Source organism: Meleagris gallopavo, chromosome 10, assembly GCF_905368555.1.
Source record: "Meleagris gallopavo chromosome 10, MGAL_WU_HG_1.1, whole genome shotgun sequence".
Lineage (NCBI taxonomy): Eukaryota > Metazoa > Chordata > Aves > Galliformes > Phasianidae > Meleagris > Meleagris gallopavo.
This window is the reverse complement of record NC_139413.1, coordinates 4,009,411-4,253,203: the sequence shown is the minus strand read 5'-3', so window position 1 is coordinate 4,253,203 and position 243,793 is coordinate 4,009,411. Positions and strand designations below refer to the sequence as shown.

Genomic DNA, 243,793 nt, shown 5'->3' with positions numbered 1-243,793 from the left:
AGTCAGGCAAAGCAGCAGTTAAAAAAATACCAAATCACTCATCATTTAAGAAACTGCGCGTTTAAGAAGCGGCCTTCAGCCTGATCTGATAATGCATGACTGCATTTTGGCAAGAAAACCTAAATCTGGCTCCAGCACACATAGCTGAGGTGCCCAAAGTGTTTATGGATCGTACAGACTGCTTCGGAAACCTCCAGTTCAAGTTTTCACAGTTGCTGCTATCGTCGCATCGGATTTGGTGTGTAATTACCCTTGCTCCTATTTACTTTGGGAACGTTCAAAATATTCGCTACAAGAGATCCAGATTAGCAAACTCCCGTAAAGAGACAGGAGCAGCAGGAATTAAACGTGGGCCTCAGTGAGCAATTCCTCGTGCACTTACAAGCAATGCAGTTGCTGCTTTTGCTGGCGTTTGGGACAGGCAGAGAACCAAGTGCAGTTCTCTCAGCAGAGGGCAGTGGTTTCCTTACTCAAACATCACTCAGTGCTACTGAGCTGAAATCACCCTTCCGAAAAGAAGTGAAGCCCTGCTGCCTGTCAGCAGGTTGCTGGATTGCTCTGCAAGCTTCGAAATTCAAATGCTGGCCTTCTTGCCATGCCAAATTTGCATTGCTTTCCAAGAGGCAAATAATCGTTCCTTTCCCTATCATTTTGAATGAGCTGTGTCAGTTTAGCAAGTTTGGTTGTTTTTTTGTTGTTGTTGTTCGTTTGTTTTGTTTCAATTGAGGACGTTGTTTCTTCGGTATATTAAAAACAAGCTCCTAAACACCGCATCATGAAAGGTGCTGAATCCGTGTGGGTGTAACTACAGTTTAACCCTGCTAAGCTGAACTGTGTTTCCTGCAAGTGCTTTTCTCCTTCTGTAACATCCAGCTTTATTTTGTAATCTTTTGGATTACTTCAAAAGTAACAACATGAGGCCATGGGAAAGGTATGGGGAAAAAGAAATGAGCTGCTCCGGTGAGAACAAACCAGCCAAGTTTTCTCTTTGAGGAAACACGTGGTCTCTGAGGTCATCAAGAAGAGATCTTGGAGAGAAATGTCACTTAGGTAGTCAGGCTGCTACCTAAACTCCAACTGAACACCACGGAGAAGCCCAGGAGCTCTGAAATGCAACCAGAGTCATAATGCTGAAAGTGGTTTTGCTCCTTCATAGTGAAAGCCCTCCAAAAATAAGAGGAAATGGGAAAAGTAATACCCACCAAAACCACAACCTATTTCTCAGAGAGGAACAAATATCTCCATAAAGCCGTGGGAGATTGAGTCTCCATTGTAAACTAAGAAAGAGATTATGTTTCCAGCTTTCAGCGTGAGGCATTGCCTCATTTCCACTTTGTTTTAATCTCTGCAGAGATAGATGACATCTACTGAAAGTAGTCCCAAGCAGAAGACGTTTCTAAATCTGTCCAACCAGCAATTTGGCTGTTTCCATGGCAGTGATGCAGCCAGGCCTGCTGCTCTCCCTTCTGCAAGAACCCTTCCCAAGCCTGACAGAGAACACCATGCATTTGTAGCTGCCCTGCCAAAACCTTCCCTCTTCTTTGCTCAGGGCTGTACCCATCTGTTCCTTTTTGCTTCCCCTTCACTTTGGAAATACCTGGCCAGAGAGAAAATCTCTGCATTTGTTCTCTCTTCTGCTGAAGCCTGCCTGATTCAGGCAAAGGAGGGAGTGCTGCTGGGTTTGAGGGATTGGAGACGGCAGTGCTTTCCAAGTTTCCGAGCTGCCTTGGAAAGAAGTTTTGGGTGATGGTAAAGGAGAACAGTGTAGGAGCCAGGAGCAGAAACAAAGCAGAAAGAAAGAAAATCCAGATTTCTGTCTGGTCTCTCAAAAGAATTAGGCTGAAACTTGGCTTCTCTGGCCATAGCAACAAGTGGAGCAGTAAAGAATGTACAGACTTGGTACAATGCAGTGCTTTTTGAAGGAGATGACAAGCGTGAAGGAACACTTCCAAAACCCTGAATTCAGATAAATCCGTGTCACAGCTGAGTCTCTGGCAGCTCTCACCACTATTTCACTGCAAGTGAAAAAATAAAATAGAGTTACAAAGCTGAAAGAATAGCCTTTCCTATCAGCTGAGGACCAGCAAAAATGGAAGGTTGTAATGGAGCCGTACTGGGAGGTGAAGCAATATGCAGGGTTTGCTGCATTTGATTGGCATTGGGCTGAGTTGATGTGGTTACAAAAACATCTTTGTGCTCAGCAATATTCCGTTGTTGGCCTAGTGCCTTGAGGCTTACATGCTTTGGAAATATGGATGAGGAGATGAAAACTTGAGCTTGTTTAAAGGTTTTAAATCTGAAGATGGCAGACCTGGGAGAGGGATTCTGAGTTCAGGCATGTAGGTCATGCAAGAAAAGTCTTGTCTTCACTAGCAAGTTACTATGAAACACAGTAAAAGTGTTCCTGCTGCTTCAACCCTTGCTCACACACAAAAAAAATTCTCCTTGCCTAAAGTGTCAGGAGAAACAAGAATTGACAAACAAACCAGAGGACAGGATAAGCTTGAGTGAGGTAACTTCATCCTTTACACTGCCATTTCCCTACGTCATGTAGCCAAGTTAGCACCATTAGGACAACCAGCAGTGCTTACTTCCCATGGTTTGTCCTCTTGTGCTTTCATCACTGTCTGCTGGCTGCTTGCTTTTCACTTATGAGCTCATTTACTCAGTTGCAGAAGACTTCCAGCATTAACACTAGCAATCACCCATCTTCACTGCAAATGTCTTAGTTTTGTTATTTTGAAAATGCGCCTCCGAAAGACTGCATTTCTCTGTTTCCTGATGATCAGGCACCAAGTCATGGGAGAATCACTGGTGTGATGCTACTGTAGTCTATGATTTTAGGAGGAAAGATCCAGGCTGAAAGCTTTCTGGTGGCATTCCAAACAAGCTGTCATGAGAAGAGAATCCAACGCACAAGACCTCAGTGCTGAGAGAAAATCAGAGGGTTTCATGTACTCAGAGGAAAAGTGTGGAACTATAAATGCTAACTCAGTAACTCCCCAGGAATGAGCATGTGCCATGCTGGGACCGAATGCATCATTAGCAAATCCCCGAGGCAGATCTCTATTTCAGACTAGCACAGTGTAACAGCTCCAGGGAACGTACAGAGACACAGAGGATGCTGATAATTTCACAGTTTCTGCTTCCCTGCGAGGCAGAAAATAGAAATGCTATGAAGCTCTTTCCCAGGAACACAAAAGTAATGTTTTCTGGGGCGATTGAGAGCTGAAGAAGATAGGTTTGTTTTCTGTAAACTGAGAGAAAAGGGAACATTACAGCCTGCTGCCGTCGCTGCAAAAGAAAATCACTCAGCTGATCAGGCAAGCTCTGTGGATTGAAGCAATACAGCTGGCCCCTTGCAGAAGAGACATCAAGGGATGCAAAGCTGGCTTAGGTGAACAGAAATCTCAGGGTGACGTACAACCCACAGTGGATTCACAGTGTCTCAGTGTTTCCTGCAGCAGCACAGAGTATCAATGCACGTCACACGTCTGCCCTTTATCGTGAGCAACCCCTGGGAAAAACTTTGAGACAGATCACTCAAGGTAATTTTGTAGTGTGACTACATCCTGAGAAAGAGGAGACAGAAAGGGAAAGGCAGACAGCAGACAGCCAGGCGGTCTCTAGCATGCTGAGGTCAAATTCCCCTTTCTGTCACTCTCGGGTATGAGAAAGTTGAGGATGACACAGATAGGTAACAGACACATACAACACAAACCTGCAGGCAGACTTTGACACATGCCCATGCGAGCACAACAGTATAACCTCTATCAGAAAGAGGATGCCCGGGTTTCAGGCTTAAATGTCTCAACTTCTCTGCATAGTTCCCATTGCACAGTAAATATCTCAGCTATATGAAATGTGCTATTGGCTCTAGGGGGGTATTATTTCAGGTTGGCTGCAGCTGGGAATATACAACACAGCTTCAGGCCTCATTCAGTGCACACTTGACAAGTTTTCCGCTCAAAAGTAAATGGAAGGAAGGTTGTCTTAAGAAGGCAAGGCTTATGCAGCTGTCCTGTGTGTTTGATGAAAGGAGTGCCTGTCTGTCTGCTCCATCTTTTACCTCCAGTAACTTTTGAACCCGATGGCTGATTTTACACAAATCAGATGGAGGAGCTGAGGTTCCAAAAATATTCAGCTCCTGTGAGTTTTGTGAAGAGTTCGGCCAGGCTAAAGGACAGTCTATTAATACTCTGAATGGAGGAAAACTGCAGATGATCTCAACTTTTAACAGAATAAGAATGTAAGCTGGCAGGCCTCATTGGAGCTCAGTGAGTCCAGTCTCCTGACCGAAGCACATCTAGCTTCAAAGTTAGGCAGAGTTGCACAGGGTCTCATTTTGGAAACATCCCAGGTGTCAGAGAATCCACTTCGGATTTCAGTTTCACAAAACAAATGTATGCAGTGCAGCTCCCTTGGCTCTGCTGAGTAGTTCTCAGCAAACAACTTTTCCTCTCTTCTATACAGATCTAAGAAGTGGCAGCCAATGGCAAAGTGCAGCAAATCCCACCACAGGCAACCCATAGGACTCAGCTTATGTTCAATATATTTAACCACCAGCTAGTCACTTAATGCTGGCATTCTGTGTTAGTTAATGATTAAAGGCCAAACTCAGAGACACAAGGCTTTGTATATCTCATTATTTGCTTTACCAGAAGCTACAAAGGAGGGCGTGCGGCTCTGTGTGAGTAGGAACTGCAGGCTACATATCCAGCCTGACAAGCTAATGAGAACGTCATTCATTAACAGAAGACTTGCTGCTAGGCAAACACACAGCTGGTACGGGAGAAGAATTTGGATGCGAAATGAGACAGTGTAGGTTTTTTTCATAAGGTGTTTCCTACTTCTGCAAGTTTACAGTCTAACTGAAGACCACACAAAACACTCTAAGAGCCTGATCAGAGGAAGATTAGGGCTCGTGAGAGGTTTGGTAATGAGCAGAGAGGCGGAATCTGCAAAGAGAATGGAAATATTTGCACGTTTAACAGAATGAACAAGTTTTAAACTGAAGTGAGGTTCGATTACGAACGTCTGTGCTGATCCCTTGATACTGCTCTGTGTGCTCACACGTGGAAACACATTCACAGAAACGTCTGGAGAACCACGAGGCTTTCACGGTTTGATTTGTTTGCTTCATTTGTTTGATTGCATTTTTGTTTTCAGTTTCACGTGGCTGAGCACCTTCCGAAGAAACAACATTAAATCTGAGAACTGCAAAGTGAAGGCGTTTAATTCTGTGTTAGAGTCTAAGGCAGGAACACAATGTCGTTTGAAAGACGCAGCAATCGCTTGCAATTCTTGCATAATTAAATTAGAAAGCCTGCCAAGGGAGAATCTACCAGGTCTTTGTAGCAGTGTTTGAGACTGAACTTGAAGAACTCACTGGCTGGCAAAGCACTCTGAGCATGAGTGACAGCCAGAGGGGGCAAGAGAGAAGAGAGAGATGAAGGAAGCATGAGAGGAAACCGGTATGTGAGGCAAAGAGCATGGGAAGGAAGTACTGTTAAGTCTGAATTCAATTTAATTTTAACTGCACTTATTAGAAAACCAAGAGAAAGATGTGTTTTTTTTCTGAGCTAATGAAGCCTCTATTTTGTTTTGGACTACTATGGTGCTTCGTTTAGTCTAATTCAAACATGGAACAGTAGTTATCATGGGAGTGTAGGGTGGGATGAGTTCGGTCTTGAGGCATGGATAGAGTATTGCACTCTGAAGTGTTTGCTGTCCCTTAGCTAAATGTCAGCTCTTTGGCTACAAACCTCCCAGCCAGTGAGAAGAGAAAACACAGAACAAAAAGCTTCTGTCTGCAAACTAGACATCTCTCACTGTTCAATAAATTAGAAACCAAAAGAATTAGGCTCCTAAATATGAACTGAAGCAGCGTTGGAATGCTGGTGGTAAAACACTCCTATTGATCCTTCTGCAGACAAATGCCTAAAAGCCTGAACCATCAGCAACACCATCAGGGAACCTCATATTACCTCAGCAAATGTACTTTATCAGTAATCACGCTGGGCAAGCTGACTTCTGATTTGCAATTGCCAGCAGATGCAGAGGCTTGTCGTCTTTTTTTTTTTCTTCTTTTTTTTTAATTTTCTAGAGAAAAAGACAAACAAACAACATTCTGAATGTTCTTATCCACATACCCTTGTACCTCTTTTCCTGCCTTAAACAGATACATGGGAAGGGCGGTGCAGCTGTAGCAGTCACAAATATAGCAGACAAGAAAGCAATTGCTGAAGGAGTCCAACAAGCTGCTTATTCCGTGCTCCTGCACCTCTGGCTCTCCCCTGATGGAGGCTACGAGAAGGTTATGGGTTATACCACGATGGGAACAGTTCATGCAAACCCTCAGAGCAGTCAATATGTTCCTATTTACAGTTAATAGATATATGGGCAAGGACAGCCACACGGCTGTAACCCAGTGAGAGCAGTTAGCTGGGTGCTACAGCTAATGCAAAACCACAGTGTGTGTTTGTAGTTTTTAAAATGTTAAATATGGTGGACCAAAAGAGCAGTTAGTAGCAGAAGAAATGTCATCTGTCAAAGGCTGTGTGGGGATGTCTTTATGCTGTTGGCCAAAATCTGCTAAAAAACCTTCCTTCCCAGGAAAGAGTTTGTGTTTGTAGACCCCCATTAAACAGGCATGCAAGTACTTCAAGCAATCTTGCATGCGCTGTAACACAATTTAAATCATAGTAAAGATTAAAAATAGCTTTTAAAAGGCTGAAATGCCAACTATTGTGCTGTGACAGATCTCTGCAGACTGTGTGTTAAGAGCCGTCAGTAGGAGACGGAAGGATGAGCGCTTGTGTGCGTTTCATCTAGAAATGACATTCTGCTTTGAAAAGGCTCAGCACTTACAGGTTTTATTGTTTATTGCAGGGTAACTAACCTCTTATCACAAAAGCTGTATCACATCTTTAAATTTCTCTTACTTTTTTTCGTGCCTTTCTCCAGAGCCCCTTCGTTACGACTCAGAGGAGGTCGCCTGGTGTTTGCACTGACCGAGGCTGGGTGTTGCAGGTACACCCACAGCAATGCCCGGCCACCTAGTGGACATCACACGTTGCCTTTTGCAGCCATCCCAGGTGAGTTACAGCCATCCTTATTTCCACAACCTGTTCTCCTGCACTGCAGCAGGAGCACGAAAATCCTGACATGGGAACCACACATTTCCCTTATTCTTGGGAACTCTCCAAGTGCCTCAGTTGGGATTAAGTTTCTGCTGTCCTAAGCAATTAACAAATGCTTCAACTAATATTGTCCACTTCCTAAATATGGGCCAAATATTTAATAGAAATATGTTTCTCTCTGTAGCTCCAATTCGCAGAAGGTGTATGAGCTGGAAAAAGAACAAAGATTACTCCTAGAACTAATTTTCATGTTACCGTACAGTAATGCTAGTTAATTTTTCCTAAGTTACAAATCCAAATTGCTCAGCTGACTCAACGTAGGCTTAGGAGTCTCCAATTTATCCATGGGCTTCTTCTGGCACAGAATCCACACTTCATGCAAATGACAGCTGTGAGTTCATGGCGTGTAAAGCAGAGCACTGCTCATCCACCAATTACTTGATCTTGTGATATTTGGAGCACGCTGTGGATGTGCTGCAATGCATTCTTAGTACTTAGAAGAAACTTCAAGAAATGGACATCTGGCAAATATTTAAAGTCAGTTCTGAAGTGATGCTAGAAATACCACATTTCTAGTCAGGCCTATTACTGCAACGTCAATGCTGCCTTTGTTCCTTTGTGCTTTTATCCCTTACTCAAACAGCTCATGAGATGGCAGATTGACTGGAGTCCAAAATTGCCAGGAGGGCAGTAAGTTAGGGTACCACATGCTGCCAGCCCTTTTCAAAAGAAATTGCCTTCTGACACATAACCTATTCCTGATACTGCGTGGGCCTGATAATAACATCACAGATGACAATAATGGGTAGCACTGATACAGATTTAAAAATCTCCTCTCAAAAGCAGTTTGTAATCTTGGCGTAGTTAATAACTGTGACACTCCATGAAGGAAGTACTTATTAGTCCCTGTTCTAACAACATGGAGTGGTGTGGCTCTGTGTCATCAGCGACTCAGTCACACAGAGTCAGTTTCAGTTTGGGGAGCTTCTTGTTTGTATCCCCATCGCTCTTTTAGGCAATCCAGAATGGTGGCACCAACCAGGGCTAGGCATCCCCTGTTACATGGGGCCAGAGGAAATGATGCCATTTAAAATACGTTCCTGAGAGTACCGAATGGGATACAGCCTGAGGACATAGCTCGTTCAGGGGATTGACCACAACTGGTTGTATCTTGGGCACTGGTTTTGAAGCTTTTTATGTAGGGTATGGCATGGTCTTAAAACACTGCTGTAGAGTAGCAAACAGTAACCATGCTGCAGACCCCTTCCCTGTCTGACTCCACCCCCAGTTAAGATGTTACTGTGTGGCAGACATTTTCCAAGCAGTCAGACATTAATGTAACCCACAGTGAGCTGTTACCTGTGCACAAGCTGCTGATACAGGGAGTGAGGGATTTCGTAAGGCCTGAGGAATAAGAGCAGTGATTAAACACAATTCTCCTTAGTGCACTTAAGCATAACACTCTCGTGATGTTGGCATCTCCTTTTGAAATGCTAATGGCCTTCTTCTGGTTAGCTCTTTAGGATCAGTGAGTAAAGAGGCATTAGGAAATAAAAGTACCATTCCTGTTGATATGAAAGAGTTCTTCTATCCTACAAGGCAACTGCAAATGGCACAGAGGAGTTTTATGTTTGTTGTCTCTCCGCAGTCTCCAGAGAACATACATTTTGTTTACGAGGCAAGCCATTTACAAATGCCAAACCCTGCAAATTCTAGCTGGAAGGATACCAGGAAATATCTCCACTGCAGAGATTACCCATGTCGATCAGCTTTGCACAGCACTGCCCATCCTGCACACACACCTTCTGCTCATACTCTCGTAGCCATGTCTGCACTAGGTCCTGGGACTTGGCACTGTGTACCCCAGATAGTCCCAATGCTGTTTTAGGAACTGCTTTGTTATTACCAAGCCTGTCTCTATTTCCTGATCTCCCCAGGGTTCCTAGCTTATTAATGCATTTATTAAGGCACTTCTGATTGCTCATACTCCTTGCTCCTATTCATTCCAGTCTGTGTCAGAGCACAGACCAGCCCAGCTGGTGCACTAGAACTGGGTGCAGTTCAGGTGCACGTGACAGTATGGATAGCATTTTGGTCACACCTTTTGACCCAGAGGAGATAGAATATGGCCTCAGAAGTGTCACTAGACATTTCAGACAGGCAAGCTGACTGCCATGGAGGAGTTTCTCCTCAGCATCCCCGTCTAGACAGCCACATGAGGGCTGCTGTAGGCACAGGTTGCTGTGGGTCCTTGGGGCCTGGCTGGCTCAACAACCGAGTTTGTCATTGTTCTCAGGGATGTGCTGAAGGCATCTGAGTCTGACAGCCCTGCATCTTATCCATTAAGAAACAAACACTGCTATGGAACACCACCTTTATTGCTAAAATTGTAGCTAGCTTGGAGAGCAAAACACCTTCAAGAACTCAGGTCTTTTAAACTGCAGCAAGCATCGCTGTCTCTCAGGATGAAACCTCCTCCCTTTTCTTTAGTTGGAAAGCCTTATGCAGGATTAGAGAGGCTGAAAGAAGAAGGTTTGGTTGCACACCAATTAGTTACAGTGCATGCTCAGCCACCTGATGACGAGGTGCTGCTGCCAGCCGTGCCTGTGCAGCAACACGCCCCGTGTTATTCGTGTGGCTGTGCCTCCCTGCTCCTCCATGCCCTGGGTCAGGAGGGGACAAAGAGGGCAGGTTGTGTGTCAGGGCCCTGGGAGTTCACCTGGGCCTTGTGAGCAATGGGAGAGGTGCACACAGCGTGGGAAGCGTACACAGGGCAGAGGGGGGAAACAGTGCACACAGAATGAGAAAATGGGCCTGAAGAGGGCTGGGTTCAGCTTCCAGATCCTGTGCATCTCCACTGTGCTCTGACCTGCACCAGGTGGGAAAGCAGTCCCAGCTTTAGGTAGAATCATAGAACAGTTTGAGCTGGGAGGAACCCGTAAAGGTCATCCTGTGCGGCGCACAGAGACACGGAATAACCGAATACCCCGAGCTGAAAGGACCCGTAGGGCTGGTGCGTTCAGACTGCTGCCTCCACGCAGGACCACCCCAAAATCACACCGCGCGGCTGAGCGCCGAGCCCGTCCCGGCGTCCGACCGGCCTCACGTGAGGAACCTATTAATTCCTGACGCCCGAACCGACCCACCCCTGGGTCACAACCCGCAGCTCTCGCCCCCAGGCGGGAACGGCTTCCTTAACGCGGGCACCGAGGACGCCTCAGCGACTTCAGGAGGACACGACCCGGCCCGACACGGCCGCGACCCCCCGCCCGCCGGCGGCGCCGCCCGCCAGCCTGGGAGGGGGCGGCCTCCCCGGGAGGACCGCGGGAGCCGCTCCGTCCCCTCTCCCGGCGCTCTGTGGTTTAAGATGGCGGCGGGGGCCGAGGGGGAGAGTCCGTGAGCGCCAGGCCGGAGCGCCGCGGGGCCGGCGGGGGCGGGCGGGAGCCGCCGGGCCGCGCACGCGGGGGAGGAGCGGGAGGCCGCCCGCCGGGCCGGGGAGCGGCGGCATGTGAGCGGCGGGCCGCGGCCGGCAGCGCGGCGATGGGGCAGCAGGTGGGCCGCGTCGGGGAGCCGGGCGCCGGGCTCCAGCAGCAGCCGCCGCCCCAGCAGCAGCAGCAGCAGCCGAGGGGACCGCGAGGGAGCGGCGCGGGCAGGCCGGCGGGGCGCCGCAGGGAGGCGGCGGGGCGCGCGGCCGAGGGCGGCTTCAACGTCTTCGCGCAGCACGGTGAGGGGCCGGCGGGGCCGCGCGGGGAAGGGGCGAGAGCGGCCGGCAGCGCTCCGCTTTTGTTGTGGCCGGCTGGGCCGGGGGGCGGGGAGGAGCGGCGCCTCGGCCGGGCGGGGATGGCGCTGGGCCGGGCCGGGCAGCGCTGCCACGTCCCGGGGGGAACCGGGGATGCGGCCCGGGGGGTTGACCCGGCCCGGGGGCACGGCACGGCGCCGGGTTTGTTTACGAGGACAGCCGCTCCATGTGCTTGCGAGCTGAACTGGGGCTTACGCTTTATCGGGGGACTCGCGGCGCGCCCGTCTGGATCGGTAACTCTTGCTTTGTCAAGGTCTGTATAGCAAAGGGTTGTTTTTCTGTTGCCTGGGATGCTGGGGCTGCCATCCGGCCGGTTTGCAGCTGAAGTTTGTGCTTATCCTTTTCTGTCTTATCGCTGCAAGCAGAAGTGCTCCATGCAGCGTGATTCATCTCCGTAATCTCTCCCGCAGCTTCAAATCCCAAGCTCTTATAACTGTGATTTTCTATCTGTTATCTTGGTTTGACGACTTCTTAATACCCAAAAGACACAGTCTTTTAGGAGGTGCCATGAACGGGCTGCCTCAGCACGAGTACTGAGGCTATCGGTGTGTGGATGCGTCTGTAACCTGAGGAACCGAATCTGCTCTGGAGAGCATCATGGTTTGCCTTGTTATAGGGAGACATCAGTGTCTGTGGAACAAGGCTGTTTCTGACAATACAGATTTCATTTTGCTCAGTAGAATGAGCAGAGGCAAAAAGATTAAGGAACGCGCAAGCAGCAGTCTAAATGTAAATATCCTCTGCTGTGACTGCTGACATGGAAGCATCAATCAAAACAAGAGCGCAGCACTAAATCTGCTGCCTAAATTCTCAGTGTTATCACAGCTTTTGAGTTCAGGGAGCAGCATCAACTAGAAAACCATAACAGCTCCACGCTCGCTGAAGTGCTTGACCCACTATTACTACGGTTACAGCTAAGGATTACTATTTCACTGCCTCTTTCAACTACAGTATCATTGATTTGATGTTTTATACTCTTGTATTTTTGCATTTTAGAAGGCACTTTAGGGAAAACATTACTGTAAAATAGAATAACACTGTAAATTCAGATCTCTGCTGTGCATTTACCCTGGTTCTTTCAGCATGCTGACACCTACAACTTCAGAGACAGAGTAGAATTGCTGTATAGATTGCCAAGCATGACATAGCAGGCGAGAGTCCTGCACATGCCAAACTGACTTACAGCACTTTGGAACCACGATGACTGCTTGGTTCTTGTTCTCACAAGGTGTGTGTAGTAGGAGAAGCAGAAGGGGCGTTTGGGAAAGCGCAGTTATTGCTCCAGCAGTAAGGTAATGAATTTCATTTTACTTAGGCTTTTGTTCCTTCAGTTACCTTTTTTTGCAGATGGTACAGGGATATGTGGCTGTTGAAACTAAAGTGCAGTTTTGCAATGTTTTAGGTTAGGTAAAAGTTTCTGGTTTCCCCCCCCCCCCCCATCTTGCTTTGGAGAGATTCAGGGCAACCTTCAGCTCCCACCCTGTACTGGTGAACTCCTCAGCTCCATGTATCCATGTCTATTTCACTCAGCATGAACGAAAAGCTCATTAGCAATAATCTGTAGCAAAAGCTAGTTAAAATTGGGTACCCATTTAAACACCTGTCTTGGTCAATAACCAAAATCCATCACATTCCTGGATCTGGAACCAACTTCCTTTCTCAGCAATTTCTTCTTTTTTTTTTTGTGACCCTGACTTCCCTCGCCTGAGTTTTTTTCCATAAGATCTATTCTTAGCTTTCACTCACTGACCTTCTTCTCCTGTTTTACTTCACCTGGCTTCCTGCAAGCTTTCCTTGAACACCGTGCGGAACACTGTAGTTGCTGGTGGTTGTACTTGAGTGTACAGTCTCTTATGCTAGGCCACCAGAACCCAAGACATATTTCTAAGCAACTAACTTGAAGTTTATGAAAGATGGGGATGGAGTTGAACGGGTTTGTCCCAGAGTTGTTTGCTGTATTACAGGGATCCCAGCTACAGTCACGTACAGATACCCAAAAGTAATGTCTGTACCTATTTTTGGAAAAAACAAAGAGTTTGAAAACATTTTCCACTCTGTGAGAAGAGTACAGAAGGCTGCATTGTAGCAGCCTGCTATTCTGCCATGAGAACAGACCTCTCAGCTCCTTGGGGCTTCAGCTCACCATCATACAGCAGCTGAGCAGAAAAGACCTAAGCAAGCTGATACGCTTGTGTGGTTTGTTGTCAGTGGAGCAGAGCTCTCCAAGGTGTAGAAGATCAACTGTGGATTTTGCAGTTATGCCTTCAAAGTACCTCATGCTAGCATTCCTAGCACGTGATCTGTGACTTACAGAGACAAGCAGTGGACCACCAAGCATGTTGTTTAGTAGTGATGTACTGAAGGAGTGCGAACTGAAACACTTGTATTCCTTCTCATGCAGCTGCAGGGTTAACTGGACCCACAGAGACAGTCCCTCAGTGGGAAGAAGCTGTAGCAGACACCAGCTTAAGATCAATTTTTTTTCAGTTTGGTACAGCCAGGCAAGAAAAGTTCTTCTTGGTGCTGTCACAGGTTGTTTTCCTTCCAGAGAAAGAGCAGGGTGGAGAATAAGAAGGTAGGCTCTCTCTTATCCTTTAGGTAGTCTGAGAGAAAGGGTACAGCCACTGAGAACCGCTGGCTTCCAATTGGTGTTGGCTCCGGTTGGCTCCTTGTATGGCCTTTAAACAGTGACATGCTCGTGTTTTTTTCTCCAAGAGCAGAGATAACCACCTCCTGCACCAGGATACCCTTTGGAATGGTGTTAGCATGCTTTTCATCTCCGAGAAGACTTGCTGAGTGTTGAAGAAAACCTACTGCAGGAAAATCAGATTATTTAAATCCCAGCTGGGAGGCCTTTGCTGTACCTGTTTGCAGTACTGCTGCCGTTGCCTTGGTGATATATTTTGGGGTAGCAAAAGGCACTGCCACGCTTGAGCTTTTGATCCAGCAGGCGCAGGACATTTGTTCCTTGTTTTGTTTTCTAGAGGAGGGGTTTAGCAACCTTTTACTCAGTACATCAAGGTCAAGCAAGATAAGCCTATACTTTTAAAAATAAAATTATCATTAAAGCTCCCCTAAGGCAGTTGGAGTGCTATGCCACATGATAAAAACATTCTAAAATAGGAAGAAGCACAAATAACTGTCCCTTTGAAATCCAGTGAAACCGAAGGGTTGGATACAGGAAAATGGAAAGAGGGAGAGAAAATAGGATCAGTTTAACAACTGTACTTTGTGGGCCTCCTAAAATGTTCTTTATTTTTTCGTCCCAGCGAAAAGCAGTGAGTTTGGGCCAGAGCTCCTTGCCCGCAGACTTTCCTGTCACTAAATGCCCTATGCAGATGGAATATAATCACTGTATTCAGTGCCTGACTCTTTGTACTGTAAATCAGAGATCTTGTGGGACCATAAGGTATAAATAACTCTTAACTAATTATTTGGGGAATAAAGAATAGTTCAGCTGAGTGTCTGGAGGAACGTCTCCTGCAGAATATGAAATTGCAGGCTTCTCATTCTCTGCTGCATCATTCTCCATGACAGCTGAATTACTCCTGCAGCTTCAGTTGCATGCCCATTCTCATCCCTTAAGTTGGAATTCTTGCATCCTGTACTTCTCAAGTGAGAGGACTCTGCCAACTCAGAAGGGACAGTGTAATACAGAGCATGGATCCGTTTGAATTCCTGACATACATCGTATATGTTTCTCAGGTACTTCTCACATACACAGGAACGCAGCTGAAGGTAAGGCTGAAATGAAGTTACTGACGAACACAGCGATCAGAACTATCTTAAAAAGCAGATCTGAAAGCCCAGGCAGATCTGTGGTTTCTCAGCTCTCCACATGCAGCAGATGGCGTGGTACAAGTTGTTCTAGCAATATTTCACAAACTCTCTATTGCTTGCAAGTGCAATGTTTGGCAAAAAAAAATTACAATTTTTTTTCTTGAAATAAGGACACAGCCAAGTGAACAAGTCAGTGGCAAGTGGCTTTGTAAGCTATTGGGCACAGAAGTGAGTTGTCAGAAGCAGCTTCAATCATCTTTTTTAATCTAGCTGAACTGACAGCTCCTGTAATTAAGAGTTGAGAGGGCTGGGCTGTCTCCTGGTGACACTGCAGCAGGGCTGTCTTCAGGAAGATCTTAGTGCTAATTACAGATTCTGGGACAGGAGGCTTGAAGTCATGTTTTCACTGGCGTTCAGAAGAAGTGACCTGTTCTGTGACCCACTTGCTTCAGCATATGTCAGGTCCCTAAAGCAAGCCTGTCCTTGCTCAAATCAAATCATACTTTTCAGGTCTTGTTTTATAAATACAGCTAGATAATTGTTAGCATAGTTTATTCTAGCCCATTTCTGGTAGTTGTCACAACTTCATGTTAACTGTCTTCTAAATACTGCTGACAGCTGACTACTTCACACTCCTAAGATACTACACAGAAATCCAACTAATAGGAACCAAGCAGCAGCATTTTATACTCACTCTGGTAGGGATATGTGTGAAAGCCACTGGAAGTAGCACAGGTGAGGCTGCTTAGTGACTTACCAAATTCATTTTCACCTGCTTCTGTTTCAAGAAAGCCAAGGATGGATAAGTGCAGACCAAGGCCCCACCTGGGTTATAACTGTTTCAGAATCCGAGGCTTGGCATCACTGCTTGCCAAATGGTTGGTTAGTTGTTCTTGCAGCACCAGGCATTAGGAGTGATGCAGGGCTTGTTAGCTGAGGTGTGAATGGGTTCCTGATTGGCTTTGCAGGTGAACCCACAAATAGGCATTCAGGTTCCTTCCTAACAGCATTCAGAAGATAATTACTGATAAGAATTCTCAGGGCTGTTTGGACCACCAGCAGGCTGTCATTCCTCAGCAGAGAAACACAGCTTGTGCCAAGTTGGTAACACAGTTGAGCTCTCAGGCCTGAATTTTTCCATCACTGTTACAGCATCATCACTGGCATCTGTCTGCCTTTGTGGTCATGAAATATGTTCTTTTATTTTAAAGACTGATCTTGGTATTACCCAGAGAGATTGTTCTGAGTGTTACAAAACCATTGAGGCTTCCTGTTGGTAACACTGCAAACCACAACAACAAAGCTTAGTTCTATTACCAATATCTGCTTAGGAAGTCTCATGTGCTTTGTGGTCTGTATAGGAAGACGCAGGCATTTCCCACTATGGCTGCTTATCTGTGCTTGGGTGCACATCACCTCTCACATAGGCAGCATTTTAATGTAATACTTTACCTTTCCATCCTGGGGAAGGGGAGATAACAATGAACAGAAAGGCTTCACTAAGAACTGGATTGACTTTGTCTGTATTTTGTTGTGTTTTTTTTTTTTTTTTTTTTTTAAAGTATCACTTCAGTATTTTCCTTACAAGTGAATTTCCTCATTTCTTTCCTTTCCTCCCACCCCCCTGCCCAAACCCATAGAAGTGTCTTCAGCCACAAACCCTGCCTTCATAATCTTGATTCATGACACTTCAATTAAAAAAGTGTTAATCAACTTGAAGCTTCATTTATGTTGATCTGAAGTTATTGTAATAATAATCACGTGAGAACTTTTCACATAAGGAAAGTTGCTCTTCGATGAAGGAAAACTCATTTTCCCTAAGCCAGTTTTACTCTCCCCCATTGTTAGGTTGTGTTACTGGTTTGACTTTTGGGCTCATCTCTGCTTTTTTGTTGTTGCTGTTGTTATTTAACACTGACATGAAACAGAAGCAGCTTCTTCCTGGTGTAAGTTGTATGGCAAAGGCATAGGAACTGTCACGTGCTGCTGTCTGGGTCAGAGTAGAGGAGACAAGAGTGAGAACATTCTGCATTTGTGACCCTGTGCACATCTGGCCCATTTCTCCTTCCTTGTTATTGTTATAATTCCAACAACAAAGCATTGAGTTTTCATCTCTGCTGCCCTTGTTTGTTTTTGTCTCAAGTAGAACATATAGAAACAAAAGAAAAAAAAAAATCTGCTTACCTTCAGAAGGCCTCAGATATACAGGAATCTGCAGCAAGAGATGCCCTCGCCTCCACTGCCAACCCTTAAATGAGGTCTGGGAAGGGGTGGATCCTGGCTTCAGCCCTTCCATCACTCAGGTTCATTGCACACACCTGAGCCCTGCCTTCCCACCAGGTGCTCAATCACTGCTTCAGGCCATGACTTAGCATTTCTGTTATACCCAAGTTCAGTTAGGCACTGACCCGGCCTCAACCCTACACAGCCTGGCAGCTTCCTTACAGTCTTCCCATGGTACCTGTTCCTGTTTCCACTACCTGCGCATTTTCTTTCTGCTCTCCAGTTTTGCAGCAGGTCCCAGTTCAGCCACGCCAGGTTCTTGCCTTCCTTTCCTGAGTTCCTCCACCTGGGGATGGAGAGCTCTTGTGCCTTAAGGAAAGCTTCCTTAAAGCTTCATTTGTGTACACTGGAGATATTCTCTTAGCTGTTCAACTTTAGGAATAATGCTTTAAAATACTCGTTTTCTCAGTATTATTTCAAAGCCTTTGCTGCCCTGGGTTCATTTTGCTAACCAGCAGTGTCATAGAGTTAACAAGACTGTTCGGTCCTCCTGCTGCTCAGAAACGTGGGGGAGGCTGAGCAACTGATAAGAATATCAATTTTGCAGAAGGTATTTCTGAAATGTATTAAATGATAGGAGGAGTCTGAAGGAACGATTGAGTTAAAAGGCCCTGAAAGGATTTCCGAAGAAATCATTTTAAAGTGCAATTCCTGGTCCGGAGACCTCACGTATCACAGCTTTCCGATCAGCGAAACCATGAGGACTGTTTAGGAATAAATGAAGTCTTTGTTTTTGCAAACTTTTTAAAAATTGGTACAAGTGATGTCATCTGGGAAGAGTGAAATGAACTCTTCATAGACACGTGAATAGCATCCGAGATCCTTTGGAACAGTTTGTGGCACAGCTTTCCTCCCCCACGAAATGGCTGGGTCCAGCAGAGCTCTGGGTTATGCTGCTCTGAGCTGGGCTGTGTGAGATGGGTTCACCGCTTGTTTCGTGCAGCTTCTTATGCACACCTTACACTTTAATTGTAAGGCTTTCTTTGTGTCCAGTACAAGAGGGAGAGAAACTGTGTCCTTCGTCTCAGAGCTGAACTGCAGTTCCTATTCTAAAACTATTTTTTCCATCTTTGAAGTAGCTATGAACCAGCAAATAATAATGGTGTCTAATAGTTGGCAGTTCCAAGGCTCAGATTTAAGGTACCTAAGTTTAAAATAGCAACTTCTTCAGACTTGAGCTTTAAATTTCTAAATGTCCTACATGTGCTTTTTAGAACATCACCGATCCTTGGTACAGATACCCTTTGAACGGCACACTGTTACAGAATGAAGGCTGTGGTACAGGCAGGACCTTGATCAGCTGCTGGGAGCCTTTCTTTGATCACTTGGTGACGGCACTCAGTTCTGCTTTGGTTTCAGACCTGCTTTCTTCACTGTCTGGATTGGCATCAAGCAAGGTGTGATGAGCTGTATGGTATGCAGCTCAAGAGAACCCGTGCTGTGCCTCCTGGCCAAGGAGATGGATGTTTCTCTGGTGTCTTTTTCTCTATTTTTTTTCAGACAGGGAGAGTCGTAGAGCCTGGGAAGGGACCAGCAGTGTTTTTGTAACTGATACCAGCATGAAAGCTGTGCTCTGTCCCAATTACCCAGTGAAGCACAGCAGAATACTTCCCCACTAACCATAAGCTCTGTGCCTGTTATTCGGTACTGTATTTGTTGGTTTTACCCAGTAGTTATTTGTGGCTGGTTTTAAAATCTCAAGAGTAAAGAGAAAGCAGAGGTACCATATCAGATTAAAAAGGCTTTGTCTGGAGGAGATCCTTAGAATAAATAAGGAAATGATGTATCATGTCTCCTCAAGAAGCTTTGTTGGTATTAAGTTTTCCATCGCTGTAAGAAATGAGCTGGTTGTTCTTGTAAGAAGCTGAGGCTTTGGTTTGTCTCATTGCTATAACTGGAGTCTGATAGGAGGTGCAGAGGAGCAGCCAGCCTGCTTTGCCTACTTCTTTCTCCCATGGATGTGTTGGGTGGTTTAAGAGTGCTGTGCAAAACTGGAGACGGCTCAAACGGTGGTTTGCATAAGCCTGCCATAACTGCCCAGTGAAACCCATGGCTGGCAGCTTCAGCTCTTGTTTTGTCATGACAGTATCCAGTGCTGTGCCAGATTGTCTGTTTTCTCTTTGTAGGTCATCATCATTAAATATACTTAAATTCTTAAGGGCAAAGACGTCAGGGTGCTGTGACTTTCTGTGCCTGCCTTGTGGTAGTGTTTCTGCTAAAATACAATGTTCTTCTCATTTCATGGGCTGGGGTTAAGACATAAGTTGGCTTCCATGTCCAGTCCTATCTAGACTAACACCCAGCAGCCAGCGGTGCCCAGCAGCTCACAGTTAGAAAGAAAGGAAGAAGGGAAAGGGGCAAATTGCTTCTTCTTTAGGACAAAATGCTTTTCCAGCCCACCACGAGAGGGTGCTACGATGCTTTGACTTATTTTCTCTCCTGCTGCAAGGTTCTTGTTAGCCTTGAAAAGGGAAGTTTTGTAACATTCCTATGTTACAGTGAAGAGTTGAGATGCTCATCTGAGCCCTGACACTCCTGCTGTGTTTGTCCTTAACAAGTAGCCCACAGCCAAGCAGTCGCGTTGCCTGCCATTGCCTCTAGCACTAGGCAGTGACAGGCCACATGAAAAGGAATGCACTGGTCACAAAACAGACTTTTGGAAAAGAGATATGAAAGCATGTTTTAAAGTATAACTAAGATGGGCTTCCTCTGGTATGCATATTACTGCCTAAATGCAAGGGCATGAGCTCTGGGGTACTGTAGCAGTCTTTTTCTTCTCCCCTGCACTTTCCTAATTTGTTACGAGGCCTTAAGTGCATTTCACATCTTAACATCTGGCTTTATTACATCCCCCCGTCCATTATTTCCTCTTAAAGAAAGGTTGAAACACTCTTCATCACACGGTTGCCTCCCAGTGCTCCCCCTCCTTGGCCTACTGGGAGATGAGCTCGTCAGTTTTTAAACCATAAAAGCTATTACAGCAGCAACATCTCAGTTTGTTAATAGGAAAACAGGCTTCAGTACATCACCCTTGCAGCGGTGCTTCATTTAACCAAGCTGAAGATTACCCTTCCTGGGATTACGCTGGATTTACTCTAGAAGTTAAATAACTGTTGTTAGGGGGTTGGAACTAGATGATCTTTAAGGTCCCTTCCAACCCAAGCTGTTCTATGAGTTAACTTGAGAAGCAAGTGTCATTCAATGCTGAATATATAGTGTGAAATAAGGTTGTCTGAGGCTTAGGTGGAGGGCAGCAAAACTGAATGTCCAAAGGTAGATGCTAGAAAAATGACCATTTCCTTTTCTTTGGGCATTTAGCTTTCCTGCTCAGCTGCCTGAATCTTTATTTTGAGCCACATCCGATCTGAGAACGAGACAGGTGAAATCATAGCAGAACAGTCACCTTCCATTCCATCAGCGTATTTGTCCTGTGAGCTGTCCTTTGTATTTGTCCTGTGGAGCTCTCAGCCCACTGCTAATGGGCACTTCACTCTTCTGGAAGCAGAGCAGCACATAAGGGTGGCAGACAATGTGCATGAGAGGAAGATGCAACTTGGGCAGAGGAAAAGAGGAAGGAAAACTAAACCCACAATGGTTTCTATGGGCAATATTTCTGCTTAGCCACACCGCCACAAGAGGTTAGCGTTACCAGTTTGTCCTGTGAGTATTTTCTATTACTACTGCTCCACAGCTTTTCCTTCCTTTAAGCTTACTTTCTGGCCCTGCTATTCCTTTTTGTTCAACATACATGCCCTTGTTTCTTCTGTGGTATTTATCCTTCCTATCACTTGCATAACTCAATATACTTGTTTTCCCCCCCCTTTGCTTTTTCTTGCTCTGAGCAGGTCCTGCCCCCTTCCTTCTTATCCTTTTGGCATGATATCTTCCTATCTGACCATCTCCTCTCCCAGTGGAGCTGTCTGTTCTCTTGTTCTCTGCCTTGGTGGACAGATGAAGGATGCCAGCTCTAGAACCAGGAATACAGACGTACAGAAATTGAAGGAAATGTTTTTTCCTCCCCATGAAGATAACCAACCAAAAGAATGGATATTGAAATAAGTAAAAATCTCTGCAGTTAAGAAAAACTGTTTTCTTTAGTACTTAGCTACTTAATCTATTTTTCCCATTGATAGGTTAAGTAAGTTTATAAAAGAAGGGCAGTGTTTCATTGTAGAGATAAAGCACGAGGCATGAGCAGACAGGCTGGTTTGTGCTGCAGAGCTCTGGCAGAACTACTAACTTTGAAGTCTATGCTACACACCAACCCTGCGTGCTTTCCACGGTCCAGCTTTCTTTCCAAGCCCAACTATAGAGGCTTTGTGTTCTGCTTCACCCTGTGATGGATTTGCTTCTCTTTTTTGATGCTAGAATTTAACTTGCTGTAATCCTACTTCGTCAGTATGAGGAAGCGTAGGAGAATTTATGGAGAGAACATGAGCAGTGTTGCACACCAGCTGTTTTTAAAGTCTTGTATGCTTTGTATTGAAGGCATCACTCATTAGTTAGATGCTGAAAGGGTTTTGTAATGGAAGCTCTAATTTGGGAGGGATGGATGGCCAACAGCAGTTTGAGTTGAATTCTGCCACAGCTTCTGGCAAGTAGTAGTTAGCAAGGGACTTTGTTTTTTTTGTTTAGATCTTCCCCTCCACAGATGGAGCTCAACACGAGATGAATCCCAACAGCTGCAGCGGGCTCAGTTTAGCAAAGTTTTTCCTAAGTCCCTACTGGTGGCCTTAAGGGCTACAGAGCCCCGTTCAAGTGGTCAGGATAATGCTAATCTCTTGTGGCGGTGTGGCTAAGCAGAAATATTGCCCATAGAAACCATTGTGGGTTTAGTTCTCCTTCCTCTTTTCCTCTGCCCAAGTTGCATCTTCCTCTCATGCACATTGCCTGCCACCCTTATGTGCTGCTCTGCTTCCAGAAGAGTGAAGTGCCCATTAGCAGTGGGCTGAGAGCTCCACACCCAGGGCTGAGCGTTGTGCCTCCCCAGTCTGAAGGGTTGACCTGCACTTTGTGGTTTCACGTAGATGATAGCAGCCACCTTCACGTATTAAGAACAAAGCCAGCACTGTTGGTTTCTCCATGATTATGTTGTACCTGTCATTATGCAGGAAGCCCTGCCCTGTCTTCAGAAGTAACATCATTAAACCTGTGTATTTTAGTTGGGTGAGTCAGTCTCATTCCTGCTCTTGAAGTGTATGTCTATTGTGAGTGTAATTTCACCTTACTGGGCCAGCAGTAGCAATGCCAGTGGTATGAAGTCCGTTATAGACAACCTCTCGGCGATACTCACTGGACAGAATTTTTGGAAGTTGTGTTGAGAATTTTTGAAGAAAGAAGAGTTGGATTTTTTCCTTCAAGAGGTGTGAATGTGAAGGTGGATAAACAAATGGGTTGATTATTTGACCAGTTTGTCTCTCAGAAAAATCTCAGTTGCGTGAACACATCTGTTAGTTTCTCTAGTAATTAGGACCTTACTTCTTACACTGGTAATATTCAGCTGCATTTTAATTAGACCAAATTCTCAGTAGAGAAGTTTGACTGAACAGTCACTCTGGACATGACCAATGAAAGGATGTACCAGCCTGGATTACTCAGCCCATTTGATGTTAGCAATTTGATGTTTGCCATTAATCAGTTTTTCCAGCTTCAGAACCCGAGGTGTGACCCTACGTGTTTCAATTAATGGTTCTGCTAGCAGGAAAAAGTGTCAGACTCCATGCAGGTCTCTGGTGGGTATTCGTAGGGCTCCAGTCTCTGTATTTCATTGCTGGATTTGTGTGCCGTGGGTGCTTTATTTGGTCTTAATGGGTGTTTCCTTGTTTTGGGTCTGTGCTTAATGAAAGCATAACCTTAAGGGGCCATTGCCCCAGAATCTCTGCTGATCCTTCCTGCAGGAGATTCAGCATCCTTGGATGGAGGAGCTCCCATCTGTTGACTGCTGCTGGGATTCAGAATTCCAGCCCCTGCTTCAGTCTCTGCAGAGGCTGACTATGCAGGCTTCATTCAGATGTAACTTTTTATGCTTGTGCAGCTTTATTTTAGATAGTAAGAAGTTAAGATCTCAAAGCAATAATATGTTCACATAAATATCATTCCTTCCGTATCTTCTCTAACTGTTTCTGAGGGTTTGGGCTCAATTCTGTGATCTATCAGGAAGGTGTTACTTCTAAGCACCTCGTGCAGCACAGTCACGTAGCTTTAAGTGCTTACAGCAGCATGAAAGCAATGGGAAGGCTGTTTCTGGCAGTGATGTTGATGGACAGGAAACATACCATTAATTCTAAAGACCCTTCACATAACTTTCAAATGTTTATTAGCTTCTGATTCCATGAAGTCTTCCTGAGCTGAAGCCTGTTTGAAGCGTGCATTCTCAGCAGGTGAGAGGCAGGTACAGGCAGAAAGAAGAGACTGTTCTATTTCTCCATTTTCACAGGCAACATCAGGCAGCTGACTTTAGAAGTTTACTATGCTTTTAGTTACTCAGATGTCAGATCTGGAATAGGTTTGCTTTGAAGAGGCTCAAGAGGGAGAGTGATTTTGAGAGGAGCAGTTGCAGCACTGCCTGTTGCTTTGGAATTTCAGATTTCAAGACGGCACCTGGTGTGCTGCTGTCAGCCCGGTCTTGAGCCCTGATCCCAGAGGAAGCTCTTAGGGTGCCTGGTTCTTGAAGGGATACAATGCAGCCCTGTGTAACCCAAGCAGTCAGCTGTCCTGACAACCTACATAGGCCAGCAACAACTGGGAATGCTTTTCTGTGGAGTGGGAGGAAGAAGGAATGAGGTGGAACTCTGTCAAATTTGTAAATAATTCAATTTAAGATGCTAAAGGAATCTTGAGCTCTGGCAGCAGGAGGTGTGGGGGCACTGGGTGAGGTTCCCTTCTGGATGGCACGGCTGCTCCTCGGTCTCAATCTCAATTCAAAATGTCCGTCTCTTAGAACAACTCCTAATTTAAGCAGCAGTTACACGTATCCTCCTCAAAGCTGGGAGGCACAGCTGGCAGAGACCTTGCCGTGAAACAGAACGCAGCTGAAGTTCTGTAGGCAGAAGTCTCGTTTTCTGCCTCAGGTTAAGTCGTGGGTGGGTGCTGGGTAGGGGTAACCTCTGCTCTGCACAGCCAGAGCAAACGGGATGCTGAGCCAGCAGCAGTGCTGACCTCCCACTGGGAAATCGCAGCCCTTTCCTTCTTCCTTCCTGCCTCAGAAGATATATGGTACACAGAGGAAATGAAGCACTTGGAGAAGCGTCACCCAAAGGCCAGAGCAGTAATAGTGGGCAGAATGGCTTCCAGTTAGGAACGCTGACAGCGGTGCTGTGTGTGCTGCTGTGCCACCAGGAGTGCAGGCCGTAGGAGAGAAGCCTCAGACAGCAGTGCCACTGTTAAGTGGGAGGAAGGTTCCTTCAAGAACTACCTCTGGTTCTCCTCTAAATGTGTCAGCACGGAGTTGTTGCTTTTCTTTACTGCTCTAAAGCCAAACTGGTGAAAAAGTACTGCAAGCTGACCCTCTTTTGCCTGCACCCAGGCATGTTCAGGGCTCCCATTATCTGCTGCATTCTTCCCAGATGCAACTCTGCACTTTTTAACTGCTCTTTCAGCTCAGCGTTTTCCCTTGTAACATCTTACGCCTCTCACCACAAGATAGCAGTATTTGGTAACCAAACCCAATCATACAGCATACTAAGCACTGGCTATATGTCTTGTTGGAATGCATTCATGTTTTTGTTGTATGAGCAAGAGTGAGGAATGCAGCTACTGGAGAGCTGAGTAAATTGACTTTTTTCTTCCTAACTTTTCTTTACCCGAGCTGTTCTTTTCATCTAAAAGCTACTATCAGACTGACAAATGATGTGAGGAGGAAGAAATCAAAAGAAAGCAAGATAGCAAAGTTGCCAATAATACTAAATTGTTAAAGGCAACAGAGAGAAAAGCCAGTTGAAAGACTGCAGGTTGAAGAAATTATAGAACATTCAGCGTAAGGGTGGTTGTTGCTGCACAGGAGAATGACTTCAACTTTGCAGGTGGGGCATTGAGCTCTGAGCTGTGTACAGCAGCAGGAGAGATGGATCTGTGAGCTGTAATAAGGATGTATCATGGCAACAATTATCCATCACAAACCTGTGTAGTCATACTTAATCATGATATTTACTCATTTGCAGTTATTCTTCATAAGGAAGCTGTCTGTTTTATCAGTATACCTGCAGATCAAACTGTGACTTCTTGTAGCTTTGACTGCTTTTAGATTATGAGCGTACGACTTGTTTGTCCTTCCTGTCTTCGAACGACTCCTTTCCTTCAAAGCTGTATTAATTCTGCTGAATTCTAGGACGACTCTTCAGAAAGTGTAATTTCAGTGAGCGCATTCTTGTTTTTAACACTAGGTCTGGATGCACGAGGGCTCAGCACCACTGTTAGGAGATCTTAAAAAACAAACGCATGGCGCAGCCTGAAACTGACAAGCTGTCTGCCCCAAGTAGGAACTGCGGGCTTTGTGTTACCCCAGTTATTTGGCAGCTGTTGGGAGCGGCGCTGCTGAATGGAGCCCCTTGTCTGCTCAGCAGAGCCAATTACCCAAGTGTCTGGGTTTAGCCAAGGGGAAGTGGAATAGCAGCCAGTAACTAAGTTTAGTTTGATGGACACGTTTCTCTGACTTCACCCGTGCTTATTCACATTGCCCCACACAGCAGCAGGTTGGGGCTGAGGAGGAGCAGGACAGCTCAGACTCCCTCAGCCAGGGCTGAGCTCCACCAAAGGGCTCTCCCTGGTGCTGCCGTTTTGAGCACTTATTCCTGCTCAGGACAGGCTTCTCTTGGATAAGAGGAAGCACTGGCTTATTTTCTGAGGCGTATGTATTTCGTGGAAGCAAGATCATAAGTATTGAGTTAAATACGTGGTAAATATTTTAAAAAGGGAAACTCTTCTTTGTTCAAGGGAAGAAAACGGCTGTGGACAATTGCTTGAGCAGCATCTCAGTCAGTGGCTGACAATTGAGGCTGACAGTTCTGAGATTTATTTTTAGCTCGAGAACTTTGTCTAAACCAGAAGCACTGTGTAGCTTTGGCAGTTGCTGCATATTCACTGTGGGTGGATGGAACTGAGCAGTCGCATCTGTGCTAACAAGCATTCCGGGATTGTATTAAAGAATTAAACTCATGTATTGGAAACTGAAGCTCTATCAGCTCACCTGGGGAGCTCCACCCTCCGAACATCTTCCAGAAGGTAAGCAGTGCCAGGGTGCTTGCCAAAATAGCCACTTGGGCTCAGGTCCTGACATGGCTCAGATCGATGTCATGAGATTGATGTTTCTTTGACTCCCGAGATTGCAGGTCAGTAAGTTAGACCTACTCCTTCCAAGTTTTCCCTGTAACTGGAAAGGCTAAAAATAAACCTCAAAAAGCTGGCTGAGAAGTAGGTGAATGCAGTTGTTGTTTCAGGTGCCGAGTCTAAGGAGAGCTCCTAACACTGTGGTGCTTCTTATTGGAAGTCACTTGGAAAGCAGCTTGGACATTTACGTCGTGTGAACTCCAAGGGCTGATCAGTTGCTGCTTTACATCTGCAAAAGGAACCTCTCAGCAGCTAGGCTAGGTCAGTATAGGTATTTCTGGCTTGCTTAGGGTTTTTCAAGTAGTCTTTCTTAGAAGATCTGTAACTTCAAATGCTTGTCTTAACACTGGGTGAGTAAATAGCAATGCATTTGAGTTGCGTGGAAGTAGATAATATCTCAGCTTTGATCTGGCCAGAATTAATGACTCCTCAGAAATTCCATGGAAGTGTAATTCACATTAAGCTATTTCTCCCCCAAAGTACTAAACCTAGATGACTTGCTGTAAGCTGTCATAACGTTTGGCCAGCCCACCTTTCCTGTAGGGCTGGGTGACCTAATCCTTACTCTTTATAGTGGAGTTTTACTGGAACTCACCACGACTGAGGAAGAATGTTAAGCAGTCTTTTGATCTACATGTGTGTGGTTTCCCAGTTATCTTTGCTGGTGTCCCTCCATAGTACTCCTTTCCTAAAACTGCTCTTGTGGGAATGAGTTGTAGTCTACTCTAGGCAGGATTCAGAGGAACAAAAATTCGACCATCATCACCTCTGTACTCAATGGAAGGAGGTATGTAATATAGAGCACCTAAAGCTGGTGGTCTCTCTGCTTCTTTGTGGATGCTAGCATTGCAAAGCTAGGTAGCTTCATAGGGGCTGAACCAGTCCATAGTAATTAAGCTAATAGACATTTTGATAAGATGTTCAGGATTTTGTAAAGAGGTTACAGGTGTAGTTTTTCATTCAAAATCTGTTGTTGTATATCAGTTTTAATTGCATTACAACTTCTTTCTCCCATAGGAGAAAATTTTTCTTGTTCTATCATGTGTTAGATTTTGCTTCCTCACATGGAGGCATGCTCAAAGAAGTCAGATTAGTGACTAGTGTTGTCCCCGACCACTCTCAATGCCCATGACAAGAAACACCTGTTGTGCTTTTTTTTAAATCATTAGGTCCAGCTCACTTGTGTTCATATTAGTTCCTCACCTCAAATGGTTTCAAGTGCATATAAAAATCTGCATCATTTGTGTGTGTCCCAGAGTCATTTCCTTGCCAGAGTTCTGTGAGGACAAGAAATCTCAGAGGTAATGAGCAGCAGTCCATCAAGTGTTTCTGCTGAAGGTGGTTGATACTTAATCTGCTTTGAAACTCTTAAAACATTGCTGCTACCAGATCTTCACAGGAGGTTCAGTCCCTGCACAGCTGATGAATTATGAAGAAATCCGTGCATCTCGCATTCAGCAAGGAATGGTCAAAGATTCTCAGATTAATACTTTGGTGCTTAAGCTTGAGTTCATTCCAAATTCTGTATCAAGAGTGATGTTTCTTTACCAGGAAGAAGCTGCAAGTAGTAAAGTTCTGCAGTGGGTGATACTGGGAGCAGCGGTATGCTGTAAGAGTCACTGACAGCAAGGAAATGTGCTGATGGACACCACTGAAATAGATCTGTCAGTCTCTCCTTCCACCAGTAAAAATACAGCAATACCAGGTATTGCCTTCACTTGGCTTTCCACCTCAAACCAGCTCAAAAACATGTCTTCTGTGCCACTACCCACTGCTTTCACCACAAAATGAATGCAGAACATCTCGTGCAGCTCTTTACCACATTTAAAATAAATCTGTTCTTAAAAGGTGAGCTGTGTGGAGCGCTTTGGGCTCCCCATGTGTTTCACTCTCCGGTACCAGACACTAGTTGTTAACCTTTTCCTGTGTCACATGCATTCTGGTACCCGAGGAAAGAAGGCATACCAACTTGGCTCACAACATGTTTTTATGATGAGGACTCCTCGTGATGCAATGTTGTCACTGACTCTGATGCCTCCTCCCACATTCTGTCTCTCCCAGCCCGAGACCATAAATAGAAACCTATTTCTTGCCCATCCCAAGTGCCTGGCTTGGAGCTGTATTTCTTGGCATTATGCAGTGGGTTGTTTATGGTACTTAAACCTCACAGAGCTGTGGGAGGCCCAGAGACTAATTACGGATCTGTGCTCAGCTCAAACAAACCACATTATTAAGAGCCTGCTTGCTTGCACGAGAGGAACACCTAGGAACAGCAGTTAGTTGGGTCGCCCGTATCTTACCAGGGCCATATGTGAGCTGTCCCAGTCCTTTTAAGCTGATGTTTTTCATGGCTGCACACGTCAGCAGAAAGACTAGGTGGTCCATCGAGGTTAGGCCTCAAGTCTGTTGCTAGGATGGAAAGCTCATAGGCCTGCTTCTGTGCTACTGAGTTATTAGACAGCAGCTACTTGGCTTAGCCAGCATTGGTTTGCTGCTTAGGATGATGGAGTACTTTTGGTTAGTAGGAAGTGCTCAGATTTGGTTTCAGAAACAAAGCTACTGTATGGTTTGATACAGTTCCAAATGTGTCAGCAAAATAGGAAACCCTCTTGCTGCTGTGTTATCAATTTTGTGTCCTCGTCTTCATTAATGCAGAAGACCTCCCACTAACAAGCTGCTTGAAGCTCCTGAAGCCTAGCACGTGAAGTGATGTACGTTTAAGGTCGCAGTGGAAAATGGCAGTTATACCAGGAACCATTCGTTACTTGACAGTCCAGTTCCTGTGGTCCAGCTGACTAATGCCTACTCTTTGTTACTCTGTTAGTCTTGGCAGCAAGGGTATGAAATGAGACTGGGTAAAATAGTAGCGTGGGTTGATACTGGGTTTGAAAATCCCAAGTGGAAATAAAGTGAGAGATGTGGATGCATAGGAGGCCTTGTGTTCATGTGTCCTCTTGTAAAACAAAGAAAGGAAACCCAGAACACCCACACTGTGCTTCTTGGTATTAAATGGTAGTATCAAAGTGACACTGTCCTGTAGCTCTTGGCCTCTCTTCCTTCCTACACCATCACATTGGCCTGCTGCCAGCAGCACCAAACCCCTCAGAGCTGCATTGCTATTTGCACTTTTGTTTGATTGGAGACACTGACAGCCCGTATGTTCCAGATATAGCAAGTTTTAGAAGCTCCTCATACTAATTTCAAAGTAGTGCAGTCAGCAAGATTTCCTTACATTAAAAGCAAGACCTCAGAAGGGAGGATTTGAGTGGTAGAGGAAGGTTAACCATGCTCAGGAAACAGCTTTGAAGGGCACAGCAGGGAATAGCCCGAGGAGCTGGGAAAAGCTGCTCTGCCTGAAAGGTTGCTGCTTCGGTCAAACAAGTTGAGTGTACCAGAATTCATGTCTTACATTGTGCACTTAGCATGAGGGGAATAGGAACAGGATGTTTGCTGTGGATGCAGATGTCAGAGTGATGGTCTACACAGTAGAATAACTATCCAGCAACATCACTTTGAAAGAAATGATGCTTATCCTGAAGTTAAAAAGAAGTCTGGTTTCATTCTGCCTGGGTGCACGTGTCAGGCCTTTACAAACCTACCCACTGTGCAGGGACTCTGGTGCCTGCCCACACCAGTGCTGGTTGCTGGCTGACTGCCCCGAGCTCACCTACAGCTGGCCGTCACAGCTCAGACAGGCTACAGCAGCACACTCAGTGCCTATGCTTCCATGCTGCTTTTGTAACCCAGATTCATTATCTCCTAATCCTTCCTTGTTCCAGAGGTACCACTTACACATCTGTTGTGTTAACAACCAGGCTAATAACTATTTTGCTTGTTAAACTACTGCAGCTGATATTAATTGAGCAACAAATTAATATGTAGCTTTCCATTTCCTAACACCATTTCAGACCCACCTGAAAAGCTTGCTTGCTGCAATTATTTGCTCTGCATTTATCTCACATTATTATTCTTTGTGTATTAATAAATGCACTATTTCAAATACTGGCGTAATTAAGGGCATTCAGAGCACACAAGAGAGAGAAGACAAACTGCAAGAGGAAGAACAAACAGGAGAAAGATAGCCTGGGGGTTCAGAGGTAAAAGCATCTCAACCTCCAGCTGCTGGGTAGCGTGCAGCAGGATTCACAGAGCTCTGTTTTGGAGGAGAAGGAAAAGAGAGCTCTCAGTTGTCAGAAGAACTTTTGGAAGCCAACTGTATGTAGGTGTTTTAATATATTCTGTCTGGCTGCAATTTCCACTTGCATTAGTGATGGTGGAGAGGGGAAAAACTTGTGATACAGTTCACACAAGGGGAAGTAACTCTTTGCACAGCCTACATCCAGCCTACACCTGTTCTGTAGTGATTTTTCACACCCATAGCCTTACAAAACACAAACACTTCTAAGAAGCCCAACTGCTCATTTCTTACCTTCAGCCTGAGCTGCACCCTCATACACGAAGCTGCTGCCTTCTTCACAGAGTTCATGGCTGTAGAAATGCTGCTCTTGGCTGGTGAGCTACAATAGCTTCTGCCCCTCTACCAAAGGCCACAGCACTTGCTGCCCTTCCCCTGCTGCCTTTTATACCCCTCTGCAGGCCCACCAGCCTCCCAACTGTGGGACTGCCACCGTGATTGCTTGTTTTTTAACTCTTCCCCTTCTGCATTAGAAGAAGTCTGTTCTGCTACCACCTCTAGAGACTGCTAGAGAACTTGGGCTCCTGAGGACTCCCCCAAACAGATCTCATGTTTGTGACAGATAATTTGATGGTGCCCTTTCAGAGAGCTGATCTAACTTTAGTAGGTGAGCAGCTCCGCAGCTCAGACTGGGCATGCTGTGCTGCCTCTGCTTTCTGTTTCTCTCTGAAACGCTCAGCAGCATTTTCTATTTCAGTGCTTATTCATCTGTTAGGTTTAATATTTTGACTCGCATCACTTCTGCTTAGTTCATGTGAATGGTACTTGTGCACCGGCATGGAGGTGGAGTGGAAAAATGAATCAATCTGGGCAGTCCCCTTCATGAAGAATCTGTTTGGCAGTTTGCACAAAGGAATTTCTCCAAGGAAATGGTTTGCTTTCTTCCCAACACTTTGCTGCCTGACTCCTAGCGACACAGAGCTCTGCAGCTCATGTCAAAATTGCTTCACCTCGCAGTCCAGCCTCCGCATCCCTGGTTTGTTCAGAGCTCCCTGGAAAGCTCCACCCTTCCTAACCAAATAGCCACAGCTCCCTTTTTCCTCCACCCCGTAGGCTGCGCTTGCTTTTCCATTGGCTGCCAGTACTGTCTGCACGTGGTGGCAGCCCAGCACGTCTCGTGGCAGTTAGTTGGCCTTTTGCTTGCTGTGCAGCACGGCATGATTGTGGGCACGGTCCTGTTCCAGCCCAGCTATGGCAAAGAGAAGAAGCTGCTCTGCTGCCTTGGCAACGATGCCTCTGAGCCTGCGGGGTCGAGCTTCACAGGTAGGATGCTTAGGGAGATTGCAGTGTGCCCTCCTGTTCCTGTACTGCCCTGTTGGCTTAAAGAAGGGTGTGGGGCCTCTCAGCTCTTTGTTTTATGTGGGAGCAGGACTCAGATTGCCTGCTTTTATTCAGGATTATCAAAATGCTTTGTTTGTATAAGCGTTAATATTTAAGAAACACAGACCATGTCAGCGCTTGATGGGTTCTGCTGTTGAAGACGAGGTGTATGCTGGGCTCTCGTTCTGCTCTTGAACTGAAGAGATCTGTGATTGCAGCCTCAGTGGCACAGGGTGGGAGGCAAAATGTCTCTTGGTGGTGGTGGCTGAATAGGAAAGCTTTCATGTCCGGAGGGAAGCAAAGTGTACTGTGGGAATAAAGGAGGGGAAGGAGGTGGCTGAAACATAGCCTTGCTTGTAGAGTAAATGGTGATGTAAGTTCTCAATTGTATAGGAAATGAAAGCGATCACATATGATTTATGGTTAGGCTTTGAGTTGATGTCAAAGAGAACTTCCCAGTTCACTTCCTCGCCCTTGGTGTGACCGGAGCTCACGGCCTGTTCAGCGTGAGGCGTATCCTATGTGGTGTGACTGGCCGTCTCAGTTTCCTTACTGAGCTCTTTGTGATAACCGTATTGAACTCAGCTTTCTTATCCTTGCACATGGGATGGCATGGATCCCACACTGCGCTGAGCACCGTAGGTTATTAGGGATTGGATGCCTGCTATGTGAGTTGGGCTAGCTTGAAAAGGAATCCTAAGCCATACATTGGTTGTGAAATAAAACAAGTGTGTGTGTTTTTGTTCAAAGCTTTTGCTGTTTCAGCAGCTGTACAATTGAAAGGAAGAAGTAATTTAAACTCCATTAAGGTATTTCAGAGCAGAAGAGTCAGGATGGTTTTTGGAAGCTGCCTGCTTTTGTGTTTGCTGCTTGTAGCCAGCAGGGAAGCATCACTCAGGTTCTCTGTGCAGCACACCTGGTGAGCTGCTTTGCTCAAGGCACCAAACCCCCTCCTGCCTTTCTAACATGAGGCATTGTTGGAGTATAAAGAATGTGTTATTTAATTACCATCTATTTGTACTCTATAAAGAGAGTTGGATTTAGGAACCACTGCTCTTTTCTGTTGCCACTTAAGCAGTTCCTGATGCATAATAACTGCACGTGCACGTGCACAAACCTGGCCCTAAAAAGCAGCAGCCAAGCTGGCAGCACACCGTTATTACTCTTTATCTGACAGGCTAGGATGTTGGTAATTGCAGGTGATAGTTATGAACAAGAAAACACAGAAATACTGCATCTGCAGAGAACGAAGCCATGCTTTGGTAGCTGTGGCTCTGTCACTTCTGCTCTTGCTAGGAAAACCTCGATAGGGTGGCACTTTGTCATGGCTGGGAAGCAAGTTATTCGAGCAGTGATTACCAGAAATGCAGGCAAAAGCCACTTAGCTGTGTGTTTGGGAACAAACTAACAAACCTCAGTCATTTCCTTTCCCATGTATGTATTATAAAGCTTAAAAACAATTGAACACGGATTCTGGGAAACCCCCTACACTGAAGTTTTCCAGGCTTGAGCTCCATCACGTGGCGCAGATTCGACACGTGTTTGCCTGTTGCTTGGCATAGGCCTCTTCCTGTTCTGTCTCTCTGACTTCCCAACTCTCCCATCTGTGTTGCTCTCAAGCTCTTTGTTCTCACCATGTGCCATGTAGCCTGGCTCTTGCTCACGTATGTAAGTCTCATGAGAATGTGTGGGAGCCTGGTGGGGTGGATTCTCCTGTAGCAGTCTGCTTCGGTACATCCTGCACCCGACTTCTCAGACCCTCAGGAACAGGCCAGGTCTGCTTATGGGATGGTTTCATGAGCAGATTCAACGAGGGGCATTGGGAACACGTGGTGGGGCAGGAGCAGCCCTCAGTTGTGCCTTCAGAAGCATTACTTACATCCTTACACTTGCATATATTTTTGCCCCACGTGTAAGTAACTGCCTCATCTTTCTTGTGTCTTTATACTGAAATGCAACCAGCTGCTTGTTCCTGGGGAAACCACAGTATGGATTAGAAAACCCTTTTTCTATAAAAACCATTTCAAGAGTGATTCTTCCTCCCACTTCCTTGTACTAGCAAGTATGCATCATCTGAAGCAGTAAAACAGAATTGCCCTGTGTTCAGGAACACTGCTCCTAAATACCTCGTGTTATCCTTATTACTTTCTATCCTTGCCAGTTTACCACTTTATTATTTGCATAGTCTTGAAAAGTGTCACAAATCACTACCATTCCTACTGACTCTGTTACTGTTGCATATCATTTGCCATAATTCAGTCTGTTTTACCTCTATTCCTAACACTGCTTTCAAATCCAAGCTACTTACTTCAGCCGCAGAAACAGACTGAAAATGTAACATTGCAGACTTTAAAAGTTCATTACTTCACATCAAAAGGGCATTTTTTATTTCTTCCACATACTTTGCAGTGGGAGCTCTGCTCTGCTGCGCGCCGGGCTTTGATTTACTTACAGCTGTAATTTCCTCTTCTGCTCTTCCTTCAGAGGCCCTGCACCGCCCCTATGGTTGCGACGTTGAACCCCAGGCACTGAACGAAGCCATTAGGTGGAGCTCCAAGGAGAACCTGCTGGGAGCCACCGAGAGCGATCCCAACCTCTTTGTTGCACTTTACGACTTTGTAGCAAGCGGTGACAACACACTCAGTATCACCAAAGGTGAGGATCTGAGTTGCGGAGCAGCCACAGGCTGTACGCTTAGCAAGAGGAAATAGAACCCTGAATGCTTGTGCTGTTGTTCCATTGGAAAGAGTGAGTGCAGTCAGAAATTATTCTCGAACCAAGGATTGCAAGCCTGTGGTTTCTCTCTCTTGTGTTGGAGAGACACCTGCTGGGCACTTCTAGTACTGGTACACCTTGGAGTAACTGGCCAAGGATCTAACCCAAATACATCCAGGCTCCCCAGCTCCCTGACTGCGAGACATCTCTGTGAGGCAGAGGAGAACCTTTACATTGCTGGTGATAACAGAATTCAGGAGCTTTCAGCTGCAGCCAAATCAAGAATTAAGAATGTCACAGAAGAATTTCTGTTTAGTAAGTATATCACAGTATGTCCTTCTGCACAATTGTTAAAACACCAAATGCCACTTAAGGCTTCAGGATGGAGACAAACCTCGTTCTTCCAAGAAAAAAAGAAAACACTTCTCTAGTCCAAAATGTGGACTGCAAGAAGCTTTGTGAGCTCATTGTTTACATTGCAGTAAGTTAGTCAAGCGTTCTGGCCGAAACTTTACTCATAAATACTTTACATGTACCAGTTTAGTTAGGTCACTGCTGCAAGATTTTTATTGTTTAGCTATGAAACAAGGCTTAGTCAGCTGGCAGTGAATGTCTCTTACTGAGACCCAGTAGATCATATTGTGCTTACTTTGCTTTTTTTCCTCCTGGGTCGTAGGTGAGAAGTTGCGAGTCCTGGGTTACAACCAGAATGGTGAATGGAGTGAGGTACGCTCGAAGAATGGGCAGGGCTGGGTACCGAGCAACTACATCACACCAGTGAACAGCCTGGAGAAGCACTCGTGGTATCACGGGCCAGTGTCACGCAGCGCAGCAGAGTATCTGTTGAGCAGCCTCATCAATGGCAGCTTCCTGGTTCGTGAGAGCGAGAGCAGCCCAGGGCAGCTGTCCATCTCGCTCAGGTACGAGGGACGTGTTTACCACTACAGGATCAACACCACCTCAGATGGAAAGGTAAGGATTTCTGCGCAGCGCTGTGGGGAAAGGAAATCTAGCTGCCTTCTGCAGGTGAAAATTGAACAGAGGAACATTCATTTGCTCAACCCAACTGAGAACAAGTACTCTAACATCTGGTTCTATTACTGTTTTTGTTTTTTCTTCCAAATCTGTAGGAATGTTTTTACTGTATCCATTTTCCAGCATAAGTGAAAGCTCTCAGCAGCCTTTACCTAAGCAGATTCCTGATTCGTTCCTGACAGGTGTACGTGACAGCAGAAAGCCGTTTCAGCACGCTAGCAGAACTAGTGCACCATCACTCCACAGTAGCAGATGGACTGGTGACGACTCTGCATTACCCAGCACCCAAGTGCAATAAGCCCACTGTGTATGGAGTGTCCCCCATCCACGACAAGTGGGAGATGGAGCGGACTGACATCACCATGAAGCACAAACTCGGGGGAGGGCAGTACGGCGAGGTGTATGTTGGTGTCTGGAAGAAATACAACCTCACCGTTGCTGTGAAAACATTAAAGGTGAGTAATCAGAGTGTTGATCAGCGTTGACGATAAGTGGAAGGAAATTGTAACTTCCTCAGTTCTACCACCTAATGATATGACTACCTGAAAATGGAGCGTGCTGATCTGTATAAAATCCATGCTTTACAGTAGCAGAACAAAGATAGCCTGTTGAGCCTGCAGCAGTGCAGGTAGCTTAGAAACAACTTGGAATTTTGGCCCAATGGGCTCCTGCAGGAACTGCATGTCCAAGCCAGGCCTGTAGGCATGGTTACCACTTCTACTTCCCTTCCCTCAGAAAAGCTGTGGAATTTGTAAGAAATCAAAGGTGTTGGAAGTACGTTCTACAGCTTCTCCCGTCTTTCTGGAAAAATTTAGCTTTCCGTTTTTATTTCTCTCAGAGCCTTCTATTTGTTTCAACATGACCGCTGTTGAATGTTAACATTTCAGGTACCCTCCCCCACCTAAATAAGGGATATTTCAAATTTAATTTTTACAGCTAGGCAGAACTAAGTGACTTTTAGAGTCATCCTTTCTCTAGTCACAATAGATACCTAGTTGGTAGAACCTAGTGCTTTCCAGGGGCTGCACATCTGTTATTTGGCTGTGCTGCAGGCCAGCTTTTCAGGGGTGTTATGACATTTTTGCTTTAGTGAAAGCCAAAACATCAGAATGGAGATAAGGATACCGTTCAGCTAGAATGTGTAGCGTTGAGCAGACCTTGGTTGTGGAGATAAATCTTCTCTTTTGTGTTTGTCTAGGAAGATACCATGGAAGTGGAAGAGTTCTTGAAAGAAGCTGCTGTGATGAAGGAAATCAAGCACCCAAATCTAGTGCAGTTATTAGGTTAGTGAAATACCTTGATCTTTCTGTTCTTATTCAGGTTTCTGCCAAAATGTAATCCATCTTGTTGAAAAAGAGTAGCAGATTTATTTTGCGATTTTTTGAATCAGCTCAGGTTATGGGGTGGTATTTTTGACTGCTTTCTCCTTAGTATATTAAAGCTGAACTGAGACACCAGTTCTAAATAGAACATCAAATATTGTCACATTACTGACACGACTTTGCTCTTGGGGCACTGTGTAAAGCTTGCAGTATCAACCTCCTGTTAAACTGTACCATTGGCTCTAGCCATTCTCCTGGATTCAGTTATCAGTGAAGTCACATTCCTCTGTACTCAGTTAAATTAGCCTTACAAAAGTATATACAAAGATTCCTAATGAGACATTTTAAACCTTTACTGGTGTTTAGTTCCATCTGGACTTTTGCTGTCTTTGGGAGCAAAGCTGTCAAGCCAAGCCTAGGATGAAAGGAGAAATGTGAAGAATGTGAAGGATTTTAATAATGTCATCTATTTTGTACCCATTTAAAAAATGGACACAGATGAAGTGGTCACCCAGCCCTGTCTGCTTCCAGACGAAAACAATTTCTCATTAGAGATGCATTTTTGCTCCTGTATGTGGATAATGGTATCAGCACGCATTCAACAGTGCTGCAGTGAGAATTCACAGAGATTTGACACGAGTATCCTGTTGCCTTCTTCCTGCTCTCATACATACTTTGTACATAGCTGCAATGACTGCAGCAAGGAGTAATCTGAGCAACGTGTGAGAATGCTGCTTTAGGAGCAGGTCCCACTGCTCTGATCCCTTACCCAGCTAGCATACATGGGAGTGCTTCACATTACTCTGTCGTGACATTCCAGCCTGGATATCTTGCCTGCTGACAGGTACCCACTTCTAGTTGGCCACTCCTTAGCTTTAAGAGAAGAGGGAAAGGAAAGTAAATAATGGGTGTTCAAAATATGTCCTGTTTCATTCTGTAACCCTCCAAACAACAGCGTATAGTATATATACGTGTAATATACATCCTTTATGCATAACATATAGGAAAAGTGGTGCTTTGGTAGACACGTTTCTCATCATTTGTGGACGGATATGTAAACAGAAGCAATGAACTTCAAGCTGGGCTGCACTGATCCAACTCTTGTAGGTGAAAGGCCTGGATTTTCAGAGAAACTCTCATTGTTAGAGACTGCAACAAATGGGAATTAAATCAGGCATACTGGTAAGCTAGGAAAGAACCAGCAGCTTTATTCACATGCCTTCTCCTCACTGCTAGGTGTGTGTACCCTGGAGCCCCCCTTTTACATCGTGACAGAGTACATGCCATATGGGAACTTGCTTGACTATTTACGGGAGTGCAACCGGGAGGAAGTGAGTGCTGTTGTGCTGCTCTATATGGCCACTCAGATATCCTCTGCTATGGAGTACCTGGAGAAGAAGAACTTCATTCACAGGTGGGTAAGATGGCATTTAGAAGCAGAAAGGGACAAACTCTGCAAACACAGGACTGTGTCTAAATGCCCTATGTGCCTTCTTCTTCATACAGGGACCTGGCAGCACGGAACTGCTTAGTTGGAGAAAACCACGTGGTGAAGGTGGCTGACTTTGGCTTAAGTAGGCTGATGACTGGAGATACCTACACGGCTCATGCTGGAGCCAAGTTCCCAATCAAGTGGACTGCTCCTGAGAGCCTGGCCTATAACACCTTTTCCATCAAATCAGATGTGTGGGGTAAGAAAACTCCACTTCACTGTTATGTTCTGTTTCATTCTGGTTTTTAATTTGCCACCCTGGAGAGTAAAGTGTATTCTGTCCTGGGCAGAAACATGGGAGGAACATGCCAGGTCACAACTTCACAAATTGTTAATGTCTTCACCTAGGCTGGCCTGAAGAATCTGCAGCAAAAAGGTTCTGTCTCTGGCTGCAGTGAAGGCCAAAATGTAAGAGCAGCATACCATGCAGGCAGTCTGGTGACCAGGAATTTTATTTTCTTCCTTCTGCAGCCTTTGGTGTGCTGTTATGGGAAATTGCTACCTATGGGATGTCACCATACCCAGGCATTGATCTCTCTCAGGTGTATGATCTGCTGGAAAAGGGCTACCGGATGGAACAACCGGAGGGATGCCCTCCAAAGGTTTATGAACTGATGAGGGCCTGTGAGTATCTTCTTCCAGTTTGGGGAACAAAGCCTGGCAGGGGTGGGAGAAATCTGTAGTCAGCTCCTAAGTCCTTACTCCTTAGATGCCATTTTGTTAGCTGATGTGGAAAAGTCCCTGTCACCTGAGACATACCTGGTCAGTGATGCAAAGTGAGTTTGGTCTCCAAGGAACAAGAACTCTCAAAAACTGTCATCTCTGATTACAGCTTTTTGTGGCAAATTGTAGTGTCACTTCAGAGCAGGACTCTTTAATATGGAATCACCAAAAAAAAAGGAAATTTAGTTCTTAGCAAACACAGCACCTCTGCAGGAGACAAGCAGCTGACAGGGTCATACAAACTCATCCTCCAAGTGTGCTGCTTAGCATTTGCCACAAAGAGCTCTCTAGCACTGCATAACAAATTTTTAATCTACTAACGAAAGACAGAATAACAAATTATCTCCTACCTGTTACACTTACCCTGCTTTCTCACACTGCAGGTTGGAAGTGGAACCCACCAGACCGACCTTCCTTTGCTGAGACCCACCAGGCTTTTGAAACCATGTTCCACGACTCGAGCATCTCGGAGGGTGAGAGCACCTGTTGTTTTGTTTCTGAGCAGTGGTAGCGTTTATCCCCCAGAGTGCTGTCTCTTAAGCACAGGCTCTTAAAGCTTACCTGCTTGCTGTGGAGACTGTGATGAGGCTTCGTCCTTTACTTCTTATCCTTACGTCTGTAAATATATGCTCTTACTCCTAGCACAAATACTGAATGAACTTTAGATGCGTCAGTGCAGAGACAGCACAACAATTAACTCGAACACCAAGATACCAAGGAGTTTGCTTAAAGAATACTGTCTCCTTTACTAGGGGAAGCCTCCCAGACTAAAGGAGTTAGGAATAGTGAGTGATGCAAGAGGAGAGAGAAGGATGCATACATACCACATTCTGTTTCTGATTGCAGAAATTAGTGTAGTGAAATACTACTCTATCAGCTTTTACTTAAAAAGTCTGCCTCGATATCTGGATTTTCTACTTAGCTATTCTTTTAGGAGAAAATCTGTGCAACTCAACTTTCAAATCTGGTCAGCTAGAAAAGGCGTAATACTAGGCAAAGGAGCACAAATTGTTTCAGCATCTCAAATTCTGAAATCAAGTATGAAAATCCACACACTTCCCTGCTACAGAAAAATCACACCAGATGAAATTCTACCAGGGAGGATCTGTAACAGGCACGTCAAGGGACCTACACAAACAATAACCTGGGACTGTACAGGAGGCTTTTTTTGGTTAGTGTTTTTAAATCATATACCTGGTGTTGATATTGAGGAGGAAACGTGAAATCTTCATTTCTAATAGAGGTGTGCAGTGTTTTGCCTCAGAGCAGTTTATGTCCTGAGTCAGAAAGGACACAACTTTGAGGCAATTAACAAGAGGCACCTTATTTAGAAAGGGAAGAAAATGCGTTCATTGTGAACTTTAACAGTTGAGCAACCTTAACCCAGCAAAGAGCCAAATATATACCAGAGCCTCACTTGTGCAGATCCTACCGCCATTCTTGGATGGATTTACAAAGATGTAAGTTAGTTTGACTTCTGTTTGTAAAACGTGTTTTACCCTAAACACCTCTAAATTTGCAAAAAGCTAAACTTACAAACTACTAGCGTTCTCAGTCACGTCTTCTTGCTGGTCTGGGACTGCAGTAGAGATCCATATTTTATTTTCTTCTTCTTCTGGATTTGTTCTAACTATTCCACTTACTGTTCCTCCTTACAGAGGTAGCAGAGGAGCTTGGAAGAACAGCCTCCTCTTCATCCATTGTTCCTTACCTGCCCCGGCTGCCCATGCTTCCCTCCAAGACAAGAACACTGAAGAAACAGGCAGAGAACAAGGAGAACATTGAAGGAACACAGGATACCCTGGAGCATTCGGCATCCAGCTCTGCACCAGGTATGAGCTCTAGGGCACTCACACTGAGGCTGTGTGGTCTGGTATAGATCTGCTCCCAGTGTAAATTATCAGACAAGCGGAAGAGAACAGAACATCCACCAACTGGAGATCTTTCAGCCAAGTATCCTGCTAGGATGACTTGTAAAAGTTCACATTCTAGTCAACATACCATTAACGGTGTTGGCTTCTTTCAGTTTGTAGCCTGTCTGCAGGACTTACATTGTTACTGTGGTAGGAGAGGCAGGGCTGTGGATACTCTTCCTGGATTAGTGAGGTGGAGAGATCTGAATGATGGCAGATTTGCTCCCTGAGGGAGCTGAGGGATGAGATGACTCACGGGGAGGAACCCTGCATGGTCTTGTTCTTCAGTGACAAAACGATACAGAGCAGGGTGGGAGCCTGGGCCCAGTACAGGTGTCACTTGTCATTCCTGAGAAGGCAGAGGAACTACTCTTGACAACGATGTCTGTGCAGGCACAATTCTTTTGGGTCAAGCAGATTTCTCCATTCTGCTCTCTGTTTGCAGAACAAAGAACCCAAATGTTGGGACATGAAGCAGTTCTGTGGCAAATGTGTATGTGGGGCTCCAGCTTTCTTCAGCCTTACATAAGCTGGAACTCAAGTTAACTATCGTCCAGCCAAAGTATTCTAGGCTGGTGCTTTGAGCAGCAGTGTCATGAGGGCTATTTGCCAGCCTATTTCCTAGTAACTAGTAAACACTGCAGCATTTGCAGTGTCCTTTTAGTAAATTGCGTTGCATTTTTTAAATTTAAATTTAACTAAGTTTTTATGTTTATAATAGCTTTCAAACAGAAATTGACAATGCAGCAGGAGATTTTCTTTTATACTTTGCAGTATCTAGGGAGGGAGAAAAGAACTACAGCAAGGGGGTAAGAAACTGAGAGAAAAGAGCAGCTTTACTTTCTCCTGACCTCCTAAATTACCTCCCGAGACAGCAGACAGGTCACGCATGCACAATATTAAAAAAATCAAAAGCTCAGAAATACAAGTGCCACCTTCCTTTCTCAGTCTTTCTCTGCAGATCCTGTGTAACTAAAATGTTGGGCCCTTATAGCCTTCTGGAGAATAGGGAGGTGGAAATGGATTTTGTAGATTCATTCTTGTTTCTTCCTAGGTTTAATCAGAAGCACACAGCCAACAACTGGGTCTCCTGCACTGCCTCACAAGCAGAGGGACAAGTCACCCAGCAGCCTGCTGGAGGATGCCAAAGAGACCACTTTCACCAGGGACAGAAAAGGTGGCTTCTTCAGCTCCTTCATGAAGAAGAGGAATGCTCCCACACCTCCCAAGCGCAGTAGCTCCTTCCGTGAGATGGAGAATCAGCCCCACAAGAAATACGAGTTAACGGGTAACTTCTCATCTGTTGCTTCCTTGCAGCACGTGGATGGGTTCGCTTTTGCTCCCACACAGCAGGACACAAACCTGGCACCACCCAAGTGCTACGGTGGGGGCTTTGTGCAGAGGACCTTCTACAATGACGATGGCACTGGTACCAGCAGCGGTGGGGGTGTGAGCACTGGTGGTGGGTGGTCTGGCATCACAGGTTTCTTTACACCACGCTTGATTAAAAAGACACTGGGACTACGACCAGGAAAGCCCACTGGCAATGAGGAAGCATCAAAGCCTTTTCCAAGGTCGAACTCTACATCTTCCATGTCCTCAGGGCTTCCAGAGCAGGATAGAATGGCAATGACCCTTCCCAGGAATTCCCAGAGGTCAAAAATCCAGCTGGAACGGACAGTGTCCACCTCCTCTCAGCCTGATGAGAGCACAGGGAGGGCAAATGACCTGCTGCCCAAAAGGTTTGAAGAAGGTTCTGCTTTGACCAGAGAAAGACCAAAAGCTAAACTCTTGCCAAGGGGTGCCGCAGCTCTCCCTTTCCGAACCCCCTCCAGTTCAGAGGAAAAGGAGATTCCAGGGCTAGCAGCAACTCCTAAAAGCAAAGAAAAGAACAGTGGCCCTCGGCAAGGGGCCCTCGAGGATGGCGAGAGACCAGGGTGGTCCTCTCCAGTAAAGGCTGCAGCAATACTTCCAACCACTCATAACCACAAAGTGCCAGTCCTAATCTCACCCACTCTAAAACACACTCCAGCAGATGTGCAGCTCATTGGCACAGACTCTCAGGGTAATAAATTTAAGCTCTTATCTGAGCATCAGGTCACTTCTTCCGGCGACAGGGACCGGCCCAGACGGGTAAAACCAAAGTGTGCTCCACCTCCACCACCAGTGATGAGGCTCCTACAGCAGCCAGCTGCCTGCTCGGATGCAGCAGAAGAACTCAGCAATGCGTCGGGAGCGCAGCACGGGCTGGAGTCAAGCGAAGGGAGTAAGAAGGCGGCAGCAGCACCTGTCAGTGGGAAATCTGGGAGGCCCATGATGCCTCCACCACAAGTGCCTCTGTCATCGTCTTCCACCTCCCCAGTGAAAATGGCCAATGGCACAGCTGGCGCAAAGATAGCGTTAAGAAAGACCAAACAGGCAACTGAGAAAATCCCAGCAGATAAAATCAGCAAGGAGGCATTGCTGGAGTGTGCTGATCTTCTCTCGAGTGCCATCGCTGAGCCAACACCAAACAGCCAGCTGGTGGACACAGGGCATCAGCTGTTGGATTACTGCTCAGGCTACGTGGACTGCATTCCGCATACACGCAACAAATTTGCCTTCCGGGAAGCCGTGAGCAAACTGGAACTCAGCCTGCAGGAACTGCAGGTGTCCTCAACAGCTGCTAGCATCCCTGGGGCAAACCCCGTCCTTAATAACTTATTGTCGTGCGTCCAAGAAATCAGCGATGTGGTGCAAAGGTAGCTACTGTCAATCTGGGTAAGAGAAATACATGTGGGGTGGGGGGGACTTTTTTCTGTACTGATGCTTTCAACAGGAAAGACTGATACTTGAGTATGTGAAGTACCTCAGATCACTGAGTTCTCACGTTTACAAGTTCATCTCAGAAAATGGGGATGGAGAGGGTAGATTCGAGCTGTAAGGGGCAGAACATCAAGTAGTTGTCCCTACCTTGCCAGCCTGGTCTGCTCGGTATGGCAAGGCAAGGAAGATCCTTGCTCCTCCCTTTGACAGGCAGGAGAATCGATGGCAGGTTCTCGCTCTGGGAAGGACGGTCTGGCAGCCGGAATACTGGAGTGGCTGCCGGCCCCTTGGCTGTACGGACGCACCCCATCAGCTCTAACATACGCTTTTGGGCTCCTGACAAGGCGAGGAAGGGCCCTGGGGCTCTGCTGGTACCAGCTGCTGAGCAGTCCTGGCTGGGCAGCTCTGAAGGAGCAGGCTGTGTGCAGCTGGGGGCAGGTCTAATGCACTGACAGTATTCAGAGCTGCTGGAGGTGGATGCACTAGCCTCAGTGGCTTACTTCCACAGTGCTGTTGCTGCTGTAATGAGAACTGCAAAATTAGTTAATATATGAAATTATCCCTTTTCCCTCCTGTCCACCTCATCTCCCACATGTTCTCGTCTTCATTGTAGCTGAGGCATCAGGAATGCTGGGCAGACTTACCACTGGAATTACCCCCATCCCACCACACTGCCTTCACTCAGTCGATTCCTATTTCTAGTGGTCTAGCATGAGTGCTGCTTGATGGTCATTGGTTGTGAGTAGTTTGGGACTCTTGCACAACTTGCCAGTGTTAATAGGATGGGGTGGGGTGTTGTTTTGTTTGTTTGTTTTTTTTAAAGCTCTAGATTGTTTTTAACTCGTTACCAGGTTGACTCCCCAGTTCAGATTCAGCACCTTGAGGCCCGTGGGAGGCAAGGCAGAACCTCTGCCACCAGCAGCCCCTGGCTGCAATCTGCTTACCTTCAGCAGGCAGTGCTGGAGCCAGGAGAACAGCCTGGCCTGCCTGCAGGTCTCCCCGCACCGCTCCCTCCTCCTGACACAGCACAACCACATCACAGCGCTTTCTGGGATTTGTTGCTCTTGCTTACCAATCTTGCAGCTTCCACTGCCCGGGGGCGTGAAGGTGACTAGGTATGTCAACACATGAGTCACAGCCATCTTTTTTTAGTTTATGTATTTTGACAACTGGACCAGAATCTCCTGCTGCGTAAAACTGCGTTCTGCCTGAAACGTGACAGAAGCGTTAGGGCCTTGCTTGGAGAGCTCCCACTGGAATGTGGTCTCTGCTGGTCTACTGACAATCCCAGAAGGCAGGCAGTCATGTGGCTGATCTCCTTCCGTCCTGGTGCTGTTGGTTGACTGTTGTGGCCTCAGAAAGCTGGTGTTCTGTGCATGTGCACAGCTCCCTGAGAGTTAAAGGACTGGCAAGTACAGAGACCTCAACTACTTGTTGGTTAGAGAGAAGAAGCAAACAGGCCTGATACCTGCATCCAAATACCCGTTACCCTGCATGCTGCTGCTCACTTCACACTGTTTGTGATGACAGAGGATCTGGCTTGCTTTGCACCTTAAATCTTTTATTTTTATTTTATTTTTTTTGCTAAAGTGCTTTTTTTAACTTGTTTTTAAAGCGTGACTGTGCTGCTTTTAGGTTGAGCATTTAGAGTTGAGCTGGAGCACAGGTGTGAATTCAGATGGTTGGCACTCAGGCATTCCTTGTCTGCCTACAAGCATTGCTCTGTTGGTGCTCAGAAGCAGGCTGGACCTCTTGGCACAAGCCACTGTTGTTTCCATGGAACACGGTGAGATGTGGCCTGAACCATTCTTAGTAATGTGCCCGTGTCTGAGAATCCTCATATTATTTACTAGTCTGTGGTAGATAAAGTTGTGTGTCACGCTGCATGAATGTGCACCAGTGGAGCAGTATGCGAGGTGAAATGGACCACGTGTGCTTCACTGTCAAAGTGGGTGAAATAATAATAATAAAAAAAAAAAGCAATCCTTCCACCCCAATCAATAGGTATTAAGGTGAATTAATTGTTCCTACAAGTCAGCAAGCTGATCCCTTTGTGGGTTAGTCGTCCTTACCTTGTGGCACCAAGCACACCTGGAAGAGCCTGCTGTCTCATTCTGCAGTAAGATTTCCAGCTTGTCCTGGATCTCCTCTGGGTCTTGCACTTCAGCTGCAGGTCCCTGGGGCAGTTATTCAGCAGGGAGGCAGAGCACCTAACAGTTATCTTGTAGACTTTACCGAGGGCTTTTGTGGTTTACCTTATCTGCTTCAGTCATCTTTATTGAACATGTGCATCACTGCACACCAAATTAGCTGCCTTTGGAAAGCTGACCCGTAAAGGGAAAAAATCTTAAGGCATTGCTTCATGTTGCCTTCTTAACAATCAGGAGGAGTGGAAGGGTATGAGAGCTTTCTTGGTGTCAGAAAGGCTGGTCCTGTTTGCCCTGCAGACAATCGTGTGGTTTCATCATTGTACTGCTTTTCAGCCCAGTAAAAGCCAACTGGAACTGAAGTGGTTATTCTCAGGGGAAAGGTATTTTAACTAGAACGTTTTAAAAGTGTTATTCCAGTTCTGCTGAGTATTTTAAAAGAAGCTTTTTTATTTTTTCCTGAATGTAGGTCTTCCAGAAAAGCTCCTGTGAAGTGATAGAATAGCAAACAATTCCTGGAATTTTTAATTATTAGAACAGACCCCTTTCAACTCTTTCATACCCTGCTTAAGAAACAAACTGTGCCCCAGCAAAGGGCTGGCTACCCTCCCCATGTTTGCTTTCTTTGAGTGCTGCCTGTTTTCTCCTCCCTCACAGAGGTAGTTGGCAGGGACACAGCTGTTAGAAGAAATTAGAAGCAAAATTCATCTGCTCTCACAGGATCACAAACAGTGGGGGCAGCTTCTCTCCCACCGCTATTACAGGTCCTTTCCGTCTGCTAGATTTGCCTTTCTGTTCAGCCTTTAAGGTCTCAACCGTAGCAGCTTCTCTGCTTTCAGCTTTGCACACAGTCTGCGTCAAGTACTGTAAGGATGGCAAAGCCCTGTTACTTCTTCCAGTGAAGAGCATCTCTTGCTCCAGCCTTTGTGGATAAGACAACCTCCTCTTGTGTTTCCTTTCTTCGCTGTTGTGAGAAGGCCTCGTATGGTAAAGATGCAAATGCAGCTGGGCTCTCTAACTTGCACTACTATGGCCTAGAATTAAAGGCAGTCATCTTTGCAGCAGGGCTGGCAGACCATAGAGGCCTGGTAATGGCAAGCTCAGAGCCCAGAGCAAGGCAGTGTGGGGAATTTCTCTCTCTAGCTCCCAGGGGGGCAGCCGACCCGCCAGTGCAGCTTTCTGCACTGTATGCTCTTCTTAACCCTGGGCACAGTGCACTTGGCTGGCTGGGTGGCAGCACACAACTGGCTGTACTTCTCACCAGTGCTGGCAGGACTGAATGAATTAAGAGCTTTGGTCTTAGGACTGCATCAATCTTTGCAGCTGGGAGAGCAGAGCTGAACAGAGCAGCACTCCTGATGCAGAACACGGAGCTGTTGTCTCTGTTCCTTATCCTCACAGAAGAGGCTTCTCTGAGCACCACTGGCCCAGTGTCAGCAGGGAGCAGCTGGTCTAAATGGGCTGTGAGCACTGGAGTACTCTTAGGCCTGGAGCGTAGAACAAACCCTCAGCCTATTCCCTGGTGGTAGGAAGTGACAGCTTCTGGGACATATCTGCAGTACCTGCAGAATGAGATATACCTGTACCAAAGGAGGTCATCTTCCCAGCATGGCTGCTGTGCACGAGGGTGTAGAGCCCGCTCGGCATGGCATGCTGTGGGCATCAGTACTGAACTCACAGAGGGCAGGAATGGATTAAATCAAACACATTAATCACCAATCACTCTACAGTGTTGTCAACTGTTTTGTTTTTAATTGTTATTGTAATATATTTTGGTTGTTTTTCTAATTTAATTCTCTCACTATCGTCTGACTGTGAACTGCGAACAGTGTTAAACTTGATGTAAATAAGGCCTTGGAAGGGCCTCTTTGCCTGTCGTTCCACAAAGTTTTGCCAATTTGCATTTTGTTTTAAATAAAGGTTGCAATATTTTATTGGCAAAAAAAAACCTTGCCTAGACATTGCTTTATTTTTCTAAAGCATATTCTAACCTGCACTGTACTAACCCAAAGCCAGTTACTCAAAAAACCAAAACTTTACTGACCTCACGCTGGCTGACCTCACAAGCAACCAAGCAGATCAGCTGGTTGTAAAGCAGAGCCTGAACTGTGCTGTTCTGCAGGGCTGCATACCCACTGAAGAGCTGCTTTCCCTCAGGCACCTTTCTGCTGTTTCCAGGACTGACATATGTGATGAAATGACCACCCATAAACCAACTCTGAGCAATGCCTGATAAAAGTAGACGTAGCACTTAGGTCCAGCCTCGAGTCAGCAGCCAGGCTTAAGCTAACTTTGTACAGAGAGAAGCAAGATGAGCAGCTGGTTCGCCTCCCTGCCTTGGATCACATAGCCTCATCAGATTAGATCGGCAACCTCAGAGGCTGCAGAGCAGTGCTCAGCCTGTCCCTGGAGTTGTGCTGCTCATCACTGGCACTGCTGAGACGTTCCAAGCTTAAAGTAGATCAAAGGTCCGCACATGAGGTAGCTGAGCTGTCCTTGGCAGCTGCTGATTCACCTCACTGTGCAGCAGCTGTGTTGGAAGGGAGTTTTGACCTCGAGGTCACAAAGTGATTCTTCTATCACTGTTGAAATATTTTGGTCCATTCTTATCACCTGGCAAGTACCCAGACAGCAAACAGCCCCTTGGTGTAGTAATGCTGATACCAGCCAAAACCCCACAGCACGCAACATACTGGGGGGGGAAAAAACTATCTTATTCCAGCTCTGAAAACCAGAATTCAACTGCAACCTGTTATTTCACCCACTGTCCTCCTCAGCTGCTCTTTGCCCATGTCTGTCTCTCCCCTAACCAGCTCCTGCAATGCAGCAAACACACTCTTCACCAAATGGCTCAGGGAAATGATTTCAGCAGGAGCTCACCTCATCCCACAGCTGCTTCCATGGAACAAAGACTAAGAGAGAGGAGGAGGTCACTCCTAAGCAAAAGGCTGTAGGTTTAAAATCTCCAGTGGAGATGAAGCAGTCATTTTCTGTATGTGACTGAGGAAGCTGTGGACAGGGATGAGGCCGTGGCTTGTGCTGGATCAGTCTGGCCTGGGCTTTCACTAACCGGCAACAAACAGGCAATACTCCCACTCACATGAAACTAAGCATCTGTCAGCACAGCCGAATCACTGCTTCAGGATAGAAGGAGGGAGTAAGAAACACCATGTGGACTTAAAAACCCAGCCAAGCTCAGCCTGCTGGCACCCCACCTGTAAGGTTGGGCAGAGTGCATTGCCTTCCCTGTGAGCAGCCCTCGGAGTAATATGGAGTTCAGTCCCTGCCCCTGTGCAGGGGTGATCTGCTTGCCTGACCTTGTGCAAGGAGAGCAGCTCCTGGTGTATGGAATCAGCTTCACCAGGGATGTAGTCCCACCTGGTGTTCAAGGAAGGAAGTAATTGATGCGCTGTGATACAGATTTACAGCCTTGTGCAGAGAAAAGCTTCTCCTCTTTGGGGACAAACACCATCATCCTGGCAACCTCATCAAGAGCTGCCTCTGTGTAAGGAAGTCCACGGGCCAGGAAGGCATCCCGTGCGCAGAGCTTCACGTGGTGGTACTCCAGAGGTAGGAATGGCACAAAGAAATCAACGAGGTTCTCCTCAAGGAGATGGCTGCGGGCATAACCATTCTCTGCAACAAAAAGCAAGACAAAGCAAACTTCAGCCACCTGAGAGCTGGCAGCTCTGGGGCTGAAAGGGAGCAAGATTGGCTCAGCTCCTCTTTCGATGTGCCTTGCTGCCATGCTCACTAGGCTGAGCTATATGGAAGAAGGGAAGGGTATATCAACACTCTTCCAGATTGTTTCTGCAGCACAAAGCTCATAAAGAAGCCCCAGCCTGGTGCTCAGGGGCAGGTTTGTGACTGGGCAGACTGCCTGCTGCAGCAGCCCAGCTCCTACCTGCAAGCTGCAGCATCTCCAGCTGCAGCTGTTGTTCCAGGAGCTCCGCAGGAATCTCCTCTCGTGCCCGTCCAGCTCGCCAGAAGTCCAGGGCAACCTCGTTGATGGCACTGCCACCAATATTGCTGCAGACAGAAGAGAAGTCACTCCACCATGCTGACAAGCTCGAATTGCTCAGAGCTGCCAGCAGCCTCCTCTATAGGCAGAGCTCAGCAGTTCTGTTTACAACAAAGCAAACACTGTGCCCATTCAGCACCTGAAACATTTGCACAGCTGAATGGTGTTCTGAACAAATCTGTACAGCTATCTTCCATCTTCCCAGCCCAGGCCTGGGGCAGCTGCTTGCTCTTCCACATGGGGCCAGGAGCCAACAGAACCCTCTGTTTCTGTCAGTACTCACTGACCCCTCAGGTGACACTTGGCTCCACAGCAAACCCTGAGTAAGCCACTGCCAAGTCCAGGCCAGAGGATAGGGAACATGGCAGGAGTCCCATGAGACGAAAATGGCCAGGACAGGGACCTTGCCTGGTGGGGGATGCAGGGTCCAGGCAGTCACCGAGGCTCCCAGGGCAGCCCCCACACCTCAGAAGGCAGCCCCTGGTCTGAGCACCCTCCCACCAGGGAGCTGGTGATGCTGGGAACCAGCTGGGGTTGCCCAGAGATGTGGAGGAAGCCTTGTCCTTGGAAACAGCCAAGGTCAGTATGGATGAGGCTCTGAGCATCTGATTGACCTGCAGGCATCTCTGTTCACTGCAAGGGAGTTGGGCCAGATGACCTTTAAAGTTCCCTTCCAACTCTAATGATTTTGTAATTCTATGTGAGGGTCTTGGGTCTCATACCTATCTTTCCTCGTGTGTCAGAGGAAGGACCCATTCCGCAGATGGTGGGGAGGTAAAATGAAGAAGCCATCACCACCTCCCTTTGCCACCTTGCCAACACAGTTCATACCCATCCTAATCCCTTTGGCTGAGCGGTGGCCATTTGCTCAAGCCCAGCCACAGCTGCAAATCCAGGCCACATTCAGACAAGGCTGGGCCAGAGCCAGCCCTGCAACAAGTCTGTGTCACACTGCCACCAGACATGATGAAACCCCCCAGTACTGATAGCACACCGCTGCAGTTCAAGATGCCCTGCTCTCTCTGCTTGATGACACAAAGGGGCTGACGTGGGCACTGGGGCTGTGCAGCATGCCAGGTATGTGGACCAAGGCACCTCCGCACAACTGGCAGCATGTCTACTCTGCCCAGAGTGGACAGGACACATTAGGTCAGCCCTGTAGCACCAGGTCTAGAGTCAGGTCTTCCAAGAGCAGGGAAGCTTCCCTAGGGAACCGATGAGCTTGGAGGTCAGCACACTTGCCTGGATGGTGTGAGGTGGAGGTACAACTTCCCTTTCACACAGAGCGGGGAACTGAATATAATTTATACCTGGTCAGGTATAAACAGATGTAAACCACAAGGCAAGTGGGACCTCTCCATATGGCACTGCCACATCCCACAAGGACCTGCAGTCCTGGCCTGCAGTGTTCCCTGCAGTGCAGGATGACACCACACTATCTCTGAACCTCACTGGTGCCTAGGCACCAGCTCAGCTAGGCCTCAGCTCCTCAGCACATCAAGGAAAGCTGGCCATGGAGGCAACCACCCCTTGGAAGAGCTGGGCATCTTTTCCCTCTCCTCTGCATTCCAAGTCCCTTATATCACTCACTTTCAGGAGCTTTATCCCTCCCTATGTCCTTGAAAGCCCAGGAGTTACCTGAGGAAGAGGAAGATGGATCTCCGGTTATCTTGCTGGCCCTTGTCAGAGCGAGCTGTGAAGGGCTTGATGACATCCAGGAGGCCAAAATGAAGCTTCTCTGCCTCATCGAAGATGAACAGTGACTGCTTGCAGAGCTGCACAGTCTCACTTATCTGCTTCTCCAGCTGAACCTGCAGAACAGCGGGCAGGAGTGAGGTGCCAACAACAGGAGACAGCATAGGGACCCCAGACTCCCTCTCCCCAGTTTTCACTGCTGAGCATAATGATATACGGGACATCCCTTTGGTGAGCTGTCCCTTTTGCATCCTTTCCCAGTTTCTTGTGCACCCCCAACCTACTAGCTGAGGGTCAGAGTGGGAAAAACAGAAAACCTTGAAGCAGTGCCCACACTCAGATCAGTAATAGCTAGAACAGCAGTGTTACTAGCTCTGCTTCACTCACAAACCTAAAACACAACACAGTGCAGCTGATATGAAAAAAAAAAATAAAACAAACAACTTCATCCCAGCTAGACCCAGTACACCAAGACACCACCAGCTCTCACCTTGTAGGAGTCCACGTACTTGTAGTGGGGGAAGTGGAAGAGCGCAATGAACACCCTGACACATTCACTCTTCAGCCCGTCCCGGTACAGGTGAGCAGCCACCATGCGGGCCACAAAGTTCTTGCCTGTGCCAGACCAGCCATGGAAGGAGAGGACCAGAGCCTTCTGAGGCTGCGGGCTCTGCAGGAACCCTTGCAGTGCCCGTATGACAATTTCTTTGGCCAAGTGCTGCCCGTGGAGATGCTCATGGAAGTCCAGTTCTAGCCCTGAAGGAAATACAGCAAAAGCTCAGCCTTTTCCTAGAAGCCCAGTTGATGCTGCTGGGAATACGAGAAGACATTGCACAGCAGCAAGCCCACACAGCCCTGCTGATGGGACTCGTCCAAGAGAGCCTTGAGCTGACATTAGTGGTGCAGGGTTAACATGGCAGGATGCTCACAAATCCTGTGCCCTGCTCATATCTGCCACTGACTGCACAGAGTATGCCTTCTTGCAGTCCAAGAGCTGCAAATGAGTGACAAGAAGCAGGACTTGGCTCAGTCCCTCCTCCCCCCAGAAATGCCTTTTACATGCATCACTTGCTAAAATAGGCTTTTTAAAAGAATGACAGCAACAAAGGAAACAGCAGCACCCACCTGTGACATTGTTGATGATCCGGCAGTCTCCTGTATTGCAGCACTTGCCAAAACTGCAGTACCAAGCAGAGAGGATCTCCAGGTAATCCTGGCCCACCAGAGGCAAGCTCCAGCCTGCAAAGGTCAGAGCACAGACAAGCCTCATTCTTGCACTGTGCACAGGCACCCAGGTGTTCCCAAGTTAACTGCCACCCTCCCCAGGTGCAGGGAAGCAGATGGGGAGAGCGATAACGAGCTGCAGTTGGCTCCACGGCAAACGGGTGCATCGGAGGCAGAGTCAGAGTGGGCACGAGCACAGCACGCTTCCCTCCCCAGCACAGCGCAGGCTGAGCAATGAGGAGTCCCTTCCCACAGAACTCGTGGGAGCTCGGGGTGCAGACCCCATCACTGCGCCCCAGGCACAAGAGAGGAAGGAGCTTACCTGGGCCGGGGCTGGTCTTTTCCTCCTTCCCGCAGCCCTCCTGCCACACTCTGCAAGCCAGGTACTGCCAGTACTGCTTGGAGAGAGCTCCCACGGCTCCCAGCTGCTTCTTCACCGCCTCGTACCTCGCTCTGCCCCACGGTGCCGCCTCCGTCACAGCGCTCTGGCGCTCCTCCAGCAGCTCCCGCTGCTTCCCACTGCTCCCCAGTCCCCCGCAGTCCCCCAGCAGCAGCAGCAAGCAGCAGGCCTGCCTCAGCCTGGACAGCAGCGTGCCCCGACCCATGGCCGCGCGGACCTCCTGCCCGGCCGGGCTGGGGGCCCGCGGGCTCCCGTCTTGCCTGCGGAGCGCCGGAGCTGTGAGCTCACTTCCTGCAGCGCTGAAATACCCGGGCCGGGGGCACAGCCAGCTGAGCCCAAGCGGGACGGCCTGCCCCGTTGGGCCGGGCGCGGCTCCTCCTCCAGCACAGCACGCAGCAAAACCCGGCCCCGGGGACGGCCGCCGTGCGCACAGCTGGAGGGACGCCGCGGGGACGGTCGGCCCGAGCCGGGCAGCACCGCGCAGCTGCCGCTGAGCGCTGACACGGGCGGGTTGTGTTTCTGGGGATTGGACTTTCCTTGCGGCGTGCTCGGGTGCGTGTTTAGCAGGAAAACGTGATTGCAGATGAAACACACGCAAATCCAAATGCTCGCATGATGCCAGAGACACGAGGTGGGGCTTCGGGAAGCGCCTTGCCCTCCTCCGGGCTCGCCGTTCCCAGCACGCAGCTGGCCGCGTTGCTCTGCGGGGTCATTTCTAAGGGGCACAGAAATGATGAGAGGACACAAACGGACTCAGGACAGCTGCGAAGTACTCCCGGGGACATCTGCTGGGTTTAGCCTGCAGATCGAGGCTCTGGGAGGAAATATTTTGGTCCTTGGCTCTGGGATGGGTTTGCTGTGCGTGTATCTATACTAAGGTTGCACTTAGTAATTCTTACATTAGTGCGTCTTTGCACACCAGTGCATCCAAACAGCAGCAGCTGGGGTGGGCTCCACCCTGGCAAGCAGCCAGGAACAAAGTTCAGATCAGCCAACAACCACCATGAAATCACATGAGAGAACGGCAGTACAACCCCTTACCACCAACAACCAGTTTTCTGCAGCAAGCTGCAAAAGCAACGAGCTGCACAGGGCAGCTGTGGGCTGCCAGGCCTTAGGGCTGGCTGCTCTCACTAAAGCAGGAGACTTCAGGACCCTGAGCAAAGCCTGGGTTTGGTTTTGGGAGGACATAATAGAGGAAGGGCATATTTCTGCCCTCTAAAAGAGGAGCAGTCAGTGCTCAGCTGTGCGGGGGAGATGAGAAGTGGATAAGCCACCTGTAACTTGCATTCTACCCGAGGCTGGACCCACTGCTGGTTTACTGTAAAGAACTAACAACTACATGAGTTGGTGAGCATCAGGACACTCACAACTTACCCTAACCAAGACAAGGCTGAGACGTGCTGCTTCAGATATGGATGAATGTCAAGTTTATCTTGAGTGCTCAGGAAAATGAAGTGGATCCTGAAATGCAATTCACTCATCCAGGCGATGGGGAGCAGGATTCCAGTGCCAGCACGGCGTGGCATGGAGCAGATCTCCACCTACAGGTGGCCATAAATACTGCAAATCTGCATCAGAAAGACTCTGTGTTGATTAATGTAATTGCTGCAGCTTAAAAAATTATTTGTGAGGTTAAAACCTTAACGCTAGATGCTATAACTAATACAGAACTAACATCAGTGCACATTAAAAACAAATAAGCAAAATTAAAAGCACTGTAGCCACAGTGCCATCAGCTAAGAAGAGCCTATCAGAAGAGACAGGCTTCACACAGAGAGAGAGATGCTCTCATGTTCCCAAGAAAAGGGTTTGAAAAATATAATAGGAAAGCTATGACGACTGTCCCACAGCAACACCAGCCCCACAGTGCTACAGCACAGCTCCAGGCATGTCACCTTCACTTAAGTGTGGCACACTGCAAGAGCTAGAGGGGAAAAGAGAGTAATCAGTAATCTGCCAAATACATGCACCCTGTCTGACCAGGCTCTGAGATTAAAAAGGCACTGAAGCAAAATAAAATGAAGTAACATGAGGAAAAAAAAATTAAAAAATCCACCTTTTCTGAATAATTCAGTTCCCTCTGCAGGGCCTCAGGCAGGAAGTGATGCCCAAGGACTAGATGGGAGAATGCAGAAGGGTGGACGAATGGCTCATACCTGGTCTGGGAAGCACAGCACTCAGTGCCCCAGTGCAGCTTGCTGGGACTTCATTGCTCTTTTCCTCTCTCTGCTGAGTCTCAGGGGTTTGTTGTAGTATTGTTAGACTTCAGCTGCTCTCACAGCAGGAAGACAGCTGCTGGGGTTTGCCCAGTCCCAGCATAACATTGGGATGTGTGACTTCACCTCACTGTGTTATTCCACAGCAGTCCTGGTGAGTGATATCCATCCGATTAAAAATCCATGATCTCAAGTCAAGCTGGGCCTTATACTGCAGAGCATCTAAAGAGAATGGAAGAGCAGTACTGCAAAACAAGTAGTTACATCTGCCTTATTCAGCACTCCTGGCAACTTGGTGCAAGCACTCAGAGCAAAGCTTGCCATCAGGATTTTATCCTACAGCTGTATCTGCTGGATGGGGAAATGCCGAGCATCCATCCTTCTACGGTTTGAATCAGTAGAAAGAAGATCTGGAGTAAAGGAGATCCCCGTCCCCCTTATTTGTTCCTACAAAGTCCTGTCCCCAGCCTCCTAAAAATATTGACACTACAAAGGAGAAACAGCAGAGTACCACACATGGGATACGTGAAGGATGAACCTACTTTTTTTCCCCCCATTTCTACATTTTAGAAATGTGCAGGGAAAGAACTTGAAAGACGTGCAAGAAAAGTGCTAGTTTTCAAAACCATTTTCTGGCTCGAAGTTGTTTCTGTGTATTCTTCTGCAAGATTGTGTTCATTATATAATCAGAAAACACTTTAAACACCACCGCTAAGCCCAACGGCACCACAACAATACAGGAGTAATACAACAATGCTGTCATAAAAACTCTCAAGATGAGCCATTTCAGCCTTTCAAAAAATCTTTAAAAGCATCTGCAATGTTTACCAGTTACTGACCTGCTTATATACAAAGAACTGTGTCCCATTCATGGCACATGTCCCATTCTGACATCTCACAGATAGAAATAGGAGATATGAAAAACTGCCACCGTGCAATGCTGGGAGCTATGAAAAGCCCAGGACTGCTCCCAGCAACAACTAAATCCCAAACCACTTCTTACAGAAATCAGCAATGCTGAATTCCAAGCTTTCAACTGAGAAAATGCAATTTAAGAAAAAGTAGGAGCTTCTAGTGGCTTAGCATGGCAATGTTGCTGATGGTTCAGGGCAGGTCAGAGACCAGTGCTGCATTTCCACAAGCACAGTGCCTTGGCCATGTCGGGGCACTCCTGTGCCCAAAGCCACAGGCCAGCACAGCTCATGCAGATGTCACAAGTACACAGCAGCTCCCAGTGGCTTCCTTTGCTTCCAGATGCCTGACACTGAGAGCTGTGAGCATCACCTCCTACCTTTGAAATGCTCACAACTGTTTTATTATTACAAAAACAAGCTCTGAAGCAGCTAGGTCAGTCCCTGCGCTCTGTGGGATCAATCTTCGATAGCTGTTTATTTGCCCCGTCTCATAACAGGGCTTCAATAAGAGCTCAGGGAAGCCAACCACAAATGCATGCCAATTCTATATGCATCTGTTGCCAAATGAATACACACTCCTTGCTCTGTACAACAAATCCAGCCTAGTGGGACACAACCAAGACATCAGCCTGGATGCTTGGCACAAACAGGGCTCTGAACACATTTTCTAAAGCAAAAACAAAAAACAAAAAACAAAAAGCAAACAAACAAACAAACAAAAAACAAAACAAAAACAAAAAAAAAAAAACAAAAAAAACACACAAACATTTTCTTTCCAAAGACCATTTAAGCCTAGGTATGTTTTGTTTAGCATCACTTTGGAAGGCTCTTCTTAAGCACAATCTTCCCCTTACCAGCTCTTCCAACCAAGCTGCACATATGGCCCCATTCCTAAAAATACACTTCTGGAATTAACGCCACTGGTAAGCATCAGTGAAGGAATAACCATGAAATACCAGCAGCAAAACAATTCAAACATTCAACTCAGTACATGCTGGAATGAGGGGAGAGGGGAGGGCTGGGAGAGAGACTTAAACAATCCATCAGCACTGCTTTATTAAAATCTTTATTCACACAATGTTCCTTTATGCAGAACCCGACCCTGGGGGATACAAGTAGAAAGTTGTGATTGCACTCTGTTTTCTTATTAGCAACCTCCATTTGTGCAGCTGTTCCCAGGGGCAATCCTCTGACAGCTCCAACAGGGGTGTCTGTTTCAAGCATCTTGCTCCAGCTGCCACAGCAAATAAATTACCTTCTTAATAAATTATTATTTTTCAGTTGAAGTTTGTTTGGCAAGACACACTCCAGTTCACTAGCTGCTGGAAGAGGAGCCAGTCTCAGGGGCTCCTCCAGCCCAAGTGCTGACTTAGGAAGGAGGAGACAGAGCATCATCAGCCATCTGCTGTTTCTTTTTAATTAGTTCTTGGTTTCTGTGCTTCAAGCGCTCTGCTACTACTAACATCCACGACATAACCGTTTGGTAACATCTGGAGCCAGCAATTACAGTGTGCAAAGTAAACAAGAATTAGAAGTGCCACAAAACCGTCATCGACTTAAGAACATAGCACCTGCCTCACAAGTGGCACTGCTGCCAGAGATTCAAGCAGATTCTGGTTTGCATGTGGATGCTGCTGCTTATTTCCTTTGCAATGGTTACAATTGAGTTTAACATTTCTCAGGGATCCATATTCAAACAAAACAATGATTGCTGCCAGAACACCAGAGAGTCCCACAGTACCAAAACTGGATCTTCCTGATTTTGGGTGAGAGAGGAATTGATTCTTCCTCCCTGCTGCAGAACACCAAGCTCCAGCAGTGCTTATAGTGACCAGAAGCATCAATATGACACAAATACAAAAAGAGAAAAAGAAAGCACCTATCTCCTGCTTATTTCTAAATTATGATGCTTGATTTCATGCCCTTTGCTTACAACTAAACCAATACAGTGCTTTAAATCTTTGATATATATACTGATGGAAAACTTATCTCCAAGAGCGATCTGATTGCAAAAGCTTTGGTGTAGAAGCCCATGACATACAAAGCATAAAGCACCGGACATTAATTTCATTTCATAAAGACAGAGATGCTTTTTTTGAAATCTGTTGTTCAAGTCAAATGTAAATGACTAAGAGTGGTCAAATCAAAACTTCAAATTTCTGTAGAACCATCCCACAACATTAAGTGCTCAAAAAAAAAAAAAAAAAAAAGAGTAAAAAATAAACAATGTGCTTTACAGTCTCTCCTTTTGCGTAAATAGTCTTGAACTTTTTGGGAAACACCTTTATGTCCAAATGCCTCGATGTATGCCTCTTCTGCTTCAGAATGAGAGCGTTCCCTAGCCACCTGCTGCTCACAGTACCTCCAGCAATGTCAGCTCACTGCTCACATCTGCCCATATGTCACAGGGCACCGCAGTGCAGGCAGTGACGGACAGGTCAGCCCTTGGCAGCTCCTGCCTCTGCTCACAGCCAGCTACCAGCCCCTGGCTCTGAGCAAAGGGGGCACACAAGGTACTGCCCACAATGTCTACATGCACAAAGGACCGTGGCTTGCAGTGCATGTGTTACATTATCCTGTACAGCAAGAAACGGGCACCAGTTTAACACTGGTGTACAAAAACTGGCTGTGTGTTAGCCTTAACTAGCACCACCAAGAAGTAATTCTAGCTCCAAACCTGAGTCTGTGTTGCGGCCAAGTCTGAAAGATGTCTACAAGAACATAAAAGCCAATTCCAGGAAAACAGTCGCATTCTGCTTTTGAGATACTCCGCTCAGGGGGTACAAAGACTTCAAGCTAAATTCCTTTTAAAAATAAACTCTTTCACTAACACCCCTTTGATCAGGTATGGCAGCAGGTGCGAGCAACAGGAAGCAGCTCTTCATCTTATCTGCCTGTCACCCTGCTGCAGAGCTAGAAAGATTCTGGCAGACAAATCAAGAAAAAGATCGAGCTGACATTTTGCTGCTCTAGCTCATAAATCCAATAATATGTAATCACTTCGGGAAGTGATCTGTTTCCTTACTTTTATGTTCCATACTGTCTGAACTGAAAATTGATGTGAAGTTGGTAAGTTTGGAAGTATGATGGAAGCTGTTTCCCTTCTGGAAATAGATTCAGACCTACCACAAGTGTGACAAGTTTCAAGGGGCACAAGCTCACCTGCAGTGCAGACTGACACAGCGGTGAGGAATGACAGGAGTAGCACAGAGGAGTGCTGCTCGTCTGCTCTGCAAAGCCAACTGGCACAGACTGTTCCTCACCTTACTGCAAAACCATCAGGAACAAGGACTCCAGGATGGCCGCCCTCCTGTCAGCACAGCACAGCGAGGGTTGCAGGAAGCAGCTGGGCAAGGCAGAATTCTTACTGCAAGTGCTCACAGCTTCAGAGCTCAGCCACAAGACAGTCCAGGCAGAAGGTGGGTCTGAAAAACTGCTGCTGCTCCACAGAACGGCAGCACTGAGCCATGCTTACAGCAGCAAGAAACTCTCTCCATGTGAGATTAGCTCAGGGCTCTCTCCACCCTTCAGGGCCCTTCCCACGGCTGTAGGCTACTGGGAAGTCCATCAATATACCTCTTTTCCAGCAGCACGGCACGTCCAGATTCTCCAAATTAAACAGGGCATGCAGTAAGCAGCACGACTTCACTAAATGGAATCTGCTTCCAAGGACAGACCCTGTCCTCCTCCTCCTCAGCTACAATATAATAAAGATTTTGTTAATATTGACGTAGGACTGGAGGGGGTGTTTCCCTAACTTAGACCTTGCCAGGTTCCTTACAAATGGGAAACAGTGAAGGACATGTGGGAACTTATTTTAACTCCTTAACTGTCAAGTGCTTATAATCACCCTGTCCTCCTCTAAGTCTTCAACCCTGTGCATAAATCTTTGATAGGACTTCAGTGATAAAACTGAAACGTTATCACAAAAGGCAACCCCCTTCCCCAGTTTTTATTGAGGGCAACTGAGCTGAGAGGTCACCACTCCCACCCCAATGGCATTCCGAAGAACCTCCCACCCCCTGAGGGGTGCAACTATTCAGTCTAATAATTATTTTATTCACCAGTTCCTCATTTTCTAAAGAAGCAGTAATATACCTAACCAGCTCACAGCTGATTATGTACAACCCTGAATCAAACAAAACTCGCAAGAGTGTACGTGGGGAAGAGAAGGGAGGAGGATCAGACTGTTCATCTCCACTTGTCCCCTCTAAAATCAGTCCACGCATTAGTGTCTGTATTCCATACACTTCCACCAACACAGAGAGCCATTTTTATCCAGTGCAACGTCCACTGCCGGCAATGGACACACCACAATGGCCATGATGCCCTTACAGGTACTGAGCCGTGCAAGGCTCAAACTTCCCACCTCTCACTGCTGTCAGCCCAAGGTAAAAGCCAGCATCACCTCTGTTTCTCTGGCTCGGAAGCTTTCCTGTTCATTTCAGTCCATCTTGGCCACAGCCTTTCAGAACTGATTGTGCTGTTTTTCTCTTTTTTTTTTTTGTTTGTTTGTTTCTTATAAAGGGAATTTCCTCTGTGTTCCACTACAATTACAAATGAGACAGTGTCATCCTGTCTTCCACCAGCACAACATCTGTCCCAAACTGGTCTGTGCACTGCTTCACTGTAGCCAGAATGCTGAGAAGCCGCTGGTCTAGGGCATCCAGATGAGGGTCAGAAAGTACTGGTGAGATGGGGTCATGCGACATAGCAGTTTTTAAGGCAGACTTCAGTACTCCATTCTTCAGATAATTGAGTCTGTTCCAGGTAGAAACCCGGATGCTGCAGAAGAAAAACAAAACACATCATCATACCACTGCCTGGGTAAAGTCCCATCAGCGATAACAAAGGCCAGCCTCTTGAGGGAGCCTCTTACATCGTGATTTTATCTGCAAAAATGGTTTGGGAATAGCAGGGCCCAGATGTAACTGCAGCACAGGCAATATATCTAGGTGTAACTCAAAAACTTGCAGTGAAAAAGCGAGAATCTAATTGGGACATAATTCTTATGCTATACAGGAACACTTTCAGCTCTTAGCAGGGAACTTCTCCAACCCTGAGGCCTTCTGGACAAAGTTCCAAACAAAAAAAATCAATAGTCTGGCTGTTAAAGCAAAAACAAAACTCATGCTACCTCTGGAAGAACATACTGATCAGCAACTAATCACAAAGGACACAAACCTGCCAATGAACTTCCGCAGAAAGTAAACACATCAGTGATCTTTCTGCTTTAATTGCCATTAACTTTTTTTATGCTAGCCCATTTAAACAGTTTGCTCCAAGAACCTCCTGAGATTCTCCCAGCACATTTTTGTGTTTTAGAATCACTGGTCTAAACTCTTTTGCTTTTGATGGACTCCAAGGAAACAGGCAATGCAAGGAAGTGTTATAACAAACAGCAGTTAAAACAATTCAGTACATGGCTTCTTATAGTGGCATTTCCCTGGTTTCAGAAGAAAGGATATCTGAAAAGCAGGCAATTGGTCTGTTAAACAAATTTCTCTTCTTGTTGTGTTTTGAAAGATTCCCATAAAACAGGGAACTAAAAATGCATTTAAAATTAGCACAGGAAAGCTAAAGAATCTGAAAAGCATTTAGTTTAATTGTTCTTCCTATGGCTTCTGCAAAAATGTTTCAGAATGTAGGTCAGGTGTGCTGTAGCATGCACAGAGCCCTGCTTGGAGCAAGCAGGGGCGAGAGCTCAGGCTTTCTGCAGAACTCCCAGGTCATGAGGGGATTCAGGAGACAGAACCATCCGCAAACAGCCCCAAAGAACTCTCAGCTAGAGGCTTATTTTGGCAGGTCTAAGGGGGTCAATGTTATCTTGAAGTAACAGCTGCAGGAAACAGATGTAACAGTACTTTTTTTCCTGGTACTTGCATCTATTGCTTGTTAATGAGAAGCAGCAGTGGCCTGGTGACAGAGGGGACAACAGGAATCAACTGCCCACAGGCATTAGAAAAAATGAGCAAAAAACACAGTTTACAAGGCTGAAAACAAAAACCTGCAAAAATTGAAAGCTATTTTGCAAGCCACACCCTGAGCAGTGCTACAGTCTTGCTTAGACAGAACACTTGGAAATGAAGGCAGTTCAGCTGCCAGACAGGCTGAGTTTCCATCAGGGAGAGCTGTAACTGTGGTGTGAGAACTTCCATCCAGCAGGAGCTGGATGCAGACAGCTGCAGATGCAACCTGCCATACTGACTAAGGACAGATTTGAACCAATGACCTGGAGGTGAGACTGCTTCCTATACTGCCTGATTTACTCCCTTAATAAAAATGCATTTCTCAGCCTCCTGAGCGCTGACAACACATCAAACAAACACAGTACTTCAAAACTGGAAAGCATTGTACATGAGTTTTCAGGTTGCCAGAAAGCCTCAAATGTAATTTTATTGCAAATCTAAGGACAGCAATTGCATAAGTAAAGTCAACAGCATCTCTGCACTTCACTTACATGCAGCACTGATAAAGAGGAGCTAGGATGCTTCTTTCATCCAGGGCAGGGTTGCCAAAGCTGAAAAGCAAAATAAAAGTAAACGAGTTGAACACAATGTTGCTCCCAACATCAACAGATTTGTAAAGAATTCAAAAATCAATACTAGGCAACTTCATGCTCCAATAGCTCAAATCATTTAAATGAGAATATAAACAGGTCACGACCAATTACAGAAATAACCCTCAGCAGTGTCAGCTAACATACCAGATACACGGAAGAAACATCAGTGTACCTAGCTCTTCGTCAGATCAAGGCACCTCAGGAAACAAACTTCAGAGGAGTTGAAGAATAGAGTTCATCTTGTAAAGTGGAGGAAAGGAGTAAGTAGTACTGCAGACACAGAGCATGACTTTTGCCTGTCTGACACAGCAGCCACATGTCAGTTTAGACCGCCAAGTTTAGATCAACAGTTCAGTGTAAACGGTGATCAAGCTTAACACTTCCCCATCACACTTCCTAAGGGAGATCTGCCAAAAGAATTCAATAGTATTCTAATCTTCATCTAAGTGCCCCCCCCCTTTTTTTTTTTTTTTTTTTTACTCCTTGTAACACTGCTTTCAACAAAGAACTTTCCCCTCAGTAAAGATAACTTACCCTATGAGTGTGGCATTACTCTGCTCCAACAATTCTGTTGTTAGTGGCTTTAAAAAGCTGTTTCTCTGCACTAATCTCGAAGAAGAGGAAAGAATTTTATCCAAGCTTACAAAAAAACAAATTACTTCTTGGCCTGTTTACAGAAGTGTTTCTGTAACACTATGAGCATGTACCATAAAGAAAGGTCTGTCGTGACCCTCAACTGTTATATTCACTTCCAGGGACTAACAAACTAGCATCCTCCCAGCACACTGCCAGAGCAATACAGAAAGCCATTTTTTGGCCAAATTCACCTCAAGCAATCTGAAAGCAGCAGTAATTTAGCAATCTCAAGGTAGAACATATCCTGCTGACATAATTGAAGGGGTGTTACTGAAAAGGCTAACATATAAAGATAAAATGCTCAACTCAGCCTCTTCAGACACATGAGAAGCAAAGGAAGGGGGAAAGAAAGGAATCCATAATCTGGAAATGAAATGGGGAAAGAGCAATCACACACTTAATAATAAAGGTTGGCCTCAGGAAGGACTTCCCATCAGTTACTCCCAGTTACTAATACACACTTCATTTTTGTCTTGATACCAGTTAATGTTTTTATATTAAAAATGATTTATGAAGTCCCTTAAATATTTTCAAATGTGTTGTTCTGCAAAAATGATATTCCTAATAATGCTATCACACCTGAAAGTGCGTTTTTCTTCCTCTACCATATTTTGCTCTCTGTATCAGCTCTATCTCCCATTTTAAACTTCTATTGATAGAGCAGACAGATCCAGAAGGCATTGAATGCCACATCACCCAGAGTGATGTTATAAAGGGACCTGTTTATACCATGGCACTCACACAGCAAAACCTATAACCTTACGTTACTTAAAAGAGTACAACTGAGAGGGGTTCTGTGGTAGGAAAAGCAAACAAACCTTTAAAAGCTGCTTTTAATAAAGAAGTTCTACTTAATTTGGGAGTTTCTGTAGTTTGACTAAGGCTTTACCCAGAACAATCATACCTACGTAAGCAAAGTACAAAGTACCATAGCCTTTGAAAGTTCCTAATATTTGGTGAGTACTAAGATAGCAAGCTTTGGATTTCTAGGGAAAACAAAGCCAAAAGCAATTACTCATGGAAAAATAAGCGAGCGAAAGATAGAAAACGGAGAGAGCAGATAAATGTGTGCCCCCACACCTGCTCAGGCCTGGCCACCAGGATTTCCCTTACTCTCACCTTTTGGCATTGTCCAGAAGGATGAGCATACTGGCTCCTTCATCATCCTGAAAGCTCTCATAGTGATGCCGGTCAGCGTTCCCAATTAAGTAGTCAAATATTGCTGTGTCAATGATATCCAGCAGGCGGGGGCCCGAGTCGTAGGGCGAAGTCTTCTTCACAGCATCACAATAGCTCTCATCGTACTCCCATCTGTAGGCCATCAAGAGAAATCAAACCAAATCTTTGAGAAAGATCCATCCTCGCACACCACAAGTATTTACTGCTCTCCCAGTATCCAACCGTCAGTGTTTAGAGAAAAATGGAGTGCAGGAAATAAAGACTCTAAAAGAAGAAAGAGCTAGACAAAAATGTTATCAGAAGAGTAAAATCTATGTTAATGCTCCACTGTACAGAGCAAGCCATAGTTTTAATGAAAGGTTTCATACCATCTTCCAACAGAAAAGGTCAGTTTGCTTAGTCACTGCTTGCAAGCCAGCAGTGGTTGGGCTGCCTCATGGCACGGATGGATGTCCATCAGGACTGGTCTGCTCTCATTTCATCCAGATTTCAAGTATCACGTCTATTTCTACTGCTATGGTCTGCTTCCATCAGCCTTGCTTTCCAGCTACCTCCTGACTGTTCTTCCTGTCTAATGCATATAACTTCTTCATGGTTACTGATGATCTCCACTGGCTCCTCCACAAGAGGAGGGCCCCATGTATGCTCGTTCTCTTTCACTCACAGTTGCCTCTTTCCTCTTGGAATCTCTCACCTTCTCCACTGGCAAGATTCAAAGTTTCTCTTTTCTCTCCTTTTCTCATACACATCGCCTATGTGCACACCTGTAGACTCAGAACATAAATATCACATCCCCATTCCCCAAATCTAGGTTTCTAAATTTTCCCCTTTCCTTCTTTACAGTTTTCAGAGCTATTCACCACCATCACCACCAAAACAGCCAGATCTTTGGCATATTTCCTTTCCATCTGTCAATCTAAATAACAAGTACATCTATAACATCTTCCACGTAAAGAATGAAACCATCCTTTGCAAAATAGCAGCTGGCAATGCCTTCAACCATCTGTGAACTGGAAACAAATGGAGGAAACAAAAGCTGGAGAAACTGACGTGCTCAAAAATGGGCAGATTAATTAAAGCTGAGAGAAGATCAGAATTTAGCAACTAGAACTGTCACACACCCCAACCTCACCTTCTAAAGGTCTGGACTCTAAGCTCCCATATTCCATCTTACCCCCAGTTATCCAAAGCAAAGCAACAACAAATTATTTTCTCAGTGCTTTTGTTAGCACTTCTCTAGTTCCCTCTTTCTTTTGCATCCAGGTCAAACTCATATTCAGTTTACAGCACAAACCCACAAGGCAAAAGCCTCAGAATGTGTTCTTCCTTGTACTTTGCACGCTTCCTTTTTGCTACCTACTCTCTGTCCCTCAAGTGTTTCTCTTTCTCTTATTTTACTTTAGATTGGTACTTAAATCTCTTGGAAACAAAGTTGAGATATACTCTGTTCTCCTCATTTTTCATTGAATTCTCAAGACAGATCTTTCTCCAACATTTATTACTCATTCTTAGTATCTAATTAGCCTAGGACTTTGAAGGTCAGAGATTCTATCTATTACATGTCCATTAAAAATTATGTAGACTAATGGCACTATATGAATTATGTTCAAGAGGCCAACTCAGGGCAGGGTATAAGCAGCAAGATCAGGAAGAAAACTCCGATGGTTATTCTTTTCATAATTACCAGAAGCAGAAAAAAAAGTGAGTGAGACACCTGGAATGTTTCATTCTCCTGATGCCCTCAAAGTGAAAAGCACAACACAGTAAGAACGACAGAACTGTGCGATCTGAATGAGTCAAGTTTAAACTTCAGCGTATATTAAGTGCCACAGGGAAACCCACACATAAACAGGTAGTGTAAGATAAAAACCAGTTCCTCAATAAAGCACACATTTCCAAGAAATTCAGTCAGTCAGTACTGTAATTGACAGTGTCCTAAATACTGTTGATTTTGATTGGTTGAAAAGGAGACAATGTCTGCTCCCCAGAAATCAAATTGTACATTTAATACCTTAAAATAATTCTCGAATCCATTGGATGAGAGTCCTTCCGAGGGCAATCACATCACTGCAACTCAACCGCAATTTCAGAACACAGACTAAAAGTCTTTCCATTTGCCATGGATACAGACTTGGTTTGGAGCTCAGTAACCTTTTCCATCTGCTCTGGCCATGGCAAATACATGGAACTCCAATTTAAACACTAACATCCTACATTTACTGTACAGGACTACTAGATGCCATGTTTGTTCTCCTCTAAAAGCGTTTTCATATACTGAGCATCGTCCCCAAACACCGCTGGTATCAAAAGCAGATTTAGTGGCCCAGGAGTTTTGGATCTTCATAGCTTAGAGTGACTGTATGGTGGAGTTACGTAAGGGGCAAGAAAAAGGAAAAAGACAGCACTCAGTACCATGGGAAACAATCAAGGTTTCTTTCTTGCTCACTTTTAAATTAAATCCCAGACTTCTTGACTTCTACTGCTGTATAAAGAAAGGCACTGACAAAAATCCAGGTTTAGAGAAGACCTGCTCCTTAATTGGCTGTTATATTGCAAGGGCAATTCTAGAATAAATCATCACGTATAAAGATTAATCTTATCATGATCTCATACCTGGCAAGTTTGCCCTCACGATAAGTCCTACCCCACGGGTGCCGATGCTTCTGAAGAGGCCAGACATCTGGTAGCCAGAGAGTCACTGACCCTTCCATGATGTCCCCATCTGCACAAGCTGGTTCTGTTTCCCGACAATAGTAGCACTTTCCATAGAAACAAGTGTTATTACCTTCAAAAAAAACAAAGATCGTAAAAAAGCAGAACTTAATTTGAGGGAAAATCAGGAGCGTGTTGTTGCAGCAGAGCCTCCCCTGCAATAGCATTTCACTGCACTTGACCTCATGCTTCCTTTCTCTAAGAGGGAGAGGCTCAGAAGGGATTTAACAGACATCTATTCATCCAAAACAACATTAAGGACTTGCACTCAAAGGCAAGAGTAATTGTATTTTCCCAGAGTAATTGTATTTTTAATCACACAGAGATAATACAACACTGTGCTATCACCAAGCTTTTATGACCCCTTGCTAATCCTCGGGAACTTGACTTTGCAACCTTAGCACTGTTTGTTTAATATTTTCTTCCTTGAAAAAGTTGACTGAAAAGAAAGTAGTAAAAAAAAGACTAAGTGGAACTCAAAAGGAGTTGGAGACCTGTGATACATCCTAGCTACGTGAGCCAAGTCAGCAGAGGAAACAAGCTGTTGTTCACAAGACCCAGGAACAGAGTAGTGTCAGAAGTTTCTGAGTGTCTTCTGACAGGAAAAGAACAACGAAACCCTGCAGTCTCCAGTCCCTTAAGAGCTTTGAAGCCTGCAGGGTAAAGTAATCCAGTTGCCTGGATTAACACATTTATCTTAGCCTTTTCTGTTTCATCCTCCTAGCTTGCCTTGGCTTGAATCTTGCCAAGTCAACTCCAGTTCGATTCTCAGAAGCCTTCTTCCAAAACGTTCTTCAACAACGGTATCACAAGGAGGGGACACACTTACTCCCTGTCCTTTCTTTCTCCAGCTCTACAATCATCATCTTCCCCAAATACTGACACGTGTTTTTCACTTTCCATCCTGATGCCACAGGTTCAAATCCCACATCACAATCCTTTAGTCAGACAGACTTCTGTGGTCCCCTGTTCATTCAAATCTGGCTCTTACACTCCTAGCATCTCACCTGGACAACTGAAGAACATCAGACATTTAAGACATTTACAACATTGAACTTGCAGCAGACCAGGTTTCTATTTACATGGAAAGCCCTGCAAGTCTCTCTTCCTATCCATGGCTTACAGCAGGTCTACCAAGAGACAGAATTCTAAGAGATTTTAGCTGTAGCTCTAGAAAATCAGCAGAGTATTCATGAGCTACCTCTGCTTTAAAACCTCAGAAATTTTGGCGAACGTGAGAGATACTCCCCCGATGCAATCTTCTCCCCAGTACCATCCATTTCTCTGCTTTATGTTCTGTAGAACAAGAAGTTCCAAGAACTCTAAGCAAAGGCAATGAAAATTGTTTGGAGACATACTTTTCAAGCCAGTGTTTCTGCTAGAAATTGCTTAGTTATTTTGGCTGAAACGAGAAAAAGTAAATTCTGCCTGTGGCAGACACTCAGTCAGAGTGCAAAAGGTTTGGCAAGGCAAAGTTACCGTCTGAAAGTTCAACGTTATAATTGAAAGTGTTACATTAACTCAGTAGGTGAGACTACCAGCAGTGCTTGTAATAGAAATACATACAGACACATACATCTGCTGTAAAGAACAACCATCACTTAATTCATCCCATCAAGAAAGAACCAGCAGCCATTAGGAATTTCATGAGGAGCCTGAAGGAGTTAAGGCTGCACTCCTTCTTGGTGCTTAATGACCACCTGGCAGGAGTTCACATTAATCATCTCTACTGAGCACCATTACATTATCACAGCATTATTACTGTAAGCAACATAAGGAAGTTCTGACACGGTTATGAATGCTTACCAGAGTCTGATGTGGCACAAACAACACTGAACATCAACCAATGCACCAGCTCTATCAATTATCCCAAATAACCACTGTGTTCACATTAAATACAATTCCATTTTTTTCCTTTCAGGTCTCATCACAGACTTTTCTAACAGCTTCTGGAAAATAAATACATTTCTTACTCAAAAAATCCTCATCTGTAACAGCAGCATTAGGGAACACAAAAATTACAGATGAAAAACTACTTGGAGAAAATGAGGCTCTCCTCCCCCGCCAAATGGGGTTACACAAGCATGACGATCTCTTCTGGCACAGAAAGAGGCTTACCAGCTTCCTGTATCATAGTTAACTGTTCTGTAACTGTGTCAGAATCCCACAGTTCTTTTTTCATTAAGCATTCTTCTTCACTTGGTTGGAGAATCCACGGAATCCACTTACCCACAGTCATGAAGGTACCCAGAAGCTGCTCTGTGGCAACTGGTTTGATCTCTGTTCGTAGATTCACAAACCTGCCAACCACCAGTGGAGCTCGTCGGAAACCCAGAATCCTGATTTGGGGGAAAAAGGGAAGAAAAAAAAAAAAGCAAAACACAAGATGAAGAATGAGAATGAACAACACGGAGAGCAGATTGAATTAAAAATAACCAAACAATACACTGTCTGTCTCTGTGCTGTTGTGTGAAATCAAGATGATTTGAGACCTGGGAATAAAGTTGGAATACAGCAGCAACCTCCTTGTTGCTCCAAGGCAAAGAAAGGAAACTCCTTTTCCTGAAGTGCCTGCATGTCAGCCTCACTTTACAGGATATCAGTGACAGTTCTTTATTAGACCATTTGCAGCACAGCAGCACAGGATGCATCATACTCCAAATCTCAAAAACTGGACTTTGTGCCAGAAATATCTATTTCTGTCTTGTGAAAAGGATCAACAACAACCATATGGTCTTCGGACTGGTCACATGCAAAAATCATCTACTTGTGGGAATCTCTACCTAATAAAATGTCATGCTTAAGACCAATTCAATCATACTTGAAAGTACACAGTCTAGGAGTCTGGCCTTTGAACAAGGGACAATCAATGCAGCAACAATGGAAGAGTCTCTCATTAACAGCTGTGGCTTTGTTTCATTTGTAGCGTGGGGTTTTTTTGTTGGTTTTGTTTGTTATGGATAGGCAACAAATAAGTCCCGTAAGTACAAAATAACTCTAAGAACAGGCACCTGTCTGAAAGCAGAAGACATGCATGAAGACAAAACTCACAGCAAATACAGATAAGCAAGTTTGAGAAAATGTGGGCATTACAAGTAAATAAATGCAGAACTTAGATCTGGAAAACCTGTTGCTGTTGCCTCAAGCTCACAGCTGAAAGCCCAGAACCCTGGGCTGCACAGCCCCTCCATCAGAGATTAACACACAGTGCCACTCAGGTCCTTTCTGACACAATGGCATCTTGGGCCAAAATATGTAGTTGTCAGCAACAACTAATGTACATGCTAGTTCTGAGGGCACAGGGACTTTGCTGAGTATTCTTGAAGAATACAAGAACACAGGGGTACACATCCAACAAGAGATTCTTCCAAATATGATGCATCAGTGGTTTCAGTGCTCAGCCTCCTTTTCAAACACCTCACAAAAATCTTTAATGACAGCAATCTGCATAGATCTTTGAAATGCAGTTTCACAAAAAACCCTTATCATTTTAACCCTAAAGTAACGTGACATATTGGCAGGTGAGAAACAGCTCACACCTGAGGTGTATTTGTCAAGGGACTGAAAAAGCCCTTAACACAGGTAATAAAACCAGGTAGCTCAATAGTTCCATACCTATCCAAGTGAAAGGCTGCCACTTCTGCATTGTGTCTGTCGTAGCCAGCATACGGTTCTCCTTCCACTACGTAATCCCTGGCATACCTGTAATTGAAGTAAGAAAGAATGATTCATGCAGGATTTCCATCAGTTCAGCTGTTCAGAGTAACAAGTGCAAGAACAGTGCTAAGTTAAACGCTCTCTGGGTCACTTTCAAAATGACTGCCTATGGGAGAAGGAAAATTATTAATGATTTTGAATCGAATACAAACCACTGAAGTAGTAAATAAAGAGGAAAGATAAGTAATTTACAGTGGTCTCAAGAGCTTGGAAGCAGGGGCCCATTGAAACTGATGAGTTTTAATTCAACCATATGCCAAGCCACATCTAAAAACAAAGAATATAGATCCAGCTACAGAACAGGGGCCTACTTATACTGGAAAACAGCATCTCTGCAAACGATTTCGGGGTTAGAATGGATTGTAGATGAACATGAAAATAAAACCTGATATTGTGGCAGAAATGTCAAACGCTATCTTTAGCAGTTAAAGGATCAGCAAGCGTGAGTCTAAGAATGCAGGATACAAAAAGGCCATTTATTTTGGTGGAGAAGAGACAATTACCAACAAGAAATAGAAATTCGACATGCATCACAACAGCAGCCTTTTTAAAAAAAAAAAAAAAAAAAAAGATGTCACTTAAGTAGTCAAAGCTGAGAAGTGTCAGAGATTCACGTCATCTGAATCAGGCCTAGACTTGCTAAAGAAGCATTCTTCAGATAAGCATAAAATAACAATTTAATAAAATACTGAGCAAATGGGTGAAACAAAATACACTGTCACGTAAAGTAAGGTAAAATCATCTTACAGATTTTCTCATTTCCAGCTATGAATCTGTGTAAAATGGATGTTTTTTCAAATGACCTGGGGCCCAAGCAGTAGCAGTGGAAGTGAAGCCACAGGGTTCTGATGTTTTAACTCTACGCAGAGAAGATCTCTGGAGCCAGACAACATTTCATCAGCCTGAGTAAATGCTTTGGCTTCTCTGCACAGCAGCTCAAGAATTAACCAGTGCTAGATGGCATGCAGGCTTTAGAAGGAGGATTTGAGAGATTCCTTCCAAATTTGACAGTTGCTCCAAACAAGCAACTTCACATAAACCACTGGCATGTAATGGTAGCAACCATTAATCACTGTTCACTTAAGCTAGATTTTGAGTAATTGTTAAATGAGATAGCCACCTTCAGAACGCTGGCTCAAAGCCAGGTCTTTTGTATACACTTACAGCAGACTTGTGAAAGCATGATCACATTTTGGAAGCTGCACAGCTAAAATGTATTGGCAAAACACAATCAACACAATCTCCACGCACAGTAGGCATCAAGTATTTCCCTGGGCAGAGGTAGCAAATCAAGAGAATCCATTCTTTTCCAGTCAGTAAGCACACTCAAAAAAGTTGTTTACTACAGTAACTTCCATACACGGTTCAGGCCAAAAGCTAGCTAAGCAATGACAATCTTGCAGTGACAGTACAAGACTACCTACAAGAGCAGCTATTCTGCAGCTGCAAACAGAACACAAGGCCGTCCATCTGTCCTTACCTGTGGCCATATTACCTAGCACTCTATAAACTGCCTGGCATTCCTGTAAACACTCCCAGAAGCACAAGTTCTTCTTGCTGAACAGTCACTGCGCTTGCTTGCACACGTATTCCATTATTGGGATGTAATTCAATGCTTGGTGATATTCTTTATAGCACCCACTTATACAGAAAACACTACAGAAATGCCATGCCTTGTCAGTGCCTTCACTGGTCACACTGCCTGCTGTGCCACCAGCACCCGTGTGAAAGGTTCAGACAGTTAAACCTTTTACAGTTAAACCCGGGTCAGTAAATGACCACGTGGAAACAGGGCTGCAAACTCCAGAAGTGAAGGGCAGATGTTTTTCCTCATTCATTCTCTAATCACTCATTAACATGACAGAAAATCTTTATGCTCCTCAATCCAATATCCTTTGTAGAGATACCTATCACCCTGTGATGACACTTGAAATTTGCAATGCACTCATAAGACACACCTACCTTACATTCTCACATCTTTTTCTTTTCTTCTCGTTCCTTTCCCCGAAGGCAAGCAGTTCAAAAAGCTTTATAGATGGGCTCAAGATTTCATAAGCATTCCATCATGTCAAATTTCCCTTCGGGTCACCATAAATAGAGGCCACACCAAGGAAGTATCACTGCTTGCCCATTCTTAATTTGCTCCTCCAGTACTCAACATTGGCAGCCAAGAAATGCAGGGGTTTTTGCTCTGACCTACAAGTCATTTTTACAGTCTGAACACAGCTGCACCAGACACCCAGATACGCTTTTAAGACCACTGTGAACTTTCATTCCTTCCCTATTCCTGAACCGCATTCCCCCATGGCACCTTAGTGAGACTTTTATCAAGAAAGCCCCTCCACACTCCAGAACCAGCACTTCCAGAATAAGGAAGATGCTCCTCAGCACCATCAGGTTTAATTAACATTCCTAAAGGCTGTTTCAAGCTGTACAGCCAGAGACAACTGGCTCAGTAACCTCAGGTAACTAGGAGACCAGCAAGGCTCTCTACTGTCTCACAAGTAACAGAATGACCTTTCTGTTTGCCTGCAAATTTGTAACGTAGATGAACGCAACAACGTAAATAAGTAGGGCAGCTATTAACTCCGCCACTGGAGAGAATATTTACCTCTTAGGTTTGAAAACAACCTTCTGTCCTCCTTCAAGTATTAGCAAAGCTTTCAGCTGGGTCCCTTTGTATCCCACGTCAGCTTTGATGATTTTCTTTGTTGACATGGCATGCATAACAGCCCCCAGCTCGGGCGTCTCCTCGGGGTACACCTCACGGGGCACGACCCATTGGGCCGCGATCTCCCATGGGGACTGCAAGGTGTGGTCGAGCCGGGGGTCCAGTTCTACACGCAGGCTGGCCATCATGCGGTGAAAGGCGCGCTGGTCCTCCCGGTTGGCAGCTGAGGTGTCCAGGTTGTCAATGAGGAAAACTTTTGTGAAAATGAAGATGACAAGGAGGATGGCCAACAGCACGACTCGCTGCTTTAGCTTCATGGTGACCTCGGGCCCCTCTCCTCTCGCCCCTTCTGACTGTTCGGGAAGTCTATTGGAGATCAGGTGAGGAGCGGGCTGTTAGTTACTAAATTTCATTCGTAACTTGCATTGTAAAAGACAGACTGCCACTGAAGCATCTCCTGGAACTCCTGAAAGTAAACAAAACACAAACTTAAAAGATTGCCTTCCCACAAGCTAAAAATCAATCCATTCCTGGCACATAAGCCTGGATTACCTACACTTGTATCCTAAAGCCCAAGCATTTCTGTTATGTTTTACTGCCTCCCTGTAGCCTGTATACACACAGAAGGGGAACTTGCCTGAAACCGTCTCTATGGAGCCAAAATCACAACAGTGTGCTGCTAGCTGCAACTACAACAGCAGAGACTTTTGCTGTAGTTTCGGCTGATGGCTCCAATTTCACAAACACCCTTCCATCAGTAGAACACATGACTTCCAGTTTCCTAGAGATATGTCTCTCAAGAGAGATGTGCCAGGTTGGCCCTCTGACATCTAACAATCAGTTACAGCAGCTTCACTGCCTCATTTCCTGAAGGTGTTAAGACTTAAGCACACAACAGGCTTAATTTATTACCTTTGATTTGTAACCATTACAATTTACTCATCTCTCCTCTATTCTTAAAGTGACAACTTCACTTTCTTGTGGTTAACTATATATCTTATGCAGTCAACCATAACACCAGTAACCACAAAAAAAAAAAAGAAAGCAGAATATCTGTAATCTCAACAATTGAGATTCAGTTCAACAATTCAATTAACAAGAAGAAAAACAGGAAACACTAGCATTACCTTGTCCCAGAAAACTTACCCAGAGCACAGTTAAATTCACACTGTTCTAATGGTGCTGCAAGAGATGCCTCACCTCTCAACAAACCTGTAACCTGCAGTGGTGCACAGCCATCGTGCCCTGCCTGCACAGCTCACCAGGGCCGCAGTGTCTCTGCAGCCACCAGACAGCCCAAGGATCCAGGCTGATCCACCCTGACGTGAGCTGCCTTTGCCAGTGTTGAGCCAACTCAAAAAGCTGGAGAGAAAAGGGAGAAGGCACAGAAGCTCCAGTAATGGGAGATGACACAGCACAGCCCATCTGTCTCTGTGAGATGGCGCGCCAGCACTGCCACTGGAGAGGGGTCCTATGCTCACATCCTTTCCGCCTTCGTGCAAGACCTGATGAGCGTTAAAGCCGGACCACTTCCCCCCCACGTGGTTCCCGAGAGTTGCACAAACATCTGAGGAGGGGATGCTGCAAGAGCAAACATTTCTCCTGGCAGCAGTGCTGAGGATACCTGAATGTGTAGGTGAAACTACAGCCCACACCAGTACAACAAAGGATAAGTGGCTGAATCTTCTGGAAGCAGCCCACCAGCAGGGACGTGGACATTCCACGGTCAACCAGCAGGCCATCCTATTTTCAGAAACAGCATTTTCCATCAGCACCACTTTGCCACCACAGTCCTGCTCCAGGTGACAGCTCAGTTCAGCTGAGCCTTTCCTAAGCTACCCATTTTGCCTCTTGAACACTTCCTACAAAACCCATCCACAAAATCTCCTAATGACAACGAGTTAAAAGTGAAATGTGGACATGGGGCTTAACAGCCACAGCAACAGAAAAACACCATGGAGAGTAAAGAACAGGGAGAAAGAAGCCTATCAAGCTTCAGGGGTGCTTTAACTAGCACTGTGGTCATGTGCTAACCACGTGATGTTAACTTTAATCTACTGGAAAATAAGTGCTTGTACAAATAGTGAAAGACAACAAGCCAGACGTTTATATGGTAATTAAAACAAATCATTGCTCTTCTCCGTTCTGTGGAGGCAGCCTGTATTTCTGCAAACAGCACGTCCATTTGCATACTGCATGCTGCCAGCATGATAACAAGAAGCACAGGCAAGGAAGACATAGCTGACCCCAGAGCCCTGACTGACAAAAACAAAAAGGAAAGTATTTCAGAGAGCCCTAAATAATAATATTATTCTTAAGCCTGAAGAAAACAAAGCAGATCAGGCTACATCTGAGTCCCCAGTCACAATTTCATAACTTCATTTCTTTAAAATAAGTAATTCTAGATCATTTTGAACACTGCTGTTATCAGTACCTTCTTTCATCCATTTCACAAATCCATTAGTTTTCAAGAAGCTGCACAGGAGAACATCCATTCCTTTCACAATGGTCACTCCTTATTGTGAGATACGTATCCATCCACACATATGTTTTAGGAAAGCCTCACAGCCCAGTGTTGGTCAAGTAAAGCACTGGATAGAAGGCATTAAGCCATTCCTAGCTCTGACACTCAAGTTGGGTACTCCATTTCCTAGAACTGATTTTCAGGCATTTCGCTAGGGGTGGTTTGGGCTGGAGAGAGGGGGGGAGAACACAACTATTGCCACCACTTTAATTAAAGGTCATTTACTTCGCTCATCCGTTGTGACAGCTCAAACTAATTCTGGCTGAAAGCCTCCAACTATGTAGATAGAAGCTAGCAAAAGGAATTAAATATTTGCTATGAGATGTTTCAGTAATTCCCTTAGCTGAAAAAGCAAAGCTTCCTTCCCATGCTATAGGACTCCTCCTCATGCTCTGACGGAGCCCAGACCGCGGCTCTGCTCTCTGCAGCTCCGAGCAGGTGAGCCCACTGACTCCTTATGACATCTGCCAGAAAGAGACATCAGTTGCTTTTCTCCCAGAATCAACCAAGCACCCCTGAGGTTGCTATGAGATCGATTTTGCACACTAGCTGCAGAGCCTGCACATTACTCGTTAGTGCCAATGTGATGCTCATTGCTGTACGAAGCGAGCCAACAAAAATCAATCTTTCCGTGAACGAGTTTACCATGGAGCAAGAGCTTCATCTTTATTGTCTTAAATTCAAGATCGTAAGAGTGACAGCACTGGGGTACTGTAAGAAAATATTTATCTGGTTTGGAAAGAAATTAATTTCTCCCAAAAGGACAACTAATTTATTTCAAATGAAAAGTATAAGCCCTTGTCACAACAGATTAAAAAAGAGGATTATGAGAGCTTGGGACATATGAAGCTGGTCCTGGAACAAGGACGGAGATGGGAAGGGTGGCCACAGAAACAGGGAAAATAATGGCTACAATGTCATTTTTTTCAAAGGGGGAAAATAAGGAGAGAGAACTCATGGAACAAAGGGCAAAAGGGTCAATGAGAAAGTAAGGGACCGAGGTAAGCTTTGAGGAGATCCAACAAGGAAATGGTTTCAGAAGCAAATGGGGAAGACAAAACAAGAATCCCCACACTGGACAAAAAGGAGCAAAGGGACAAAGAAACCACTTAGCTGTACATCAGGAGCATGAGAAGTCTGAAATGATACCATGCATCCTTAATACCAAAAGGCATCAGAGCAGGGAAAGGCAAACAACGTTTAAGCCTACAACTAGAGCTAACACATCACAACAACAGAGTAACCCAGAACAACACACCTTCCTCCCACTGCAGGGCAGCCAACACTCATCTCTCTCTAAGCTCAGGTGACTCTAAAGCTGCTGTATTCTTTGTATTTTTTTTTTCCCCACTCTCTCCAGCTAGCACTATTGGACAGAAGACGTAACTCAAAGAATCTGTTGCTTTATCACCCAAACTCCACCTCCATGACACAGTACAGAAAAAAATCTACTTCCCTCTCTATTGCTTTCCCATACTTGTGATCAAGCAGAAAAACAGAAACAAACAACCACACCAGCTTTTCAATACCACCGTTAACCAGCAGGTCTACACCAAAAATACTTTTAGATTTTCACCATTTCACCAGGTGATTTCCTGATCAATTCTGCCTCTCATTACAGCCAGGTCTGTATTCTCAGCAACTAATGAGCCTTCCAAGTCAATATCTAAAGGACAGCATCTGCTAATTACCACGGTTAGGTTATTACGGTTAGGTTGCAGTTGGACTTGATGATCTTTAAGGTCTTTTCCAACCGAGCAATTCTATGACGGTGGGCTCACCACGCACACAAACACCTAACTGAAGCATGCTACAGGCTACAAATAGCAGCGAGCCCACAGGTACAGCCAGCAGCCTCCAAAGCCAGCAGAGCACAGCCAGCTGGGCAGCCATCTCTGAGGCATCTCTGAGCAATGTGCTCCAAATGATGAAAAGGTCCGAGCGGTGCAGAAGTTTGCTCTGTTGACAGCAGGACAGAAAACACCAAGGTTTGAGCAGACGACAACCTGAAACAAACACGGTTATGCATGCTCTAATTCCTGTTCAAACACACATTTTCTTTCCCTACGCCTTTTGGAACCTCCTACGAAAAGGCCCGCAGACCTTTGCTTAGATTTGTCACCTCATTCTGTCACTTCCACTCTCTGCACGCTGTGCCGTGCACTAGTTGGTAATCCAGCACACAAAGCTCCACCTGCCTCTCTTTTTCTGTAAAAATCCCCACTTATCTGCAGGCAAAACCTCACTGACAGCCTATACGCCAACTTTTCTTTATACAAGGAGAACTAAACCTCCAGCTTCCAACGAGAGAGAGCGCAGTGCGGTCAGAAGGGCTGCGGCGTGAGGTTGCCCTCTGAAGGCGGTGAGCGCCCGCATGGCAGCTCGAGGCCGTGCAGGTGCTGCTCCCTCAGCCGCGGCGCGCGCCTCTGCCCAACGGCCGTAACGGTCCTAACGGCTCCGCCTTCCCGCCACACGCACACTCTCACACACTCTCACACACACGCACCCTGAGGGCTCCCAGGCCGGAGGCGCTCCCCCGAGCCCCGCAGCGCCCGGGGCAGGGGCGTGCCCGCCCTCAGGTGCCGCCAACCCCCTGAGCCACGCAGGCAGATGCGGAGCGGAGCAGAGCGGAGCGGTCCTCCTCCCGCTGCCCGCTGCTCCCCGCCGCCGCCGCCCATCCCCGCTCTCACCGTGCCCCGCTCCATAGCCCGGCCGGCGCCGCCGCCAGCTCCCCAACATGGTGCCGCCCGCCGCCCCGGGCCCGCCCCGATCGCCGTCCAATGAGAAGCCGCCGTCGCCTCGCCGACGGGACGCGGCGCGCCCGCCCATTGGTCGGCGCCGAGCGCCCCGGTGCTCTCTCCGCCAATGGGGGCGGCGGAAGGAGCGCAACCTGCGGCCGGCCAACGGGGCGGGAGGAGGGTAACGCGGGCATTAACCCCGTCCTGCCCGCGGCCGACCTTGCAGTGCGCAGGTGTGTGTGCGCGTAGAGAGCCCGGCATCCTAAATACAGCGCTACGCCCTGTTACTGGGGATACGGGACAGCTGCATGGCATTACAGCCTTAACAATAGCCACCTACAGTGCCAAATTCGCTACGAAAATGATATTATTTTCCCCCTATGTTTACACGTTTCTGACCGTGCAAATCAATGTGGGAGGGTTAAGAGAAATCCACCACAGCAGCTGCACGCGTAGGGCAGAAAGGCTCCCCGATACCCCTCTGGGAGCAGCCGTGGGCTCCAGCACCCACATCTCCTTGGGGCGGCTGGCTCTGAGGCCGCAGCTGGATGGGACAGCCCCTCATCCACCCACCCCACAGCCCGAGGTGAGGGGTGGCACGGCGGCCCAGGACCATCACAAGCAGTGGGCTGTATGCCTATGGCCGAGAAGGAGCAGCTTTAGGCCTTTCCTGTGGTGCTGGGAAGCGGTAACCACCCCCAGCCAGCCAGAAGCCGGTGGGGATTTTGGTTGCCTTGCACCTGGGATGTAACCTTTCCTGTGCACAGCAGCCCTTCAGGGTTGGTGCAACGCTCGGCATCCTCACAGCACTGCTTGTGTTACCGTTGGCTCACTCTGACCTCATACAAAATCACAGAATGGCCCGGGTTGGAAGGGACCTCAAGGATCGTGAATCTCCAACCCCCCCGCTGCATGCAGGGCCACCAACCTCTGCATTTAATACCAGCCCAGGCTGCCCAAGGCAGCCTGTCTTCACAGGGGAGGTGCTCCAGTCCCCTGATCATCTTTGTGGCTTTCCTCTGGACCCTCAAACACATGAAGGCAAAACCCCCCCCTCATTTAAGACTGCAACAAATACTGTCTGAGATGGAAAATATATTCCCTTCCAGGAGTTTTCTCTTCCATTTTTAAGCTGAGGAATAAAAACCATTTCTTTTTTCAACAGAACTTTGAGCAGTCCTACCTAACATCTCTCAGCATCCCATCACTCTAACAGCTCCGGCCACCCACACACAGGACACTTTTCTTGTGCAGTGTTATTGCTAGAGGGAAAGGTACATGCTATATGTATGTATATGAATAGCACCCTCTCATTGTTATGGACCACCTCTCTGCTGACTCCTCAGCTAATTAAAATTTTAAACCCAACCACAATTATGGCTTTCATTATTAATTAGCACATCAATATTGAAGTGCCGAGCACTGTAGCCATAGAAACATTGAGATTTCCATGGGGCCAGGTGGGTTAGGTTATGGGTAAAGTGAGGGGCTGGGATAGAGGAAGGAAAATGGTTGTGGTGAGCCATCATCTTGGAGAGCAGGCAGGAAGAAAAGCTCTGATATCCTTTGCCAAGGAGGCAGCAGACTGCAAGAAGATCGTGAAAAAGAGCTGATAGAACCACGGCTGCCAGCAAAACCTGAACTGGTACTGGGCATGGGAGCTCGGGCTGGGGAACAAGGTCTGACTGGAGGAGAGCAGGCCAAGGACGGCCTCAAAAGCTGGGCCCGGTGTGGAAGGAGGCCAGAGAGACTGTTAAATAATTCTATCTGCTCCAGGAAAAATCTCAGCATGCTCTGAAGAAAAAGCTTTAAATCAATATAGGCACTGTCACCAATGCTGCACAGATCTTCCTGCTCAGAGAGGTGTGTGATCCTGGCAACAGGCTGAAGCCAGGTTTTTAAAGTACAAAAGAAATTCCTGAGTTGAGAACAACACTTAAATTCAGCCAAGCGAGCTGACAGTTGCTTTGCAGAAGGTATCTATGTAAAATAAAACCATGAGCCAATGGAAACAATAAGCTGAAGCCACAGAAATTATTTCAGGCAGGGTGACACTAAGGGCGAGCTCCAAACACAAGCCCTCAGACCAAAATTCTCCAATAAAATAGATGCTACCTCCTTGCCCTTGGTGAAGCCATGCTGCTTCTCACGTATCGCCTCCCTGCCTCCCATGTGCCTTAGCATAGCTTGCAGGAAGATCTGCTCCATCATCTTCTCCAGCACAGAGGTGAGACTGGCAGGTCAGTAGTTCCTGGGATCATCTTTTTTATCCTTTAAAAAATGGGTGTGATGTTGCCTTTTTTCCACTCACCAGGGACTTCACCTGATTGCCATGACTTTTCAGATATCATTGAGAGTGGCACATGAATGGCATACGGGCTATGGGTGAAGTATAACGTGTGTCAGAGTCTCCTTGATAACCAGGTCTCTGTAGTAGACTCAGGGTTTGCAGTTTTCTTGCTGACTGCATGTGGGCCCATTCACCCTGCTCACATTTACTATTCCAGCTTTATAAAGACATAAACCAGCTTAGCACAAACCAGAGCTTTAACCATCAGCTAAGCCACACAAGCACTCATAGAGCAGAAGAAAAGCATGTTTGCTGGCATTGGAAGGACCAGACAGATCAGGAAGGCCCTCCTGGACCCGTCCAGAGGGAAGGATGGAACACTGCTTTGAGCAAGATTTCTGATGCTCCCCAAACCCAAGTGAAACAGAAACTGCTTGCTGTGCATTCCTACTCTACCCGTTGAGCCCAGCAGGCCCTTTTCCTTGCTTCTGTCTGTTTTTCTGCTTGCTTATTGCCAAACCCTGTCCCCTGGTGCCACAGCGGCAGTTCAAGAAGTGAAGAACCCAATTCCCTTTGCCACCAACCTTTCTTTTTCAGAGTCATTTTGAAGAACAAAACAAAGTTTGTTCACTTGGTTTCCTATGGAGCATGATGACATCTGCATCCTTCACATTAGAGGCTGTGCTGGCTAACGAGAAAGAACATGGAGTCATTGAAACCTCACAGCTGCCTGCACACCAAAAACCCACAACAACTAAACAAACAAAACCCAACAAAACCAGGTGGTTTTTCTGTGCTTTCAAGCTTTGCAGCAAAGGAATGAGAGATTAAAAAGTCTTCTTTTATCGTCTCGGAGTATTTTCAAATCAAGGTGCAAGTCTGGCATGCTTGTTTCATGAGGCAACAGTGGGCGTAATCAGTGTTTGTAAGGTAGAATCCGATACAGAAAAAATTCTGTGTATGTTACAGTAAGTCTTGTTTGAAGAGGAGCATTTTGCTGTTATTGCTAGAAACAATAGAAGTGTTAGATGCAAGGGTTGAAACAAGAGTATTCTTGGAAGTTTCTCAAGACAGGCTGAATTCCCTTCACTTGATAGACAGCAAGGAGTCACCATGCCTCAATAGCGTGCCAGTCAGGCTGAGCAGGTTTCTATATCTTTGCTTCCCTTCCTGTCCTGTATGTCAGTATTAACCCAAATGAAGATATTCAAATGATATCTGACTACAGAGCAAAGCCAGTACACTGCACAGAGGCCCCAGAGGTTCCTCCTATCGCTCTCTTAGGCTGTCAGCAGTCATGGCAATTTTTTTTCTTTTATCAGCACAACTCTTATCTGATTCACAGCACGGAAGTGCTTCATTCTTCAAGCCAGCTCCTTGAAAGCATGCTCAGTGCTTTTAACAGAGGTCAGACAGGCTGAGAACTGACTGCGGGGACTTTTACTTTGTGCATGTTTTTTTTTTTTTCCCTGGAGTAATTTAATCTTGACCCTAACTTGGCTGATTGTGAGACTGCTGAGGTTCTAGGGCTGCTTTCATGCTAAAGGCTACCAGCTCCTCTCCTGGTGAGAGGGGAGACCACCCAAACTCACCCAACCTTTGTTTGAAAGGAGTGATTGATGCTGTTTGTACTCCACGGCTGCAGGTTGAAACGCTTCCTTACAGACATGACACGCTTCCTTCAGGGCAGCAGGCAGTCGCTGCAGAACATGGAGCAGATTTATCTACCCACTTTTGATCAGAAGGCGGCACAGCTTCGAGGCAATAAATCCGGGAGACAACTGAAAGGAAATACACCTTTGTCAGTGATGGCTCTTGGGGCCCAAGGCAGCCCGGCGGAGGGGAAGCACACATCATCCTATCTGCAGCTGGCACGGCTGGGAATATTGCATTTGGAACACACCCTGGGGGTGTTTTGGGGGTGAGGGGAGGGAGAAAGCGTGCTCAGCCATTTTGAGGTTGAGCTATTCACTGTTTGAGTCCACAATCCTGTTTCCATGAGTGTTTCCAGTCTTGGAAGCTGAATCTGTCCATAAGAACTTGTTAAGTGTCTATAAATATCTTTCATCTCAAACCTCGTTACAAATAGACGTGTTGGGTCTGCATGGAAACCCCATCACTGAGATAGGGCTCCCTGCTACAAACAAACACACTGCTGGGCCAGGTCACTGCTTCCACACCAAATATTAAATATCCATCTTCACCCAGATGGAAGCACGGAGCTCAAGGGAGGGCTGATGTGACTTAAAGTTAGTAAAGTTTGCAATTTAGTTGCAGTCCTGGAGGTGAAATATCCATTTTTATGAGAAATGAGGTGCTGTCTTTAAAGGGCTTCATTACACATGGCTGCACTCAAAGCACCAGGACACTCCTTGCTATCCAGCTCTGATCCAGATGGGGATCCTGTGCTCAACTCAAGCAAAAAAGGGAAATGCACATATCTGTTTTTTTAATTTTAATTGAGACAGCCTCTGCCCAGAAGCACTGTCAGAAACACACACAATCAACCGACTTGGAATTGGACCCAGTGATCCTCGTGGGTCCCTTCCAACTTGGGGTACTCTTTGATTCTATGATTCTAGGTGTGCAGAAGAACAGCCTTTGTGCAACCCAACCCATTTCAGGTATGTTCTTTGTATCTTTAAGAATATTCCTCCTTGTACCAAGAAATTTTCTTCTTAACAAATGAATGGTTATGGGTTTAGCTACAAGATAAAAAAAAACAAATCCATTCTAATTGAAAAGAGATCATTTCTTTTCTTAATGACTTTGTAAGACGATGAATCTGGAAGAAGTCGGACAAATGGCCCATCTAAAATAGGACATGAAATAACTCAGTAATTAACCCTATGGTACCAACGAGGGCCAGTAAGATCTGCATAATGTCCCTCCGTACGTCTCCACAGGGTGTCAGTGTTTTTTCAGATTTGGGTCATTTCATGCTGGAATCAGACTGATGTCCTCAGCAGCTTAGTTTCAGGAGCCTGCTCCTCAGAGGGCAGCCTGTTTGTCCTGTGCTCCCTTTCTCCTCCCACAGCCAGTGTTAAAATGACGTTTCTTAAAATATGAAGACCAGAAAGACACAGTCATGATCTGGGGATGACTTGAGGGTTTCAGGGGCTTGAGAAGGGGCAAGACTCCAGGTTTGCTAGTGGTTTGGTGGGAGGGAGTCCTGCGGGGCAATAATCTTTCAGCAGGGAATGCAAAGCTCCTTCCTCTGGTGCTAAGTGGTAGGGCAGCAAGCAGTGTGTCTTTGGCAGAATTAACTTGAGCTGCACACGCTTGTCACTGTTTGTCCTCCCATCCCTATACCAGTTGTTGCCAGTACTGTGCAGCTGCCTGGGCCGTTGTAAAGTGCATTGCGGAAATGACCTTGGCTAAAAGTAACCTGGCAAATAAAGGAAGTACGTTTAACACAGATTAATTACCCCATCTAATTCACCAACCAGCTGCATCAGCGTTGTGGCAGCAGGGACGAGATGCTGGCAACTCAGGTCAGCACTGCTGACAACAGTGGTGTTCCAACTAGAATCCAGCTCAAGCTCTGACAGTACAGCAAGGTGGAAACCCAGATGTCCAAAAGTATCTGAGGGTCTGATTTCCCACAGAGCTCAAGTTTTCATGTTTCTCCTGCACGAGGAGCCAGTGTACTTTTACTTTCCATTACAAACCTGTCCTAAGGCCCACGAGCAGCCAAGCCCAGAGGCTGAGAGCAGAGACCTGGACTCCCCAGCTCAGCATCTCTCAGCTCATGAGGTTACAGTGAAGCAGAAGCTGGCCTGTGGACTGGGCTGAGTGGCTGCTCAGTGGCCAGCCTTCCTTGCCATTGCCCATTTCAAGGACTTTTCTATAGGATGACCGCCTCCTCTGCTAAATTGTGTGACTGTTTTTTTAATTTGAAGGAAGCTGGAAGAGTTGGAATGCGATGGTGGCAGATGATGTAATGAGATAAGAATAGTGACCCAACGGAAGGCCAGGCTCTGGAACCTCTGCCAGCTGCTTCCAGAGGCAGAAGAGGACATCTCTTCCACTGACAACTCTCAAGGGGAAAGCGAGGATGTTCATGTGCTCCAAAGAAGAGCATCTTCACCAAGCCTCTGTGCTTTGGGTTCAATCTGGGCGGGCCGAGACAGCAGGTTCTTTCTCCTTCTTTCTCCTTCCCTTCCTGCTGCAGGCAGGCCACCAGCCTCACAGCCAGCCCCGCTCTTGTTTGAAGCTCCCCGGTGGTCTGCAGAACATTAAAATTTCTGGAACGGCTGCACTGAGCGATGGTAGAGAAGGAATATTGACTGGGACCACTGTAGCTATTTCTTAGTCTTTAAAAGAGAAACATCACGGCAGCTATTTAGCACGGCTTTGAAAATTCAAATATTGACAGAAGGAAGTTTTCCCGAGGACGCCAGCAGCATTTGCAGCAACCCCAGCAGCAGAAACACACTGCAGTGTCAGATGTGGGCTGCAGCACAGACCAAACCCACAAGCTCCACGCCGGCAGAACCACAGCTGAGCACCAACACCACTGCACCTTTCTGTTTGACTGCGCTGGAGAAAGGGGTGGTGAGGGCAGGAGAATGGAAGGGAAAGACTAAAATGCCCAGAGGAACTACAATTGCGTTTGCCAAACGCTGCATTTTACTGGGAAAGGGAGAGAGTGACTTCACTTTTTACCTCGCTTTCCCCACTTCCCTTGCCCCATACAGACAGATGTGGCTTTGCAAGAAAATTAATTACAGATGGAGGCTAAAAAAAGGGGAAAAAACACCCTCCACCGCAAGGCTTTTTCCTCTGCAGACTGGAGGATGGATGGGGCGGCCTGGGAAAACTGGCAGATGGAAAACCCATTACAGATGTGAGGTTTGGAGAATAAGGCTGAGGGACAATTTGAGAGCTGTAAATTTTAATTTTGGGGGTATAAATGCATTGCTTAGCAACAAGAAACAAATAGGAAGCAAGAAGCCTCAGGAGAGAAATGCTTAAATATTTTAGAATCCCTATTTGAGGTGAAGACTGCATTACCAGAGACCTGAGGAGCTGCTATTCTCAACAGCTAACCGAGTGGAGTCAAGAAAGAAAGAAAACACGGGCTTCAATCTCATTTCCACACAGAAGTGAATTTAACTTACTTTGGGAAAGGAAAACAGCATTGTTTGTTCCCATCCTTGTTGTGTGCAGCACGTACCTGACCAGATCAGACACAAGGGCATCTTTAAGCACGTTGCTTCCAAGGAAAGACTTCTCACAACGCATCCAGGGCTTTGCAGGGAGGCTGCTTTACAGGGCTGTGCAATCATTGCTACCATATGTCTGACCCTCACTACACGGTCTAATGCCTCTTTATGCTGCTGCATAAATCTTCGCCTAGAATTCCTGACATCTCAAAGGATGGTGGGGGCCTCCATCCCCAGGGAGAGGAGGAGAAGGGTGAAAAAGAACAGATCACCTGGAAGCAAACACCAAATGTTTTACTTTGTTTCTTTACTGTGAAAAGATGAGGACAAAGAGGAAGGGGAAAAGACATCGCCAGCTCTGGAGGTCAAATATTACTGCTTTTGTCTTTTTTTGTTGTTAATCCACTGATACTCCATAAACACGAAGACGAGTAAAGTGCAAATGAGCCCATGACCAAAGCCGTAGCTCTGCAGCAAAAAGGGAACTCTCTAAGGATTAAAAAAGAAATGCGTAAGAAACCAAAACTCCCTTAAAAAGTTATTTTTCTTTTAAGAGCCTAAAAAAAGAAATAGTTGTTCAAGGACATACACGCGTACATTTATATTCAAAGAAGTAACCGAATGATCAGGGCCAACATCAGGCAGTCCTTTGCCTCACTGCAGAGCACTACCCATAACATACCTCGGGGCTGTGCTGACTTGGTAGGAGCACGCTCTGATTCCCTCCTGTGCTGCTGGACGTGACATCACTGTGGCTTTCATGAGGGAGGTCTGTACTGATGGAGCTCTGAAATAAGCCAGATGTTCCCATTCAGTTTTGCTGCTCCAGCTAAATGGGAAAACTCCAGTTCTGGAGAAAAAAAATAGTCCGCAAACCCAACCAAGCAAGAACTCTTGAAATAACCAAATCCCAAAGGCCTGCAAGAGTTAAAAATCAAGAGGAAAATTTATTGGTAGCTTAGTACTTCAGGCCAATGAAAACAGCTGTTTGGATGCACGTATTACCTTCAAAATTAATGAAAAATGAGAAGCACAATGGACACTTCTTGTTCAGTGGTCAGAAATCCAGACAGCAAACAGCACTTGGAGAGAAGGCACTCTGACACAGGACAAAGTAGCTCATTACTCACACAGTTTGCCTCATTTGCAGGGCTGGAAGAGTTCTCTAACTACCTAGAAAGGGAAGACAAAGAACCCAACATCAAATGCATCTAGAAACCGTGCCTAGAAATGCATTCAGTTGCCATCTCTGATACGCTAACGAAGCCAGCTCAGAGTTTAAAAAATAGAATCACAAAACCTGAGACATTTGGATATCAATTACTCTTTGCTTAAAGACAAGGCAGAGCAAGGCCTGGAGGGCTCCTCAGGACACTGTGTCCCACCCCTGTTGCCACTCTGGAATCAAAGTTCTTCATGAGTACACTTTGCTTTGTTTGCCGTTTGGAAAAGGTGACTGACAACATGAAAACAGCAACTGTGAATAGCTACTGCCACAAACACCAACGGATTTTGAAGATGTTAAAAATGTACAGGCTAAAGCTGCCTTTAAAGATGAGGGAAATAAGTACTTCTGTATGGATCCTCAGTGTTTTTCTAAGCAGCACCACATCAGCTGAAACAACTCGATGCAAATAGAACTGACAGGATTCAAAGAACCAGCTCCAGCTGTGGTTAAACTTCCAGCATTAAGGGATGCTCAGACTGCCATTTTGCAGCATGCTGCAGTGATGGGCTACACCAGAAAGCAGCGTCTGCTGCAGAGTATCTGAACACCTGCCCCAAAGCCAGCACTAAGCCATTCCTGGAAGACAGGCTTTTGGGAAACAGATTGATGCTTGTCCAAAAGAGTCATGTAACAAAAGCTTGTCTAGGAAAGACTTCAGAAGGATAATTTTAGCTTGGTTTGGAATGGAAGCAGAGGCTTACAGTAGAAACTTAGTGTGCTGAACGTACACGAGACTTTGGAGAACATAAGGGATTTGTGTCTTTTATGTTCTCCATCCCCACTCTTTTTTGGGTAGGTGGGAAAGGGTATGTGCACATTTTTTGAAGGGCACTGCTAGTGTTCTTTGTTTCCCACTTTAAAAGTGAGGGCTGGATTTGCTATAGCAATAATACTATGGAAAGACTAGCCTGGCAGAGAAAGCAGAAAGGGTAAGGAGACGTGCACATCCATTGACTTCCCCACAGGACATCTAGACAGCTCCCTTCCTTCCTACCTGAACTCCCTCCAGCAGAACTATTGTTGGAGACTTCTACCCTCCACTGTACTGCACAAATCACAGAATCATAGAATGGCCTGGGTTGAAGAAGACCACAGTGCTCATCCAGTTCCAACCCCCTGCTGTGTGCAGGGTCACCAACCACCAGACCAGGCTGCCCAGAGCCACATCCAGCCTGGTCTAGAATGCCTGCAGGGATGGGGCATCCACAACCTCCTTGGGCAAGGAGCTTCTTTTCTTTTTTTTTTTTTTTTTTTTTTTTTTGCTTAGCAAACCAAAGGGACAGCTTTCCAATTCCTTAATTAAAGACCTGGTTAATAAATCATGCGTTTATCTCATTTAAAGGATGAATTGGAGGAGCACGAAACTCCTCCTCTGTTGCAAAAAAACACATGGCCCACCAACACCAGAAGATGAGCTTAATAAAAAGGCCCTTGCAGCTTCCAGTGTTTTTCCTACAGTCAGTTAGAACCAGGTGACAAGATGGTAAACATGAGCCTGAAACCAAGGCCCCATCCAAGCACAGACTCCCTGCTGCTTCTCATGCTAATAGCCTGACCTGGAGGTAATGTCAGCGGGAGCACTGTACAGAGCTCCCTCAGATAGCCTGGATTTCCAGGGTGGAAGAGGCAGGAAAACTTAAAGCTGTGTGGGAGTGTAAGATCCTAACATAAGAAAGCCAAAAAGCTCCAACATTTCAGCATTGCCAGAATTTACGTCTTCGCTGTACAATTCAAGGATGCAAAATGGAACACAAAACACTTCTCATTCCACCTTTGCCAGATGCTTTGCCTTCTGATGAAGCTTCTTTCCCCCCAGTGTTCCCATCACAAAAGCAGAGTGATGTCCCTGCAGCAGCAGTGCCATGGAGCCTGCTTTGTGCTCTTTTTTTTTTTTTTTTTTTTTTTTGCTTTGGAACAGAAGGGCATACAGAGGCATAGTGAGAAATGAGCCTTATTTTGTTGGATTCCTTCCTGTACGAAGGTAGGAACTCCTACCAAACCCCATGCTCTTGCAGCCAAAGTCATTTCTCTGGCCATCGAAGCAACACAGGTCACTTGACCCAGGGTGTTAACAAAGGAAAAAGCCCTCAGAACTTATCCACATTCCTGAGTGAAAACAGGCTGCTAAAAACTGCACTCAAATTAAAGAGCATTATAGTGTGGAAACTGAAATCGCATCAGATATTCCGCTGGAAAACAGAAGGAGAAGCTTCTCCAAAGTGCAAGACGGCACTGCTGCTCTTGGAGAGCAAAGGGGAGCGAGCAGCCAAGGGGCTGGCCAGGCTTCCCTGCCAAACAAGTACGACTTCTGATGCTGCTGAAACTGCCACTGCTGCTGTCACCCTGCATTTGATGCGCACTTCAAGCAGAGGAAAGAGATTTGGGGCAGGAGAGATGACATGGGAAAGGGAGTGAGCAGAGATAGGGAAAGGGGCTGCTCTGTTCCCCAGGCTCTGCCTACCCCTGTTCCTTGTGAAAAGGCTCCTTCAGCCAGACATATCTGTCAGCCGCCAATCTGCCTTGCAAGATCGTGATGCTCTTTGATTTTATTCATTCCTGCTGGAGGTTTTGCTTAAATATAAACAGCGCAGCATTTCAGCGGGAATTAAAAAAATACAAGTAAAAAAAAAAATAATGAAATAAGAAATTCCCCAAACCTCCAGGCACATTTTAAAGCACATTAAAAAAGACACAACAGTTAACAGCTTCATACATACCACAGCTGCAGTGATTTGGAGCAAAAGTAAGGAACGCTGAATGTGTTAGTGTTTTGTTTTAAAATATGGCTATAGGCTTCACATTCAGGCAAGAGCCCTCCACGACACCGAGGTCTCCCTTTCCAGGCCTAGTCCTTTGCTAACTATGCAGACATTCAGCCCAGCTTTTGCCAGCTTCACCCATTCTCCTGGGCTCCCTGCACTCCTCCCTTGCCCTCACAGCCTCAGGGTTCACCTGGTGAGGCAGAAGAGAAATGAGGACATCACTTCCACGTGCTCTGTCCAGGGGCAAGGTGGCTGCTGCCCCTTCTTTGGCTGTGAAAAACAGAGAATATTAGAAGCCAACAGTGTTTCCAGCGAAGCTGCCTTCTCTCCACCTCCCAGAACTCACAGCCACTTCCCTGGTGGAGAGAGAGAAATTCAGTGATTGCCATTCTTCCCATCGTCATTTTGAGTCCTCTATCTGCTTCCCAGCTGCTGGACTCCAGGAGAGCAGAGGCTGTTGTGAGGTCCCCAGGGCTCTGGAACACAGGCATTAAGATTTACAACCAGTAGGCGAAGAACAACTCAAGAGGTGCTTTATTGCTTGTGATGAGGGAATGTGTATGAAGGAAGCCACAGGGTACTTTTTCATTTGGTGGTGTTTCTTAAGTTCTTCTTGGCAGCAGTCTTTGGTTATTGCTCTATTTTTCTTTCCCCTCCCGCTCATCTTTCATCTTACAGCTTCTGATGCTGACTTAATTGCAACGTACTGAATGTTGGAAAGATATCCACACAAATGCTAAACAAGGCCACAGCTAACGCTCCTGACAAAGACAGGCCAAGATACTATCCTAGCACTTTATCCCAAGCGTGCAAACAAAACAAAATCCTAGTCCTGAACTTCAAGGCTCCCAGCAAGCCAGAACCAAGAGCTCTCAACTCAGCAGCACCTCGTTTTGGTTCTGCCCTGCCAGCACAAGGCCTGCATTGAGACTAAACAGGAACCAGAGACGGAGCCCTCCGGTTGACCAACACACAACTGGCAACCCCACCCTTCTGTAAGATGAGGAAGATCATAAAATTTTAAGTCAATGTTATTTTTTTTTTTAAACATAAACTAGAAGTTTTCCTGTTCAGATATTCATATTTCTACTGAATTCTATTTCTGTTCTCTTGAGGCCTTGTCTGGAATGTTGTGTTCGGCTCTAGGGCGTCCAGTGTAAGAAGGGTATGGACCTGTTGGACTGGGTCCAGAGAAGGGCCACGAAGATGTTCAGAGAGCTGGAGCACCTCTCCTAAGGAGAAAGGTTGAGGGAGTTGGGCTTGTTCAAATTTGGCTCTGGGGAGACCTCACTGCAGCTTTGCAGTACCTAAAGGGGCCCACAGGAAAGCTGAGGAGGGGCCTTTTACAAAGGCACGTATGGATAAGACAAAGGTTAATGGCTTTAAGCTGGTAGATTTAGATTAGACGTAAGGAATAAACTCTTTACTATAAGGGCGGTGAGGCCCTGGCATTGCTGCCCAGAGAAGCCACGGGTGCCCCATCCCTGGAGGTGCTCAAGGCCAGGTGGATGGGCTTACTTTGGGCAGTCTGATCTGGGCAAACCTGCTGATGGTGGGGAGACTGGAAATGGGTGTGCTTTAAGGTCTTTCCAACCCAAACCATCGATGTGATCCTACAATTGTGTTTCAAGAAAGCTTAACTGCCTTTGTCTCCACAGCCCTCTCTACCTACTGGTAACAGCAGAAGGCTCTGATGGCTCTTTCACACAGACTTTGACATTTTTGTTTGAAACAAGGCCAAAGGATGAATAACTTTTTCTTTTGTAAGCACACGGCTTTAACAATGCATTCCAACGTGTGATTAGCACGAAGTAACGTCTTGGTTTTTGACCCTTCTGATGTGAAAGATGGGACAAGATAATCAGCACCATGTGGAGGGTATACATATACACTGTACCCTTATGCTTTTAGCATTTCTCAAGTGCTGTCCACAAAGAAAGCACAGGCTTGCACTGAGTGGCACACGTACTCTTTGAAAGACAAAGCAATTTGCCAATGTAAGAAATATGAGCAAATACTTTCTGACATTCATCTACAGCATGTGTGAATAAAGGAACCAAAACCAGGGCAGTTGTATTTTATAGTGCCACTAATGTCGGCCAGGATGGACTAGCAGCACAAGTAACTTAAAGAAAAATGATGAAAGAGATGTGGTGTGTGCTCTTCATCTATGCTGCAAAATTCAGAAGCAAATAAAATTCTATCAGTCTTCTCAAGCTCAGATACACAGATGCGTTTTACTTTCTGTAACACTATTTTAAGTGGGACCCAGGTGTTGTAAATCACTCTGTAATGCTCATTAATGATCTCCTTTAGTATTCCATGCAGTACACAGGAACAGAGCACTCACCCTTTGCACAGATGGTGCAGATGGCACGCATGACCCTGGCAACTCAGCACAGTTCAGGCAGTAGATCTCTTTGTAACAGACTTTGAAGCTCATGTCTATAAAATGAACCTACCTTCTGAACTGATGATGACCACAACCATTGCTCCTGCTTTTGAATTTAAAAATAAAAGTTGTAAATCCCATCTCCAGCAAGAATATCTCATATACGAAAACTCTTATTCAGCTTTTCTGGAGATTGCACTGCTTAGAGTGACTGTCCAACTCTGTACATGAGCCGTAAGTGACCAGTTAAGCCCAAGAAAACATTTGTCTTGTTTGTCTGGTCCCACCATTACTTCTGTATTTTCTCCTATTTCGTTTTGCACTGCCTTTTCTTGGCCTTCCAATCATACTAACCAATCACTACAATCCTTTCTATTACCAAATTGCTTAAAAGAAATGCCTCTACTTTTAGGCAGTAAAACATGGAAAAGTCTAAAGGACAGAAAACTGCAGTCCAGTCTAAATCATGACTGCAGGGCAGTGATAATAAACCAACCTGATTCAGGCCAGATAAAGCAGCAAATCCTCATGTAACACACCAAATAATTTATCCTTAGCCAGAACAACACTTAGTCTGAAATTCAAACAGCCGTCTTTGTACGCACATGGAGGCTGCCAAGTCTCCATACTTGAATGATCTCATAGACTCTGGGAAAAAAAAAAAAAAAAAGAGAAACAAAACATTTTACCACGCTAGCTGAATAGACGGGGCAAAGAAAGATTGACATTAAAGCATTTTAGAGGTTTGGGTCTTCATGCAGATCTTCAGACAAACTTTAGGAAAAAAATATGAACACAAAGTCGGAGAAAAATAGGACCTAAGCAAAACCTCCTTTAAATTTCCTTGCTTACAAAATAATACTGTCAATGAGGAACAATCTTCCCTAAATATCCATTTTTTCTCTACTGAACTCATACCAAGCACAGCTTGTACTCGCTTCACAAACAAGGATAAGATGTGTAATGAAATATAACCACTCTTAGAGAAGTTCAAGTGCAAGGGCAGTAACATTTTCCCCTGAAACATGACAAAAATGGATCCGTTTTCATCTATTGTGACTTGCTCTCTTGCTGTCTGTAAGACATTGCTCAGTTAGAAGGGAAAGGAGAACAGAGGAGAAGGGACAGAGCAATGGGAGACAAGGTGGATCCAGGCGAACAAGACGACATTGATGGACACACTGCTACCTAGCAGAAAATCGTGTGCAGCCCAGTTGGCCGGTGCTTAGCACTGAGCACAGATAGTTACTGAGCTCAGCTTGGTGCCCAGCTGTGTACACTGGACCTGATCCTCTACTTGGGTGAATTCCCACAGTTCAATCAGTCTATGAACGACGACAATTTTACCAGCTGGAGACTGGCTACCTTTTGGGTTTCTGAAAACACTGCGGTACCTTTCAACACGCAGCTGCACACACGAAGCCAACTCCAGAAGAGCACACAAGCTATGTCTTACCACGCTCGGGTGGGACAAAGGCGAGCAGAAGTCACAGGCTGAAATAGCGACTGATAGATTTGGATTTCTCCCTTGCCAGTTGCTGGGTTAGGATGGGCTGCATTTCCAAACACGCTGCATACTCAAACTCCCAGTTGACAAGAGAGACTCAAGCGGTCCATTATACCACTGAAAATTATGTCCCTTGCAGCGTTAAACCAGGCACCAAATATGCATAACCTATCTTAAAAAAAAAACAAAAAAACAGGCATAAGTCACTTGCTTCACCTCAGAACGGGTGCACAAACTGCATTTGTGAATATTAAGATAACTTTTTTTTTTTCTTAAAGCCTTACAGTTATCTACAGTTTAACAGCACAGTGAAGTACAAGGAGTAATGAGGAGAGTAACACCAGCTGCAAGTTTGGAAATTCCATCTCAGCATCCCTCGCCCTCCTGCTTGTCTCTGTGGTGCTCCCAGGTACCAAGGGCATCTCTCAGCACGCACCAGTGGGAAAGAAACAGTCTTGGTGCCACGTGTGGGGATTAGCCAGCATAGCTGGGTCCGCATGGACTGCAGCACCCTGCTGCACACCTGCAGGTAGTTCACACTGGAATCTCTCTCCCTGGTCCTCTCTGCATAAATCAAGCAGCAGGGAGGCTCAGAAACATGACGAATACGTTGGCTAGAATATCTCCTGCTGTAAAGACACAGGGAGGAAGGGGGATACTAAACTAACCTTGCCTTGGATGGAAAAGCAGCTGGAATTTAATGTTCTTGGAAGCCAGCCCTGGCTGTTCAGACGTGGATCTGCCAGGGAAGTCCCCAGCGGAGGCATTGCTCATTCTCCTAAACTAAAATGTCAAGAGAAAACACTGGAAATCATTAAGCACTCTGTTCAGCATTTCTTGAGCCATCTCAGGCAGGGGATGGGGAAAAAAGCCTCAGCCACAAACAACACAGAAACAAATTCTCAGTGTTAATACAAAACAGAGGGGAGAGCATCAGAAATCCAAAGCAGGATTTCACTTAATCTTGTCCATCTGAAATGACATAATACCAAGCCAGCCTTGGAAAAAAAAAAAAAAAAAAAAAAAAAAAAAAAAAAAAGGAGAAGAAAGAAGTGGAAGTATGGAGCAGAAAGCAGAATGCACCTCTCCTCCCAGCACTTCTCCAGTGCAGTGCCTTCTGAATGACTGAGTGAAAGGCATAACTGGGACAACATTGTGGTACCATGCTATCAAAGTGCACACCATGGGACCCCCATCTTTCACAAGAAATATAAATGTCCGAATGGTGTCCATTGATACAACTAAAAGCTCAGTGGCCATTTTTTTTGCAAAAAACAGAGATAAATTCAGTAAGCTGACCTTGGTAGCTAATTGGTAGCAGGTTAAGTGGGCTGGCTGTCTGTTTGTTTGATAGCAAAAGTGTTTGTACATCCTAACAAAATAAGGTTCTGTATTTTGTGAGCTGGTTAAGCTGGATGCTCAGTGCTGACGACTGCAATAAGTGCCAGAAACAATTTCTCTTCCTCTGTACCACTTGTAAAGTATTTGGCAGTGTCTTTTGGATGAAGGCTGCATTGAAGGGGGAAGAGGAAAAAAAAAAAAAAAAAAAAAGACTTGAACTTCAGAGAAGTGTTAAACAATAAGGAATCAACTGAGAAAGTGCTGTGCGGCAGCCAAACTTGATGTTTTAAGCTCAGATTAACAACATTTCTTGTGCTGGAAACCACAGCTAAAAGTATTTTCCCGAGTGGTCTCACCATGGACCACTGCACGTACACAAAGCATTGGGTCCAATGGCAACAGAAATATGGACTTCTTCTCCCTGAATACCTGGAGAGATGTGTGAGGACTTCTTCTAGGACATGTGGAAGGGTACATTTGAAACAGGCAAAAAGAAGAGTGCCTCTCTTCTGGAAAGCTCTTTGAAGACAGAACACATGGCGTGCATGAACTGAGCAGCTCCTACTGAGCATCCAATGGGGCTGAAAGGATGAAGTGCAGCAAAGCAGATCTGGGTATCCCGGCACAGCTGTGCTGCTTCTTTGAGGCCAGCGGAGGGAACAAGAGAAACAGAAGACTGAGATACAAGGGAGATTTCCCAAATTTGTGGCTAACACGTTCCATAGATATCACTCTAAAAAAAAATCAACAAAATTAGAAGCAGCCTTTGAGCACTGGGTTGAGACATCTCTTCCCAGAGGCTTTCAAGCAGAAGGAATCCACACTGATTCCAACACTGCTGTGTGTTGGGTTTAAATGGACAGAATTAAAAAAAAATAAGAAAAGTTTTATCTTCCTACAAGCTGACTGGTATAGCAATTTTCATCTGAAGCAGATCACCAAGACAAACGTATTCTCAGGGATTTCCTGTCAAGAAGTCACTGTAACACAAACATTTTTACTGGGAGAAACGAAAGTTTACCAGTGACATCAGCAGAACACTATTTCCATTTAAAATGGAGAGTGTGGCAACTTCAGGTTTAATGGAAATTAAAGCGTGCTGGCACTGTCAGCTAAACGTTCAGCCACTTGAGAGGTTTGCTTAATTTTTAAAAAGTAATGCTCCTGAATGGGACGTACTGTCAGTGCTGTTACAGATCCGACCCTGCTTTCCATGTGTGCTAATGGAACCCTTATGGTTCTCGATTCACATGACTTCAGTTTGCATTACCACAATAAATGTGTCACGACTTTAAATCCTAAGCCTGATCTTTTAGGAAAAACTAAAATATATATATATATATTTTTCCACAGCTCATAATCAGCTATGCACCAAATGTCTGTTTACCAGCTCTGATCCATCTTCCAGTACAAACAAAGGAACCAGATTTCACCTTTGGAAAGGCTGCGTAAATTCGTGTTGTCTGAGTAGTTCAGATCCCTACAGTTTAAGATGAGGTGAGCAAAGGCCCAGAGTTCTTTGAAAGCTCAAATTATTTAATGTGCAGACATCTCAGCTTGAAAATTCACATCCTAAGAACTCGTATTTCTATAGAAGGCATAACATAAGAAAGATGTGGGCCACTCTGTGAGCTCCCAGAAAGGGGCAGGGCTCAGTAAGAGTTCTAACCAGGCAATGCTCTCCCTTCAGTGCAACTGAACTCAATGCTTTCTACTCCTCACACACTCGAACTATTATGATATTTAAATTATATATAAAAAAAAACACGCTTTTTGAAGTTCACATTTCCTTCAATATTTAACAATCTCTGAGACTGTTCCTAAAAGACTACCGCACAGAAGAGACTTCCTACGTGGCTAAGTGCCATCTCTTGGGACTGCTCACCTATTCACAGCTGCTTTCATGATCTGATTCAGCCCCACAGAAAGCCCGAGGGCCTTGGTCCCCACACTTGCCTTGAGAAGCTCCAAGAGGAGATTTCCCTCTCCCTGCTGACATGGAACATCTTTTATTCACAGCCAGTTTATGCGCAGTTGTTCACGTGACAATCTTCTCTTACTTTGGATGCTGCTTTTCCATTTCTTGTGTTCTGGGATGTGGATAAAGAGCTTCTTCAAGTTTTGCAATGTGGGGATAATACATTTTTAAATACTAAAGAGAATTGGGAAGTAAATTTAACAACTGTAATTTAGCCTTAATATATGAAGTGTTGGGTGCCTCAGTAGCTCTTCAGAATGAACCATGAAAACTCATCCACAGTTACCAACATTCAGAGCAGCACTGACTTAATTCAATTTATTGCCTTGCCAGCAGGATATTTTTATTTTTAATCTAACTGCCTGCTACATTTCCATTCCAAATACTTGACAGCGAAGGAACAAATAATTGGTTGATATCATCAGAGCATTCGATGTCACTGTCTAAGTAGAAATGACAGGGAGAATAATATATTAAAGCCTAACTGAAGGACTCATTGAGCCCAAGGTAAACCAATCTGATACCCCACAAAAGCCTCCTTTGGAAGCTGTTCACACACATGCACAGCAGCAGGGAAAAACACGGCTCTATGTGGTTGCTTATTTCCAGAACTTCAGAAAAGTTCCAGTCCACAGAAAAAGGACTTCAAGGACCAAAAGGAAACAAAGCACTGTTGTAGAAAACAAATGTATAAAGCCTTGCACGACTTCTGTTACCTCCTTTTATTCTTAAAAAAACCCAACCCAACGCCTTAGCATGAGGGTGAGTTAAGAGGCTTGTGTTTCTTTTTTGCAGTTAGACCTAGTCAACCACTTTCTTCCTACCTCGCCTACTTGAAGGAATTATTTTACTCTTATTTTCCCAGCTCACTTTTATGCAAGCAGAACAGCAAGAGGAAAATACAACTTACCCCCTCCCTTCTGAGACTGGCAGGAAACTTGACAGGAGCAGCAGGCTATCTCACAGACCTCCTCCAAATGCATTATTAATCTTAGGTAAAGCACTTCTTGGGAATGTTAACTGACATGCTATTAGAAAACCTTCATCTCGGTAAGATTTGTACAGAGACCATCTTCATACAGGTTTTGATATTGTAAGTTTCCTTGAGCGAAAGAGATCATTTTGTCCACATGGAGCCCGCACTGAAATCCCTGGGGCTCCACTTCCACATACACCCATATCCAGCCTTGGCAGCACCAGAAATTAAACGGATTTAGCTTGCCCAACATTCTTCTTGGTCTGTCTGAAAGACACAGCCAGGCCCTGATGGCTTTACCTTCACACATCATCAGTGCTGGACCATCTGATTTAATTGGGATAACGGATGTACTTTTACCAGAAACACTGGAGCAGATGTGCTCTGACAAAGTCCTTGCCTGATTACTTTATGCATTTATGACCCACTGGAAAGTACTGGATAAAATCTCAGCAGAGCTAGCTTAATCTGCAGCCTGGCACTACTATTACTGTTACGCACCAACCACAATGCTTTTTTCTTCTCCATTATGCCTCAGTCTCTCCCTCTGTAGCAAAATGACAGTGTGATACCAATTCCTTCTGTGAGGCACTCAGATCTGCTGATGAACAGCCCGGTAATGAGAGATACCTAACTCCTTGCTGGGACTAAGAACGGGGCAATAAGGCACCACCACTCCTGAGGAACAGCTTCCCCATCTTACAGCCATCATCAGGTCACTTTGTTTGGCACTTCTCATACAGCCAAATGGAACTGGAAGAATAACGAGGAACAGGATTTAAGCAGGATGTTGTTTAGTAAATATTTGTAAGATACCATAGTAGCAAGCATGATATGTCTCTGTGTAATGGCTAGCAGTTATTCTCAAATAACCAAATAGCTAATACCTTTATCCTCAAATAGTTTCCTTATTGCAGCACCTCACAAATTAAACACAAAGCTGGTTGCAATAACCTTTTGTTTAGGCATTACTTTGACTTCTAAAAAGAAAATTTTCTTCTTGAAACTAAGTAATAATACACAGATGTCTGTGACAAGATGTAAACTATGATTTAAGACCAAGCCTGGGGCAAATTTCACATTGGCTCTAAGCTTGTGTGTTCATGCCATGTTGGTTCTGCTCTTTATCATCTTACATGTGCAGCTTCAAACCCTTTATGAAAACCATTCTTTCTGAACAGAGTCAGAAAGCACCACATCCCCCCCCCCCCCTTTCCACTTCCCTCACTTCCAAACTTTGGGATTTGTAACAAAGTAAGCATCACACAGTGATCTTCACGTATAACCTTGCTTCCAGTCGACAGTGAGAGTTCATCTACTGCTGGGGTGGCACACAGCACTGCAGGCAAGAGGCCCCAGGAACAGATCATCCTTTCTCTGTAACTGCATTGTTCAGACATTACTGGAAGCAAGACTCTAGATTAAATGAAAATAGAACAAGCTCTTATTTTCTGACATCAAAGACATTAAATACAAACAATGCTGAACGTACTGCTGAACGTGGTCTCTCTAAGTACCTGGTACACTTCTGTGAAAAGTTGCTGTATTCTCCAACTCTGACATCTCTAGAGCTACCTGTCCTCTTTCACCACACTAATACCAATTCCTGTAAAAGAAAATTTGCTTCCACAGTCAAACTGGAATGCCACAGGCTTTGTAGGAACACTGAGTTCCCATAGACAGACTTCTGCGTGATGGATCCTCATAAATGAGCATGGCTGGAGCTTGAAGGGATTACATCAAGAAAATTAAGAGACTAGCAGAAAGATTTATTACAGCCCTTATTATTTTGTATGAGATGTAAACAGTCAAGCTATATTGCTTTCAGAGCACAAGCCAATCATTAACTGTCAGAAGCCACTTAGATTGCCAAAAATGTACTCCACAGCAGCACAGGTATCAACGATAAGGCATGAGAAGAACAGCAGCACCAATATGATTACAGATGATAGATTTCATTCCAGTGGGGCACTGATTACTGAGGCGAGATCGCCTTCAGTTTGGTAACTTCCTATAACAGTATTTTGCATATACAGCACAAGTCAAAAGTTCCAAAACGCTTGTCAACACCAAATAACCACAATCAAGCAATGCAACAGATCACGGTTATAAGCACCACTTAGACAATCTTGTTTTGAATTAACCCTCCTTATACGTTTATGCCCAGCGAAGTGCATACTGCTACTTCAGCTCTGGGAAACTCAGGATTTGCTTCTGCTTTTCCCAGTGCTACTGTATAATGCTACTGAGCTATTCACGATACAGTAAATTTTACTCTAAGCCACTGCTTTGAGTGTGCTCCTGTGCAAGGCAATAGCTCCCTCTCCCCACGTTTGCTTAGAACATTTCCACAGAGCTCTTCTCTTGTACTCTAAACCGTTAAACAAGTTCTGCATGGTCATGCCACGAGCTGCATAAGCCAGAGGTTACCCTTGGTTGCAAAGTGCTTTTACAATATCTTACAATATTTCCTTATATATCTATCTGAATGCTTAGCTATGTGATTTGACCTTACAACAGTTCAACTTACCCTTCTTCTATAAAAGCAGTAAGATATTTTCCTGCCTTAAAAGAAAATAGAAGATATTAGCAGTTTGATGCTGGCTGTATTCTTGCATGAGATCTCTCTTCAGCTTTAAAACGGCTTGGGCTCCCTTTGTGTTTTGCTGTACAAGAAATAAAATCTGAAAAAATACTTTCACTTTTCCCTTTGCAGATCACCTTTATGCAAAGCCCTTTTGAACCTTTCAAAACAAAAGCTTCACTCTTATACTCTGGAACATGTTATCTGGTTCCTAAGATACTCTATCATGTTACACATACCAAATAAAGACCTTCAGTAAAGGTGAGCTTTGCACAGCAGCAGCTAACAGCCTCCTGTACCAGGTCAGGGAAACAAGATGGCTTTGGATCTTCAATTTGCTCCAAACCAAACAAAAATTTGGGAACTGAGAGGTAAATACCAGCACAAAGATAAGCATTGTGTTTACAAGGATGCATGTTTTGGTAATAATGCTCAATTTAAGTAAAAATAACATTACAAGGTGGAAGCATGGACTCAGTCTGCTGCATGCGATTTATTTGCTGTTACAAAAACAGGTCTTTCCACTGCTCAATCAAGGCACACAGTTCATGCCAGAACAATATCATCTGCTTACATCTGGATATCATCTGGTACCTAACATTCTCACTCACAAAATCTGAGATTAATACATAAAGATGATCTACTTTCAGCTCAGTTATTCCATGCCTCTGGCATCACCTTGCTGTGGTTTGGTTCCTCCACTTCTCTCAGACTCAAAGCCCTCTCCCTCCCTCCACCTGGATTCCTTCACATGCAAAAAGGAAAAAAAAGTAATAATTTGGAAGTAACAAAAGGGAGAAAGAAGTCTACTTTGTATGTACATTTGAAATAAATTGTTCCACTGAGGAAAAAGAGGAGAGGAGCCCAAGGCTCACAATCTGACAAGCAGTGACCCCACAGCATTTCACACTGAGGGCTGCATGATCCCTTAGTATGGCTTAGGGGGAATAAAAAGGCAGAGAAAGTGGAGAAAACACCAACCAAAAAGCTAATGACGTACAATCCCTTTCCTGCTGTTCATTTGTTCTTCACTTCCCTTCATATTCCATGTCCTTAAGTTAAAACCAATCTGTCCGAGATCTGTGTTCAGCGAGCTTAATTTATCATACCTATAAGTGGGAAAAATCTGATGAACTGCAATGGAAAGAAAAACACACAATTTAACTGAATAACTCCTAAAACAAAAGCAGCACAAATCTCTTCAATGACCTGCATTTTCCTGCTAGCATGTGTGCTCTTTGTACCAACTGACAGTGGGATATTTACTTGCCGTATTCCAGAGGCTCACCAAGAAGAGTTCCACAAACTCCAGCTTATCTCAGCACCATTCCAAAAGACAGTCAAATTCCACACAGCAAAAAATGGTGGTCGCATCTACGCAGTTCTTGGCACGAGAAATCAAAACTTCAGACACAGGCCGTCTTTTAAATCATTTATTTCAGTAGGAAAGCTTTTTGAAACCTGTACTTCAATTCATTTAAACTAGCTTATGCAAACTCACAGTTTTCACACACACACGCACGCACACACAGAGTAAAGTATTAAAAACGTTGAAGAAAAATAGGCTAGAGGGCAGCCAAACTGCACATCACTCCGTGAGATCATAGTGCAATCGCTCCACCATCGCAACGCCTCTCGCCAGCAGGGAATATTACAAACGGCTGTGTTTACTGCATGGCAACCTTGATCCCCTCTTCCAGTGACGGTTGGTCCTTAAAGGTTTATTAGAAATCATCGATGTGATTCCTGGTGCTTTTTACACTTGAGCACAGCAGTGCTTAAATGCATACGTTCCTGTACGCACAGAGCCAGAGGTGCCTGCAAGCAAGGCAACCTACAACCCTTTCTTTCAACGTTTTATTTCATCAATTTATACTGCTTTTCTGTTTTACCTGCCAACGGCTTTGGAATGATAAGAGGTATGTTCAAGAAACACACTTCAAGGTCAGAACTTACCCAAAGAAGGAAAAATAACATGCTAAGCAAACACAAAAGGGAAATGGAATATTTATGATGCTTTAAGCAATTCACGAGGATGATCAGGCTAACAGCCACAACCACATGATCAGCATCCTCAGGAATTTCAGTTAATTACTTTTTCCTTAATAACGTAACTTCAAGACAACTCGTCAGCTCTTTCCTTCAATATGAGTAGCAAACCTAAATGATTTGGCTTTTCTCCCTGAACCTAACCATTCTCCCATCTCCAAAGACATTTAGAAAGCATAAGATAAAGCTTCATACTATCCTTTCTTTTCCAACATCCATTAACACCACAGTAAAACTGCCATTGTTTTTATCAAGGATGCAGGAAAACAGAAAAATAACATTTAATTCCCTAAGAACAACATATTCTTTCATTTCCCCTTCTGATGCCTATATAGCCTTGCTACTAAAACAATCTGCAGCAGTTGTTTCAGTAAAGGATAATTCTCTCTACCTCATGCTGGCACTAGAAGCATAATACACATAACTGAGCCTATGGGCTATTATGAAAGAATCAGATGGATTTATTCAGCCTTCTCTTCCCACGAACATTTTTCTCTGTAGTTTTTATGTTGACAAAAAGCCTGTTAAGAAATAAATCCTCTCATAACTACACGCTTCAATGTTTAAATCAGAAGAAATGGGACAGAGAAGCATGCTCATTTCTAAACACGTGAGCTCTTAAGCTCGTGTGTTCCAGGCCATGACTCAGACAATCCTTTTCAGGTTTCTTTCTCCACTCCTACATCCATTCAGACACATACCAAATAAAAATAAATTAATTTTAAGGAAGTCTGAGCTACGTCTGGTAAAAGCTGCACGAGCCCAAGCTACCGAATACTGCTGCATTTCTCCTAAAGAGAGACCATTCAATGGCAGAAGAAACACTACAGCAACTCAAGCTACAGCTATTTTGCACTGATCAAAGCAGCTAAACTCTTCTGCAGAAACACTGACAGTAGGGAACGTTGCCCCCTGTAACACCAAGGGCACAGCTCACAAGTCTGTGGCACTCTCAGCACTGAAGGAACAGGATCAGTATTCAAGTTAATAATAAGGCACTGACAAAAGTCCTCCTTTAACCCAAACACTCACCCTCCTTTTGATACATAACAAATTAGCACGAGCATTTTAAAAAGAGAATGATCCCTACAAACAAGTTTTAGGTCCGTTCATACAGCTTCTTCAGTTAGAACTTTCCCAACCCCATCAGCTTCTCTGCAAGACATTTTTGGAGTAAAAATGAAAGAAAATGGGCAATATGTAAATAATAATGCTTTTACAACATGATGTTGTAGGCAGAACACGCAGTTAGCCGATGTGATTTAGTACCAGCACTGGTGTCTTGATGTTTTAACATGCAGCACACTACTGCCAGCCATGGAAAAGTCTAGTGACTTAGCATAAAAAAATCAAAAGTAGAAAGCAAAGAAAAATGCCACTGACAGAGCCGTAAGAAATGACATCCCATGATTTACCTTGATTTGGATAAGGTTTGCTAAAGTTAATCCAAAACCACAAGATGGATTTGCTGTCTGTCCAAAGGGACCTAACCTCCTAGAGTGCCTCAGCAGAAAAGGCTGCAATCACTTCTGCTGGTACGGAAAGCATTTCCTTTTAACATCTGTTACATCTCGCAGAAGAGGACTGTACTGTTGAAAAGGTAGAAAAGCAACTAGAAGAGGCTGCACAAAAAAAAAACAAAACAACAGATGAGACACTGAATTCTAGTGAGGAAAAGCTGGCTAATAAAATCCTGCTGCGTTCTTTTATGCTATTGTTTTCTTACCACCAATAAGCATATTGCTATTAATGCTTTTCTGGGTAACAGTGCAAGCGCTTTGCAGTTGAGTTTAGAGGAGGAAAGTCAATCAGCTGATTTCCCAAAAGAGACCCTGATCCCTCAAGCAACAGGCTGGAACAACAGGCTGCAATGGCACAACCGGGGGCTGCTCAGCATGCAAGATGCTGAGATGCAAACTGTCTGCTGTAAGCTTCCTTATCAGATCTTTCTCATGTAGAATATGATTTTAAAGGTAATTTAAAAAAGCTAACAGTAAGATAATTTCAAAGCTGAGTGATAAAGCTCATTAAGTATTTACATGCGTTCATTTAGTGTTTGTAGTTTTAACGTTCACAACTTGTACCTAAATACTTAATGAATCTTAGCAGCTCGAGCAATATGCCTGTGCCACGAAATGCCTGCAAAATGAAATACGTGTCTGGGAAGAGCTCTGTTTACTCAAATCATCGATGTTTTTCAAAACTGAATCTCCTTACTTGCTGTCAAAGAATACTGAAACAGAAGTCAGGTTTGAAAAACCTTGTAAGAATTAGCAAAGGAAGTTAAGAAGGGAAAAGTCAGCAGTAAGTAATAAAAAAAAATCAGTACCAAGGGCATTGTAGATTTCTACAGCACTGCACCAGTTTCACAAACCTGACATTCCCCATTGCTCAGTGTTCCCCAAGACTGTCAGTGTAGCTAAGAAAGCAGTGAGTGCTCAGCAGGTGACTCACAGGTACATGAGAAGCCTGGCCACGAGGATCTACGCTGAGTGCTTTTCATTCATATACTTGCAATCAAGGAACTGTAAGGGATGCCTTTAATTTCCAGATCAAAATGTTGTGAAATTACAATGACAAATATTAGCTGAAGAGCTTCATCAGTCACTAACAAAATAAAGAGATTGAGCATTAGAAAATACACAAACTGTTAACTAACTGAAGTAGTCTGGATAACAGTCTTACCTGAATAACAGGACCTCACTGCTGCCCCTCCTCTCTAAGCACTGATTTAAACGCATGTTTTTAACCTTCTTTTTTTAAAGCACAAAGAAAAAAAGCAAAAACCAAAAAACATTACTGTGTTCTTTACAGTGTATTTGACTCGTCCAAATCTTTCCAACGCTGAGGCAGTTTTCCCTCAGGGAACCAAACCACCACCTCTTCCTGAGCACCACGTATGTCAAAGTCTATAACATTTCAGTAGCTGTGTTGCCCTGTAAGACTACTTGAACAAACATGAGATCAACCGTAGGAAACTACTGAACTACTCACTGCAACAAGCACCAATAATGCTTTCTGTGTTGTCATTAATCACTCCAATTATCCCAGCTACACATTTGAAGAAGCTACTCCCACAATATTCCATCTCTCCCACAGAAAATAGCATTATCTGAGGGAAGGAAACCAGAGACAGCAGGAGGCATAAGGACAATCACAACTGGTAACAACAACTCATTAAACGATGATTTGTGAACTGTTTTCCCCGCTATCCTCCTACCACAAAAGCCTAATTCAAAACAGCTGGAACAAACAAAAACAAACAATAATAAATGACACCTTCAGACCTGGCTCTGTCTTCAGTAAAGCTGTGTGATGTCAGGCTGTGGCTCCCAGATGCACGTTTCCTTTCGCTGACAGAAGAACAGACACAGTTATGCTGCAATGACTCTATAAGAGCTTATTTAAAAATTCAAAATCCACGGGCTGTTATCCACAGTGTTTAAAAAAGGACACACATTGCTAAAAAAAAAAAAAAAAAACAACAAACCAACATCTAGCTGCTGAGAAGAAAACACACATTAAATAAGTTTTAAAATGAAAAAGCAAAACTGATGTTGTGCAAAGCCTGCTACAGTAACACTGCTGGCTACGAAGATGTCCTCTTCACTACACACCCAACGTGGGTTAACTTGGGTGATGTGGGAATTGAAGAGGGATTCAGCACAAGCAACCCCTTTTCAAAATACATGACTTCAGGATCAGAACAGACTGTTCATTCCTCAAAGCAGGAAAAAAAAATTGCAGAGGGACACAAATTCCCACACTGCTTGCAGCGCAACTCTGACAGAAATATCCTTCTCCTCTTTTCTTTCTACCAAGTGCCAATTCACAAGAACAATCTTTGGAAACAGAATCCAGCCTATTGCCATTTAACTCCACATTACCAAGTGTGTGGGTTTTTGGTTTGTTTTTAACTGTGAGACTGGATTCTCCTTCTCTATTTTTTCCCCCCTAGCAATCAGAAATTAATCATTTCCATTAAAGATTAATTTAACTCTCAGGAGAATGAAATGTGACTTCATAGGCTTCTACTCTTATGCAAGAAACAAACTGTACATTTTCAAAATAATCACTACTAGTAGAAAACTTTATTACACAGTCAGAGAACTCTGCCACAAACTGGTAGGTAGTTTGTTTCTTTTTAAAAAGGAGTATTCACGGTGGAATCTGCAAGCTTATTTATGGCCACTAAACCACAACGGCAATGAAACATTTACTATTTTTCCACAGACTTCAAAGTTCTGATATCTCAGAGTCATATTTTGGATAATGTTTACTTGCTTTACAAAGACCATGTTTTGGAAGGCTAAATGAAGACTAATCATCCAGGGAATGCTATCTAGGTGATGTCAAGGAAACCCAAACAACGCAAGAATCAAAGTTTTTATGCATAAAACACATGTATAAAGCATGTTTCCCTTTTTACAATCATATTATTTTTCGAAGTAATTTCAGTGACCAAGAATTATTCCTGTCAAGGATATAACTTTGACAGTCCCATACCTTCTTTCTCTTTGTATCATCCCACTTAATAAATTATTTGCCCAACGATCAAAAGAGCTTCTGTACGTAAGGTCTACTTTAGGCTACATTGTCAATACCACACAATGTCATATTTTGACCAAGACAGATAGTAAAATCAATTATTGCCAAATGAGATCATGAAAGCTTGAGATTGTGCCTCTATCATTTTAAAATATAGACTGTAAGTGATATTATGAAACACCATACACTGACAGTGGTCCCTAGCTGATTAACAGACACCCGGAGAAGTAAAACATCTCCAAGAACTATACCAAAATGTTGGGTTGTTGGTTGGTTGTTTTTTTTGTCATTCAACCTTCATCTGTAGGAGACAGAGGTGTAGGAACAAACGGGAAGAAACTCAGTTCTGAGCCAACAGTGCTTTCAGTTTTGTTTTTCACACACACCCCAAGCACCCGGAACATGTGAACTATGCTCTAACCAGGAATTAGGTAACAACGCACCAAAAGCATTCTTAGTGTGTCAGTGCCCACTCATAGGGAATGTGGCTCCCATACAGTACTACAGTTTGCAAGCTTACTGCTACTTCAAACTTGCATTTGTTATGTTTCATATACTTGTAGGTCAGAGAGAATTAACATTGCTCCAGGCTCAGTGTGCCTGGGACAAGCTTCCATTGAGAACTCCTGGTATAGTCCAAACAACAACATCTCTAGAGTGTGCAGCACCTCTTTTACCCAGTTCATACATAGCTTTTGATACAACTCTTAAATACCAGTTTACTTGCTTTCTTAGGAATACCTAAAAAGGTGAGTTATTTTCAAAATTAGTACAAAGTTAAAAGAAACTCAAACAAGCTACAATCTATTTAACTCAAGCACAGCACCGCCAGAAGTTTCACACACACTATTTGGTGTTTCATTGTTGTTTTTCCTTTCACTCTTTAAGGCAGTGGTTTCCACAGGTCAGTTCAGAGGATATAACAAAGCACGGTCCATGGCAATTCATGTTGCAATTCCATTTTTCATTCGGGGGACCCTAATCCCCAGCCATTACTTGTTTTGTTCAGGGCTCCAGAGTTCAGGAGATCGGCTTGACAGGCTCCCTTCTGGCACAGAATGCAGCTGGCACATTTTCTGTCAGGACCTCATTCTCATTTATGAGATGGTTCAAATTGTTCTTTTTTTTCTGTTGTGTTTTGAATTAGCCTGCTATTCAAAGGTCATCAAGTTGGCAGGAACCTGAAAACAAAAATACAAATAGCTGATGTTACTTAGGTAGCAGCTACTTACACCCTAATGTTTCACAGACCTTCAACCTGTTCAAACATACATCCTAATGCTCATTCTGTCAAAAAAAAAAAAAAAAAAAGGGGAGTGAGGAGGAAGAAAGCTGGGAATGCAACCATCATTAATACAGTCAGTACAAAATACTAGAAGCATACTTAAAGCTGAAGAAAATGTAGGAATCACAAAAATACACTGAACTGTTTATAATTTTCTTACACAGCCTCAGATCTTATTAACCCTGATGAAATTTAAGATTTTGAGTTGTTGACAAAACAACTTTAACATGATAAATCTCAGGACTGAACTACACAAGCAGAACCTTCTCACTTGAGTCCCACGAGCTAGGAAATATTTGGCACAGGTCAGTGACTGATGTAGGCCCTCCAGCATTTTTAGGGCTAATTTACAAACACAAGGCATAAACACTTGGCTGGGCTTTTCCCACAGGAAGCCTGAATGTGCAATGCAGACATCACTCCCTTTCATGAATATTAAAGGTAGCTTGCATTACGCAGCTTACGTCCCCAATTTCTCCTTATCAGGAATTTGCCTGAAAGCAATAAATGCTGTTTACTCAGGGTACTAAATAGCCACTGCATTCCCGATGACTGTCAATAAATGCACAGTCTGGTCAGGTTTGAAGCAGATTATTTCTTGCCTTGCATTTACCTGCAGAAGCAGAAATGATAACTGGGTTAAAATTACACCATTAAAATTATTACGTACAATTAAAAGTCATATACATTAAAATAGTTCCCAATCTGGTAGATGTCCATACTCTTGTCTTACACGGCCATACCCTCAATAAGAAAAAATCTGTTTTAAATAGATCTGTAAGGCACCTCCCTAGGGAAAGCACAGCTCACGGGTAAAATCAAGATCAAGAGAAATAATTTAAAGGATTTTTTTTTCCAAAAGGTTTTTTGAAAACTAAGTTTTTGCTTATTAACCAATCTTTACTGCCTAATGCTTGCAGGAAGATCTGCTTCTTCTGTGGGAGACTCATTAGAAGTAGCTAATGCTGCAAGAATGCTTGCTGTACAACTGCATTCAGACATACCAAAGAACGCAACATACAACAGTAACTGAGACTGCTGGTCTTTTAGAGCTGGGTTTTTTGTTTCATGACTCCTCTCCTTTTTCCTTCCCCCCTTTTAAAACCTCCATCATCTTTTCCCCAGGCCCCAAAGGCCCCAAGGCTTGCCACTTTTGCATAAGCCATGAGCAGAATGCTTTAGACAAGTCTGCACTGAATAGAATTGTTAAGCCTTACTGAATAAAAGCTGTCACCAGAAGGCAGTTTTGGGGCCTGCCTGGCAGTCACCACACTCTTGCAAACTGCTTGCCACTACTGGCTACTATTTCCACCTTCTCCAGCCAGGAACACAATTTTCACTCCTTTGCACTGTCTCCGACATTTCTGCAGCCCTCCTCATTCCTTAGACTTATGTCAGAAACAGAACTGAACAAGAACACACAGAAGGATTTGGAAAGGTCTTTAGTTCCCCCTTATTCTTAAGCGTAGCCATGTAGAAGCGGACAAGTTCAGCAGTGCTTCAGGAACCCAACAGATGTGCAAAGAAAGAAAGGAATTTGAAGAAAAGAGCGTTAACTTAAAGATGCACTTATGCTGATGAAGAAGTCAGTACCAATATATATGTGAACAGAATTTAACAGGGCTTGGAGAATAGTCTTTTCTTCCTTTTTGATTCAAAGAGAATCCTATTTTTGTTTCCAAAGTCTTTTAAATATACTCAGAACTAAATATTTTTTATGTTTTAGAAATACACACAATCAACATAACTACAGAATTGCCATTTTTAAACGGGCAGTGACAAAAATACGTGTTTGAGACTGAGATTTGTCAGTATTTCTTCCATTTCCCAACTTTCCAAATTGCTCTAAGGTAGCCTCAAGATTTTTCTTCATTACCACAGAAGCTCTGAGGATTCATTTTCAAGAAGACACACAGGAAAGCTAAGCCAACTCAATAAGCAGGTGAAATCAATGTCCAGGCCTGTCAGAGAAGACTGTTGTTCACGTGAAGCCATCAATGACAGCTTGGCTCTCTGGAAGCTCAGTCAGATCTGAGCTTTTAACAGCTGCTATTTCTTTCTCAATGTCTTGTTCTCACCTGTTGTCTGTTGCTTTGGCAGGCAGCACTCAGGTGTTTAAACCAGAGCATCGCATTCATTCTATTTCCAGCTTGAAATTTGTATGAATTTCCTAAGTGAGAAAGGTAAGGGGAAAAAAAAAAACTTAGGAAACAAAACAAATACTGCATTTAAATCTGCTCCAGTCAAAGAACTAAATTTGAACGCTATGAAAACATGTAATAGCAAAAGGTTCTTGCCACTTTACACATTGACTGCCATACCTGGGGGAGCTTAAACAATTGTTTGACATAGTGCAAGAAGTTATAGCTTGTCTGTCTTCCTTTTGGACACTGTAGATTTCAGCTAACACCAGTGTCAGCCAGAAAAACAACAAAACATTTCTCAGAATTATGTAACAAAAACACATTTTTGTTCAGTGCCACTATTTCAACTTGGTATATCATCACATTATTTTTATTAAGTGCAGGACAGCGCAGAAATGCGTTCCAGAAAGCTTCATTTGACAATCTTTGAAAATTATTCCCAATACACTGACATGATAGAGTATTATTTTTCAGTATCTCATGTCAGACAACACTTACCTGAATTCAGAAAGGCCAAGTATTACAAAAGCTTTTCACACTGCTGTTGCTGAGTTTAAGCTGATAAACTAGAACAGACACTCAGAAATAAAATGTACTCAGACTGAAGGTAAATAAAATGAGGAATGTCAAACTCCTTTATCACAACTGCTCGTAATAATGCTCTTTGAGCACAGTTATAGAAAAATAACATTTTCTTCAGTTTAAACTGAAACCAGGGCACTCACTATGGTGGAATAAAGGAATTTTTTTTTTCCTTTTTTTTTTTCCCCCCCTCTGGCTTCTCAGTGCAAAATAGTGAATTTTACTGTTTTTCCTGGCAATGGCACTGCATTTGAATAGCTGTTTTGTTTTGTGGTTTGTTTTTCATTTGGAGGGGAGAGGGGCCTGGTCAAGCATCTGGTGTTAGTGGAATAGCAAACTCTTTTCATAGCTACTTACATTTTCATGTATGTGAAAATGTCTCTGAAAAATGAAACTAAATATAGTTTGAAAGAATGAAGATGAATACTTAAAATAAAAACACAAGTTGTTACTTTGGACACTACTTAGAACATAATGAAGACTAAGATACACAGGTTAACCTCAGCAAAATCAGTGTTTATTCTTGGAACCACTGTGCTCTTGGTGTGAGTGCTGCCTACCTTTCTCAGAATCTGTCAATAAGAAGAGATCTGGATGTTCAGGGTCGTCTGCCATCATCACCATCCAGCCCACGACTGACACATTCTTGCTCGGGGTGGATTTGAACTGAAAATACAGGCAGAGATGTAAACTAGCATAAAGCCTTAGCCAGACTGACCAACTACACAGAACAAGCATTTAAAAGAACACTTCCTCTCAGTGTCACTGTTATGGAAAGACTATCGTCAGAGGAAGCATAGCACTTAGTTTTCAATAAATTTAATTTTACATGGAATTCATGAAATCAGAACTTACCACAGCAAACTAAATTCAAAGGATATTTTAAGGAATATCACAATCCATCAAACCAGGCACCCAGTATCTAAACCACACTGTATGAATAACACAGCATTCCTCACCATCTTTCTGCTTGCATGTGAATATACCATCGTTAAAAAACGCACTAAAAATGCAAGATTAATCCCCTCCACTGTTAACAAAGAAAAATTTAACTAATCAGTGCCAAAACTATTCAAAGTGAGCAAGTATATTCCAGTAAATAAGTCATTTTTATTGACAAGATATCCAGAACGATGGGGTTTTCCTGCCTAAGTTATCACTCATACATGGACATAATTTGTATGTCCATATTTAAGCATGACGACTGTCTCTCCTACTCTACTCCCTCTCTTTACAACTTCTTTATTCTGCTCTCCTTTTCATCCAATTGGGCAATATTATTTTCTACTTCTCAGTACTCTTCTCTCAGTTCCAGGCAACTTGTCCATTAAATCCCACCTTGGCCATTTTCAGCTTCTTTCTTCCTGGTCTTCTTGTTATTAGCAGACCCTCACAATTCATTTCCCATGGCTTGCTCAGACACTTATTCTCTCTTCAATATCAAATTCATTCAGTTTCCCTCTAGTCTTCAGTTGACAGATCTCCTCTTCCCACATTCACTGCAGTAAGTCCTTGCACTTCTCCCCTCTGTAATACTTAACCTCTCCACTGTGCCCATAAGGTCCAACTGTACTCTATGCTGTTTGTTATCAGATGCATCTTTGTCCTGGCCTTCTGAAATCCCTGTTCTAGCCTCTTTGTTAGCAGAGTCATTTGGCCCTCTCTTTAATTACAGGTATTTTCAGAAGCCATACAGCTAAAATAATTTCAAGGATATTTTCAGTTATTAAAATGAATTTATAATTCTAGAATACTTTTCATATTAATGTCCTGTAGCAGACTTACAGCATTAAGCATCAAATCTCTTCTGTATCATTTTAGAAAGAATACTGTTTAACTATTACAAATCCAGTAAAAAAGAAACATTAGCAAAAGGAATAATTCCTGCTAATTAGTTTGAGAGTATCACACTCACTATAATGTCTATCTATGCTCACCTACCTGGGACTTGTCCAACACCCTACATTTTAAACCTCAATTTAAAACCACAGTTTAAAACACATCAGAACTTTAAACGAACAAATGTTAGGTCAATACTTGAAACATGAAAAGTATTTCAACCAAGTACAAAATAATTTAAGAGTCCACCCTCTAGTTTCTAAACACAGCATTTATGTACTCTCATCATTATGTTGCCATAGTGACACTTGCAGGAACCATTCCACAACAAGCTCCTATCAGTCATGTTCAGCTCAACTATTTAAACATCAGTGGAAACAACACTTGGAAACTGAACGATGCTTGAACAGATAGCTTAGGTGTTAAAGGGGTAAAGATTGTTCTTCCAAGAGACTTGCCTGCTAAACTTCACATGGATGGCTTCTTTTGGTACCACTGTGGTACCTGAAACTGTGGGAAAAGACCATTCCTTAGAAAATCTGTAGAACCACACATATTAAAGTTTTAAGTCATTCTACTGCTTCTGGGAGATAGATGTGTTTGGTCACAGCTCATGAGATTAAGAACTAAATTACATAGCTGTATCATTCTATGTGCAGCTGGATAACAAGTTATTTCCACGTACATTCAGGACTTATGGACTCAAGACATTGCCCTGAAAAACAAGATGACAACTTACACTAAAAAGGGATTTGCAAAAGCAAACTTCAAGTAGTCTTACAAAGCATTAACAGGTTAGTTTTACCTAAGTGGAAATCTTGCCACTAAGAACGAACTGCATCCATTTCTAGAGTGTCATGTGAAATGACACATTTGCTCCTTCCTTTCTCAGTCATATGTTTCAATAATAGGTCTGCAATATGCAAAAAGATCACATGCCTGAAACTGCCAGAGCTTGCTTCTTTCATTCTTACTGCCATCTCAAGAGTGCTCAGCACTTTCAAAACAGTAAGTTAATCACAATGCCTCTCTGGAAAGTAAAAAGCTCCACACAAGGAAAGCATTTCCTGCTAGCATCAATCCATCATCACGTGAAGCACACGTCAGTTTCCCATTCCTTCGCACTGCTGGCTTTGTACTGCATGTTTACATAGTTCCCCCAAGGCAGTTCATTCTCCACTGATGCATGGAACCACGCTAACAGCAAGTTTGCTTTGTTAATGTGAAGGGAATGAAAGCTTCATTGTGATCGAATGTTCATGGTCCCTCAGCTTTTTTTAGACGTACCACTGGAACGAAACTCGTATGATAAGCATAGAAAGCCATAGCTCTAGTGTAAGGCTTCACAGAACTAGACGTGCTGCTGCAGTTCTGCCCAGAAGATTTTTTGCTTAAACCTTCAAATCAAAAATTCAGTCTCCTGTTGAGCTGATATTCAAATCACTCCCTTAGCCTCCGAGCAGCAAATAACAATTTTTCTGAAGTGCCAATAAACAGGCATAATCCTGAATACAGAATGCAAGGGAAGGCTTGGAATGAACAACAGTTCATTCTTGAGTGAAGGCTCAGAAAGTCTCTGTTGCTTTTCCAAATACCTACAAACATGGAAAAATCTCTCATGCATGCTACGCTGCCACAGAAACTGGCAGGATTTTTCCATCTCAATCATTATTAACAGCTTTTGATGGATGTACTCACATTTCTCCAGGAGAATACTTTCTTTTTCTTTAATACTAATTTTAAGTTGTCTATTTTTACTATTGTCCTTTTCTAAAGCTGTGCAACTACTGGTTTGATCACAGATGTGTCTTTGTTGCTACCATTAAGCTTTCAGCTTCTTACAAACATTCCTCTGAGCTTCTCCTGTACCTCATCCTCTGGGCTCTGAAGCCCATATGTTTGGTATGGACTTCTCCAATTTTCCAGTTTTCCAATACCGTAGTAACAACTGAAACCTCCTCCTTCTTTAAAATACAAAGATCATTATATTTATTAGTCTGTCTTAGTAGATGCAACACAAGAAAATTTGTCTCATCCAGGTTATCTACAGTATCCTTTAGAGCAGATGCATATCTACAGCATGCTGGAATACTCTTTTGCCTTTGACCACAGAAGTGAGAACAACGGGCTTGCCTGTGTTTAGAAGGGAGGTGATTTCTTGCCCATTTTGCAAGATCACATGCCATTTTTATGAGGTAATTTTCCAAAGAGGTTGGCTACTTTAAGCTTGGAACTGCTTTCACTGTCAGTACATTCCAAGTCCTCAGTCTCAGTTGCCTAAGGCAATAGCAGCAGGATAGTCAAAAGCATGCCTGTAATCAAGACATATGTGCCACGAGAGCTCTAGCCAGGAACTTTTATATAGCAGACTAACTATTGTTTAATTCTAGCATTCCCTTCCACATCACCAAACCTTGGGCAAGGAAGTTGCAAGGACGGATGTTTACATGACAATGGTAAACGTCTAGAATAGTTTAGCTATGTAAATCTCAATGTATCAATCTTAGAAAAAGAAACTTGCTTCCAAGTAGACAGCATCATTCTTTTAATCCATTTAATATGGACAGTTAGAAAATTCTACCCAGATCTAGCCTCTTCTAGAATGGATCTCTGGGGGATATAATTGGGAAGAATTTGCATAGTGAGTACAAAATGATACACCAACTATCTACAGCTGGTAGACCATCTACAATTTACTCTACTTCAATTAAATCTGCTTTCTGAAATTGTAGACAAATGAGAACAGGGGCATGACACTTGAGAAATCCTCTTCATAGACTCCAGAACAAAAGCTGAGCCTCTGTACAATAACCCTCAACTGAAATTGATATCCTAGCCACCAAAAGCTGTACCAGAAGTGCAACACAAGTAAATTAGCTGAACAAAGTTCCTGACCACTTATGATTAGGCTGTTTAATAAACTGGAGCCTCTCTCCCTCCTTTGCCAACCTCCTACAGGAGTTATTAGGTAAGCTTTCACCTTCATTTCACCATAAAGAGCTATAAATAAGCTTAAGAGCAGGCGTACATGTGCACCCACTGTGAATGATTTGTTTAAAATAAATGACAGCCCAAACTGTAGCTGATAGGTATTACATTATTTTAATCATCCCTGCACCTGAGCAAGCAAATCAGAGACCTGGACTTCCCAACTTTCTTTACATCTGTGAACAGAACAAGTTGTGTTCACTGCCCTCAACAGCTAAAAGCAAGACACCAGTTGTGCACAAACTCAAGGCAGTACTGGACAGTTCAGTCCAATTCTGCAGAAACAACCAGTGAAATAAATACATAATTAAACATATAATTAGGACCAAGCCAACGTGCTCTAGCAGCTATTTCTCTCTGCTACCACTGCACTCCATCTCCTTTTCCTAGGGACTCGATACTGCTCAAACTCAGCTCAGTGCTCACAGCAGTCAGCATGCCAGCATTATCATTTTGAATATATCCTAGCCTCAGTCTGTAAGCTTGGTCTGCTAGCTCATCCTCTGGCACATAAACAGGGGAAGAAAAGGATGTGAGATGTTTAATTCTTAGACACTACACTTGGTTTGCTAGCAGTTTAGTTTTAAGTATTGCAACAAAAAGTGATTTTGGGAGATAAAAGTCATTTCAACAGGTTCAGAAAATAATTTTTGAAAGAGCATTCTAAATGGGCATTAAGTGGATATGACCACACTCCAAGACAAAAGATTTTTGCAGTAACAGATTAGATATTGACCTTGAATTTTTTTTAATTTTTGTCTTTTTTTTTTTTTCCACATTTGCTATCTTTTTATACTTCATTTACTCGTCCTAAAGAAAGGGCAAAGTGATCTACATTATTAAAATTGTTATTCTGAAAAAATGGATAAACAGATGGACCACATAAACATTCAACACCTTGACTTTCCAAACACCACCACTACTGGCCAAACAATTCTTCCAAGCTCTCTAAACCTACATGCCATTTAGACTGTTTTAAAATATTTATACACAATCTCAAAATAACTTCTGATTGAATAGGTACAAGTATGGTACAACTCTTCCATCATTCAGTATTTTAACAGAGAGTGGACAGGAGAGACTTACAAGATGCAAGCTCTGTTCTTGAAAGAAAACAAAATGTAATTTTGGCATAAGGCCTAAAGGCATCACATCATTAACAAAAGCCCAAAGTCTGACATGAGAAGGATTTCTTTTCCATTTCTTTGTGTTTTCAGAACGACCAGCAATTAATTGTTAGTGACATTATGTCAGCATAAGTTTTCTCTCAGTTCTTTCTTTCGCATTTGCTTTAGTAATTCACGTTTCTGCTCATAATAGTTTACAACTTTGCACTTTCCAACTACCTTTACTTTTAATGAGACAGTCCTTCCATATGTTCTTCACTGATTGCAGAGGTAAATGCATTCATACAGATGCACTTTTCTGAAGACGCTCTGGAGACAGAATGCTTGGCTCACAGGACTTTGGTCATACCAGCACATTGCCATTCTTAACTGACAAATTAGGGAGGATACGTTTAGCTTTCACCTAAGCAAGCAAAACTAGTAGGGGTGGGGCAGTTGATATGGCAAAGAAACCTTTCCACCAATAATTAGCTAACATTAAATTACTCTGAATATTAGAAGACTGCTTCCTAATTATTTGCTTCCAGTAGAAGTGGAAAACACTCAACTGCTTTGTAGATTAAGACAATACATGATACAAACTTTCCAAATGGAACAGAAAACTCAAATATTCAGGAGCCTTCAAGTCAGAAACGTTAAGCTTCAAATCTCTGCCCTCTGAACATAAATACATTAGGATTAAATCCCCATATTTTGCACCAAAAAGAAAAAAGACAGTCCCCCCTTCTAGGATCCTACAGCACATCTTGGTTTCTGAAATTACATAAACTTTATGCAAAGCAAATGTTCTTCAGTGACAGTTGTCATAAATTAAACTGAAACACTGGCCAAGGCAACTATAAGTAATGGTTCCAAGTAGTGAACGAACTTGGAAAAAGACTCAAGTATCTCAAATTTTATCCAGTTTCCTAGCAGAATCTCTGGCACATCCTCTTCCATTATAATTAACCAATGAAAACAGAATTGAACTATGCACACCATGACATCCCTGGAACGGCAACAGAAAATTCATTTTATTACTTTCCCATATAAGCAAAGTATTTCTAGATTCTTTCAAATGAAGTTGCAGCAGACGAAAGGAAAGCCAGCATCATGTGATGTGCTAACTCTGTGCAATGTACGAACTGTTTTGTAGTCACTTGTAGTTCACGAGATGAGATGGAAAAAGAAGGTAGGCTCATTTTACCACACGTATGAAATCGGTAGAAATCGATGCGTGTTTAATGCCGTATCTAATGATTTCTCAGTGACTTTTTGGTTTTCAAGTAGCAAACTCTTGCAAGATTCAGAAATCATCAGGAGATATGACTTCTACCTTAAAAAGGCAGACAGACCCCATGACATACTTTCCATCCTTACAGATGTAAATTCATGGCATATGCAAAGCAGATGTTCCTGTTGTAGCACATGAGCATGCACGATATTTTTACTAGGGCATATCTGTACGAGGTGAGCTGACTGACTGGAAGACAGGATAGTAGTCACTAGAAATCATACTAAAAACTTATCTCTAGGTTTACATCAGGAAATCATATTCTAATTTTGTTAAATGATACTGAAATATGCCCGTTTTACGTACATGTTTTCTCTCTGTGGCCTTCAGAGATTTTGCAGCATAGTAGAAGAGTTGGGTTCCACACAACGCTACCCAGTACTTTGTCCAAGATGCTACCTAGGGAGAAAGGGGAAAAAAACAAGCATAATGTACAAAAGAAATGCTAAAGTATGCTTGAGTACGCTTGCCCCTTTTCTTTTTCATTTTATGCATAGCCAGAAAGCATACTCCTCTGACATGAATACCTATTTTGGTTTGTAATTAATCAGACAATTGCAGTGCAATCACTAAGAGAGTTATTACCTACCGATAAGCTATTCAGGAAGATGAAACATGTTCATCACCTTTAAAGTTATCAGTATTTGTACAGAATTTTAAGCTGCATTACACTTCTCTTCCACTTCCTACATAATGGGCATATCCTCATAAACTGAATAAATCCACCAAACAGAAGAATGCAAAATCTAGCAGTGACCCTAATATTTATCAGCAAGGCAAAGGAGAATTCAGACACTTAAATCAATTGCATGCTTGCCATTTATTGTACTTACAATTGAGCAAAGGAAGAAACTGAGAAAGTGAGGGTTTTTTTTTTTTCATAAAAACAAGTAAATAAATAAATAAATCTTACTGTGGGTTTTTTGCCTTCTTTCAACAAAGTCTTCCTCCTGAGAACGCCTTGAATAGTAACTGCTCCTGGATACAAATGAACAGCCAAATCTTCAGATTCTAGGGAGCTGAAAGGAGTATGTGAAAAAGTGTGTGAAAAGAATATATTTTTCCTAGTGAAGTTCTCCAGTCATTACCTCAAAACTACTGCAAATATCTGTGTTTTAATTTATAATTGCCAGGTTCTTATTTATTAGACTTCATTGTGGAAAAAGACTCTGGCTGTTACGTGGAATTGCTGCAGTGGAATTTACACTCACAAGCAAAATGATCAGAAAAATTAGCCAAGCAGGTAGTCTTTAATTAAAAAAAGAATTAAAGCCTAGAACAACTCAAATTCAAGAGTGATTGATTTTAACTGGCAAATGTTTGGAGTACTGTTGCTCTCTGTTAGAACATCTCCTTCAGTCCTTGCAAGAAAGATTGTCAATTTTCTGTTGATTTTGTTAGAAACACTAGAATCATTAGCACATCAGAAAACAAAGCAAAAGCTCAAACATGCACAATCTTAAAAATATCCAAGAGCAAGAACAGTGAGCAGGAGCAGTAATAAAGAGCAGAAACCCAAACCACAGCTTTAAGGTGTTTGAATGCATCTGGTGTGCTCCCCATCCTGATCTAACTCGCATAGGATACAGGAGCAAAGGGCAAAAAAACAAATGCCAGCTACAGCACTGAAAAATACAACTTAGCTTTATTACAGTTATGAAGGTGACTGGAGCATAAAACATTTTCTGTCAGAAAAATTCACAACAGGAATCATTTCAGTAAATGTCAATCAGAGCATACAACTCAATGCTGAACCCAGCAGCTTTCTGGAAAAGCCAAGAAGTCATGCAGCATCTGAAACTTGTTTTGAAGTAAGACAGCATTTGCTGCTTTATCCATCCTGCACTTGTACTTATTCAAAGAGAACTGGAAATCCAGCAAGCCTTTTCATTGCAGCACCTACTGAGGATGAGGATGTGGAGACAATTTTGGACATCGATGGGAACATGAGTTTAACTCAGTGAGACAATGCTTGCTTCTTAACATGAAAAAAATGCATAGTTATCTGCCATTTATTTCCCAATTACAGTGCCACACAGCTGCAGACAATGCTTAATTACTCAGAAGAATCAGTCATATTACTATATCAGCTTTCAAAGAACACTGTGTATTATATAGAATTGGGACCAAATTTCATGCGTTATTCTGTTTAACCATCTCACTTGTCTTGGGGAAAAGGAATTCAGTCAATAACCACTAACAAAGAAAACATTCTGAGTGCTATAGCCATTAGCACAAGAAGGAACTTTGCTGTCTGCAGAACTACCAACACTACTACACAGTGGCACGCAGTTAAAAAGCTACCAATGGTAAAATACCCTTAAGCATGGATACAGAGACCCAGTGGTTCAGAATTGGGATTTGCAGACCAGAATGAACAAAAGCCCTTATGATGACACAGATTAAGTCACAGAAGGAAAAAGCTTGAAGTTTGAAGAAAAAAGGTCTTTACCTTTATTTATTTGGACATGTAAGTTTAAAAAGAGAACATCAGAAAACACCACTTAATTATTAAACCAAACCAAATCACCAACACCAGAGGGAAAGTTTGACACCTCTGTGTGCAGTGGGGATTGTACCTGCTGGCCTTCATGTGGCCTCGATAGCCATTTCGTGACACTCTTGTCCCCGGACCGAGAGAATGGTACAACCTGTTCCTGTTGGATTCCATTATAAATTGTATGTATTACATATACTTTTATTCACACAAACAGCACGACTGCTAAAACAGCTTAGTAATTTTCTTTTGTGTCCGTATCACAAATCCAATTCTTCCATATAAAAACCAGGATAATTTTATTTACAAAAACACATGCAGAGGTAGATACCATGCCTTTTATTTGAATAGGTTTCACTTTGTCAAAACTCATGATGCTGAGATGTTTTATCAGCACTGAAGGTGATCGTTGAGAGAAAAGCCTGTGTTTACTGCTTAGAAACTACATCTCTATAAAGAAGGCATATTAATAAAACATTGATGTCTTAAAATTTTGACTAAGATGTTACTACAAAAAAGAACACATTTCTAATTCTATGAGTAGACACACACACACACACACACACACACACGCAAGCTGTTGGGTTGAAGAGAATCAAAAGCTCTACCAAAATATCTTGGGATTGACTGACAAGCGCTGTTGTTCTTATGATACACTGAAGGAATCCAAGCAACATCTCAATTCTCCAATTCATATCAACGTTCAGCTTTAGGCGTAGGCTTCACGTTTTAGAACCTCTAATCTGATCTATCCTGTTATCCAGGACTGGTGTTCCAGACCTCCGTTTTGAATACTGCTTTGCTTTTGATTTTCTGAACTGAGAATTTACTGAATTCCATTTAAATCAACAGAAATATGTCCACTTTTCTCCCACCTCCTATTTTCAACCATTTTTTTCAAATTGAACATGTTATGCTGAAATCCAATTCGGCAGAAAGCAGGTGGTTAAGAACACGACTGAGAAGCTTACAAGCAATATCTCCTAGATAGTATAAACTTAACAAATAACCTATCACTTGTCAGAAGTGCCTTGCATTAACTGCAAAGGTGCATTTATATGGGCAGGGTGGTATGGGAATGGGAAGCCTAAAGAAGTAACACTGTTGTGTTCCAATCCAGATTCAGAATAGCAGGCAAAAAAGCTCCCAAAAGTAAAAGCCTTACAAAAGAGATGCACTAAAGGTCCACAGTATTAAATGAGAAAAACAGTGATTTCATTGTTGTTGTGGCTTTCTTTTGAAACCAGATGAAACATTTCTTCTGTTGCAAGAGGAATCACCAACATGTTACTAATGAATTACCAGCTGCAGATAAAAGATGTCTTAGAATGTATGAAATATTTTTTGTTTTTTAAAGTGCATTCAAGTTTTGGACAAATTAAGCAGTAATTAAGATGAAAGAAAACCTTTCTACTTCAACTAATTGAGTTGCATATATATTCATATTTCACATGCAAATTAAATAAGTCTTCTTAACCTTACAATTCTTTTTTGCATAAGAAGAAGGGCATCACTCTTGGACTTGAACTATATAAGGTAAATCTACTCAGAAACACTCAGGTTGACAACTAATGAGAATGAAGTGGCATTTCGTATACTACCCTTCAAATGATACACTGCCACAACTGGAAATTACATTCTTCAGAGTAATTTTGATTAACTTAAAGGGACACTCCAATGCTGAAAGCTCTCTCAAGTTTCAAAATAAGTTTACTCTTAAAAATATAAAAAAACACCACGGAGACTCCAGTTCTCCTCCCTTCTGCATTTTCCAGTTAAAAATATCTGGAGGGCCAGAAAAAAAAAACAGGAGTATTTGATATTCCATACACTTCCTTCTGTCACTGGGGAAATATGCATCTCGTTTCTTCCCTTTAGGCACATTATTTCTACTTTATTTCTATTATGCTGATTTGAGCTCTCGTATCCAAAGATCCTATTTCTAAATGGGGAATATTGAATTCCCACTTGCATGGCATAGGCGCAGTCATTAGGAACACTGATTGCATCCCTATTTGCCAGTATCTATCAATTCCAGTCAACTAATGTTTATGCCTTGATGAATAATTCTTTTAAGAGTGGTAGCCAGGCTGATAAAAATTGCAAAGATGTTCTTTCTAGTGATCATACCATCTTAATATTTGCATTTCAGTTTATTATTTAAATTCACAATATGCTTCAGCATCTTATAAACCAAAGAACAGATGCAAGGCTGTTGCATATCCAGGAATTTCACATCTTCTGAATGTCTGTTAAAAAAATCAATCCTTGCTGGAAGAGAATGAGAGAACTTGTCATCAAAAACATGGAACTTCAAGTGGAGTTACCAAGGTGCCCTTCTCAGGAGGAAGGAAAATACTGAAGGAATTGAGAATTTAGAGGAAAAAAATCTTCTGACATACTCATGTTGGACACAAAGCAACATTTTTAATTAGCAGAAGTCAGGACTAGTCAGTTCTCCTCACAACATGGATGAAAAATACTCTGCTTTACCTCAAAGGTATACACAAACAATGCTGGAGAGTGCTGCTGTTCTCTAGTATCATGAGATAACATTGAGACTTACTAAAACTTAGGGTTTTTTTTTTGTTGTTACTTGAGGAGTACACAGCTGAATTCATCACTTTTGTCTAAAGCTTTCCCATAAAATTTTTGATTGGATAATATCTTGAACTTGATTAATTTCATAATGCAGCTGGGAAGTTAAAACAAAATGAAAATCTCTGAAAATTTCATGTTGCATCAGAGAGCACATAAAAGTTACACATCTCTTTTCTGACCCAACATTTTTTCTATGCTTATATGGAATGTTCTTATTTCTTTCTTACCTAATGAAACTCTGATGGTGTTTCCTCGTGCATATAATCATATTTATAGCATATTAATGTTCACCTTTGGCAGTGAGAGTGATCTTCAAAATTTTCAGCCCGAAAGTAACACAACTTGAATTGCTTAAATTCAAGTAGAAGGAAGCCTGTGATACAGTTTCTGACTAGTCTCCTCAACAAAAAAATATGTAACAAGCCTGTCTTCATAGCATGGTAGAAGTCATCCAAGGCAGTTCTGAAGCTGATGGATAACCTGAAATCAAGTTACTGAAGCAAACTGAGCACTTTATGACACATCTTATCAAGCTGTGGGAAGATGAAACTTCCAACTTCCACATTCTCAAAAGCCATGAGAACGGACTAAATTGGGCGATATAGCCTGAGTACTTGCAGGTATTTGGATAAGGGGCTAGATACTAATTCTGAACCACAAAAGACATAAGTAAGGTTTGTTACTGTGCTTTCCTATGTAACAGAGGCAAGTAACAATGAGTTCAAGAGGACATGGGAGAAAAAACAAGAGAAGATGTCAATGACAAGAACAAATGGAACAAAACTGGGTGAAGCATCTCAGAGAAAGTGAAAATCAACAGGTTACATGAATACCATACACAAGATATGCAAGTATATAAAAGAAGAAAAATCGTTTGGGGTTTAGTGATACTCTGGCTGATCTTTTTAGAAGAATCTGCACAATGAGTAGGCATTCAATTAGACAAAACTCTGTTAACTACTAGTGAGCAGAAGATACTTCTCTGCTGCCTTACCAGATTCAGCAGTCCTCTTTAAAGTTTTATTAACCTTGCTCTCAAATTCTCACAAGTGATCTACTGATCACTAAAACAAAACATCATTTTCAGAACTGAGAGATTGTAAGCAGTAATATTTCAATAAAGACATGCAATTTGAGAAAGTTTTTCTTACCTTTCAAATGCTGGCCAAGAAGTCTCTTCACTGAGTTCAGAACCATCACTGCTACCTTAAAAAAATAAGAATGAAAGATAACTTCATTTCATCATCTACAACTCAACTACTTCTGATATGGCTGTTTCTCCTCAGAATATTTAAGATTAAATACGTAACGTACTTCACCAAAACACTACAGTGAAAATGATTAAGGGTTTACTTCAGGAATCTCACATTAAATTGAAGTAGAGATTAAAATGGACTGCATCTAGGTGCACGTGAAGAAGATAAAAGTAAGGAATCCTACCTAATAAGAGAAAGGACATTTTAAAAATTTAAGGATGATGGTAAATGCTGATTTGTCTGATTAACAGCATATGCACTTTAAAAAGTATTTAAAAACTGACAAGGTAGAGTCATGTCTACTGTTCTTAAAAATGAAAACAAATAAATTAATCAATACATATACAAATCTGATATTTGCTTTCCAGCAACCTGAAGGAAGTATCTGACAAATATCTGCTTTCTTTCATGGCTTTAACAGGTACAATTTTAGCTGTTACAGTACTTATAAACTACTTCTACTTATGCTGTTCAAGTAATTTGTCACTTTTTCAGGCCCTGTTGAGGAATTACTGCTGAAGGATCTGTTGTTTTGGCACTCTAACTTGAAAATTTGCTGGCTCTCCTGCCTGAATATATTAAAAAAGTTATTTAGAATTACTTTCAGACAAACTTAAAACAAACAAACAAACAACAACAACAAAAAAAACACAAAACAATCTGAATCAACATGCCTTTCTTAAGGGTTCCCATAGTAGAAGAAAGGTTGAAAATAACAAGTTCCCTGTGATTTCATGCAGAAAAATCAGGAGGGCAGTTGTGCCCTGAAGAGTTAAGCAGTCTGTGTATTTCTTGAGCAAACGCAAAATAAAGATGGGAGCAATTCTCACACAGCAGGAGCAATGCAGTCAGAGCACTGAAAATCTCAGCACTGGCTGTACCTCTCTGCATGCAAAATTTAAGAGAAATACACACCTTTCCCTGCCAACCAATTCAACTTAGCCTGCTTGCCACACATTAGCTCAGCATCTTACTAAGGTGATCTAGCATAGTTCTCCATGAAATACTATATTATTTGTCTCTCCTTGATTTTGCCCTGAAAGGAACATCCTACTCTGCTTCACACTAACATTAAAGGTAACTTGCATGATGGAAGAAGCTAAGAGACAATGAAGTGATGGTGGAAATACTGGCTCCTAAGCCAGACACAAACTGCTGCAAGAAAGAGGAGTAGAAGACTCAAGGGGTGACTAAACATTTTCTAGAAGTGTCTTTAATATTTAAGTACTTACATGCTCCAGCATTTAACTACTTAGAAGTTACAGCAGCTGCCTGCTTTCTGTTGATTTCTGTGATTGTTTCTTTGCCATATTTATGAAGATTTCATACTTCTTGATTATTTACCCTCTGTATGGAAAAGCAGATTGGTACCTGTATTCTGCACTGTCTCTTGTTTTACATTAGCTGGGTTGTAAAGGGACTGATGGAACAGAAACAGCTTAAACAAGATTCCAGGAAAAACAGTCAGTGTAGATGGCATCATCCAGCAGCTGTGAGGACAGCACATCTAAGAGCCACTGTTACTACAGTAGAGTAAGAGTTCTTACTTCAAGTAACTGCACAACAAATTCTGTATTACGAAGGTTTGGTTTTTTAATAAATATTTGAACAGGATGAGATGTTAAAACTTTATCCGAAATGACATTTCGATGCTGACTCCATTGGCTTTGCTAAGAGAGTTATATATCAAACACTATGCTAAGTATTCTAACAAAAACATTTAAAAGCAAGTGCTGCTTTTAGAAATGCAAAACAAACTACTGCTGAAGAGTTGGAACGTCATCTTTCAGAAAGTGATAATCCCTGTGACACATTCAGAACAGTGAGAAAACTTGTGTGTATTCTGGGGGCTCAATCAAAAGTTTCGTTGATAAAGCAATGCCACTTCTTAAAGCAATGTTAATTTAGAAGAAAGCAGAGTAACCACCCCAGCTATGTAGATGCCTATGTAGTTCTCAAAGGAACTGTAACAGAAACCTGGAAACAACTGAATTCTAGCTCTCAACTCACTCTCTTTAACGGTTACACAGAACATATCTAATGGAACTTCTTTTAGATGCTAAGAAACTTAGGATTTTCTGCATAACAAAATGCATTTTAAAAAAAAAAACTTTCCTCAAAAGAAAAAGATGGATTATATCCCTCAATTCAAAACAAAATAGAGTGAAAGGAACTGTTTAACATACTAAAAATTAGATGCCCAGCCAAATTCTGTTTAAACATTAAAGTGCACTATTTAACTACCACCTCAACTGGAAATATTTCATTCATTCGCTACTTTAAAAATATATCACCTTCTTAAATTTTTCTCAAGTATGTACTCAATATTTGTTTTTTTTTCCAACAACCTCAAGCAGGTCTTCAGGTTAAACTTAACAAGAAATTCTAGGCAGTTCAAATCATTTCTATTAAGTAATCTGCACGAGTTCTGGTTTGATTTAAGAAACCACCTGACACATAGTGCTATCTCCCTAGTCTCCTTTATTACTAATAACACGAATACTACAGAGCAGGAAGGGCTTCTCCTTCCCTAGGAACAGCAGCAAACAAAAATGGGTTTTCGTCCACTGTGCTGACGATGATCATTGGAGAACTTTCAGGATTGCTTACCCACAGCTCCAGAACTGCAGCTGAATACAGCAGTGAATTTGCTGGTTGCATTTCTAGATACACATACACATGTCTCTGCTCCAGCCACCCAAAGAGTGAGGCTAGGCTTCCACTTCCGTGATAGGGAATGCTTAGACCATGGCATACCCATTCCCCCCCACCAATCACAGCATCCATTCGTTGCTGAAAGTCTGAGGATATGGAACATTTAACACAGGCTTCCTTTATCCATAAGTTAGTCCCCAAAGTTAAACAGGTGTTAATATAAACAAACCAACCCCAAAGAGCTTAAAAAGTATTCAGACTAAAAATTCTTTCCCCTTCTCAAATCTGCAACTGACACTCTTTTGGCTCCAGTTACACAGTGTTTCCAGAGCTCTAGTCACTATAGCCAGTGACTGACCTGACAAAGCTTGAAATTCTAATGCAAAAACATAAAATACTGGTCGTTAGGCCTGATTCTCAATTGTTGCAGCATGGTACAGTCTAGCAAATGCCATGGAGATGGACTTTGTGACCTAAAAACTGTTCTGCCTTGTTAAGTCTATTATTATAACAAAATTTCTCAAATATTTTAACTTGTTCAGTATCATGTACTGTATGACAAAGTTTAAGGAGCTTAACACTGATGGTGTTAACACTGACTGATAACTCAATATACTGCCAGAAAATCAACACACAGACATATAATATAACTAATAACTACTTTCATCCAGCTAACAAAAAGAACAGAAGCCATAGGATACAGATGGGGCAAAAACAGAGGTTGTGCACAGCTGCACTGATCACAAAACACAAGGAGTGAATGCTCTCTACCAAACACTATTAAGGATTGGGGAAGGCCAGGTGCTGAACGTCCCTTTTCTCTACTCAAATCCACGTATCCAGATGCACATTTTTAATTTGAAGAATTTCACAACTCTGCTTTTTTTTTTTTTTTTTAAAAACTATATCCCTAAGAAAGCAGTAGTTCACAACAGCAGAAAAGAGGTAGCCAGAATTAGAGCAAGAGATTGGCATCTACGTCCTTGTGTAAAAGGAATATTATAAAAAAATAAAGAAAATACTACTTCTGCCTGAAATCCTATCCAACTTCGACCTTCTCCATCTGACTGCTGATGACTCAGGAGTCCTAAACACCTGAACAGTACACGATGGGGTAAGATTCAAACACACATTGGCTGTGTAGAGTTCTTCTCTACCGTAAAGGCTGCCAAAAAACTGAAAATGTGTATGCTGTATACCTACACATATACTTCATTTATTCAAAGAGAAATATAATCCCTTGTAGAATTCAAGTACTTCATGATGGAGAATTAATAGAGGAATTCATTAAAAAGTTGATAGCCCTGTAAGCATTTTATGCCAGTTTAGACTTGCCAAATATACTGATCCCACAAAACCATTTTCTTACATTAATTTGCATTGATTTCAAACACCTTTCTCAGACTATGGTATTAATTTCACTGATTGCATTAACATAAAGGCTCAAGTTATCCTTGACCAACTAGAACACACAACTAAATACAAATGCTTCATAGCTTTAGTTTTTCAGACCTTCACCCATAGCATTGCAGACTAGGAAAAGTAAGAAAAAAAAAAAGTTTTAAGGAAGAAAAGACCAAAGTTAAAACTTAATTTGCATCCAAAACTCTTACAAATATAACCTAGAAATGTGTTTCCTTTGAGTTTTTAAGCATCTAAAATTTAACTCTCAATTTCAGCTGTTTCTTTCTGTGGTCTTACTTCTATAACAACACTTAACTGGTGTACCCATGAGAATGCATGTTCAGAAACCTCTCAGGCAAATTTACCCTGCATCTGGAATGCTGGCTGGTGTAAGAGGAGAAAAACCACACAGAAGCAATATATGAAGAGGTGATTTTACACGCTCCCTTCACATCTGCAGAATTATTTGAACAATTAAACAGATGCAGAATATGGCTTGGCTGAACTGAGCTGGAAATCCCAAACTCCTATAAACATGAATGAAGGTGAACACTGCTGCAGAGATACTTGAAGACACTTGAGTATGTGAAGAATTAAAAAGAAAAAGTATAAGCAAATCAGGTAGTGCTAGAAAATTGTATTCTTAAAAAAAAAATCCAATAACCTTATGAATAAAATAAAAATTTACGCTATCTATGAATACACCTTAATTTACACCCTACTTTTAGATGAGAAGGAAATGGGCAAATTCAGGTAGCCAGCTGGAAAAAGTTCACAGGTAGTTCCTTCAACCCAGCCTAGGGTGATGCTTAGACATCTCTTTTGAAAGAATGGATGTAGCAACCACATCAAAACAGAGGTATCACAGCTTGTAGCTCTAATGCCAACTATTGCAAGTTGTGCCGAGTTCTCAATAAGCTTCCACTAGAAAGTAAATGCATCTATCCCAGTTGACTAAAAACAAAAAGCAGAAGTCTTGTTCAGTGGTTTCTGTCCACATTTTCATTTGTTAGTTGTCCAAATCCAAAGAACTGAAGCGTTTTAAGGACAGAAGTCATACATGCTCTTTTTAGCTGCCCCCTTGAGAATGAGATGAATCACACCCTTGAAGATACCATCTCTCCATGCATTTATAAAAAGCTCCAGATGAGTAGCTCAAATGCAGCTGTTGAAAACATGAATGTCTAAACCTCAGATGAGACAAATCTCTGTTGTTAATATTTCTGAATTCATGTAAACGTTTCCAATTTCATATTGGGTATGCCTGTTCTAATGTTTCTTCTACAGCACTGCTGTTCTTGTTCAGATAAAATCACAACAGAACCAGATGTACATCTGGCTACCTTACTCTACAATAACGATACTGCTGCTGATCTCCTGATTACTGAGTGAAAGCTTCTATCATAGATAACTGGGCAAATACAAATGGAAGAGTCCTTAAGTATATGAAGAAGCAGTACACTGGAGAATCTTTGTTTAAAAATTCCTTTTCTGAACTGTGAAAGGACTACAGTCATTTATCGACAGAATAGGCAACCAGCATGAGGTCTGACAAAAAAGACACTTGCATGCTCCAGTGATTTACATCAAGCATGTCCAACCTGCAGGCCACACGTGGCCCCACACGATCATGAACTTAAACATTATTGTGTGATTTTTAGTAATATTTTTCATGAAATGATTGTGTGTAGCACAGACTGCATAGGAACACTGTGCAGGGGAGGGCACAGGGCAGTGCCAATTCTTCCCCATGTCTACCACATACACTCAGTCAAAACAAAACCCACACATACTGCATTACATACTACATTACTGTGCCACTTGGCAAGTAAAATGGAGACATTGCTGATAATATTTCAACCTACATACACATGTGCTTGCCTGTGAAGACGTGTGTTTTTTTGTTATTAAGTGGACATGTATGATCTTTTAAATTACCAGGACAAAATGAAAAGTTCAAACAGCCTCAAAACAAGAGTGATTTAAAGTAGTAATGAAGTAGCAGAGTCATTATTAAGGCCACATTCAAGCTGCTGGCGTATCAGACACAACAGCCACATTTTGAAAAGGAATCATTTGTCCAAAAACTTCAAGCCCTGTATGGGCTTTTATCTAAGAAAAGGCAGTCCTGTTTCCAGAGCAACAGGTTTAAATCCACATTTATGTGCAGAGAGAAGAATAACACTCTTTTCAGTGCATACATTCAGAAGTTTTCTTGTCCATCTTTTGAAGTTGTATAGAACCTGGTAAACCACCTCAGCTGCAGTGACTGTACAACTTCCAAGTACCGAGTAAACAGAATACTTCAAACCTGATGGAGGAACTCAAGCAGCTTCAATCGACTTCTTTAAATACTGCTGAGGCAGTAGTATAGAATGCCAGACTTGGAATTTCCAAGAATTCTCCATTAATAAATACTGCAAGCCTCTAGAACTTATTCTATGTATGCATTTCTATTTTCCTTTATGTATTTATCTATCTGTCTTTTGCATCACAAAATTTTTTATAATCAAGAGGTAGCAAAAGCACTGATGATGCTGGACTCTGTCAAAGACTGATAAAAAACTGAAGTATCTGAACAAAGGGAGATCAGAGGTGGAAGAGAATGGAAGAGGTGAAGCTCTAACCACAAATGGTGATCTTCCACAGAACACTTAGGGCTGATGTTTTACAAGTGATTTTTAAAAAGTCTTCTAAAGGGGCAATTTATTCCAGCTTGTAAGAGTGACTTATCAAGTTGCCACGGTTGATCTAAGCAATACAAAAAGTTGTAAGATCCAGAGATTAGGCCAAATAGGAAATCCCTGTATTCCCCAAAACATCTAGATGGTGAGAGGTTCCAAATTATACCATGTGAAGAACTGCTTGTCAACTCTGGCAAACCTTTCCTGCTCAACTTTAATGAAAGCGAAAGAATAATCTAGCCTGAGAAAAGGGTCAGCTGCAGAAGTTTATTATATTATTTAGACTGAAAACATCAAAAGTAAACCACATGAAGGATCCAAATCAACTACACTAAGAAAAGGACAATGTTACGCCTCAAAGTCACATTTCCTCCCTAAACCCTGCATAATGCTGAGAAGTTACTTGGATGACAGTAAACTGCATGAGGAGCTTTGATCTCCTGTATGGTGCAATCCCAGAGAATGTGAGCTGTGTGCTGCTAACAAACACTACCGTTCCTGCTGGATGATTATGGCAACTTTTGCCAGAGCAGGCAATCTACAGACAACTGTCAAGCAGTACACATTTAATAGTGGAAGCTGTCTGCTGGGAAGAAGTCCAAAATACTCTGATTTAAGCTAGTCCCGGGGATTCTCTTATTAACATAATTTTAAAAATCACTGCCCCCATGTATTTGATTTTTTCACAAGAAATATCTGGTGTTTGCTCAAGTTATGGCTTCCTTCTCAGTAAAACACAAGACCAATTCCTGAAAACTATAATTTGAAAATAGATGACCTTGTTTCTCTTGCTGGGGGAGAAAAAGCAGAGGTGTGCTTTCTACAGTTACATCATCCAAGTAAACATATATCACTACAAAAATCCTATGTTACCATAACTGTGTAAAAAAACTGAAACACTCTACCAAACAAATTATTTCAAGAAAAGGTACTGTGGCACAAGTTTAATTTCTCAACTCTGGCTGCAGATAGGTAGATATGGAGAAGCACTTGCCTTCTCCTCCCCTCCCTTTAAGTTCCTGAGGGCAATAGGAAAAAAGAGCAACTTACGACCTACCAGAAACTCAGGAAGCAAAAAGGATACCTTAAATATCTGAAGATAAATAATTTATCAAAATGAAGCCTATTCTGACATTTTGAAGTACCTGAAGATTAAATTGCTATCTGCTCCTGCCAAGAAAATGTAAAGGTAGTTATCAATTATGCTTCTAAAGACTGTCAGCAACTTACAGTTCTCACTGTCAATTTTATAAGGCATTTCAAATACATACCTTGAGACCATTTTAATTTAGAGCAACTTGGGGGGGGAGGGGAGCTGGAAGAGAGAAAAAACTATGAAATGGTGTTCTGTACTTCACTCCATGAGGTAGGAGAGAGGTAATAAGGGGAGTATCATTTAAGAGGCTATAAAAATAACGACCCACTTTTTAATAATTTGTTGCCTTGTGGTTTATGCTGTACAATTTGTACTACCTTTCCACACCTACATTTCTCAAGTCTGCTCTAAAGTAGAATTGGTATTTTAGAATAGAACCACTGCACATAATGTCCAACTAAACATGCTAAAATCCTTACTGGAAGACCATTTACTGCACAAGTATGCTTACAGTTCCCACCTATTGAAATTCCACTAGAGAGGGTGGAGCTTTCTGCCTGCCCTCTCGATGGGACGTGAGGCTCCATGACACTGTCATCCAGTAGGTGCCTTGGTCCTGCGTTAGGGAATGTTGCGCTTTTGAATTCAGCTGTATTCATCTTGTGTATGAAACTAGGAAAAAATAAAAAGAAAACTCACATCATCTCTGATATATTTCAAAAGATGCTGCTTTAACATGCTGAAGGATAACATGCAATGTGTTCCAAAAGCCTAACAAAAAACATGGTTCAAGTGATAAATCGTTGCAAATAGACATTTAGACGAGTGGCACTGGGAGCTGCACCAGTACATAAGTGACAGGGCACAAACATTATTACCTGAAGGAACTGCTGGTGTCAAAACTACACAGTGCTCTTTGAGCCAAGAGAAAATTAGAAGGCCTTGAATTATTTTTAATATCATAAGGCCTTATTGTCTTACGTAACATTCACATGATTAAACTTTAGAATTTCATTCTAGCCTCATATGAGCGTCTAGCAACTAAACTTGTAGAATAAAAGGTTAAAGATGAATTACAGAAAAGTTACCTTCTTGCATTTTGAAAAAATGAGAAGGGAAGCAATGAGATAATTATCAAAATATCAGATGTTCAACATGATAGATACAAGAAACTCATACCACCAATATGCAAAGTCATAAAAATCTACAAAGGAGCTCTCTCACTCCAAGAATAGAAATGAGAATTACTTTTCAAAATTAAAACTGAAATAAGATCAACTCAACGGCATTTCATTAAATGAGAGTTCTGTCAGTTAGAAAAAACTATTTTTACTAATTTACTAGCTATTATTCTAGCAGACACACAGGCTTCCTAGTTTAACTAATTAACAGTTGTGACACTAGCAGTATCGTTTTGAATTTGAGCTCTAGGCATGAACTGGTCTCCAAGTGAAATACGGCGTACAAACCACACCATTTTAAAACAAAGCATTTATATTGAAATATAATATGTCACAAAGCTCAGGATTCTCAGGGTAAATAAAATGCTGACTTGTATCCCAGGCTGTGACACTTCCTATGCCCATGTGGAATCAAGTTCCGAGGTGAAGGGGGTGTTGGTGGCAGCAAGGCTCCTTCAGCTGCAACATTTTTCCGTCCACTTTGTGGCGACGCTCCAACTTCAGAACCTGGGAACAAAGACAACATTACTTCCAAGTAATATTAGAATTATTATCAGGGATACTTCTAAGAAAAAAGTGGACAAGCTGCAAAACCCTTTCTAAACTCAACTGGCAAGAGATGCCTCATAACAAAACTTAATGACGTACTCCTACTGATATTTGACTGACATAGCTTCTTAAAAAAACTCTCTCTTTACAGATCAATTCAGAATTTTCATTACCAACATACAGTGTTTAGACTTCATGCTTCTTTACTAGCCTAAAGTAAACTGGCTACACAGTCGCAACTTGAAAATAATCAATGTGGCAGCAGGAAGTCTTCTCACAGGTACTCAGCACTTACCTACTAAATCTTCTCTGGAAGCAGCAGAGTGGGGGGTGCTGGTACCTGGTTCTATCTTTAACGAAAGTCTGCACCAAAGGAGAACTAAAAATTAGCAGGAAATAGAAGTGTGCAAAAGGAAGAGTTCTGATATATAAGTTTACAATGGAAAGTTTCTTGGTTTTGTCATTGCAAGAAACAATATGATGTCAACATACATCTTGCAGCTATGTTTAGCATATGTTATATCCAAACATTCTTTTCGTTTCATGTGGAAAAATGACTGCAGCAGGGCTCTAGGCTTAGAACACAACATGTCAGGGCATAATGTAGTAAATGAACCTATTGCTTTGACTCTCATAGACCAGAACAAGCAATAACAGGTTGAAGGAGGATTTAAACCAATAGCAAAACTTACACTAGAGCACAGCGATGCAGCTTTTACTGATGACCTTTAAGGTCTTTTCCAACCTGAGCAATTCTATGATTTCAACTGTGCAATGCTCCCTGCCTGGGAGCAAACATTTATATTCATTACACCCTCAAGATTTTGTTTTTGCTATGAAGTGGGCCAACTCACTTGTCTTTACTGTTACGAAAGCCAAAATCCTTCTTTGGCATTTCATGAAATATATTATCAACTTGTTTGCATCGATAATTCAAGCTTTTTCTACAGCAGGCACTTTTAAATGCTATTTTCAATAGCACTGTAAAGGAGGCAGACTCTATAAATATCTAACATCTCGTTTGCACAATTCGCAGAACTATAATCTTTGAAATTAGTAAGCATGGAAAAGCATCTATTTATTTCTAGGGAGAGTTATGTTTGAAGTTTGACAGTTCCTCTCCCTCCCATCACCAGACTGCTTAGCAATGATTGACTACAAGTTCAATTTTCTTAAATCAAATCCTTCAGTAAGAAAAAACGTGGACTCAAGTCACAATGACTGTTCTTCAGTTTTCAGCCCTTTTGCAGACACTTTAGGAGATAAGAAGTAAAACAGTTACTTAGAGTAACAATGGCTCTTCAAAATACACCCCTCTCACACAGAAAACATTTAGACTGGAGACATACAGAGCCCACAGGTGTAAAAAGTCTACTGAGACTTTCTGAACAAGTCATGTTTCTGTACTACTTGCAATTGTCTCAGTCTCCCTGCTATCAAAATTTGGGTTGTACAGGGTGAAGAGGCTGTAGCTCCTTCAGCAATAAAATTCCCATCAGTACATATTCCTGCCTAGGGAAGAAGGAAGGTAGAATCTGAATTCATGAAAAGAATCTGCCGGTAAGAATCAGACACTGCAGTTCAACTTGAGGGTTTATTTTAAATTGCAGTGCTTGACCGCAAAGCTTTATTCAGTGATAAGGAAGAAGCACTTTCTAAATCAGGCTATAGAATATTTTGGTGGAAAAAATAAGGCTGGATACTTGCACAAAAAAGCACACAGTGTGCTCCAAAGAACAACTCACAAATCTTAAAGGATTAAACACATGAAAGGAAGTTAGGTGATTAAACTCCTGCCAACCATCCTTGGACATAAACGTAAGGGTCCCTATTTACTGCCTTTCAGTAAATCCACGTTAGATCTATAAACATTTTACCATTTAACAAATTGTTATTTTAGAAAAGATAATCTGTCCCTTTAGCAAGCATGCCCCCTCCCACCATTAGAATGCAGCTACACAAGTAACTGATTCAGCACAACTAAGGTGACAAACTTCCTGGGCAGGCAGGATGGGAATGGGTGGGGAACCTCCTCAAGCAGATCAGCCAGTAGCAAACAGAAACCTTCTTCATATGTAACAGATCTGCTGCAGGTCGCTTCCTATCCTCGGGGCTTGTTCCTGTTTCTTGCCAGAGATTTCCAACCCCTAGTTTTGCTGGATGCCAAATCACTTAATATAGTAATAATCTTTTCATTAAGAAATTGGACGCCTCTGTCTAAGGTGGCATGCTTTTTGGGAGGGGCAGTCAGATGCACAATGTCTCAATTCTCAAAAATCAAGTGTTTACATTTCGCACTGTGTAACCTAACCCAAGGATAAAAATAAAAAATGGGAATTTACAAAAGTGAAAGCCTTCAGTAAGAACTTAGGACCAGGATGCATAGATTAGTGTGTCATTTTTCATCAGAACAAAGTATATCGGCATTCTACTCAGCCAGTAAGATGACCCCCATGACGGAGAGTTAGGTGTGAGCCACTAGGATGGGCTCTTCATTAACAAACACTCAGAGGACTGCAGATAATTACAGTCAGACAGAAAAGGAAGAAACCATGCCATCCAGCATGCTGTTATCCTATCTTACCAGAGGACCCTGCTGTAACCTCACAACTTGCAACAGATGCTCTGGAAGCAATTGCCTGCTGTAAGCAGAATTTTAGAAGTGACAGGCTTTATGTTCTAAAGTTCTTTTGTCATGAATTACAGTCAATTACAGCATTTCATACTTACTTATAATTGTCATCTTCTACAAACTTTTGTAGTTCTTCTATGTACTGAACCGAGTTTAGATATTTCTGGACGTGAGGCAACAGAGGAATATCTGGAGAACAGATGACATTCATTATCACCGTACCGTTCAATAAGCAAAGTTCTTTTCCAGAAAGTATTTAAACAGAATCAGATCACTTCCCTTTTAATGTGAGACAGAGGTACAAACTACAGTTTCTATTGCTGCTGAATTTTGTAGTTCTTCAAATTCTCATGCACTGAGTTTACATTCTCCATTTACATAAACCAAGTATGTTTCCCTGCAGAGCACTTTGAGCTGCTCTGCTTATCAGATTATGTGGAAGTGAGATGTGGGACAGAACCCCTGGCCAAACTGAAGTTTCAAACCTGTAGGACTCTATCTGAGGGCTCCTTCACAGACCACATTCTCATTATATTGAGCTTTCAGTGGAGCCACAATCCTCTGCTAATATCACATTCCACCATCCCAAATGCAGCTTTACAACTTCACCAGAAATTGTAGAGAGGGACTGTGAGGGAGACCACCTTTGAAGAAACAATATTTTATCTGATGCACGAACAGCACTGTAAATGTCCAAAAGGACAAGCTGTACATATTTTTATTTTCTCCAGTAGAAGAAATACTCCAAAAGCAATCTTAGTATTTTTAGAAATCATCATAAAGTTACGGAACACAGAGATGTAAGTTATAATGTACGTACCAGCAAAACTACTATTAAATGCAATGTATTCTCTAGAATGTATGTATTGCAAACATGTGTGTGATTTAAGGAAAAGGGAACTTTACTCTTTCATCCCATGCTGATGCTCTATCATAACTAACAATATCAAAATAAACTTTTACACTTTTGAACTGAGAGGCAAGGCAGAAAGATCGTGGCATACGAAAGGGTTGCGCCTTGCTTGCATAGTATTACAGAAGAGAAATATCAAAGCTTTTGAGGTTGCTCTTTAACACGGCAATATTCACATGCTAGCTTACCATATTCACAGGACTGTTGTAAGTCTGAGATAATTCGTAGGATGTTGTTCATTAAGTTTGTCCTTTGCTCACTTTCCAGAATGCTCCCCGTCGATGGGTATGCAGAATCAATGTACGTCAAGTCTGACAGATAAATACCTGAGCAAGATTAGAATGGAAGGTTTCTTTAGTGTCTCACATTTACGAGAAAAAGTTGCAAATAATATTTTAAAGAATTTCTTGCTTTCATTGACAAATTACTTCAGTAGGTTATTTTACATATGCCTGAGATCTTCGGCAAGATCTACGAGAGCCTTCAGAGCTCAAAGTAAAACAGTAAGAATGCCTGGACTTCCAAGAAGACACATCACCGTACCTCCTCTGTCTGGGATGGAATCTAAGCTCCGCTCCATGACTTACTCCTTAGTTTTGGTTACCCCCATCTCAGCTGTATTTGTAGATGCCATGGGTACAGGCACGTGGTTTTCTGGCACAGAAAGTCTCAGCAGGACAGAAAGGATCCTTTTTTCTCCTGCATTGTGCCTGGCATGCACTAGCTGACTGCCTTGAACACTGACAGCATCTTTCTAAATTTAGAAGTAATTACAAGAGCTATCTGAGAAGTAATTACACACAGCTACTCATGAACCTATTCTTCTGCCACACTACCAGCAAGGAATTCCCCTTGACAAGTATGAAGTAATCACATAATGCTAAAATACCTGATTAAGTTGACTAAGGTTTTTAGGCAGTCTACTACTTAATTCCTCCAAAATTCCTCTACAAAAAAAAAGAACAGAAGGAAAAAACATCTTATCTACAACTCCTCAACCGGAATGAAAACTCAAACTCAACCTGTAACACGGGAAAAGTTAACTAGGCAAGAAGTGCATGCATTGAAACACAGTATGAATTGTGCAGTTTATATTCACCGTAACTGCTAAGACCCAACCTTATTTTTAGGTCTCCAAGCCTTATGCCTTTTTTCTTCCTCACCAGCACAGTAATTTCACCATTCTTTCATCCTTTGATTATGCACAAGGGGCGAGTCCTCCTCCTTATAAGTTCATGTTACTGATACACTGCTCATTTTGCTTATTTTCATTCTCCATCTCTAGAATTTCACCTAAAGCCTAACCTTTCTCAGCCCAATTAAATGAAACACCCTGACCAACTAATCCTGCCATTAAAAAGCAACCGCGCTTCTACATCTTTCACAATACAGAAATCCTACATGAACATATCTAAACTTGAAAACATTATTGGAGAAACTTGTTTCAGTCATAGGGAATTTTTAAAAGTATATTTTGCTTCACGCTCAGACTTGTATAACCAGAATCATAACAAAAAGCGTGGCTTTACAGGTGGAAGGTTGTTAATGCAATCTCACCAGAACAGCAGTCGTGTTTGTATAGCACCCAACCAGTACAGCCCTCAAATGTGAGCTGGGAAACTCTGGGCATCGCTCCAAAATCAACACATACATGCGCGTGTGCGCACACACACAGAAACAAATTAAAATACCTGTGGTCGAAAGGTGACATATAAAAAAGTGAATTAAAAGGTATTACACATGACCTGATCTAATACTAAAATTCGCTGTTTTCCATTCTGCTAAAATCAGCTTATTAAAAAAGAAAGAAAGAATAATCTGAAAGATCAGATATTCACATTTACATTGCAATGTTACCCTGACTGCATGAACTACTCCTGAGCTCAGCTTTGTTAAGCAACGTCCAACAGCCCTTAAGAAGCCCATACCTACTCAATCTTTTGTAGAAAAAACAAAAATCAATCATGCCTACTAATTATAATTAAAGAAATCCCCTGTGAAGAAGCACCTGCAGTATCCCGCAAGAGCTTAGAAGCCAGTTGCACAATTCTCTTTCTGAACGACTTGAGCAACTCAGCATGGATTTTTCTTTTATCTCCATCAAGAGCTTTCCTGTAGAGAGCTGCTCTCTAAAATTATTTGGCGCATTTTTACAAAGTCTAAAACAGTCCTAAAATTGTACGAAGGTCATTTTTTCCAGTGTAACTGGTTTGTCTTCTGTGAAGAAACCGATGACAGTGAAACCAATGCACTGAACTGCTGCCTTATGCCACAGAGCTGCATCCTGCATTCCTCGCTGGCTGCATTCTATTTTTCTACTTCTAACCCTGATCAGATGTTATCAAACACTGATATCGACCCCAAACCATCACAGCCAGCTCTAACATCTCCCACATGCATCAGAGACTTCACGCATTTACCAACTGGAACTGTTTCTTATTAAGGGAATGTCAAGAATTGAACGCGACATTCTATTAACATTCTTCTCGACTATAAATGGTTCATTTTTCCCTGTTGTATCCAGCCAGGCTGCCCCTTTTATTCCCAGCAACACAAATGGAGTTTTATCAGCCTGAAAGAATCTTTCTTCTAAATGAAGCCCAGCACTGTAACAACTTGAAAGGCATCTTTAGGCAGCGTAGTAAAAATGTTTGATTTGTAATTGCCTGCTGAACTCTTGCACAGTCTGTTGCCATATGGTACCCTCCCCTCAGCTGGCAAACAATCTTTCCTTGTTCCTGACTCCTCGGCCTCCCTGCCCCCGCTTTTCTGGAGGGTATGGATAGGAAATCCGAAGGAGGAGTTTCTGCTGCTCTCCGTGTTGGCGGTGACATCATAGGTGGGCTGAACGGCTGAGGCTGGTGTGTTTGTTTAAAAAAAACTGTCCAAATGTGATGTATATGGAATCTGGGTCAGCTGTAGCTGGTTAGTGCACTTCTGCTTGCGAGAGTACAACACCGCAGCTTCAAAAAAACAAAACAAAGCAAAACAAAAAACAAAAAAAACCACATTGCTTTTTTTCCCCTCCCTCCGGAATAAAACATACTGGAACTTTTTCTTCCATTATATTTAAATGATTTAAGTAGTTTGGTCACCGCATGGAGAAACCCAACTCCCCAGCGCAGCCTGGATCTAACAGAGAAAGACAAAAGCAGTTTTCAACTCCAACTGCAGCTTAACAGTCCACCACATCAGAAAACACAGAAAGAAAAGGCAACTTGGCCTCCGGATCGTCCACCTACGACAGAAGCAAACCAGCTGCAACATTCTTTCCTCTTGGTAAGTTCTCCCGTTATTCTTGCAAGTCTAATTTTGAGCTATATGCAAATTCTGCATGCATCTATCATCCACAGGCAATTATGAACAAATGAATCTCTCTCAGCCTGAGAGCAGTTTGACAAGTAAAATATAGACTTCATTTTCGTGGCGTTTGGTAGAAACTTGGAAGGAATTAAAAAGCACTCTGCCTAAGAGCAGGGACTAACTCATTCCAGTTGCAAGGATGAACAAGTTTCAGTTGCTCCGCTGTAAATCTCCTGTGAGTTTTATGTTATTGAAAGTTACTGAGAAATCAGTACTACCAGATTCTTTGTTATGCATACAATTGGATATTGTGAATGTATTCATGTGAAAATCAGATCCCAGCAGAAAGCAAAAGCCAAAATTGCTATCGACCTCAGGGAGCTGGATTTCGCCCAGTGTTACAGCTCAGACCTAGCATTACTAGAAAATGGATACCTCAATAAAACTACTGTAAGAAATCCCAAGTAAACCAATGCACATCTCTAAGTACAATCATTGTGTGCCTTTCCAACTATAGCTTTATTTCTGCTGCTTCTCAGTAGTGGAAGCAGCACGACTTGCACGACCGGTCAAGAAACCAGAGTCATTCACTGGTTCTGAACAAAATTAAGTTTGCAGCACCGCAATCGTGGAGCTGAAAATCCAAAGGAATCGCTGTAATGGGCAATAGGCTCTTCCTTCTACAGAGTGTGTAAAGAGGGAAAAGAAAATTCATTGTATTGTAATGTAGCAGCAGCTTGTTTTCAAACAGTTTCATAAAAATGAAACGCAACTGACAAGGCAACAGTTTGCCTTGGAAAACAGAGAGGTTTGTTACAGTTCTTGAGGGGATGGGAGGGGGAAAAGATGAAGTTACAAAGCAGTGATTAAAACAAGAACGCTGCTTTACAAACAGAAAACAAAAGTACAGGGAGAAATAAACAAAGAAGTTGTTAAAACAAGTTGCTACTTTTGCCTTCCTTTATGCTGACTTTGAAATGAGAATATGACAAATAATCCAGAACAATAGAAAAGAATTTAAGTTACGCATTCGCATTAACAAGCCCTCAGAAACGTCCGGCACGGCAAGAGGGCGAAGGGTGAACTCTGAAAGAAGAGAGTTACAGCAGTAAACTTAATTAAAATTTAGTAGCTATGGAATGAAGAAGTCTGAGGCAACCTTGACAAACAGAAAGATGGAGCCTTTCCAAGTTCTTGAGCCTTTTTTTTTTTTTTTTTTTTTTAAACTATCCTTTTGTGCTTCCTACATGCTAAAAGGAACAACAGCAACAACAAAAACCCATCCGAAGCCTACATTACATGCTTTGGACATCCATTCATTACTCCCCAAGCTTTTGATTTACACTCCTTAGAACAATTCCTAAATCTTTCCCAAATGAAAACAGCTGAGTCAATAATTTTATAGCAGTAAAACGGTTACATGTTAGGTTTTAGCTCCTGGTCCTTTGCTGTCTTCCAGCTTTGGAGTTCAAGTTTTGAAAAGCTTATTTTAAACAAATAATGGGCTATTAATATTACGGTGTTGCCACAAGAATGATTTGAAATGTGATGGAAAAACATGCCGTGTAAACTTCTGCCAATAACTGCAGGCTATTATCAGGTTTTAATTATTGTTTTACTGGCCTTAATTGGTTGCTCATAACACGTCCTATTAGTCTGGTCCTTGAAATTTACACAGCGATGAATGAAGGAGAACTTCCCAGAGCAAACACTGCTAGATGCCTGACAGCTTTAGACTTCTGGAGGCCTCCAAATAACACAACAGAATGCACCAGTCTACTGGGGCTGCTTGTTAAGATGCTCCATCAAAACACGATGGGTGCAAACAAATGTAAACGAATCCTCATTAAGTTGCAGTAAAACACACATTTGTTGCTGGTTTTCAGAATATCTAGTATGACATGGCCTACAAATCTCTCCTGCAGGGAATTCCTAAGAACCTATCATTTCTCGAAGTGATAGATTTATAGTGAGTACTTCAAAAAAATACCTGAATATTTTTATTGCCTTTCCTAAAAGGAATCAGACTCCTGTTAAGCTCAGAAGTAGAATTCTGCCAGTCAATTCATCATCTGTCTGACAAACAAAACCCAACAACTTACTATTTCTGGACTCCAGTCAAAACAATTGAAAGCAATCCTGTTATTCCACCGAACACTTACTGGAAAAGCACTTGTTTATACAGGGGAAAGTAATTTACAGATGTACACAGATGCATCCCTGTGAACTTTTTCTCCCTGCACTGTTTTCACCACAGCAGTATAACTTCTAATGCTATGGACACAGATTTGAGCTAAAACCACTGTGCTTATTTGCATGGGGGTAGGGGAATATAGTTAATAATTGTAACTGCTTAGAGGATGCTTCAGAGAAAACGCACGTGCATGAGAAACATCAACAATAAAGCTTTCAGATTCACATTAATCATTCTCATAGGAACATTACTCTCACCGTATCATTTACTTGCTCAAAAACAGACAAAAAACTCAGCTGGCTGTTTCTCTTCCTGTTGTACGTGTTTATAAATGGACGCTTATATAAAAGGCCCTGGTTAGTGTTTATCACCCGACCAAATCCTTTTGATAAATATTCTGGGTAAAGATAGATGCTGACACCATGCTTTCCATACAAAGGGAAGCCTATATTCACGTTTACCTGCAGCATTTCCATTACAGTCAGTCATCACAACCTATGCTGCCCAGGGAGAGGTGGTTTTCATCAGCTCTGAAAGAACAGATTTCCTAATTTCTGCTCCAAATTCTACATCCTGCTGAACATTACACTCGTAGCAGCTCAATAAAGAACAAGGTTTGCAGCGCAGATAGTTAAAACAAAGTACTCTCAAAACCATTTCCCATCTCTAATATTAGTCATTTTAAAGTCTTACATATTAGGCTATCGTTCTGGGATATTTTGGATAAGCAGTTTGTACTTCTTTTTTTTTTTTTTAAGCTGCTTGCCCAGAACATCAGGAAATTTTTGAAACAGTGCTTTCATTTCCTTCTAAGATGATTAAAGCTGCAGGTAAATATGTTACACAGAACCAGCTCTTGCATGACAAGTTCAGCATTAAGTTGCTCCAGCACCCCAAACAACATCTCAAAATGTTTAATTTTTTCCACCATCAAGTTTTCTGGGGAAGTACATGTTACCTACCAGATTCTCAGAAGAAACTTATCTATGCAATGAGAATGAGTGAGTTTAATACAAGATGTTTCATACAAGATGTTTCAATTATTTAAAAGTTCTAGGGCTTAATGCTGGGCAGCTGTTTCATTTGGTTATGCTACATAGACCATTTCATTCATTTTATAGTCTGATAGCACACATGTTGACAAAGAACTTCAAAATTTATTAAGCACACAAGCATAAATGTTCAGAATGAACATAATGCTTAAAAGATAGTAGAAAACAAGCTGCTACAGACTACTTGGTCAAATAGGGGTTTGCACTGCGAAATGTTTTATTTTTTCAAATATTCATTTTAGTTTTAATGTGCTTCAGGGGAAAAACTATTGCTTTTCCTCCCCCAGCCACTGATTACTTATGTAACTGTACAGGTCTTAAAACAACTGCCAGGGACTAAGATGTTCTTCACCTTGTTGGGCTATGAAGTAGCTGCTACATGCTGTGAAAAAAAGAAAAAGAAATAGTAAAATACTGAAATTTAATTACAGTTTCATACAGTGCACCATGAAGTCACTTTTTTCCTTCAACTGAAAATACTGAAAAACAATTTAGGAGACACAACAGAGGTTTCCAACTTCAGACTATTAATTTAGCTCATCCTTCTCAAGTTCAACACCACACACAGTTTTGTTTCCCATGTCATCACCCTGATTCATGTGAAAATTTAAACTAATGAACTTCAAACTCCGAGCACCGCTTGAGTGATTACTGAAGCCTGAATTTGACAAAGGAAAATACACAATTAGTCCCAGAGAAAAACTATATTTTCCCCTATATGTTTTTAATAGAATGTATTCCTTCAGCACAGACACACTAACAAAACTTCAAACTGAGTTCTGTTTCTGAAATATATACATATATATTTACCAGTAGTTCATAATCAAAATAAGAGTGAAATATATAGAAAAAATCTAATTATAAACTCTCTAATTATCAAATTCTCAAGATTGTAAGTGTTCTCTCATTTCTTACTCCACAATGTATTACAGGGAAATACTTTCTTCCCCCTCAGAGAAGAACTTGTAATGCAACTGTGGACCATTTGATTGAGGATCCTAGATGAAATTCCCGATTGCACAGAGCACATTCTGAAGTTTGCATTCACTGCTCACAGTTAAATCAAAAAATAAAAACTTCATGCGTTTACTATGAAGTTGAAAAGATGGAGTGTGCAGCAATAATATTAAAGTCAGTAAGAGAACAGGGAGAAGTGACCTGGTATAAAAAGTCATCACTTGTAAAGCTAAAGGTAAAGGAAGCAGTAGTAGCCTGCTTTTCCTTCAGGGAAACTGCTGCAGGATTGCCAAATGCACTTACATTTGAGTTTGGCAGGAACCGCATGAAAATTACTAACTTTCTCTGGGTTTACTTGACTCCTGTCTGTAACCATGCAAAGGCCACTGCACAAGCCCTTGTACAGCTGCTCACAGTAGACTGCAAATGAAAGCCAGGTCAGCAGCTGAGATGAGAGAGAAAAGCAATCTGCTTGACAAGACAAATTGAACATGAGAAATGAGGTTTTCTCCTGACTTTTGTGCTACCTTTGTTGATTATCTCAAATATTTAAAAACAAAGTAAACAAAACACGTATTTCTACAAGTATTCTCGTATTTTCATCACAGCACTGTAGTTATTTACATAGAGTTAAAAAAAAAACAGATTATTTTCTTAATATGTGAATGACACAATTCAGTATGGTATTTAAATTGACAAAATACCTGACACTTTAATATTACTGGGATAAATACATCCTCAAAGATATATGTGACAGTACTGAGTTAACAGTAAAGTCAGTTAAGCAGGGATACACAAGTTCAGATCACATCACATGATAGGCTTTCTTCACAAATTTGAAGTTAATTAAATATGCAATTCTCATCAACATTGCGACAACTCAGGATATGAGTTTGACTCATATCCTACCTAACACTGTTGCCCAAAGTGGATGCATAGATGTATTTTTCAAGTCTACCATGTCTATGTGTACACAAACTTGAAAAATGCATGGGCGTATGAATGGATACGTATGCATATCCTATTTAGCAGGAGGTATCTATAGATACTAATTAGATACTAATATAAACCCAAGAAAGTGACAGAAAGGTTTGTGTAATCCAAATTGAAGTCTTTTAAACTAGTTTTGGAAAAATTAAAGCCACTACCTCCCAACTTCCCTTCCACAAAAATATACTGCAGGCAACTTGGTACGATAAGTTTGTGCTTTACTTAACGTGAGTAGGCAACTATATGCTTTGAAACTAACCTAACAGAATCTAACTGCAACCAAAAGACTCCAAGCACTTGTCTACAGGCGCACAGGCATGACGAAACCCATCAGTTTAATTAGTTTAAGCATAATTAATTATGTTCTATCTGTTCAACAGTCTCTTCTAAGTCATCACACTTCCTTCAAAATGAAGATACTGAAATGGACTTTGGGTATGCTGTTGTTCCTACTGTTGTCTATCGGGCGCTGTACAGAACCGTCGACCCTCAATAAAACATCCCAGCGGAGGTATCCTCGTTCCACAGATGGTGGAGAGGAAGGGAAGAAATGTGGTTACACCTTCTTGGTCCCAGAACAAAAAATCACAGGGCCAATCTGTGTGAATAACGAACCAGGTACTGGTAACAGAAAAGACGAAGTCACAAGAATGGACATAGAGAACTTGAAGGATGTGCTGTCCAAGCAAAAACGTGAGATTGACATCTTGCAGTTGGTGGTAGACGTGGATGGAAACATTGTGAATGAAGTAAAGCTGCTGAGGAAAGAAAGCCGTAACATGAACTCTCGGGTCACTCAACTCTATATGCAACTCTTGCATGAGATAATCCGAAAGCGCGATAACTCACTTGAACTTTCCCAACTGGAAAATAAAGTCCTCAACGTAACAACAGAAATGTTGAAGATGGCAACAAAATACAAGGAGCTTGAAGTAAAATATGCAGCACTGACTGACCTTGTAAATAACCAGTCTGTGATCATCTCCCTGTTGGAAGAGCAGTGCTTGAGAATCTTCTCACGGCAGGACACCCATGGGTCCCCGCCGCTCGTCCAAGTAGTGCCGCAGCACATTCCCAACAGTCAGCCATACACTCCTGTTCTCCTGGGAGGCAATGAGATACAGAGAGACCCAGGGTACCCCAGAGACAGGGATGTAAGGCCTCCACCTGATCCGGCTACTTCTCCTACAAAGAGTCCCTTCAGAGTACCGCCACTGGCTTTAATTAACGAAGGTGAGTAAACTATCACTATCTGTCTAATTCCTCAGAAGGAAACTGTCCTGATTATAAGACTAAAATGAAGAATTAGAGGTATACTATATACTTCTATACTAACCCTTCTTCAGATTGAATTTCTGAACATTGGCTGTTTCAAAAAATGCATCTTCTGCAACTATAGCTTAAAATTGCAATCTGTGAAATAACACCTTTGAGTCACAAAGTGCTGGGGCTTGCAACTCCAGCTGGGTTTTACTTATGGGAACGAAAATTCATTTTCAGCATATGCTTTCTAGTATCTATTGCTCTTTCCCTGAAGATGCTTAATGACTACGTGTTACAGTAACTAGTAACACTGAACACAAGACAAGCTAATTCACCTTAAGTAAAGAAAATAATTTTAAGTAGATGTCCTTTAGAGCTATATGTACATAATTTGCCAGAAGTTACTCCTGCTGAAAGAATTTTATCCCTTAGGTTCTGATCTGCTTTAAGATGAGCACCGCACAATGGACAATGACTAAGGGTGTGGATGAAATACTTGAGAGTGAAACAAGTTTGAGAGGCCAAATGAAGGAAGGCTGAGTCTAATCAGATGCACTCAACTCTGAAAATTTTAAGTGAATAACTAGGTTCACAACAATCTGATGTTAGTAGGATGTCAAGTTAAATCACAAATATTATGAAAATACAGGGGACTTTATCACATCTTCATGTTACATTCCTTAAACCATTACATAAATGCATTTTTCACTACAAACAGAAAATTAACTACTACTGAGACGCCCTGAATTCAATTAAAACTCTATTAAACCTTTTTCAGAATTACAGTAAAAAAAAATTAAGGATTCAGAAAACACAACTCATGTTTTTCATAGACATCCATACTAACTCTTGCTTTCGGCTTCTGTTAGCTTGCATAGCAGGAATAGTTGCTCCTTCTGTTCACCCCTAAATAGCCTTTAGTTACAGTTGGAAATTCAGCTTGGTTCCTAAGTTGAAGGCAAGCATTTATTTGTGATTATCGCACAACAACACAAACAACTAGCTGCTGATGTAAAGAATGACTACTTCTATTCAGATCTGTAGAATGTTCTGGCACAAGCCCAACTCAAATGCCAGATGTCATGAAAATTCAAGTCACACATCATGACACAAAGGGAACAGCTAATATAAAAGCATTAACATCCAGTCATACAGCAGAAGTATAATTCTAAAGAACAGCCATTTCCTGCTTCCCAGAAAACCTTCAAGGTTGCATGTTTTTTGGATGTATCATTTTCTCTCATTACATGTCTGCTGTACATGTGAAATAAGGCAGATTAAACTATCTACTAGTTTTCACTGACCCATTAATTCCTAGCAGTCCACAATTTAAATCCATTTTTGCAAAGGAGCACAAAGCACAAAATCTTAGGAAGATTAGATTATTCAAATAAATACCTGTATGCAACAAGTTTATCAAAATGTCAATGTGCATTTTCAACTGCTAGTGGGGAGCAAAACTCAAAAACTCTGGGGGAACAGCAGACCCATCTTACTTTCAGTACAGTTCTTTAATTTGCATTAACATTGCTCTAGAAATTGAGGAAGAATTTTCCGTGAATTTCAGTTGTCACAGTTATCTCAGTGCTTGTCGTAACAGCCAACATCCCCAAATTGTCCTGCATTTGTGTTAAAGCAAAAAAGCAGCTACAAATTGAACAGGTACTTGAAAATTCCACATGCACAACCCACTTTACTGCTAATACATCCCAGTTAATAATGTAACTTAAATATATACCCTGTTTTATTTTGGGATTTTCCTTTACTACTGATCATAATCCTCTGTGTGAAGCTTGAATAAGCATTATTTCTGTGTCATCAGTTCAAGATAAGACAACAGAATATGGAATGTACTAAATCACGTGTCTAAAACATTTCCAAAGTAAAATACTAATAGATCCATCAAGTTATTTCTAACTTAAAACTACTTAAAACTACTAAAAAGCTGTGTCAGTTTGCCCCAACAGCTTAGTAAACAGAGTCTGTTACAGAACACACAGAGGAGCTGGATTAGATGATCTCCAGAGGTCCTTTCCTATCCATGCATATCACATAATCATAGGAGATTTCTATTCCTTACACAGGTAATACATATTTAACTGAACTTAAAAGCAACAGAATTTCAAAGGCACAGCTTTTTTTGATTAAGCAAAAACCCTGTACCCATACCAACACTGTGGTGAACACTGTGGAGGATCTTTCACTCTTTCAGAATCTCAGCATTTGCACTGAACAAGGAATGGATCTCTTCTTAGCCAAGAATTTAAAATCAAACTGGATGTAACAAGATTTACTCCTCAAAAAAAAAAAAAAAAAAAAAAAAAAAAAATTGAGACTATGCACCTGAAGTCATGGGATTTGATACTTTTCCTAATGCTGAACGCAGAAGTTTGTCAACTCTACTACAAAATTAATTCACAGTATGGACACAGACAAATCTGAGCATCAAAAAGCAGATAAATTACATCCTATGATCTTAATGCCAGTTGAACTTCAATGGCTTTGGCTAGTATAATTTGTCTGCCATGAAAACTAAATCACCTAAAATCGCTCCAAACATCTGCACAGTTTGCCCATGCAAAAATGGACCCCTCATTCCTCCTCAAGAGGAAATTAAAGGAAATAATACATGGCAGGTCTAATTGAGCTATTTTCAATGTTTAATATTATTAAAAACCTGCTTCTGTTTACACTTCTTCTAATGCAATAATTGCTTCACAAGAATACATGTAGAGTGACCTCTGTGTTCAGTTATACAGAGCCCAGTTTTACTCTAGGCAGTTCAAGGTAAGGAAACGACATCAAACTTAGCCTAGGAGATGCATAAAGAAGTTGCAATGTACACTATCTACATGGAAATTTTTACTGTGAACAAGGGAGAAAGCACTCACATAGCAAAGCTATTCTGTTTATTTCCTAAACTATTATTACAAGCACTAAAAGAATGACAAACATCAGATATTGACTGCACAGCATGCACAGCAGTACAGCTCAGTGTGGGCAGGCACTGCTGCAACCAGAAGCTGCAAGTCACCTTCTCCAGATACACAGGCTTTCTGTGTGCTAATTAATATGAAATGTTCTACAGATCTCTTGCTAATTATAGACTTAGGTAACAGGCAACTAATACCTTAACAATATATTTTTTAAAAAAAGAATGCTTTTCAATTTTTGTCTTGGAAACTTCGTCTGCAACGAAGGTCACTTTCACTCAACCTCTGCTTTTAATTAAAGAACCTCAACAGCAATCTTTCATGTCTCTTTGCACATTGGCCTCTTCTGTGACTGATGAGAATTTTCTCTGAACTTCCAAACAGATTTGAGAAAAAAAAAAAAGGAAAGCAGTAAGTCATTTATTTCCAGATTTACTGAGTTTGAGCTTTTAAATGCCTTTAAAGCATCCTCCACTTATAGCCATCAGAGCATAGCCTGCTTTGCTTTACTAAAGAGCTGGTCTCTAATCAACTTGACTGAAGTAACGATACATGAACAGACATAATTAAAATATTATCAAAAAATGAAAGGCAAACAAAGCAAAGGTTAATTTAGAGTGATGTAAGCTGCATGCTTCTTACTGTACGCACTTCTGTAAGTAGTGTTTGTAAAGTCTGTATTCATATGCTCCAAAATAGAGCTTCCAAGCAGCCCTGTCAACAGCACTTTTTAGAATCATGAACCTGAAAACATGTATGTGCGCCCCGTTAGCTGCTCAAAGGCCATCTGCCACCACTTGCCTATTTGTAGCACAAATGGGCAGCACATGAAACTCACACAGACTCCTACTTACATGTATTTAGCAGGCTGCTCCTTGGACGTGGTAAGAACACAAAAACAAAAGTGATGCACTGTAAAGACACTCCATTTCCCTAAATTCCACATCTGTACGTTCTGGCACTAAGTAGCTCTCTAAGACCACGCGTTCAAGTGTGGGAGGCTTTGTTTTGGTTTGAGTGTTTTGTGTCTGGTTTTTATCACTTTTGTTTTCAACTGACCAGTTTCAACTCAGCACGCTACGCCAACAAAATAAGTTGCCATTTAACTTTGGTGTAAGTGGTAAAGGAGAAAACAGTTGGTGCTGAAGAAGTACATTATGGTTTGCATCAAGAGTCAGGGAATAACTCCTTGCCAGAGACAGTTAAAAATCACATGCTGCTAAATGAAGTGTGTTATCTGTTCAGCAAAGTGATCATTTTATTCAAAATAGAATATGCTACATTTATTTTTATGCTTTATATGTATACGTACAAAACAACTTTTTATGCTGTTTTTCATGGCAATTTTACCTTAATTGAATTTCTGACTTTCCATTATCTCCAAGTCTTTCACTGCAAAACCAAACATTTTGGAACAATGTGCACTGCACAGTCAGCCTTGAACGCTTACAGAATTTCTCTCCATAAAGGTCCGTTCAAAGACTGCCAACATGCCAAAGATGCTGGGTATTCCAACAGTGGCATTTATATGATCAAACCCGAAAACAGCAACGAACCAATGCAGTTATGGTGCGAGAACAGCTTAGATCCTGGAGGATGGGCAGTTATTCAGAAGAGAACAGATGGATCTGTCAACTTTTTCAGGAACTGGGACAGTTACAAGGTAACTTCTGGAATGCTGAAAATCAGCCCCTTCATTTTGGTGTGTCACCGCCTATCTTATCTACTGCAGTCAAGGTGTTAACATTCCCAATGCAATTCTTCATCCCAAATGCTTCCAGTGAATGGTAAATACTGAAGAGATGAAAATAGACAGTCACTTAAGCTAGAAAGGAAATTAATTGCACAGAAGCAGGAGGGGCTCTCCTCAGGGATGGATGTATTTCAGTAGGAACGTCTTATTTCATTGAATGCATTGCTTAACTTTGTATTGACTCACAGTTTGAAACTGTTTGTAATGCACAACACAACACTTGTGAAGAGATGTTTCTCTAGACAGTGACTGGGAAGTCATTCATTACAAGGACCTGACTGAACACATGCTTTCCATTAACACATAAACTACAATAAGTACTCAGAAAGTTTAATAGTCTCCTCTGTGAATAAGTAATTTCAGCCAGTGAAATTATTCATTTAAGCATACCAAAAGACTTGTAGAACCAAGGCCTCAACTTTATAATGTTCTTAGTGATGAATTAAAAGAAATCATTCTTACACCTTTAGAATTATGTTAGAAATCTCTGCAAGATATAGGGCTTGTGAAGAGAAACATGTTCTTACTGTGATATCATGCATATTATGATATATTATGATATCAGGCAATACACCTGGGCCAAAAAAAAACCATACTGCTTTGGAATAATTACATCCTCAGCAGAAAATGTGAAAATCTGTTTGTTTCTTTTTTAAATAATCATGTTCTAACTTCATAGATGCAGGACAGCTCTTTCCTGTGTGCTTACATCAAATGGACCTCCGGTTTTGGCTTTCGTTATATTTAAGAGAAAACAGACATTTAACTCAATTGGACCAAAAGTATCATCTATGCAAAGAAACGACAAGATTACTAGGAGGATTTTCACCTTTTTTTTTTTTTTTTTTTTTTTCCTCACTACACTTCTAGAATTTCATCATTACTCTTTAACAGTTGTTTAAAGTCTTTACTTCCGAGAATGGTGGGTGGGCTTTCCCCACAAACCTCAAAATATCACAAGGCAGATATAGCATCTTTCAAAGTAACCATAAACATTTTTAACACCATACATTGGAAGTGCATTAAGAGTCTATAATTAGTGTCTGACAGAAGGCCTATCTTGATCAAGCTTGCTTCCAAGTGATTTTTCATTTAATAGGCTCCAATGTGTTAAGAGAGAAGCTAAAATCAAGCAATACACCATTCAAATTAAATAGAGATGTTCAATTGCAATGGCTGAAGATTGTATTCTTAGTATCCTTATTACCAAACCTCAAGTACTTAAAGACACACAACTGCATGCCGCTGACTCAAGCAGGAAGCAGGCTGCACTGCTAATAGCATGGATGTTCCCCATCCTATTTTTGTGTGCCTGCACAGCTCCATTAGTGCAACTGACAACATTGCCACCTTTAATGAATCTGTACTGTCATTCTGCTAGCAGTTCATAAATAGCTAGCAGTAAATAAATGGCCAAACAAACAAAGCATTTAAATGCATGCGCTGAGTAGCCATGCTGAAGCTTAAAAGGTGTTCAGTACCCCAGTTCCATTGGTTTATAAAACTTCTGCTGACAAAAGCCTGACAAACAAGAAAAACTGGAGTGAACATCTCCTTCTTATCTTTTGTACAGAAAGGATTTGGAAACATTGATGGAGAGTACTGGCTGGGACTAGAAAATATTTACATGCTTACCAATCAGGATAATTACAGACTACTGATTGAATTAGAGGACTGGAGCAACAAGAAAGTCTATGCAGAATACAGCAGCTTCCGTCTGGAGCCCGAAAATGAATTCTATAGGCTACGCTTAGGAACATACCAAGGAAACGCAGGCGATTCCATGATATGGCACAACGGAAAGCAATTCACAACACTGGACAGAGACAGAGACATGTATTCAGGTAAGGCAACTACCACGTACTTGAAAAACAAACACAGATTCCAGCAGTGATATTATCCTTAAAGAAAAAATACAAGAAAAACAATGCAAGTTCTGATAGAAGAACTCTACTAAAAGATGTTTAAAATAGATCAAGAAAAATTGCATTGACTTTGTAACTTAGCTCAGTGACAACCTCACCTCACACACGTGATTCTCTGCAGTCAGGACACCTTCCCAGTGAGCTCCCAGAATAGCAAGGCCACATAAATACAACCGCCATGAACAGAAGCTTCTGAATAGCACCAAAGGAACTGCAGCTGTGTACAGGCTCTTAGTTACGTGACCATACTTGAGAAATGGGCAGATCACTTCATTTAATTCTCCTTAAAGAAGGCTTTGTTGTTTCTTTTTGACTCTCATCCTCCAGCCTTCCCTAAAACCTTAGGGTTAAGAGAAGAAGCAGAGGAGTGTAATGCTAGAACTGCACTTAAGAATTAGTCTCTATTTTTTCCTCAGCTGTCAATAACCAGAAAGCTACACAAACTCTGCAAACACATAGAAGCCTCACAGAGTAAATGCACAATTAGCAAGCAGCGATTTGTGGAACCATGGACCCGAGTGCTGCTTGGGACTGCATCAATTCACAGTACTTCCACAGAAGTATTTCTAAACAGCACATAACCCAAGTTCTTTGAATGTTAGCTCACTGAGAAGCACTGCTAGTATTCCGAGAAGAGTCGACCTCCTTAGTTTTCAGCTGTCACATTAAGCACTGTGTTAATTATCTCCCTCCAGACAATAGGACTTACAGCAGAATACAGAATTTAGGTAGAAGCAGCAACTGATATGACTGCAACAGGATGTTGAAAATCCCCTCTGAGAAACAGCCGTAACGTGAAAGTGTTTGCTGATCTCTTGCATTTCTCCTCTATTAACAGTGACTTTACCTCCTTCTTTCTGTTCCACAGGCAACTGTGCTCATTTCCACAAGGGAGGCTGGTGGTACAACGCATGTGCACACTCCAATCTGAACGGGGTGTGGTACAGAGGAGGCCACTACAGGAGCAAGTACCAGGATGGAATATTTTGGGCTGAGTACCGGGGAGGTTCCTACTCCTTGAAAGCAGTTCAAATGATGATCAGACCTATAGACTGAGGAGGAAAATCCCACAGTGCTCAAGCCATCAAGTATAAACTTATTGGTGCTTGAGTTACAGAAAAATAAAATATTACTTTCAAATCATTATTTTGCACAATCTGTCCCTGCAAAATGCAGGTCTACTATTTTCCTTTCTCCCCAGTTGCCCCTTGCCTTTTTTTTTTTTTTTTTTAATTAAAGAAACCTTTTCTACTGTACCAGACAGTGTTTTTTAAACATACATTCAACACAAGCAGATGTTCACATTTGTGACGCGTATTTATCTATGTTCAAGCCCAACATACTTCATGTAAACAATCTTTAAGGTTGGTAAAAAAGATGTCCAGATAAATGAAAAGATATAAGCTTATCACTTAAAAAGCTTATGCTTCTTCAGACCAGTTCAAGCCTTAAATGTAAATGTGTGAAATGACATTGACTTGCTTTAATGTGAAAATTAACCAGTTATTTAACAATTTATTTAAAAATGTTGGTATAACTTGCAATGAAAATTTGACTTCACATTACTGTTTAAGACTTACTCCCAGAAGCTGCCTAAAAAACTGAAGACATCCTAGCTTTCCAACAGAGGGAGATTTTGCTACAAATAATTATTTCAAAATGAAGTGATGAATTAAACATAAATTTCTTAATGGTGTAGGAATTCCCTAAGATCTGAAGATCATAACTTCTGTTCAACACTTACACAAAGAAAGAAAAAGAACAGTTCTATGAAGTGGATGATAAAAACTCAAGACAACCAAATCATTCACCCTACTTAAAACCATCTTTTGATACTTTGAACTTAGATGGCAAAATGGAAAAGTCCCGATAATAAAATCAGGACTTCACATGTGGAGATTCTCCCCTCCATTAGGAGTGATGAGGTCTGAAAGATACTCACACGTGTTAGTTTAGAGAAGAACCAAGTCTCACAACAGTAACAAAAGTTTTCTACCTGTCAGCCCATATCATACGAATGTAGCTTCCTGCTGACATACATCAGGAATCAGCTCTGAGAACCCAAAACTAGTGGATTGCTCTTATGACACAAATATTTCCCCTCCCCTATGTGTATACTACTCTAATACTATCTATATTAAATGTTTTTGCCTTCTGGATATCTGACTTCCACTGGGATTAATATGTAATTTAACAAGTCGGTTAGAAAATACTTCCCCAACCTTCAACAAATGCCATACAAGATACTGCACCAAAACAATATACTTCCAAAATATGACATCACCAAATGCTCATCTAAGCTATCAGAGTCTGAAATGTAACCAAAACATTTCTTTGGCACTTCATATGTTTTAAAAGAACTTTGTCCCACTTAGCCTAAGAAACAGTAACAGCTAAAAGAAGAACTTAATATTAATGTTGTACCCAAATTAATCAACACCAATAGCTCTACAAAACATCATTTGTAATTCAGAGGAGAGAAAAGAGCAGTTTGGTTTCAAAGCACATTCCCTCTATATTTTAATCGGTCGTGTATGGCTTCAAGGGTTGTAGTTCATCTTTTTGGACAGGGATCGAAGTCAGTGAGTTTCAACAATGTTTAGCTGAGGGTGGGGGGAGGAGAAAAAAAATGAATCAGTTCCAGCATATTTCATTCCTGACTTGCAAGAATATTAACAGATGTTATTTAAGATTACAGTTCTGAAATTGGACTTCATGTAAGGGGTATTTGTTTGTTACAGACGTTGTACAGACCTCATTGATTGAGTGTTCTACAAAATGCTTTTTCAATTGCAGATGCTTAAAATTCAAGCCACCTATAGTCTACTCTTTTTTTCTGTGGTAGCTAGTTAGAAAAGCAGTTCAGTTAAGTTTAAAAACTGAAAATGACCTGGGAAATGGTCTTTAATGAACACTTCTGTCAGCTTTAGTTACTTCAACTTACATATTTCATCTGCTTGGAAGAGATCTTGTTTTACCACAAGAATCTATTGCCTGCTACAAAAACAGCATGTGTTTATTCAGCACGGTCAGTGAAAGGTGTGTTCTGCAGAAATCCCTTGGTGAAATCAGTTTGCAGCCAGCCTTTAAATTAAATCTTATTAGACATCTAAAACAGCCTCCCTTAATTTAAGACTACAGAATGAAGTCAACTAAGCATTACTACAAATATACCTCAAAGCTTCTGACTGCACAAATACCGTAAGAGGAAAGAACTCCTCTAAAGTTGCCAGTTTGTGGTGACAAAGAAGGAGAATGTAACACCTCTTTATCAAGTTGGTTTACATCTCACAATGAACTTCTACTTTCAAATGCTTACAACACTTATCAGAAGTTCTGGGGCTGAATGTTCTAAGCAGTGCAAACGGTTATGTTTTCGTGCTTTGTCTCTCACTTTTCTGCAGCAGTTTCCCAAAGAGGTTGTAGCAGCATCCCTCAAGCTTATTGCACTAGACATTGAGAAGCACTGTCCCAGAAGGACAGAGCTTTCACCATTCCTGTACGGCCAGTTCAAATATAACCAAACAGACCTTGAAAATGTTTAATCTGTTAAAGCCTGAAACAGTTTGCAAAAATGTTTCCAAAGTTTATTTGCAAGCAACATCACTGAAGTAGCTGAATGGTCAGCAGATGAACACTTCAATAATCTGTTTTCCCATTTCTGGATATAGATCCTGAAAGACAGCTATAAGGAAGTATTTCACACGGTAGTACTGCTTAGTTAAATAAAAACCTCACTTCTCATGATGTGGCTCACTTGTTTCATTGCACACCCTCAGATCTGTCAGAATTCTATGAGACTCCTCAGAAAATGCATTTGTTCCAAGGCAAAATATAACATTGTAAATACAGTTGCCATTTGTTTTGATTACTCTAATGGGCCAAGTGATTCAGCAGTGATAACGCATCCCAGACCAGACAATGAAGACTTAATACTGCACCCATTTATTGCCCTTGAACAGCTTTTAGCTCTCACATTCAGGTTAGGAGCCCACAGACCACGTGCTGCTTTTACTTGCCATTCGAGAACTCCCCAATCAAGACATTTCTTGTTGCTGCAAGGAACTGAAAAGCTTTCTCGGTAAGTATGGAAGAACGTTTTTGTCTTGTCCACAGTGAGCTGTGGTACACAGTAAGAAAACAATCTGTACTTCTGTGGCTCAGAAACCACCTCCGTTGCAAAGGCTACGCAATAAAGCAGTTAAGCTTTAAACTATAATACAAAGACAGTACAAAAAACTGAAAAACATCCAACGTCCACATTTGGTTGCATGGACAAACCTAGAACTCTCCAGGGTAAAACATTAGTCCCGGAAATTGCAGCTGAAATACTTATATGTGCTTCCAAGCAATGCCCTTCAACCACCATTGCTCTGGAAGGGATTTCCAAAAGTTACTATAGAAGATTTGATTCTCTGCACTATTATGAAGAGCAGTTTAGGGGATAACTGAAACCTCAGCACCTGTGTGAACACTGAAGGGAGCCCCTCCTTTTCTGCAGAAGGAAAGGACCTTATGATTCATCCCCTCTGCAGCACATACCATGTTCAGAACTGCAATTTAGGTAGACCTCAGCACACATTTTGAACAAGGAGCAGCAATATGCCTGCATCTGATTCTGATACCACAAGTAACAGCAGAAAACCATCCTTCCAGGAATTGTAACTTGCAGCTGGGAAGCTTAAAACAGAAAGCAAGCAAGTTTGGTTCTCCTGTCCCATATCACACTCAGGTCAGTATAAACTCCTCGGGAAAGAAACGTTAGAAATAATACTCCTGCAAATCTACTCCGGTGTTTCTGGAGATGAAAAACTCTGATCAAATGAGAAAAGTAGGACTCCACAGTCGACCTTCCAAGACGGATGCAGACTCATCGCGACTGTAGCTGCAAAGCAATTTGTTTGTTTGGCCACACGTAATAAATCTTACAACATTAATTTTAGAGGAGCGCATCGGTGGGCATTTGCTTTTTCTGATGAGAACTATAGGCTCAGGGGACACTCTGTGTCATTACTGAGAATTCCTACCACAGGAAAGCAGGTCACAAGACACTCTAACTACAGCTGGTCACAGCAAAGCACTAAACCCCCCTTCTGCCTAAAAAATATTTATTTCAATAAATTATTAAATCAAGCCAAAAACTTACTCTGAACCAAAAAGTTACACAGAGTTTCTCATGTATGAAGAGGAAACCATCTGTAACAGAAGAAAACCTAAAAAATCCCCTAAAAATTTGGAAAACAATGTTCTAAATATAGACGTGCAGGTAGTAAGACACTATGTTAAAAATGCCTGACAAACAGACCAGAGAGTAAATAATTCTCTGCACAGAAATAGGTTTTAGAAAGCCATAATGGCACAGGACAGAGTATCACGAGATTTGGAAAAAATCTAAAAGCAGGCTGGCTTCAGGCTCTGTAATTGGCAAGGAAACAATTTGAGCCTGGCTTCATATCTAATAAATCATAGCATATAGGGTAAAAAGCTTCTAGAAAGCTAGAAATTCCATTTCTGAACGATACGCAGATCGTATATAAGCACATGGATGAATGGGCAAAGTACAAAATGCTATTTTTAATTACATTACACTCTGTTTGGTGTTTTTGGCCCCTTTTAATTCAGGCCCAGTTTTAATAGCTCTATTAACAAACAGGATAGTGTGTGACATGCATCATGCTGTCAATTCTCACACACACACTACAGACAAAACAGGCTTATGCTGAGTATTTCAAGGTTCCATTATAGACATGAACAGTTACCAATATTCTGGGAGGGATGTAAAATGGAAATGAAAAATGAGGACAGAATGACAAATTCTATAGGACTGCTCTTTATAATTATTACTACTTCTGCAGAGTAAAGAGTTTCTTCCTATTCGAGTCCAGAGCAGGAATTTAATGCAACTATTATGCACTTTAGAAGTATTCTAGATACAAGCAAAAATGATGGCAACCTGGCTCACATCAAGCAATGAAAGAGATGATGCAATATCGTGATGAATATATTGATCACAGCATAAAGAATGTTATTTTTTAAAAGTTAATATTAAAAAGTAGTATCAACCATCAAAGAGATTACGTTTTAATGAAACATAGCTATCACCTTAAATTCAGGTGCGAGAGCACCTGAAATCAACAGGGGTATAATTTTTTTTTTCTGGAGAAGAAAAAAAATGAGTAAACATTTCCTGAATTTTGTATAACCACTGACAGCTTACGGTACCAAAGAAAAGCTACATTATAAGAACACAATCACCCTGAACAACATAAAACGTTGAGACATTGAGTGACACTAGATCAGGTTGGAAGCCAAAACAATTCATACTGAGCATTTATCTAGCTTTCCCAGGTACAAAGGAATATCAGTTACTGAATTATCCCATAAATGAGTCAGTAGTAAATATCCAGTTACACTTGTCATCTTAATATAACTGAATGCAACAATAGCTGCAGATTTTAGCATGCTCCAAACCTTAGAACCTGCACTTATTTATCAGAGGCTGGTGATTTAAAGCTTCTCATAAATTAAAGCCCAGCATTACTGTAACATTCAAATATTTAGCTCTTGAAGAGTGCTAGCAAGCATAACAGTTTAAGCACTTCTCCAGAAGTCAGCGTACCTATACAACATATGGGAAAATCGTTTACTAGAAAACTGATCCTGTATGTAAAACTTCAAGTGTTTGTGAGGTTTAATAGCAACTTTCTTCCTGAAGCTGGTGAAGCTATTTCTTGCCAAATACAGAATACACAGAACCAACTGGTGTCTCTATATTCTTTACTGAAGTATTAAAGTAGTTTCAAGTACGTTTAAGTGTCACTGTTCTGTTTGTGTAATCACTGCAGAAAGGTTTTTTATTAGTATTTCCCATTTGAAATACTTCAGCTTACCTAAATAGGGAATACATGGAGTCATCTTCAAGCTGCTGATGTAATCTCTAAGCCTTTTGTAATTATCTTCTTTACTCATAACATACTCCAGCTTTTCAAAAGTGGCTTTATCCTTCCGACTCAATAACTACAAAAAAAAAAAAAAAAGGCAGAATCAGTTGAGATGAAGTTTGATTGTTATGACTGCTCAAAGTTTTACCCTTAAATGCATGCATTTAATTCTTTTGTTTCTCCCCCTCCCCCTTTTTTGGTTACTTGTTTTGAAGTATGACTGCTTAAAATTACAGCATTTACTCCTTATGGATAAACACTTTAGGGACAAATATAGAAAAGTGCTATTTCATGGTCAAATCTAAATAAGCCTTTTAAAGAAATAATCAAATATAAACTTTGGTGTCCTGGTAATCCTTCTGAAATAAAACAAGTTTTCCAATGACTGATCTAGCTAAAATACAACATTTCACACGCTTGTCCACTTCTGTAGTATTTCAAAGTAGCAGTTTATTCACTGTATTGATCTTTAAAGTTAAGGTTTGCTTGTCAGAAGTACCAAGTTTTATAGTAATCCAGTTTCAGAAAAACCCAAATTCCAAAATGTTCTTATTCTTGAACTGAAAACTGTTAACAAATTAGTCTTTCAAAGAGCAAAATCACATCATTAAAACCTGATAAATATCCTTAACCAAACTACAAATAATAAAATGAATGCAGCTATAAGCATCCACATACTTCATGTGCTGGAAGAGTGTGAAGATATGATCCATTTTTCTCTATAGAAAGCATACAGAAGACTTGAATACAGGCTGTATTTATTGTTCCATCAGCTAGCAACTTTAGTGGATCTTATCAGTATTACAGTGACCTCCACTTAAAATACAAACAAAGTCATGAGTCTCCTCCAATGTCTGTTCTCCCCCATCCCAACACCTTCTTTTGACAGCAATAACTGAACACTGAGCTCTCTTAGCAAAACTGAGAAACTAAACAATGTATTTTTGAAACATCTAACTGCACTACTGTTGCAAAGCCACATTAAAGGCTTCATTTCAGCTTGGAGCCAAAATTTAAAGGGAGGTGTAAGATGTTTACATTGAACATTTTGGCAGAAGGCTTGGTGTCCTAGCCTCCCAATCACTTTTTCCCCCTCACAAGATCCTCAATAGTACAAGAATTACAAGGTGCAGAACACTTAGTTCTTTTATTCCCTTTTCTTTTTCAAATAAAGGTCAACTCATGTGACAGAACAGAATTGAAATAAACCCTCAAGTTCTAATTTCACTATTGAAATAACTGCTTTTTCTACCTATGTTGCCTACATCTTAATCTTCATTCATCATTACTGAATTCAACATAGTCTTTCGAAAGAAAATCACTTTTAAAGAGGAATAAAAAGTGTAAAAGATTAAGTAGGAAAGAAATCAGAAATCCAAATGGTTTAATCATGGCAGCAGCTAACAAATTTATATTAATACAGAAACAGTATGTATGAATTCTGAGTCATGCACGCAATTCCATTTCTCATCACTGCTAAGTAAAGCGGTTGAAGCACCACAATGACAAAACCAGAAAAGCAGAAGTTTGCCTCAAGAACATTCTGAAGTCTTAGCTTCATTAAGGTTTTCTTGGAGAGATTTGAAGGAATACATCTTACTGTACTGCGCGTTAGCAAAACGTGCACTGAATTCCAGATGAGTATCTTAGCAGGAGTGCTTTAAATTAATTTTTGGTAATCATCAGCTGAGCAACACTATAATTGAGATTTTCCTACCTTGGGTGGAGAAGGAGGCAGAATGACAGAAACACATTTTGTAATGCATAATATGTAAAGTATGTCTACAGAGAAAGTTTAGTTTGTTTCCCTGTTTTAGTGGTCTATCTGTACTTCCCCTGCAGAGAAGCACGTCAGCCATCTGATCACTTTCATCACGCTTGAAAATGCATCTGTTTGTACAACTGGGTAACCACCCAATGGAGAGTTGGATCAAACAAGGTTTACTCAACTCAAAAGTATCAATGAGCAAAAGTTGCTCCTAATGTCCAACTGATGAAGATGCAATCACATGAACATACTATTAATTCTAGTCAAAAAACATGTCAAAAAAACATTTCCGAAGAATGCCTCTTACACGACTGTACAGAAGACCACCTAAGAAATACAATGGCTAGAGCAGCTGCATTAACTATGAAAACCATCCTGAAAACTGATGAAGATTGCTGGATTCAGCTATCAGTAAGAGAAACTACAAATCTTTTTATGGAAACTGAATCATTAATTTCTGGACGTCTGTTCTCCATAGCAAAAAAAATTCCACTAGTATAAACCCCTAAATGATTAAAATATGGCCCACTTTGGCATTCTTAATTTTCCAGCAACTAAATACAAAATAGCTTCGGGCCAAATTAAAAGCCTCTGCATTTAGCAGAATCTGCAGGGAACTATTTTTCAAAGGAATTTCAATGCCAGAATGGAAAAAAAAAAAAAAAAAATCCAACAGGAAACAGACCTCAGATGCAGTAGAAACATTATGTATGCAGTACAAGAAGATTAGAACTATCTGTAATAATTATTGCAAGCTTGAAAATAAGCTAGAGAATGCTGTATTTTTCTAAGAATACATTAAAATCCCTTCAATGTCCCACTGCTCACTTACCGCCCACGTTTTAGTCAGTCTGAAGATAGGAGCACTCTGTAGGCCTGACACAACTGCCATAAGAGCGTGCAGATTGTTCAGCTCATACAGTTTCTGAGAACAAAAATATACAATAAACAACCAATGTTCCAATTAGTGTCCACAGTTAATACAGAATAAGCTGCAATCCAAACTGAAGATACCTCATGTTTTAAAATGAACATTTAATTATAGCGAACTGCTGACCACTCAAATAACTTTCACAGCACTTTCTAATTTTCCAGTACTGCCTCTATACAGCCTTGGATTAGAAGATACTGGCCGTTGCATAGTCCAGATATAGCCCTGCCAAAAATATATGTTCCAAAATGTACATTATACATCAGAAATGCCAGAAATTGTCAAACCCAACACATTCCCATTCATAGCATTCAAGAGAATTTTCAAACTGAAGATGCCAAAAAGGATAGCCCACGTGAATGATGTAATCACGACAGCATTCAATCCTGTAAGTGCGTTTTTCACCACAGATTTATGGAGCCAGCGAGGCTGCAACAGAACACCTACAGAATTTGAAGCAGGATGAAGTCAAGCAGGGTAAACGTACCTGGAGTACCTCTCTGACTGAAAGGCAATTTGGCGAGTATGAAAACTAAAACTAATTCATAATACAAGAATATGAGCAACCTTTATAAACATGGTGAATTAAGTCTTTTTCCTCCTTCAAACTCATCTTACCTAATTTTTCTTGAGTGGGAGGTCACTTACGAGATGAGGCTTTGTTAGAAAACACTGGCTTAACTAGAGTCTGAGTATGAGACCACATTTTTTAGGGAGGCTGAAAGTGATCCTACGGGGTGGTTTTCCAGCTCATGGCTTTGAAACTCAGCAAATGATTCTCTCTCTGCTTAACACTGGGCCAGACAACCAGCGGCCTCAAGGAACCAAGTCCTCATAGGTATTACTCAGGAATCCCACATTTAATACATATCAGGTCACTCTAGTAGCAGTTTGAGTCTGGATGCCCAGAACTCCATGGTTCTAAGCAAGTCTACTGACCAGTAGGGACTTTCTACACCTACTGAATAACCACTTATCTAACCTAATCCATTCTTTGATGGATTCTTCAGCATTCTGTATAAAGGGCAATCAGTGTTTTGTTGGGTGAGGTGGGGAAACAGCAGCTGGTCACCAATGCCATTCCCCAGGGCTCGCATCTGGGGCCTTGCTTTGTTTATCAGTGATCTAGATCAGATGATTCCATATACCATAGTCCCAACTCCTACTAAATGGCATTACTTGTCTTTGTCCAACCACTCAAGCAGTCGCTCATTTTTTCCCCCCACTGGCTCCCAAATAAAGTAATCTGCTGTCCTGAAGAAGGATGCAGAACAACAACGTGGCTGATTAAAAAGAAACAAGAGTCTTCTAGCTGCTGCCAGCATTGAAACAGATGTCATAACCAATCAGGATAGCCTGGGAACTTCAGGAGAATGCAATTATTAAGTCCAATTAGTTTGTGCATGTATAGAATGAGATACCATTAAAGGACAGCCAGCTATACAACAGACAGACAGTAGTCAGCACAAAAAGTTCCGCCTAGTGGATTTATAGTTTCTCTGAAAAGTTAATTAACGGGACCTCTGGCACCATGCTGCTTTGATAACAACATTGGTGTAAACAGAAAATGGCAATAATTGCGGCAACTTTATATTAGAAGCCATATGTAAGCAAAGTCAAGACAAAACAGCAAGTAAATTAACTGACATAAAAGCACCCCCATGTATTTTGCTGTCTTTTTTTAGGTTGTAATTTTACAACTCACAGCTAAGTGATTAATTCAGTTGACTTCAGTTAGTCAAGAATTCTGCCTCAGAAACAGCAGCATTTCTGCAAACACTGCTGCCTGTAGATGCCATCAGACACATTCAGTGTGCTGCGGCCAAAGCAGAACCTAACGACAGGCCTGGCCCTGCTTTGTTGCCAAGAAGAGCTCTGCACTGTGTTCACTACTGGAAAGTTCCCATCTCTACACGTAATGTTTGGGTTTATTCAACATTAGAAAACATTTGGTAAATTATTTAAGTAACAATATTTCAAATAACTTACCATTGTGCTTCCTTAGTAAAGCTTTTTTTGATGGCTTTTTTCCTTTTTTTTTTTTTTTCCTTTTTGGCAGACAAAGGCTTCTATTTCAGGACTTTGGTCTGTGATATTTCTGACAACTTTGTTACACACACAAGCCAAACATCTAATCATGTCAGGAGATAAAACCACAGCTAAACTGGGTATCAGATAAATATTTACCTATGTGTATTTCTGAACTGACCAACCTAATTACAAGATCCTTCACTGTGGTGAATCCCACAGTCCCCACCATCACCCCTCAATTTCTTACCTTTGCAGTTTTAATATAGTGGCTCAAAACCTCAGCTCTTATTTTTAAGGTCTGTGCATGTAGAATCTCTCTGACTACCCAGAAGCTTACCTGAAAAAGAAAACAGGCCTTTTGAAACAGAGCATCAACATTACACATTTAGTTCTGTCATTTCACTAGCAATACATCAAAAGTCTCACAGTGTTCAAGTTCCTTCTACAACATATGAACAAACCTAGAGAATTCAAAAAGTTATACTACCCAATGCCTACCAATAACACAGACTTTAATGAAAGACCTGATTTTTTTTTTTTTTTTTGCTGTGTTATTCTGCTCATTTGCACCCACCATACCATCTACCATTACATGGTCAAGCAGTTGCTTATAAATCAAATTAATAAATCCAGTATATGTTTAGTACTAAATTTGAAGAGCCTTTTATCTTGCTGTTCTCTTTACTTATCGTAACTGGTAGCTGTGCACTCCAGACCTTGGTAATTACATGCTCTGTTTCTGCTTTTCCACAACTACAAAGCTGCACTACTCAACTCACAAATATCTTACAGTTCACTGACAATGGCAAATTCTCAACACTACTGAAGAAACATACTCAGACTGGAGTCACCTGGACACTGGAACTTACAGGAAGAATCCTATGCTGCAACATGGAGTTTATTATTCCTATCTTACTGATGGCTAAATCAATTCCCAGCTAATACAAAGCATATTATTAGTTTCCTTTGTTAAGTTTTACAGTGTTGGCTTACAAAAACTGTCCTTAGGTTCAGTACAGCACAAAGGATGCTTGCTGCTTTTAGTCACTATATGAATGCCTCATAAAAGCTATACTTTGAAAACGTTTTGATAACATTTCCAACTTTTTCTCTCCCCACATCCTCCACCCTCTTATGCTTCAGCACAAAGAGGAATGATAGAAAATACATTTCTTCAGATATGCAGTAAAACAGTTGGAAAGAATTAGCATAAGGTAGTAAACACTGCAGCTTTTATTCAGGCACCCAATACAGGTTAGGAGAAAATTCACAAATTAGCAAGGTACAGCATAACTGCTATTTGCAAAACTACAGAAGAAATGTATGCTCTCTAATGCAAAGAGCTGTCAATCTGTCATGCTGCTGATTTTTAAGATTAATATTAAACTACTATTTGTAAACTAACATTGTGTACATGCCCAAGTTCCTGCCAAAATTTCAATTTAAAAGAATAACAATGAAAATCCTATCTATCCTGTTTAACTCTGTACAGTATGACAAGTCTTCACCCATAAAAGCACTGAAAAATGAAAATAATAGCACAAAAAAAAAAAAAATAAAGCTACATTTCCAGATGAACTTGTCTGATCTGATGAGAACTGAGGTGTCCTAACACGAAGTCTGGAACAGTAAAGCAGAAGAACTACCAAAAAAAATCTAAAACCCTACAAGCATCCTACATCATTGCTTCCCTTTGGTCTGTTTATCCAGAGTCATATCAGCCAGGAAAGGAAAAAGTCTTAGAGCTCAAGTTTTCTTTTTGCCTTAAAAAAAGAGAATAACAACAGCAATAAAAAAAAAAAAGCACCAAAGTGTCTCCTGAGAGACTGTTACCCCGACGAAAGTAAAATGTGGTTCTGTGCAAATAGCATTACTACAAAATATCTAAGTTCTACTGCAGTATTCAACAATACTTCAAAGTATTGTCAAAATAATTTAGACCTCAATGTGATGTGCTGCTGTAGTTACACAGCTTGAGAAAAACTATACCCTTGAATGATTAAGATGTTTCTTCAGAGATGCTTTCCCTTTGAAGAACAAAGAAATCTCAAGTTTTAACATTGGTTTTTGCATCGCAAAGAATCCCATAGAGACAATGCTCTCTAACTTATGAGCCTTTGGACAGAAAAACAGAATTTGGATGAAAAAAGAGATCGTTTGCAGTAGGTCAAATTAAGAAACTCTTGCTCAAAGCATGGAACAATGCTTCAGTATATTCATGAGAATAGAAAAACAAAGCATTTGGCACGTTGGCCTAAACGTCTATGGAAGTTCATCAGTCTCACAGTGACACAGGCCCCGTACCACACAAGTACTCCTGTTTACTCAATGAAATCTGGTTTCTATCCCACTCCCAGCCAGACTGGGGTCTCAGTGCTTCCAAGAACTTACAAAGAAAGCAAACAAAACCAACTCCAAACCTCCTCCTCAGCTCTGGGCTGTCCAGTGCCTTCAGTGAGAGTAAGCAGCAGGAAGAACTAAACTCTTGACCACTTCCAATCTGACCACCTCCTCTCCTCCTTCATGCATTTTCATTGGTACTGCCAGTGGTTCTGTCTGGTCTATTCTACAGTGCCTTTATAAATCACCACCTCGTTTTTCCAAATATTGAAAAATAAACAATTTAAACAAAACCTTTTGTTTCAAATCAGCCACACAGAATCACATTTATATTTTATTCAGGTTCTTTCTTCACATTAGCAATGGACGGTTCCATAAATACTGTGGTTATTTGCTGTAAAATGCTCTCACTGTATTCACATCTTATTCCCACCACACTGTCCACCCACCCAACAGTTAGACTCCTCGCAGCTTTTGGGCATCCATCTCTTTGATATCAGCTCAAGACAGCACTTAAACCCTTACTTATATTTATGTATTGACATTCTTCCCTATCACCATCATCACATAAAAACAGATTCAACTTCTGAATGCATTTTTCCTCAAATCACAACAGTTCAAGCATTTTAAATCGTCCCTTGCTTGCCATATCTGGAATACCAGCCTAGCTATACTGGCTCTTTTAAGCTCAGTAGAGAACAAAGGTTCAGTAAATAGGTAAACTTGACAATTTTGTACACTGACACATTTTTTACCAATTTCAACAGTTGTATATTTTGATACAACTAACTTTCAGAAAGAAAGCTTCAATAGGCAGGGATCACAGTTTTTTTTTTTTTTTTTAAAAGAGTTATGTGGAGAAATTGCTTTTTTTTTTTAAAGGAACTTAATAGCAGATGTGCAGATCTATGCAGTACTGCATCACAACACATGCTTCAAGAATACAAGGATCCTGGCATGGAATGATTCACTGACTTCTCTTCTGTGAACTCGAACTGTTTTTACAGGCACCACATATAATTATCACATAACTAATGCTGGAAATACACTACTTCGTTCTCAGTAGACTGCAATCAACTGCACATAATCGTTCCTGTTTCCAAAACGCTATCAGCAGATCAATTTGCTGTGAAGCAGCTGTTACTGATTTAATGTTCTTTTTACTTACAACGTGAGAGCTGTTCAAGGCTCTCCTTTGGCAAGTTGGGGGAAAAAGGAAAGACAGATGCACGATGCATATTTAAGCTCAGTGGAATTTAAAGGTGAGCAAAAATTTGACGAAATGGATTTGTGGCCAGTAAAGCCAAGAGTTACAATGATTCTACTGAATGTATTTTAGCTGTAAACATTTGTACCCCACAAGAAGTAGGGCAGGTGCCCAACAGGAACTGCCTTCAGCTGAACAAGAACAGAGAAGGTAGACCAGGCAAGGAAGACAAAAACTTGCTCCGTTGTATCTTCTTATTCCAGCTGCTACTGCCTATGCTGTTTGAATTCTTGGCTTTCCACTGCTCTCCAAAAGATGGCAAATCTAAATATGAACAGCACTATCGAAATGAATGACCCCTCCACAATGACGCATTCTGAACCGTAGGCCCACACCACATCAAAAGTTATCCCAAGTACTGTCTCAGTAAGCCAAAAACTGAAGTACTAACATGAAGAATGTCAATCTGCAACTGAAACAACACTTGCAGCCTTTTGATCTCCTCTCCAGTCCCAGCACGTGAAAGTAAGACTGATGACTTTTCCTCGGTGCCAGAATAAAGACTGATGTAAACTTCCTGGAAGAAGTTCCTGCACATGGTATGTCCCCTGGCCACCAAAGCTGCATGCTGCAGCTTCTCGGAACATTGGCTGGAGGCAAACTAATCCACCTCACAAGCAGTCGTTAAGTACTTGGACTTGTTTCTTCTATTATCAACTCTCTGACCCTTCAAAGTAGCTTCTCCAACAGGCTGATAAGAGTCACCTAGCAACAATTTTTCAAAAGACATGTTAAAGAGAAACAAAGAAGAAAAAAAGAAACGAGAAAGAAGGCCTAGAAATGTCTCCAAGTCTTCTGCCTTTAAATGTAGTCAAAGAGACAGACCAAGAACTGGAACAACTGAATGCAGCAGTGCTGACAATGTGAAAAACAGACAGAAAAGCTACTTTCCTTGATCCAACTGATTTGCTGGTGAATTGCAATGGCTCCAAGTACTTACCACCTACCTGTTAAAAGAGAGACCTCGGCTCAGCAGCAGAGCCCCAAACTGGCCTGTCCCGAATCTATTATTATCCACAAAACTCAAAGACATGGCAAAGATGCTCTTGTATATACATATACAGCACTCTTGTAGGGATTTCCCAAAGACAATTTCAGATTACTGACAATGTATTTCTTTCAGATGTTAAAAACATCAGTAACAAGCTAATACAATCTTTGGAAGCAGTCAATGCAGCCGAAACCCAGAAGGAAAGTGAAAGTTAGGACAAATCAACAGAATTATAGAATGGCCTGGGTTGAAAAGGACCACAATGCTCATCTCATTTCAACCCCCCCGTTATGTGCAGGGTCGCCAACCAGCAGCCCAGGCTGCCCAGAGCCACATCCAGCCTGGCCTTGAATGACTGCAGGGATGGGGTATCCACAACCTCCTTAGGCAACCTGTTCCAGTGCCTCACCACCCTCTGTGATTATACAAATACTTTTTGTATAACACACAGATGATTAACTCTGCTGGAGGCCACAGAAAAGAAAACCTTTCAACACTAAGAAGGCTCTCAAAAAATTGTTAGTGAAGACATCTTTATCTGACAGAGTTGCACATCTGACTTCTATGACTGTACAGAAGGTGCTTACATAGGGTCAATCTTACCTATAAACCTAAAGATTCTGACTAGAAAATTTGCAGCTCTATTTGCACGCAGCATAGAAAATGTCTACATGAAGGATATCTGAAGAAACCCACAGGCAGCCTCTCCTTGCATCAACCTGCCTGTATCTTTACTGCTTTTCTGATGACTGCTCCCTTTCCCACAAGAAAGAGTTCATAAGCAAATCTCAGCCCCTTCCTGACTGCATCATTACTGGTGAGGCCTTCAAATGCAAAGCCAAAGGGGCAAAAAGGGATGGCAGAGAAACAGCACAAGAGACTCTGCAAATAGCAGCTCAAAGCTAGTCAGATTGCTGCATTTTATTTAAGGTTCTCCTTCACCATGTGGAAAAAAGTTGAAGAACAGGAACAGACCTTTCAATCTACTGAAGCACTGAACAAACTCAGACACTACACAACTTTGAGTCACTTAGTTTTAATATTTCTTCTTGATCTGTCCTTCAATCAGAAGTTCCCTGAAACAAATGACAGTGCAGTCGAAAAAGACGACAGGTGAAAGTGCCAGTCACAATCAACAATTATCCAACATGCACCATGGAATAACGAAAGTACAAAGTTCCCTTCAGAAGTTAGCAAGGATTTCTAGAGAAACAGGACTGTGAACTGTTATGAAGAAAGGTGTTGCAGAAAAAGGCAATTATTCCTGGTATTGTACTCTCCGTATTGCATGCACGTTGACATTTCTGTATGAATCTCTATAAAAACTAAGATAGAACAAAGTACTGCACATCAAAAGTCGATAAATCGAGCAAAAAAAATTTGGTAAGCATTCTGCAGAAGAAAAAAATACTGCAACAACCTTTGAAAAAAACAGCTAAAATCTAAATTGATCACAAAACCAAAACAGTGTAAGAATGAATGAGAGACAAGATAACACTACAGCAATAAATGAATGGAATTTTGCTAGATGAAATTTCTGTGTGCTAGTCTAAGAATACTGCATTTAGATGTTTTCTAAACATTATTTAGATGCTACTAAGATGTTAATTCTATTGTTCCATCTTTAACAACTACTTTTAAGTCACAGGCACCTGTGGCTCTGGCCAACTCTACAAGGCACACCTTCCCTCCCTCTGTCCTTAACATCTTCGACTGGTTAGATACTTTCAAACTGTGGCTCTGTAATGACAGAGTTAGCAGACAGTTAATTGCTTATTCACGTGACCTGGCTTACCCTCCTCACTTCTTTCTAAGAACTATATTATACCAATTCTTTAACATGTTTCAAGCCTGAGGAACCTGGCTCTGCTCAGCCTGACTGAGAGGGGATGTGATTAAGGTTGATAAATATCTAAAAGGACACAGGAGGCAAATGGATGAGGTCAGACTCTTTTCAGTGGTGTGCAGTGACAACAAGGAGCAATAGCCTAGAAGTTCAACAAACGAAGTTCCATACTGATATGGGGAAGAAATTCTTTATGGTAAGGGTGATGGACCACTGGGACAGAATGCCAGAGAGGTTGTAGAGCCTCCTTCCACGGAGACATTCAGGACCCAGCTGGACACTGACTTGTGTGACCTGTTGCAGCATACCTGCTTTAGCAAGGAGGTTGGACTCAGTGATCTCTGAGGTCCCTTTCAATCCTTGCAATTCTGTAAAGTTGACTGTTTAGCCAACTTCTGCAGTTCCTTGTTATGTTATACCAAGACAAAATTGTAAGTAAGGTAGTTGAAGAACACTATTGTGGCCCTTACTACAAAAGCACTTTGGAACATTGAGCAAAACACTATGTTTCTTCAAAGAGACAACTAATATGAATTGAGAGCACAATGTTGGAATCTGGTTTATCAGTGTAGAACTAGTCTCACACTGGATATACTGTAACTTCTAAAGGACACATAGGAACTTCTAAAGAAACTATAGGAAAATTTCAGCCAAATACTGGATGGGGAGGGAACAGATTTCAGAAGATGATGTTACAGTCACAAGAATTTCAAGGCATAACATCATTTCATCAGTCAAGAGGTGAATCAGGCAACTTCTCCAAACCCAATCCCAGACGTAGTTTCATCATTAGATGGCTAAGTAATATTCTTAGTGTAGATATGTGATAAAGCTTGGTCAAATCTTAAATGTGAGCAATAATGGAAAGCGTGAAAGCATACAACAAAAGACTGAAAAAGTCAGAGGCTCAGTCTGACTGAGAGATGACTAACGAAGATGTCCAAGATTCTGGGCACAGAAAATAAATAGGTCTGGAAAAGAGCTTTTATACTGGAGACATTATTAAACATTTACAAGAAGAGAGAAGAGGGGAGGAGAATTACTTCATCTGAAAGACAAAAATAAGGTATTAAATAAAAAGGCATTACAGTTTTGAGATGCGGCTGGCAAACTACATAGCTGCAGTTCTGCAGCTTTAACAGAGGAGAAGGCTAAAATTGTAATCTTGTTTTATACAAAGAAATTTTTAAGAAAGCCACAAGTCTCAAATGCATAACTGAAAAATTATGCAAAATAGAGAATTAAAAAATAAGCGTTAGACAATTGATGTTTGGAATTCTTAAGTTTGCTCAGAATCACCTTAAAAAGATAATCATACTGACAAAAGGCTCTTATTTCTAGGGATAAACATCTAATGAAGCAAAAGACATTTAATTAACAGAAGGAAATACCTAATCATGACTCCAGAAATCCTACATAGTAAGCTTTTGATGTGAAATGATTATTCCCATCTTTATGAAAAGGACAACCAATACGTCTGGGAAAAATGCTTAATATTTTCCTCATTTTATTCATTAGTAGCTGCTATTAAAAAAAAATCCAAAACCAAAACCAACACAGCTATTTGTTTAGCACTGGAGCCGTGATCTTTCTGTACTAGCTGAAGATAATGAACTCTTTTAAGCAATTATTTGCAATTTTCAAATAACCAGCTGTGATCAACAACAAGGGATGTGCCAGAACACTTAATGCACCAGATGTTTTAAACATATATATGTAATTACAGTGAATTTAAAAAAAAATAGCAACTCACATGATTGAATCTTCTGGTGAAAGCAACTGCATTTGGAGCAGAACTGTATTTCTCTTTTTTATTCCAACCACAGCTTGCCAGCTCCTGCAAGAACAAAGATGAGAATTCACTTTTTGCATCTGTGAGTGTTCAGAGCCATAAGCATAGAGAGACACATCGCAAAACTTTCAAAATAACAGAGCAATAAGAAGTTCACACAATAACCACAAGAGTGGTGCTTTTCCTATTTTCTTCTGTAAACTGAAATTCTGTAAGCATTGTTTCCAAATGGTTTTGAATTATTAGATTTCACCTTCTGTTGAATTAGACTTTTTTTTAAAAAATTCATCTATTATTAAAAGCCAAGGAAATAATTCAAGATCCATTTAGCTAGCACACTAGCTAAATACTGCTGTAAGCATGAATCTGAAGTAGGGAGAGGAGTGTGTCTTTTGTCTTTAATTACTATCTGAAGATATTTAAATTTAGATTATAAAACTCGTTACATCAACCAAGACGTGTCCTGTTATTTCAACTTGGCATGCTGCATTACAGAAATACCAAAATGGTCATCTTCTACAGCAACAATAAAAGAAGCACTACTTCCAGTTTTCCATTCCAAATGAGCCAATTTTATGTGAAGCTGAACAGTCAGCATTTAAGAAAGATTTGTGGAATAAAATGGTGCAAGAGGGTCTGCTTAAAAAGAAAAAAATTAAAGCCACTTCATCGCTGTACTTGAGCTGCAATGCTTCCTGTCTGTGCAACTTACACAGCAGCTAGGCAATAACACCATATTCTCTGTTATTTACTACCTCTTAATTTCAATAAGGCATTTTTAACTAGGAGCTGTGAAAATCTGAATTTACTACTGAGCTCTTCTATTCGTACACAGTAGCACACAGAACAGACCCAAATACATTCAGCATACAACCTACTCAGCAGTGCCAGGTGAAACCATCAGGAACATTATCCAGTACAGAGACAGCTGAATTATTAAAGGAGCATAATAGCAAAGCACAGCCTTTACTTTTCTTTTATTTATGCTTTCTCTTCACCTCTTTCACTTCAAAGTGCTCTCAGTTTTATTACTGTATTGATAACCACTTACTGAAACCAGTATTATACCATACATGTTAATTATCATATCAGTTAAGATAAAAAAACCCAACATATAATTAATAATTGTGCTGTTTAATGCAGTCATTATTAAAATAATCTAGCATCTGAATATTCTAAGCTCTAAAGTCAGAACAGCATGTTATCCCACAGAGTTCTGAATTTTGTTTTTAATTAAAACTTCTTAATGTCTTTTCAACCAACATCCCAAAGCTACTGAAGAGTCTCATACCAGTTAAGAGAGATCTTCAGTTCTTCCACTCATTTAAGTCTGGCATGCTGGTCTGCACTTGCTAGAGAAGGCTGATGCTCCCACCTACCCACAGGCACTAGGAAGAATGCATTCTCCAACTCAGCATTCTAGAGCCATTCCTTCAAATGTCACTATGAAGTTCCAGTACCAGCACCTACCCAAGAAAATGCTATCCTGTTTAACAGGAGAACACATGTGCCCATCTCCTTACGTCAGCTCATCAGTGACTATGCACAAGATAACCACGCAACTGTGAGCTGCTCCTATTGCCAAGAACAGGCTAAGAGGTGAGGAAACCATCCAAGAGATCTTGGCTTGCATTCTCTGTCCCTCAGCACCCCCAGTGATGCAGTTTCCATTAGAACAAAAAAAATCACAGCTTTGCACTTGGGGAGAACACAAGTCAATTCATCCTCACTGGCACCTGATGATTACATTTCCTTAATAACAGAAAAAGAAATCTAGTCGCTTTCTCAGGTTTAGACAAAGCATGGCAATTTGTCTAAAAACCTTTCTATCATTTCAATTCCTTGTTACCAAACAAAAAAGCTATGATAGTTAAAAATATAAGTGACCCATTGCCCTGGCATTGTATGGGGAAGGGTTGCACACAAGAGTTTTGCCTCAGAAGCAGATCTGGTTTAGTTGGCTCTGGGGTTTTAATGACATTGATGTAATTACAATAGTAGTGGTATTTTTTAAGCCAAATCCATTACCAAGAATCTTTAGACAGTACGTAGAAGTATTAAGATTAGGGCTCAATTTATAGTTCAATACTAATACCTGATGGGCACAGGTGCAACATCTCACTCAGAGTAAAATGTCCATAGAATTATTTGAAAAAAAGAGGTCTCCCTGTCTTTTCAATTTTAATTGCATACAGCTTCTGCTGACCTGGGAGCTAACCTTTACGCCCCTTCCTTTCCCACTGAGAACTAACACAACTTAGCAGCATGTGAGATACAAGGCAACTGGCCCCCTTCTACCTGTGAAGGAACACTGATGGACAGATATTATTCACATGCTGTCAGTGTCTTCAGCTTCTTTTGTGCAAATGTGAGAAGTACTCAACTAGCTACAGATATTTTTCACTGAAGGCATTATGTGGCTTTTTCTTAGGTAGCACAGATTTCTTAAAATGAATTTATTTCTAGATATATTCATCTACTCTCACAACATTTTCTTTTAAGAAGTTAGTTTCTTATTTTCTTATGCTTCTCCCTTTTGTGGTATACACTAATGAGGTAGAGCAGCCAACAAAACTAGATGTGTTTTCTTGACATTTTTGGAAAAATCTTCTCATCTCCCAGCGATTTTCTGTAGGTTTGCTCATACAACATAAGCTGTGATACTGGAGAGGCAATGTTAAAAGAGCAGCAAGTTACAAGGTATGGAGTGCTGGCTTGATGCCATTATATCCAAATCATTTGATTCCTTGTACTCGTTATGCAGCTGACTGCTCATTCTGTGCAGTGCTGCAAGCAGATTGAGAAGAGCAAACTACCATCAAGCTCAAGCAGTGGAATTACATTAGCAGAGCATTAGGAAAAGTCCTAACTATTTACATTGGTGGTTTGATTTTTTGATACCCAGTCCTTTAAAGCTCAGTGGCTACAGAACAGGCATTGTGTAAAAGCATACAGAACTGCAACACAGATGTGCAGGAGGATGGGGAGGACAGGATGACACGATACGACCTATATAGCAGTAATGCTTAGCTTTAGAAGTCCATGCATACAGAAAGTACTTCAAATAATCAGATAAAACGGTAATAGACTTTAAAGATTTCAAAAAAGAGCTAGAAAAAAAAATATATATCCTACTAGAAGGATCAGGGTAAACATATCCTGTCAATCAAAAAGACTAAGGATGTCCCAAAAAGAGATCAAATGGGATGCTCTTTGAAGGATTTAGGAGAAAAGGGGAAAAAAAAAGGAGGGGGAAAGCTTGCTGAAATCATGAAAGCTAAATCATTAAAACATTTTCAAGTACAGATCAAAAAGGAGCCTTTGAAAAAAATCTGAGAGTAGATAAACGATGAAATCAGCATTCACAGCTAAGATATTTTCAGCAGATGCATTAAGCGGAAGCCAAACATTCTTCACTGACCCATACAGAGCCAAATGACAAAAGCCTGCTACCAGTAAAATAGACTGTGGTGCTCTAAAGGTGACTGATGAGCTGGAAGAGAATTCCACACTACTGACAATGTGGATAATAAAACGAGAAATAAAAGTTAAGCTTGAAAAGTGTGAAGCAATGCCCATAGGAAAATGCTAATTGTACCAAAAAAAAAAAGGATGAACAAATCTAAAATTTATTATAGTTGAGTTGCTACAAAAATTCTGAAACAGGTAATAGGTAAACGGTTGGAATGGATGATCTTTTAGGTCTTTTCCAACCTTGGTGATTCTATGATTCTATGAAAACATCAGATCAAGCCAGGCTACAGTCAGAAAGGAATATGGAGTCATTTAAAAACAAAACAGAGAACAAATCATCCATATATTATCCCAGTACATCTACAGATCTCACATCACAAGATGTGGTTACTCTCATTTTTCTTTTTACAGAAAAGATATGAGTCAGTCAGAGAAACACAGGACACAATGGATACAGTCTGAATTCATTTGCTCTAAGAGGAGGAAAGAAGAAAGAAACTAAATAGAGTTGCTTTTTCAAATGAGGTCAGAAAAGGTACAACAGAAAGGCAGTGAAAAGGTGCATGGTACAGAAAAAGCAAATGGAACATCTACTATTGAACAAGAGAGCACAAGTTACATAGAGAGTGACATGAGCAGCACAAATAAAGGCAGCATTTTCATATTACATGCCAGAAACAACAGTAAAACATGAAGATCTACATATGATTGAATTCAAAGAGTTTGATTAGCCACAAGTCAAGGAAGAAATGCCCATTGTAGGCTGTTAAGCACTTGCATGGGTGCAACTTGCAGCTCCAAGTTTCCAGTTGATGAAGTTCATGAAGGATTTATCCATGTTTAAATACACTATTTCTCATACTGTCTCTCAGTCTCTACTGCTGGCCACTTGGTGAGGCTAAGAGGACTGCTGACAGTCACTCTGATGTTTGACTTTTTCCTGAGACAAAAGACACATTTCATTTCAACTCCATAATTTTTAGACGTGCAAACAAAAAAACCTGGCTAATTACCAGCTAAATCAAACTACAGTTAGGACTGAAAGCATAAGTGAAGCAAATGTTACATGTAAAAGCATCCCTAGCCCTGATACGCACTATACAAAGATGCTAAAAATGTTACATAAAATATTGAACAAAGCTGATCAACTCCAGATGCACTCGCTGTTCTGTGAGGTTGAGACAGCATTCCTGCATCTTGTTATTGTATAACTGGGCCACGTGTGCATGTGTGCTCTGGGAAGCATAAATAGCAAAAGCACAGAAAAGCTGCCATATTCGTTAAAATAATATAATGGACAAATTGTGGTATTCAAGCTTAGGGGTTGCTATTTGGTTTTGGCTTTGATTCAATAGACACTGAGGCCCTGGAGTGTGTCCAGAGAAGGGTAACGGAGCTGGTGAGGGGTCTGGGGCTAATCTTATGAGGATTAGCTGAGGGAGCTGGGATTGTTCAGCATGAGAAAAGGAGCTCAGGGGAGACCTTGTCACTGTATACAACTGCCTGAAGGGAGGTTGTGGTGAGGTGGGGTCAGCCTCTGCTCTCATGTAACTAGTGACAGGACAAAAGGGAATGGCCTCAAGTTTGCCAGGGGAGATTGAGGTTGGCGTTAGGAAATATTTCTCTGAGAGAGTGGTCAGGCATTGGAACAGGCTGCCCAGAGGAGTGGTGAAGTCACTGTCCTGTAGGTGTTCAAGAACTGTTCAGATGTTGTACAGGGGGACGTGGTTTAGTGGGAAATATTGGTGAGAGGTAGAGGGTTGGACTGGATGATTTTGGACGACTTTTTCTATCTGGGTGATTCTATGATTCTTCCTATCATACCTTTAATATATACTGAGATACACAACCAATTTGAAGGCAACAAGGCAAGCACTGTAGTTTATTAAATACTTTGGAAAAAAAAAAAAATCACAAAAAATGTCAGCTCAGACTATCAAACCACGTTTTTGAACACATCATCTGCAATCCATCCTATTAACTTAGCTTTTCATTTGTATCTCTTAGTAGTTGGAACCTAGAATGTTCTGATCAGAATAGCCAATTTAAGATGTTTATCAAACAGACACTGAAAACCAGCGTCACTTCCAGCATTGGTTGAACACGTTTAAATTTCCATCCAAACAATTAGTTCCAGATATTTGTGTTAAATAACATCTGCTTCAGATCTATGCAAACTGTAAAAGAAGATGAGATTTATTGAACATACTTATGCTTTGCAATTCCAGAACGTATGCACAGGGATAACCCTTTTCATTTAAAGCTGAAAAGCAAACCAATGAACAACTCACCTCTGGCTGAATTGCTTTAAATACGGGGACATCCATTAGTGTTATCTGACCCTGAAATAAGAAATCACAAGTTAAATTTCAAAATTAACTTAGCAATTAATTGAATTGCTACACTGCAGGAAGACAAGTATAGTTGTTCTGTTCCGTTTGCTTTTGTGATTACGTTTTCATCTAGTAGCAAGCCTCAGAGGTTTTGGCTCTCACCAAACAGCCATCCTGCAAAACTAAAGCACTCTGAACTTTACATTTAATAAAATAAACACATCATGATAAATTATTCTATCCTACTGTTAGGTATTCAAGTCAGAATTGAGTTTAAGATGAATTTAAAAAGTTTTCTGTAAGGATCTATCCAAGAATACAAGAGTCTCACTTCAGTTACTCAAGCACAGTTTCTTTTCAGACTATAATTTACACAATTCTATTAAAAAAAAACACAAAGCCTGCAGTTGATACTTGGACCATATCTGAACCATGTGAATAACCAAGCTAAGTAACTCTTCAGTTACTAAGCAACAGTTAAAATCAAATATAGCTATCTCACCTTCACTGTGTCAGAATCACTAAGTACATTTTTATTGTGAGATTTCTGTTTTGCTTTGAAAGGGGAAAAGTAGGACTAGCAAAAACAGCCAAAGACCACGTTTGGTTTTCTCAAATGTATACAGAGCTTCACGTGAAGCTTTCTCTTCAGGACTGTTGCCTGCTTCCAAATCCAAAGGAAGAGATCACCTCTTCTTTCCACACAGCACAGAAATTCCTCTGCCATCCAAGTCAATTGCAAATACCCGTTTAAGAATGAATCCAGAGGCTTTGTTCAGTTGTCCTTGCTGAAGAATTTAACTAGTGTGCTCTGGCTGAAAGAGAGCAGGTGCAAAGAGATGCACCTGCTCTAACTAAATGAGAATGTTTTCTCCAGAAACAATCACATTTACAGATTGCAGATCTCCTTCTCTTTTTAGATCTAAACTCAGACAACCAAACATAACCATGAAAAATTATCAATTTAACTGAGTCCATACACCCAACAACAAACAATATGCTCTCTCAAACATGTCTGAACATCTTTGTAAAAGTGAACACTCTATGAGCTTCCACATAAACAAGACATTCTTGGTCCCGTAACATGAATACACTCACATCTGGTACAGAGCACTGAACATAACTCTCATTTATTCACCATAATATTCACCAACTATTCCAAAAAGTTTAAAAATGACTCCCCAAACTACCATCTTAAAATATGGTTTAACATTCGATTGACCAGCAACAGTACCAGTCTCAACAGCAGCAATTCTACCATGCCTTGGAAGTTTCAATGAAGTCGAGCATATCAGACAAAGGTACCTCCCCTCCACGTTTGTTTAAGTGGCAATGATTAGTAAGTGCACCAATTCAGGACTGTAGTAGTCCAAAACATTCTTTGTCTTCAAAATTAATTCTCTATTCCCTTGCACTCAGAGCAAGTACAGTAAAAATAAACAAACTTCTGCCAAAACCAAAGAATGCCTTTTCAATGTGAAGCAATCTAAATCAAGCTGCTTTTTTATTGCAAGCTGAAAAAGTGACTTATTCTTGAAGGAAACAAACAATGACTTTTTGCACTGAAGTTGGAGACTGATTCAGCGTTAAGTTTCAGCATTGTTTTGTTTTTGAGGTCATTGGGCTCACTAATGCAGAAATGCCAACATGGAGCCTGTTTCCCAGACACGGAATTGTAGCTTACCACAAAAAGCACTGACAGCCCTAAGTCATTTCTGGCAAGATAAGCAGGCAAATCTGTGAAAGCGAGTCAAGACAACACAAACTCCTCCAAATGTGGTTAATAAAACTTTGCTTTCGAAGAATTCAAAAGGCAGGCACAGGAAATACTGTCCAGTTTTCATGGCATTTCCCACCGTCTCCTAACTGGAGCAGATTAAGCTCTAGTTGAGTAGGCAAAGGATGAGAACCCTTGGATAATGACTGAAGCACAGCTCTGCCAAGAAGCCACAGCAAGCTTTATGGCTTGCTGCTATAGGTGCAGGGTATGGCTGGAGCTTTACAGTCCACCAAGTATCAGAAACTTCTAAACACGTAATAGAGCACATTCTGGGCTATGTTACACTGTAGCTGGCTCAGCAAATACAGCCTTAGCTTGTCAGTTTAAAGCATGCCTTCTTAGTGAGAAAATCTACATTCAAAGCTCTTCAGAGCAAACAAGTGGGCAAGGCATGCCTTGGGCTGGGAAAGATGTCTGGCAGGCAGAACAAATACACTTCTCCAGAAGTATGATTATATTTAAAACAGGAATGGGAAAAATCTTGTGAACGGATGTCTAGAGTTAATAAGAGTTGAAACTAATAGCAAAGACGTGTTCATAGAAAACTTATTCTAAGAAAGTTGAAAGATCCAACATTAAGTAAGTCAGATTTCATAGCGAGTTTTCAGAACAAAGGGAAACCTTCATGCTTAGAGGCCCAAGTTTAGACTGGCTAAACAGATAAGGAAAATAAATTAGGCAAATACAGAACACTCCAGTTCTGTAACATCACTTTGCTGAACTCCATCTTTACTGCATGCCTTCTAAACCATGGAAGCCTTTCAGGAAATACACTGTTCGAAGCAAATGTGTGTCAGAGTATGTCACAGTGCTCCTCAATATAAGAAATGAATGTGAGAATGAAAGGAAGAGGTGAAATCAAAAGGATGGGCACTTAAGGTTAAAAGCAGCAGAGGGATGCTGCTGGGAAAACTTTCGGAAACAATTCGTTCATCAAATTTGGGATATTTTCGGAGTTTTTTCTTGTTGTTTTTTTTTTTTTTTTAAAGTAAAATTGAAATAAAACTTGTTATAAATATATATTAATGATATAAAAACATCCTCACAAAAGAAACAAAATAAAAAACCCCTAACACTCAAGTGCAAAACCAGAAAACCAATTTGTTGTTCGTGCAAAAACAGAAAAGAGCATGCAAATGTTCTGCTTCCCAGGGCTCCCAAATTCCTGATCTTGACTGAATTGAACTGCTTCAGTTAGCTTGGAGCATTGTTCCTTTCAGTACTGATGCCTAAACAAATGATTACTTTCAGAAAAAATGCACACATTTTAAATAGGGAACGGTGCGTTCGCATTGAAGAAAGCTACACCCACCACAACTCAGCGTTAGCTTTCACTACTGAAAACACCTGAAATAACCACTATGTGACTCCTAATAACATCACAATATAATATGTACAATGCACAAAAAGCGATTGTGAGAAAATTTCCATTGTGCACATTAGTTTGTTACATGAGGCAAGCCAATAATAACCTCTGTGTTCTCAGCTGCATGTACTATAAAATTACACATGCAATAGAAAACCCTGAGTTTACTCTTATCTATCTTTACTTAAGCTCTTTGATTAGACCAAGACTGGAAAACTTCCTATTTTCTGTCCTTCCAGAAGTGACACGGCCGGTAACTTCATCTATATGTTGTTCTTCATTAATATTGTCACTAGATTTTAGTTTAAAGTTCTAGAATATTACTAGAAGAGATATTATTTTAACATACAGTTAATGTACTTCCAGCCCCTCAACCTCTTGAGGAACCCTACAAGGGAAAACCACCTTCACAAACAGCAAGTTGTCACCTTGCAGTTAGGACACAGGAGCATCAGCTGGAAGGCAGCCCTCTACTGCAAAAACTGTGAGAGTTTTTGTATGTAGTGGAAAGTTATCATCTGGGGATGCTCCTCAGCAACAGAGTTTAAAAAGATTTAGCTCTCCTGGCGTTGAGATGCTGGACTTGTTAAGAACTAAGTACTTCAAAAGAGTAAAACGACAACCACGTCTCTTCACATGAAGGTATTTACCCCTCGTTCAGGCAAGGCTGTCACACTGTACGTTTGTCATCCAGGTGAATAAGTCACACCTCACAGTGCTGCTCCTTTGCACATGCAGGTCAATGAAACGAAATTTTATAATGCTCCCTAATTCCTTCTCTCTCTTCTGTGAGCACAGGACTGCCCTCCTGCCAGAACACATGTAACTGAAGAACATCTAGCTGTAGTTAACACCACTGCATCAAGCTCCTCTCTGTGCCCTATGAATGTGAATGGCAATTCACATTTGATGATGCAGACTGCAATCTCCCTTTTTCCAGCCCTTTGCAAGCATCAGCTCCTCCTGCCAGGCTGCTTGCTTCCTGCAGGCTCTCCAGTCGTGTACCTACTCCTGCAAGGACACTGCACATCCCAGAGCTCCTGGACAGAACCCCTCATTGTGAAAAATAAAAAACAAATTTCTGTCTGAAATGAAAAAAAAAATAGTCTGCATTCTGGTTATTAAAGGACACTGAGATAATCTGATTTTCCTTGAAGCCATGTTGGTTCAAGCAGCACTTCATAAATTGTTTCTTAATCTGAATTTTTAGAAGGAAATATATCTAAGCCTTCCAACTTGGCTTAGCACTGCCTCTGTGGGCTGCCAGAACACTTTTCCTCTCTGAAAAAATAGCTAAGCTTCTGTTAAACACTGCATCAGTAGTAAAATAATTCTGCTGCCCAAAACGAACACAAGGGAATTAAGGTTCCCATGTTGAAACTCTACTTGTTTTCTCACAAAGTCCACTCCAAAACTTTTATCAGTAATAATTCTTCTACACACTAAAATTTCTCCTTCTTGCCCTCATTGCAAACATACTTGTTTAATATTCTCCTCTAAAGTGAAGCTAACAGGAACACATGCAAGCAAAAGCGCTTTTGTTTGGTTGGCTTTTTTGAAATCAAATGCTCTCAGGGCCCAGCACTCTGCTTTATTCAGCCTGCTCTCAGATGCAGACACACTGCCTCAGGCTCCCTAAGGCACTGACATCCAGTTCAGGAAATGGTGAACGTGGTGGAACCCTGCACAACAGACAAAAGATGCCCTACAGGGAACCTGGGGTCAGCCCAAGTTACTTCTGTTCTGTTCTAAACATGGGGATTCAACAGATCCAAGATCTCTTTCTGCACAAACAGCACGGTTTAAAATGAGCTTATTTGTAAATTATTTTCAAAGCAGTATTGCTTCCAAAATTTATTTGACAAAGCTCAATGCAAATCGAAATGAGAAATGCACATACGTGTTAATCCAAACCTACTTTGTAGCAGAGACTATGTCATGGAATAAAGAATCCTTCTCAGATAACTGGGTAGGAAAAGAAGCAATGGATTTATACAGCTGCGCTTCCCTTAATTCTACCTCAAATATTTACACCACCGTGGCGAAGTTGATGAATAAAATGGAAAAGCAAGTCAAAAAGTTAAAAACAGTCAAATAATTAAACAGTAGCTGCCTAAGGAATCAAAATTTACCGTAAAGCAAAAAAATAAATATTTCTCCAACCTGAGGTTTGCCAGCATCTTAATTTGGAGCTCAAGCTCCCAAAGCATTTTTCTTTTCTCCTTTAGTCCCACCATCCCCACCCCCCAAATTGTGCCTGTACATTTGAAACCACAGTTCTCCTTTCAAAAAATGGACAGCATTCACTGTAGCCGTGTCTACCCTGTAAACACATTGAATGGCTGCAACTGCAGGGCCAGGCACCAGTGGGTAATGCTGGCACCAACTTGCCTTGTGGCTTTCAGCTGTTTAAGGAAGAAGTGAGCAGTGATCAGCCTGAACGTAGGTATTTGAACAGGGACAGACTCCATCAGTTGCACCAGAAGGCAGTCTGTAGGATCTTTAGCAGAGGACAAACATGTCCTGCTTCATACCCACTGAATGGCATTCTTTTTCTCAAGGTTTAAGAAACACGCAGCCTTTGAACACGTCTTCCCAGGAACTCTGCTTTTAAGGTATACGTACAGCAAGCTCCACGTTTCCAACAGCAGCAGCCAGGTCTTGAGATCTCACCCATTCCAGCTGCAGCGTGGCCCTTTCCAAAATGGCCTTTAACCTTACTTTAGCCTGGAATACCTGGCTGTTGCCAGTTGTGTAACTGTAATATTACACCTTTGTTACAGTAATCATTACTGCAACCGTTCAAACTAGAACCCTTGAAGGGATGTGGTACTTTTGTTAGAAGGTTACTAAGGTCCAAATAGAAGGCCATCACATAAACCTGCACACCGACTGTACTGAAGTTCAACACCAACGTGGCGATTGCTAAAGGGAAGAACGTGAAAATAAAATCACCAGAAACATCTTCAGCTTGGTGAACAACTTTCTGAAAATACAGGATTAGGATCAATCCATCTTCTCCTCCACCTTATCCCTTATTTACCCACTAATCAAATTAATTAAGCTTTAAAATACCAGTGATGTCCCTAACGCAGTGGGTCCTGAGAAGACATCGTTGTGTCTCGTATTGCTATTGAAACTACAAGCACAAATAATTTCCACTATTTCTGAACTTAACATCGTTCTGATTTTTGCTCTACCCCATCTGTACACACTACCTGCTGTCATCAAAACACAACCCAACGTCAAAGATACAGGATGAGACTTTCCAATGCTGACATTATCACTTAACTCTCATCTTTATGGCAATTCTATCTCTTAAGAGTCAAGACTCCCTGATAATTAGCTATCTAACTAGCTCTTCTGCAATAACTTGTTTTTACTGCTGTTTTACTGCTTTTAGCACATGATCTTTTCTCTGTGCATGAAGTACTTACTTCACAAAAGATTTCCTCAGCTCACCACTTGAGAAAATGTTATTTTAAAAACAGTATTCATTCTACAGCTGCTTACTGTATGCAGCCTTCCCTAAATCACAGATGTCAGTAGTCTGCACTGCATCTGTTTTACAAGAGGTACAAACTAGAAGCTTTCTCATACTTTCCAAAACCCATGAGTAACATATCCATGTCCATACGAGGGGTACATACCCATTATTATGATGGAAGCCTCACTAGCACAGTTTTGCACTATCCATTATTATGATGGAAGCCTCACTAGCACAGTTTTGCACTATCATTGATGCTGGCATCCTCAATGTAGAAAACCCAATGAAGATTTTACATTTCTCCTTTAAGGTAAGATTGAAAACAGTAAGAATAAGGAAACAGCCACTAAAATAGAGACAAGTTTAAGGAGTCTAAGGTACTTTTCTGCCAAGGTATGTAAGTTTTTGGCAAGCCAACCTATTTCCACAACCTACAGCAAGAATGATCAGCATTAAAACAAGCAATAGTGAAAGACCAGATGAACATGCCCAAAGAACCAAACATCAGGTGGGAAGCACACCTGCATACAGAAATATTAATGAAAGAGAGATGAAATTAATTATAACCTTGCTAAAGGATCGTACACTGACCACTGGAAATTCTACTCAACTGTTAAAAATGCTTTGAGACACCTCAGATCCATTTACAGCAAAAAAAAAAAAAAACAAAAACCTGGAATGTACTATGTAGGCTGCTCTGAAATTAATGCCTCCTGTTTATTCATTTCCATGGAAAACTACAATAGAGCACAATAGCACTACTAGATAGAGCAAATTATCAGCTACAAAACACTATTTTTCAATGCAGTCACCACCATTAGCTGTGCATTTCCAGCAGTAATGATCAGGAGCCCGCATACCGTGCACATCAAAACCTGCACCAGCAGAGCTGAGAAAAGAACAAAAATATCACATTCTATAAACAATAACTGAAGCTGCATGTTCACAACGCAACACGTTTAAACAAAAAATAAAACAATCATATCTGTAAGTGGGACCCTACCCAGTTTGAAGCAGCATACATCACTCACTTGAATTAAAGAACCCAATGGCTCAGGCTCTGCAGGGTATCCAACTGATATTTCTGTACCACTGCACTCAAAAGAAAAACACACCACGATGCAAGAATTAACAAAGTTCAAGGAGTACAGAATAGTCCAGAAATTACTTCACTCTCTTTGTATATAGAAGGTAAAATCCAATTATCCATCATTGACTACATAATAAATGCATTACAGACCCAAGTCTGAGAAGTACTGGAAGAGAGGTGATATTCATGTGTTATCTGTAAAAAAAGTTCTTGCAACATAAGAGCTACAAGAATGCAATAAGTGGAACCTATGAAGTTCTGTGTTTACCCCCACTAAGAATACCTACAAGTGACAAACACTCTCTGCTTTACTTCCTTATTTATTGAGCTTAAAAATTTCCTATGCTGCTGAAGAGTTTAATCCAGAGAACCTATAATCCTGAATCACAACCCCCAGGTGTCCAGCAGGACTACCTCAAAAGCTATCTTATTGGAGAAGAGTTGAAATGCAACAAGTTTGACTGCACATCACACAGGCTTCCTGTAATATAACTGCAACACCATCTAGGCAGCTCACAAGCAAGTCAGTCGTAAGTGTTTTTCTTGGGAAAGTGTAAAAAATTACCAGAATCCCTTCAAAGATGGGCAAAGATTATTAGCAGTTTTGATTACATCATTTCTTATTTTAATATAGGACTGTTCTGTAACAATGAGTGAAATTTTTTTGTCTCACTGAACGTCATCACAAGTTGTCAGTAACTTCAGTTAGCATGCGTGTGCACCATTTGTCAGCATCTGCAACTGCCTGAGCAATAAAACTAGGAATCTGTAACTTCATTACCCAATTAGCATATATTAACAAGCCATCAAAAGGTTTAAATAAAATGCCTCCAGAAAAAAAACAAATTCAGATCAAGTATATCCTAGCAACTAAAATATGTGTCAGAATCAAACTGCATCATACAGAATTAGGAGTCTCTGTTCCACGGTGCATACAACAGTGTGAAAAAGTGCCTGGAGAGCACAGCCCCAAGGGGCTACACAGCATTAACCAGAATCAGGATCCTGTACTGCTCTTCGTTGTCTACTTCTGAAAGCAAGGGATGAAAGAAATCACTCACAAAACATACAGATCTCCTATAGGGAAGGGAAAGCTACCAAAAATAGTAATGTTATATATATACATATATATACACACCATCCCACAAACGAACAAAAATTACTTAAATTGCTTACTGCATATTCTTCTGGTGTAACCTTCAGAACATCAAATACCACTGCATCAAAGCTCTTCTTCAGTTCAGCTGAACCTTTGTCACTCAGGGATTCGGAACTGCTGCTCTTCTGCAGGAACAAACAAAAACACTGATGATATTTTGGTTTCCTTCTTTTTACACTGCCATGAGCAAATTTTCTTTTCAAACACTGCTGCTGCGCTTTTTTTCCTGCTGGGCAAATTAACAATTAAAAAAGCCGCAGAACTTGCTTCCTCCTGACAAAAATCACTAGTCGGAGACTTTCAAATTGGCTCCTGTGGACTTCAAAGGTGGTCCTCAACACACAAACCTTCTATTTCAAGGTGTAATTGAATTCCAATGTCTCACTGGGAGAATAGTTAATAAGAATCAAAATCTGAATTTCAAACAAGCAACAAATCACTGAAGGAGAAAAAAAGACAGCCCCAAAAGAATAGTTAACAAGGAACAGTATCAATCTCTTACAAGCTTTAAAATCTACAAAAATTGCACTGTGAGCTATATTACATGTCTGTATTTAAGATGCTTATTATAAGCAATTATGTATTTTTTTTTAACAATTAAAATTTGAAAGAGATATAGATGCAAATCTAGATTTTGTTCAATCCTCACACTTTTTTCCCCGTGGAGGATTAGATGTCACATCCAGATGTACACTTCTTGGACATTTCTTTCAGAAATGTACACACACAGCAAGTCATCATTTGACTGCCCCACACTTTCCTGTCAAGACCTGAAGAGCTAAACATGCTTTTTGCTTTGTTTCTTCTCACTTTTAGAAAGCTGATGTAAAGCAAACTCTTGATTAAAAAAAGCAAGAAATGAGATGTGACATGGACAAAAACATCATGAGGGAGCACAGTTACCACAATCAATAATTGTATTAGCTTTTAATGCTTCTTCAGCAATGCTTGCTGTAAGCACGCTGTAATATGGGGCTGTTCAGTCTGGGGAAAAGGAGGCTGAGGGGAGACCTTATTGCTCTCTTCCAAATCTGAAAGGTGCTTACAGTGAGAGCGGGGTTGGTCTCTTCACACTGGTGACAGATGACAGGATGAGGGAAATGGCCTCAAGTTGCTCCAGGGGAGGTTTAGGTGGGATATCAGGAAACACTTCTTTACAGAAAGGGTTGTTAAGCACTGGAATGGGCTCCCAGGGAGGTGGTTGAGTCACCATCCCTGGATGTGTTTAAAAACCGTTTGGATGTGGTGCTCAGGGACATGATTTAGCAGAGGGCTGTTAGATTTAGGGTAGTATGGTTAGGTCATGGTTGGACTCAATGATCTTTAAGGTCTTTTCCAACCTAAGTGATTCTATGATTCTATATCTACAAGTTTCAAGAACAGCCAAGCCACAAACTAAGTGCCATCAGAGCTCCCATGTCAGTTTTGCTTATGCACTGGAGGCTTTTAAGAGAGAGAAACCTAGCACTGACGCAAAGAGCACTCACAATCTTGCTGGAACTTCCAACTCTGCAGTGGCCGAGTACACTGAACACAAACCAAAACTCACCTAGTTTTAACTTGGAGACCTTGAGCTCTCTTAACTACTCCTGGGAGGTTGAAAAGACACTGACCCATGTACTGAAGGCACTTTCTAACAGACCTTGTCATTTTACTAACGTTGCACATTTCAGATATAGGTCATATACAAATATCAGTGAGTGTTTTTGCCTGTTGTGGAAGCCAAGCTTCACTGCACTTTCAATAACATCCTGTGCCACATACACTGATGTTAGGGCAGGAAGAGAGATAGCATCATTGATGCAGGTTAACAGTTATCCTGCTCCCATCTCTTTTCCTCAGAACCTAACAAAGCAGGTCTTTATGGCTGTGCTACACGTTTTGACTTAAGCTTCTCACTCACAACAAAGAGCATCTGAACTCTTTCACAACTCAGCAAACTGAAATGAACTCTTCCCCCCCTTTAAGCACTTCTGCTGCAAAGATTAATGAATACACACGTAAATTTAACATTCTGGTTAGCTTCTTCTGACAGTGCCATCTCTCTGAAAAAAACCTGACTTAGGAAACACCAGAAACTCAGACATGCATTCTCAGTAACAAAGGTACTGCACTTTCAGAAGCATGTCACTTCCAACATCATCTTCCTCCACTTTGTCCACAAAAAGAAAAAACCAACCTCAAACACCCAATAAACAACTGGTTTAAAGCAAATTTATGTGACATTGGTAATTATTACCTTCTTAAGCACAAAGTATTTGAAATAAATGTTCAATTGTACTCAATTTCATCAGGCATAACAAACATACTGGGTAAAATAAGAGCTTTCCTCTAAGAAAGGCTATCAGTTACTTACCAAGAAATGGTCAAACAATACATAACAGCATTACTGTGCCTGTGAAGTTTATGGGTGTGATTTGATTCTTTTTGATCACACAACACTTGTCCTTTCACTTTGTTTGTGGTGCTTTCCATGTGTGTGTACAAAGAGCACGGAATACCTGTGGCCCTGCTATTAAAATGGATGAGTAAATATATGTATAAAATAAACATGTTTTAAGGTTCAGATATTTATTCAAGGAAGCAACTGTTGTCAGGACTTAGCAGCTCTTATCACTAGTGAGCTCAGTGTTCTTCAGCACTGTCCCTTCTAAATAAAGTGAAAAATGAAATCTACTGTTGTAAAAAAGGGCTTTGTAATTTGACAGAAGCATCAACAATAAAATAAAATATGCATTGGCAATAGAGCAACTGTCCTCTCTAAGCAGAAAGCTCAGGCTGTTACTGTACATCTGTATGTGCCCATGTATGTATCCAGCCACTCGAAAGAGAAACAGCACTTCTGGAAAGATCACTCACAACAGACTGAGGGCAGATCTTAATATCCTTTTGGCCCAAGGCACTTAAGGAGAAAAAAAAAAGCTTACAGAAGGAGTGATCTGCAAGAAAACAGGTCTTGCAAGCCTTCCATCAGCACTAAGAATTTATGAAGCAGTCACAACTCTCAGCAGTTCTGGCAAAACATCCTCCAAGTTCTGGTACTGACTTCACTTTCCAGTCTCAGTGAGTGGATGGTAAATGGAAAGCTACAGTAACTTCAAAGCAGGAGAAATAAGTGTCAGACTGCCCCTACACAAACAGCTACCTATCAAAGGCAAGAACATTTCCCACAGGCCTTGCCAACCTAGCTTCATGCATTAAGAGTATCTATTATTGTTAAAATTCTCAAAGAAAAGCTTCCTTGTCTAGACGAGATGGAAGAGAGCACAGAAGAGGCAGTTACTGGCTATGGCAAGGCTGTCAATGCTAGCTGATGCTTTCTGTTGGCAAACAGAAGTCAGGGGTTTAATTATTCACATCTGAACTGGGGTATATCAAACCAACACATCAAAAGCTTCCCATGCCAGACCTGTCGAAATAAAAAATTACTTTTTGGCGAATATATCAAAAAATTAGCATTTATGATATTAAGTATCCACAGTTTTTTAATCCTTACCTCTGAAGCAGTAGCTGCAATATTAACACTGCTTGACTGTCCGTTCATTAGGTCCATACTGCCCACAACATTAATCTCCAGCCCTACATTTACAGCAGAAGGATCATCTCCAAGGCAACTGAATGATCATTCCTACAAAGAGCAAAAAGTCAATTAGAAACTACTTTGTTCAAGCGTGTTAAACAAGATTCAGAATTGAAACAAAATCCATCACAAAACAAGAAGTACTTCCAAAATGGCTATAGCACATCGAGGTCCAAACCTCAGACTCAAACACATATTCTAAAATGATCCACTTAATGTCTGAGACCAACAACTGAAGGTTCCATTGCAATCAGTTACTCACTGCCAGCACGGACTTTCGGTGTGATGCATACCAGGCAACATTATGTAAATTTACCCTAACAAAGCTCAGTACATGAACTATGTTGCAGGCTATTCTTTTCCTTTGACTACCAAAGTAAAGTACACTTAACCTATATTGTATATCTATTACTATAGCTTATAGAAAAGATGTTTACTACACAATTTCTTAGGAAATTAATGGATAATTTCTTATATACCTATTCACCACCTTCAATTGAAAATTATCCCATTAGAAGCAATTTCAGAGTACGAGTGGAATTTGCCTATTTCACCACAAGTGACTCATATTATCATTTGGGGAAAAAAAAATAACAAAAAACCCTCCAAGAGACAGGAAAGAAAATTCCACACGCTGCTTTTTGAGGTATTCCTGCAAGGATGCGTTTGTGTTCAGCTTTCATTCCTACAGAGAAATGGAAGCTACAAAAAGAATAAGACTTGAGTAAGACTACCCAACATGTGAAATAGTAAAAACTGGCTTGGGCTTCTATTTCATGAGATACTAGTGCCCCCTGGTGTGAAAAAGACTTATAAATCACTTTTCATAGGTGCGTGTTGATAACGAAACGACTGTACCTGAATGCATTATTTATGGAACCCACTTGAGGTTTGTCGTTTGACTCAGAACTGTTAGGCAGGTTGCAAACAAAAGGCAACGACAGGCAGGTGAATAATATCGAATGACAAAATCACTGCATCAAATATTTAAGACCTTTACAATAATGGAACAAAGAAAATAATCTGTAAAGCTCTGTCTCCAAGTAGGCTAAACAGGTATGTCGTGCTGACAAGGCTGGAAGGCAAGAAACTGCAGTATTTAAATAATAAAATAGCCTCAAAAAAAAAAAAGCAAGAGCTTTAAAATATCATTGTAGGACTGCAATACACAAAGGAGGTCAATTGAAATGGAGAACCACAGTGTGAATTCCAGCCAAACACTACAGCCTCCAGGTATTTCTGGGCAGTAACAGCCCTCAGCTGACCTGCATGGTGCTGTGCTGCAGAACAGCCATTCACAAGCCGGGGTTTTGAGGTTTTGTTTAAAAAACATTGATGGGATTATCTTTCACAACACACAAAACACTGCACTCTGCTTTAATGTTACATTCCCAGCCCATAGACTATATTTAAGATGATGTTTCCTCTACTAAAAATAGCAGCTAAATGTATTATACTAACAGGCCGTGCAAAAGGGAAAAAACCACCTCCTGTCTGGCTTGTAACTGGTTTTGTTACTGTCATCCTCCTCTGTCCCAACTGCCTCTCACATTGCCTCATGTTTCCAATCACTCAGCTCCCGACCGCTTCTTTCCTACATTCTTTTCACATGCTGTTGTCCCAACTTCATCTTATTCTCTGCTCAAAAACCAGCCCTTAAGAACACACATTTATAACGACTAATTATAAGGAAAATTAAAACCACACCATTTCAACATATTACAGAGCCTACCAACGTATCACATGAAGCCCATCTTAAACTAAGGACCACTCGTTTGACTGCTATCTCACAGATACTCCACTTCTTTTTCTTCACTGAGGGTAAGGAGTAAAAAATGAATTAGGGGAAGAAAAAAAGAGCTTCTGGTAAGCAAAGTGAAAATGAAGTCTTGTGTATTTGCTCCATGGAGGGAATTGGAGGGTGCTGTTTGTTTTTGTTATGGCATAGCATAATTGGTACTTTCAAAGACATTACACTTATTAGAGAAGCCCGTGGAGTTGGCAGTACAATCTAATCTAATCTAATCCCACTATTAGTAATAAGGCTGAAGCCCAGTTTCCCAATGCCACACAATCCATACACACTGAGACAAGCTCTAGCAGCCTTGCCCCCACCCCCCCCCCCCATTTCCTAGTGCAGTATCTCAAGCCTTATCCTTGCTTCCTTACCACAACACCTCCAGCTTCCTACCTGCAGCCTAATTTACTACCAGATCTGTTTGCACTCGCCCATTCCAAGAGCCAGATGGAAAAGCACTCACTGCCATGCTGAAGGAACACAGCACAATCTCATTCACTTAACAGCAGGATAAACAGAATAGGTAAACATGGAAACGAGGCGAGACACTTTCCACTGTACAGCTAGAGCACAGAGATGGTGCACATTGATCCGACATCTTCTCTTCTAAGCAGTCAGCGTGTTGGAACTTGTAGGAACTGTGTCTGCTAACCAAGAAGGGCTGAAATCCGCTGCTAAAATGAGAAGTGCCACCAGACAGGAAGGCAGAGAGAGCAATCACATATGCTCCAGAAAAGTAAATCTCTTTCTCTTTTCCTTTTTCAGTTGCCCTAGGTATCCCACGCTAGGTCAGACAGCATGGGCTACAATCTGCCCTGCAGCCAAAACAGGAGGCAGGAACTAAAGCATACCTTGTGCACAGACTGAGCACAGAGCTCCAGAAGCCAGCTCCCTCCCGCTGTCCTAAGTCACAGCAGCCTCACCGAGTTACAGCCAGTGCTGGATTCACTGCTTTATCTTGTCTTCTGCTACTAGAACAACAGCTCTTGTACATTGTGCAATGAGGGACTATCTTTAAGTTCTCATTTAAAAGAAAAAAAATTTTAAATGAAAATCGCTTAAAGAAAGTCTGTATTAAAAAGAAACTGAGCTAGCAAAAGAAAAACATTTGCCAACTAGGCTGCACTGTATGTAACAATACCATCCATGCAATCTTAATTTCATGCCCATTGCCACATTCTGATATTATCTTTGAATATATTTACGCATACTTCTTCCCACTTCACTAATAAATAGCAAAGGGGCAGAAATAGCACTGAACTGCTATTAACTAGCATTTATCGACTTCAAAGTTCCAGAACTCACAACAATAAAACTGTGCCTATGACAGATAAACTTAATATGAAATCATATTCCTCCTATAACAACAACAGCTCATGGCAACAATTTTGACTGGTGTCTCATTCAAGGCAAACAAAAAGAAATCCCAACCTTGAAGTAATTAAGCATTTTGCTTGCTATCCTACCCTTCTGCTTAAAGCCACAGTAAGCAGTATCACAAAGTGATTCACAGTGTGAAACGACGCACCACACTGCAGCAGTGAATCACACATTAGTTTGCAGTGTGTACTCAGTATATCCAGTTACAAAGAAATGAATTACACTGAGTAATTTGAACTTTCAGCATCTGTTCTTTTCGGTTTAATAAATGCCTCTGTGCTCAGAAATGTATTAAGAGTGGAACTGAAAGATTTACATGCAGTATGAAATACTCAGAGATGCATTTAAGGCAGTCTAAAGCTTGGGCTATTTGATACACACACGGTATCTTCCCACCTATTCATGCCATGCATATCATATTTTAAAAAGCAACCCCAAAATACTGAAGATTTGTCATATCCAAAGAAGGGAAATGTCAACACTAAGCAGGGACTGCTATCTTCATCGAGTCTCAGTTATTCTGTAGACTCACCCAAGGCAGCATTTGAGGATCACTCCATTACAGGAGTACACTAACAAGATGCCTAATCTCAAGTCCCTTCCAGTGTAGAATCCAGAGATACTCTCGTCAAAGCTTTGGTAAAATATTAGCTGGAAAACATACTGTCCAACAAAACACTTCAAAAAAAAAAATCTAACGTTACATTAATAACTTGTCTGCTAAGATGAGCATCCAGAATAGTACAACAGCTTTGAGGAAGCACATCCACATGGCAGAGTAATGAATAACTCAAGAGTCAGGATGACCAACATTTTTGATGCCATTATTCATAATAGCAGTACAAAATGTCATTGTTTTGTTCGCAGGTTCCCATGAAGGAAGAAATGCCCTCCATGGCTTACGATCAACTACGAATGTGGAGCCCATACCAAGAACTTGAGGACCAAAGCAGAACCCAATGACCTGTTTAACATGAGATCAGGAGTTTAAGCTGATTGCGTGGAAACTCTCAATGGTATTTTTGATACAGTACAGAAAAAAGCTAGTTCTTACTAAACAAGGAAGAGAAAAATATTGAGCTTCGCTGTCTTCACTTCCCTATGTGCACAGTACAGCCCAGCTAGGTTTAACTATTCCACACCACGCCCTCAAGATGCTTTGATGAAATCTTGTGGCCACTCTGGATCTGAGCCCTTAGATTCTTAGTTATAATTGTGTTTTCTCCGGTATCACTTGGCAGTTCTTAAAGTAACATTCATTTTTACCACTGAACACAAAACATGCTTTAATGAAACAAACTCCAGTTCCTCAAGTTCTTTATTTGCACCCACCTGACATGTGCAAAGTCAGATTTTTCTGCCTAGAAGTACTTTGTGGAACTGCTTCAGCATTTAGGATGTCTCACTGCCCTTTTCTCTTGAATGTGTGAACACAAAACAAGTCAGTGAATCTCAACTTCCTTCCTACCATGCATAGCTACAAGAGCATCTATCGCAACCACTCACTGCACACCAATTTCTACTTTACATGAAGAACACCTAAAAGTGTTTTTTTGGGTGTCGGGTTCCTGTTTGTTCCCCAATTCCCATTAAGCAATTCGAAACCAAAATCTGTCTGCTAAAAGGTCACAAACAGTACGACCTATGTAAATCCAACAACACTAAAAACATGGAAGAATTAAAATACTGCTGTTTTAATGCACTCTCCAGATACTTTTCCCTTGATCTTTAGAACATTACATATAACATTACACATTTGTGAAATACCTTTCAGTCTTATTAAGACAAATATGGGCTATAGTTCCCATAAGATCACCATAGAGACGTTGTGACTCACCCAGGTAACGCGCTGCATCTTGAACAGGAAGCAGCACAAGGAATCCTGCTGATTCAACCCAACTCAGTACAAATGCTGGGGCACCTCCTGCTATCCACACCAAGGTGGCAGGTGGAGGTTTTGGATATCCTGCTATATGGCAGTGCTGCCTGCAAGCTGCTGCACAGCCAACTTCACTCTGCCTGCAAGTGGTTCAAGTCAGCCTGGGGGCACGCAGGAGCCAAGGAAGTGCAAAGTACACCGGCACGAAGGCGTGACGGTCACCACAGGATACCTGAACTGGCACCAGCTGCCAGCAGGGTGAAGGCTGATCACACTGCTTTTCCTTTCAATTTGGTGCACGCGCTCCTCAGTACGCCTAGAAGACCTGTGTATGTAAGGATCACGGTTAGTGAAGGAACACTTTATCTGACAGCAAAGAAATGTCACTTATTTGTTAGGCTGTATCTTGTCTGCCTTGTAACAGGAAAGAGTCTGGAAGCAGCAAAAGTCTGCACTGTGATAATGAGTCATAGAATCACAGACTGGCTTGGATTGGAAGTCCCTTAAACACGTTTTAATTCTGTTTACAGAAAGCATGATGCTAATAAGAGGTAGTAAAACGTATGAAAGCTGGTAAGTAGAAACATTCATAGCAGAGGTGAAATAAAAGCTCAAGCAACTTAATAGAACCCCATGCTCCTGCAAGAAACTTACACTGAAATGCTCAAATCCCAGACCTACAACTTCACATACTAATAAGTCTCCAGTCAGACATGAATCTTGGCAAAGCATTTGATAAGCTGACACAGCTGGCAAGGACTAAGATAAGAGAACCAAGTAGAAGACATAACAACATGACAAAATCTAAGATACAGCATAATTTTGAAGATAATATTAGACTAGGAAGAGATTACTAACAATTATTAAGTACCCAACACCAGTACAAGCATTAGTAGAATGATATAACATTGGGAAGGAGAGGAAAGCAGAATAACATAAGCAGGAATAAAGCCATCTGGTGGACAAGAAAATGAAAAATGAAATTCAATCATTACAGGATAATCCCTGTAAAATTTCTGCTCAGAGTCTCAGCATATCATTTGGAAATGACTAATGCTTGCATTAGTTCAGTCAAACACTTCTGCCACTACATTTCATGAGACTGACTGCTGTACTCTGTGTAGTTCTGGTCACTCAGCTTCTCTAAAAGATTTGAACCCAAATGCGTGATGCAGGGAAGGGGTTCCACATTGATGGAAGATTCCATTAGAGATGAGAAAATGGAAGCCTCAGCTTGCTTATGCTAACAAAACTGAACCCTGCGAGAGGATACGTTTGCTCCGTGCGAATAATAGGAGGATAAAGCAGAAGAACGTGAATAAAATGTAAATTTATGCCTAAAGTCAGAATAAAACAACCAAGTTCTTGAAAAATGACTGGAGAACAATATCAGAAGAGGAAAAAAAAAACCCCACAGCTGTTTCAGATGATACCAGATTCCTTCCTGAAAGAAACTGTGCAATACAGCAACTGCAAGAGCAGTACAGCTAAACCAGTAACAGACTTTCTTCAATGGTTCAGCTGAGCCTACTGCACTCCCAAAGCACCCCTACCCTCCTCAAATAACTCAGCTGCTCCACGGTATGTCACACATGCATTCTTTTTCTAAGCAGCTGTTGCACAACAGCCAGGGTAGTATCAGCTGTTCAAGCTCCATCACAGACGAAATAAAAATCTACAGAACAGCAACAAATAGGAAAAAAAAAATTATTAGGTTTTACATTTAGAATTAAGTCTTTCAAATATAAAATAATGCTTTATTCAAATATGGTCCTTAACTGAGATTCCCCTCTCTCCCCCTACAAAGAGTTTTAGCCTTTGGATAAACAAACAAGTGAAATTCTCCTTTTTTAAGCAAACTCTATCTACAGAGTGTTTTACCATCATGCATGCACTCACATTCTGGACAACACAATCATCACTTAGATCTACAAAAAAAAAAAAGACAGAAAGAAGTAACATTAAGGCAATTCACATTAAGGTGCTGTCTCATATCTTACTCAATTTACAACTACCAAGATTACTCCTTCATGGTGCTCCAGTAGTCAGTACTCTTCTCTTTTATGCACAAATAGGAGATGCTTACTGTTCCAACCTCTGTCATTCAAATCTGTCCATGCCCAGCAGAGACGACTGACTCATAGCCATGAGGCTATGGCTTATGGCTTCCAGCACATGGAAGATACCACAGCATAAGGCAGCACCTTCTTGCACTAGCACTGGTACACAGCTGCCAGCAGCAGCAGATCCTGGTGCTCCCACAATGCAGGCATGAACTGAGCAGAAGGAAAGAATCATCACAAGTGACAAGTAGGCCAAAATCCTGAACGTGTGTTTCATGTGCTATTTAAGCTCAGCCTGAAGTTCTAAGAGATTTGCTTTCTTTAAAAAAAAAAAAAAAAAAAAAAAAAAAGTAGAGATAGAGAATTTTAAGGCAAAACAAGTTCACTGTGCAAGAAGCTTATACTCAAAAATGACCAGGTTCCTCAAGTCTGTTTCTTCAGAAACCTCTATTCCATTCTGTAGGTCTTCAGGAAGGACACTGCATAAAGTGTTTTATTCCTTTGGACTTGGCTATTTTATAGCTGCTGTCAGAACAGCCTAACATCTAAAGTTATGATGCACAGTTTGTTTTCCTCACATACTCCAAGAGGGCAAGAATTAGGGAACCAACAAACATAAGCACAGAAAGCACAACTAATACATTAAGGTCTCACCTTCTTCCATCTCCCCCACCAGAATGCAAGCCTATTGATAGCCTGTTTCAGAAACACTTCTTCAAACACCTGAAGAAGAAATTCAGGCTTGTTCATTCAGGATCCGGAGGAGAATCCCCAAACAAACAAAAAAGGAGAAATCGTATCCTGAAGACATTTTTTCAAAGATAGGAGCTACTGGCATTTCTTTGCCTAAATAAAAGGTACAAAGAAAATAAATGGGAACAATTTCAACTAGAGTCAGATACTCTCATGAATTACACAGTTCTACAAGATGAAAAACTTTCCACAATCTGCTCTTCCAGGCCTCCCACCACAGAGCCTTATAACAACCTGTTCTGTCTGCAAACAAGCAGAATAGTAAAAGACTGATGATGTGCTGATTAACTGGTGTTCAGTTTACAAAATATTTTGGTTATGCATTAGATATGCAGCCATGCCATTAGTGGAATCAGAGAAGGAACGATACATCCATAGACAACACGCTCTGAACAGAAACATCATACTAAAAAAACTTGTACCACTGAATGCCCTTAGCATGAATTTCAGGAACTGTCAGCAGCAGGCAAATCTGGCAACAGCCACATGAACACAACCCAACCCATCCCAGGGCCAGGCTTTTAGCAAGGTAGAGACGACAAAGCACTCAACTGCTGTTGAGTACAAGTTTATGAGCCTGCAAAATTCAAGTCCTGGGATATACATCTGCCTCATCTACACATTATTTGTACGATGGGACAAAAAGACAGGCTTCACATTTATAGGAAAGAAGACAAAACTACTCTAAATATCTCACACTATAACTGATGGGGAAGAGAATACTGCTGAGGGAATATTTCACTGTAATTTATGTCAAGCTGTTAATAGACAAAGAGGATCATACTTAGACAAGAAATCCAACATCCCAGCCTGCTTTAGAATTCAGCTTTCAGAGAGATGAGTGGAGTCCTTACCAGCAACACTTGGGATGACATTTCAACAGTTTTCTCTATAACTCCTTTTTAACATCACACATCTATGTGGAAATCTGTACAGCTGCTATAGAAATGGTGCTAACAGGAAATAATCCGACAGCTTCTCAACTGCCCCACTGGTGTGATGAACATTATGTGGAAATAAAACAGACATTTGGGGAAGGGAGCTGGATTTTCTGTGCCAGTGAGCTCTGCTGTGTCAGAATCCCCTGCATGTGTTTATGGAAGTTTGTCAGTTTTTTCCAACTTCTATAAGCAAGCAATGCACAGATAGCTGCTTACACATCCAAGCAGAAATCTCTTCTGCACTCATCGCTCCCTTTGGAAGAACCTCAGTAAGCCAAGCAACTGATAAGCAAGCGTATAAAAATTCAAACACCAACCATTAATATTGAATATTTTTCCTCACCTCAGAGCAGCCAGTAACTACTGAGCACCAAAGCATCCGCCTGAGAAAAGTAAAACGTGATACAGAAACTGAGCAAATCCAAGTTAATGCACACACGTATGTAGGACTTCAATAAACCAAACAGATGCTACTGACTGATACTGGAAACCAAGCACGTGTTCATTTCTACTCTTGTGATTTAGAGTAAACACTTTCATGAAGGTGGATAACATGTTATTATTGTACATTATCAGATCTTGTCATCAAAACAAATTTATACTAGGCTGAAGGAAAACCTCATCTCTTTAGATACTCAAGGCAGATAGGAATTTCTTTGGAAACATGAAGTTCTGGTATAACCACCTCGTTTCTTGTGCACTAACAACAGCTGAAGCACCAGAAAAAAAACTAAAAGCAATTTAAGGTAAATGGAAAGTACAAACGAGAGCCCTGCTGGAGCTACTTCTGAGCCATCTATCTACATTATTGATGAAAGGATTTGCTCTAAAGAAGGAATGACATCATAAATATCTACATAGTTTGTAGAACTTGTATAATTGATGTAGAATGCAATGTTTTCCAGAAGGCATCAAAAAGGCATTGAGATATAAAACAAGCATTAATTTGAAAAGCAAAGCTGGCAAAGTGCAGGAACCAACTAAGCAGAAATACCTGCACACATCTAACAGTAACGAAGGCAAACCTCAAAGTCCTGGCTGCAAAACAGAGGGAAAAATACTGCAGCAGAAAGATAAATAATAGTTACTTACAGCATGTGAGACAACTTTAAAGTAAGTAAGTACCATGGAAATCAAGTAATTTCCTAAAGCACTTTCTATAGAGGTAGAAGCGTGTTATTTTACGAGCCATGCTTGAAAGGAATACAGAAATCATCAGCTGCTAAAGGTGCACACATCCTTTTGCTCTGTATGGGATTGCATGACAATATGATCAACGTACCAGGGAAACAGAACACAAGTCTGGACTGAGTTTACTGGCATTACAGAAATAAATGCAAACGATGCATACATATAGACAAGGTTGACTGGCCTGCGTGGTTTGTTGGCACCTGAAGCAAGCAAGAAGATTCCTACAGTTTAAATATGCCTCTAAGTGCATGGCAAGCAATGACAGAAGAACAGCATTTGTTGGTCTTTTCAGCACTTAGGAGTCAACCCCAGATCATTTATCCCACACACAAAGATTGCTCCAGCATGCTTTCAATAGAGTGTATCATGAAGGATTTTTAGGATTATTCCTGCACTGTAAGCTCAGTACAGTAAGCTCACAAGTGACGTTCTGTCCAAGTGCTACTTGGAAGTCTGAAATATTCAAGGGGATGATTGGATAATTACTACTCAGACATATGCTCCAGCTTAAGATAGGCAGCTGTGCCCATTTCTGCCAAATCAATGCACGCATTAAGAACTGATTCAGTGCTTAATTCAGTGACAGAGATGTGCAAGCTGGAAGCCTGGATCCAGAAGGAACGACAAGACAGACTGTAGACAATACAATTTTGGTAAAGGTTTGGAGCAGAATGGCATTTTGAATGGCAATACCCTGTTTTAGAGCAAATAAAATTTTATTTTTGAGTTAAACATGCTGCTTAACTAAAAAACAAGGCTACATTCATCTCTGTGTTAGACTTCCTAGCTCATACAAGGTAAATCTTGGCATTGCTACAACACATGGATCCACTCCGTGAGATGGCAGGGTATCACAACTACAAACAGCATTCTTATATGAGCATTCTGTGATGTTAATTGCATCTTCACAAAGCCCAGCCTGACATCCTCCAAAATAAAAAAATAACAACAAACCCACACACACAAGAAAGGAACCTACTAGGAGTCATTACTTCAGCTATTAAAAACTGAAGATCTTAGCACACTAATTAGTAAATGTTTTGTTTTTCTTTCCAGGATCTCCAAACCTGCACAGAGCTAAAATAAAGGAATAGTTTAGATTCTGAGGACATCATAATTAGATGAAAGCATACATCATCAGATCCTGAAACATTTACCATGCAAGCTCTTCTGTTCTCTGGCAATTTGTGGCAGGAAAGCTTGCATGAGCTCTGTCCAAAAACATTTCACACAACTCTTATTCCTTGCCTTCACTGAGGGGCCCAAACTAATTAACAGCACTTGTTTTACTCATAAGCAATGGAAATTAGACACTCCGGAAAAGCAACGAAAGCTAATTCTTGACTTCATTTAAGTGGAAATACATTTCTTGAGATCCAGTCATAGACTGCATTACACACTTAAGAGTTTTAAAAAATATAAGTAAATCTTAAAAATTAACAAGAATTTAACCACCCAAAGAAACGCACAGCTTGGTCAAGACAAGCATTTTTTCTATCACAAGATTCACCTGGAACAGAAAGAGAAATAAGGAAAACCCTACATCTTTGAGGAAAGCTTTCATCGTGTTTTAACACTGTAACACTTCATATCAGTACTGTGAAAGATTCAAATAACACTACTCAGATTTTGGAAAAATAGGAACTGCAAATAGTTTAGTGAGAAAAAAAAGAAGAAGAAATAAAGATCACATGCCTTTTTTTTAACAGTTCCAAAAACCCTTCATTTAAATTAAGGTGTTTCAGTTCTGTCTAAAGCCAAGATGATCTGTTTTAGGGACCCTTTCCCTGCCTGCAGCCTTTCATAGAGTCATAGAATCACTCAGGTTGGAAAGGACCTTAAAGATCATCAAATCCAACCATGACCTAACCATACTACCCTAACTCTAACAACCCTCTGCTAAATCATGTCCCTGAGCACTTTCCTGTTACAGTGAATTAACAACTTGCTGCTCTTTATACAAGCTAGCAATTTGTTTTTATATTTGGTGCTATAAGCAAGTTGCCTTTTACCTGATGGCTGAAAAAGCCAGTACCTTGGTAGCAGTATGAGCACACTCCATTTCTGAACTTCAGATCCAGCTTGCCAGGCTGAGAAGGTTCATTCTCGTCATGCTATCAAAACATAAATGAGAGCCAACCACCTCAAAGGGAATATTAATATCTCATGGAACAACAGCTGGAAGGCAGCTAGCCACAGTAAGGTCCGAGTGGTTTTGGCAGGTACTACATTTTGGACACAGCTTCACCACTTAGAAGCTAAGAGACTGCAGTAAGTCACACTGACTTATCTTCCATTGCCTCTGAGAGCACGGAGGGAAAACCACCTCAGCACGAAGAGCACAAACGCAGCCACCAGCTTAAACACAGTACTCGCACAGTGGTTTATTTGCAAGACAGCTTTGTGATCTATGTTTTTCACCAATAGCAGAACAGGGTTTTGCAGCAGAGCTGTGCACGGCATCGCTAAAAACCGCTACATCTGACAGAGCTGGCAGGCAGCAGCCAGTAGAGCTGTTTCACCACGCAGACTGGCACATCAGGCTGTTTCCTCATCACTGAGGAACAAAGCAAACTCAGCATCTGTTCACTCTTGGGACCCAGCTGCATGCTCAACCCAGCCCCCTTCTGAAACGACGAGCAGAATCTGCGAATGGCATCTCCAACTGAGGAAAGACTCCTTCACCATTATAATTACTATTTGGGGATCCTTATTAGAAAATGTTGGCTTTCAATGGATTGGAAAAGATACCAACCATGAATTCCCAAACATTACCATGTTGTTCCGGTAAGCAAAGAGCTTTGATCAATATTAGTAGAGTCATAAATACAGAGAAAGCCACAAAGAAATACTCATCAGCTATTCTAGTGATAAGATCACAGCAACACACCCCAGTGCCCCAGGGAAATAAGATATCCAATTCCATTAATGACGTGGAACGCAAGAGGGAAATGAGACACCAGACAAAATGTGCAACCAGGAATAAAAACTTCAGTTGCTGAAGCCCTTTGCTTCTGCTCATCTTCCCTCTCTCGCTCCTACCAGCAACATTAGAACAACACCTGTGACACTGGGTGCCAGCACGGAAAGCTGACACCTAGAAGCCACACAGACTCCACGATGCCCCAAGGCAGCAAGAGAAGGCTTTTTTCCTGCTCCCCAAAGAGATCTCACTTCTGTAGTCCAACTCCACTACTGCCTGGTTCTGTGTTTGCACTTCAGATTACCACTCCATTCAAAGAATACATACACTGATTTTTTTTTTAGGTTATGAAAAATAAGAGCTAGCTTTTTTCCACTCTCAAATAAGTACAGCTGAAATACTTAAAGCCTTCAGCTTTCCTTCAGAATACTTCTGTTTATAAATGAGGGATTTAACAGAAGTTAAACAACAGTGCAATAGGGTAGCAAGACATTTTCCATGTTAGTCACCTCAACTGTTTATCAAACAAGCTTCTCTTTTTAGCAGTATCATTTAACACTGGCTAAGTAGATTTTATGTTCATCTAATTTAACATAACTACATCTCACTTATTACATTGCTGTTATATAAAATCTGTATTGAATGACATTTCCATCGCAACAGATTTCCCATTTTCCTAAGCTACCCTTTAAATGAGCTTTTTAGCCTCAGCAACACAACCAGACCATGTCCTTACTGTCTAACAACTAAGCTATTGAGATCAATAATTACTCCTCGTCAAAACTGTCATCTTCAACTCATGAATGTACACATCGCTGCTACTGCAAGCCTGAACTCGATTTCCAATTTGCACACCCAGGCTTTGGGCTTTTAACAAGCACATGCCATAAGCATGCAGCTCTGCTTCCACACCCCCAGGCATTTCAGTTTTCTCCCATGAGTTAATCCATCTGCACAGAAAGAAGCACCATTTCACAGCCCAGCTTTCTGGGGTTTCTCTATATGTCCTGGCATAATGCCTTCTTAAATACCTTACAACTTTGAACTGTACATACAGTAAATCATTTGGGAACATACAGTAACAAACACACCAGTAGTCCCCTTCTCCCTCTTCCAGTCACGCTGCATTTGTTCACAAAAAGAGAAGAAATTAAAGCAGTTCAGAATGTTAAAAAGATGCCTGAAAATTATTGTGGAGCAGTACAGGTGAAGTCCCTGAACACCGGCTCAAACAGATTTAATTGAATATTTCTTTTAATAGAAGTTGGATTGCCTTCCCTGAAGCATGAACTAAGTCCTAATGAAGAAACCTTTCCATCACTGAGACAGCAAAAGAGTCAAGACTCACTTTTCAGAGGCATTAAACACAAGTTGCAGCATGAAATGCAGTCTGAGTTCAGTCATTCCACAGACCCCATCAGCATTAAGAAGTCAGCCAGCTAATTAAGAGCGAGGGCAAGCAATTACACGTAGGCATTGAGGAAACACCATCTGCAAGTGGGTCCTAAAGCATACTATCTGCTTATGATGCCATTCTTCAAAGGCAAAGATCTGTTGTACCTCAAAAGCAGTTTTTCTACTTGTGTAGTATCACTTTAATATACCTTCAACTTTATCAAACATCACACACCTGGCATCCACTTCAAGAGAAAACACTATCGACTAGTTTTTTTGTTTGATCTCCTGACTACAGTTTGGTTAAGATCATTTTCCTCCCCAAATTCCTTTAGATGCATTTTGGGTAGACACTTTGAGCTCTTTAACACACTATTGCCACTCTATTTACACAATTTCCACAAATAAACTTTCTGCCAGCACAGCAAGACCTACACAATGGCATTACGCAGTATAAAAAATAACCAAAGAATCACAATTTCATACTGTGATTAAATTTGGCACTTTTGTAATGAAGACCTTGTCTAACCTAACACAATACAAGCAGCCTTAAGAACTCTGCTATTAGCATGACTAAGAAAGCTCTACACTAGGGTGCCTTAGAAACAAAGTTACTGTGCTCTAAGGATGAGAAAAGCACTTCTAGCACAGCGTTTCACCAGGAGCAGCAACATTTAGCATCAAAATGTATCTGGCACACTTTGCTCAAACCAATCCAAAAAAGGCTTGGGGGTGGGGAGTACTTGATTAGAAGGAATTATGCATCATTAATAGGGTAAGCAACCAGGAAAGTGGTTAGCCAAGCACTTTTCAAACAGGAAAGAGGAGAAAAAATCTGCTATAGAGGGACATTGGTACAACTGTGTAACACAAACAGAATCCAGTCTCACTCTAGAAAATGCACGCCTAACAAGCATGCATGGCGTAACAGAAAGTAATAATAATAAAGCTTTATACCCAGGGTATCTTTAGCCTCCTCCTACCATCAGGCAGACCTGCAAGGCCTGGGTTTTGACCTGCCTAGCAACCAGCTTGAGTATCTGGCTGCTCACTACCTACCCCCTTAATGGTTCTCAAATACAGGATCAGAGCGGATAGCTCAGCAGAAATCTCACTACGCCTTCAGGAACTCTGCTCTCTGATCCCTAGGAGGTACGTGAAGGTCACTTCAACCACATGGGATGACTGAACCCAATGGACTCTACTACTCTTAAACCAACAGGCACTTTGGAAAGGAATCACAGATATTTCCATAAAACTTTCATCAGTAAGCATTCCACCATTACTCAAAGCTACTTGTAAGACCAGCCTGACACCACATGCCAAAACAAACGTGTCATTGTACAGAAATGTGAGCATTACCCTAAATATTCTAAAAATAAATGAGACAGCTTACACAAGGGGAAGCCACCACTACTCGGGTGTGCTTAGCAATAAAGTCCAGGGAAAAACCAGCTGCTAACCAAAGGCAAGGATGTCAGCAGATTGGCCTGGGCTTGCTAGGACAGTAGCACATTTCTGGTGCCCTGTAACTACACAGAGAAAGCTAATTGCATGGCAGAGTAGGACAGGAGATACAAAGACTGACTCATCCACTTAACTATATGCTTTACCAGCACACCTGATTATGTTAGTTAGTAATTAATAACAGCACAAAACTGTGATGTATTAATGTGGGAAAAAAAAAACAAAAAGCAACCAAGAAGCAGTCCAAATCATTGTGATATCTTTTATTGATTTAGCCTGTCAAACTATTAATACACATTTTGAAATCCAAGATATCCACCTAAAACTTAACACACATCTGACTGCAGATGCTTTTGGAAAGCAGAAAAACACTTGGAAGCCTTCTGGATCGGATTCCGTATGATCAGATAGAAGTCTCTATTACCAAGCTTCCAGTAACATCCTCATTTCCACTCCAGCCTTCTGAAAAAGATGGGACAATTACAGAACTGAGCTTCAATTTGGAGCAATTTTCAAAAGCAACGCAAAGATCCTCTAATGCCTCAGATGTTTCTGAATGAAATGCAATAAATCTTAAGTTCACAAAGGACTAATAAGTTTTTACCCAAGTTCCTAGACTTGCAAACCCTGCTAAGGATCCAGGATAGAGCGCAGCTTGTGCTCTAACATCAGAGATGAATGCTCCACATGCTATAACCAGTGGGACAGATGATCCACTTTGATTTCAGCTGGTTTGTGGGAACTCTGATCTGGCATTGCCAGCTGTCTCTGCCACTGATCACTGTTTTCCATTCCTTTCTCTGCCATGACTTCAGCACAAGACTTTGTAGGGCTGTAGCAGAAACGGTTTGGAGGAAACTATCAAACTGAAAAAAAGCAAGGGAGAAAAAAAAAAGAAAAACAAGAAAAAGCTTAATTTCTTAGCTGGGTAAGTCTCCTGATGCAGTTCACCTTACCAGTATTTCTGTTAAAACAGTGTGATAAGTGAATGGCAAGAAAAAAGCTGCCATTGAAAAATGCATGAGGTCAAAACCTGATTTCAATTACAAACCAACCTCAGCTGGTTCCAAGTGTGGAGAACTCCAACTTTGTCAAGCAAGTGACAGAGCTCAGCAGCAACTGTAAGATCAAACTAGCAACTTGTCAATGAAATGAACTCAAAACACAAGTTTTTTTTTTTAATTTTTATACATTTATGTATAACTGACAAGCCAGAAGTCCACCTGTGGTTGTGTCTCTTCACTTGGAACAAATTCAGACATCAGCTTAGCAAGAAAAGCCTTGAAAATGCAGGCTTTTAGCTTTTCATTGCAGGCTTCAGTCTGCCTGTATGTCAGTAGGAAAAAATTCTATCACAGCAGAAAATGTGCCTTGCACTAGACCTGCTTATTCACTTCTTGGTCCAGCTCCAGTAATTCTGTAACATTATACTGCTTACTCCGAACTTAAATGAAAATATGATACTATAGTTTAGGCGATTATCCCAAGCCCTGGGCACCTTAATAATGTGATAAAAGCAAACTAATTTACAAATTGCATTAAGATCACTTTCTCAGGATCTCTGCCAGTTTCATCTAGCCACTATTATCTAAGAAATACACCTCCAACTTTTAAAACAAGATCAATACACTTTTCCCCCAGTACGATCAATCTGAGCCAGCCTCAATGAGGACAGCAAACTCCACGCTCTGAAAGCTGTTCCTTAATGAATAATGAGGGAGGCTCAAATCAAACAGCTTTTAATGCCATACTTCTGCAACAACAGTCAGAGTCCTGATTCTTAAGTAGCCAGTCCTAGATCGCTTCAGACTTAATTGATTGCAGATAATCCCACAGCTCCATTAGGAGAAAAAGAAGTAACACATATATATCCCAAAGCAGCTGTGCTCCCAACTTGCTCCCAACTCCTGCTGAGATGGCTCCCAAGCAAGATGTTCTGCACTAGAGGAAGCAAACATCTAAATTGCTTTAAAACAGAAATTCAACACGAAGGCCAGCATCTCCAACTTCTCTGCAACACGCATTGTGCACCTCTTGCCTCCCATTGAGCACTTTGGCCTCAGACAGCCTGCGACACATGATACAGTGTAAGCAAAGAGATTGAAGAGCTCCCTGAAATAACGTAATCAGGCTGGTCCCCTTTCAGCAGAGGATCCCACAGCAAGCTTAACCATCACTCTCTGTGCCACTTCTGTTTACCCCCTGGTACGCTGTTATTTCTTTCTTAACTGACCCATGCTTTGCCCCTAAGTTACACTTCATTATTTGTCCTAAGAACTGCTCTAACGATCTAAAAAAGCAGTGGCAAGGCTTACAACTTCTAGCCAAATTCTAGTCAGATTAGGGGGTCTCAATCTTTTAGTCAAAGATTTAAAAAACTGATTTTACTGCTTCAATGAGTGCTAGCAACAACTGAAGTCACCAGAGGGCACTAACGCTTATCTAAAGACAAATGCACTCTTCAATTAGGAAGCTTGATAATTACCTCCACACCATCATGTATATTTTATCTGGATTGAACTTCAGCCAGCTTGTTTTAATCCACGTTCAAATCTCAACTACATGCTGGTGAGGCACCGAGTTACGTTAATTGCTGTGGGTCACACCTGCAATATGTGGGGAAGACTTTGAGACTCCTCAGATAGAGCAGAGAAAACAGAGCAGGCACATGCCTCCCTCTATCTCACCTGCAATCTAAAGCTTACAATGCCTGTTAGATGTATTTGCATGTAGGCATATTCAAAAAAAAATCTGAAATAAGCATGGAGAATAGATCAAAAGACCCACTCCTCAAATAAACAAAATAAACTTGTATTCTTAAGAGTCTACATCAAGATGAATCCTGCTGTAGGGGACCCCAAGCACTATCTGCTTTCAAAGGAAGAAAAAAAGAAGGGGCTTTCAATTTAACCATTGAGCAGCAACACATGCATTTCTCTCTCAATTTTGGCATCACATCAACTGCCACGGTACATACTAGAACACAAGAGTGCAGATTTGTTTTCACAACTGAGAAATAAGCAAGTTTTTAAATCACAAAGATCTGTCATACGTAGGGCTGACAACAGCGTTTCTTGACATTTGGACAAAGAAGCTCTTCAGCTTCTCAGCGTTGGAAAGCTACACCCTGAGATCTTCAGTAACAGGACACTTCAACTTGTGGGTGCACCTGATAGAGGTACAAATAGCCAGAATGCAGCCTGATAAGTGCAGCCCTATAGAACTAAAGGCAAAACTTCTGGGATCTGCAAGGTACACTGCTTCTTTATCCCAGCACTATTGTCCTGCAGTTCTATCCACACAGCCGTTCTTGTAGTTGGAACATAAGACAACATGGATGGGGAAGCAAGGGGAAATCCTGTCCTTACAGAAAGGGATACAGTAAGCATCCATCAGCTCTCCGTGTTGAGGTTACATCTGTGGAAAAAGATGTGCTGATAATAAATACAGGACAGCAAGGATTCTGATAGCATTCTCAAGACATCTCCATGAGTTGAAGGAAGATACCATTTGTGCCACAGAACAGCTTACAATCCATCTCAAAGCCTTTAAGAAAGTTAGACAAGACCAGCTACGACCGTATTAGAGCATGACAAAACTCAAATTGTACTTCAGGAAAATTGAATTTCAAAGTATTTAGCATACCAGCCCAGTGGATTTCCCAGTATTTCATTTTGTTATACTGTAACGTTCAATGCATGGATTGGTTTTTCTAATCAAACTGTCACATAAATGGAAACAGCAGTGCTCAGCCAGCAAGCAGGATCAGTGACTGCCATTTAGACTACACTAACTCAAAAGAAGCCACACCAAGTAGCTCTGATGTTCTGAACATACCACGCTAACAAACACATCCTCCCCTTCTGGAATTTCGGCCACCTTCACATTTCCCCCCCATCTTCTCTGCTTTCCATAGCTCCTCCGGCTGCAGAAAGCTGCTGCCATCAGCTTGCAGTGCCTGGGCCGCCACTGGAGCGCAAGAGCTGCAGTACCTCTGGCTGCTGTCTCGCTCCATCTCTGGTTGCAGATGTCCTCCTTCAACTTGGCAGAATACAGGATGATACCAGTTTGCCCACAGGCACGGTTCTAACGCCAGTTCCCTTGGAGTCCTACACAGCCTTTAAAGATCTTAGCAAGAGAAAAAAATTGCAGTCACACATCTGCATGTACCAGCTAGGTAAGCATGCAGAGCATCTATTTAAAACACCCAACTGTAACACTACGATTCTCTTGCTTCAGCAGTCTTCTAAGGTGATTAGTTCATAAACAGACCAACGTGAATCCCTCAGAGCTCTATTTCTGCAATAAATACTAGCCATGAATGCATAGTAAGAAATTATTTCTACTGCAGCAGCTCTAAGTATCTAAATGTAAAGGTATTAACGCAAGTGTTTTCTTGTTGGTTTTAAAATGCATTTGTAAGTATCTCTTCTAACATTACCCCTCCCAAGGGCTGTAAAACAATATCCAAAGCAGGAATATACTATGCCTTTGATGTCTTACAGTTAGGCAAAACACAACTGCGCTCCCCACCCTTAAAGCAGGTTTTCAACTCAGCTTTATTTATTGAATGAAAGGAGGAGCCCAAATGACTCAGCTCCAGGGAAACAGAAAGGAAAAGAAATCTCCAATTTCAATGGAGAGAAAATAAGGAAGAAAATAAGACAGAGGTGTGTCCTTATCAATTCTTTTAATATTCAAATTTATGTGAACCAGAGCATTAGCACACCAAGATCAGAAGCTTTCTGAAGCCTCCAAGTTTTCTATCTTTCTTTAGTAATTGTTTAACACCTAAGTTCATGCATGTAGCTGAAGCTAGGGAGTTAGCTGTACATCTTCATGCTTGTTTACTGGTGCTGAGCAGTACCATGACCAGTAACACATCCACACTGAGGGATTCTGATCTCTACAGTCACCAAGAAGATAAGTGCAGAAAAACAAAAGATCTCTCCAAAACTTTTGCACAAAATCAGGACTATCAGCAGGAAAACAACACCACTGACAGTAAACACAATGAGCTCATCAAGAGTCTCCTCATCCCATGAACTGAGGAATCCAACACGGCTCCTCAAAAACGCAGGCAAAATACCAGTTAGAGTATTTCACAAGATGGGCAACAGACTCCAAGTGACTGCTGTACATCTTATCTCCCACGTGTATTTACAAGCGACTGCCTCACTCAGACATGCACCTGAGCGTTTCAGTGCAGGATAAAGCTTCAGCTCCGGTTGGAGGAGCATTGGAGCTCAGATCAGCAGGAGCATTTTTTTAACCAGCGCTCTAAACGCAGATGTCACCAGAGGGCACTCTTTCAATTCAAGTGACCCAGCTTAGCAAACTTCTCAGCGCGACTACAGGCAACCCGCATCCAGGGATGTGCACAGAAAGTAATCGGTTTTGTTTTTTTTTTTTGGGGGGGGGGGAATCTCTTGCAAATACAAAACCAAATACACATGAAACGTACATATTTATCCCAGAAAGAAAGTGTTTCAGAGTAGCCAGAATGCTAGGATTACAAGCCATTATCAACCCCTGAACACCAGCTGGTATCAATTCATTCAAACAGCTTTGGCACCTGTGTGGAACGTGTCAGTTTACAGAAGCAGGACCCAAGCCAGGGGAGATTATGCAGAGATGCCTACGGATGTCCTAAGAGTATCTTATCACGGCTTCTGAACCTTACAATAACACATGAAAAAAAAACAAACATATGTACATCATCAAGAGAAAACTTTGGGGAACAGTGTAGTTCTTTACTTTTTGCTCTTCTGTATTTGGTGCTGCTTTAAGTGCCAAGAATTAAACCATTTGCAATAAGACAGCAGAAAAGTATCAGCAAAATCAACAGTAAGGTCCATGTATTATTTCTAAGGGCCTCCTGAGATGTAAAAAAGATTTAAGAAACCAACCTGTTGAGTTGCAATTCATTAAGAAATGTACACAACCTCAGGAAAACACAATAGGTCTATGAACCAAAAAGGGCTGCAAACCACTTCTGATGTGAAAAGTAGCATTCATTTTATTTAGAACTGAAACACCACCACAACATCACTAAAACCAAACCAGATTCAGAGGCAGACAACGATTAAGAAAAACACTGTGGTGCAACCCACGGCAATTGACAGCCTTGAAAAATAATCAAAAACAATAGGCCTACAAAACATGCTCTGCCTGCTTATGCAGCTATCCCATTTGGAGAAGTCTTTGTCTCTTTTATTATAGAATGGCCTGGGTTGAAAAGGATCACAATGATCATCCAGTTCCAACCCCCTGCTATGTGCAGGGTCGCCAACCAGCAGACCAGGCTGCCCAGAGCCACATCCAGCCTGGCTTTGAATGCCTGCAGGGATGGGGCACCCACAACCTCCTTGGGCAACCTGTTCCAGCATGTCACCACCCTCTGTGTGAAAAACATGTAGCTCCTTAGTTTAGCATAGGAATAGAAGTGGTGGTAGAAAAAAAAACAACACAAAGGTCTGCGTAAAGGCACCTTTTGTCAGCAATGTGAAAGAAACATATCCACCCCATTTTGCCAGGCAGGAGCCACCGTTGCACGCACAGATAGCAGTCAAACCATCACCTATCACAATCGCTCATCTTGCTTTGCTACACGTATGTCACTGATCTTCCAGCACCAGCTGCCAGGAACACGACACGCATTTCAGCTGTCAGACAAGCAGCACCTATTTGCCTGCTCTCCGAAGCAGCTGCCTATCTGCCACAAGACATTCCCGGCTCTCCGAACTTCCCCTGCCTGCTGGAAAACCATCGCGCGTGTGGCCCGGCACCCCGCACAGCCCCCACACACCGCACGTCACGCTCACTCGGCCGCCCCCGATATCGGCATCCCTGCACACCGCCGCACGCCTCGCGGCGATAAGCGCCGGCAGCCCGCTCCCCGCACAGAGGCAGGCCACGACCTGCCGCTCGGGCCCTGGATAGAGGAAAATAAGGTTGGGGAAAAGAAAAAAAAAAAGAGAGAGAGAGAGACGAGGGAGGAGACGCTCCGGCCCGGCGCTCAGCCCCGCATCCCTCCATCTTGCGGCCCCGCCACCCCACGCGCGCTCCCGCTCCCGCACCCACCCCGGGCGCGCTGACAGGGGAGGGGGCGCTGCCGGGCCCGGCCCAGCGCCGCGGATGGCGCCCCTGCCGCAGAGGGAAGGCGGCCGCAGGTGGGTGCCGGCCGCGCGGAGCCAGCCCGCGGCGGGGCCGAGACCCTCCCCGGATCTGGGAGGGGACCCGGCGCTCCAATCGCCGGCCGGCAGTGCTGCGGGACCCGGCGTGCCGGCCGGCCGAAGCCTCCTTTTTCTCCTCCTCCGGACAATAAGCCCGCCGCGCGGCGCAGCGCCCGCCTCACCTGCGAGACGGCGACGAGCGAGGAGCGGGGGCGGGCGGGAAAGGCGCTCCGGCTGCCGGGCTGGCGCTCGCCGTGCTCGGCGCCGCTCACCCCCCGCTCGCCGAGGGGCGGCCGGCGGCCCCTCCGCACGCGCACGTTCCCCCCCCCCCCACACACACACACATACACTCTTACACACACTCACACACACACGCACGGGGGCGGGGGAAGCCCCGCCGGCGTCGTCCGCGCATGCTCGATGAGCGCTCCCGGCCCGCCTCCTCCCGTGCGCACGCGCCAGCCCAACGGCGGGGCGCGCGCCCCCTCCTCACTCGCCGCCGCTTACCGGGGCTGGTGGGGAGCGCGGCGTCCCGCTGAGGTCAGCGCCGCCCGCCCGCAGCCTCAGCCCCTTCACAGGTTGCTCTGGGCAGCCCCGGCGGCTTCGTCCGTTCCGGTGCTAACCGCTGTCCCGAGCTCCTCGCAAATCCCCACGAGGGGAAGGAGCTGGAGGTGCTGAAGCGCTCCTTGTGGAGGCTGCTCTCCCGGTTAGAGGTGGACTCGCAAAGAGGGAAAAAAAAAAAAAAAAAAAAAAAAAAAAAGCTCTGGTTTTAACACAGAAGTTTACACACTTAAAAGCAATGCGATACACGGCCTTCCTATAATCTTCTGTTGCACCTATCGCTGTTAAGAAATGATGAGCGTTGAGAGGAAAAACGGGGCCTTGGCTCTCTTTGCATCACCTCAGGAGTGAAAGCCTTCAGAAAACCACCAGGTTTTGCAAGAACTGCCATGAAGTGCAAGCACAGCTGCCATGGAGACCGGGCCTGGCATCGCCCGCTTTCCCACTCACACCCCTGCCAGCAAGGCTCCAGCCCCAGCCAGTTATTACAGTAATTAATAGCCAGCACTCACATGTAGTCAGAACGCTGTACAAACAACACCTAACCTCATTAAATCCTGAATGGCCGTGTTGTCATCCTGTCGTGGAATCAAAACCGTTACTGCTTCCTCCGCATCCCTGCTGGCACAGTGGGCAATCCAGAGTTGCAGATAGCACCTGATGGAGTGCACACGGACCAGGGTCCTGAGCAGTCCAGATGAAATGAAAGACTGCCTACAAGGAGAACACACTCTCCTCCTTTGTACTTGTCTTGAACCAGGATAAATAAAAGGAAAACAAAGCGCCAAACAACATCCTTCCACAGTTTGGTCGACCGGTGAATGGAAAGAATGCGAATGGAAAGAATGCTTCATCAGCTTTGGAACCGCCAGATTTGGAACCTCAACAGAAATAAAGGAAGATTTGAGAAAGATAGGAATGTATTTGTAAAAATGGAAAGTATAGATACTTCAGAAAGGGGAAGCAAAGGTAAATTTTCTGTAAGCAATTCTCCTTCTCTAAAGCAGGAGGAAGACTAATGTCTGATAGAATAAGCTTCTTGGTACCTAAGTGGTGGATACAGCGGGCTGGCAACACAAATTTTGAAAGACACTGTTTGGATCTTTCATCAGATCTTTCAAAAAAGCTTCATAGTGGGTTGTGAGGAAAGAAAAACAACAACAAAGTATGGACCGAAAACTAAAAGAGATGAAACAGGAGAACAAATGTTCATTTAAAATGAGAGTGAAAAACCAAAACAGTGGAGCGTACATAAGATTTTGTGACAGAACATGTGTTGTAAACACCCTTGCAAACAGCCTAGAAAAGGGCTGTACAAAAGGAAAAACCCCTTGTAGAGGACACGAAAGCATGGGACAGATGCAGAAGATATTCAGGGTGAGCCAACTGTGCAGGTAGGCAATACAGTAAAAAATTCAGTACTGATAAATAATCATCAGTACAACAGAATAAATACTGGGGGAAATAAATCTGATTATACATCTAAATTAAAAGGAATAGGTTGAGAAATGAAGGCATCTTAAATAGAAATTACGTAGAAATTTCTCTTCAATATATGTATGCAGTCATACAAACAACATGCCAAGATACAGAATGGTAAGAAACACCAAATATTGGATGCCATGTCATCATTTCGTGTCAAAAAGATTTTTAAACAATGAGTGGTAAAGAGAAGCGGTGGGAGGAAAACATAGGTTCTAATTGAAGATTTGTCTGTAGAACCAAAATGGCCAGTTCTACCAAAATGCTGAAATGCCAGTTTTACACTAAAGCCCCATGCTTAGTTAGGTGCTTTTCTTCTGGGATTCCTCAATCTTTTCCAAAATACCATCTTCCAATATCCAAGCACCGATTCTATACACAGAACTGATGCTCCTTATTATTTTATTGGGACAGTTCTTCCACGTTATATTTAGTATTGCATTTAAAATGTGTTATCAGTTGAACACTGCAGCTGTGCTGTTAAACATTCAAATCACAGGAAGCATCATAAAGGGGAAATTACTAAATAAAAGTGTGTGACAAAATAGCTGACTAGAATGAAGAAAGCTGCTGTCAGAAGAACAAGGAAACTGCTGCCACTTATGAGTGGCAGACTGTTAGGGAATGTGTGCAGATGGTCAGTCCTGAACAAGCTTCTTTCATTCCAAATGAACGTGGCTGAAAATTTTACAGCCCGCAGGACATCACATTTGTCTCTGCTGCTTTCATGTGAGAGAACAAAATTAGAAACGATGGTTGCCTGTCCATCCTTCCTGCATTTACGTACTCTCTTGAATCGTTATTTAGTATAGATCTTAGAAGTTTTTTTTAAGATGCTTTTATCCCAAATTTTATTAGCAATGATTATTTATATCATCTACTGCCTAAAAGAGAGTTGCACTTCTCTGCACGAGTGTAACAAACTTCGCTGTAACTAGAAACCCCTCAGGCCATGTAGGATATAAACATCTCCTTTCTGAAGATAGCTTAGATCTTCAACATTATCTGACATGATACAACACTGACATGTTGAAAATTTATCAGTATATTTCTAATTTCTCAGATGAAAAACACTTTTTCATTAGGCAATATAAAATGCCTGTGCTTCTATACATAAAATTTAATATGTTTGCAGGATCAGCTCTAATAAAGCATTGAGACTGCAAGCCAAAGCACTTGCTATAACAAAACTTAAGTCTATAAAAATGTCAGTGGATTAAAGTCACTGCTTACTATATGTTCATTAACAGAAAATCGCATAAGCATCTTATATTAAAAATTCATAACGTCAGTTACTTTAATACAATTAGTTTTGTTTGCATAGGTTGCAATACAAACTGTTCTAAAAATCATAAGGAAAAAGAGAAATAGCATTTGTTTCTAACTGGTCATGTCATGATGCAGACAAAGCTCTGGGATTATTACATTACTACAAAATCAAATGAATTTAGTTACCTTTAAGACAAGATTCCTGAGTACTGCAGAGGAGATAGTCCTTAATCTTAGTTTTGGTAACTAAGGAGTGGAAAGAGCACAGCTTACACTGTGGCACTTAGTTAGCACCTCATTAATTACTAATTACATGGTATTAGATAAAGTGCTTCTAACGAGCTGTGAATCTGAAACCAGCCATAAACGTATAAAGTTATTAGTTAAAAATAGTTTGACATGAGATATCCCAAAAGATAATCACTAAAACATATTGTTCCTTTCAGGAATTAATAATATAGTAGAATATATTTTAATATTTCTAAACATTCCAATATAGTAGACAATATTTACTAATTCCTATTTTTTATTTTCATTCTTTGGGAAAGTAATTTCATGGGTTGATTTGCATTTAGTTCACACTACTCCAGGGTTAGAGATGCAAAAGAAATGAAAATACTGCTAAATTTACTTCAAATCTTATGAGAATTAAATTGGTTTGTTTTGTTTTCCTTTGGAAGTGTACGATCATTTCTCAAGACTGCATCACTATGCAGCTGTGCTACCTGCCTCCTTAATTTTGTTGCTTCCTGATGTGGCAGTGCTTAAGTATATAAATCTGGCTTTATAAATGCAGTGCTTTACATTGTACAACTTAATTTTGGAGTTCTAGTAAGACACACAGTCTTCAAACCCCCCTCATGTATATTCCTACTCTTTTGATCTGACACTTTCTGGTGTCCTTACTTTTGTTGTAGATAAAGTAAGAGCCAGAACTGGATAAATGTAACACCACTGTTAGATTTTCCCATTCCCTTAAAATGTTATATACTCATCTTTTTTTCCTAGCCTTTAATAAGTGGATGACATTCCTGCTTCAATCACAAGAAAATACAAGTTTCAGTTGCTTCAGTTAAACATGAAAATAATCAGAAGTATTCTAATGGATGAAAACATCAGTCCCAGAGGAATCTGATTCTAATAGACCCAACTAAGAGACCCAACGTTTAGAGTTTTCAGTTGGAGAAAGGAAATGCTAAAAGAATGTTTTACTGGAGAGTGTGTGTATGCTTTGTGGCTGCTCTAATTCAGTACTTCAACAGATGCACTAATATCTGCCCCTAAAAGTACTGTGATTAATATTAGAACACCTCCTTAGGAGTTCATGTCTGCTTGTTTCTGAGTTCAAAACGAGCTGGAGTCACAACCACAGCAGCCTGTACTGGTTGTTCTTCACATTTTTAAGATCACCACTTTTTAAAGAGTATATTAAAGCAGCAGCTTCTGAATTCAGCCAAGCACACATTTATATACACACACACACACACATCCAAGCACATACACACGCTTTAAGAGAACTTCCACTTCACATCTGCAAAGCATTGTTTTCCCAAGGCCAGCAAAAGTTCTTCCACTCCTCAGCAGTGAGGAGGCTGCACACAGATAACATGTTATTTCCTAACTGCCCTATATGCAACTTATAGATGTTTCCACAGGAAGACAATACAGTTTTTCCTGTGTTGCCTTCCTATTCCCCAGATGCACAAAAGTCAGGTTCTTGGTTCGTGTTAGAGTCCTAAGAGGAGCTGTTTGGATGGGAATAATGCTGGTAGCATCAGGGAGGGAGCTGAGGCAAAGAATGGATTGGCAGCACAGAGGCTGAATAATAACATCCTCCTTTTTGTGCTTTCTGAGCATCCCTGTACATCACTGCAGACTGTGTGTCATTAGAGACAGTGCTTGCAAACTGCTTAATGGAAAGCAAATCCCTCCACATTTTTTTTTATGCTGTATAATATCTATCTAGGCGTTTTCCATAAAGAGTGGAGATGCTGGGATACCTATATGGTTTATACACAGAATGTAAGTAGCACAAACATGATCATTTACAACAGGTTTCAAAGACCATCTGATGGGAAAAGATCCCAAATATGGACAACAGCAACTGTTAATTGAAACTAGTCATATTTCATCTGTGTAAACAAAGTAATGATCACGTCTGCTACAAGCCTTCAAGAGATTTATCTTCCAGGCTCCCTAATATGGATACATCTGTCCCTTTCTTAAATCCTATGTTCTTGCCATCTGCTCCAAGATGCTTTTTTCAACCTCAAGCAGTGATTAAACAGCTATTTGGAGAAGAAATAAGTTTTTTGTTTTTTTAAACCAAAATGTTGAATAACTAAAAAGAAGTTAAAAAAAAACCAACAAAAACAACGACAACATAAAACCATATCCCTCTTGGATCTCCATTGATTCTGTTACACGAAGTGTTATTAGACAGATACTCAAAGTTTAATGTAATGTTTACATCTGACCATACAATAGGAGACATCACATCCACAGCTTTTATGTAGTTTCATTATAGAGAGTAATAAATTAGCAGCAGATTAAGTTAATGCCATTTAGCTAATAAGCCAAAATATGATTAAGAGGTAACTTAACATGGGCAAATAAAGAAGTGCCCCTCTTTAAAAGGTATGAAAATTCCTAGAGTTCTTTACTTTTACAGTAGAAAGCAGCAAGTTGTGCTCCTGCATGCTTACCTCTTCATGTTCTGGATTGTAGAGGGTGGAAGAAAGAGATGTGGCTCTCTTTTCTGCATGAGAAGAACCAAGAAGTGCAGTTGGGTAGATTCTGTCCTGCCTTGTGGGCTAAACCACAGCCTGCCTGCTCCTCATGTGGGTCGTGTAAATTAGGGAAACTCTTTATTTTACATCCATCATTCACTGCAGTCACACAAGGATCAGTCACGGTCCATCTTTTATTGCTCATTAGATGCCATGAGATCTGTGTAAACTACTAGAGATCTGTCAAGCATTTTGGTACTTGTTAAGATAACAGTGCAGGGCAGTGGCAGTATTGCTATAAATACACTGAAAAATTGAACTTGTCCTTTTACTGTAAGTTCCTCATTTAAAAAAAAAATTTTTTTTAGATTGCTTCTTCTTCCTGTATACCAGAAATCATGGATTTCACCTCAGAGGAGGTAACCAGACTCTGTGTTTATGTTTCTTAGCCTTTGCTCTCTTGGCTGGTTTGCTGTGCTTCTGATAACCTCTGCTGTTCTAATTGTTACTGCTTACAAACATGGGGAAATAAATAAGTTTGGTTTTGTTGGGTTTTTTTGCACTGTGAAAGAATGCAGTGTCTTTTCAGAAATAATAAAAAGCAAAATCTAAAATGTCCCTTTTTTAATCCAAAACTAATAATCCTTGTCTGAAAAGAGTATTACGTCTAGTAGCCTAAGTAGCTGAAGATCCACTGAAGGCCTGGTCATTTATTAGTAAAGAGCATCTCAGTGAGGGGTGTGGATGGCTCACCTGTTCAGCTTTATATTTAATAAGTACCATTGCTTCAGTTTGAGCAAGTAGAATAGATTGTTTTATAGGCAGTATTCTCAGAATGACTTATATAAACATTCCAGGGAATGCTTTTGGGATTAGCAAAAGGGCAGGACATCATGTTTTGTAGTCTTGTGCTGGTAGGTCTTATATGCTGGTAATCTCTTTAACAGCATTTGATAATGCTGTAATATTTCTTTGAGAACGTTATTGCACGTAAAGTGGCTTGTCAGGAGCTGAAGTTTGGTGTTGTACAGGACACTGATGATCTGCTCTTATATGAAAATTAGAAAGCTGGGTTGTAATACAGTTCTAGATTCTCATTTGCAGGTGAAAAAAAAAGGTAGAGATAATGTCTCAGACACTCCTGTTTTCCAGGTTCTCCCATTTTTGCTGTGTATCAGGCATTATCAATAAGAACGGGTTTAGCTACAGAGGCAGGGCATGAAGGGAATGCTGAAGGTTAGGACTTAGTAAATACCATTCAAGATCATTTGCAGTAAAAGAAAAAGATGAATCAACATTTAGTGAAAGACCTGAAGGTTTCAGTATTCTTTACTAGAGCTGTCTGAGAAATCTGAATTCTAGGTCTGAATTCTCTGTTAAACCATGAAACAATTTTCATACCAGTATAAATACTATGGGGAATGTAGACACATTTCAAACTTTCACTTTAAACAAAAAAAAAAAAAAGAAGAAGAATCATGCCACTGTCACTGCCCTATAACATCACTGCTGAGAATCACTTTAAAATATATTCTTAAAGTAAATAAAAAGTCAGTTTCTATGGAGGCAAGGCCTGTTTCATGAGAAAAATCATCTGACATGTAGCACTTGGACTGGAAGGTCTAATGTTTATAAATGTGTCTCAGCTGGAGACAGCTGCTGAACTTTTGAAATTTCGAAGAGGTTCTTCCTGTATACTCTGGAAAGGCTTCAAAGTACACTCAGCAAGCAAATTCAAAAAATACAATGGGTGTTTTTTAGCAAGTGTTCACCTCAACTACTGCTCTATGCCACATAATATCAGAAAAAAAAAACCCCACATGCCTGAGAATCAGAGGAGTATTACATCTCACAAAAATTGCACATCCATTTTAAATCAGCCTTTGAGAGTTGCATGAGGAAATGCTTTGACAACAATCATTCCAAAGTGATGGTGAATTTGAGTATTTTATTCTGTACTACGGCTCATCACATTGTCTTTGCCAACACACTAACTGAACACTTCTCAGCATGTTACAAACAATGAAAATTTGACAGATTTATTATCCTGTTCTTTCCCTGGAGGAGAGCTGTAAATAAGCTAGCTTGTTTTGTTACTCTTTGTCTTTTAGATATAGCTACAGATGCTTTTAGTTTTTACCAGTGAAGATAAAGCATAGTGAGAAATTAGCAAGTTTCATAATGGTCTTTAATTCTTTCTAAGGGCTCACCTTGTCCTTTCCTCTCCTCTGCATAGATTAAATTTATATAAATACATACCTCTATCTTCTATGGCAGAAAGTTCCTTTGTGGCTAACGAGCACGGTAAATTTTGCTTCCAGATTTGATGTTTCCATAGAAAAATACTGAGCTTAGATCACTGAGTAACTTCAGCTCAGAATGAACACTTTTAATATAATATTTTAACAATGCAATATTCTGCAGTAAGGCAATGCAGAGAAAGTTTGATGTACTCCTCATTACTCACTCCGTTCATGTTGCATCCATTTTTTTTTTTAATAGTTGGCATTTCAGAGCTACTATTCATTACACTGTTGCTTGTCATATATAATAGCCCCCATTCTCTCTGTCTGATAATTTACAAGCTACGGTCCAAATCTCCCTGACAGGGAGAAGGTTGCCAGAACTGAATGCAAGTTGTACTTGGGATTCACAAATAGTTATTATCCACATATGATTAATAATTCATGAACCTTGGATACCAATTAGCCAATGGCACTAAAAATAGCTGGGTAAAGGGAAGAGCTTTGGGGCTGTCCATAGAGGTCAAGACATCATGCTGAGCACAAAAAGAGGTCACATAGAACAGGCAAGACATGCATACTATTTTTGTGAGTGTGCCTGTATAATGATAGAGGAATGAAAAGGTTGCCCAAGGAGGCTGTGGGTGCCCCATCCCTGGAGGCATTCAAGGCCAGGCTGGATGTGGCTCTGGGCAGCCTGGTCTGCTGGTTGCTGACCCTGCACATAGCAGGGGGTTGGAACTGGATGAGCATTGTGGTCCTTTTCAACCCAGGCCATTCTATGATTCTGTGATTCTATGAGATGTCTTTGCATGGGTGGAAAATACAACAGTTTTTCCTACCTGGACAATCATGACTTCAACATGCTATCCAAGCAATCTGAATTTGGGAAGTCTGAATCAAGAGTATCTCAGATGACTCTTCTGGAGATAAGAGAAACACGACACAATGCAGAAAGGAGGGAGCTTTCAGAAGATGGACTTAAAATCAAGCATGAGGTGGACTTCAGTTATGGGCACAGTCCAATAAAAATTGAATACTGTACAAGCTCTATATAACTAAACAAAACATAAGGGGAAAAAAAAGCTAACAGAAAATACAATAGTATTTTCAGTAATAGATTCTTTGCTTAAATACTACTTTGCATTTTGGCTTCTGGCTTGATAAAATAATAAATAAAAGGGGATTAGAAAGAAGAATCTAAAAGAACTACAAGAACAACACAGCAAGAGAAGAGAAATGAAAACTAGTATATCAATGTGCTTTGCTCTACAGGTGAGAATGACACACAAGTATCCTATCTGCATTATCACCATCCAGTGACGTGCCACGTTACTGCAGTGTGCCACTTCTTTGGCTCAAGGAACTCTCTGCTATAGGAAAAATGGTTGAGCAGATGAAACAAATTGCTTAGAATGTTTGTGTACAGATTAGACACGTGAAGTATAGTATTAGTACACGCGTAGTAACAACATGCTGACAGGGAGAACAACTGCAAGAATTAGTGCTGGAGATGCTTCACAGCATCAACTGATCACTGACAGGAGAAATTTCTCTCCTTTATATATTTTGCATAGGGTTCCGGTACACTGCCTTCTCTGTAGCATTAAATATGGGCTCTGCTAGAGATAGAGAAGATCCTCAAGAATAACAGCCCTTGGTTCTGTTCCTTGTTTTTTATTACCAGTTATTTATAGCATATTATTAAAAAATCAGACTGTACTGATTTTGTTTTGAGACAGAGAGAACAAATGTGCATATGTGAGATTTATGCCAGTGGAAAATGAGCCTTAAGAAAAAGTTACTCTGTTTCTCCCTTCTATTTCTGAATCCTGTTTGAGTTAATTGTTTTCGGTTTGGATTCACACAGGTGGGAAACATCTTTCAAGACCTTTCCGTTTCAATTTAATCTATTCCTTCTGATGGTTTCCTTCTATTCTATTAAGTAAGTAGAGACAGGTATTTAAACTAATTGCTGCACAATGAACCATGAGAAAAGGCAGCAGTTAGATGGATGCTTATAGGGCAGGAGGTTCAAAAGAGACTGACAGGATATTGCCCCGTTTGCAGCTCTTATCTGTCGAAAGCAGCAGAACAGAATTAGGGCAATTAGACTTACTAGCTGGTTTACTGACCTGTAAGAATACAGGGAATAAAAATGCCAGCGTGTGATAAAGCAGGCAGCGCTTGTAAAACACCATCAGGGCATGCATAACAGCTCACAAAACATTCTTAAGAAAAATATAATTTTCCACTTCTGTTTCGTTAAGTAATATATAAGGGAGAGCACTACTGAAGTGATACTGAGTTAGCTTTTCAGGAAAACACACAAGGCCAGACCTTGCCTCCTACATCTGCACATGTTTTCTGCTCTTCAGGCCCGTGGAAACGGGCCAGGAAAATTAATTGGCAGAGGACTGTGTTATCTCTTCTGCATAGTTCCCATGTAGTGTCTCAGAGAAAGACCATGCAGCTAGAGAGCTGACAGGAAAAGCAGCCTGCTGGGGAAAACTGTCCTTGACTCCCACGGATCCCAGAGGATATTCCAGATTTCAGTGGGACATCTCTTTCTTGTTGATCTGAGGCGATCTGAAGAACTCTGTCACTGAGATTTCCTTCTATAGCTGAAAAGCAAGGGTTGATGTGGGTGTCAGGGTTTTTACATGTAGTGTAAGTTCTGGGCAGAAGCATGAATGTTGATCTAATGACAGCTTTCTTAAACTAAGAAGCAGCGATAGGTCACTTGCAGACTAGGTCATCAGGCCTGTAGCTGCCTCAGAAATATTATAGAAGAGGATTTGATCTTGGAAAAGGGAGCCAAGGACATTGTGAAGTGCTGGCTTGCTCCCACACAACCCACTCCTTCCCATGCTACATGCCCCTCGCCTACCTTTTGTTTTAGGAACTGCCAAGCTCTCACTACTCAAGAAGGATCCTTTAGAATTCTTTAGGAGATGGTCATCTTCCACTTTAATATATTATGAATGGAAAGCTATGATCCAACCTGCTGAATTACAGAAGAAATAACAGTCTATTTTCTTTTCAGACCCCCATTAAGCAATGTACATTCTTCTTGTCGAGCGGAAAATCCCACGAAGTAAGGAGAAAACAGTCTGGAGTTTGCATTGATAAATTACTTAAAAGTGCCTCTCCAGTTGGGGTCTGCAAGGCATGTAGAAGGGTCAGAGCCCTTGTATTCTCACCCCCTTGGTTCTCAAGGGAATTCTGCATCACTTCCATTAAGTGTCATTGGAGTCCTCTCCCCTCCTCCATCATTTCCTGCTCCCTCCACTTTCTTTGCTGCTCCTGCAGCATGGCTCGCTAAGAAACTGTACTGCTGTTAGCTCCCTCCCATACGGCTATGCACTAATCCCCCCTCCCACACATCCATGCAAAGAGGGGAGAATCTATAGACGAAGGAGAAATGCCTCACTGAGCAGCCGTCTGCTATCTAGGTTACATCTGGCGAGCAAAAGGTGCAAAAGAATCATGCTAGGCAGCATTACTGCTTTCCTCCCTGTTCCTCACAACATCTGCAGTGCTCCCAAGTACCTGAATCTGCAAAGGAAGATTTCTGGGGGAATTTTAATACTGGGAGAGAGCTAAAAATCCCCTTTCTTCTCCACTTAGAATCTTAAGGTATTTTTCACTGTATTTTTAATTATTGCTTTTGCTCCCTTGCCTGTTCTGTTTGGTCAAAAGAAGAGTCAAACCTGGAATTCACTGAAACATGAAGGGAGGTGGAAAGTCAAATCACACAGTCACTTTCTGAAAAAAACCCTTCTGTCTCTGTCTATTTACATTGAAGCTTTTTTTCACATCCTAAGGAAACATGTCAAGAAACATGCCATTTGTCAGCAGCTTGCGATAGCAGGCTGTCAGCTCACTGCCTAGCAACTCACACTGCATCGGGATATCCTGGCACTACATACACTGTCATGTCTCATTGCTTAATGCTCGCCTTGATGCTGTCTCACTCGCTAACAACACGTTACATCAGGTTCCTCGCTTGGGAGATACTGAGCTGTGTTGGCTGGCCCAGTGAGCTCAGCTAATGACACCAATAGGAAAAGCAATATAATGGCTTATCTAAGTAGCAGATTTACTACTCCACCGAAGTCACAATGTATTGACACAGGATTTTACATTAAGCAGAAACTCAGCATTGGTGCAGCGTGAACATCAGGCTCCTTGAAATGTCAGAAAGCATTTTAATACGTATTGCTCACAACCAGTTGGTGATTTTCTGTGAAATAAAACTATAATCTTTAAACTAGGAAAACAACAACAATAACCAAGTGTATAAATTCTGCTTTATGCAACAGTAGCTTGGTCGTGTGACTTGGTGATTAAATGAGATGAATAGCATTTAGACTTTATCTCCTAGGTAGAAAATCAGAGGTTTTGGCCTCCTCGGTGACAGCAAGACACACAGGGGATCTGGGCCCTCAGATGACTGCCATGTGCTACTGATTGTCATCTTGCAGGTGATGGCTTCCCCCTCCCAGGGCAGTCTGTCCTCCAAAGCTTCTGCTGTTATTTAGAGGAACAGGAGGAACAAAAGTGAGGAGCACAATCCTGTATTATCAAAAAACCTTTTAGAAGACATAAAAACCCCTTGACTTTGATTCTGTGACCTAACCTCACTAAAAACCAGCCAGATCTCAGAGGTCACAAGAATGCTGATTTTGCAGGTGAAGGTCTTTGAAAAATTCCCTGGGCTGTTTGTAACACAGCTGTGGTAGGACCTTGGATTCCCACAAGTATTTCAATGAGATTCTTAGTTTTTTTTTTTTTTCCACAAACCACAAATGCTTTTTTACGTAGGTCGAGGGTTTTGAACCACAATCTATAATATAATACTGAAGAGATGACTTAAGTAAAAAGCACACCAAGTAAAATAGAGGTCTTCTCTCACTGCCTTTTTTGTAAGACATGAAAATCAAGAAAATTACTCCAAGCTTGTGGATTTTACCTACATATGCACCGTGGAATTGTCTCAGCTCGCATACCTTTTAAATTGCCTGCACACTGACATACAAATGCAGAGAACCTTTTAAAAATGCAGGCCTTAATGCAGTCAGTGTAGCTAGGAACATTATCGCATCTGAAAAACGGAAAACAAAATCTCCAGTTTGATGAGACTGACGGAATAAAGCGAAACAGAGTTAAAACCAACACATGATTACAGAGGTAAAGCAGTCACAGGAGGTGAGTCTGTTCATAGCAGAGACTAGCAGTCACTGAAGCCAGCCTGCTGATCACCCCCATCACAAATAGAGCCCTTTTGCTGTTACAGCACAACTGGCTCCACACATAGTGGACAGCTGAGCAGAGCAGGCAAACTGGTTTAGTTAATGCCCACAGAGCTCTGTGCAGAACTCTCAGCTGTGAGCAGTAATCACTAAAAATTTGTCATGGCTAAAAAATTAAAGCTCCTCCCAAAGAGCACATGAAAGCATTCTCAGCGAGTCTCATTTGTGCTTCTGTTACTTTGTGCATCTGGAGCAGAGTCATTAGTCATCAAGGCATCAAATATCCCTGACCAAGTGACAAATCCTGTGCATCAAAGGCAGAAGATTCTCTGAAATAAGTGTTTCCATTGTACCTAAAATACTACATAATACAATGGGCATAAGAAGCCAGATAACTCCTTAGAAGTCCCACATCCACAGAATCCTAACTAGAAGGCATCATAGTGGTTTTGGAATTACCCAAATCATAGAATCATAGAATGGTTTGGGTTGGAAGAGACCTTACAGACCATCCAGTTCCAACTTACCTGCTGTAAGCAGGGACACCTCCCTCCAGACCAAGTTGCATAGATACATTTTTTTTTTCTTCAATAAGCTCTATTTAATATCATAATTCTCCTGAATGCCATGTACACAAGTAGATTTTCCATAGGGAAAAAAAAACAATCATTCTAATTTTTGTATCAATCAGAAGATAAAGCAAGTCAGTTTGTGAAGATGGATTGGTCCAAGCCACTGCATTTAAGGATGTAACAAGGCAAATGCATGCACTTGGCTGATTACATCTCAGCTGAGGATTGGGTAACAAATGAAAACAAATACATTGGGTAACAAAAACAAATAAATACTAACAGGACCCTTGTGAGTGTAACACCAGAAATCAATGCCCTAATTCTTTTAGGAGAGCAACACTATTATCTTCTGATAAACAAACGAACAAACAGGATATAAAAGATCTCTCGTTTTAAGCAAGGAAGAAACTTGCAACAATGTTATTTTTATCAGCAAGCCCCTTCATTTGCCCTAGGAAGGTTTCAGTAAGAACCAAAACAGAAGTGCATACCTTACAGCATTTTATGTGCTTGGCACATCAGCAGCTCTGTAAACTCTATCTTCTACATCGCTTTCCTGAAACCTACTTATCCTGCAGCGTGTTAAAAGCATTTGCACAGATGCAGGAAAGTATTGTAAATGTGATTCTTATGCTTAACCTTGACTAGAAAATATAGCAAAGTAGTAGAGCATGTTTTTTAGTCTTTGGAGCATGTCACATTTAACACTCAGTTACCTACTTGGCTTTTTTATTGCAATATGTCTAGACAAAGACTAATGTTAATCACTGCATCCTTCTCTCACTACACTCTATGTACATTCATATAAATAGCACTTGCATGGCATGTGCTGTGGCACTCCTGGCAGACACGTGTAGACACACATACATCACCACTTGCACTACACTCTGTAGGCTGTCACCAACATGTAATTTTTTATCAGCATTATTTTCAAGTAGGGATGGAGTGATTCAACTAAGGGAGGTCAACATTCTTGAAGGATTATCCAGAAAAATATATATTTATTTGCCAGAAAATAAACGCAGAGACTACTTGGGCTTTAAGCAGAACTATGTCACAGATCATTCATCATCATTTTGCTGACCCAGTTAATTTTCCAGTTCCACAGAAGCTTGTTTTTTTTGAGCTTGTTTGTTGAACAGGCCAATCCAAGTTGATGTGTCTCAGATTTGACCCAGCATTTCCATGGGTAGCTCATCATGCCATCTCTTCGGTCTCCCTTCCTCCTTGCTCAGACAAGCAGGGCATTGAGGAGGATTTTCTGCCCGGGAACACCTGGTCATGGTAGCAACTTGCTGCTAAGCAGGTTGAGAGCACAGCATTGGTCAGGCTTTGGCACAGCTGCCCAGGGCGGTGGTGGAATCCCTGTCCCTGGAAGTGTTCAAGAACCATGGAGATGTGGCACTGAGGAAGGTGGTCAGTGGGCATGGTGGGGGTGGGTTGATGGTTGGACTTGGAGATCTTACAGGCCTTTCCCAACTGTAATAATTCTATGATTCAAAGTCCAGTGGCAGCCTCTGTGCTTGTCCTAGATACCTGGGCTCATCTCCAGAATATGCCACGTTCCCTTGAGGGCAAACAGACTTGCCAGCAATGACTTACTCCTTTTGCGGCAAGCAGCAGATTGGACCCAAGGAGCACATCACAGTTGTTTTAGCTGCAGCAACCCCAGGGTTTCTGCAGGATGTGACAACATTTCAGCCTTTCCACTGCTTGCTCTTTACTACATGGAGGAGAAATGAGGGTAATTCCCAGCTGGCTACACATCTGTACTTTTTTCCAGGGCTCTCTTGACACCTGGAAAATCCTTTTACAGACACACAGCTTTAGGACTGCTTGGTGATATTCTGCAGCTCTGGGTCTCTGGGCTGGGCTTTTTCTGCTGAGCTCATTTCCACATCACACCTTTCCACGTGGCTTGGCTGGAAATGGAAAATGTGTACTCATGATGACAAAGAATCAAGGCTGGAATATCTGCTGTGGTCTGGAAAGCAATGTGACTCTACTTATGAGTGGCACAGGAATGACAGCACCAGCCTGTGATGAAGTGCTGTGCTAGTGGGTAAGAGATCAGCCAAAGCTTTATTCCTGAGCACAGGCTAATGTGTAAACACCAAGCTTTGGTGGTGAGTCTGGGCTTAAATGCATGTCCAGACGTGTGTTAGAAGAGTGCAAGCCCAGCTACGTGACTTCAGCAGGGTCAGGATGTGACCATTAAAACTACAAAAACAAACAAACAAAGAAACCCAACAGCCCAACAACAACAATAAAACCAACCCTGTAAAAACAGTTGAGGACTACTGGCTTCTTATTTTAGTGTTACCTATAGGAAAAGGGCAGAATGTGTCTTTGACTCCCTCTTTTGTTTTGTAAAGCTATAACATTTTCCAAGATCTCCCTAAAATACCAGGAAAGAGAATGCAATACCCATAAGGTATGCAACAGAAAAGACCCATACTCCTGGCTGGTTTACCAAGTACATCTGAAGTCTTTGTGTCCCTGCCTACTCCAATTCTTATCATGGCTAATAGCTCAAATTTAGAAGGAATTTCCCACATCTTTTTCTTCCTCATATTGGCTAACATGTTTCATCTAACTCAGGTTTCAGAGACAGCTGACTTTTAGAGATTTCCCAGGATCCATTCAGTTGTTAAAGTATTCAGACAATTGGGACTACACCGTGTTTCACTCAGTAAGAAGAGAACAGAGTGGATTTTATAGTATGTGGGTCACTCCCATGAGTTTCCCAGTTTGGATTAACCCAGATTTCAATGATTGCTTGCTTATTACAGAGAAAAGTAAGCGCAGTTCATGAATAACAGTAACAAAAATGTTGCTCTGATTTCTCCTATATTTTAAAATCTAAATAAAAGCTTGAAAAAAAAAAAATCAGGTTCAGATCTGTAAAGATGGAAAAAAAAAAAGCAAAGCACCCCTGAGCACAATCCTGAAGTGATCTTCCCTGGATCTCAGACCTCAGCAGGTGGTGGGTCTGACAGCTTCTAACAGTGGGTAATCTCTAACTAGAAGAAGCATAAGGATTGCTTAAGTGCATAAGCCTTTTCAGAAAAATAAACTATAAATACTTTAAACAAAAATTAGATATACAAAACAATGAAGAAGGGAATACGGAATCATAACACAGCAAGATTAGGACTTCAGATGATCTTAAAGCTGTATAGTAACACAAGGGTTTTAACCTACCGTATCCTATTAGTCCCTTTTTAACTCTGCTGTGCAAATGCAATTGCAAATAGCCTCAGAAGATGTGCAGAGGTTCAAGGAACAAACTGGATTTTTGATTGGTAAAGAGGGATTTTTGTTTGGCCAGTTCTGTACTTGCTATGCACTCTATTCTGGACTCATTGCTTATAGGAGATAAACGTAATTTCATATAAAAGCTTCATAACCTAAAAGACATCTGTGTTTGTACAGAGAAATTATGTGTTCAAACGATGAGAAGTGAAACGGACAATTCATCATTAAGTATTTGCTGGACTTCTCACATGTTAAAACACTTGAACAGAGCAGACTTGTTTATCCAATGTGCGACAGTGGCAGAAGTCACCTCCCCATAGAAGAGGTCTCACTGCTGGCTGCGTGCCCTCTGTGTGAGAAATAGGAGTCTGAAAACCAGAGAAATAGCCCAGGAGAGGTGAGAGAGGAATTTGATGAAATGAGTTACCTCAAAGTGACGAGGTTTTAAGATGAATAACACCTCAGAAAAGTTTTCTTATTTACTGTGTGTTTCTTAATATCGCTATTTTAAAAGCATAAGTTATGCTCCTTATACATTAATATCTTATACGTATTCAACTTTTCACCTTTCTTATCACAAATTCAAGTTGCTAGGGATGCTTAAAGTACCACATATCCTAAAAGACACCAACGATGGACAAGAACTAGGAGAACTAAAGTGTTTTTAGTTAAAGCACATACACAAAGGCAAGGATAGCTAAATAGAGGGAAAAGTTTTATTTGCTGTAGATGTAAAAAAAATATCCTAACACAAGGAAAGGGATCAGTACAAGGGGCTCAGTGTAACGCCTGCCAAAAATAAGCAATTTGCAGTAATGTATTGCACTCACTACCAATTGGAAAGGAATTTAAGACCAAAATAAATGCATGAACATACAGCTGGGAAATGCTCTATTTATGGTAGATACCATTTTTGTCGGGCATTTAAAAATGTTTACAAAGTAGAAGAGCAAAAAAAAAAAAATTACTTTTTAACTATGTAAATAAATGAACAGGAATGAACTGAAATGTAACTATTGAAATAGAACACAGAGCACTTGCATCAATGATGTAAATAAAGGATAAATGAAGGATAAAATATTACAGGGGATGCCTACTTCAAAAAAAAGACCTAATGCTCTTTCAAATGTGAGCATGCAGCAATCACACTCCTAAGAGCAGATGTACCTTCACTGGATTTGTAATAGCAGAACAAAAAGTCCCAAACAGCGCTCCCCAGATAGAAATGGTCAAACTGGTCTACAAACCTGCCTACAAAAGAGGATGCAGAAGATAATCCCAAGGAATTTGATTAAGTGCTTAAGAGCCTACAATGCATTCAGGAGGTAATACATTACATTAATACAGGTATCAGAGTATTTATGTATTATGTAAACACTGTTAGCATAGAAAATTAACCTAAACAAGTTGATTACATGCTAAAATGAGATGTTTTGAGGTGAGCTTGATATTCACTGGATAAATTCACCATCTGATTCATGTAATAAAACATTCATAGTTCCACTATTACAAAGCCACACGATTCTGACTGTTAGATTCTAAGGGCAATTGAGAAGACTTGTATAGGTTGTAGATGATAGAGTCATTCTGGAACACCCTTGTAGACTGAAACCTATAAAATCTGTACCCACAATTCACTTTCTAGTCATTTAAATGGGGCATTTCAAAATTATAATATATAATATATATATTATAGAACTGAAAAAGTGTTATGGTCTAGAAAAGAAAGCCCAAAGAGCTCCATCAGTGCAAGCACACAAGTGTTGGGAACCATCTCGCAGGATTCCATGTTGCCCAGCACCTACCTAAAAATGAGGTTTCTATAATGTAGAACACTTCCTACTGTTCAGAAAAACCATCAAGAGGCTGCAAAAGCATGTATCAGCTGTATAACACAGGAGCTTCTGGTGACTTATGCTTCCCCATAGTAAAATCCAAAAGCTGCAGGAAAATACGTTTTTAGAAATATGACTCAATACTACTATATCTTTCCAGAACATGAAGCAATGTAACAAACTCAAGCATTAAATATAAAACGGCCAAAGCATATCAGAGCATGGGAAAATAACTCCTGATGAAGTTCTGGATTACACTGTTACAGGTAAGGGGGTAGAAGTAAAATAAACAAACAAACACAAAATGACCTTCTATGATTGTTCTTCTACCCCAGGAAAGATGTCTCCTCCACTCTAAGGGAAAGACAGAATAATAGGAGTAGGCCTACCTGCTTAATGTGGTCTGTCTGCACACTCCACTTGCATTTGAGATCTAACTAGTTACAGCCACTGTGCCATCCCCTTTTTATTTAAAGAATAAAATCTTACTACACCAGTACCACTCCCAACACTAGAATTGTTTGGCTAATTATTCACCCAGTGTACATACAAACTTCACGTTGCTGGGATGCTTTGTGATGAAATACGTGACTTGTCAACCCTTCATCTCCATAAAACTGATCAAGATGATCAAAGTATGACTCTTCTGTGTCCAGTGGGGAGCTCCCAGACTGCTTTTGCAGAGAGACGTGCTGCTCTTATAGAGATGAATGCAGAGTGAGGAAAGCATGCAGCTTCTATTTTGGTAATAAGTGGTTCAGTAATGTGTGGTTTGATGGCTTATTTTTCACACCAGAGCAGCCCCACTGGGCACAAAGCTCAAAAGAAACAGTAGTGCAAGTCCTAAGAAAGAAAAAGTCAGGAAAATAAATATCACATTAGGCAGAGCAATTAAGTGGCTGCTATATATGTATTCTACTGCTATATGCTGAATAGGAATTGAGCAGCTAAAGAACATAGGTGTTCAGTTTTAAAAGCTTCAGTTGGAGTTATAATGGCATTTTTATAAATAGAAGTTCTGGTTTTTTAATGTTATTCCCATTGAGAGGTGCTAAACATATGCACCCCACATTGCAACTCTTCAACTCGGCCTCGAGTTTTAAACTGTATTCTTAAATATAAACAATAATAATGCTCCACTGAAAGCACTTTTAAAGATCTATAGTCCACACTGTCTGCCTAAAGGAAGATGGGGAAATTAAAAACTGAAAGAGAGAAATATTTCAGTAATAAAAGCTACAGCAGAGGAGACAATAAATGGAGTGCAGCATTTCAACTCTTTAAAGCTGCATCGTGTCGCAGTCTATTCAATTGCATATCAGCACAAACTTTACGTACAGCAAACACGTCCTTTGTGTGTCACAAAGTATGAATGTACACGTGAGAGTCTCACATAGTTCTGTACCAAAAGCGCAGAAAAAATAAACTCTGAAAAACAATGTTATAGAATGCTTGCTCTGGAAAATTACTATCAGAGACAAAACAAATCCATGCCAGAACACAGCCCTGTGGCATTACAGTATCCCTCGGGCAAATGGGGAAAGATAACCCTTCATGCAGCTAGACTACCAACACTGGCACACAGACCAACAGACACCTCAGCAGAGTGTGAAAAGCATCAGTGATCTGTCAGGCCTCGAGCAGTCATGTGTAATAAAGCTCATCTGTTACAGGTACCTACCTGTGCTGCATAGCTAGGGACAGACAGTATTTTCTTATTGCTAAAAATACATCCTTCCCCTCTCCAAAACGACAGAAGTATAACTTTGCCTGACCTATTTTTCGTCCTTATTCATTCTGTGGAAATCTTGTAAAATTGACACCTAATTTCCAGGTGCTGTTGCTTATCTTTCTAAATTATTAATAGGAGTGTAATAATTATCCCTTTTTATCATTACACAGTACAGCCAATAGATGCAAAGAGTGCAATCACATCACCACCCTCATATCTGAGCATGTTTACAATATCAGAAGATCCCTCTGCCATTGTTAATTAATACGCTGTATTACAAAGATGCATTTTATGTTATGAACTAATGATATATTAAGCTGATCTAACATAATTGTGTCAGCAGAGATCCAGGGAAGAGCACAAAATTTGGTACATATTTGGAAAATATGGACCAAAATCCAGGATGTCTGTCACGGTAAACACCATAGCTCTTTTCTCAAGTGACAAGTGATAGGACATGAGGAAAAGGCCTCAAGTTGTGCCAGGGGAGGTTCAGATTGGGTACTGGAAGAATTTCTTCATGGAGAGGGAAACCAAGCATTGGAACAGGCTGCCCAGATCAGTGGGGAGGCCCAGTCCCTGAAGGCATTCAGGAGATGTGTAAACATGGCGCTAGGGCACATGAGTTAGTGGTGGGATACAGTACATTAGGTTGATGGTTGGACTCAGTGATCTGTAAGGTCTTTTCCAACCCAGGTGGTTCTGTGATTTGGTTAGTGCACTCAAGAGCGGTGTCAGGTGGAGCCAGAAGGCTTCAATGCGTGGGGTGCACTTTATGTATCAATCCTGATGTGGGTTTAGAAAGAAGAAATGAGATGCGTGGAGAAGAAGTGAGACTGGTTATTGAGAGTGTAAGGGAACTACTGAGAAATGGAAAAACTTAACTCATCTTCTAAATGTTAAGAATTATTTCTTACTGGGGGATATTTCCATGTCACAGTATCTTTACAGCTATATTTGTACCAGCAAAGCTGGATCAGGAGGGTTTCCTATTAGCAACCCAACCAACATGAACAGCTTTTCTGCTGTCCTGTCTCCTGAGTCCAATGCCAGACCTCCTCGTCTAGCCCTTCTGGCTGGGTGGGCTGAAGAAGTTCTGACTCACAGTTGACCATCACCATCTGCCAGCTGTGAATTACACAGCTGGGCACACAAAACAAATCCTGTGAGTGTTCTCATTTGCTTTGAACAAAGCTGCTAAACGCATTCATCAGCGCTTTATGTCACTCTACTGGACCTTGCCTCAAACAGCTAGGGCACAGAATCTTCTGCCCGCGAATAAGGAGGGTTGCAGCTTCCATAACAGAAGCAGTAATAAGCCACAAGTGGACACTAAAGTCACAACTATTGGCAATATGAATGTCTTGGCATGGCCTGATCAATATCAATCGAGGTAACAAAAGCACCTGCTGGTTCAATAGTGGTGCATCTACACTTGTAACTTTTCCTGACACAGCTTTCAGCAGACCTTTGCAGTACCAAAGCTTGAAATCACAGCCCCTGCTGGATTTAGCTCTATCTGCAAGAGATGTTTTTGCTCCCAGATCTGTGAGGTATAGAAGTGTTCAGCCACCGTAACTAAATTCAACAGAGATTGTTAAATGGAGCTCCTCACTACTGGAATGCACATCTCACGAAGCTCAGCTCACTGGTTTCATAAGGTGCTCATCCAGAGGGTGAGAAACAACCCACCTGCTGCCTTTGCTCTGCATTAGCCACCCTCTGAGAGAGAGGCAAAAAGACAAGTCAGGGCAGAAACCTCCTAAATTACCACGCATACATGGCTGACCTTCAAGAGATAGGCTCTAGACCGAGCCAGCTGTGGGAAAATCAGGCATTTAGCAAAACACTAAGGAGATAAATCAGAATGAGATATGGGGAGTCTGGTTGCAGGTGGAAAACAGGGAACTGGAGCCCAGCTAAGAGATGGGACAAAGAACAACTAATGAGTACCAAGCAATCTGGACAACTGCTTTCGCCCTCCTGCTGCCCTGCCCATCTGCTTGGAATTTGTTTTCAAAATAAGCTCTATTTTCCCGATTCCTGTCCTGATCCAAACTCGCATATTGTGGATCTGGTGCTGTCACTCAAAATCATTAACAAAAGAAACGCTGAATTGAGAAACAAAGAAAACTTCTTATTTAACACACGCTGATAAATTTCCTTTAACTCATTCAGGTCTGGCTGGTTTATCACAGACATTTAAAGACAACAACGACGTTATATGACTAACTGTTACAAATTCATCACAAGTCCTGCCCGTGCCTGACATTTAAGTCCAAACAACCGCATACTGTTGGAGAACCCTCCCCCCAAACCCCATGAAACTCATTTACTGACCTCCCCTTCCAGAAGAATGAGGTCACCGGTATAATGAGCTCTCCACATCGATCTGTAAACAGCCCGATTCACATTTTTTTCTCTCCGAAAGAGGAAGAAGTTATGAAAGGAGCAGCTTGAACAAAAAGGGCTTCAGCTCCACCCAGCGGTAAAAGGGAGCTTTTCACGCCATCCCTCTTCCACTCAGCCTGCCAGGTGTGCTTGGGCGTGTGCCGCTGGTACAGCGTGAGCTGCTGTTATGGGGCTGAACAGTGATCACAGAATCACAGAATTGTAGGGGTTGGAAGGGACCTCTAGAGATCATCGAGACCAACCCCCCTGCCAAAGCAGGTTCCCTACACCAGGTCGCACAGGTAGGTGTCCAGGCGAGACTTGAATATCTCCAGAGAAGGAGACTCCACAACCCCCCTGGGCAGCCTGTTCCACTGCTCCGTCACCCTCACCGTGAAGAAGTTCTTACGCACATTCGTGCGAAACTTCCTATGCTGTAGCTGATGTCCGTTTCCCCTCGTCCTGTTTCCACGTACCACTGAAAAGAGACTGGCCTCACCGCTATGGCTGCCACTCCTCAGATATTTATAAACCTGGATCAGGTCCCCTCTCAGTCGTCTTTTCTCAAGGCTAAACAGACCCAGTTCACTTAGCCTTTCTTCATAGGGGAGATGCTCCAGGCCCTTCACCATCTTTGTGGCCCTCCGCTGGACTCTTTCCAAGAGATCCCTGTCTTTTTTGTACTGGGGAGCCCAGAACTGGACACAGTACTCCAGATGAGGCCTTACCAGGGCAGAGTAGAGGGGGAGGATCACCTCCCTCGACCTGCTGGACACGCTCTTTTTAATGCACCCCAGAATGCCATTGGCCTTTTTGGCCACGAGGGCACACTGCTGGCTCATGGCCAACCTGTCGTCCACCAGGATGCCCAGGTCCCTCTCTGCAGAGCTCAATGTTGCCTTAGCTGCCTCTAAAAGATGGGGGTTGATCTTTACTCCACATCAGCAGTCACTGTTCCTTTTTTGGTATTTGCAAAGACTGAATGTTTCACTAGCTGCCTTCCAAATAACGTACCCAGAGAGGTTGTGGATGCCCCATCCCTGGAGGCATTCAAGGCCAGGCTGGATGTGGCTCTGGGCAGCCTGGTCTGCTGGTTGGTGACCCTGCACATAGCAGGGGGTTGGAACTAGATGAGCATTGTGGTCCTTTTCAACCCAGGCCATCCTATGATTCTGACCCCACTTAGATCTCGTGTCAGCAGCAATGTGGGGAATGTTGGTGGAGTGAAACTTCTCTATCTCCCACACCTACATCTTAGCCAGGTTTTTTTTTCCTAACAAAGCACCACTTTCTGACATAATTCTTGTAACTACTTTTAGACTTGGGGATACTTTTAAGGAAGGTGTGAGTTTTCAAGGACAGAATAGCTATCTAAGTTAACCTTACACTTTGAATGACAGGGATCTCAAAAAATTTAAAGCCAGTTCCTGCTCTTCTAGTTGATCAATAATTAAATAGTTCACAACATCTGACCTAATTAATGTTCAAATACACATCAGCAACTCTCAGGTGCTACAGCATGAACTTGTAACATGTGAAGGCCTGGCAGATATCCTCCCTTCATCCGTCCCAAAAAGACTCAGCCTCACCATCAGCTGGGTGCATTTTGCTTTTTGAGTGGCACTGAAACATCAATGTGTGACTCCTGGAAGCAGGTTCTGGATTAGAAGGACTACTCAGAAATGTAAAATTTTGGGAACCCTTATTCTGCTTCTCATCCTTCCCCTGCCCTTCCTACTTGCCTCAGGTGCTCTCTATTAACCTTTTGAATGATGTGTCTCATATTTACCTTTTTATTACTTCCATGTAAGAATTGTTACAGTGGTCATATTTACATTTCAATGCGTAGAGTTTATCCATGGGTTTTGAGATCCTAAACAGACTCTGTGCTTCTTTTTTATCTAAATAGTTCAAAACATGCGAAATCTGAAATATATTTTAAATGAATGTGTGCTGCATTTCAGCAAAACTGTCATTTTTTTCCTGTCTGACATTTCCAAACCTATTTGCCTCATCCATTCTCCTTTCTCTTTATCTCTCCCCTGTGTACATCTGCCTATATTTGTTTTCATTTTAATAGTATTTTCCACTACAAAAGTGGTATGGTATTTTTAGCTATCAAACTATATCACTTTCAGTAATTAAGATTTGAAAATGATACACAAATAACATTTAAAAAAAACGGCCATCCTTTCTCCTCCCACACAAAATCTAATTTACAAAACCAGTATTTCACACAGCTTTATAGCAGCTATTTCATTTTTCAGCTCATCAGCGATAAAACCAGAAAAAGCTAGTTTTATACATACAGAATGACAATTGGCACAATGCACTGAGTAAGGCATCATTACGGTTTTACTTACAGGAGAAAGGGAAGCAGCTAATTCATGCAGGCTCTGTTGCCCAGATAATAACATCAGTCTGTCAAGGGGCAGAACATGGAGGAAAGGGCTGCTGTGCAGGACAGGCAAAATGAGGCTTCCTGAGGGAACCTAGCAGAGAATGTTGTGCTCTGGCTGTGGCCACAGAGCCCCCCATCCCACACTGCTTCTGCCATCAGCAACACTGCAGGGAAGAGGCAGAATTGCCTTGCTTTGAATTCAGCAGGCATTTCACCAAAACACCTCAAAGTGTGACACCTTGCTAGCACACGTCTGTGATGCTAAGGGAGTCTGGGAACCCTGTGCTTTGAAATAACACTCAGTCCTGAAAGAAATCTGTCTTGCTGCTTATGCAGCCTGGGTTTTCAGCTCTTACACTTGGAATCTGAGGCCCTGCTGAGCAACGCCATGCTGCCAAGAACGTCTTCCACTCTTGTGCAGACAGGACATACTGCTAGACAAGCATCTTTCATTTCTCACAGCTAACATTCACATATGCAACACAGTCAAGAGAATTGGCTTAAAAATACTAAAAGTACCTTTCCTGGGTGTTCAGTCCCCAGTGACACCCTGCACCAGGACAAAGATGTGGCTGGGCAAGCAGCAACCAGAATATGGCCCTGGGGAGCTGAAGGTTCCATGTCTCCCATCCTTCCCTCTTCTATATGACTTAGAGACACAGCATCTTTTGAAACGGCTCTAACCCTAACCTTTCTCTGCATATGTAATGAATTGCCCATCAATTCTGAGAGAAAGAAAACACGAGAGCATTTTTTGCACATTAATCAAATGTCCGGAGCATACTGTGAGCAAAGCCAGCAGCAGTTCTGACAAAGTGTGACCCCATTCTCCCTCAATCTGGGCCCATCTCCATACTTTTTGAGAAGTGTTATTGGTGGCTTAGGACTGTCTTATCAATTTAGAGCATTTTTATGATGCATGGTTTTTATTTCATACAGTGTATATTTCCACTTGATATAGGGAAAGCCAAACCTATGAGAAATATGGTAGGAAAATTTGTAAGAAAAGGGATTGTTTTTACAGCCAGATGAGCTTTTTTTTTTTTCTTCTTTTTTTTTTTTTCTTCTTCCAGACTTTCCTTTCCTGTGTCTTAAAGCAAAGCCAGAAGATGACAAATATTTTGTCTTCTGCTCTTGTCTGTAGCCCAGGCCCCTTGTTTCTGGACTTTGATTAAACCATAGAATGGTTTGGGTTGGAAGGAACCTTTAAGACCATATAGTTCCACCCCCCCTACTGTAGACCCCTCCCACCAGACCAGGTTGCTTACAACCCCATCCAGCCTGGTCTTAAATGCTTCCAGGGAAGGAGCATCCACAGCCATCACTGGGCAACCTGTTCCAGTATCTCACTGTCCTCACAGTAAAGACTTTCTTCCTAATATCTAGTCTAAATCTACCTTCTTCCAGCTTAAAACCATTTCCTCTTGTTCTGTCACTACCTGCCCTTATAAAAAGTCCCTCCCAGCTTTCCTGTAGGCTCCTTCAGGTACTGGAAGATTGCTATAAGGTCTCCTTGGAGCCTCCTGTTCTCCAGGCTGAAGAACCCCAGCTCTCTCAGCCTATCCCAGTAGGGAAGATGCCCCAGCCCTCTGAGCATCTTTCTGGCCCTACCTCTGGACCTGCTCCAACAGCTCCATGTCCTCCTTGTGTTGGGGGATCTTGGCCAAATCTTGGCCAAATCCAGCCTGATGACACAGCTCCAACACTCCTGTAATACTCAGAATTTTTTTTCAGGGAGAAAAAGAAATTCATAGCCTGTCACTTTCCAACGATGACCAAAACCACAGTTCATATTTCACTTAAGTTCCACCAGGTCGA

The 243,793-nt window shown here is 41.9% G+C and overlaps 5 protein-coding genes and 1 long non-coding RNA gene across 21 annotated transcripts; 2 read left to right on the top strand and 4 right to left on the bottom strand.

Annotated features, from left to right (window-relative positions):
• Positions 1-10,278: 10,278 nt before the first annotated feature.
• ABL2 (ABL proto-oncogene 2, non-receptor tyrosine kinase) lies at positions 10,279-69,770 on the top strand. 4 transcript variants are annotated; one of them, XM_085232244.1, is made up of 12 exons: positions 31,601-31,786; positions 34,328-34,498; positions 35,235-35,530; positions 35,776-36,048; positions 36,792-36,876; positions 38,152-38,329; positions 38,422-38,606; positions 38,879-39,031; positions 39,514-39,603; positions 40,789-40,962; positions 42,098-43,803; positions 69,479-69,770. In XM_085232244.1, the coding sequence occupies exons 1-11, from the start codon at positions 31,681-31,683 to the stop codon at positions 43,786-43,788; spliced, it is 3,402 nt and encodes a 1,133-aa protein (XP_085088370.1). In that variant the 5' UTR covers positions 31,601-31,680; the 3' UTR covers positions 43,789-43,803; positions 69,479-69,770. The 4 variants fall into 4 exon arrangements, with proteins under 4 accessions (XP_085088371.1, XP_010714095.1, XP_085088370.1 ...); XM_085232245.1 differs by lacking the exons at positions 31,601-31,786; positions 69,479-69,770 and adding an exon at positions 10,279-10,866 and having other exon boundaries at positions 42,098-58,692; XM_010715793.4 differs by lacking the exons at positions 31,601-31,786; positions 69,479-69,770 and adding an exon at positions 25,528-26,223 and having other exon boundaries at positions 42,098-58,692.
• Positions 47,726-53,540, bottom strand: TOR3A (torsin family 3 member A). The gene is made up of 6 exons (XM_010715791.4): positions 53,258-53,540; positions 52,837-52,950; positions 52,202-52,467; positions 51,655-51,827; positions 49,900-50,024; positions 47,726-49,631 (listed from the first exon to the last, which is right to left on the bottom strand). Exons 1-6 carry the CDS (start codon positions 53,538-53,540, stop codon positions 49,381-49,383), a joined length of 1,212 nt encoding a protein of 403 aa, XP_010714093.1. The 3' UTR covers positions 47,726-49,380.
• FAM20B (FAM20B glycosaminoglycan xylosylkinase) lies at positions 57,519-79,262 on the bottom strand. 3 transcript variants are annotated; one of them, XM_085232246.1, is made up of 8 exons: positions 79,160-79,262; positions 73,886-74,411; positions 71,173-71,259; positions 69,787-69,896; positions 67,459-67,630; positions 64,786-64,977; positions 62,929-62,988; positions 57,519-61,253 (listed from the first exon to the last, which is right to left on the bottom strand). In XM_085232246.1, the coding sequence occupies exons 2-8, from the start codon at positions 74,260-74,262 to the stop codon at positions 61,022-61,024; spliced, it is 1,230 nt and encodes a 409-aa protein (XP_085088372.1). In that variant the 5' UTR covers positions 74,263-74,411; positions 79,160-79,262; the 3' UTR covers positions 57,519-61,021. The 3 variants fall into 3 exon arrangements, with proteins under 3 accessions (XP_085088372.1, XP_085088373.1, XP_085088374.1); XM_085232247.1 differs by lacking the exon at positions 79,160-79,262 and adding an exon at positions 74,502-74,609; XM_085232248.1 differs by lacking the exon at positions 79,160-79,262 and adding an exon at positions 74,498-74,521.
• A 1,907-nt stretch (positions 79,263-81,169) lies between these two features.
• LOC104912349 (uncharacterized) lies at positions 81,170-100,048 on the bottom strand. Of its 2 annotated transcripts, none has more exons than XR_014885353.1 (6): positions 95,223-100,048; positions 94,504-94,726; positions 93,544-93,695; positions 87,671-87,838; positions 87,348-87,452; positions 81,170-83,278 (listed from the first exon to the last, which is right to left on the bottom strand). It is a non-coding gene; the product is annotated as an uncharacterized LOC104912349 (long non-coding RNA). The 2 variants fall into 2 exon arrangements; XR_014885352.1 differs by lacking the exon at positions 81,170-83,278 and adding an exon at positions 86,920-87,154.
• A 2,804-nt stretch (positions 100,049-102,852) lies between these two features.
• RALGPS2 (Ral GEF with PH domain and SH3 binding motif 2) lies at positions 102,853-216,661 on the bottom strand. Of its 10 annotated transcripts, none has more exons than XM_085232221.1 (20): positions 216,430-216,660; positions 193,199-193,330; positions 189,720-189,848; positions 180,779-180,829; positions 174,975-175,058; positions 167,025-167,114; positions 164,648-164,740; positions 161,997-162,123; positions 138,925-139,062; positions 137,922-138,012; positions 135,487-135,554; positions 135,014-135,149; positions 133,982-134,133; positions 125,518-125,572; positions 121,848-121,925; positions 120,182-120,287; positions 119,575-119,667; positions 112,602-112,707; positions 111,394-111,485; positions 102,853-109,211 (listed from the first exon to the last, which is right to left on the bottom strand). In XM_085232221.1, the coding sequence occupies exons 2-20, from the start codon at positions 193,253-193,255 to the stop codon at positions 109,182-109,184; spliced, it is 1,776 nt and encodes a 591-aa protein (XP_085088347.1). In that variant the 5' UTR covers positions 193,256-193,330; positions 216,430-216,660; the 3' UTR covers positions 102,853-109,181. The 10 variants fall into 10 exon arrangements, with proteins under 10 accessions (XP_085088347.1, XP_085088354.1, XP_085088349.1 ...); XM_085232228.1 differs by having other exon boundaries at positions 189,720-189,827; positions 216,430-216,659; XM_085232223.1 differs by lacking the exon at positions 216,430-216,660 and adding an exon at positions 216,156-216,313.
• On the top strand, positions 141,578-158,853 carry ANGPTL1 (angiopoietin like 1). The gene is made up of 5 exons (XM_085232232.1): positions 141,578-142,015; positions 147,613-148,465; positions 152,898-153,091; positions 154,755-155,025; positions 155,975-158,853. Exons 2-5 carry the CDS (start codon positions 147,643-147,645, stop codon positions 156,160-156,162), a joined length of 1,476 nt encoding a protein of 491 aa, XP_085088358.1. The 5' UTR covers positions 141,578-142,015; positions 147,613-147,642; the 3' UTR covers positions 156,163-158,853.
• Positions 216,662-243,793: the final 27,132 nt, after the last annotated feature.

Excerpts from the sequence above, each read along its gene's own strand:
- TOR3A (XM_010715791.4), bottom strand. The coding sequence starts at position 53,540 with ATGGGTCGGGGCACGCTGCTGTCCAGGCTGAGGCAGGCCTGCTGCTTG. Across the intron at positions 52,468-52,836 it reads GATCATCAACAATGTCACAG|GGCTAGAACTGGACTTCCAT; the intron begins GTGGGTGCTGCT and ends TATTTCCTTCAG. Across the intron at positions 50,025-51,654 it reads TCCATCTTCCTCTTCCTCAG|CAATATTGGTGGCAGTGCCA; the intron begins GTAACTCCTGGG and ends TTCTGTCTGCAG.
- ANGPTL1 (XM_085232232.1), top strand. The coding sequence starts at position 147,643 with ATGAAGATACTGAAATGGACTTTGGGTATGCTGTTGTTCCTACTGTTG. Across the intron at positions 148,466-152,897 it reads ACTGGCTTTAATTAACGAAG|GTCCGTTCAAAGACTGCCAA; the intron begins GTGAGTAAACTA and ends CTCTCCATAAAG. Across the intron at positions 155,026-155,974 it reads AGACAGAGACATGTATTCAG|GCAACTGTGCTCATTTCCAC; the intron begins GTAAGGCAACTA and ends TCTGTTCCACAG.
- RALGPS2 (XM_085232221.1), bottom strand. The coding sequence starts at position 193,255 with ATGGACCTAATGAACGGACAGTCAAGCAGTGTTAATATTGCAGCTACT. Across the intron at positions 164,741-167,024 it reads ACTATATTAAAACTGCAAAG|AAACTGTATGAGCTGAACAA; the intron begins GTAAGAAATTGA and ends TTTTGTTCTCAG. Across the intron at positions 111,486-112,601 it reads ATTGACAGATTCTGAGAAAG|GAAATTCATACAAATTTCAA; the intron begins GTAGGCAGCACT and ends TTTCTCACTTAG.
- FAM20B (XM_085232246.1), bottom strand. The coding sequence starts at position 74,262 with ATGAAGCTAAAGCAGCGAGTCGTGCTGTTGGCCATCCTCCTTGTCATC. Across the intron at positions 69,897-71,172 it reads GCAGCCTTTCACTTGGATAG|GATTCTGGGTTTCCGACGAG; the intron begins GTATGGAACTAT and ends CCCCCAAATCAG. Across the intron at positions 61,254-62,928 it reads CCTCTTTATCAGTGCTGCAT|CATCCGGGTTTCTACCTGGA; the intron begins GTAAGTGAAGTG and ends TTTCTTCTGCAG.
- ABL2 (XM_085232245.1), top strand. The coding sequence starts at position 10,683 with ATGGGGCAGCAGGTGGGCCGCGTCGGGGAGCCGGGCGCCGGGCTCCAG. Across the intron at positions 36,049-36,791 it reads TTGCTGTGAAAACATTAAAG|GAAGATACCATGGAAGTGGA; the intron begins GTGAGTAATCAG and ends GTGTTTGTCTAG. Across the intron at positions 38,607-38,878 it reads CATCAAATCAGATGTGTGGG|CCTTTGGTGTGCTGTTATGG; the intron begins GTAAGAAAACTC and ends TTCCTTCTGCAG.